Source organism: Pinus tabuliformis, chromosome 8 (genome assembly GCF_031772625.1).
Source record: "Pinus tabuliformis cultivar Carrire ecotype Pingquan chromosome 8, CPIR1, whole genome shotgun sequence".
In the NCBI taxonomy this organism is placed as follows: domain Eukaryota; kingdom Viridiplantae; phylum Streptophyta; class Pinopsida; order Pinales; family Pinaceae; genus Pinus; species Pinus tabuliformis.
The window spans coordinates 555,977,372-556,265,729 of record NC_142294.1 but is presented as its reverse complement, the minus strand read 5'-3'; positions in this window follow the sequence as shown (position 1 = coordinate 556,265,729).

The window sequence follows — 288,358 nt, the reverse complement described above, 5'->3', positions numbered from 1 at the left end:
AGGCTCAACCATAAACTGATTTTCTCCCTTCACTGGATCACAAATGCTTTTCGATCACCCAGACTGGGTGCTCCCTCTTAGATTGAGATATATCTTGTTATGGTAACTCAAGATACTCCCTCTACCATTGTTATCTTTTAGCTATTTGTCCTAATAATATCTATGATAATCCAACATCTCAATATCAAAGGTATAATCCCTCTTAAAACAAGGCCTTCTTCAACCAGAGACTTCTTCTCATGCATCTCAAAGCCCTTAAACAATTTGTCTTGTTCCTTTCCCTCTTTATTAGGAGAACCTTATATGCTAGCTCTTGTAGACACCATGATGAAAGCATAATTCAATCTTGCTAATCTAATCACTCCCTCTAAGTTTATAATATCATCTGGTATAATACATGTCATGATTATGACAAAATCCTCTTTCTTTAATTCATTCTTTCACTTCTTCCATATGCTTTTTAGAGAATTGGTAGTTGTTACTAGGTACCTACAATCCTCCCTAGGAGACCATGGAAGAAAAAATAGAACCAAGCAAAGAATTTAAAGACAAGAGACTAACTAATAGTAAAATAGAAACAATAAAGATAATCGAACAAGAGAGATATAAAATACTTATCTTTTGAGGATTAGAGGGGAAACATCAACTCCCTCTTTATCTTAGCTTCCTTGTATCCAATTCCACCTTATCATCCTCATCTCATCATGATGTCATACTCTCCTTGCTAGGGTTATGGTTTGTTCTTTTAGTGGAAAGACTTTTCTAGGACTAGATCTAGGGTTTTTGACATAAACCCTAGGACTTACTTATATAATCCATTTGTATCCTACTAGGGATTGAAAACCATAGACTTCCAATTTTACAAGCTCCCTTTTCATAACCAAATTTAAAAACCCTGGAGCCTTTTTGCTCATGATATGAATTCAATTATTGTTTCCAAAATATTGTAGCAATATTTTATGTAAAGAATGATCTTCAATTCATATATGAGCATTAGATTTCAACACCTAAGATTCCATAACAGTAAATGTGCATCAATATTCAATCCAAAAAGTCATTTTGATGTAGATAAGGTCTCATTTTCGTCATAGAATTGTAGATCAATCCTCCTTAGACGGTGTAAACACATACAGGGTTTGTAAACATTAGGGTAATTTTGAGGTTTAAAATGGGCCTCCTAAGGAAATTATAAAATAATACTTGAAATAATAAAATACCATTATATTACATCATCAAATTTTATAGGGAAAAAAGAAAAAACTACTTTTTCAACTCGTATTTTCAACTTATATCCCTAAGGGTTTACTCAAATTTCAAGTGGGAAAACTCGTTGGATGCAAAATTTGATTCCTCATCGAAGGAGTACTCATGTTGGATACTTTTGATGGACCCTACTAAATGAAACATGAGAAATACATGGAAAGTGTGATTGCAATCATATTTTTCATGTATTTCTCATTTTTCGTGGAGAAGGGTCCATCAAAAGTATGCAACATGGGTACTCCTTGGATGATGAATTAAATTTCGAATCCAACGAGTAGTTCCACTTGAAATTTGAGTAAAACGTTAGGGAGATAAGTTGAAAATACAAGTTGAAAAGATAGTTTTATTATTTTATTATTTTTTAATCTTTTTACCTTTTTATCCCAAAAATGGTGAATTAGCCCCCATGGTTGACATCATCATCTTGAATCCTATTGGTTCTTATAAATTTTATTTTGGTTGTACATTTTTCTCAGGAGGCCCATTTTAGACCTCAAATCTTCTCTAATGACACTTTTGAGATATTATTCCAAACTATGATGTATTGAATGTAAAATCACTACATAACCAGGCTTAGTAAGATTTAACAATTTCTTTTTTGTATAGTCCATCATGTATCTCTCATTTACTTTTTTCATATGAGATTATATATAAGAAAAGAAATTTATGTTCCTGAATATAGTGGATTCAGTTTTATGGCTCATGTCAATAACTGTCTTCATTTCAATACTTTTCCAAGTCTTAATACTATCCATGGATAGGATATAAGACAACTCAACTATGTAGTGAGCTAAAAATGCTTGCTTGAATTAAATATTGCAACCTTACTTAAGGAACCAGTCCTTAACCTTGTCATCAATGCCTAACTCTGATAAATATGAGGTCTATGAGACATTAGACTACTGTAAAGTATATTTTTAGACATAGATGTTTCCATGTTTTCCTTTTGCTGCTTGTTCCAAAATTGGCTTGGCTTTCTGAAGAAGAATAAGGGACTTGACTTCTTCAAATTGATCCTTTAACAAATTGAAATTCTTCAAAAGCTTACCCAAGGATTTTAAATAGATCTCATACTCATCATTGTAATATTATTTCCATGAAATCAATATGCTTTGAATAGAACATGGAACCAAAGTCCTTCATGTATTATTTCTCAACATATCGTCAAGAAGAAGAAGATTCACGAAACACTTCAAATTAGGTATTCAGTGTAATCTATACCTTATGATCAAGATATGACTTTGTTGGCTTATATAGAGATAATTTTAGTCTTCTTTTAGGCTACAATTAAAATTCTCAAGACTATTCCTTCTCATGCATGCTCCAATGATTCAAGTCAGGGTTGTAGCGTTCCTTATAATTCATACTTTGATCCTTTCAAGAATACCTTAAACTTATCATGACCTTAACACGGAATCATGATTTTAGACTTCTTTAGACACTTTTTCAACCTCTATGGCCAATTTTCAGTGTTCTATAATGGTCTAAAATAATCGAATTTCCGAAAGCATTGGTCTCGAACTTTCTCATTCATCCTTCTAATAGGTCTTGTACGAATTTCGACCTTCAGATTTTCGAAAATTGATTTATTTCAACCTCTTTTAGACTCGAGGAATAAAATTATGTCTCTTCCTAAGGTATTATAACTTTCATCCTCTTTTCAACCATCCATTAACTTAGTCACAAACACGTCACAAAGGATGCTCTTAAACCCTAGCTCAACAAAGACTATGACTAGGGTAGATTGAGTGAAATTCATTTTCTAAAAATAATTAAGACAAGAATGAGTTCTCTTTAGACTTGATTGGGGTTGGATTCTTTGAAGAGTAGATTTAAATGGAAAAATTTGTTCTGAATAGACATGCAGAATTTGGCATAAAAGGAGGTACTTGAGGGCCTTCTTGGACTAGGGCTGCTCTTTTACCATAACACTGATACCATGTTGATTTTTAAATATTCGTCTAAAATGATAAATGATTCTTATGATTACTCTTAGATTTATATTTTCTTATATTAATTATCCATCATAAAACAATTACATAGAGAACTTCAACAATATAACAAAAATGCTAGAGGATCATAAAGAGAAAGCCACACAAGAACACAATGTTTACCCTAGGAAAACTCACATGGGGGAAAGCCTAACAATCCTTTCCTTATAGAATCAATTCAATAAGAGAGACAATGAAGTAAATATCATAGATAAATTTACCAACAAGATGAAAAGCCAAGACAACCCACAAGATGCCAAGTCAAACTCCACAAAAACATCCTCAAATAGTTCCTACAATAACTCAATCTAGGTCTACAATAGAGGCTGAATTTCAACCTATCTCTTCCATAGAAATACTCAACCTAAATTTAGACTTTATCACATGAGATACCATAGAAAGCTTCAGCTTGGTATAGTCACACGTGTGAGAGAATAAACAGAGGAAGAGACACATATGCGAGGGTCTTCCTTGATTTGAACTTCAACTAACTTTTTCTTATCTTATTTGACCTTCTCCTTCTCTTCTTTGCTATAGAGATTAGAAAACGTTCTTACTTGCGTGTGATCCAAAATTCCCTTGGAGAGGAGATCAAAAGGATTATTTATATGTGTTGTATGGGGTCCAAATAGCTGCCTCTTGGAGCAGAGATAACTTGATCATAAGGTAGGCCAATTTGGCATCTCATGGTGTCAAAAATTCAAATTCAAAAATTTTTAATTCCGCTTTTGATAAGGTCATAAAGAACATGCCTTAGTAAATACATAAATATACATTATGAAAACCGACCATAGTTACAAAATTTCAACAACATGGTGTGTTTAGGGAGAGAGATAACCAATATAGATCCATCATAACCATGGATATATCAAGTATCAAGAAGGATCAAATCTCTTGACCTGTAAAGCTTTTTTCACACTAAGAAAGGTTTGCACATCAAGAAGTTTTATCCCCCTCAAAACTTACTACTTAATATTACAACCTAGTATGTAGGAGACATGGTAAAAATATTTCACTATCAAAGCCACAAATAAAATATTTCTATATTAAGTCTTTAAAGAGAGTAAGGAAAAATAAAATATTATATTTTCCTTCTAAAATTTTCTATAAAATACTTAAATACATTATTTAAATATCTATGTTGTTTAATATATTAACAATACGAACTTTATATATATATATATATATATGTGTGTGTGTGTGTGTGTGTGTGTGTATATATATGGAAATATTTCAAAACCCGTAAGGAAGAAGTAATAAAAAAAAATCAATTACTTCCTAATAAAACGAAGATGCTTAATTCATTCCATTATTAATATAAAATTATTTTGATATACAATATTTAAAACTATTAATAAAAATAAAAATATTCAATATGGGTCATAAATAAAATATTTCAGTGTCATATATGTATATGCTATATAAACAAATTAAGAAAATAAATAGATTCTTATTGTTAAAACATTATAAAACATTTCAAGTAGTCTTTCTATTTTATATTTTGGTAACTTTTCAAATATATTTAAATGCCAATTTAGTCTAAAATCTAGTAAATGTTTTTTAAAATTGCAAATTTGGGTTGTGTAGTCTACATAATCCAAGTGTCTAAAGAGACTTTCAAGGTATTGTATCATTCTTTGCATTCAAAAATGTAATTTAAATAATGAAAAACTACACACACACACATGCACACACACACACACACACACACACATCTTGATGTACAAACTTATTTTCAAGTTTTCCCTTCTGGATAGGTTTGCATTTCAAGATATTTGATCCCTCTTGTGGTTAACATGGATCTATATTGGTAACATGCATGTTGAATCAAATATTTTAACATAAAATATATATATATAGAGAGAGAATTTTTATTTCATTGATATGTTCTTTATAAAAAAAATTGTAAGTAAGCTTCCTTGAAATTACGCATAAACTCTATATGATATGTGAAAGGGAGATGTATCTGAATAGAGTTTGGATTTAGCATAGGAAAAAACTGAAGAAACATATCTCACCTTGAACTAGCCTTGTGCTGAGACTGAGGATGAAAATCTGCCCAAAATTTGAAAACTAGATGGCCTCCTAGAATGATAGAAAACCCATTGTGCTTTTAAAACATTCAAGATGAACAAAGAAAGAGTCCCCAAAAATGAAGAAAGGACTTTCGTAAATTTTGAGTGTGACATGTGCTAGCCATGTTAATTAAATGGGTCATCTCATTCCTCTTCCAACCATGGTTGCTTCTCCCATATGATCATTGTTCCATAGCTAGTGTTGACATGCTATTGTAAATTTTCCTCTTGTTGCTTGTCTAGCTTTGCTTCTGGTGGCCTAAGCCATTTCTCTATTGCATAGAGACTTTAGTTATCTAGATATTATCTTAGTTCTACAATCGGGCCCCAACTTCATAGTGTTGGTTAGATCTTTTCCCCAAGAGACCGAATTCAAGGGATTTTGGGAGGAGGAATCTTGGTCATCCTCATATTTGGAAGGCTATGGAGTCAGGGAAGGAGGAGGGAATAAAATTCCTAGCACCCCAACCAGAGCATGTAAGGAAGCTCTCGCTTGGACTAGGTGAAAGTCTAGGTTGATAATGTGAATCTCCACCACCTACATAACCTCTTATTAATCTTGTAGATGTCTACCAAATAGGTTCTTAATCATCCAATGATTTTCACCAATGTTCTTGATCTCCTAAACCTCCATGACAATTATCAACCTATGGATGTGCCTTAGGATGTGTCCATCGAGGTGATCAATGTCATAACTATTCCAAGGAGGAGGAGGATGGTGAACCCTACCTTTCCCTCCTCTTTGAGGCCTTCCACACTCTCAAACCATAATGATCAGTGTGTGCTATCTAGAGCCTCTTCTATCAACTTCCTCAACCTTCACTCTATGCACAAGAATGAAAATGGTGAAGCGGGAAAAGACTTGACTTGTTGTGTCAGATTTCACTTCCCAAGAATTATTTAAATTCAATCCCCTCATTTTCTAGTCATTCCATCTAACGTGGAGGAAAAATATTACAGAGATGGCAGGTGGAAGGTACCACCAATATCTAGCTTTAAATGTTGATAATTCAACTATCATGAAGGTCGATAGGACCTTCATTAGTAACCTAGGCATCTAGGTCATGGATTATGAGATCTCTATTGGCAATATCTGAGCATTAGGAGGCTTAGGTTGTACCTTGAGGGGAATTTAGGTTTAGATCAACACATGGGGCATGATCCACTACCCATTTTCTAGCTAAAAATTCTGCTAGGGATTTATCCTTACATCTCATGTTAGAGAAGTGAATGTCTCTTGATGCAAAATGATTTGGGATAATTGTTTCATACTTTGATTCAGTTGTCATTTGGGATTTTGGATAATTATTGCCTAGAGCTTCTTTGTTGCTTGTATAATCAACTATGAGTCACCTTTAGTGATGAGAGGATGGAGGCCTCTAGTTTGAGTGATAAAAATCCCTTGGGTTTAGGCTTCTAGCTCTGTAGAATTATTTCTTTCATGCCCCCATGTAGCCTCTGTAAATGTTGATTATCTCACCTCTACAGTTTCTTATCACCCCTCTTATTCTTGCTTCTCCTTGGTTTCCTTTTAAGGAACCATCAAAGTTTAATTTTTAATGATGTGCTGGTGGGGTTTTCTAGATATCTAACCTTGCATTTATTCACCTTTGATGCAAAATTTTTTCCAAGGTAGTAGGTTTATTAAATTTCCACCATGCCAAGATAGCCTTTTCCTGAGAAGAGCCCTAAAAATCCTTGTGATCCCAGCAGGAGAGAAAGATATTTTCATCAATGTTCTTATGGAAAATAAACCAAATGCATTTTAGAGTTTTATGTTTATCTTTGAAAATTCATTGATTACATTACTTTCAAATTTCCCAAAACAAAAGGCTTGGAGCTAAGTCCTAGATACGAGTCAAAACCTAGCTTTTGAAGGGATCTTTTGACTAGGTATCCATAGTTTGGACCACATCTCCTTGAACACTATTAGTTCTTGTGAAAAGTATCACAATTTTTTCCCAGAGAGAATCATTATCTCACACAAGTCAAGCAAATGGTTGAGTTTCTTGTAGATTGTTGCACATGTAAGACCACAAGCGACCCTCAAAACATCTTTTCTTTATGTTCTCCCAGGTGAGGATTATACACTTTGATAGAAGCAATATGAAGGTGGAGACTATTGCTTTTTCCATGACACTTAAGAATTAGGTTTGAATTTAAAATAACGAACACAAACACACTCGAATTCTGCAACACTTATACATTGCACAATGAAAAGTACACAAAAATGAAGCAACTAGTACACAAGATAAATTTTAACCCAAACATTTGTTATATTACAAATATTTTTTGGTCTGTGGTAGCATCGGATATGCTCCAGCCACAAAATTTGGTGGATAGGTTGGGGCACATGAGATCTCCAATACCCAAAAAAGGTTTGGGAAGATTTTAAACAATTCAAGAGATATTAAAATAATTAATATTTTTAATGGAGTCCCTGAGTCTAAACTTAGGGAAATTAAAATATTAATGTGGATTAATATAAAACTATGTTAGAATGGTCCAAAAGACATGGATCAAGCCAGATCTAATCTTAGCCATTGATTAGGGACTTAATCTCAGTCATTGATATGTCAACAAGAAAAGTATAAGAGGGGGCTTGAGGGTCACTTGGAGAGTACACCAGAGGATCAGTCATTCTATTCTCTAGAGCAGGGTTTGCTAAGAGAGATAGAATCAATGAGCAGAGTTGCAACTGAGGGACAGTGAGTACAAAGAGATAGAGAGGCAGAGATAGTGTCAGGAGATCATCATAGGAGCGAGAGAGAGTGACACAATAGCAGCTTGGGCTCACGCAAGGCCACACAGAGGTAACCAGGAGCTGTGAAACTCTTCAAAGAGGCCAGCGTTGCTAACATAGAGGGTTAGAAGTCTAACGTAGGGCCTCCTAAGGCTGATGCAAGCCCATTCAGGGTGACGTAGGGCCAGCGTTGGGCAGATAGAGGCTGACTCATTCCAGAAAGTCAGACGCAGGGGTTTCTGAAGCAGATTGTAGTTGAGGAGCTACCGGAGGGTTTATCCAGAGTTCCAGCCAGGACATCAGTCTCAGACTGAGAGGTACTACTGCCAAGGGCATTCTCTATTGGGTAAGCTGGATTTTCCACCCACATTGTACTCTGAAATTTCTTAATAAGAAAACCCTCAGATAGCTGCACTGATTTTCCCACATTAGGTTTTTTTGGGGAAATTGGTCCAAAAATATCAGTGTCATTGTCTGCTTGTTACTGTTTCCTTCAGTTGATGATCTGTAATATGTTGAGCATGCACTAGTGTTTATTTTCAGTATTAACATTATAAATCACTTGTTAAGTAACAGAACTAGTAGGTAGGAATAAATTAGTAGAGTGCATGGAGGGTTTCTAATTGGTAGACTTAGAAACTTCAACATGGTATCAGAGCGTGGTTCCATATCATAGGAGAACTAAAGACATCAGTCGAGTGGAGAAATAGCAGCAGAAAAAAACTGTCTCGAGTGACAGAACCTGTTTCTACAAGAGAAACAACAAGGGAAGAGTGACATAGTAGTGTAGAGGCTAAGGGAGGCAAAGGGAGACTCAAGCACAAGCTAGGAGGGTTGACGCAGTTGGTTGAGGAGATCAGGTTGTTGGTGCTAGGATTGTGCAGAGCCTAGGAACTCTCACCTTCAGGTTGTTGGGGTTTAGGAGGCTGTGGGAAAGTTGTAGAGTGGAGCTAGTGAGGTACTGGAGTCAGAACAATACTTAACAAGGTAAGGCCAAGAGGAGGGATTTGCTACAGATGGTTTCTAGCTGATAAATCTGGACCAGTGGTGTGGTTGTATAGATGATCATAGTAAGGGGCATCTGGACATCAGCAAAAGGATTTCTAGGAGGAAATCAAGACTTAGAGGGAGTCAAGTCGAGAAATTCCATGGGGGAATTAGAAGAGAATCATGGCACTACATAGAGTAAGAGATGAGAATGGACTAGACAGAGTGACAAACTTCATAGTCTGGAAGGCCATAATCTTATCGACACATGACAAAAATCGTGTCGAGAACTTCGCCTTAAAGATGATAGCTATCTGATTCGACCCAGCAGAGAACAAAAAGTATGAGGAGGTAATGGCGAGGGATAAGAGCATCATCCTTGACGGGGTCAAGGACCATGTATCACAACATATTGCTGAGAAGGAGAGGACAAATGAGATGTGGGAGGCCCTAAAGAAATTGTACCAGCATACTTCTCTGCAAAGAAGGATGTTACTAAAAAATCAACTGAGGTCATATCAGATGAAGAAGGGAGAACCAATTGACACCTTCCTTGTAGGACTGAATGAGATCCGAGATTGACTTCCATAGAAGCCATGTTGGATCAGGAATTGATGGTGAGGACAACCCTGAATGCAGTCTCAGAAGACTGGGAGGTATTTGTCCAAAGTATACTGGGCAGAGGGACACTTCCACCTTGGGATGAGATGTGGGTGACTCTTTGCCAAGAAGAGATCAAACAGCAGACAAATGCGAGAAGCAGTAGTAAGGCAATCATAGTCAAAAATGAAGACGAGGGAGATGTTTCCCTAGCATCTGCGGGAAAGAAAAAAAATCAAAAGAAGAAGGATCTCTCCAAGATCAAGTGCTTCCACTACGAGGAGCTGGGTCATTATGCGACCCAATGTCCAAGGAAGAAGAGTAAGGGATAGTCTTCTGAGACTAAGCCAGCACTAGCAAGGGCAGAGAAGGAAATGGAGACAGACAATGATTGTACCATGAGTGCGCATGCACCACTTGAGTGGAAGTGGGAAGACATCAGGATGTAGTCAGGTGGGCTACAAGCGATGAGGGGCAGGATCCTCGAGGTACCCAACCTCTTGGATGAGACTATGCTATGGGAGCCCTAAAGAGGAGTAGGAAGACTTGCTGATATGGGTAGAGACAGATGTGGATGAAGTGACAAAGAGAACTACAGTACAGGATTCCCAAGACAAGGCAAGGCTAGCAGGTTGCAGTAGTGCGAGAGGCACAAGAGTGTTGCACCAGTGCAGGATGGCACAGAGAGGGGTGCAACAGTGTGAGATGCAGGGAGTTGTTGTAGCAACGCAAAGGTCAGAGAGGGATCACTTGTCAACCACAGAGGGAGCCTTAGCATCAGGTGGATCTCTAGCCCAACAGAGAGGTCAGAATTGGGAGATTAGTTACTTACTTCTCAGTAACTGAGTTGCAGTGCAACAGTGGGTAACATGATGCAACATCCTGAGAGGAGATGCAATGTAGATGCAACAGTGGCAGTGGCAGAGGCAAAGCCATGAGTAGCAACATGGATGCAGAGGGGGTTGTCGTATAGACACAACAGTGGTAGTGGAAGAGCCATGGGTAGCAGTACATAATGCAACACTATAGAGGATGGTCCAACTCAACAATCTACCACTATCAACGATCATGGCTCCTTTAATGTCACTGAAGTTTTGCCCACACAAGTCCACCTAATAATTGATCCTTTACTCCACCAAAGACACTAGTACATAGGGACTTCACTACTTCCCACTTCTAATCTCTCTATTTCTCAAAATATGAACAATCTTAGGGCTTGGAGGTTTCCTGCTTATCACTAAAGTTGACCTCTTGCAACTCCCTAAATAAGGGCATAATGACTAGCCCTCTTACAATTAATCCTCCACCCTTAAGGTCAATGAACTAGAGCTTAAAAAATCTCCCCACTTAACAGTGACAAGATTTCCCTTGTCCAATGTACTAAGGCACACTAAAAAACCACTAATAGGCCTCCAACTCACTCTACATAGTCTATTTTCAACCTACTATTCAAAGTCTATGAACATACCTCATCACCTAGCAATCCTCTACTCAAATATGACATAAAAAAATCCTCGTAAACTATACAAGTAGCAAGGTCCTATGCACTGATACTTGGCCCTAACACAACTCACATAACCAAACCCTTATCATAGTTTGGATGGCATAGAAAACATGTCAACCTTAGCCACTACTACTATACATAATTTTAGTGCTCTTCAAGCATGTCAATCAAAACTTATGACCCCTATTTCTTAGCTACTTAAGGTTCTTGTCCCTCTTTAAATTCCACAAAACCTTTGACTTGTGCAGAGAAGTTTTCCACTAGAGAACATGTTAGCATTAGGTTTATACCTTCATTTCAAGGCAATAATATCAGTCTATCATTTTCCAAGGTCATAATTATGTAAAGGAGGTATTGTATTTTTTGTAAGGTTTTCTAAGCCTAGGGAAATGTGTCGTCAAACCTCTTTCACCTAACCCTAAGTTTATGAAAAAATTCGCTTAACATTCTGACCTATAGTAAAATTTTGGTTGACGCTACGAAATATTTTCATGGTGCAACACTACAAAATCTTTTCGTAGAACTTTTTGAAAAAAAATAAAACTTGCTTTTTGACTCGTTAAACCCTTTTTTTTAAGTACTCAAGTGGATATTTATAAAAATTGTTCCTCCTCCTGCATGATATGAATTTTTCCAACATTTTTTAGCCCAATGGATCCATTTAAAATCAAAACCTAGTTTTCCCTGCTTTTCTTAAAACCGACTTTTCCAACAAACCCTGATTTGCAGTTTTCCAATGCATAAAGGTTGTTGATTGTCTTGAATTCTTCTTTTAGGGTATTTCAAGGTTAGAATTTTTTTTTACGAGTTTTGAAGCATTGCAAGATGGGTTGATCTGCCACCTGAAGATGTTTGAACCTGATGGCATGTATTTTGAAATGTACCCTGAAATGCTATATCTTTTCAGAAGTGTAGGTTGGGGGCCAATATTTCAGTGTTTTAATGGGAATAATCTCAGTTGGTGACATGATTTTTGGTTCTCATTCAATGGAAACACAACTAGAGTTAGGACATTGTAGTTCCCTATCCCAGAGGAGTCTATTGTTGAAGCAATGAGATTGCCAACAGAGGGTGAGAGATGGTTCAAGAAACAAAGGTTGTTGAATGTAGATTTGAATTCCTTCTTGAAATAAGACTGTCAAAATCAATATTGGGATGTAGGGGTCCTCCAAAGTAGGCTGAAACTGTAATGGTCTATTGCACTTAGAACTTTTAAGCTCTTCTTCACCTATGAAGGCAGGTATTCCAAATCTTACCTATATCAAATGAGGTTTCTTTTTCACTTAGAGGGGTTTAGAAAAATGAATTTACTATATTTACAACATCAAAGTTTGTTGAAAATTTTCACTAAAACAAGGAAACAACGTGAGGTACAAGCCCATGATATTTTTCATCATGGTCTAATCAAAATTTTATATACTCATGAGTTGAATAAGTAAGTAGAACAGTTGAGGCAAATGAGACAAAGGAACCCAAACCCACCTACACCTAGAAGGTCAAAGAGAAGCCAAAATAGAGTTTCGACTCAAGCTTTAGTTCAGGAAACAAAAGGATAATCTAGCTACCAATAGGTTAATAAACATGAGGAGGTTAGTATGAAAGCATTGGAGGTTAAATTTTATGAAGGGAAGAAACAGAGAATTATACTAGAGGAGGAAGAAACAAAGTATAAAGCCTCAAAAACAAAAAAGGGCAAACAGAAAGTTGAAAGAGAGGATGAGGAAGCTAAAACAAAAATTAGGGTTTAGGGAAAAATCCTCATACTCACCCTAAAAATAATCTAATACTAAATATCAAGGCTAAAATGAACCTTAGGGAGAAGGATACAATTATTATTGATGTAGAGGACGAGACTATGGAAGCTTGAAAGAGGAAAAAGAGACAGAGGAAAACAGAGCATGCTCACAGAAAGGCGAAAGAAACCCTAAAGGCTGATAAAATATTACAAAAAGCTATTGGAAGGGTGAAAATAAGCTAGGATAAATTAAACATCCTTTCTCAATCTTCTGAAGCCATGGAAGAATAAATAAATATGCATTTTTGGTGAAGTAGTATCTTGAGATAAGAACATGAGAATTTATTTTCTTGTAAAACCCTAATTTTGACTAATATATTCATGAATGTTTTTTACAATCTAGCCAACATACTCTAGGTCCGAAGGATGATATTATACAAACTTTTATGGATTGTAAGCACACAGATGTTAAGCGAATAAGTCCCCTAGGGCTTTGGGTCAGAACCCTAGCAGAGCAGGAGTAATCTAAAACAAGAAACAAGCATTCAACTCAGGAAGCATGCTTAAACAAACTAAATATGCGAGGATGAACATACCCGAATGTCTTTCATTTGGGTAGTTCCCACCAAGGTTCAAACACTCTACAACTCTTAATGATCTACGAACTTTCAAATCAACCAATTCGAATACACATAGCAACATATAGATAAAGCATTTTAGTGAAATCAACTTTATATCATATAAGTAGATGGATAGTTATAGATTGAAATAGTCATTCATATATAAACCATAACAATAACATCTGATGCATAAACAAAGTCGATATCAGGAACAAGACAATGTTTCTTTTTATTGTAGAAAACTATAATAAGACATGGAAGGGGTTCACCTGAGTCTTCCTCTTCTGGCTCCAAGCAGAACTATCCTTCAGGTCTATCCAGTCCTAGTCTTTAGCAACCTCCTTCCATAACCAATACCATGATATCTCCAAGCATGTGAGAGAATATCAACACTCAAAGAAGTAAGGGTTTCCTGAACTTGGGGAAGTGCTTGAAGCACGGGGATACTTCATACTTGATCAGGGATAATCTTAGTATAGTAATTCTATCATTTCTCGCCTCCCTATGGCCTTCCCATTGAAGTCTTTTTATACTTCTCTCAAATTAGTTTTTTAGTTAGGAAACTGTTGGGAATAGTTGGGCCACGAGCACTAGTAGGTAGTCAACAGGTAAAACCCGTGATCTCTAACCATAATTAAGGAAATTTAATTTTTTTAAATGTTTTAACACATATACGCAGGCTGGGTATAGACTGATCTGTGTGTACACACTTTTAACATAGGGCAAAGTAGCGTACGGGGAGTAAAACACTGTTTTTAAAATATTTGGACCATGTCTGGAAGGAGGGGTTGCCCTAGGCCATAAACCAAGCATCATAAATACAAAGGGTGATATTTGGAGCTATAATAGATGCCCCCTAATATATGAGGTCAGAAGGGGTATATGATGGCTGAAATGTATTAAGTATATGGAAAGGAACCCTATCAAAAACTGAGAAAGACTTCACTAGATTTCAGCCTACCAAGCCAGTAAAAGAAGATCAGAAAGAAAAAACTGTCTAAGGCAAGCATACCCATGCTTAGAGAAAGTAAATCATGTCCGCATATCAAGTACAAGCAGATCCACTATCACATATAATAAGATGATCAATGAAGCTAAAAGATGAAGCTAATCACTGATGTCAAAAAATTATCCCAATATTACCAAATGAACATGATGGAATAAGATGATACTACATCGCAACTCGGATGCCAGCATATAGGATGTTGCTGTGAAGGACTGCAACATATAATGTGGAATGGTGTCAACCAACAGCAACAGGAGCAACTGATAAGTGAACCAAAGAATTATGATGTAACCCAAGGTCTTCACTGACCACCCTGGTACATTTCTACACAATGGGAAGAAATGATCTAAAGTCAACCATGTTAGAAAACGTTTGATTACTGGTCGTTGATGTATATCGTTAACAAACGTGAGACTACTCACCGATAATGATAATGAGAGTCAAGGTACCTAGTACAATCTAACAAGTGCGAATAGATGAGCTGAAGTCGAACACCTGGAAGAATCTATCAATCAGGAGACAATGATGGTTTCCCACTGTCGATAGTGAAGGATCTACCACTGATGACTGCAAACCCCAAGGTACTACCAAATGGACTTTAGATCTTTTCCCTAGAGCAATGAGTCATAGTCGATAGGAAAAGATCCACTAGAAGGAAGGCTAAAAGGCATCCTTCATCAATCTAGTGCAAGTGTAACCCGTAGGCCAATAATGTGGAAGAAATTGGATGAAGAAAGATGTAGTAACCCGACCCAAGCACATTTTTGCCGTACACAAGATTTAGCTAGTGCACGATAGAAACCCTCTGAACTAACCAATAATGAAAGCTTACACAGAGGTGAGGAATCCACCAATAGGGTCAAATGGAAACCAAGGCACTACATGAATCCCAATGTGTGATAATGAAAGTTGATGTCTAACACAAGGGAAACCACTCAGTCAAAGACCCATGATACTGATCAATTTTGAGTAGAAGGTGACCTATGAATAATGAAAATAGGGCTAGGATGCGGCTCTAGGCCTGTCCTCAAAGAAATATGTCGTCCTCGATAAGGAAAAGATCCACCAGCAAGAAGTCAATGGAGACCTTCTCAAACCGGCATGAGTAAATGACCAATATAACTGATGTGATTACAAACAAGACACTGAAAACAAAGGATGGATGACTGAAAAATAGGTCAAGAGACACTGCAAAGAGGTCAACTCAGGCTTACTTCCCCTGAATAAAAGCATGACTCAATAATGACTATGTGGTAGTATATGGTAACTCAGTATAATTTTGTGATGCAGGAGGCATGATCGAACTCTACATATGAATGGAACATATAACCAATCGGAGGAGAACTGATTCAATAACAAGATTAAGGCATACATAAGCCAACTAAATCCCGCCCAAATGGAGAGAATTTCTTTTCAGTGCTTTGTTCAAGGGTGACATAACTAAATCTTGTTGCCAACAATATATGGAAATGTTGTCCCACTCCCGCTCTTTTTGGAATATATAATTTTTTTGTCTTTTTCTTTAAGCTGGAAAAAGAATAAAAGAATGCTATAGTACAATGGAAAGAACGAGTGTCAGTGAAACAAATGATCTAGTTCCTGGGATGGGAACATTCTTATGCTCAATGCAGGGAGGGGAAGCTGGTTAAGGACACTCAAAGGGATGTTCCTTCCACGGGTCTAAGGGCGTGTCAAGTTGCAGAAGCTAAGGGATTGCAAGTTTGAGTTTGCAGAAGACATGGTCAAAAAGTGGCTTAAACACGAGTCCAAGTGAAGCCGGCTCAAGGCCAAAAGGTGAAAATGTTCAAAATGCAATGCAGTAGTACAACTCAAAACAAAGGAGCCTCTAGGGTATAAGGCCAGAAAGAAGCGAAGAAGCAAAGAGAAATGAGTCTCCAATTCATATGTCATGGCAGGACTGGAGAGGACTCTCGAGCCTACTAAATAAAATAGCATGGGCAACCAATGTCAGTGAGGTGCTAACTACGATGCCCATGTAAAGGATGTCTCTACCATCATGTCATGATTTAAAAATCTATGAGTGAACACGGCTTACTAACCATAACATGATGGGATCGACCCTATGGCAAGTGTATCGACAAATGGAGGCTAGTATGTAAAATGCAATAGAAAAAATGGTTTACCTAACCTATATGCCAGTGAGTAAACGATACCTACGATGATGAGTCAGCAGTCATGGAACTGCATTGAAATTTCCAAAGAAGCATCCAAAATGTCTTGAAGAAAAACAACCTATTCCCGACAATCCAAGCTCAGAAGTTAAAAGATTCATGTGACGAAAAAGATCAAGTTTTGAAAAAATTTGACATTTTCAAAGCTTATAAAATGACTTTTAGACTCACATTTGTACCATTTGTGTTCAGAGTAAAAGCTGTGGAGGCAAAAGAGTAAACTTGCCCCACAAACAATTGGACCATTCAAATTGGATCAAAATCATTAGGTAACCCCCAATTCAAACTTGCATTACTTTATGATTGTTTTTAGAAATTTTAATTGAGATTTGACCATAGGAATTTATGTTAAAAATTTCAATGCGGTGTATACGTAGGTTGGATATTATTAACCCGCATACACGCAGGCCCTACATGTGACTTTGTATGAAAGGGACCCGCGTAAACATGGTTTGAAACATAAACACAAAAATCTAACGGTTGAAACTTAATTTTCTTTTAGGATGACAATCACACGGAGAGAGAGGGAGCATACTACCATTGATAATCTCAATATAGTAATTCTATCATTTCTCTCCTCCCTAAGGCCTTCCCATTGAAGTCTTTTTATACTTCTTCCAAATTAGTTTTTTAGTTGGGAAACAGTTGGGCCATGGGTAATAGTAGGTAATCAAAAGGTAAAACCCATTATCTCCACCCATAATTAAGGAAATTTATTTTTTTAAGTGTTTTAACACATATATGCGGGTTGGGTATAGACTGACCCGCGTGTACACACTTTCAACACAGGGAAAAGTAGTGTACAGGGAGTAAAACACTGTTTTTAAAATACTTGGACCATGTCTGGAAGGAGGGGTTGCCCTAGGCCATAAACCAAGAATCACAAATACAAAGGGTGATATTTGGAGCTATAACAATAGATGAAGTCCCTATGGTCTTGGTCAAAATGTTAACAAGAAGGAGAAATGGAAGCACTATGTTTTCCCCTATTTTAGTCCATATCTTCAAGCACAATTTACGAATAATTGAAAACAAATTTTAAAAATAAAAAAGAGGTTTTTGTTTGGAACATGATGATTTACAAAATCCTCTTTCATATTTTACTAGACATCATGGTTTAAAAACTACATAGCAATGCTTGCAGCGTATTTTTACAGATTTTGTAATTTTGTTTTTTCTTGTTTTAGCCATTGTTTTCAAAAGTAGTTTTCAAACATATGGAGATGGACTTTGGAAAAACACAAGAATTTTTTGGATATAATGGATCAATTAGAAAAAATACTCCCTCCATTTTCTAATAGGTGTCATGGATTGGAATATCCGAATGCACATTTGGACCCTATTTTTGAGGAATTCGCCTGATTTATTTTTCTAAAAATAAAATCATAGACAATTATTGATGAGTCACCTAATTAATTCAACTTGGGGATAATATCTAACCATATCCTTGATTATTTCAACTAGATTACTAAATCTGGGTCAAGAGGTTTTCAGATCCATTTCTTTTGGATCTTGAGGATTATTGTAATTAATACTTTTCACAAATTGTGGATCTGAAACTTTATGTAATTTTCCTATATATTACATGAAACATATGGAGAAAGGGTTGTTTTTTTGAAAAGAAATAGTTGTTGTTTGTGTGTTTTGAATACTTTATTCATTTCAGTTTTCCAAGATCAACATATTATTACCAATGTTTTAAGACTCTGACTCCGACTCCGACTCGGCCAAGGATTGACTCCGACTCCGACTCCAAAATGGTAATGACTCGGCCGGCTCGATTTCAATGACTCGGTCGTTGTAAAAAATACATTAAATATTTATTTTTTTTATAAAAAACATAATTTTAAAGATTTTAAACATAATTTTAAAGAAAACCATTCCTATCTATGTGATATCCTATCTATGTGATGTCCCATTCCTATATATGTGATATCTGTAGCTATCATGCTATGACAGCGTATCCATTGATGGGATTCACTCTACATTAATACTCTCCTAACACAGTTGGCATAGGAATTGCAAGCCTAAACTCCAATTTTGAATCTCAAAAACATGACTGTGACAATAACACTTTAATCCCTTGCTTACTTCTGAGTCTTAATTGTGTAAGGAGCTCACATGCCTCTGTGGTGGAAGGTATCATAGAAAAATAATTGAGGCCGAGACAGTATTATGCTACAATACCAGTTAAATTAAGTGTGTACTGTGTAGGCCTGTCCAAGTTCCTTTGAAAGGCTTAATACTATTGAAGACCTAAGTCTTTTAGTTTGGTTCGAGCTTCTTAAAAATTGAAGCCTCCTTCTCTGGAGTCTGAGCATTATTTGAAGTATATTGATCACAATTTCATGTGCGAGCATCTCTGTGACACTTATGTTAATTTCCTGTGGCTCGTATTCTCTATCTTATGCGATCTTTTCTGTGACATTTACAATCTCTTATGCGAGCTCCTGTTCTCCTATGATATGTGAGCTACTCAAGGCACCTGCTCTCTGTGGATGTATTTTATATGGTTCAAAGTTCTGCAACGAGTTCAAGATGTGGCTTGTCTCTCCATGGTTTAGAACTCAGATTCGTAACCTGAAGAAGATGCCTTTTATTCGCACTACCTGTAGCAGAAACAAAGCTAAAAATTCCTAGACCAAGACCCTGTAGCCGTCCCCTTGTGACTCGGCCGATTCATATCAGACCCGGCCGGGTTGACCGAGTCACACATGACTCGACCGAGTCATGTGTGACTCGGTCCACCAGGCCGGTTACTTGGCCGAGTCACTCCAGCAGGTAATGAACCGGTTCAAAACAGCCGAGTCGGTTTCGAAACGGCCGGCTTGTAAAACACTGATTATTACCAACGACATAAATATCCATGTGATAGTAGGTTTTAGTATGTATTCTCTGTGTGTTTTTACAGTTTCTTGTTTATAATCCCGTGAATGTATTTCTTTTGAGTATTTCAAAAGGATTAATTGATTCATAATTTATTTATGTTGTGATGCTATGAGTTGAGTTTTTCAAATTTTCTCATTTTGATCCTCTAAAGCCACTATTGGATTCACTATGTATGCCTTCTTGTAGTGTACCATTCCCTTGCTTTCTCCATCCATATACAACAATGACAAAGTTGTAGGATTTGTTATCCACCTTGCCTTTATCAATCATGATCAGATTACTAGTTATCTTGGTAAATTAATACAAACCCTAACTATTTGACTAGTTCACCCAATGAACTATTTAGTTTAGGACCAACCAAACCCTACATCGACACAACCTATCTATAGGTCTAGCCTCAATGTAAAGGTCAAAGAGAGCCCTCTCTAGATTAAAGGGGTTAAACTTCAATCTGTAATTTGGAGTGAAAATGTTACCTTACAATCTTCTCTCCTATAGCCAAGAGGAAATTTCTAAGTGCTAACATCTTGGTGACCATACTGGGGATATGAAAGTACATCTTCCCCGGAATTTTTTTTACTGATGAGATTTGATTCTTCAGGGAAATCAGGAATTTAGAAACAATTGGTTGTTAAGCCCCGATGACTCCATTTTCAAGAATATAGAGTTTGAAGCTTCTATGGTGACTCCATTGTCAAATGATCTAGAGCTTGAAACATGAATGATGAATCCCCTTTATGATGAATCTAGAGCATAATTGCAGATCTAGTTGCCTGATTAATCAAGATGAAAATCTATGCTCCAATGAACCATGCACATATACAAGTTTTTCCAAATCATATTCCTCGCATAGATTGGCAAGCTTGTCTACCAAAATTTAACGATCAGGGAACGGATAATGTTGGTTTACACTTGGTTAGATTTCATTTACATATTCATAAGTTAGGAATTTACTTTCCTGAAAACTACCTCATGAAGATGTTTATGGCTACCCTAGAAGTAGACGGGAGGTCATGGTATGAAAATTTTCCATGTTCTTGTCCATACTCTTTAAATGACTTTTAGACAACATTTTTTGGGCATTATGAAGAATCATTTCCTTCCTTATTGTTGGTCGAAGACTACTGTGAGAATGTTGAAAGTTTCATTCAACAACTTCAAAGTTTTTATGTTGATAACGAGTTAATGGATGAGGAAATTCAAGTAACCCTTTTTGAATATTCTTCTCAATAAGGAACAATAGTGATTAACTGTCGTAATAATCAAGACAATTTTCAACAAATTAGAGCTTCCTCCTTGACTGAAAATGAAATAGATCAACTTCTTGGTGTAGACAATCATATTTCATGACATAAAATTGATGAAGATATGTAGCAGGTATGTCAAATTTTATGTGACAAAGAGTATGAGGATAGTCAATCAATTGCCTCTTCAAATCAATCATTTTCTAAGTTTTTGTCCCATGATGAAATTATTGAAAATGAAAATTGTAAAAATGCTCATGTTTGTGTTTTCTCACATTCACATGAGAATCATGTACAAGAAATTATTTCATCTGAAGGTCAAATTGATAGTTTTCAAACAAAGTTACTAAAGGTTAATGAGTTAATATCATAGTTTTTTGATGAGAAAGAGAGTGTTTTTAATGCACATGATGTGGATGGTATAGAGTCTTTTTATGATGAGAATAATGAACAATCTACTTCCATGTTTTTTGAGAATGATTTTGAGAATCAAGGTATAAAGCAAGAACAACCGACATTTGTAAATGAAGTTTGTTCTCCTCTATTTTCTCATAAAAAGTAGGTGATTTTGCATGCTTTCCATGATCCTTCAGCTATTTTATTGTAGTCATCAATGTAGGTAGAGTTTGTTTTGTTCATAAGCTCAGGTTTTGGATTCAATTTTCACTTTGAGTTGTCATCCTTTACATTTTCTCTGTATGCTTCCAGAAGGTGTGAGCGACATTTCAGTGAGTGGTCATCTCCTTTCTTGGCTACACTAGAAATTTCATATCACTTGTTTGGGCATAATTTCAATAGGATCATGTCGATAGAGGTGTGAAATAAGCTTGTCAGTGTAAGCATGAGTTTTGAACTTTTATTCCATTTTTTTTGCCAGTGTGTAGTAGTTTTAGTTCATTTTGCAGTTTTCTTTCAGTTGTAAGTCAGGTTATTGGACAGATCAGTGTACATGTGTAGAGTTTGGTTGGGAGTGGCCTAATGGATCAAGCATTGGGTCTATGTGTTCTTTACTTCCTCCCGAGGAGACAATATACTTCTTGGAGCCAGTTGTTAGCATCAGGTTTACACCTTCATTTCAAGGCAATGATAACAATCTATCTTTTTGGAGGGTCATAATTATGTAAAGGAGGTATCGTATTCTTTGTAAGGCTTGCTAAGCTTAGAAAAATGTGTCATTAAACCTCTTTCACCTAACCGAAAGTTTATGCAAAATTTCACTGTGCATTTAGACCTATACTAAAATTTCGGCTGGCACTACGAAATGTTTTCGTAGCACAACCTTATGAAATGTTTTCGTAGCGCTTTTTGAAAAAAAAAATTAGAACTTTATTTTCGACCCGTTAATACCTTTTTTTAGTGTCAAGTAGAGGTTTATAAAACGTTTCTCCTCTTCCTACATGATATGAAATTTTCCAGCATTTTATATCCCATTAGAGTTGTTTAAAATCAAACCCTAGTTTTCCCTATTTACCTTCAAACTAACTTTTCCAGCAAAGCCAAATTTTCAGTTTTCCAGTGTAGAAAGGTTGTTGGTTGTCTTGTAGTCTTGTGTTAGGGTATTTCAAGGCTAGAAAAAATGTTTGCAGATCTTGAAGTGTTGAAATATGGGTTGTTTTGGCCACGTGAAGAGGTTTGATCATGACGACATGTATTTTTGAAGAGTACCCTAAAATGCTAGATCTTTTCATAAATGCAGGTTGGGAGATAGTATTTAGCATTTTAATGGGCATAACCTTATTTGGTGCCATGATTTTATCTTATCCTTCAATATAAACACAACTAAAGTTAAGATACTGCAGTTCGCTGTCACAGAGGAGTCTATTGCTGAAGCAATGGGATTACCAAAAGAGGGTGAAAGATGGTTCAAGAAATAGAGGTTTTTGAATGTAGATTTGAATTTATTCTTGAAAGAAGACTATCAAAATCAAGATTGGGATATAGGGGTCCTCTAAAGTAGGTTGAAACTTTAATGGTCTACTACACATAGAACTGTTAATCTCTTCTTCACCTGTGAAGGCAGATATTCCAAATATTACCTATGTCACATTAGGTTTCTTTGTCACTTAGTAGGTTTTAGAAAAATGAATTTACCATATTTCCTACATCAAAGTTTGTTGAAAAGGTGCACCAAGGTAAGGCAAAGACTTGCTAACTAAAATCCCATGATATTTGTCATCACAGTCTAATCAAAATTTTATATACTCATGAGTTGAGTAACAAACTAGAATAGTTGAGACAAATGAATCCAAACCCATCTGTACTTAGAAGGTTAAAGAGATGCGAAAACAAAGTTTTTTCTCAAGCTTGAACCCAAGAAACCAAAGGAGAATCTAGCCACCACTAGGTTGAGAAACATGAGGAGGTCCTTGTGAAAGTGTTAGAGGTTGAAGTTTATGAAGGGAAGAATAGAAGCCAAAAATAATTATAGTAGAGGAGGAAGAAACAAATCGTAAAGCCTCAAAAAGAAGAAAGGGCAAACAAAAAGCTGAAACAGAGGATGAGGAAGCTAAAACAAAAATTACAGTTTAGGGAAAAAACCTCATACTCACCCTACAAATAAGCTAATATTGAATTTCAAGGCTAAAATGAACCTTAGGCCAAAGGATGCAATGATTATTGATGCAGAAAAGAGACTATGGAAGCTTCAAAGAGCAGAAAGAGGCAGAGGAAAATAGAGCATGCTCATAGAAAGGGCAAACAAACCCTAAAGGCTGATAAAATCTTACAAAAAGCTATTAGGAGGGTTAAAAGAAGCCAGGATAAATTAGAGTCGCTTTCTTAATCTGTTGAAGCCATGGAAGAATAAAAAAGTCTGCATTTTTGGTGAAGTAGTACCTTGAGCTAAGAACAGGGGAATTTATTTTGTTGTAAGAACCCTAGTTTTGACTAATACATTTAATGAAGTTTTTTTATAGTCTAGCCAGCATAATCTAGGGCCAAATGATGATATTATAACAAAATTTGTGGATTGAAAGCACACAAATGAATTCCCTATGGTTTTGGTCGAGTAGTCAATAAAAAGTAGAAATGGAAACACTTTGATTTTCCTTGTTTCACTCACTATCTTCAAGCAAAGTTTACGAACTGTTGAAAATGAATTTTAGAAACAAGAAACATATTTTTGTTGGGAACATGATGATTTACAAAAAAATCTTTCATATTTAACCCAGAAATCACGGTTTGGAAACTACAAAGCAATGTTTGAGACATATTTTTACAAATTTTGTAATTCTATTTTTTCTTCTTTTAGCCATTGTTTTCAAAAGCATTTTCCAAACATATGGAGATGAATTTTGGAAAACCTAAAGAAATTTTGGGACTAATGGATGAAGTAACAAAAAAATCCCTCCATTTTCTAAAACGTGCCATGGTTTGGAGGATCCAAATGCACCTTTGGACCCTATTTTTCAGGAATTCCCCTAATTTATTTTTCTTAAAATAAACTCATAGACATCTATTGATGAGCCACCTCATCAATTCGACTTGGGGATCAGACCTAACATTCTCCTTGATTATGTCAAATATATTACTAAAGTTGGCTCAAGAGGTTTTCAGATCCGTTTCTCTTGGATCTTGAGGATTATTGTAATTATTACCTTCCACAAATTGTCGATCTGAAACTTTATGTAATTTTGCTATCTATTACATGAAAAATATGGAGAAAGGGTTGATTTCTCGAAAATAAATATTTGTTATCTGTGTTCTTTGCATACTTTATTCATTTTAGCTTTCCAAGATCAGTACAGTGATATAAATATCCATGCGATAGTAGGTTTTAGTATGTATTCTCTGTGTTTTTACAGTTTCTTCTTTATAATCTCATGAATGTATGTCTTTTGAGTATTTGAAAAGGATTAATTGATTCAAAATTCATTTTTGTTGTGATGCTTTGAGTTGAGTTTTTCAAATGTTCTCATTTTGATCCTCTAAAGCTACTATAGGATTCATTGTGTATGCCCTATTGTAGTGGAATGTTCCCTTTCTTTCTCCATCCATCTACAACAATGAAAAAGGTCTAGGATCTTTTATCCACCTTGCCTTTCTAAATCATGATCAGACAACCAATTATCTTGTTAAATTAATCTAAACCCTAGATATTTGAATCCATCACCCAATGAACTATTTACTTCAAGCTCAACCAAACCTTACATTAAAATAACCTATCTAAATATCTAGCTGCATTGTAAAGGTCAGAGAGAGCTCTCTTTAGATTGAAGGGGCTAGCCTTCAATCTGTAAGTTGGAGTAAAAAGGTTACCCTGGAAACTACTCTCCTACATCTAAGAGGACATTTCTAAGTGCTAATAGAACACTCAGCTAGAACTTCTATTTATTATACCTAGAATACATGCACAAAACTATTCAATACTTTGACTATACCTTGGCTTCCTTGACCAAATCATATGAAATAAAGAAACATACTTACCTTTCTTACTCTACTCTAGCTTGGCTACACAAGAACTCAATCACCTCAGATCTATATCTTCTTAAGAGAATTTCACTTGTGATTTTATCCTCAATGAACTATCTTCACCTCTACTAATATCAATCTTGGTGGAGTTCATTTAGCCCTCAAGGGTTACCATCTGAATCAAGCTAACTTGAGTTTTAGTAATCCAACATAGATAACTAAGAGATAAAAATTATTTTAATTGTCCTTTAACCACACCATTGAAGTTATTGTTTCCCCTTATCCTTTCAAGGGTTCCCCACATGCTCTCAATGACAAAACAATCCAAAACTCCACTTGGTTTTTTGCACACAAATTTGGGGTGCAAAACCCACTGCTTGGGTACACTTGCCCACAAAGCTCTTGTGGGTCAAAATTCTCTCAAAACATGTACCCTATGGTGTGGAAGTACCTCCCAAGCTACACAAATCAACATATACCTTTGCTAATAAGCCAACGACTCATAAATCTTTCCAATAGGGATCAAGGTCATCTGGTGGTGCTTGTTGAGTTAGGTGGTAGGCCTCTTTGATGTAAATGCTCCCATGTTTTTGTAGCACCATTATAGGATGTATAAATCTACTATATTCATGATAATTCTGTTGTTGATTTCAAGTCACAAATTCTGCGAGTCTTCCACATATCCATCTCCCTTTCATAACATTGATTGCTACCATTTCTAGCTTCCAGTGTTTTCATCCTTTAGCCAATAATGATAAACTTGAATTCACCCTGATATCTAAGAATTATCTTGGATTAAATGGGGCTAAACATTTCTCACAGGTTTGGGAATCTGCTACCATGAATCCTCCCAAAATATAGCAAAATTTCCATATTGGTTTTCCCAAAAGCTGTGTGCTTGGATAATGTGTTTATTTTGGCTTGCGAGGTTCTAGATTAGAGATCCTTGATATGTTTAAGATAGTCAAATAATTTGCTATTTTTCTAGCTCATTACCATATTTCATGTGCCATAAGTGTGCCTAGGGCTCTGATGTGTATTTGGCCCACCTCCACCATATTTTGGCACCCAATACCCTATTGACAATTTTTGGATCTCACAAGCCATGACCTCCTTTCACTTTTGAAAGACAAAGGGTGTCCCATTGAGGAGAAAACATTTTTTTTTGATATGATTACCTCCCCATAAGAAAGTTCATTGCATATTTTTAATAATTTCCAGACCCATTTGGGTGCAACCAAGACTGAAAAGAGATAAATTGGAATGGATTGGAGAATATATTTGAGGAGAAAAAATGACTCACTATTTTCAAGGTGTGGAGATACCAACTTTCTAGATTTCTATTGAGCTTTCAAGGACTTCTCGCCAAGAGGAATGTTTGATTGTTGTGTTAGTAAAAGGTGCACACAAGTATTTGGAGGGAAGGGATGTAGCTAAAAAGCCAAGAATTTTTATGATGTTTCTTTGAGTGATGAGATGAGTATTGAAGAAGAAAACCTTTGAATTTTCAATATTAATGGTAGTTCGAGAGGCTTCTGAGAAGAGCTGAAGGATTTCCTTAAAAATTTTGGCTTCCTTAACTAATGGGTGGTTTATGAGAAGGGTATCATCTATAAATTTCTGATGAGTTAGAGGTGCATCATCATGAAGAGCCAATCCTTTCAAAATTCCCTTTTGTGAAGCTACTTTAATGGTTCTTCCCATCACTTCATCCATAAGGATAAAGAGGAAGGGTGAGAGGGGGTCTCCTTGCCGAATTACCCGAGAAGGTTTGAAGGTATTACAAGGGGATCCATTGACCAAGATTGAAAAGAAAGAGAATGAAACTAGAGACATGACCCACTAAGTCCATTCAACACTAAAGTCAGAGGGTAGGAGTATGCTCTCCATATAGGCTTACTATAAATTGTCAAATGATTTTAAGCAATCCAACTTAAGTAACATTCCGGGTTTCTTCAAGGTTTTGGGGGAGTGAATGGTTTCATGGGCCAGAATAATCCCATTAAGGATTTTCCTACCCTCCACATATATAGTTTTCTCAAGAGAGATGAGGATGGGTAAGATGGGCTTGAGGCAATTGGATATCAATTTGCTGATGATTTTATAAATAACATGACATAGAGAAATAGGTCAAAACTTATCTGGTGAAGTAAAATTTTCCTTCTTTGGAACTAATGCTAATAAGGTGGCATTGAATTTAGGGAGAATAAACTCATTGGCCCTTGAATCTTCGACGATATCTAGGATATCACTATGGAGAAAGTCCCAACACTGCTTAAAGAATGTGACAGTGAATCCATCTTTCTCATCAACTTTCCCTCCACCATTTGATGAATAACCCCATTAACTTTTGCTGCACTAATAGACCAGATGAGGGTTGTGTTATGGGTTTCCGTAATGAGCTTGGGTATGTTAGCTGTGATTTAAGAGTGGACGTAACATTGAGGTCGGGGATCGGAGAGAAGATCCTTGTAGAAGTCCATAAGTACTTCTTAAATGTATTCATGCTTCTCTACATGTTTGCCATTTCCAAATTTTAAAGATGTGATTTTGTTGTGAGATCTTTTTTAGATGGTGGAGCAATGGAAGAATGAAGTGTTACATTCCCTTTCCTTTAACCAACTTATCATGGACTTCTATTTCTAATATATCCTTTCTTGCTTGTATCTTTCATCCAAACTTCTTGTGAGGGAAATTTCTTTTTCATCTACATTCACTTTTCTATTGTTGCTGATAATATTCTATTGAAGTAATGCCATTTCCTTTTCGAAGAATTGTTTGTCTTGGAAGATATTTCTAAATTCCTCTCTAATCCATTTTTTGAGAACAATTTTTTTTTACTTCAGATTTTTTTTGGAAGATGAACATTTTCAATCACTACATGGGGGACATTATTTTCCAGCATTCCTGTATTTTTTGGATTAAGATAGAATCTATGAGCCAAAATTGTCCAAACTTGAATGATCATTTTAAGGGTTTTCCTATGTTCCTCCATGATATACATATTCGCTGGTGAGTTGAGCAAGCCAATGGAAGAATATTTGCTATCAATTCATCCCCACGAGTGAAGAGGTTTTCTGAGATGAAGAAATGGTTCAATCTAGAAGATATCTTCCCTTTCCCACCCTGTCTATTGTTTTAAGTGAAGATCCCATTTGTGATTTTCATATCCACCATGTCATTTTCTTCAATGGAGCTTTGAAGGTCCTCTAATTCAAGATCTAGGTTCCATCACGCCCCCCCACCATTTCACTTGGGGCTATGATAATTTTGAAGTCACCTCCTATTCTCCATTTGTGCTTGTCAATTCTTGTTGAAAGAGAATGGAGATGCTTGACCATTTCTTTCTTTCGAGCTAGAATCTAGGGACCATAAAAATTGGTGAGGAAGCCTTGCAAATCATGCCTAGTAGGTGAAGAGAAGTAGAGAGAACAAGATATATTTTGATATGCTTGCAATGCTAATCTATGTTGGGTCTCAAGCTATACCAAGGCCACCTGATTCTCCTTCAACATCTACAACTATGAATTTAGCCTTTTTCCATAGGCGTGACATTATTTGTTCAAAATTTGAGCTAGAACATTTGGTCTCTTGAATTAACATGATATTCAAAATATCATGTTGAATATCTCGATGAAGAATATGTTGTTTAAAGGGGCTATTCAGACCTCTTATATTTCATGAGATTACCTTCATGAGTAAATAATATTTTGAGAGGCATATATTTCCAAAATTTGCTTGTAGTAGCATGAATCAACTAGCTTCCTTCCTAATGTGTCAATTATTTGGAGAGTCAATTTCCTACCCCTTTTCTTGAACTATTTGTTGCTCTTTTTTCCTCTTTAGAGATGTCACTTTGAACTCCTAGCTATTGTGAGGCCTTGGATTTTTGGAGCACAACAGCTAGAAGATTAATGTGCCTTTGAGAGATCACTTCTAGATCATTACAACAATACACATCCTTGATTTCCATAGATCTAGCCCTTGTATGTCCATGTAATCATCCTCCTCTATCATGACTATATCCTCTATCTTCTTCGGATCATACATCTCAAAGCTCTTTTCTAGAGTAGATTCGTCATTTTGGTTATTGTATTCCTCCACATGTTTCTTTCTTACACCTTCTATAGTGACTTCTCATATTTTTTTATTGTTATTGAATGTTGATCCTTCTAGCACTTCAAAGTTATTATCCGTTGCCTATCTCTTGGGTGCATTGGAGGTGTTGGTTTCCTTTTTATGGCACTAGAGAACAATAGAGAGAGAACGATAAAGTATTAATATGTAACAATTAAAAAAATATTAGCAACAAAATTAATTAATTTTATATATATATATATATATATATATATATATATATATATATATATATATAGTGAGAGAGAGATATTTTCTATCTCCAAATATGATAGACATATATTAACATTTTAATGTGGATAATGTGATTCATAAATTAAATATTTCAATGTTAACTACTTATATATTATATAAAACAAGTGAAAATAAAAAAAATCTTATGGTTAAAACATTTTATTAATGTGTTTCTCAAAACCAACATAGGTTCATGGTAACCATCTACCAAGACCGTGGCATAGGGTTTTAAACCATAATTTTAGGCCATGATGTATATCAAAATTTGGTTCATTTTAAGCAAGATTGAATGTGAAGATCATTGGCCCTAAGCATACGACAAGTTAATAAAATTTTCCCCAGAGGCAATTTTAATTGTTGTTATCTTTTGAAGTGTGGGCAATGCCCTCGATATTTTCGAATTCTCATTTATCCTTTCAAATATGCAGCTACAAAGATGTAAGATATTTATTTTATCATTTTAAATATGCAACTACAAAGATGTAACATATTTATTTATTTAGCACGTTTCGAGTTCTTTTCCGTGTTTATTTCAAAATGATTTAATGCATCTAACATCATCTACAATATAATCTGAAAGATAACCCATCGATCATAACAAACCATAGCAGCTAGATTCTTTTAATGTCTTAATAAAACCAATGGATGCAACTTTGCGAGAGAAAAATGGCATTGCCACATTAATATAAATCATAGCAGAGATCTTCATTCATATATATATATATATATATATATATATAACGAGTATGTACTATGGAGATTTATTTATCTCAATGATAACTTGAGATTCTTGGGATTATTATCCCATGCTGCATACGATTTCAGTGTATGTAAATGAAAAATTAATAGATCAATTTAATCTTAATTATGACGAATTTGATTACCTATTCTTCCCCACTCTATGCTATTCTTCCCCATTCTATGCCTTACGGCGTTTCCTTTGCAACATAAGGTGCAAATGCTAGTTAAAACATTTTATTAATGTGTTTCTCAAAACCAACATAGGTTCATGGTAACCATCTACCAGGACCGTGGCATAATCAAATCTCTCACAATGCAAACATTTCTTCAAATCTTACGCTCAGAAAGAAATTTGCATTTTCAGAGATTTGATATCTTGACACTTGGTAGATCTAAAATTAAAATAGATATATACTAATGTTTTACAATTTACTTATAATTATATCTTTTCATATTGCAAATTACCAGAATATCTCATAATATCTCAAAATCTGATAGTGAAGAAAATGATCAATTGTTTGACTTATCTAATTATCCTAAAATATTCCTCAAATCTACTATCTACCTCCAACATTCCAAAACAAATGAGAAATTTATAGTTTTAAAATTAAAATGGTTCTATTAGTAACACATGTTTGCGTCACATTAATTGGAAATTATGAATGAGATCTTGCAAGTACAATACCGTAAAATCAGACTCCAATGCGATTTGTGTGTTGTCTCGTCGAAAAACGTAATGGTGAAATGAGAACCATGGAATCTACATGTGAAATAAACATGAGTACCATCACACGGAAGTTGAGTACCATTGAATCTGCGCATACATTCCATTGAGTTGTTTTCACCGAGTTGTCGAGTAGCAGAAAACCTTCAATATGACTGGAATTGCGCTTGGCGTCATCTGCAAGGAATAGTTTACTACGGAGGGAGAGCTGTTATTTACCAACCAGCCTACGAATTTCATATGACTTCATCAATTACTTTTTCAGAGTATCACCTGATCTTTTCCCATTGGCTTCAGAATTGCACATGACTCCGGCATGAATTCCTTGCTTTTCAAAGGACTTCTGCATGACTTCAGCGGCATTTACGGGAAAAAAATAATTGGCAGCTGTTGGAATGAACCAAAAAGCTTGCAGAAAACAAACGTATGCAAGTCTCCTGAATTTATTAATAGCCTTCACTTCCATATGTGGCATATGCTATAGTCCGATCCTCATAAAAATATTATTAATATACAGCAGCAATAGCCACGTGATAGCGGGGAAAGAAATGAACTGTGTTTCAATGTTGGGGGCAGTGGAAGAAATATGTTTCATTAATGTGACATTTCACCACAGCTACGCGCTAGCGATGTGCTCTGATTTTTTTACGCAACAGCTACATGTTAGTAGTGGAGGAAACATGTTTCAAAACAATGGATCCAATGAGAATTACTTTGCCCGGAGATGAATGACTTATAGAACTGTTCAGGTCAATCTGTCTTACATTAAATGCAGGAAACTGACAATATAGGCTCAGCTCATATAACGGAGTTTATGTATTCAGGACTGATACCAGGTTAAAATTAAGGTTTTCACATTATTTTTTAGTTTCTGATTTCTTGCATTACATACTCTCAGTTTGTTTTGTTTTACTTTTACACATTTTCAACTTTACACATGGTACATAATTATCTATTATTACTCCAATTTTATAATTATGCACTTTACATTTACAATTTTATAATTATGCACTTTACATTTACAAAATATGCAGTATTGTTACTTAGTACTAGTTTTTTTATCTAAAAATAATTAATAACTAATTTAAAATGTTTATAGAATTAAAAACCTCCAAAAATATGTTTGTTACATAGTAATTATAAAGCCCAATTTAAAATACCCTTAAATATAATATCATATTTATATCTCTTAAAATTAAATTATTATTATTATTATTATTTTAAAAATTATATATATATTGAAATGCCATGTCAATATTTTTCATATGAAAAACATAATAAATTAATCATGGTCTAAAATAAAGCAACCATAAAAAGAAATTTAAATGATTTATGCCAATAAATTAATTTAAATGAATATGGGAACTTAAAAAAATATGTTATTATTTATTTTATATTAATTTTTCTTTTCTTTTCTGTTAAGCTTGGTAGGACTTTCTCATTTTTTATTTTACATGTCTATTATTCACCCCACAACCAGGGATGGTAGTACAAGATTTGAACCCAAGATCCGGTGAGACTTCATTCCGCCATGTCGCTTGAGCTACCCCAGGTGGACTATATTAAATTCATTATCTAATTATTAATTAAAAAATTCAAAACTGTCAAATTAAAAATAATATAATATAATATATGAATAGCTATTTATTGTTTTGTACATTTTTATTAGTAAAATTATATAGTAAAAATAAATATTGAGAAAATGAAATATAAAAATGAATTATGAACCATAAATATTTAGATTTATTTGGTGTACTCTTTATTAAATGTTATGCAACTTGGTTGCATATAAGATTTTTTTTATTTTTTGTCATATATATATATATATATATAGATAATTTTTTTTCTTTAACAATTCAATTTTAAACACTGTGAAATTAGTTATTTTATGTAAATGAACCAATCAAAAAATAAAAATAAAAATTTAAAAAAATTCAAAATTTATTTTTGATTTTCAAGATATTTAATTTAATACTTAATTTTTTCAAAACTTTAATGAACTTTAGAAATTTTATTTAGAAATTTCAAAACTATTAGAAAATCAAGTTTTTTTTACTAAAATTAAAAACAATATACTTTCAACATGTATAATAAAATACTAGTACAACCACATATTAATAAATGTGGTTGATATAATTATTATAAATTAATATTACCACTATTAATAATTAATATTATTTTATTAAATATTCTTAATATAAATATAAATATAATTAACTAATTACTGTTATTATTATTTTATATTAACTAATTAACTGTTTCATATTAAAAATAATTAACATAAACATTTTTTTAATAATTTATAGTAATTATTATTAATTAATTAAACTCAAGGATTCATATTTAATCCAAGGGATAATATTGAAAAGCCTATAAATAACATGATACTCTATGAATATGAACCCTTAGATTAATAAACCCAAGTGGTTGATATTATAAACCCAAGGAAATAACAAATCCAAGGGATTTATACTAAAAACCCAAGGGATTATAAACCCAAGGAAATAATATTAAACCCAACTGACCAATACTAAAAAATCATGGTATAAAAACCCTAAGATAAATATTGTAAATCCTAAAACACTTATGGTTGGCCATGATTGATTTTTCATATTGAGACAATCTTTTTCAGAATGTGACGTTGGACCATGGTTCATTTTCATATTTAGAAAATCTTTATCACAATGTGAAGTTGGATCGAGGTTGACCATGATTATAAACCCAATGGATTTATATTAAACCCAAAGATTAATATTATAAACCATAAGAATAATATATACCCAAGAGATTGATATTTTAAACCTAATGGTATAATAAATCCAATGGATAAATATTATAAACCCTAAAATAAACATGGTTGAGACCATCCCTGTCACAATGCGATGTTGGACCATGGTCGACTATGCTACACCATGATTGCTTTTCATATCAAGACAATCTTTGTTACAATGTGATGTAAGACCATGATTGACCATGGTTGACTATGATTGACCATGGTTGACCATGATTGATATTATAAATCCAAGGGAATAATAAAACCAAGGGAATAATAAACCTAATGGATTAATATTAAAACCCTAAGGGACCATGGACAATCCTTTTCACAAACGTGACATTGGACCATGGTTGAGACAATTATTGATTTTAATATTAATACAACCTTTTTTCACAATGAGAATTTGGACCATAGTTGACCATGATTAACCATGGTTGACCACCATTGATTTTATAAAACGTAGTTGACCATGGTTGACCACCATTGATTTTATAAAACATAGTTGACCATGGTTGAATAATAATAAACCCAAGGGACTAATATTATAAACCCTAAGATAAATATTATAAACACTAAAATAAACATGGTTGATTATAGTTGATTTTCTTATTGAGGATATCCTTGTCATAATGTGACATTGGACTATGGTTGACCATGCTTGACTATGATTGATTTTCAAATTGACAAATTCTTTGTCACAATATGACATTGGATCATGGTTGATTCTCATATTGAGACAATATTTGTCACAATGCGACGTTGGACCATGGTTCACCATGATCAATATTATAAACTAAAGGGAATAATAAACCCTAGCAATCAATATTAAAATCCTAAGGTATATAAGCCCTACGATAAATATTAATGTGTAAACCTTTTTGCACTCTAAAAAAGGTTTGCACATCAAGAAATTTTATCCCTCTTGACGCTTACTAGTTAATATTACAACCTAGTATGTAGGAGACATGGTAAAAATATTTCACTATCAAAGCCACAAATAAAATATTTCTATATTAAGTCTCTAAAGAGAGAAAGTAATTAGAAAATTAAAATCTTATATTTTCCTTCTAAATTTTTCAATAAAAAACTTAAATAAACTATTTAAATATCCATGTTGTGTAATATATTACAGTATGAACTTCATATATATATATATATATATATATATATATATATATATATCTGTGTGTGTGTTGACCATAAGAAAATATTTCAATACCCATAAAGAAAAAGTAATACAAAACAAATTAACTCAATTACTTCCCAATAAAATGAGGATTCTTAATTCATTCAATCGTTAATATAAAATTGATAAACAATATTTAAAAATATTAATAATAATAAAAGTATTCAATGCGCCTCATAAATAAAATATTTCACTATTCAAGGTTAAATAACATTAACACGTATTTAAAACTATATTAATATTGGAAAACCATTTTAATATGGACAATGTGCTCCACAAATAAAATATTTTAATGTGCATATTAGGTATAATATTTCAGTGTCATATATGTATATGCTATATAAATAAATTATAAAATAAATAAATCTTTATTGTTAAAACATTATAAAACATTTCAAGTAGTCTTTCTATGTTATATTTTAGTTACTTTTCAGATATATTTAAATGCCAATTTAGTCTAAAATCTAGAAAGTATTTGTTAAAATTGAAAATTTAAATTGTGTAGTCTATACAATCGAAGTGTCTAAAGTGACTTTCAATGTATTGTATCAATTTATGCATTCCAAAATGTAATTTAAATAATGAAAAAATACACAGACACACACACACACACACATCTTGATGTGCAAACTTATTTTAAATTATTTCTCTCTAGATAGTTTTGCATACCAAGAAATTTGATCTTTCTTGTGGTTAACATGGATCTATACTTGTAACATGCATGTTGAATAAAATATATATATATATATATATATATATATATATATATATATATATATATATATAGAGAGAGAGAGAGAGAGAGAGAGAGAGAGAGAGAGAGAGAGAGAGAGAGATTGAGAGAATTTGTATTTCATTAATAGGTGGTTGATAAAAGAAAATTGTAAGTAAGCTTCCTTTAAATTACTCATAAATTATATATGTTACACCAAAGTGGAGATGCCTACGAATAGAGTTTGGATTTATCATAGGAAAAAATCAGAGAAACCTATCTAACATTGAACTAGCCTTGTGCTGACATTGAGCACAGCCATTTGCCCAAAATTGGAAAACTAAATGGCCTCCTAGAATGCTACAAAACCCATTGTGCATGTAAAACACTGAAGATGAACAAAGAAAGATTCCCAAAAAGTAAAGAAAGGCCTTTCATAAATTTTGAGTTTGATATGTGCTAGGCATGTTAATTAAATGAGTCATCTCATCCCTCTTACAACCATGGTTGTTGCTCCCACATGATCATTGTTCCATAGCTAGTGTCAACATGTTGCTGTGAATTTTCCTCCTACTAGTTTTCTAGTGTTACTTCCTTGTTGTTTGTGGCCTAAGCCATTTCTCTACTATACAGAGGCTCTGGTTGTTTATATATTATCTCCTCTCTACAATTGAGCCCGGTTTTAATAGGATTGGTTGGATTTATGCCCTGGGAAACCGAATTCAAGGGATTTTGGGAGGAGGAGCCTTGGTCATCCTAAGAGTTGGAAGGCTATGGAGTCAATGGAGGAGGAGGGAATCAAATTCCTAGCACCCAAGTAGAACATGCAAGGAAGCCTGCACCTAGACTGGGTGAAAATCTGGGTCGATAATCCAACCCTCCACCACCTCCATAACCTCTTCTTAATATTTTAAATGTCTACCAAACAGGTTCTTAATCACCTAATGGTTTTCACCAATGTTCTTGATCTCCTCAACCTCCATGTCAACTATCAACCTATGAATGTGCCCTGGGATGTCTTGATCAAGGTGATCAGTGTCATAACTATGTCAAGGTGGAGGACGAGGATGAACCCTGCCTTTCCCTCCTCTTCAAGGCCTTCCACACTCTCAAACCATAACAATTAGTGTGTGTTATCTAGAGCCTCTTATATCAACTTCCTTAACCTTCACTTAATGCACAAGAATGCAAATGGTTAAGGGGGGAAATACCTGCCTTGTTGTGTTGGATTTCACTTCCTAAGAATTCATTAAATGCCCTACCCTCATCACCCAACCATGCCATATAATACAAAGGAAAAAACTTGCAGAGATGGAACCCAGAAGCAACCATCAATCTCTAGCTTTAAATGTTGATAGATCAACTATCATGAAGGTTGATAAGACATTCATTAACAACCTAGGCATATATATCATGGATTATGAAATCTCTATTGGCAATATCCAAGCATTAGGAGGCCAAAGTTGTAACTTGAGGGGAATTTAGATTTAGATCAACACATGGGGAATGATCCACCACCCATTGTCTCGTTAGAAATTCTGCCAAGGAATTAGCCTTACAAATTATGTTAGGGAAGATGAATGTCTCTAGATGCAAAAGGATTTAGGATAATTGTTACATACTTTGATTCAGTCATCAATTGGGATTTGGGATAATATTTCTTAGAGATTCTTTGTTGCTTATATAATCAACTATGAGTCACCTTCAACAATGAGAGGCTGGAGGCCTCTAATTCGAATGATAAGAATCCCTTGGGTTTATGCTTCTAGCTCCGCAACATTATTTATTTCATGCCCTATGTAGCCTTTGTAAATGTTGATGATCTCACCTCTGCAGTTGCTTATTGCCCCTCATATTCTTTCATGTCTTGGGTTTCCTTTTAAGGAGCCATCAAAGTTTAACTTATAATTATTTGCTAGTGGGGCTTCCTAGGAGTCTAAGCCTACATCCATTGATCGTGGATAAAAAAATTTCAATAAGGTAGTAGGTTTCTTAAATTTCCACTGCGCCAAGATAACCTTTTCCTGAGGAGGGCCTTGAAAATCCTTGTCATCTCTACAAGAGAGAAATAGAGTTTCATCCATGTGCTTGTGGAAAATCAACCAAATTCCTTTATGATTTTTATGTTTATCTTTGAAAATGCACTAATTACATTACTTCCAAATTTCCCAAACTAGGAGGCTTGGAGCTAATTCCTAGAGATGATTCAAAACCTAGCTTTGGAAGGGGATTTTTTCTTAGGTCTTCATATTTTGGATCACATATCCTTGAACTTTATCGATTACTCTGAAACCTATTGTATTTTTTTCCCTGAGATAATCACTATCTCACATGTGTCAAGCAAATGGTTGATGGTTTCTTGTAAATTTTTGCACATGTAACACCACAAGCGACCTTCAAAACCTATTTTGTTCATTTTCTCCCAGGTGAGGATTCTGCACTTTGATAGAAGCCATATGAAGGGGGAGACTATTGTTTTTTCCATGACACTAAAGAATTTGGTTTGAGTCTAAAATCGAGAACACAAACACACTCAAATTCCACAACAGTTCTACTTTGCACAATGGAAAATACACAATATTGAATCAACTAGTACACAAGATAAATTTTTTCCCAACACTTCTTATATTATAAATATTTAATACAATAATATTAGGGCTCTCATACCAGGGATCATGGCCCTTACAATAAGCCCTGATATAATAAAACAACTAGGGCTTTGTATCAACAACTATGATGGCCAATCTATCCCTAAACAAAGTACATTTAACTTACTTGCTAATGTACCACTTCCACATCCTTTTTATTCCGCATATCGTGAACATATATGGCAGGTGATTTTCCTTCACTCAGGCTAATCACACAAACTTTTTCTCTCTAAAAAAGTGTGCTTTTTCAAATCAACAATCTACCGCTATCAATGATCATTGCTCCTTTAATGGCACTAAACTTTGGCCCACACGAGTCCGCCCACTAATTTCTCCTTTACTCCACCAAAGACGTTAGCACATAGGGACTTCACCACTTCCCACTTCTAATCTCTCTTCTACTCCAATATGAAGAGACTTAGGGCTTGGAGGTTTCCTTCTTATCACATAAGTTGACCTCCTACAACTCACTGAACTAGGGCATAGTGACCAACCATCTTATAATCAATCCTCCACACATATGATTAATGAACTAGAGCTCAAACAACCTGCCCACTTAACAATGAAAACATTTCCCTTGTCCACTGTGCTAGGGCACACCAAGAAACCACTAACATACCTCCAACTCACTTTACATAGTCTTCTTTCAATCTGTTGTTCAAACTCCATGAACATACGTCATCACCCAGAAATCCTCTACTCAAATACAACAAAAAAACTCTCCTTGTAAATTGTACAAGTAGCACGGTCCTATGAACTAATATTTGGCCCTAAAACAACTCACATAATCATACCATTATCACATTTTGGATGGCATAGAAAACATGTCAACCTTGCCCACTATTTTCATACATAGTCTTAGCCCTCTTGGAGCATGTCAATTAGACCTTACAATCCCTCTTTCTTAGCAACTTAAGGGTCTTGGCCCTATTGAAATTCCACAAAACCTTCGACTTATGCACAAATTTCTAGCACTAGAGAACACTCAGCTAAAACTTCTATTTTGTACGCCTAGAACACATGCACAAAACCATTCAACACTTGGACTATACCTTCGCTTCCTTAACCAAATCATAAGAAATAAAGAAACACACTTTCTTTACTTCCTCCACTCTAGCTTGGCTACACAACGAATCAATAACTTCATATCTGTATTTTCATAAGAGAATTGCACTTGTGATGGGCTTGTCAATGAAATATCTTCAACTTACCAATATTAATCTTGGTGGAGTTCATTTGGCCCTCAAGGGTCACCATAAGAACCAAGTTGACTTGAGTTTTAGTACTCCAACATAGATAAATAAGAGACAAAATTTATTTTAATTATCCTTTAACCACACCATTGAGGCCATTGTTTCCCCTTATCCTTTCAAGGGTGCCCCAGATGCCGTCAATGGTAAAACCATCCAAAAATCAACTTGGTTTTCTGCACATAACTTTGGGTGAAAAACCCACTACTTGGGTAGACTTTCCCACAAAGATCGTGTGGGTATAAATTATCCCAAACCCTATACCCTAGGGTGTGGAAGTACCTGCTAAAGCTAGAAAAATCAACATATACCTTTGGGCATAAGCCAACAACCCATAACTCCTTCCAATAAGAATTAGGGTCATCTTGTGGTGCTTGTCGAGTTAGGTGGTAGACCTATTTGATGTACAGTCTTGCATGTTTCTGTAGCCCCATTGTAGGATGTATGGACCTACTTTTTTCTTGATAATTATGTTGTTGATTTCATGCCACAAATTTTGTGAGTCTTCCACATATCCATCTCCCTGCCATAAAATTGATTGTTTCCATTTCTAGATTCTCGTGTTGTCATCATCTAGCCAATAATGATAGAATTGAATTCACCTTCATCGCTAAACAATGTCTTGGATTAAATGGAGCCAAAAATTTCTCACAAGGTTGGGAATTTGCTGCCATGAATCCTCCCAAAATCGAGCAGAATTCCCATATTAGATTTCCTGAAAACTATGTGCTTGGACAATGTGCTTATTTTGGCTTTCTAGGTTCTATATTAGAGATGCTTGAGATGTTGAATACAATCAAATAAGTTCCTATTTTTCTATCTCATTAGCATATTTCATGTGCCATAAGTTTACCGAGGGCTTTGATGTGTATTTGATCCACCTCCACCATATTTTGGCACTTAATATCCTATTGACAATTTTTGGATCTCATAAGCTATGACCTCCTTCCGTTTTTTATAGACAAAGGCTGTCCCATTTGCAGAGAGACCATATTTTCTTCAGATGATTACCTCCCCATAAGAAAGTTTATTGCATATTTTTTATGCTTTCCAAGGCCCATTTGGGTGCAACCAAGACTGAAAAGAGATAAATTGGAATGGATTGGAACATATATTTGAGGAGAAAAAGATGATTGAGTATGTTCAAAGTGTGGAAATTCCAACTTTCTATCCTGCTATTGACATTTTCAAGGAGTTATCGCCAAGAGGAATGATTGATGGTTGCGTCAGTAAAAGGTGTAACAAAGTATTTGGGGGGAGGGGAGGTAGTTGAAAAGCCAAGAATTATGATGATGTTTCTTTGAGTGATGAGATGAATATTGAAGAAGAAAACATTTGACTTTTCTATATTAATGGTAGTGCCTAAGGCTTCTGAGAAGATCTAAAGGATTTCTTTGACAATTGTGGCTTCCTTGACCAATGGGTGGTCTAAGAGAAGGGTATCATCTACAAATTGTTGATGAGTTATAGGTCCATCATCATGAAGAGACAGTCCTTTCAAAATTCCATTATGTGAAGCTAATTGAATGGTTCTTCCCAACACTTCATCCATAAGGATAAAGAGGAAGGGTGAGAGGGGATATCGTTGCTGAATGGCTTGAGAATGTTTAAAGGTGTTAGAGGGGGATCCATTAACCGAGATTGAAAAGAAATATGACAAGACTAGAGACATGACCCACTAGGTCCATTCAGCACTAAAGTTGAAGGCTAGGAGTATGCTCTCCATATAGGCCTAGTTTAATATGTCAAAGGCCTTGAAGAGATCCAACTTGCATAACATGCAAGTTTGTTCAAGGTTTTGAGGGAGTGAATGCTTTCATGGTCTAGAATAATCCCATCAAGGATTTTCCTACCCTCCACATATCTAGTTTGTTGAGGAGAGATGAGGATGGGTAGGATTGGCTTGAGGCAATTTGATATCACTTTTATGATGATTTTATAAATAACATGACATAGAGAAATAGGTCGGAACTTACCTAGTGAAGTAGCATTTTCCTCCTTTGGCACCAATGCTAAGAAGGTGGCATTGAATGTAGGGATAATACACTTATTGGCCCTTGAATCTTCAATGATAACTAGGATCTCACTATGGAGGGAGTCCCAACACTGCTTAAATAATGTGAAAGTGAATCCATCTAGTCCATCGAATTTCCCATCCACCATTTTATGAATAACCTCATTAACTTTTTCTACATTAATAGGCCTTATGAGGGTTGTGTTGTGCATGTCCATAACTAGCTTTGGTATGTTAGCTGTGATTTTACTAGTGCCTTTATAGCATTGAGGAAGGGGTTCAGAGAGAAAATCTTTGTATAAGTCCACAAGTACTTCTTCGAAGTCTTCATGCTTCTCTACATGTTTTCCATTTCCATATTTTAAAGATGTGATTTTGTTGTGATATCTATGTCAGATGGTGGAGCGATGGAAGAATGAAGTGTTACATGCCCCTTCCTTTAACCAACTTATCTTGGACTTCTGTATCCAATATATGTCTTCTTTCTTGTATATTTCATCCAACCTGCTTTTGAGGGAAATTTCTTTGTCATCTACATTCACTTTTTTATTTTTGCTGATAATCTTCTGTTGAAGCAATGCCATTTCCTTTTCTAGGAATTGTTTCTCTTGGACGATATTTCCAAATTCCTTTCTATTCCATTTTTTGAGGAGAAGTTTTGTTTGATTTGGCTTTTGTTTGAAGAAGGAAATTTTCAATCCCTCCATGGGGCTCATGATTTTCCACCACTCCTGGATTTTTCTAATTAAGCTGACATCTATGAGACAAAATTATTCTAACTTGAATGATCATTTTAAGGGTTTTCCTATGTTCGTCCATGAGGTACATATTAGCTAGAGATTCCAGCTAGCTGATGGAAGAATCTCTATTGCCAATTCATCCCCATGAGTGAAGATATTTTCTGAGATGAAGAAATGGTCAAATCTAGAAGATATCTTCCCTTTCCCACGTTGCATATTATTCTAAGTGAATATCTCATTTGTGAATATCATATCAACCATGTCATTTTCCTCCATGAAGCTTTGAAGATCCTCTGATTCAGGCTCTAGGTGCCATCCCCCTACCCCCCCCCCACCCCAACAATTCTTTTCACTCAGGGTTGTGATCATTATGAAGTCACCTCCTATTGTCCATTTGTGCTTGTCAATTCTTGTTGGAAGAGAATGGAGATGCTTGAGCATTTCATGCTTTCAAACTAGAAGATAGGGACCATAAAAATTGGTGAGGAAACCATGCAAATAAATGGCTACTAGGTGAAAAGAAGCAGAGAGAACAAATATATCTTTTGATAGGCTTGCAACACGAATCTGAGCTCATTCTCAAGCTATACCAAGGCCACCTGATGCCCCTTCAACATCTACAACTATGAATTTAGCCTTTTCCCATAGGTGTGATAGTAGTAGTTCAAAATTTTAGCTCGAACATTTTTTTTATCTTGAATTAACATGATATTCATAATATCTTGTTGAATCCTTCAATGAAGAATATGTTGTTTAGCTATTCAGAACCCTTATATTCCATGAGATTACCTTCACGAGGAAACAATATTTTAAGAGGCATAGATCTCCAAAATTTTCTTGTAGTAGCATGAATCAACTAACTTCCTTCCTAATGTGTCAACTATTTGGATATTCAATTTCCTACCCCTTTTCTTAAACTATTTTTTGCTCTTTTTCGTCTTTGGAGATGACACTTTGAGCTCCAAGCTATTGTGAGACCTTGGATTTTTGGATCGTAACCGCTAGAATATTAATGTGCTTATGAGAGATCGCTTCTAAATCATTACAATGATAGGCATCCTCGATTTCCATAGATCTAGCCCTTGTATGTCCATGAGCTCATCCTCCTTTGTCATGATTACATCCTATATCCACTTTGGATTGTAGATATCAAAAATATTTTCTGGAGTAGATTCAACATCTTGGTTATTGTATTCCTCCACATGTTGCTTGCTTACACCTTCTACAATGAATTCTCATATTGTTTTTTGTTATGAAAGGCTGATCCTTCTAGCACTTCAAGGTTATTACCCATTTCCTATCACTTGGGTGCATTGGAGCTGTTGGTTTCCTTGTTATGGCACCTCTTGGTGGAATTTTTGTAAAACCATCCCCATCCTTGGCCTCTGTCTCTCTTGTGTCCTTTTTGCTCTCGTTTAGATGGAAATCACGAAACAAGTGACCATGCATGTAGCATATCCTACACCTAAAGGGAATCTGCTCATTGTCAAGGGTTTGAAACCAATCTCTATCCTCAGATTCTAGAGCTATTTCTTCAGGGAGGGAGCCAAATATATTCATATATACGCATGTATGAGCATATGAGGTATGCAGGCCATGCTTTGTTTTCTTTGATAGGCACACAATTTCCCCATCTTGTTACCAATATCCTCCAATGTCTCTAGATCCCATTATTCATAAGGAATATAATATATGCATATCCAAACTGGGCCCAAGAAAAATGTTCTTTATCAAGGTTGAAGAGTTCCACCTAGTGATTCAAGTAGAGCCAAACTAAGTTGAAGAAGTAAGAACCCCCATCTAGCACAACCTTTAAGTCTTATATTCGAGAAAAGATGTGGAAAACCCTTTTGAGCCAAATTTTACCTCGTATGGGATTTTGGCTTCCATCTCATTGTGATCTAGTGGAGGAGTTTTTTTTCCATTGGCCACATCTCAGCCTAGTTGGGAGCATGTGAATCCATAGGATTTTTGTTAATTTAGCAATGCATGTGATCGTGCTCTTTTGTACAACAACTATTTTTGACTTGTGGTTGGGGTTTTCTACGATACCTCGCTTGATGACATCAACATTCTTGGACTTTCTTGGGTTAAGACCCACGCGTGGGATCGAGCATGAAAAGTGGTTGAAGGGGCCTAGGGCCCCTCCCCCGAGGTCGTCATACCTCGGGATGAACACAACTGGGGGCACCAATGTGGAATATTGCAGGCGGTCTATAGGTGAGGTAGTCATAAACCCTAAGAAGGTTGGCTTCTAAGGCATTAGATGTTTTTAATATAGATTTGATGTGTGACATTTTAAAAAATAATTCAATATATATATAATAACAAAAAAAATCTATATATATATATATGTGTGTGTGTGTGTGTGTGTGTGTGGAGGAAGAGAGAGCCATAGAGTATTAATATGTAACAATTGAAAAAATATTAGTAATAAAATTAATTCAATGTATTCATTCATATATAGAGAGAGAAAGTTTTTTTATCTCTAAATATGAGGGGCATGTATTAACACTTTAACGTGGATAATGTGAATAGTAAATTAAATATTTCAATGTTAACTTATATATGATATAAAACAAGTGAAAGTAAACAGCTCTTATAGTTAAAGCATTTTATTAGTGGGTTATTCAACCAAGACTCTAACATAACCAAAGCATTTTATTAGTGGGTTATTCAACCAAGACTCTAACATAACCAAATTTGATCTCTTGAAACTTGATAGATCCAAAGTTAAAATAAATCTATACCATATATTATTATAATTAATAATTTATTTATGATTATATATTTTAAAATGTATGAGATAACATGTTTGCGTCAACATTATTTGAAAATTGTGAATGAGATCTTGCAAGTGCAATACCGTAAAATCAAACTCCAAATGCTATTCGTGTGTTGTCTCGTCGAAAAACTTAATGGTGAAATGAGAACCATTGAATCTACATGTGAAATGAAAATGAGTGCCATCACATGGAAGTTAGCCATGTGGAATATCTGCGCATATAATCCAATGAGTTGTTTTCACTGAGTTGTCGAGTAGCAGAAAACCTTCAATACGACTAGATTTGCGCTTGGCGTCATCTGCAAGGAATAGTTTACTTGTACAGAGGGAGAGCTGTTCTTTTCCAACCACCCTAAGAATTTCACATGACTTCATCAATTACTTTTTCAAAGTATCATCTGAACGTTTCCAATTGGCTTCAGAATTGCACATGACTCCTGCATGAATTCTTTGCTTTTCAAAGGACTTCTGCATGACTTCAGCGGCATTTACGGAAGAAAATAATTGGCGGCTGTTTGCATGAACCAAAAAGCTGGCAGAGAACAAACGTATGCAAGTCTCCTGAATTTATTAATAGCGTTCACTTCCGTGAGATGTGGAATATGTTATAGTCGGATCCTCATAAAAATATTATTAGTCTACACAAACAACGGCCACGTGATAGCGGTGATAGAAATGAAACACATGGGGGCAGTGGAAGAAATTTGTTTCATTGATATGTTATACACTCAGCCCGAGGAATTGCTCCGACGGACAAAAATTTCAAATTTGGATCAAAAAATTTCAAAATTTTTTGTAGAGGCAGTGTTTGAATCTTGTTTTTGTTTTTGATAGTGGAAATAGATTGAGCACTATCAAAAACGTATAAAACACCTAAAATAATTTTGAAATTTAACAATTATAATTTGGATTTACAAAAATCCTTGTCAGATTTTCTCTAAACTAACTTTGCGAGCAATTCCTCCAGCTAATTAAACTAAATTGATTTTTTTATGCAATAGCTGCATATTAACCGTGGAAGAAACATGTTTCAAAACAATGTATCCAATGAGAATTGTTTTGCCTCGAGATGAATGATTTATAGAACTGTTCAGGTCAATCTATTTTACATTAAATGCAGCAGTTTGACAATCCAGGTGATTTATACAACTGTTCAGGTCAATCTATTTTACATTAAATGCAGCAGTTTGACAATCCAGGCTCAGCTCATATAAAACAAGGGTTTCCCAATTATCCAATTTATTTTTTAGTTTTTGATTTTTTTTTGTTTATTTGTCGAGTGATTTCTGTTTATCCGAATTTGATTTGTGGTTTGAGAAATATTGAAATAAACTATATTAATTTTAAGTTCACTGGATTTTAGTTTGTCTCTCAACAAATACTGGCGCACCAACTTGAGTGAGGTTGCGCCAAGGTCAATGAGGTTGGTAGCCTTGTTAAAGTGACCCCTCAATTGTGTTAATAGGACTTGACCAGCTATCTTACTACCACTTTGATTTTATCTTAACTTTACAAATTCTCAACCTTAAAAATAATATAAATATTTTAATAACTATAAATATTATAACCATTTAATTTATAATGATGATGATGATGGTGGTTAACGTCCAACGAGACCAAACTTGGTCTATCCAACCTAAAGAAACAAATTATTTAGTTTAATTTAAGATTTTATTCGTATGCTCAAAAAGCTTGGAGAGAAGCCTCCCGAGCTCACTATAATTTAGACCAAACTTGGTCTATCCAACCTAAAGAAACAAATTATTTAGTTTGATTTAAGATTTTATTCGTATGCTCAAAAAGCTTGGAGAGAAGCCTCCCAAGCTCACTATAATTTTGACATCGTAAAAGGCTAGGAAGGTCAATATTGTGATAGAGATTATGAAAATGAGATCTAATGTGGTTGTATGCGGGGGACTCTAAGAGGAGGTGGTTTTCATCCTCGATGTTCCTGTTCTCCCAGAGATGGCAAATCTTTTCCATCCATGGTGTTTTAGGAAGTGCCCAATGACCTGTTTCACTATGGAGCTCATGAGAGTTCGTTCTAATGTTGGCTATATTAATTTTCCTTTTTGAGCTAGTTAAATAGAGAGATACTTTTCAGGTGGGGTTGATGGCCTTCTTATAATAACTTAATTTTCTTTAAATTTCTAAATCTTTCTCACACCACATTTTTTTCTTTGAACTTAGAAGTAACAATATTTTTAATGTTATTAATGTTTTGCAATGCATCATTCTGGTTGATCTCCCAATGGTTTAACCAAGCCCTCGTGTCTTTATACCATCCCCGCTTGAGCCTTAGGTGGTTTTGGCTGAAATTTAAAGCTATCTTAGGAAGTCTATGGTCTCCTATATTATTGAGTTTGTGCTTGTACATCAAAAGCCTAATCATAGCTAGACTCTGGATAGGGGAAAGACCTACTTCTATAAAAGAAATAGAATAAAGTGTGTTGCTTTTAGGTTTCAAGTTATGCATTATAAAACGCTATATAAATATATTAAATTATACATTACAATTTAAATATATAATTAATAAAACATATTAAATTTATTCGAAATATACCCACCTTTATACACAAAATTCTTAAATTATAATTATATCACATCCAAATTATAAATAATTTATGAATTTTAAAAATAATAAATTAAAAATATAAAACAAATGGTTAAAAAAAACATATGCATTATCCTGTAAAGTTTAAGAGAGAGGGGCGAGAAATCATTTTAAATTAGAGAATTGCGTATATCCCATTGTTATATACTCCTCAAAAATTTGTTAAATGATATATTAATATACGTAAGTTGTTGTGTCGATGATAAATACTTCATCAAATAATCTTGAAATAGAGAATAGTATAGAAGATATGAGTTATTGGAAATTTAATATAAAAAATAAAATGTGGCTTATTGAAAAACTAAATACTATAATGGATAATTAAATTTAATATAACTATATATAATAAATTTTTTTATTAAAAATAATTAAAAGAAAAATATTATTTATTCAGAAATATTGGAAATGAAAATCTAATTATTTATTCTTAGTGTGATTATTTTATAAGAATAGTTATGAATGGTAAATTAAATATTAATACCATTATAACAACTAAAATATATTCGTGACATTTCTATATTTAACCATATATGTATAAAAGAGGGAAAATTTGAAGAAGTTTTTTCATTAATTATAAGTTTTTTTTCTTTATTTTTCCATTTCAGTTCGATTACTTTTTAAATTTTGTTCTTTCTATTTGGGTTTTTTCTATCTTATTTTTTATTTCTAATTTGATAGCTTTGGCTCTGTAATAAAACTTTAATTCTTTACACCAATAAAATAATATAAAATTTTAATTTTAATATATTAAAAAAAATTAATATTTTATTAATAAATAATTAAATATTAATAATCAAAATATAATTAATGTAAATTTAATAACAAAATGATTATTACAATTTTAACCTTATTTTAAGATTAATAAAAGAAAAATCTAATCATAATATATTATATTATATTAAAAAGATTGGTAAAACATGTTTTTTCATTAAAAATGTATAGCATAGTAAATAATATAAATGTTGAAAATCTTTATAACGGTTAATCTCAATACAAATGCTAAAAGCTTATTTTAATATTATAATTTTGATACAATATATATAATGAATATAAGACATCCCTGATGGGAATGTTAACGCAGGAGGAATTAGAGCTTCTTTGGAAGTTGTGCCATATTCATAAGTGTCTTAGCTTAGCAAAGGTGTGGCAAAAGACAGTTGATGGGCATGTGATATCCATTTGGGGTCTCATCATTATAAACACATAGTGACGGCATTGGGGTGGTGAAGGTACAAGCAACGTGGAAGTGGAGGTGAGGATTTTTACTTGACCTCCATTATCTAGTTTCATCTGAGGTTGCAACCTTTTGTTTCTCACTCACTGGATGAAGAGATTCAACTTTTATCTCAGCTCACATCCAATTATTTGGTAGTGATTGTAGAGGTATCAAATCCTCCTTTTCAGGCATTGAATTTTGTAACTGGTCACTTGTTTGTCTTACAAAGTTTACCTATCATTGGGAGGGTTAATGTTTTGCCAATATCAGTGTGTCATAATCAAAGGGTTTCCTTTGGATGCATATGTTATACGTATTAGCAGTACTTTCAGTCCCTGAATTTGGGTTTCTGTGAATCATTTCGTGTGAAGTCCTATTTAATTATTTGAAGTTTTGCTTTGTTGGTGATGATGAGTGCTTTGGATGCCGAATTTTATCTTTTCCTTTATTTGGGTATGTGGATATTTCATTGTTTATTATGGGTTTTGGGAAGTTTGTGTGTTATGTCTGTACGTTGTGCTGAATTTAGCAATTTACTAGAATTTGGTCCTCTGGTGTGGAAATTGGGGGATGATTTGGTAGTCTTTAGGTCAGGGTTTCAAAGCTATGTGTCTTGTCCTTTTCTTGTTTCTTAGGTATGGTTTCTGTTAGTGGCTGTCCCCATTGTTCCCTTGCCACTATACTCATGCCCCATCAAATAATGATAAGAAAAAGGAGTGGAATGGGTAATTTCGAGTACAAATGAATCCATCCTTTTGACTATGGTTTAGTTGGGACTTACTTTGATATGGTTCCTCTGGAGGTGAGGAAGGAAATCCCATTGTTGGAGTCTAAAGAAGTAAGGGAACAACCATATCACTCAGATTCAGATGTGGTAGGAGATGATATGAAATGGGTTCTTGATCCTGGAATATTTATTAAAAGGTTGTTTCATTTCCTGAGCTCTTTGGCTTTACACCAACAAATGGGTACATTGCTACATTTAATCTTCAAAGATAAGAAAGTTGAGAAATATAATGTGTTTTCTTCATAGGTGAATACTAAATGTATGCTTTGGAACCAAAGGTTCTATTTAGATAATGTGGATTCTCGATTGGCCCATGTGGAAATATTTTTGGTGTCGAATTAAGCCTATGGTGATCTGACCGATCTGCCTGGTGATCCCACTGACCCATCGGTTGATAGTGCTTAGGATCTAACTATAATTTCCTCTATCCATGACTAACAATGGTTGGTCCAAAGCTTTTTGTCACTATTTTGGCAATCATTCTCTAGGTATGGTCTCTTCATGGCAGTCCCAGCATGTTATGGCTCTTACACTTAGTGCACATGTTTTTGTTATTTGTTTTGAAACTACACTATTTTGGAGAAACTTGTTTCATCCCTATTTTCAATTTTTTGATTACACAATGTTGTAGATAGTTTTCTTGTTTGTCCAAATATGGGTTTGTTGGACAATAGGTGGTATTGTGTCATCTTTGGATATTTTGTAGCTCTGGCGTGAGAAAGGTTTTTAGTATCATGTATGTTTTGTGATTCCCAAATGGTAATGTAATGCTAGTTGGTTTTTTTTTTGGCCCAAAATTGTTTGCTACATTTATGTCATTATAACACTTCACTCTATTATTATGGGTTCTAGGTTGTCCTTAATTTTTCCCTAGGAAAATATCATTATGATTATGCTTCAATGAGTGCAGCTCTATTTGCACATGTCGTATATGGATTGTATATGTTGTTAATGGTTGGTGTGAGTTTTGTTTTGCCTTTATTGTGTGATTCAACTTCTGTGTGATAAAACTTATGGCTTTGAAGTTTTTCCAAACAAGGTGCTTTAGATCGACATTTTTATTATATTTTTATGTGTTCTATGGTCTGTTGAGAACACTGGGGGTTATGGTATGTTGGAGATGCTTTTGATTCTTGTATTTTAGCAACCTCATAAGAATTATCCTGCTTTTATGTTTGGTGATGTATCAGATGGTTGGCAAATGAATTATCATATCTCACTATCTTGAGGAGCATTTTTACTGCTCTATCTCTTTATTTACTGATATCAATATTGTATGGTTTTGTTTATCAAGTTTGGATGCTTTGAATTTGAACATGATACCAATGTAACTTCTTTCTGACAACGAATATAAAGTGTTGCAATTTACAAAAAAATATGATTTGGATACAATATATAATTGATTTTGTGAAGAATGTTTACTTAAATGAAATTTTTGTGATGGATGGTATAATCATTATTGAAAGACTCATGAGTAAAAAAAATTCCATGAAGGCTTTGCACATTTGTACTACATAAAAAATTTCTAGGACTCTGGGCTACTCTCCTCATTGTCTAATACTAACAAAATATTGAATGGGAGGGATTGTGAACTCTAGGGAAGTTGCACAAGATCTCCTTCAAATAATATGGAATTAGCGTTCCAAATCCCCTTTTCATCAAGAAATTGTAGAAATTCCTTATAGATTCAAACTGCAAATTGTAATATTCTAAAACATTTCACTTCAATGTACTCTACTCATAAGTGGAAACAATAAACAATCGATGAAATCATGAAGCATATAGGAGAAATAATTCAATCACACATAACACAATGATGATATGGGGAAATCCATAGCTAAAATCCCTTGCTATATGTATATTGCATTAGTCAAAGAATCTCGATGAATACAGTAGGCTTTGCTCAACCTTGGCGTCAACCTACACTAGTATTTTCTATCCTCTGCCTGACTGATTGCATTTGGCCAATACTTAGCCAAATTTCCAAGCCTCCAAGCTCCTAATTCCTTGCCCTCACAAGCTCCATGCACAAACTTGTGCTTCCTATTACTTGGTATCACCAACTCACGCTCGCCAAAACAATGATTAAACTTGTGCCTTCATTGCTCCTTTTAAAGGAAATTCGAATGGTTAAAATTAGTGAGTTTTATAATTAATGAATGACTTATTTAAGCCTTCTTTGACTACATGCACCATCTGTTTAAGTTAGATTATTTTACATTTGATAGTACACTGTCCCTAAACTCCAAAATCAACTAAGTCTTTCTTTGATCTGACATGCATGAGTTAATTATGAGTGAATCTTCAACTTACTGGTTGATCACTACAAGAAGAACCCCACTACTACAGGTTGCACCCCACTAATATAGGTTACACCCCACTACTATAGGTTACACCTGACTTTTCAACAGGTGTAACAACATCCTCCCACATCTACACAAGTAACAAGCCAAGTGGGGTAAACATGTGATGAGAGGCTACTATGATGGGGTTCAACCTCCTATGTGACCTTAAGGAAGGGGAATCAATAGAAGCACAACATACATACCTTCCACACCAACGTGAGGACTCTCAAAATCCATCCCAACCATTCCGACAACCAGCTCGTGGGTCCCAGTGAGTTTTTAGAATAATTAACCCCCGAACACTCCCATGTTATGGGAACTCTAGCATCTAAGGGCTTTGGATGCTCCCACAACATGGAATGCTAGCGTCCAGGGACTATTTTGCTCAATGTTGTGCCAGCATCCACGGATTTGACCCACTTTTTCAAGCTTAGAGCCTAGGTCACTTCCCAAAATTAAATGATACCTTTATAATAGAAATATAACAAGGAAATGATGATAGAAATACAATAACTTGAACAAGGGCTTGACTGGACCCCTACTAGCCATGACATGTATTTCATCAAACACATCACTAATATATAATCTATAGGTGTAAACAACAAATTTAAGCATAGGGGTCTCATACTTATCTGAGAATCACTAAGAAGCATTGTTCATTATATCATTAGTTGCATTATCATCTATTATGTCATAGATACACTGTTCATTCATTTACAAATAAAAACATGAGGAGAACCATACATCATCACTACCATAAATCATGCTTATAACCAACATAATAATAACAGAAATATCAAGGATACATCAACCATAGAATCCACATATACACCAATACATTTACACATAAGATATAAATGAAAGAACCTCTTATTAATGAATACAACATCCAACCAGGGTGAAGCTGGCTGAAAACAGTGGGGGCAAAGAGCGGGAGCGAACAACGGGGGCGAACAACGAGGGTTTTTGCTAGTTTTAGTCGGTGATACTTATGGAGGACCGCAGAGGAGGGAGCTCCACTCCCTCCTATAAGGAGGCCATAGCCAGAAGAGGCAAGAAACCTCTAGAAAAGGATAAAGGTACTATGGAGGATGGGAAAAGAAACATGGAAGAGGAGACAGGAGAGGCCATAAACAAGGAAAATAATGGCACAAAAGACAAGGAGGTAGAAGACAAAAATCAGGGAACTAAAGACAAAAAACAAAAGGGACCCTGCAAACCCAAAGTAGAAATCACACCCAGAGTTATTTTAAATGGTCTGGCTCTATAGGCACACAGGGATCACATGCAAACGTATGCTATCATCTGTAAATTCATGGGATTGTGTCCAACTGAAAAAGCTTTATATTCATGGATAAAATACTACTGGAAACCTAAAGGTAGCATTGACCTACATCTTGGGTCAAAGGGTTTTTTTTTGTGGTGTTCACAAATATTGAAGACAAGGACAGAGTATTTAAAGGAGGACCTTACTTCTATGCAATAGCTGGACTCTACATGCAGCCATGGATGATGAATTTTGTTCCAGAATGCCAAAGTTTTACTTCAGTATCGATCTGGGTAAGGCTCTATTCTCTACCTCTTGATTATTGGCAAAATGAATCGTTGGTCACCATAGGCAACAAATTAGGTCATTTTTTAAAGCTTCTGAAGCCACAAGAAGGGGAAAATATACTTCCTTTGCCAGAATATGTTTGGAAATGGATTTATCAGGAGCTCTACCGAATGAGGTGATCTTGGAAGTATTTGATGAAGAATGGGCGCAAACAGTAGACTATGAGCACATTCCATTCAGATGTCACAAATGTCATGAACATGGACACCTTTTTAGAGATTGTCTGCTAAGTAAAGCAGTAAACAAGAACAGAACTAACACAATGAAGGAAACAGACCGCTTTCATAAAGTGGTGAATCGAGGAAGAGGTGGAAAAAGAGGACAAAAACAACATCAAGATGAAGGACACCAGATCAGTCAAAACAAATTCTAGGTGCTTGAGGAAGATTAAGAGATCTCAAAAGAAGATCAAGCAATGGAAGGAAGTCATGTGGATAATGAGAAAGAAGAACACCGGGAAAAAACACAGGATATCGATTACCAAAATGAAGCTATAATGAGTGATGCAGAACTAGAGATGGATCAGGAAATGACCCAAAATGAGATGGACCTGGAGGACCATGAACTATAGGAAATTCTTGATAAAGAAAATCTACATCTAGAAGGGTTCTTGATACAGGGAACCATGGGAGGAGTAGATTCGTTACCTCAAGAAGGGCTCAATAGAATACAATAGTTGTTTTTATGGAAAACACAGACTAAGGCATTGGAAAAAGGAAAAATCATCTACAAGCAGGACAATAGAGGAGTGAAAACAATAGAAACGACTCCAGGATTAGCTAATAGAAACCCAGGAAAGAAAAGAGGTCGGAAAAAGCAGAATGAACTCTTGATGGAGTGTGGAAAGTTAATGATAGATTCAGGTAAGATGAAAGATCTAGCCAGCTACTCCTTTACAAATCTTTAACTATGAAGTTTACATCATGGAATATTAGAGGTATAGGGAGTAAGAGAAAGCAGAGAATGCTTAGTAATAGAATGAAACAAGAAATGTCAGATATTATCTTCATCCAAGAAACGAAATGTTCCATTCAAAAAGTAAGACAAATTCATAGCAAATGGCTCAGTATATTTGAGTTTCTAGAAGTCAAAGCAAAGAACACAGCGGGGGGCATACTCACTCTTTGGAATCCCCAAAAAATTGAAATTTTATATGCTGAGGCTTCCAGGAATTATTTATCAGTAGTGATTCAACCAGTAGGAGACAAAGATACCTTTCTAGTCACAAATGTTTATGGACCTCAGAGAACAGATGACAAACTCAGGTTTCTAGACTCTCTTGTGGATCTCAAGGACAAACATATAGAAATACCCTGGATCATGGGAGGTGATTTCAACATGATCAAATCTCTTTCAGAGAAAAAGGGGGAACTAGAGCTCAAAGTAAAGACTCTTTAGCATTTCGAACCTTTTCAGACAATATGAATCTTGTTGACACTAACAGGAACACTAGCCTCTACACTTGGAATAATAAAAAATTCGGTGGAGAGTCCCATGTTGCCTCAAAGTTAGAAAAATTTCTAATCTCTGAAGATATTATGCTAGCAAATAAGGAAGTAACAGCGAGAGTTCTCCCCTTTCGAGGCTTAGATCACTGGCCGGTTCAATTGGAAATTTAGGGCATTAGAACTCCCAAGAACAAACCTTTCATATTTGAGAATATATGGCTATCCCACCCAGACTTCTTGAGCAACATTGAGAAATGGTGGTCAGAAGATTTGCAGATCCAGGGGACAAGAATGTACCTACTTCAAAAAAGAATGAAGTACATCAAGCTTTGACTTAAAGATTGTAACAAGAAGGATTTTGGCAATATTTTTGTGGAGAAAAAATTTGTTGAAAATAAAATGCAGGTTCTCAACCAAGCTCTAATCACGAAAGGCTTTGATAAATCCACAAATGATCAAGTGGATAAACATAATCAAGAATGGGAGAATCTACGTAGACAAGAGGAAATATTTTGGAGACAAAAATCTAGAGTTCAATGGCTCAAAGAAGGAAAGCGTAACACCAAATTTTTCCACAGATCCACCATTGCCAATAGAGCTCGCAACAGAATCTCTTTGATCAAGACTGAGGAGGGGGAGCTTCATATTTGCCATGAAGCAATAGAAGCTATGTTAGTCCAACACTTCCAAGGTATAACTGAGGAGAACAATTCAGATAGAGAGCACTTTATTAGGGAGGTAACTAGTAACATACCGAAATTGGTATCCAGAGAGGATAATTTCAACCTTAATAGGCCAGTAATGAAAGAGTAGGTTAGTGAAGTCGTAAAAGATATGCAGAATGGAAAAGCACCAGGCCCGGATGGTTTCAATGTGAATTTTTTCAAAGCTTACTAGAATATTGTTAAACAAGACATTTTGTAGGTAGTGGAGGACTCCAGGTTGAACAGAACCATTCTGAAAGCGCTCAATACCTCCTTCATCTCCCTAATCCCCAAATAGGACATTGCACAAACACCGGATAAATACAAACCCATAGCCCTATGAAATGTGGTCTACAAGATAATATCCAAGGTAGTGGCTAACAGACTCAAACCTTTACTTCGTGTTCTAGTTTCAGGGGAACAATCAGGTTATGTGGAAGGCAGACAAATTCTCGACAATTATTCAAGCTCAAGAGGTGGTTCACTCATTAACAAGCAAGAGGCAAGAAGGCATGATCATGCAATTGGATATTGCCAATGTTTATGACAAGGTGAACTGGTCCTATATCAAAAAAGTTCTTATTGCTTTTGGATTTGATCAGAACTGGGTCAGATGGGTCATGGCACTAGTGACTTCCTCTAGTTTTTCTATTTTAGTTAATGGCTCTCCCTCAGAGATTTTCAGTCCTTTAAGAGGCCTCAGACAGGGAGATCTGCTCTCCCCCTTTCTTTTCATCCTTATGATGGAAGGACTGGGCCAGTCAATAAAGCATGCTAAAGTAACAGGAAATATTAAGGGTCTACAACTAACTAAGAATTGTCAGGCCCTGACTCACCAACAATTTGTAGATGATACCATGCTATAGGGAGTCCCCATAGTCAAAGAAGCTTCAGCCTACAAAAAAATTCTGAATCTCTTTGCCTTAGCTTCAGGTATGGAAGTTAATCTCTCCAAATCAAAAATATTTTTCCTGAATACCAATATTTCTATTCAGAAAAATATATCCAGAATTCTTGGCTTTCAAAGGGATTCCCTTCCCTCCAAATATTTGGGATTTCCTATAACTGCTAAACCATTGCTCAAAAGTATTTGGGAACCCTTGATCAATAAGTTGCAGGATAAAGTCAGTAAATGGACCATCAGATCCTTAAATCTTACTGGTAGGTTGGTTCTTACAAAAGCTGTTCTACAAGCAATCCCTATTTTTATGTTATCAGCCCTCCCAGCTCCAAAAGGAGTCCTACAACAATTCAGAAATATCAAAGAAACTTCCTTTCGGGTAAGCAGGAGACAAGGAGAAAATGGACCTTAGTGTCTTGGGAAAGAATTTGTAAACCAAAAAACCATGGAGGACTAGGCTTGGATGATCAGGAAATACTCAGCAAAGTTTTAGGAGCCAAACTATGGTGGCATTGGGTTCAGAATCCAGAGACCCAATGGGCAAATATCTGGAAAGAAAAATATGCAAGCTCCTGGCAAACCAGGGATCTCATAAGAATGTCAGGAAATATAAAGGGCTCATACATCTGGAATAAAGCCTGGGAGAATAGAAGCCTAGTTCAAGAGAATAGTTTCTGGGAAATCAGAGAAGGGGATCTAGCTATTTTTTGGGAAGATAGATGGCAACAAGAGCCAATTATGTTAAAAGCAGACTTCTTCAACCTTAAGCATGAGACAGATTCCCAAGGATTAATTAAGGTAAAATACTTCTGGGATCATACTCAACACACGGATAAGTGGAGAATCTGGAGAAATATTGATTGTAGGAATAACAATCCCTTGAAAACAAAAGCAGAGATGCTCATGAAAATGGTGGAACAGAGGAAGATCTTAGTTTCAGGGGGGCAAGACCAACTAAGATGGGGCAATAACAAAGAGGGCACCTTTAATCTTAAGGAAGCAAAAAGCATTCTCCTTGAGCTGGATTCCCAGGTTCCTGACAAAATCTGGCAGAACCTTTGGAGGCACCAAGGGTGGATGAAAATCAAACTCTTTATGTGGTTGGTATACCACAAGAAAATCTTGACTTGGGACAAAATTAGGAAAAGGGGTGTTCTGGGGCCTTCAAGATGCCAGCTCTGTGAGGCTCAAGAGGAAACAATGGAGCATTTACTCAACAGTTGCATTTTCACCTCCTAGTTATAGGATATATTTGCCACAATCTTTCAACAATCTGACAAGGACAGAGGGAGCATCCTTAATAACCTCAATAATGGAGAAGAAATTTTTCGGATTATGAAATTCTCAACTCAGCTTGGGCCCTTACACCAAGTTTCATTATATGGAATGTTTGGAAGGAGAGGAACAAAAGAATATTTAAGGATGAAAAGAATCCCCCACACCACCTGCTTGAGATAATCCTGAAACAACTTAAGGAGACAGTAGGAATCACTGTTCGCTACTACCCTAAAAACCCTCCCTCAAATAGGGATTCCAAAATTCTCAGGCAGTTGGGGATGCAAGGGCTCACTCCTCAAGGCCTAGATAGGAAGGTCATTTCAATGGACATGGAGAAGGATTTCTAGCATCCTCCCTTGGAAGGATTTTTGAAATACAACATTGATGGGGCTTCAAAAGGAAATCCAGGAACTGCTGGGTATGGAGGAGTCCTTAGGGATGCTAAGGGAAATATTATCTTCATATTCCATTGTCACCTAGGGAAAGCCACCAACAACATGGTGGAACTAATGGCTATGGAGCAATGCCTGGATCTTCTGAGTCAAGATAACTATTGCAATGTGATAATAGAAGTAGACTCTAAGTTAATCATTAACTCAGTGAAAAGAATAAATAGTGGAACAATGCCAGAAAAAGTCTCCAAACACTGGAAATTAATACGGGTTTTCCAAAGAATTCAGGGTCATCTCCAAAACCTTTGCACTGTCAGTTTCCATCATGTTTGCAGAAAGACCAATAAGCTGGCGGATCTTCTTGCCAACCAGGGGGTCAACTGTACAGAGGATAAGGTTTCGATGGAGTGGCAGGAGTTGAGTCAAAGAAAACTAAGGGCTCTTTGCTTTGAACATGTGGAAGAGGATAGGAGAGTGTTTAGACACAAAGCCATTGAGGCAAGCTCTTAAGTTTTATCCTCTATATGCATCATCAGTATCTGGAAAATTGGTCTTTGGCGGGGGGTAGAATACGACTGGCCACTAAAATTCCCGAAGTCAGAGAGATGGATATCATTGTTCATCGGGGTGAGTGAAACGGACATCACAGTTCCTTCATTAATGAAGTGCCTCTCTTCCTTTCTGGGTTCCAAGTTTAGGCGAGGAGGAAAAGCATACACGGGAGGAATCCAAGTTCTTCCAGCAGCTGGAATATTCTGATTTTTGGGATTTGGAGAGAAAACCCGCTTCTTAGGTGGTTTTCGACTGATCGCACCACTCTCAGATAGGAAACGGTTTTTGCGTTTTTGTAGCAATCACAATTAGCATCCTACATGTGGCAGGGAGATGGTTTTGGAAACCGCCCTTCATCGCACACTAACATGGGGTCAGCTTGTTCGGTGCGATATAATTCTCAACCATAGGATTTAGCAGTGTAGATCAACGGTCAAGTTTAATCGTGTAGCTTGGAGGAGTGGTACCATTAAACTTCGGTCGTCTTGGCGGAGCGATGTCAACCTTGGCCGTTGGTTTGATTGCAGCAATGAACGGCTCAAATCATTGGGGCTCTTCTGAGGGTTGGGCGGCGGGAGTCTTTGTGGGCTTTCCGATGGCCTAGAGGCTATTGTGGTTTATTTTCCTTGGGTTAAATGTTTTTCTTTCTAAAGCTAAGAAGTTTTTCCCTAGGGGATTTTTTCTAATTTTTTCTGTCTCCTTGGCGTCGGGGAGATGCTTGTATTTATTGTAAACTATTTTTCCGATTAATGAAATAGAAGGATCTACACTTGCTTCAACAAGAAAAGAATACAACATCCAACCCGGTATGGGACTACCACATTCCACTCAACCATAGAATGGCTGAGCCAATTCTCTCTTCAGCCATTCACCCCCGTGCCATATTCCAAGCATGTATATGGGGCTCAAACCAAAATAGCCAACCAGGGAATCTCAAGGCTAAACCACCTCACCCTCATCAATAGAAACCAAACTTTACCATAATCCATCTTGGATCACTAGGCCAACACAATAAGCATGTAATAACATGATTTACCATGACCTCCACCAGATCACTAGGCCAAACAGGCATGGATGCCACCAGATTTCTCTACTTACACCGTGAGGAATTTTCCTATCTCCTAGTCTCTCAGGCTTTACCCCAATCCACACCAGATCTCTATGCCCTAAACCGAGACCCAATCTCTAGGATTTGCCGCATATCCCATCCTTGGATTACTTGGCCTGATGGAGAGCACCCACCTCTAGGATTTACCGTATATCTTTCCATTCAAAGATCAAGTATTCTTAGGCCCACCGAGGCACACAATACCTGGCTTTACTGCAACCCACAATTTGGTTCAGGTGTCACTATTCTAGTGGTTTTACCACAATCCATAGTCCATTCTAGGGATCACTAGGCAATGTGCTCTTTCTTTCAGAGATCCACCTCACTCAACTTTGACTCCATTTGACAATCTCACTCAACGAAAACATGAGAACCCCGTGACACCATGGTTGTCTGGAAATGGCAAGGCTAGGCTAGAAACATTTTCACACCTGGAAAAACCCATGCCATGACAACAAAGAACCACATGCAATACCATGCATGCCAAATCTAGCAAGGAAATCACACATGAAAATCGATACCTGCAAAGAATCATGTTGTAGCTGCTTGATCCTGCTCTTCCTTTCTCGACCTTTTATTCCCTTTACCTTCTTGCTCCAATGTTGAAATGCTCCAAGAAAAATCTAAGTTTCCAAGAGTATAAGAGAGAGAGAATAGAAGTGAGCTCCACCAAAACCTGTCAAAATCTTGCCAACTGATCCTCATAAGCTGTTTTATCAATGTGGCCTCTATTTTCTTCATTTCCCATTATTTTCCTTCATTTTCCTCCTCACATGAAACCCATGACTCTTCACCTTCCTTTTCTCCTAATTTCTATTATTTTCATAAATAAATGTATCAAAAATGTCATTTTTCCTTTCCAAATCCTTTTCCATTGCCTTTGTCAATTTCCTTAGCCATAATAAACTGAATGAACACCCACTAGGATGTTATACCCACCATTTATCTTGGAATACATGTCCCATGACTGTGGTCTTATATTTTTATATTTATATGGATTTTTAACCGGGGTTGTTACGGAACCCTCCCTTTTGGGGAACACCGTCCTTGGTGTTCAATGAAACCTATGACCAGAAATACCTCTTAAAAGAAAACATGCTTCCCGTGGAGCTTTATAACATAGCTCATTGCAGTATTTACAATGGCCACTGCTAAAACATTCCAAACATACCATTTACTGGAGCTTTATAACACAACTCATTACAGTATTTAGAATAATAACCACATATACACACATACACATTTTCTTCGACCAAAAAATAGCAATATTGTTTATGGATCTTAATAAATATAGCTCGATACAATATTTACAAGAATACACACATATACACATATGCACATTTGATGAACCAACAAATAAAATGATACAATTCCTGCATCCCTAGCAAGGGAATCCAGAGGCTAACACCTCCACCCTCAAGGTAATACCAGGATTCACCTCCTTCCTAGGAAGTCCAGAATCCATTTCCAAATTCAAACTACATCCAATGTCCAATGCTACAATCCCGCGCTACATGTCCCCTTAGTGAACAATTACCATCTCATTTTTCTAGGGCGCATTCCCAATGTGCAAATGATTCCCCCTGGAAATTTTAATGACCAAACCAAATATATCCCCGACCTTCCCTTCTTTGCCACACAGTCCCTCAGGCAATCCGGTCACCCCTTTCTGTGCAGTCACACACCTTCCAAGTTCTGCTGGCACCCCCATCCAGGGTAGTCCATCCCTTCACAAGGTTTCCTCGGATCAGAAAGTCCAAAAACCAAGGCATATCCCTACCTTAAAACTGACATTCCAATCATAGAATTGTCATGAAAATCAATGGACACTATTCGATACCAGTGTCCCACAATGGCCCTGCTCCTGAATGCTTTACCAACATATTGCTCCCTGTTCCAATTCCTTTTGATGTTGCTTCTAATGTTTGCCATCAATTTTGACCACCCAATTGGGCATTTCATGCTTTCCTGTAACAAGTACATAATTTCCATTACATTCAAAATAAATTGAACTAACTTCAAATCATACCTCATTGGTGGCCTTTCAACAAGGCACACTTGCAATTCTATTCACTCCCTATCATAACAAGTGAAACTAGCATCTTTGACGAAATCATCATGTATAAACATATCACATCAGGTTAACTCAAAACACAACCATCATAGATCAACATCATAAATCACATGTAACCATCATAAACCATAATCATAGATCACATGTAATCATCATAGACCATAATCATAAATCATATGCATAATAAAACTGAAATAAAATACTAATACTTATCGTTTAATTAATCCCCAGCTTCTACCTTTGTCCTTATTCCATACACACACCGGATCGGTTGCCACACCTGAAAAACACCCAGTGCCTTCTCCTCAACCATGTGCACATACACATAGTGTGCATCACAAACATACAACCACACATGACATACAACAACATGAAATACATGCACCTACACATGGCATACCACACATACACCTACACGCAGTGTACAACATAACACAATACATACTCCTACATCTAGTGTATACCACAACACAATACATACACGTACACCTGGTGTACAATACATCAAAAATACATACACATAATACAACACAATGAGTACATATGTCACGATACCACAACTACACAATGCACATACATAGTACTATATGCCTACAATGCAACATGTATGAAATGCACACAACAGCACATGTAAATTAGTACCATATGTATGACATGTACACAATACCACCTATACAAAGAGAGACTTGTGCGATGTGTACACTGTTATCACTCAGGTTGTTCCCTTTGACTCCCAAGGGAATACGGCCGAGGTAACCACAAACCAATCTTTGGACTGCAGGTTCTAGCCCACATGCAATGAGAGAGGGCTCTCTCTTTATGATTTAGCTTTGTTGATGATGATCTTAGGCTAGTTATTGAGTTCAAGGGGTTTTGTTTGAGTTTTGGTGGGAAGGATGAAGCTTTCAAGTAGAGAGGTAATGCATAGTATGATAAGTTCAAACCATTGGGCGTGGAGTCATGGAGTAGGACTGCTGGTGCGTTTTCTTGGTCACAAGAGGAATATAGAGCAGGATAGTAGCTCATGAAACAACCTTTCAAGCTAAACAGGATGAAACGAAGGCTAAGGAATGAAAGGCAACTAAGAATCTTTCATTCAACTTAACAGAGGGAAGGTGAGTGAACTATATCTAGGAGCAGTCAAGAATTCCTAAATAACATTCATACATGAATGAAACAGAGAAAATATGAGCCATGAGGAATTCATATTTATGCTTGAATCAGAAGAAAACATATAGAAATCACAGAAACTGAGCATAGAGTGTAGCCACACAAATTCTAAGTTAATATTTCTTTCTGTAACTTAAATGGTGATATATGTATGATATGAGCATATATCAATGGAAAACAGAGGTAGAAATCACTTATTGAGTCGTGTTGTAGCACAAGAATTCCATATTCATTCTTCAAAACATTAGTAACACAGCAGACAGTCCATCCTCCAAGCTTTTTAGTAGTCTTTGATTAATGAAAACATCAAGTATACAGAGCGAGTCTCTAGTGGAGCAAATCAACCAACCAACCCCTTTAAACAATGAATTAGGGTGGTTTATATAGGGAAAATATCTAAAAATATCCATTACAGCAAATCTTAAACAGATCTGAGGGAAATGAGTTCTTTAATCTAATCTTGTCGTGGAATTAATGCAAGGAGATATCTAAGTGTTGCGCTGGGGCAGCTACCTCAAGAAATGAGTCAAAATCTGTCCTTATGGCTCTGTGCGGTTCATTTAGCCATAACTGTGCTTTGCGCTTTAATCCCCTGCTCTTGAGTGGCTTTGATGTGCATTAACTGTGATCTGAGAGCCCTTAAATGGCTTTACCGCTTTCTTTGACTTTGCTTGGGGGCCTTTAATGTTCGCCCGCTTCAATCTGATACTCTTTGCCGCTTCACTGGTATTCTTTAACTTAATCAAGGCTTCATCTTTCCTCTGATACTCTTTGACACTTGAATCGGGCCATTTTCTCTCCCTCGACCTGTTTGAAACTGTCAAATCGCCCCTTTTCTGCCCTTTCAAGGCAAGAATGGCTGCTGCAAATGATTTTTATGGCTTTTGGAATGCTACCGGTGTTCGCCGATTTGAAAACGAACATAAATGAAGAAATCCTGTCAAAACTGCGAATTTTCGGGCCTCTTGGTAGCCGAGCGATATGAAGCTTTCCATTTTGGTCATTTTTTCTTAGCAAAAACTACCTCAGTTTTTTGTTCCGGGCTCTCTTTGCTGCGACGCCTTCCTTTAGTGATGACGTCAGCAAGGGGTCCCAGTACGGTAGTGACGTGGCAGGGTGATGTGACAGGGTGATGTGGCAGTACGGCGGGGATTAAATCGGAGATCGGTAATCGGCGGGGACATGGGGCTATGGATTTTATATATGTGATGCGATGGGAGAGATCGCCGATTTCGGAAAGGCGGTAAGGCATGCGGTAGTGCGATAATGGGAAATATTGCGGAAATGAATGGATCGTGATGCAATATGCTTTCGGATGCGATAGAAATATCGCATCAGCGGATGAGAGGGGGCGTATGTATATAGGTAGAAAAAACCTTACGACTGTCGATCGCGAAATCGCATCGGCAAAGTGATATCGGGGAGATATAAAAGGGGACGGGCCGATGAATGAATGTTGCGACCTCTGACAGTGATATCGCGTCGAAGGAGAGGAAAACTCATCGGAGGAGGGTTAATGCGATCGGAAAAGGCTTTTTAAAGATTTGGAAGGGTCCTTAATGCATCGGAAGGAGTCCGGTAGCATTTGAAGGGGATTTTTGTGTTTCGGAAGGAGTCCAAACACCTTAGGAGGATGGTTTTTGAGCGAAATGAGGGTTCTTACTAAGTTTCAAGTAAACTTAGTAATTCCCAAGCGATATTTTATGGTTATATTTCAACCAGAGGAAGTGATAAGTATATAGGGGAGTTACTGACATAGTTTTAGTAGGGGAGGGGAGATAGATAGGGAGTTACATAATAAAGTTAGTAGTTAATATGAAATGTGATGAGAGAGCGCTAAGTATGTAAATCTTAGGCCATTAAGGGGGAAAATGACTTGTATAAGAAATACAAGCATCTTTAAGCAAAGCAGATCTTTACTTAGGCAATGATATGGCCAATGATGAAACTTAAGAGATATTAAGCAGATCTTGACCTCTTTGGGGAGGTTAGTGAATGATTTGGGGAATAAGAAGAAGGGGGAGTTCGTCATGCCTCGCTTGAAGTCCTCCATGGGAAAATTGCCTTACACTTTGTGATCGGAAGTGAAAATAACAGTTTGAGATACAAAATTGATCACACTTATTCATTCTGCAACCTCAGAAACTACTTACCCGGCCTACTCACCTAGCATTTTCTCTTCTTTTGGTTTGGGTGCACTTGAACTAGCATACCCAGCTTTTCATTCCTTTCTTCTTGCTGTCATCCTATCTACATCTACACTTATTTCATCTAGGGGCTCAGATTAAGCTATTGAGCACCCTTGTTTCACTACCTATCTACAAATCTGCCAAGATTAAGATGTTTGGACAGATACTGATTCTCTATATTCTACAACAAGGAATTGAAACCTAGGGAAGCCAGGATTAAACTGTTTGGCCCTCCCTTAACTGGAAACTCATCAAAAATGGATCAACTCATCAAAAATGGAACATAGCAGTGGCACTTAGACTAGCACACTCTCACGGTCAATTTTCTGGCCTCTGTAGCAAATATGGAACATTGCAGCATGCAAAGTATGACATATTTGGCATGTAAAAATGTCGATCATGAAAGATGAATACCTGCTGCAGCAGGAGGCTAACAGTGGCTCCACCTGGGGATGACTTTTCCTTGTGAAAAGCCAAGAACAACAAGTCAGACTGCCTTGATCTTCTATTGTTGCTGTGGACTAGAAACACTTTTTCGTTGGCTACTAAAAAACTGGGATCTTGAGATCTGAACAACACTCTCCTCAACTGAATTACTGTGAACTATATAGCGTCACCTGCTTTCTTCTGCGTGCTTGATATTACATACATTTTTGCTTGAGACCTGCCTTCTGAAATAGTCTCAAAACATGGATCAAAACTGATGTATTTCGTTTGTTTTTGCTTTGACCAAGGGTGCTGATATGAAACCTAAAAAACGCTCCTCTGTTTTGATACTATTGACTGAAGTGGAAAGCTTGATTGTAGCACTTCTAACTGAATTTGATTTGATATAACAGCACTACTTCTTTATAAGCAATTGGATTTCTTATACACACATAAAGAAGGAAAGCGCTGACATATATACAAATACTAATATACAAATATATACACAGGGGCATTGTATCCCTTAAAAGGGATCTCGATAATGTTTCAACATTCGGCCATTTACAGGGCCGTCTTCCACTGTGTTGTCATCTATAGTTTTGAGAAAATACGTGTTATTGCCTTGCACAACACTGATAACAAATGGGCCTTTCCATAGAAAGTCAAATTTTGCATGCTTTCCCTTGTCTTCTCTTCGTGAGTCCCACCTTAGAACTTTGTCGCCAACACAGAAATCCTGAGCCTTGGTCCTTTTGTCAAATGCTTTCTTCAGCCTCTCTTGCACAATTTGAGCTCTGTCATACACTTGCTCTCTGGTTTGCTGAAGATGAATGGTCTAATTGATTCTTCGTTGAACATCATTTGGTTCAGCTTGGATCTCTTGTAACAGCTTCATAATGGAAATGACCAAAGAAGATGGAAACCTGGCCCCCATGCCATACACCAGCTCATAAGGGCTCATCCCAATGGATCTCTTTATTGAAAGTCTGTCTGCCCAAAGGGCATTTGTGAGCTTTTTATGCAAGTTCTTCTTGTTTTCTTCTAAGATCTTCTTGATAATATTAATCAGGCTCTTGTTGGATGATTCGGCCAAGCCATTACCTTGAGGGTAATAGGCTATGGAGTGACCCAAGGTAATATGGAATTTGTGGCAAAAACTGAACATTTTCTTAGATTTGAAGGCAGCAGCGTTGTATGTAATGATCTTCTCAAGACAGCCAAATCTAGAAAGGATGTTGGTCTCAAGGAATTGGATAATGATGGAGTCATTGGCCTGTCTGCATGGGATGGCTTCAATCCATTTATTGAAATAGTCGGTGGCTGTTAGAATCCACTTATGCTAGCCTGAGGAAGAGGGATGGATTTCTCCAATGAAGTCAAGACCCCATTGTTGAAAAATCTTTTCGGTTGAGATGGGCTTAAGAGGCAAGGGCAGCAACTCTCTTTTGCCCTCAAAGATTTGGCATTTGTGACATGAGATAGCAAACTTCTTTACATCTGCAAACAAAGAGGGCCAATAGAAACCAGCCCTTAAAATTTTATCAACAGTGGACTTCCAATATAGATGTCCTCCACAGTCCCCTGCATGGAATTCTTTCATGACATTGTTGGTTTCATTCATGGTTAAACAATTAAGCAATATGCCTTCATGATTTTTCCAAAATAACGCACCATCTAAGACACAAAACTTTAAAGCCTTCACTTTTACAAATCTTTTCTTGGTTTTGGACAATCCTGGGGGAGAAAACAGGTTTAACAATACAAAGCATATATTGGCATACCATGGATATTGCAAGAAGGTTTCACTGATCTGTGGAGTCGCCAGCTCCTGTTCATTGTCTAGTTGGTTAATGTCTAGGGCTTGGAAATTTGTTTCGGACATCAGTTTGGCTAAACCTTGTCCCTTTATGAGCTTGGTTGGTTTTTTTTCTATGTCATACTCAAGGATATTAGCAATCCACTTGCCTCTTTTGCCTTCTAATACCTCTTGGGTTAATATGTCTTTTACAATAGCATTTGGGACATAGGCAATCACATGTGAATATAAAATGTAAACTCGGAAATCTTTGATTGCTTTAACAAGGGCATAGGCCTGCTTCTCCATGATTTGGTACTTCAAAGGGGCTTGGGTTTTCATTTCCTTGATCATCCTTTGGCTTTTCATTTCCTTGATCATCCTTTTGTAGAAGGACAACAGCTATGGTATGATCATATGCAAAAGAAAAGATGATAAAATCTTTGTCAAATTGAGGACTGGTAGGGACAGGGGCTTGGGTTAAGGAAGCTTTGATACTCTCAAAGGCTTGCTTGGTTTCAAGAGACCATTTTACCTTGGCATCCTTTTTAAGCATGTTGTTTAGCGTTCTTATTAGTTCGGCCAAGTTTGGGATGAATCTCTTAAGAAAATTGATCTTTCCAAGGAATTCTTGCAATTCTTTTATGTTTCTTGGATATGGGATTTGTAAAATGGCTTGGATCCTTTCCGGATCTATTCTGATTCCATCTTTTGAGATGATATGGCCTAGTAGTTTGCCTTCTTCAAGGCCAAAGAGAGACTTCTTGGGGTTCAAGGAAATGCCATATTTCCTACATGTCATGAATATTTGCCTCAAATGTTTTAGGTGCTCTTGGTCAGATTCGGAGAAAGGGGTAAGGTCATCAAGATAGACAACCAAGAAATCATGGATTTCCTTGGAAAATGTAATGTCCATGGCCCTTTGAAAGGTAGCACCAGCGTTTTTAAGTCCGAAAGGCATATTCACATAGTTAAATGTTCCCCAGGGTGTGGTAAAGGCTGTCTTGTCTTGGTCGTCCAGGTGAACAAGTATTTGGTTGAAACCTGAAAAGCCATCAAGCAGTGAAATCCTTGATGACCCCACTACTCTTTGTAGGATGTGGTTCATTTTTGGCAATGGGTAGTGGTCTTTTAGGGAGACTTGGTTTAAATTTCTTAGATCTACACATAGCCTAATCTCACCTATCTTCTTTCTTGTGGGAACAAGATTGGATACCCATTCAGAAAATCTGATGGGTGCTATGATACCTGCTTCAAACATTCTTTGTACTTCCTTTTCAATCAAAGGGAGAAGCACAGGATTGATTCTCCTTAATTTATGTTTGAAGGGATTTTGATTTGGTTTTAAGGGAATGGTGTGTTGGATCACTGAGGTGTCATAGGACTTCAAGTCCTCATAACTCCAAGCAAATACATCTTGGAATTATTTAAACAAATCAACAGATTTGGGCTTTTGATCGTGTGGCAAAGATTGAGATAGTTTGACCATTTTGGGCTTCTCTGTTGTCCCAATGTTGTGTTCTTCTATAGCAGTGTTTAAGGGCTGCATTTTGGCTTTTTGGGGACATCATTAGCATCAAACATGTCTTCTAATGGAGTGAGGCCAGCAGGGTGAAAGTTATCCTTTAGATCAATGATCTCGGCCTCTGTTTTGGCTATTTCCTCCAAATGCATTTGTTTCAACTCTTCTATGTTTGTATTGTCAAAAACGGTTGGGTTTAGGATTTGTTTGGCTATTACAACTGTTACAACCTGTTGATTTTCATTTGTTTGTTGTTGTTCATCCATCATAGCATCCATGTCAATGTTAATATTTGAAAACTCATGCTCAAGAGAGGAAATTGTTAATTTGGGCATCATTTTCAAACACTTGCCAATCTTTAACATTATTTGGGATAGCAAGCCTATGTTTTATCTTAGTAGTGAAATGGTGATTTGGCTCAAAGGGAAGCTTGCATGTACTAGCAAAAGTGGCTAGGCTGTGTGCATGAATGTTATGATCTCTTGAGAACTTGGCAAGCTTGGATTCAGTGAATGCATTGAGTATATTAGTGGCAACAATCCTATAGGCCCTCATTCTATTGTCATTAGTAACAAAGTTACCTTTCATTTGTTGGATTACTAGGCTGGAGTCACCTAAAATAGACACTTTGGCAGCTCCTAATGCTTTGAGTAGCTTAAGGCCTAAGAGGAGTGCCTCATACTCGGCCATGTTGTTGGTGCATTTGAAATTCAGTTTATATGCGTGGCCTTCTGCATGATTGTTGTGTGTATTGTGAATCCATACACCTGCCCCTGCTCCTAACTTATTAACTAAACCATCAAACTCTAAATACCATGTGATTTCTTGCTTGTGGTTAGTATTAAGAGTTTTAGTCATTTTAGGATTGGGCGAACCTGACTCTTGTGTTTCGGGAGGTTCTTCTTGTGTGCTGGTTGCATTGGTTGTTCTGACAGTCTCATGGGTATGTGCAACCGATTCTTCATTGATGTGTGCTTGTTGTTCTAGAGACAAAGGCTTGACATCAGTTAAAGGGCGGCTATCATTATTAAACAAAATAAATGAATCCATATCAGTATGGATTGAGTAGATGGGGAAATTTTGTGGCTCATCCTCGCTACTCACCATATATTTCATGAGTGTCTCTCTATAGAGTCTTTTTGGTTGCCCAAAGACTGATATAGTGGCGTAAGAGAGGTCTAATTGGAGGGATCCTTGGAGTTTTGCTCCCCAAGATCTTGATAGGAGCATGCCGTACTTCGGTGGAATGTCAGCAACCACCACATCCATGAGGATTGTCTTGTTAGGATATTGGACTAAGGAGACACACAAGTCTTTGATTAGGCCTAAACACTTGACTTGACTTGTGTCAAAGTAGAATAAATCTTTGTAGGGACTGGTCATGTAAAGGTTTAGTCTTTCCATTACCGCTTTGGGCATAAGATTGTGCGATGCACTTGAGTCAAACATTGCATTATGTAAAATTTTATCATGGATATGCAAACTGATATAAAATGGCAAAACTGCTCCATTGACTATTTTTCCATTGACTTCTGGGCCAAAGAGCAGCTCTGGGGTATCATCTAAAACATTTACATCATCCTTAACCTCTGGCATTTGTAACGATCTTTGTATTTGCTGCCTATAAACATCATGCTTGGCAAGTTCTGAGAGGGGGATGGATATCTTAAGTTTTCCAATCTCTGCCTCTAAATTAAATGGCTTTTCCAGTGGAGTCTTGGTGTTGATGATGGAATATTTTTCTTTTTCATTTGAATTATCAGCGATTTTCTCTCGTTTGCCAGCGTCATGGAGAGTGATCGCTTGCATTTTTTCAGTTATGGGCAGGCTTTTTGGAATGTTGTGCACGTCTTCCTTTGAGGAAAAAGGCACGACAGGCTGCTTTTTAGAAGGTTGTTCGATAGTTATATCATCTATGGTTACGTGTTGTGGGTTTGGGACAGATCGTTCAACGTGTTCTGTTATAACAGCCTTGCCTTTGATTTTATCGGGCTGTTGTTTTTCCTTTGGTTTGATGGGCTTGGGCACATCAATCGTTCTGGTTCTTAGCTTATATTGCTTGTTTAACTCATAAACGGCTGGGTCATAGGCTGGTTCAAAGTCGAAAGACTCTTGGGTTTGAGTTTGGAATTGATGCATATTATCGTTATTTTGGTCTTCTTTAGTTAAGAAGACATGTTGCTCATTCTTCAAACCCATTAATTTTATGTGAGTGTCTTCCATGGGCTCATTAGCTGTTGATGTCTTGGCATAATTTTCTTGGAAAGGAGGCCTTATTTCACGGTTTGGGCTCGCTCTTCCAGCGTTTGGGTTTTGATTCCTTCTGAAGTTCGGGTTCCTAACAACGTTGGTTTGCTGCCCATCCCATGATGATTTTTTCTTAACATTGTCCACTCTATCTACCAGCCTATGCATTCCACTGATAAGAGCATCTAGCTTTTGGTCTATGGCTGAGGGTTCTTCCTTAAAGGTTGTTCTCCTCTCTGTTTTGGCTCTGTTTCTTTTGGCAATTAAATTTGCCTCCACAGTGATAGCCACATTTTGCATTTCGGCAAGGCTGTTAGGGGCTCTTTCTTTTAACTGGTAGGCCATATCTGGGTCAAAATCATCAGGGACTTTATACAAGGAAAGGTCAGGTGGAGGCCTTAAGTTCTGTGGTATTGCATTATAGACATTATTGAATCTTGCACAATACTCCAAAACAGACTCTTGAGGGCCTCTTCTAATTGTATCGTATTCGACTAGTATGTGCAAGGGGTCTTTCTTTTTCTCCCATCTGTTGATAAATGACTGGTACAAGGCTTCTGGGTCTGCTATGGAATTAGCTGGGAGTGCTCTAAACCAAGTCCTGACATTGCCTGTCAAACTTTGGACAAAAATCTTCATTCTCACCCCATCATCGTCAATCTCATAGCTTTCAAAGTAATCCTGCATTTTCTTTGTATGCTGAAGGGTTGTGCAGGCACTTGTGCCATCAAAATAAGTTATTTTAGTCTGGTAATCCTGAGGCATAGCCCCGAGGTTAGCAGGCAGCTGTAGGGGTGCATATCTATTAGCCATATTAACAGGTATAAGTGGAGCAACAAGGATAAATGGAATAGCTGGAACAACTGGGATAATAGGAGTAGTAGTGGTAGTATGCGCAGTGAACGAAGGTGTGGAAAAGGTGAATAAAGAAAGAGGGGAACTAGGGGTTGAACGAAATAAAACTTTGACAGGGGTTGGAGCACAGCTTGGTCGAACTATCTCAGGACTAGAATCAGCAAAATCTTCTTTTCGCTCTAATTTCCTGAGTTTTCTTGGGATTAAATTTAGATTTTCAAAAACAGCTGGTGGATTTGGGTCTAGATTTGACCTTGTATAACATGAATTCCTTTTAGGAGCCAGCTTCTAACTTGTTTTTGGGGATTTTTCTAAGAAAAGTGGGCTAGAAAGAAACTTTTGAAGATCAGATTCTTCCCCAGTGGAGCTTCCCAAGTTGATTTGTGAAATTATCTGAAGAACGTCCCAAGTGGAGTCGCCATTATGTTATCACTCAGGTTGTTCCCTTTGACTCCCAAGGGAATACGGCCGAGGTAACCACAAACCAATCTTTGGACTGCAAGTTCTAGCCCACCTGCAATCAGAGAGGGCTCTCTCTTTATGATTTAGCTTTGTTGGTGATGATTTTAGGCTAGTTATTGAGTTCAAGGGGTTTTGTTTGAGTTTTGGTGGGAAGGATGAAGCTTTCAAGTAGAGAGGTAATGCATAGTATGATAAGTTCAAACCATTGGGCGTGGATTCATGGAGTAGGGCTGCTGGTGCGTTTTCTTGGTCACAAGAGGAATATAGAGCAGGATAGCTACTCATGAAACAATCTTTCAAGCTAAAAAGGACGAAGTGAAGGCTAAGGAATGAAAGGCAACTAAGAATCTTTCATTCAGCTTAACAGAGGGAAGGTGAGTGAACTATATCTAGGAGCAGTCAAGAATTCCTAAATAACATTCATATAGGAATGAAACAGAGCAAATACGAGCCATGAGGAATTCATATTTATGCCTGAATCAGAAGAAAACATATAGAAATCACAGAAACTGAGCATAGAGTGCAGCCACACAAATTCTAAGCTAATCTTTCTTTCTGTAACTTAGATGGTGATATATGTATGATATGAGCATATATCAATGGAAAACAGAGGTAGAAACCACTTATTGAGTGGTGTTGCAGCACAAGAATTCCATATTCATTCTTCAAAACATTAGTAACATAGCAGACAGTATACAGAGCGAGTCTCTAGTGGAGCAAATCAACCAACCAACCCTTTTAAACAATGAATTAGGGTGGTTTATATAGGGAAAATATCTAAAAATATCCATTACAGCAGATCTTAAACATATCTAAGGGAAATGAGTTCTTTAATCTAATCTTGTCGTGGAATTAATGCAAGGAGATATCTAAGTGCTGCGGTGGGGCAGTTGCCTCAAGAAATGAGTCGAAATCTGTTCTTATGGCTCTGTGCAGTTCATTTAGCTATAACTATTCTTTGGGCTTTGATCCCCTGCTCTTGAGTGGCTTTGATGTGCATTAATTGTGATCTGAGAGCCCTTAAATGGCTTTACCGCTTTCTTTGACTTTGCTTGGGGGCCTTTAATGTTTTCCCGCTTCGATCTGATACTCTTTGCCGCTTCACTGATATTCTTTAATTTAATCAAGGCTTCATATTTCCTCTGATACTCTTTAACACTTGAATCAGGCCATTTTCTCTCCCTCGACGTGTTTGAAACTGTAAAATCGCCCCTTTTTTGCCCTTTCAAGGCAAGAATGTCTGCTGCAAATGATTTTCGTCTCTTCTGGAATGCTACCAGCGCCGGCCGATTTGAAAACGAACATAAATGAAGAAATACTGTCAAAACTGCGAATTTTCGGGCCTCTTGGCGATATGAAGCTTTCCATTTTGGTCATTTTTTCTTAGCGAAAACTGCCTCAATTTTTTGTTCCGGGCTCTCTTTGCTACGATTTGTGCCCTTCGAACCTTCCTTTAGTGATGACATCAGCATGGGGTCCCAGTATGGTAGTGACGTGGTAGGGTGATGTGACAGGGTGACATGGCAGTACGACGGGGATTAAATCAGAGATTGGCAATCAGCAGGGACAGGGGGCTATGGCTTTTATATATGTGATGCAATGGGAGCGATTGTCGATTTCGGAAAGGCGATAAGGCATGCGACAGTGCGATAATGGGAAATATTGCGGAAATGAATGGATCGCGATGCGATATGCTTTCGGATGCGATAGCAATATCGCATCGGCGGATGAGAGGGGGGCATATGTATATAGGTAGAAAAAACCTTGCGACTGCCGATCGCGAAATCGCATCGGCGAAGTGATATCGGGGAGATATAAAAGGGGGTGGGCCGATGAATGAATGTTGCGACCTCCGACAGTGATATCGCATCGGAGGAGAGGACAACTCATCGAAGGAGGGTTAATGCGATCGGAAAAGGCTTTTTAAAGCTTTGGAAGGGTCCTTAATGCATCAGAAGGAGTCCGGTAGCATTTGAAGGGGATTTTTGGGTTTCAGAAGGAGTCCAAACACCTTAGGAATATGTTTTTTGAGTGAAATGAGGGTTCTTACTAAGTTTCAAGTAAACTTAGTAATTCGCAAGCGATATTTTATGGTTATATTTCAACCAAAGGAAGGGATAAGTAGATAGGGGAATTACTAACATAGTTTTAGTAGGGGGAGGGGAGATAGATAGGGAGTTACATAATAAAGTTAGTAGTTAATATGAAATGTGATGAGAGAGCGCTAAGTATGTAAATCTTAGGCCATTAAGGGGGAAAATGACTTGTATAAGAAATACAATCATCTTTAAGCAAAGCAGATCTTTACTTAGGCAATGATATGGCCAATGATGAAACTTAAGAGATATCAAGCAGATCTTGACCTCTTTGGGGAGGTTAGTGAATGATTTGGGGAATAAGAAGAAGGCGGAGTTAGTCACACCTTGCTTGAAGTCCTCCAAGGGAAAATTGCCTTGCACTTGTGATCTGAAGTGAAAATAACAGTTTGAGATACAAAATTGATCACACTTATTCATTCTGCAACCTCAGAAACTACTTACCCAGCCTACTCACCTATCATTTTCTCTTCTTTTGGTTTGGGTGCACTTGAACTAGCATACCCAGCTTTTCATTCTTTTCTTCTTGTTGTCCTGCTATCTACATCTACACTTATTTCATCCAGGGGCTCAAATTAGGCAGTTGAGCACCCTTGTTTCATTACCTATCTACAAATCTGCCAAGATTAAGTTGTTTGGACAGATACTGATTCTCTATATTCTACAACAAGAAATTGAAACCTAGGGAAGCCAGGATTAAACTGTTTGGCCCTCCCTTAACTGGAAACTCATAAAAAATGGATCAACTCATAAAAAATGGAACATAGTAGTGGCACTTAGACTAGCACACTCTCACGGACAATTTTCTGGCCTTTGTAGCAAATATGGAACGTTGCAGCATGCAAAGTATGACATATTTGGCATGTAAAAATGTCGATCATGAAAGATGAATACCTGCTGTAGCAAGAGGCTAACATACACAACATAACATGTACACGACACCACCTGCACAACGCCTACACAACATCACATGTACATCGTACCACTTGTACGATGCGTACACAATGTTATACATACAAAACACAACATGCATGACATGTACACAACACCACCTACACACAACATGTACACGACACCACATGCTCGCAACACCACTTCTACAATCATGCACAAAACACCGTACATACATAGAACCACATGTACAACATGCACACAAAACCATGTGTACATAGCACTGCCTGTCTACTGAGAAAAATGTGTTGTTGTTGACTCTTCTTTTGAGGCTCCTGCTCTTTGTCAACACTGCTTTGCACTCCTCAGTATATGACTGACACTGATCCTCTTGCTACTGAATACCATGGGCCCTCGTAGCAAGCTAATGAACCATGAGGCAAAAAAACCTCAATGGACCCTGCCCAAATTTATGCACTCTTGGGACTATTGATTCACATCACCCCACCTATCATCTAGAGGTATAGCTTCATGTGCTCCCTCTTCCCACTTGGATCGAAATTTTTATAAATTTTTACATGTGCTCCCTCTGTTCCCTCTGCCCATCTTAGGTTAGAAAAGTTTTACATAAAAGGGAGGGGTGTTACACTGAGGTATTTGTTTGACCATTTGAATCTAAATGTCAAGCAAGCTAGATGGTTGGCTACCCTTAGTGAGTTTTACTTCGAGATTATATATATCAAAGGGAAGGAGAATCAGGTTGCAGATGATCTGAGTAGGAAGGTATAGGTAAATAATATAGTAGCTATAAGCTCCTATGGGACAGAGTTACATGATAGGATCTTGCAGGTAGGACAACATGATGATAAATAGATGGAGATTATGCATAGGTTACATTAGAGTACAACCACAGGTACAGGTACAGGTGATCAAGATGCAGACTATTATCTCCTAACAGATGGCTTGGTGAGGTTTCGAGACAAGATCTATGTGTTGAATTACAGTGAGCTCAAGAATCTTATCTGCAGGGAGTTTCATGTGAAACCATATTCGGGGCATCTAAGATATCAAAATACATTTACGACGATGAAGTGGTTTTACCATTAGCCAAATTTGAAGAAGGAAGTGGCAAAGTTCATGGCTAGATGTTTAGAATTGCAACAGGTAAAGGAGGAATGCAAGCATCCAGGTGGTCTACTATAGCCTATTGTGATTCCCGAATGGAAATGGGAGGTCATTTCCATAGATTTCATCACAAGTCTTCTGAGAATAGTGAGGCAACATGATTCTATTATGGTCTTGGTTGATAGGATGAGCAAGGTAGCTCACTTAATTCTAGTGAAGACTACATACTCAACCAATGAGGTAGCATAAGTGTTTATCAAAGAAATAGTGTGACTACATAATGATCTAAAGAGGATTGTGTCAGACAGGGATGCAAAGTTCACATCCAAGTTTTGTAAGGAGATATTTTCATGTTTGGGTACAAATTTTGCATTTAGTATAGCTTATAATACGTAGAAAAATGGTTAGACAGAGAGGGTCGACAGGATCTTGGAAGATATGCTGAGGATGTACGTGATGCACTAGCAAAGGAAATGGGAGGAGTATCTTCCATTGGTGGAGTTTTCATACAATAATGGTTATCAAGAGTCATTGAGGATGATTCGTTTCGAGACATTGTATAACAGAGTTGCAACACTCCCATCTGCTAGAGTGATCCAATGAACATGGTACTTATTGTTTGGACATGTTAGCGGACATGGAGCAGGAAATGAAGGTTATAAAGAAGAATCTCAACGAAGCACAAGATATACATAAGAGTTATGCAGGTCATCATAGAGTGTTCAAAGAGTTTCAGGTTGGGGAGCATGTGTATTTGCGCATCAAGCCCAAGAAAAGATCTTTGAGGATTGGTTCATGTGCCAAGTTGGCACCATGATATTGCAGCCATTTTGAGATCCTTGATAGGATTGGACTAGTGGCATATCGGCTTGCACTGCCTCCAATAGTGAAATTCTGTGAAGTTTTCCATATTTCATTGCTTAAGAAGTATATAAAGGATGTCAATCATGTTATTGATTGGTCTATATTGCAAGTGGAGCAAGAAGGAGAGTTCCAGTTGAAGCCTCAGTGCATATTCCAGTGGAAACATATCATGCTTAGGAACAAAGCCATAGAGCAAGTTAAAGTGTAGTGGAAGCACTTTGGGCCTAAAGAAGCTACATGGGAGATGGCAGATCATATGTGGGCCCTATATCCTTCATTGTTTGTCAGTTGAGGCAAAGCAGTTTTGGTTTGATGTTGGTTTATGTTTGGCATATGTTTTGCTGATGTTTTGATATTTGTATATGTATATGTATATGGCTATAAATACCACCATGAGCTAAGTTATAAAGCTCCAATAAGAAGTATGGTTATTATATTGTGATGATATCATGATGTTTCTCATTTGAGCAGGTTCTTCATTGTAAATATTGTGACGAGTTAAGTTATAAAGCTCCATAAGAAATATGTTTTCTTTTTACCAGTTTTACTGAGGCCTTAGTGTGGTTTAACACCGAGTATGGTGTTCCCTAAGGGGGGCGAGGTTCTGTAACAACCCTGGTGAAAAATTCATGTAATAAAAGTTAATAAAGGAAAAATAAGACCACAATTAAGGGACACTTATTCCAAGCTGAATGTTGGGCAAATATATCCTAGTGGGCATCATTGGATGTGTGTTTTGGCTAAGAAAAATTGACAATGGCAAAGGAAAAGGCATTCAAATCCAAAAAGGAATTTTTGGCACATTTATTTATGAAAATAAAGGAAAATAGGATAAAATTAAGGTGAAAGGTCACAAGTTGCATGTGAGGAGGAAATTGAAGGAAAATAAGGGAAAATGAAGAAAATAGAAGCCTCATGCATAAAAAGGATTTTGAGGATCAGTTCATGGCTTTTTTCAGCTTAACCTTTTTGCCATTTCAAGATTGGAGCTCTCCCAGTATTCTCTTTCTCTCTCTCTCACTCTCTTGGTCAGTTAGAGTTTTCTTGGAGAACTCTAGTTTAGAGCAAGGAAAGGAAAAGTAGGCAAAGGAAAGGAAGGCAAGAAAGGAAAAAGGAAAGGAAATAAGGATCAAGCATCTTCAACATGAATACTTGTAGGTAACCTTTTGCATGTGTGATTTCCTAACTAGTTTGGACATGCATGGATTTGCACATCGATGTATGGTTCTCTTGTTTTCGGTGGCATGGTTTTGCCAGGTTATGACTGTGGTTTTCAGCCTAGCCTAGACTTTTTCCAGATGCCATGGTATGTTTAGATGTTTATTTCAATTTTTGAACTTTGTTTTGCTGGATGGCTTTCAGAATCTGAGGTGGAGGTGGTCTCAAGGTTCATTCCCAAAGGCGTAGGCATCCCTTGACCGGTTTTGGTGGCATACATGGTAAAGAATGAGGTAGCAGTCTCGATTTAGGGCCTAGTGATCTGGGTTTGGATTGCGGAAAATCCTGAGAGACCAAGAGATGGAAAATTCCTCAAGGATAGTGATGGATTCCAGTTGGCATTCCAAATTTTGTTTGGTTTTGATCAGAGCGTCGTTTTCATGTGATCACGGTTTGTTGAGGGTGGAGGTGGTTTAACCTCTGGATTCCCCTAGTTGTTCTTGGATTGGTTTTTCTATGAGATCCCACATTCATGCTTGGAATATGGCACGGGGGTGACTTGATGAAAGAGAGATTTGGCTCAGGTCTATGGTCGGGTTGTATGTGGAAGCCCTGAACCTGGTCGGGTTTTCGTATGGTTAATAAAAGTTAATTTCTCTTACTATTTCATTGATTTATATGTGGATTTTATGGTTGTCATTTCTCTGATATTTAAATGGTGTTATGTTGGTTATAAGCATGGCTGAATAACTGGTTTATGTCATGGTTATTTCATATCTTGTAACTCTTAAATGGATGGATGCAAGACCTAATTGATGATGTAGTAGTTCAATGGAGAAGCAAGTGATCCTTCTGGTTATGTTTCATAAGTTGTTTCAGTCATTTATGCTCTATCTTATATCCTAAACCTATAGGTTGTATTGATGCCAAGTGTTTTAGGGAATGTCAGTTCCGGTTGGGGATGCTTAGGCTTAGTCCTAAGGGTGATTTCTGATTAATCGACCTTGTTATTATGTTTTTAATGAATTTTGAAAGTTACAACAAGTTCTGGGCAGAGGTCAGGATTCTTGGCTAGAAAAGTTGCTTAAATACTGGGGTCGCTGGCACAGAACTGGAACTAGTCACTAGTATGCAGGCCTGTGAGAGTGACATTAGGTTGTTGACAACTCCATTGCCCATAGTACGAGAGCTACTATGGCCTAAGAGTTGGAGAATAGTGGTGGGACTTAGGGATAGGCTGTGTGAGTGGATGACTTGTCTCCTGAGGGTTATGTTTATGATGTTGGACGATTGTATGTGATGTTCCATCGATTCCACTTCATTAATGTGGCATAAGAGGTCAAATATGATTGTGGTACCATCTCTCCTCATGTTTACCTTGGTTGGCATGGTTACTTTGGGTAGACCTAGGAGGGGGTGTCACACCTGCGCCATATTTCAAGCACATGTGGGATCTCATAGAACACATCAATCAAAACTCATCCAGGGCTTCCAAAGGCCATCCACCTCAACCCATCTAATAGTGATTCCACCACCTAGTCTCATGTAACCAAAATCATCATCAGATTGGTCTCCATCGAAGCCTTCAAGGGCTTCCAGAGCGTTTGTTCCAACCAAGCCTTCCAGGACTAGTAACTCAACCAACAACTTATAATGGGCTTCTACAACGTTTGTCCATCTATGGCCCATGACTAGTAACTCAACCCACCAAGGGCTTCCAAATCATTTGTCCAACCAAGGTTTCTAGGACTAGTAACTCAACCCAAGTTGTTACTGGGCTTCTAGAGCATTTGTCCAACCAGGGATTCCAGGAACTAATAACTCAACCCAAGCTAAGGAAACATCAAAACCAACCAAAACATAAAAAATAAAATAAACCCACAATCACCATGGAAATCCAGGAAATGGCAAGGTTAGGCAATCCACTGTCAATCTTGACCATCCTCCATGCCAATGACAGATCATAACAAAAAATCCACATGCATATGCCATGCATTCCAAAACTAGTGAAGGAAACTTACATGAAACTTGTTACTTGCAAGTAAATATGATGCAGTTGTTGATCCTGATGCCCTCTTGCACTTTCTGGCTCTTCCTTTCACTTCTTTCTCCAAAAATCCAAGTATGCCACACCCTCCAAGAGTGCTCCAAGAAAGCTCTAAGTCCCCAAAAGTATGAGAGAGAGAAAATAATGAGAGACCTCCAAAACTGAAGTCACAAAATGTTACCAACTGATCTTCAAAAGCCTTTTTATGAATGAGGCCTCTATTTTCTTCATTTTCCATTATTTTCCTTCATTTTCCTCCTCACATGCAACCTATGACCTTTCACCTCCCTTTTCTCCTATTTTCCATTATTTTCATAAATAGTTGTGCAAAAAATTCCATTTTTCCTTTACAAAGCCTTAGCCATTGTCTTTGCCAATTTTCTTAGCCATAAACAATCACAGGTGATATCCGTCACTAGGATTCTTCCCAACATTCATCTTGGAATAAGTGTCCCATCATCCGTGGTTTTTTTTTTCCCATTATTTACTTTTATTACATGAAATTTTCACCAACGTTGTTACATATGTCTTCTGATTATTTGAAAAGGATTAACTTATTCATAATTCATTTTAGTTGTGATGCTTTGATTTGAGTTTTTCAAATGTTCTCATGTTGATCCTCTAAAGCTACTATATGATTCATTGTGTATGCCCTATTGTAGTTGATTGTTGCCTTACTTTCTCCATCCATCTACAACAATGAAAAAGGTATAGGATCTGTTATCCACCTTACCTTTATCAATCTTGATCAGGAAACTAGCTGTCTTGGTAAATTAATCTAAACCCTATCTATTTGATTCCATCACTCAATGAACTATTTATTTAAGGCCCAACCAAACCCTAAATCAAAAGAACATATCTAAATATCTATATGAAGTGTAAAGGTCAGAGAGAGCCCTCTCTAGATTGAAGGGGCTAGCCTTCAATCTATAAGTTGGAGTGAAAATTTTAACTTGGAAACTTCTCTCCTACATCAAAGAGGAGATTTATAAGTGCTAACAAAACACTCGGCTAGAACTTCTATTTCGTATGCCTAGACACATTCACAAAATCATTCAATTCTTTGACTATACCTTCGTTTCCTTGACCAAATCATATGAAATAAAGAAACATACTTACTTTGCTTCCTCCACTCTAGCTTAACTACATAAGGACTCAAACACCTCAAATATGTCTTTGCTTAAGAGAATCACACTTTGGATGTGCACCTCAATGAAATATCTTCACCTATACTAATATCAATCTTGGTGGACTTTATTTACCCCTCAAAGGTCGCCATCTGAATCAAGTTGACTTGAGTTTTAGTACTCCAACATAGATAACTAAGAGATAAAAATTCTTTTAACTGTCCCTTCACCACACCGTTGAAGTTAGTGTTGCCCCTTATCCTTTCAAGGGTTCTGTTGAGCCTTAAAATTACTCTTTCCCTAATAACTCTTCTCATTCCTATTCTTTGTTTTTCCATGAAGAAGATGCATTCTTATCATCAATGACTCGTATATATTGTCTTGAGGAGGACATCTAGTGAGTTACATGTTATGATTTTATGTTTTGCTGTTTGAATAAATTTTTGTATATTAGTTACGGAACGCAACCTATTCTGTAGCTAATCAGCTGTTCCGCAGCTACCTTCATGCTTTAATAGGTTCCAAGTGACAGAAGGAGAAACTAGCTACATGGGTAGCTTGGAAATCATCGTGACATGGACCCTGTCCTATTCACCTAGCCTAGATCGACAAAGAAGATGGCATAAGACTATGGTCAATGAAGAAGTCAAACGCAGAGACCGAAGGTAACAAGACTCTATTTCGTGATTAATTACATGTTTCACAGTGATGGGAAGCATTATCCGAAACAACTACCTGTACCTACGGACTCCAATAGCCACCTGTACAACCGAATCCAACAACCACCATGTCTTGGATTTATGTCTCCAACAGCTGAGGAAGAAATTCCGCACATTTTCCTTCTACATTTTTAGCTATAGCATATTTTTCTCTACAAATAGTTGTATGGTTTTTCTTATAAATACCCGTGTAAAGGACCGAAGAAGTCAGTAGAAAGGGTGATAGTTTTATTGTGAAAGCTGAAGTTTTAAACTTTGTAATTCTTGGGCATTTTGTGTCCCTGTTTTTAATATGAAGACCGCATGTGTTATGGAAATATGAAGGAGTTTTATTGGAGTTGATTAAGCAAGCATAGCCTAATCAGTTGCAGAGGGCCCCTGCACTGAAGAAGGTTTCATTTCATTTTGTTTTTCATTTCCTAGTTAAACTATAAATTCATCATTTCCTTTCACAGTGTTCATAATCATTTTCGTACTAACAATGTTTATAATGCAATTTTCATCATTTTCTTACTAATAGCATTCATAATGCAGAGTAGCTTCTTTTTTCTTGATCACTTTCTAGTTTTTATCAGTGGTTAGAAGTTGAAATTCAGTAGTGTAATTTAGTTTACTTCATTCGCTGTTTTACTAGTCTTTAAATTCTTAATTACACTGATTAGTGCCATTTACTGTTCTTGCCATTTTATTTCTAGTTTATTGACTCATGGTGTTAATGAATGTTTGTGAAGAACCCTTCAAGTTGATAATTCACCCTAAACTAAGTGGTTGAACATTTCATTCATGCAATGAGTCTTTGTTGCATCCTTGTATTTATTTTCTATTAGAATAATGAAGTACAGAATTCCTCAAATGTCATCACAAGGAGATTTTCTCCCCAAATTGACAGGCAAAGTAACTAAGTATTTCATTTAGTTTTGTTTCTGTAATTAATTAGATATCAGTTGCAAATTTCACTTTCAGTTTTTAAGTCATGATTTGGAAATAATGGTAAAATAGGAATAGAAACTCTTTTTTCATTTCTTGCATAAACTTTGCTTCCAAGTCTTTCTTCGACTCTTTTCTTTCTCATTTACAGATTTTGAGCAGTCTTTATGAAAGTTGGACTTAAGATTTTGATAATTACATTGTAAATCATTAGGGATTAGAGGACCAAAAACCCCCAAAACAACATAAAACACAAAAACAATGATGTAAGAAGGGTCATATAGCACAAACAGTGCACTACACTTCATCAGTTTACGATACCTTGATTGATAATTTATGTAGAGAAATTTAGGACACTGAATTGACCAAACAGGTTCCCTACTTTTTCTTAAGGGAAAAACCATCCAAAACTCCATTTGGTTTTGTGAAAAACCCACTGCTTGGGTACACTTGCCCACAAAGCTCATGTCGGTCAAACTTCTCTCAAAACCTGTACCCTAGGGTGTGGAAGTACATCCCAAGCTACACAAATCAATAAATTCCTTTGGCCATAAGCCAACAACCCATAACTCCTTCCAATAGGGATCAGGGTCCTCTTGTGGTCCTTGTCAAGTTAGGTGGTAGGCCTCTTTGATGTAAAATATCCCATGTTTTTGTAGCCCCATTAGAGGATTTATGAACCCACTTTCTTCCTGATAATTCTGTTCTTTATTTCATGCGACAAATTTTGTGAGTCTTCCACATATCCATCTCCCTGCCATAACATTGATTTATTCAATTTATAGATGCTTGTGTTGTCATCCTTTAGCAAATAATGATAAAATTGAATTCACCATGATCGCCAAGAATTGTCTTGGCTTAAAGGGAGCTTAAAATTTCTCACAAGGTTAGGGATTTCTTGCCATGAATCCTCCCAACATCTAACATAATTTCCATATTGGGTTTCCCAAAAAATGTGTGCTTAGACAATTTGTTTATTTTGGCTTGCCAAGTTCTAGATTAGAGATCCTTGAGATGTTTAAGACAGTCAAATAAGTTCCTATTTTTCCAGCTCATTAGCATATTTCATGTGACATAAGTGTGCTCAGGGATCTAATTTGTATTTGACCCACCTGCACCATATTTTGGCAACCAATACCCTATTGAAAATTTCTGGATCTCATAAGCCATGACCTCCTTTCGCTTTTGACAGACAAAGGGTGTCTCATTTGACGAGCAACCATTTTTTCTTGATATGATTACCTCCCCATAAGAAATTTCATTGCATGTTTTTTACACATTCCAAGACCCATTTGGGGGCAACCAAGACTGAAAAGAGATAAATTGGAATGGATTGGAGTATATATTTAAGGATAAAAATACTTTTGACTATGTTCAAGGTGTGAAAATTCCAACTTTCTACCTTTCTATTGATATTTTCAAGGATTTATTGCCAGGAGGAAGGCTTGATGGTTGTGTCAATAAAAGGTGCACCCAAGTATTTGGATGGAAGGGAGGTAGTTGAAAATCTAGGAATTTTGATGATGTTTCTTTGAGTGATGAGATGATATTTGAAGAAGAAAACCTTTGAATTCTCTATATTGATTGTAGTGCCCGAGGCTTCCGAGAAGAGCTAAAGGATTTATTTAACAATTTTGGCTTCCTTGACTAATGGGTGGTTTAGGAGAAGGGTAGAATCTACAATTTTTTGATGACTTAGAGGTGCATCATCATGAAGAGCCAATCCTTTCAAAATTCCCTTCTGTGAAGCCTCTTTAATGGTTCTATCCAAGACTTCATCCATAAGGATAAAAAGGAAGGGTGAGAGGGGATCTCCTTACCGAATGTCTCGAGAAGGTTTGAAGGTGTTGTACGGGGATCCATTGACCAAGATTGAAAAGAAATATGACAAGACTAGAGACATGACCCACTGGGTCCATTCAACACTAAAGTTGGAGTCTAGGAGTATGATCTCCATATAGGACTAGTTTAATTTGTTAAAGGCTTCGAAGTGATCCAACTTAAGTAACATGTCAGGTTTCCTCAATGCTGAGGGAGTGAATGGTTTCATGGGCTAGAATAATCCCATCAAGGATTTTCCTACCATCCACATATCTAGTTTTATTAGGAGAGATGAAGTTGGGTAGGATGGCCTTGAGGAAATTGGATATCACTTTGTTGATGATTTTATAAATAACATGAGATAGAGAAATAGGTTGGAACTTATCTGGTGAAGTAGCATTTTCCTCCTTTTGCATCAATACTAAGAAGGTGGCTTTGAATGCAGGGAGAATACACTGATTGACCCTTGAATCTTCAATGATATCTAGGATCTCACTGTGGAGGAAGTCCCAACACTTCTTAAAGAATGTGACATTGAATCCACCAAGTCCATCATCTTTCCCATACACAATTTGATGAATAACATCATTAACTTTTTCCACACTGATAACCCTGATGAGGGTTGTGTTGTGGGTGTTCGTAACTAGCTTGGGTATGGTATCTATGAATTTCTAAGTAGATAGTTGTGATTTTATGAGTGGATTCATATCATGGAGGAAGGGGATCAAAGATAAAATCCTTGTAGAAGTCCACAAGTACTTCTTCAATGTCTTCACGCTTCTCTACATGTTTTCCATTTCCACATTGTAAATATGTGATTTTGCTGTGAGATCTTCTTCAGATGGTGGAGCGGTGGAAGAATGAAGTGTTACATTCCCCTTCCTTTAACCAACTTATCTTGGACTTCTATTTTCAATATATCTCTTCTTTCTTGTATCTTTCATCCAACCTTCTTGTGAGGGAAATTTCTTTGTCATCTACATTTTATTTTCTATTGTTGTTGATAATCCTCTGTTGAAGCAATGGCATTTCCTTTTCCAGGAATTGTTTCTCTTGGAATATATTTCTAAATTCCTCTCTATTATATTTTTTGAGGAATAGTTTTGTTTGTTTTCACTTTTGTTGGAAGATGAACGTTTTCAATCCCTCCATGGGGCTCATGATTTTCCACCATTCCTGGATTTTTTTTATTAAGCTGACATCTATGAGCCAAAATTTCCTAAACTTGCACGATCATTTTAAGGGTTTTCCTATGTTCCTCCATGTGATACATATTGGTCAGTGATTTCAACTAGCTGATGGAAGAATTTTTGTTGTCAATTCATCCCCACGAGTGAAGAGTTTTTCTAAGATGAAGAAGTGGTACAATCTAGAAGATATCTTCCCTTTCCCACCCCATATATTGTTCTAAGTGAAGATCCCATTTGTGATTTTCATATCCACCTTGTCATTTTCCTCAATGAAACTTTGAAGGTCCTATGATTCAAGATCTAGGTTCCATCACGCCCCCCTTCTTTTCACTCGAGACTTTGTTAATTTTGAATTCACTTGTTGTCCTCCATTTGTGCTTGTCAATTATTGTTGGAAGAGAATGGAGATGATTGAGCATTTATTTCTTTTGAATTATAAGCTAGGGAACATAAAAATTGGTGAGGAAGCCATGGAAATCAAGCCTAGTAGGTGAAAAGAAGAGGAGAGAACAAGATATCTTTTGATAAGATTGCAATGCTAATATGATTTGGGTCTCAATCTATACCAAGTCCACTTGATAATCCTTCAACATCTATAACTATCATTTCAGCCTCTTTCCACAAGCGTGACATTATTAGTTCAAAACTTGAGCCAGAACATTTGATCTATTGAATTAACATGATAGTTAGACTATATTGTTGAATCGTTTGATGAAGAATATGGTATTTAGAGGGGATATTCATACCCCTTATATTCCATGAGATTACCTTCATGAGGAAATAACAATTTGAAAAGGCATAGATTTCCAAAATTTTCTTGTAGTAGCATGAATCAACTAACTTATTTCCTAACATGTCAATTATTTGGAGAGTCAATTTCCTACCCCTTTTCTTGAACTATTTGTTGCTCTTTTTACCTCTTTAGGGATAACACTTTGAACTCCTAGCTATTCCGAGGCCTTCGATTTTTGGAGCGCAATCACTAGAAGATTAATGTGCTTTTGAGATATCGCTTCTAGATCATTACAACGATAGGCATCCTCAATTTCCATACATCCAGCCCTTGTGTGTCCATGTACTCATCCTCGTCCTTCATGATTACGACCTCTATCTTCTTTGGATCATAGATCTCAAAGTTCTTTTCTACAGTAGATTCATCATTTTGGGTATTATATTTGATCCAGGTGGATATCGGTGGCCACCCACCTATTCCACTTGGACCCCCAACACGATCTCTTTCAATTTTTTGGTTTCCTCAATTGTAGCACAATTTATTTTTTTTTGCAGTTTTTTAGGTTGTGAACTTCTAGAGCTGTTTTGAGGCCCTAAACGATGTTTTTAGGGAAAACGAAGAGACTGAAAACATACAAAATTTGTTCCACTTTTCTTATGTTTTACTCTTTGAGATCTTCGAAACGAGGTATTATGATAGCCAAACAGAGATCGTATGCGGAAGTTACAACCCTGATAAGTTGATGTACTAATTTACCCAAACGAGGCCCACTGTTTTGGTGTTTCATATCCTAGGGTTAGGTTTCTGAATGTTTAGGGTTTTACATTATTTCTCAATAATAAATAGGCCTTTGAGCTGCATTGTAACACAGCTCAGAGGCATGTAACCACCACATCTCTTCTCAAAGATAAGCTACCATCGCCCGAGCTAGTCTTATTTCCATTATGTTTGTAAGCATACTCAATATTTTTCTATTAATGAAATGAAGTGTTATTTATGCTACATCTCTGTATTTATGGTTATATCTGTAATTTTTTTTGTTCCTCTTTAAATCCAAATCAATATTCCTCCACATGTTGCTTACTTACACCTTCTGTACTAACTTCTCATATTTTTTCTTGTTATGGAAAGTTGATCCTTCCAACACTTCAAAGTTATTATCCATTGCCTATCTCTTGGGTGCATTGGAGGTGTTAGTTTCCTTGTTATGGCACCTCTTGGTGGGAAATTTTGTAAAATCATCACCATCCTTGGACTCTAACTCTCTTGTGTCCTTTTTGGGCTCATTTAGATGGAAATCACATAACAAGTGACCATGCATGTGGTATATCTTAGACCTAAAGGGAATGTGCTCGTGGTCTAGGGTTTGAAACCAATCTTTGTCCTTATATTTTGGAGCCATTGCTTCAGGGAGGGAGCTAAAGATATTCATATATACACATAAACGAGCATATGAGGTATGCAAGCCATGCTATGTTTTCTCTGATAAGCACACAATTTCCCCATATTGTTACTAATATCCTCTAATGTCTCTAGATCCCATTATTCATAAGGAATATAACACATACATATCCAAATTGGGGCCCAAGAAAAATATTCTTTATCAAGGTTGAAGCATTCCACCTATTGAAGTAAATAAAACTCAACTAAGTTAAAGAAGTAAGGACCCCCATCTAACATAACCTTTAAGTATTCTATTCGAGAAAAGATGACAGTGGAAAACTCTTTTGAGCCAAATTTTACCTTGTATGAGATTTTGGCTTCCATCTCATCATGATTGAATGGAGGAGTGCTTTTTCCATTGGCCATATTTTGATGAAATTGCAGATAAATGCATGATACTGCATTAATTCAATATTTGTGTTTAGCTTGGTTGGGGGGATGTGAATCCATGGGATTTCTGTTAATTTAACAATGCATGTGGTTGTGCTCTTTTGTACAACGACTGTTTTTTACTCCTGGTTGTGATTCTCTACCAGACATGGCTTGATGGTGTCATCATTCTTGGACTTTCTTGGGTTAGGAGCTACTCGTGGAATCGAGCACGAAAAGTGGTTGGAGAGGCCTAGGGTCCCTCCCCCCAAGGTCGTCATACCTCAGGATGAACTCAACAGGGGGAACCAAAGTGCAATATTGCAAGCGAAGGGGGAGGGAACATGTTCATAGGTGAGGTAGTCATAAACCCTCAGAAGGTCAACTTCTAGGGCAGTAGATGTTGCAAAGCTTGGATGATAAACCAATAAGTTATTTATAATTCAGGGTATGAGTGAGATTTGCAATTGTTTGAATGTTTAATATAGATTTGATATGTGACATTTTAAAAAATGATAAAAAGCACAGACGCACAAACACACATATATATAAAATTATTAATAACAAAAAAATTCAATATATATATATATATATAGGGAGGAAGAGAGAGAAATATAGTATTAATATGTAACAATTAAAAAAAGATTAGTAATAAAAATAATTCAATGTATATTATATATATAGAGAGAGAGAGAGAAAGATTTTCTATCTCCAAATATGAGCGCATGTATTAACAATTTAATGTAGATAATGTAAATCATAAATTAAGTATTTCAATTTTAACTAATTATATATTATATAAAACAAGTAAAAATAAAAAATTCTTATAGTTGCCTACAAGGCTTTGGATTGACGGTGAATGGATGCATTGTTAAGGCACTCACAATAAGTCACTGATTCAAATCCCCGTGGGTGCTTACCTACCAAAAAAACTTCTTATAGTTAAAACATTTTATTAATATGTCGTAAATTCATCTAAACTATGGATCTAACAAGACCCTAGAATTACACATGACTCTGCAGGGCTGCCTCGCTTTTCAAAGGACTTCTGCATGACTTCGGCGGCATTACGGGAAAAAATAATGGGTAGGTGTTTGCATGAACCAAAAAGATGACACAGACAAAAAAATTGTAAGTCTCCTGAATTTATTAATAGCATTCACTTCCGTATGTGGACTACGTTATAGTCGGATCCTCGTAAAAATATTATTATTCTACAGACACAATAGCCACGTGATAGCGGTGAAAGAAATGAGCTGTGTTTCAATATTGGTGGCAGTGGAAGAAATATGTTTGTTTCAAAACAATGGATCCAATGAGAATTGTTTTGCCTCGAGATGAATGATTTATAGAACTGTTCAGGTCAATCTGTTTTACATTAAATGCAGGAAATTGACAATCCAGGCTCATATAGTAGAGTTTATGTATCGAGGATGGATATCAGATTAAAATTAAGGGTTTCTAAATCACTTTTCAGTGTCTGATTTTAACTCGTATACCTTATTACCTATTCTTAGTTTGTTTTGTTTTTAGCTTTACAAATTTTCAATAGGCACATAATTATCTACTTTTATTTTATTTTTACAATTCTCAACCTTATAAACAAATGTAATATGGAGCTTTGTTGCTCAGTGTATTTTTCTTATGTAAATAAGCATAGATTTATCTTAAATACGGTTTTAATATGAAGCTAGAGGGATCTCATTTTTTCAGGTGCAATTTTTTTTATGAGCCCACATTATTTAAATGTTTTGTATAGTTATATTTTACATTTCCAAATTTTTTTATTTTGGTTCAGATGAGAAAATTTTCAACTTTGATGACCCTCAGGGAATGTTACACATCATACTGACTAGGTTGCAGCACTGTAAAATGAGCCTCTAGACTCAAAAAGTAATTGATAATTACTTTAGATTAATTTAAATGTTTATAGAGTTAAAAACCTCCAAAAACATGTATACTACATAGTAATCATAAACCCCAAATTAAAATAGCCTTACATATAATATCATATTTATATTTCTTAAAATTAAATTATTATTATTATTATTATTATTAGTATTATTATTATTTAAAAGATTGTATTAAAAATTAAAAATATATAAATTTTAGAATGTAACATGAATATTTCTCATATAAGAAACATAATAAACAAGTGCTACATAGTAGCCTATCCCTACCTCTTTGTAAACAAATAGTGAATCTATCTAATTATTGTGATATATTAAAAGAATTAACAACTAAGCTTTGTAAATGTAATTGTAAAATGCATTTTTGGGATAAGATTGGTTTATTTTAAGATGTTGAAAATTATTATTTATTATACATCTTATCTTTAAAAATTAAGAAATAATACAATTTGTTATTTATAAATAGCTACTTATAGTATATAGTTTGTTTTGGATGTTCTTTGAAATATAAAAGGGTAAATATACTTAGTGACGATAAACATATAAATTTAACAATATAAAGAAGTTATTTATTATGAAGATTACAATATTAGCATACAAAATTGTTAGACATTTTTCAAGTTAATTATAATAGTAAATTTTTTAATTAATATAAAAAATATTGTTCAAATTTTTGACAAAGAAATATATCAATTACATAATTATGTGACGTTTCACTCATTTAATTATGGAATGCAATAAAACAAAAACAAATTTTGATGTGACCCATATATTTTTGGTTTACTTGTTGGATGCATTGGGCAATAACATGTCGACATTGACAACCAATCTTATCTCATGAGAGAGAAATGACAATAAAAATAAAAAAAGTAAAAAATACAAATATCGAAAGCATAATATTTCTAGGGGCAAGTATAATAAATAAATTAAACATTGTCTAAATAAATAAAATAAATAAATTATATTTAAAAATTAAATATTTTATACAAATAAATTAATTTAAGTGAATATTGTCATTATAATAATTATAATTAGAATCTCTCTTATGTGATTTCTTCAAAAGAAGTTATTATAATTATTATGAATTACAGAAGTCTAAGTTCAAAAATGAATATTGTAACTTAAAAATATGTTATTATTTATTTTATATTAAATTCATGATCTCATTATTAGTTAAAAATTAAAAACTCAAATTAAAAATAATATAATATAATAGGTGAATGACTATATTTATATTTATCTTCTTGTGCATTTGTATTGTACATTTGTATTAGTAAAATTAGATAGTAAAAATAAATATTGAAAAAGTGAGGTGTAAAATAAATTACTAAATATAAATATTTAGATTTATTTGGTGTACTCTTGATTAAATGTTTTGACACTTGGTTTGGTACTTTTCATAAATATTTAGATTTGATAAGTGTACTCTTTATTAAATGTTATGACACTGTTGTATACAATTTTTTTTATTTTTTTAAATAATTTCTCTTTTGACAATCCAATTTTAAACACCATGAAACTAGTCACTTCATGTAAATGAACTAATCAAAAAATAAAAAATCAAATTTAAAAAAATCAAAATTTATTTTTTATTTCAAGATATTTAGTTTAATATTTAATTTCACTGATTGAAAGTTAAGCTTCTTTTGACTAAAAACAAAAACAATATACTTTCGGTAGGTATAATAATATATTAGCACAACCATAGTTATATTAACAAATGTGGTTGATATATGCCTAAGACATATAATTATGATTATTATTATAAATTAATATTGCTACTGTTAATAATTAATATTATTTTTATTAAATATTCTTAATATAAATATAAATATAATTAACTAATTTTTTTTTAACAAGATCAGTTAGTTGATATATTACCAAAAAAGGACGTGGAGCAAGCTCCTATTACATTCAGCTATATTGAGATAATAGACTAAGCAGTGAGATGAGAGCGCAGTCCCGTCTCTTATGCTTAATTTCCAAACTTCATAGATTCTTTTAACTATTCTAGAGTACTGCCTGACAAATTGACCTACTAAGAAAGTAAATTTACATAGCATATATTCTCTTTAAGTTTATGGCTTATAGACTGAGTATTCCTGAGCTGTTTGAGTCATGTTGTTGTTGTTGACTGAATTCTCTCCTTCACTGCTCATAGTTTTGCTTTTGTAGTATTCCACTGCTTCTTCTAGATGCTTGCACTTAGTTTTCAGTGCCATTATCTCCTCTTTTTGCACTGCCATATTTTGCTTCTGAAAGCTATATTCCATTCTCATTTCGCTTCTTAGATCTTTGAGAGACTGCTGCAGCCAATGTATCATGACCTTGTTCCCTTTGCATGTTGGGCATGAGTCGTTCCTAGCTGCCTTCTCGATGGGGTTGAACTCCATTTGACTGTTTCTTTCTCTTACTTTGCTGTTGTTGCCTGCGATCCTTTGGTCCTGTGATGTTCTGATTTGCTGACCTCTATCCTGTGTCTTTTGAGAATTGATGGTAGATGTTACCACTGAGATTAAGGAGCTGAGAGGGGGCTTGCGGATTTGGTGGGGTAGGCAATAGACAACGATTGATAAAAAAAGCTACGGTGAGAGCTGAGTGACGGGTTGAAGAGAGACAGAGAGTAGGGTGTTGGAGAGGCAGAGTGCTAGAAAGGCAGAGAGCAGAGTGCGCCTATTGGATAGAGGGAAAGTCTTCGAGTAGGGAAGGAATTGTAATAGACAGAGAGCAACTGCGCCTTTTGGACAGAGAGCGATTGCACTGAGAGGTTGCTGGGCTGAGTGGATTAAATCAAAGAGCCAAGAGCTTATCGCAGGGCTCGGGTGATCTAAGGCTACAATGAAGGGACTTAGAACAGTCGAGATCCCTATACTCTCAACAAAAGACTCTCTATTGAAACGAAATTGCTTATGGTTTATTGGCTTACCACTGTTCTTATAGTTGATTCGGTCATCCCATGCACTGCACTTGGGAGCTATCACTTGAGTGCGATCGTCCTCACTGTCTCAATTTTCTCCTGAGCAGAGATTTGCATTCTCATGCACCTTGTGACTTGGATTGCCTTCTCTGACATTGATCATGTGAAGATCCTTGTTTCCAAGCTTTTTCCTCTGCCTACCCGTGCTTTTCTGAATTTCCTTTGGGCTGTGTGTCTTTTGATTTGCTGTGCTTTTTGTTTTTTTATTTTTTCCCTAATTTAACTTGCTTTGTCCCTTAATTTTCTAGAACTTCAATCTTATCATATTCGATTTGAGCTTATGGCACTGAGTGATAGTATTCTTCTTTGTTCTCCCAGACTCTTCCTTCATTCTTTTCCACTGCTTGATTTGCATAGTGATCCGCCTGCTGGTTGTGTATTCTCAGTATGTGTTTGAAGGTTACATTACCAGAACCTTCTAAATTCCTTCTGATTCTTTTGATGATTCTGCTCATAAAATCATTGCTTGGACTTTTTGTTCAGACCATTGCCTCAATTATGATGGCTAAATCTCCTAAAATTATTGGATTTTGGATTCCTCTTTTTTTAATCATTTTTGTCCCCATCAACAGGCTATAAGCTTCAGCCTTATTATTTGAAATTTGTCCCAATCCCCATTCATAAGTGACAATTTTTTTTCCATTCGGATCAAGAATTATTCCCCCTGCTCCTGCCTTTCCAGGATTATTCTTGGAGGCTCCGTCAAATTGCAAACAATATCTGTTTTGAAGTTTTTTCCAACTTTCGATTTCCTCTTCAGTCATTCTTAATTTCCACTTTTTTCCTGAGTTTTCTTTTCTCTGTCCTTTTTTTCCATTGTTGTTTATTATGGCTTTGCTGAGCCAGTCTCTTTCTTCTTGTTGGAGAATACTATAATCTATTGGTGCAGTTCCTTTTTCATTGAGGATTTCAGAAGTGAGTCCCCAAGTTTTTGATAATGTTTTCCCAATTCTTGGATTTTGATTTTTGAAGATGCACTTATTTCGAGTCAACCAAATTTGCTAACATAGGACTGTTGGGATGCACTTCCATATTCTTGTAATTGTAGCTTTCTTCTTTGTTGCATATGGGTAGGCTTTCTCTAGAGTTTTGAGGAATTCTGATAATGGTTTTCCAAAGTCTATATTCACTTCCAGCGGGCTCAGAAGCTGCTCCCAACATTCTCTTGAGAATTTACACTCCTGAAATAAGTGTTGAATGTTTTCTTCAGCCTGCTGGCATAATGGACATCTTGATGGCCCTTGGAAGCCTCTTTTTTTTAAATTTTCGCTGGTCAGGATCTTTCCTTTTAATAGAGTCCAAATGAAGATTTTTATCTTAAGCAAACTTTCAGATTTCCATGCTATTTTCCAAGCATCCCAGTCTTGTTGATTGGTTTGATCTTGGAGAATTTTATATCCAGTTTTGACTGTATATTTCCCATTACTTGGGTCCCAAAGGTAATTATCTTCCTCGTCATAATGAATTGGTGTTGCCCCCTTTAAGTGCTTCCTGATTTTGTTCCATTGTCCTTCCAATTTTGTTGGTATTGCTAGCCTTTTCCATTCCTGCCATTCCTTTTGATTCCACAAGGAGATTGAATGTAAAGTGTTAAAGCCTTTTCCTTTCATCCACTCTTGAATGCCTTCAATTTCTGGATGCTCCTGTAATGGGTCTATTACACTAAAATTTGTCACCATGACTATCTACAGTTAGTATGGCTCTATCAACTGTCATACTATCCTCCTTGGCAAGTCTCATACCTCTCCTCCTCATGTCAAACTCCAAGAAAGAGAGAAAGTCCTTAAAAGTCAATTAACTCTGGTTACGCAGTTTCTCTTAACCTTACCTGCGTGTACGCACCTCCAGTTCATAAAACCTGCGTACTTGTATGCTCTGTATGTCAAGGGGTGGGTGCGTACTCCTGTAAAGGTCAAAAGGCGCAAGTTTCACTTAAAAAAAGTTACTTGTGGTCATTTCTAGAGCATTCTAGAAGATGGTTTGACGTGGATTGAGCGCCTCCAGATGGTTCATGCATCCCTATGTAAGAGGAACTTATCCCATGAAGAGGGGAGATATCCCATTGAAAGAGGGGCTTATCCCATTCATGGTGGACCTGATTAACTTCCTCCAAAGCACTATAAGTACAGGCATTGGGCCAGAGGGAGGGGAGGTTGAAAGTTGAACATTCCTAAGGGTAGATGCTGCTGAGATTAGGACTCCCTTATAGAGCTTGAGAGGAGATATTCCCATCCTTTCTTAGCTTCATTTGGAAGTGGTTGAGCTGATCAAAGTAAAGGAGAACTCTTGCTGGACCCTGGGAGGGACCTGCACAACACCAAGGCTCAGGTTGTAATGGTTTCTTTTGTTTCCACTTAATACAATTAAGCTCATTTTTCTCAACAAGTTGTTATACATGATTTGTTTCATATACTCCTTGGTCTGTATGATGAATATGTTTTATTTTATGAGTTATTCAGGTGCTATGTAATCGTTTGCTTGTTAGTGAATGCAGGTTTCGAAGAGAAGGAGGAGCTCATCTAGATCGGCGAGGCTGGACTGCTACAAAGCGTTGGACTAAAGGTATGTTATAAACACCTGATTACTTGTATTCTAAACGCATATTTAGGGAAAGATGGTGTTTAATTGTCTTTTTTGTCACTAGAAAGCCTTAGCTTCTGGGGAGGTCGGTTTTGTCCGCAAAATTGACTCTTTCCACATGACAAAATGGCGACTCCGCTGGGGAACTCCATTGATGTGAATGATTTTTCCTTTGTGTGAAACTTTGGTTTGAGATAAGTCATTTTCTTTCTGGTTTTTGGCTGTCTGACTGTGCATTTGGGTGGCTAGATTTTAGTTTTTCTTGGTTTTGCTAGAAGTACGCAGCCTCTGCATTAAGCACAGTGCGTACCTGTATGCACTGCAGCTTTGTGCACAGAGCGTACATGCACCTGTGCAAACAGGTTGCCTGCGTACCCTTTCAAAATTGAGAAAATTTCAATTTTCTCCTTTTTGCCTCTTAGATTTTGTTTATAAGTTGTTTTTACCACCCAGATCCACTGGTTACCTGCCATAAATCTTCACCTAAACTTGTTTCATCAGTGTCAAGAGTTTTAGTGAAATTCGTAGAGGTTCTAGCCTTAGGGTTTGATTTTTGCATTGGTCCTGTAGTGACTTTGGCTTTAGAAGTCGTAAAACCTTGGATATCCCTGGTCTTTGCAGTCTTCTTAGGAGTCGGACCTTTCATAGAATCCACCCTTGTGAGAAACCTACCTTTGTGTTGTCTCTTTGTCGAATCTCGAAAAAGTTTGTTGATTAAACTCTGAATTTCATTTTTATAAAAAGAACAAAAGATTTTGATTTTTGTTTTTGACTAGTTTTTGATTCTGCATTAATTAGTCCTTAGTTAAATCATGACTGAGTAAAACATCCTGGAATCGTACTTTGTAGGTTTTGGCCTCATTAGATTTTCTTATTAGGTGAATTTCTCTTTGATTTGCTTTTAAGTAGAATTGATTTGATTGTCATATATTTTTTAAAGATTTGATTTTTGATTTTTAAATGCTTTGTTAAGTAGGAAAAAATCCAAAAAATCTCTTTCGAAGAAAAGTTTGCTTTAGTAGCATTTGTGTCTTTGAAAAGAAAAGGAATTTTTGCGACATAATTAGTGGTCATGTGTTGTATGCTTTGGAAAAGATAAAGAAATTGTTTCTTTGATTTTCATTGCCAAGAAAGTTGTCTTTATATCAATTTTGCATTCTCCAACTCTCTTAGCTAGGGAATTCATTGAAAAAGAAAATTAGTATAAATCATCCTAAGTGCATCTTTTTAGTGGATTTGAGTCGAGTCTATACACCATCAGTTTCATCTCCACTACCTTTTGTCCTAAAGAAAAGCCATAAAAATTAACGCTTAAAGTAAAAACAACTTTGTAACTTTTTATTTACTAGGGCTCTGAAACACCAATATAGATCAGGCTAGTGTCTTGGAGTAGGAGAGTAATTAACTCTCCAAGACAGTAAAACCAAACAAGTAGCTTATCTCGTGGTAGGATAAATCCAACAGTTTCATTTGTACTCTGGGAAAGCTCCTCTTAAAGGAGAAGCACGAGACCGTGTTCAAACCAGTGAGGGGATCAATCCTCCTTCATTGGGAAAGACGCCAGATACGCACGTACTACAAACGGTAAACCTCAGATTATTGTCGAGGAGCCTGGGGTCACTTGTTGGTAAACCTTGGATTATTATCAAGGAGCCGGCTAGGGGATTGAGCTTGTTACTTTGCCCTTGCATGCTATCGGGTCGTAGACTGTTCCCCCAGGTATATTTGTTGTTGTTGGTAACCTTAGTGACCATTATCTTTAGGATTCTACCCAAGGTGACAGTGGAGGGAAGATCCCACTGTACCTGGAGCAGACGTCGGCTAGACTCACTTGGATTTTCCGGGGGGTTCACTTCACTCGAGACGGTTAAAGTCGAGGAACTTGTGCTGTTCTATTCATTAAGCAGGTTGTCGGGGTAACTGTTCCACCCACCACTTCTGTACTGAATTCGGCGATGTTGGGCTTCATCACCAACTAGTGTTTTCGGTCCGGAAGGTTACTGTTTGTGTTTGGTTTGACGCCCTAGATTCTTTAGGCATGTGATTCGAATTTGTTTGGTTCTTTAGAGACTTTAGGCGGTTTGCTTTGAGATTTTACTTTGTTTGCGTGTGCAGTAGTTAAAAGTCTTTAACTGTGGCTGAATTACCGAGACAGTCCCGTAGACTTCGGGGCCAATCTCCTGAGATTGTTACCGTGGCCGATTTGTTGAGGAAGTCCCGTAGACTTCGGGGCGAACCTCCTGAAGACGTCCCGGGTCATTACGAAGGTTTGAAAGTCCTTGTAACTCCTCCTAGTTGCAGTAAAGTAGGTTCACTTGAAGAAGGAGAGTCTTCGTTGGTAGTCCATCTAGATTACCAAAGTCTAGAAACATGTTATAATCCTAAAGCTGTTGCAGTTTCCGAGCGTGCTGGTAGTTTTTCATCTACTAGTGATATAGGCGAAGAACCTGAAATATCTGAACCTGTTTCTCCAACTTCTAGTGTTCCTGATTCACCTAGGGTAGAAAGAGTGATCACCGAAAATCTTCCTTCTGGTTTGATAGCTATTGAAGAACTTGCTCCAGAAGAAGAAATAGGCGTCCCTATCCCTGAAGATCAACCTACTATTGATCTAAGGGAGCGTGAATCCATTTTTTACAGTCCACCTAGAAGTACTACTTGGTATCTTTCGTTAACTAATTACTTGGACAACTCAGGGATAAGTTTTTCTCCACCTCGTACTCCTTATCCACCCGGAAGTATTTATACTCCTGTAAATATGTCTAGTCAGTCATCCATGTTTACTCAATCTCCTGAATCTTTCTTGTTCGGTGGTCCTTCTGTTCCTACTGGGTATCAGTCACTTTCTGGTACTTTTGCAGGAGCATCTCCTCAACCCATTGGACATGGGTTATTAACTGGAAACAATGGTAATAAACCATTGGGCGTAGGAGACATTTATATGATGTCAGGTTCAATTCCCAGTTCTCAACCTCAAGGTGGCCAGTTACCGCCTGGGGGGCAACCTCAAGGTACACAAATGGCGTCTGGGGGGCAACCTCAAGGACAGTATGTACCCATGGTACAGTACATTCCTCAAGGTCAACCCCAACCTCAATATGTACCCCAAGGTCAACCTCAGTATCAATTTGTGCCTCAAGGTTAACCCCAGTATCAGTACTTACCTCAAGGGTATCTACCCCAAGGTCAGTACTCGAGTCAAGGTTATCAACCACCCCAAGGTCAATCTTATGTTCAAGGTACGGGAAATGTACCTTTCAATTATCAATCCTACACTCAATCCGGTTACGGATCTCAATATCCTCAACCTGTCATGGGTCAATACCCCGGAATGAACATAGTGTGGGATCCATCGCAAGTTCAACAGGTGTTGCAGCCAAGCGTACAGTTGTCATCTCAAACTGGACAACCTTTAGTTTCTGGTCCACCCCAGCAACCAGTCCAGTCTAATGTTCAAACTTCTGTACCTTCGGTAGTTACTCAGTCGCCCATTGCACCTAGTACTCCATCTCAAACGACTGCTGCAACTACCGCAACATCTATTCCTTCCACCACACTTACTTCTGGAGTATCGACAGCTCCGGTTTCTACTGTCTCTGCCACTACTCCTTAGACATCTTTACCATTGTCTGGATCCACGGTTCAAACTACGGTTCAGATGCCTATAGGACAGCCTGGTTTAAGTACGGTTGTCACTAGTCAACCACAATTCGTTTATCAACCATACCAGGGACAGTACCAATATGGGCCTGCTGTCCAGCAACCGGTTTACCAGTATCAACCGTATCCTGGGTACACTTATCAACAACCACAGCAACCCCAGTACGGTTCGGTTAATCCTGGTTTTCCGGGAGGATGCAATATCCCGAATGCGATTCCTATTCCAAGTTATCCTGGATATCCTCCTCCTGGGACTGGTCTTGTGACTCAGAGTTTTAGGGATCCTAATCGGCAATTACCGTTTATCGCAACTTTAGATTTACCAAACTTGACGCACCTAACGAACGATCCGATCAATTATCTTCCGTTTTGGCCGCCAATGCCAAATAAGTCGCCCAGTGACATACCCAAGTTCGAAGGTAAGTCTGGAGAGGATCCGTCAAATCATGTGATGACTTACCACCTCTGGTGTGCCTCAAATTCCATCTCAGATGATTCAATCCGTTTACGTCTTTTTCAGCGTACGCTCATTGGTCTCGCGGTCAAGTGGTACATTGAGTTACCACGGGCCTCTTTTTATAATTTTAGTCAGTTAGCTACCTCGTTCTTAACTCATTTTCAGTTGCCGGTCAGATATGATAATGGCACCGAGTTACTAACTTCATTAAAACAGTCGACGTCCACTTATATTTCCGATCATATTCATGAATGGAGACGTCGAAGGCGATTAGTGAAAGTTTTTATCCTGGACCAAATCTTAGCTGAATGGTTTGTTAAATCATTATTACCGAAGATTACTGAAGACGGAGCTAAGGCCGGAGTAGTTACTGAGGAGCAAGTGATTGCTCAAGCACAGTACCTTGACTTAGTTTACACTCAGTCGGGTACGTTACACGAAAAGATCCCAGAGCTTCCAAAGTCAAATCAAATCGCTGCTGCTCCTTCGGGATCTCATGCTGCTGATGGCATGATTGGTACGGTGAATACTAAAAGCAAGAAGAAGTCTTCAAAGAATTCTTCGCCCACTATAACCTTACCAGACTCCCCGACAGGAGAATCTTCTGCTGAAGTTTCCGCTGATATTCACGCTGTAGAGTCATCTACGGCTCAATCAAAAAACGGTGGGAAAAAGAAAGGCAAGAAGAAGAATAAAGCAGACAAAACTCCAAAGGAGAAAACAGAAAAGTCGGAAACCAATGACGAAAAGCGCAAGCCTCGTTATCTTTGTCTTATTTGTGAAGAGGATCATTTTACAAGAGATTGCCCTCATCGGGCCGAGGTTGCGAAAATCGTCAAGGGTTCCCAAATTCCTGCTGTCTTGAAGGACCCATTTCCGAAAGATAGCAAAATGATAGGTTCTTCCTCGAGTGCCACTGAAGAACCCATATTGATGATGTCTCATGTAAGGATTGCGACTCGGTCACACGATTATGGTAGTAAAAGTCCTGTTGATGGATCGAAAGAAGCAGAATCTTCTCAGTCAAATCCATCAACCTCAGCTCCCGGTTCCGATCCACTACAGATCGAGAAACCTAACCCTGACTTGGTAATCAAACCGCCCGCCAAGGGTGTACTTCGAAGGTCTGCTTTCAATCCACATGCGAGAGCGGCCCAGAATTACAACATTGTTGAGGATTTAGTTGTTTCACCCTCAGCAATGTCGGCTTTAGAAGTGTTGCAATCATGCCGAGCACAACGAAAATTACTTTTGTCGGCTATAGGAGCTGTTGATGTTCAGGACCCGAACCTTACAATCTTTGATCTAGAAAATAGTACACCACGTTTACCTCATCAGATGGCTTTCCAGATCCTAGTGATAGTCAAAAACAGGCCTATTCATCGGACTGTAATTGATGAGGGCGCTTCCACGTGTATTATGTCAATACAGTGCTGGAGATCGCTTGGTTCTCCTTCACTAAATCAATCCCCAACAATTCTTAAGACCTTTGATGGCCATGGGTTTCATCCGTTTGGCATTCTACAGGATTTGCCTATAGGGGTTGAAGGAAAAACCGTTAGTCTGGATGTGGAGGTGGTTGATGCCCCTCTAGACTACAACCTTCTCTTGGGTTGAAGTTGGTCTTACGCTATGACAGCGGTCGTCTCATCGGTCTTCAGAGTAATAAAATTTCCACATAATGGCAAGATCGTGACCATAGACTAGCTGGCTTACTTTTCATCCGACCTAGCCTCTTCAGAGAGTATCCAGCATGTCGGTAAAATGACTATCCCTTATAAGGATGTTGGCGTAGGATTAGTTAAAGATGCCGGTTTATTGGGAACTTTTCCTTTTCCTCCAATCAACGCCGTGTCTTCGTTTGCATCCATTCATATGATTACATCAGATACCATTGTTTACGACGATCCTTGGATCGTTCCTTACGAATCTGAAATAGACTCATTTGGTGATGCTATGCCTTTGAGTCCATATGAAATTGCTTATGAAGCCGTGCAGTCTTTTACCGACCCGCGTTCAACCAAAATCGACCAAATGAATGTGGTCTGTGAGGAATCACTTTTCACCTCAACCTCGGAGTTAATAACGTTTCCCGAAGTTGTGTCATCTGACGAACAACTTTGTGAAATCCTGTGTGTAGACGATTTGCCATGGGAGGATCTCCATCATAGATCTTCGTTCTTACCTGAGGATGATCGTTTTGAAAACGATTTCTCATCAGTTTTTACAGCTGAATATGTCAAGGACGCTCAGAATCCAATGAAACATCCTGATTCAGAGCTGAATTTGGGAAACATCTCTCGCACTGTTCCCGTTGACATTTCAGTCAAGCCCGGAATTGTTGAGCACATTCATATAGGTGCCTCGTGTTCAGACGACGAAATTCAGATATACAAGGCCCTATTTCAAGAATTCCGCGACGTGTTTGCCTGGTCCTATGAGGAAATGCCAGGAATTGATCCCGCAATTGTTGTCCATGAGATTAAGACTTACCCGGACGCTAAACCCGTCCGGAAACGCTTGCGTCAGATTCACCCACGAAAAGCGGCTGTAATTAAAGCAGAAGTTGAGAAGCTGTTGAAATCAGGTTTCATTTATCCGATCCCGTTAACGGATTGGATATCAAATATTGTTCCGGTTAACAAAAAACAGGGAACAATAAGAATATGCATCGACTATAGGGATATCAATCGTGTTTGTCCCAAAGACAACTATCCAACACCCTATATCGATCAAATAATTGATGATTGTGCCGGCAGTGAAATATTTTCCTTTATGGACGGTTTTTCCGGTTACAATCAAATCAATATTCTACCTGCCGATCAACCAAAAACGGCTTTCATTTGTCCATGGGGGACATTTGCTTATTGCAAATTACCTTTTGGGCTTAAGAATTCCGGAGCCACTTTTCAAAGGGCGATGTCTTATGCATTTCATGACATCAAACACATTGTGCAACCATATCTTGATGATTTGCCCGCTCATTCATTACATCGAGCTGATCACCTTGTCCATTTACGAGCAATCTTCATGAGGTGTAGGCATTATCGTATACGGTTGAACCCACACAAATGTGTCTTCTGTATAGAAGTGGGACGATTGCTGGAGTTTGTAGTTTCAAAAGCCAGCATTCGCGTCGATCCCTCGAAGGTAGAAGCTATCATCAAATTGCCTCCTCCTTCGAGTCTTCGCCAACTCCAAAGTTTGCAGGGGAAAGCAAACTTTTTACGCCGATTCATTCCTAACTACGCCGAGGTTACCAAAGGTTTTACACGGTTGTTGAAACAGAACGATCAATTCTCTTGGGATGAGATAGCTCAGCAATCTTTTGATGCACTTAAACACGCGTTGACCCATGCACCGTTGTTGCATCCTCCCAACTACAACCAGGATTACTTTTTGTACCTCGCCGCCTCCCATTCCACTATTGGAATGGTGCTAGTTCAGGAAGATGAATTCGGAATGGAACATGTGATATACTATCTTAGTAGGACATTAAATCCAACTGAGCTCAAATATTCACATGTGGAGAAATTGGCCCTGGCAGCCGTTCAGGCTGTCCAGCGTTTTCGTCACTACATTCTTCTCCGTAAAACTACAGTCATTTCGGATTGCAACCCTATGATTTACATTTTGACTAAACAATTGCTAGGGGGCAAGTACTCTAAATGGATTGTTATCCTGCAAGAGTTCGACTTGGAGTTTGAAAAATCTAAGTCTAAGAAATCTTTAGTTTTTGCAGAGTTGATGTGTGATTTCCCGCGTGCTGACACGGAAACTGTGGCAGAGGAACCCATTGCGGATGAATCTTTGTTTCTCATCAGCACTTTAGATCCATGGTATGGGGATATAATTGTCTATCTCCAAACCCAATCCTTTCGGCTCGAAGCTTCAAAGTCGGAACGTCGGAAAATTCGATTCCAGTCCCAACAGTACAAAATTATTGGAGATACTCTTTATCACCATGGGGCAGACTTGGTTTTCCGACGTTGCTTAACTCACGAAGAAGCTGAAAGGGTTTTGAATGACTGTCACTCTGGGGCGTGTGGCGGTCATATGTCTGGGTATGCCACAACTCAGAAGGTGTTGTGTGCTGGCTACTTCTGGCTGTCCATGTTTAAAGACTGTATTATTGCGGTCCGGAAATGCCACAATTGTCAAGTGTTTGATCGCAAGATGCACGCACCACCTGCTCCTCTCCACCCTATAATTGCCGTTGGTCCTTTTGCCAAATGGGGTATCGAATTTATTACATGTAACCCTCACTCAGCCGGGGGTCATGCGTATATCATCCTTGTGGTTGATTATTTTACTAAGTGGGCCGAGGCGATGCCTACATTCGAGGCAGACGACAAGACAGCTGCGATTTTCGTATTCAATCACATTATTGCTAGGTTTGGTGTCCCACAAGCGATAATCACTGACCATGGGCGCCATTTTCGAAACATTATGATGACAGAACTTACAGGCCAGCTTGATTTGCGTCATGATAGCTCAACTCCTTATTATCCACAAGCCAACGGTCTAGTTGAGTCCATCAACAAAGTTTTAGTTATCATGATCCGACGAATCATTGGTATTCATCGGTCGAATTGGCACAACATGTTATTTTCCGCGCTTTGGGCATACCGAACCTCAGTGAAAACATCAACAGGGTTCACTCCTTTCCAACTAGTTTATGGTTTGGAAGTTGTGCTACCCATTGAATGCGAAATCCCATCACTTCAAATGGATGTTGAATTACTTCCAGCTACTTCCGAAGAGGAGAAGCGTTTATTATACTTAGCTCAATTAGATGAGACTCGACGCGATACTACACTGGCAATCGAGACTCATGCAAAACGAATGAAAGCTCAGTATGATCGAAATGTGACCCCTCGAAATTTTTCGGAAGGAGACCTAGTGCTATTGTATGATCAAGCTAACGATAAATTAGGTGCTGGAAAATTCGTTCCTATGTGGCATGGGCCCTACATTGTTAAGAGAAAGCTAGCAAAAGGGGCCTATGAGCTGGTTGACTTTGACGGGGACTCTTTGGGTAAACCCAGAAATGGACTTTACCTAAAGAGGTATTATGCTTAAATGATGGGTGTGGAGATTTTAGTTAGGTTAGTTAGGTTAATTTTTCTTTCTAGCTGGTGTGTTTGTTAGTTTAGACAGTGTGCTTAGCTTAGAAAGTGTGTTTTTCGTCGTTATTCTGCTTATCTTGGTTTTACCCTTGATGTTTGCAGATGTCGATGCCTCTCCAAACATACATTGGATTCGCTGATGGTGCTTGTCGTAATACACGGAATATCTCTTCCGCAGCTTGGGTTATCTATTCGCCCTCTGACGAGTTAGTTTCTATGCATGGGGTGAGCCTCGGTCAAACAACAAACAACATTGCAGAATATAGTGCAGTGATTGAGTTATTGTCTGAATCTATTTCATTTGGGATCCGGAGTTTGATAGTGAGGTTAGATTCTGAACTCGTATTACAGCTTAATAGAGTATATGCCATTAGAAATCCAGTGTTATTAAGGTTATTTTTGAGAGTGCGTCTCTTGGAACGTGAATTTGATTACATTGAATATCAACATATTCCAAGGTCTTTAAATACATTAGCAGATGCAATTGCTTCTCGAATGTTAAACAGACATTTGCGATAATCATACATGTAAATTTAAAAACATTTAATCACACATGTTTAACAAGATAAGCCGGTAATAATGATATATATATATAGATAGGAGTGTGTCAAAAAATACATCGTCTTCAATCATAGGTTGCAAAACACCTTATGATCAACAAAAATGATAAGTACAAAAAACCAAAATGTCACATGTGTCTACAAAAGCGATCATCCAATCACTGGTGATGATCTCTATACGACACCACTGCACGGGCTACCCTACACAAGAACCTTCTAAAAGGTCCTGGGACTCCGACTACATAGCGCTGAAGCCTGATAGGTATATCATATATAGTAGTCTCTGGTATATATGCCGTCAGACGCTCTAGGTCTTGTTCCAACTCAGCTAAGGTCTCTGTAGCCTCGTTCTGTGGGACCGGTGTCGGTGCAACTGGTTATCTCCTCTCGAAAGGCCGGAGATTGGCTGGACGCCGTCGGCCTACATCTACGTTTTGAAAATTGTCACTGTCAGTTTTGAGACGATATAAAAACAAAAAATAGATAATTTAAAAACTTTTGAAAAATGAATTACCTGTGTCATCCCACTGTTCTCCCGGTGGAAGAATCATGTCCGGATCACCACAGAAATCGACTCCGGCATAAGGAAAATCCTGTATCGAAAAGATCTGGTCCTCTAACTAGTGAAAGTACTCTGGTCTAAATCGGACAACCTCCGTGCCCTTGTCAGGATGACGGGCCATCACCGCAACCCATCGCATCAACTTTGGCTCTCGGGGAAGCCCAACCTCAACAGTAAGATGCTGCGGGATCAGCATTAGAACCCTCTCTAGAGCAAAACTCACAACTAAAGGCCCATAACCAAAAGTCTTGAGTTGCCCGTTTTTTGCCCTGGTCAGTTGTCCCTTTAAATTGGCCAACACAGCATCACACCAGTTGAAAATGGTGCCTCGACAGCAGTCAATTGCCATCCGCATTTGGGACCCAGTGGCAATGTGCAAAGCGGCAGCGCCGCAAAGTCTGGTAACTGTAAAGGCAATTGCCATAAGTTCAGGTCGGGATATCTTTTTAATTTCTATCCCCCTCTCTTGGTTTTGATTATTGCACCACTCTAGACGGATACTAGCGATGGACTGGCCACCCGGACAGAGTCAATTGTTCGCCCCTTTTGGGAAAACCAGTGAGAAAGTAAATATCTGAGGGTTCTATCTCAAGCTGGTGCCCTCCAATGTAAAAGCATTGATCCTGGACGTTCCACCTTTCAACCAGCCACTCTAAAAAGTGCACTTGGGCCCTCATGCCAGGGATGGCCCAGTATTTGTAAAGACTGCATGCCTTTAAAGCATCAATGGAAGGTTGGTGATTAATCGCGGCCAAATCAACATCTTCGTGTTCTCTTTCGTGCCAATCAAGCATGGTGGGCAATCTACACACCATAAAACATCTGTTAGAGTCCATAAAATTGAAAGTTTTTGGTTCATTTTGGAGAAATGGGGGTTTGAAAACCCACTCTGCAGTGTACGCAGCCCGCCTTCAGAGACAGAGCGTGTGTACGCAGGTTCTCTTAAGGCAAGCTGCGTAAGCCCGGCATTTTCCCAACTGAGAAAATGTCGGGGTACGCAAGTCACCAGTGGAGCACCTGCGTACCCCGAAAAGCGGCCCTTGAAATCCCAAGGCCTCCAAAAAATGAAAATAAAGCTTAAAAACAAATTCTAAACGGATGAAAATGCAAGGGAGGATGTTGTAGAATACCTGATGAGACGACGTTCGGTTTCGACGGTCGGATTCTCCGCAATGACCACGGGAAGTTTCTTGCCAAAAGCCCTTTTTCTCTCCTCAACAGTAAAATGGTAAAAATGAAATGGTAAAAACCCTTTTTATAGGTTTTTTGAGTAAATGAATGTTAAATTTGTTTATTTTCCACCGTGAAAAGGTATTTTTCAAAGAATTTTTATCTATATTAAACAGGTATGAGTAATGTGTTGATTTTTGTGCAGGATAAAGGATTTTCAGGGAAAATTGTCATTTTTCACAAACAAAAACATCAGAGTCATCTTTTAAGCCCTTTTCTGACTCCTAAAACATGAAAAGATTGCCGAGCGTTTCTTTTACACTTGTTAAAACGGAATTAAAAGACGGTCCCCTTATAGCCCTTTTCTGACCGAAAAAACAGGAAAAGATTGCCGGGTTTTTGTCGTTTCAAACTCGATATTGGAAATAAAACGACGTGTCCTTGATCGCTTTTTACTTTTCAGGTCAAAGACAGTAACTATGAAAGTACTCCTTGGTCGTAAAAAACCAAGCGGTTCTCTCAAGTATTATTTTATACTTTTTCGGGCTTGGGAGACACAAATTTACGAAAAAGTCCAACCCTGGAGTCTTCTTAAGTTTTTCAGACTCTCTAAAATTGAAAAACGCCGAGTTTATCCTATACTGGACTCGTTAAAATTTCACAGTAAAGGACCTGTTCAATTACAAACAGGAACGGACCACTCCTTCTTAGGATTAGAATCTAAACTAAGTTGGACTCATCCGAAGGGTGAGCTTATAATCAAGCATATGTTATCCTCCTCAAGCTTGTAAAAAATAAAGAGGTACTTGCCAGAAATGGTGGGGGAAAAGAGAGGAAAATGAGCCTATTTTCTATCCTTTGTCTCAGAAGAAACTTTATCACCACTCTTGAACACGACACTTTTCATTCACTTGGGTTGGGAAATCCTTTGCCTCACAGTTGATTGAACCACATTGAAAGTCTTCAACCGGGTATTAACTTTGGGTCAAATGTCACCAAGCCATCTGTTGTGTCGTTATGTGTTCAAGAGGTCGCTGCAAATAAACCATTCATCTGCAAAATACCTGTCATCCATCTTGACCATCCCTGAGTCAGTCCTTACAGCTACATTTCTTCAACTTAATTTATGATTTCGTGTTGTGGGCTTGCCTACGATGGGTCGCTTTCTATCGACATCAACACATTATCTAGAAAGATGACCTAGAGATCGTCAGTACCTTGAGATCTGCATGCATCAATGGCAGATTTCTCGCCTTCGACGACAGTTTACATCATTGACTTTCGATCGAAGGATTTCGTGACATGTTCGACATCAGCACATTCATTCACATCTCATGGATTGTACTGGGTATTTTGAGAACCATTGACATCACTGGTGGTCTCTCTCACACTTGTTAACAGTTTACATCATTGACTAGTAATCAAGTGGTTTCTACCATGCTCGACATCAACTCATTTATTCACATGGATAGAATCGTACTATTTCGGGAAGTAGAAATGAAGACCCTGGATCTAATTTCCACCATCCAGGCTGCGAGGAGTTTTGTATTCATTGTATAGTAGACTAACTATAAACAGATGGCTGCGTCCATACTGTGTCTACATGAGTCTATGATTATGATGTACTGCAAAATCATTCCTGTATCAGAGCAGTAATTAGTTTGCTAGTTAAAGTTTTTGATCTGAGTATGGGAATGCCTACCTCAGCGATGATATGATCTCATACATGTATTTTGTGTTGAATACTTGCAGGTTCCAACTGGGCTCTCCACAAGAGAATCCTTGAAATGTTAAAGTACTTCACCCTTCCTAGATGATATGAAACCCTAAATCTACTACAGGCTTCGCACTTTAGGGGGCAATCTGTTACACTAAAATTTGTCACCATGACTATCTACAGTTAGTATGGCTCTATCAACTATCATACTATCCTCCTTGGCAAGTCTCATACCTCTGCTCCTCATGTCAAACTCCAAGAAAGAGAGAAAGTCCTTAAAAGTCAATTAACTCTGGTTACGCAGTTTCTCTTAGCCTTACCTGCATGTACGCGCCTCCAGTTCATAAAACCTGCATACTTGTACGCTCTGTATGTCAAGGGGTGGGTGCGTACTCCTGTAAAGGTCAAAAGGCACAAGTTTCACTTCAAAAAAGTTACTTGTGGTCATTTCTAGAGCATTCTAGAAGATGGTTTGACGTGGATTGAGCACCTCTAGATGGTTCATGCATCCCTATGTAATAGGAACTTATCCCATGAAGAGGGGAGCTATCCCATTGAAAGAGGGGCTTATCCCATTCATGGTGGACCTGATTAACTTCCTCCAAAGCACTATAAGTACAGGCATTGGGCTAGAGGGAGGGGAGGTTGAAAGCTGAACATTCCTAAGGGTAGATGCTGCTGAGATTAGGACTCCCTTATAGAGCTTGAGAGGAGAGATTCCCATCCTTTCTTAGCTTCATTTGGAAGTGGGTGAGCTGATCAAAGTAAAGGAGAACTCTTGCTGGACCCTGGGAGGGACCTGCACAACACCAAGGCTCAGGTTGTAATGGTTTCTTTTGTTTCCACTTAATACAATTAAGCTCATTTTTCTCAACAAGTTGTTATACATGATTTGTTTCATATACTCCTTGGTCTGTATGATGAATATGTTTTATTTTATGAGTTATTCAGGTGCTATGTAATCGTTTTCTTGTTAGTGAATGTAGGTTTCGAAGAGAAGGAGGAGCTCATCCGGATCGGCGAGGCTGGACTGCTACAAAGCGTTGGACTAAAGGTATGTTATAAACACCTGATTACTTGTATTCTAAACGCATATTTAGGGAAAGATAGTGTTTAATTGTCTTGTTTGTCACTAGAAAGCCTTAGCTTCTAGGGAGGTCGATTTTGTCTGCAAAATTGACTCTTTCCGCATGATAGGGTCTTTTCCCATGACTCTTTCCTCCCAAATCGATATTTTTGGTACATTCCCTGGGATTTTGGATATGTGGCTGCTCATTATAGGGATGAATTTTTTAACTAGCTTCCATACTTGGGTGCTTTGTCTTATTGGAATGTTTCCATTTAGCAGTTTCTCCTTGGAACCATTCAGGTATTTATTGATGAGGGATTTTTTCCACCAGCTCTCTTTACCTGTTATAAGTCTCCAAACTATTTTCATTCCCAGGGCTGTATTCATGAGCCCAGGTAGCCGAATGGACAGGCCTCCTTGTTCATATGGTAGCACTACTTGTTCCCACCTGACCAAACTAAACTTTTTGTTTTCCTACTTCCCACCTTGCCATAGAAAACTTCTTAGGATTAATTCCATCTGTTTGTGAGCACTTGTTGGTGCCATGATTATTACATATTGATAGATCGGTAATGCAGCAAGGAGAGCTTTAATTAATATCACCCTTCCAGCCATATTTAGCCACATCATTCCCCAATTCTTTATCCCATCTTGCATTTTTTCAATTTGTTTTGTCCATATTTCTGCCTTCATGCTCTCTTTTGATATTGGTAGTCCCAGGTAAAAGAAGTGATTCCAGTTTTCCTGTGCTGGGATTTCCATGATTTGTGAAATCCTTTGCATGGTTCTAGATGGAATGTTCCACCCATAGATCCTGCATTTTGTATTATTTAATAGCCCACCTGACACCTGTAGAAATGCATCAAGAATTTTTTTGAATCTTCTTGCTATTATTGTTGATGCTCCTCCCAGCAACAATGTATCATCCGCAAACAAGGAATGGTTTATGGTTTTTATTCCTTTTGCTATTCTCAGCCCTGTGATAGTTCTTTCTTTCCTCTGAGTTTCCAATGCTCTACTAAGGGTCTCTGCCATTATTATGTAGAGAAATGGGGATAGAGGGCAGCCTTGCCTGAGGCCTCTTGTGCTTTGGAAAAATTCACTAGGTCTTCCATTGATGAGGGGGGTGATCCAGGGAGTAGAGATACATTCTTGTATCACTTCTATTATTTCTTTTGAGAAGCCCAGTTTCTGGAGTACAACCATTAGATATGGGTGGCTGACTCTATCAAAGGCATTTTCCATATCTAATTTGATTATCATACCTTTTTCTTGCTTTAGAATACTGGAGTGGACAACTTCCTGTACTATTATAACATTGTCAATGATTTGTCTATTTGGGACAAACCCTCCTTGATTTTCTGAGATAATTAGGTGTAGCACTTTTTTTATTCTATTTGCCACTATTTTTGTTATTATCTTGTAAGAGGAATTGCACAAAGAGATGGGCCGGAACCTGTTGAAGGTGGAGGGGTTTGATTCCTTTGGGACCAAAGCAAGATAGGAAGATCTTGTGTGGCTTCCCATTTTCTTTTTTTTAAACATTCTTTGCCATTCTTAAAAAATCCTTTCTGATTGTATGCCAATGGTTTCTATAGAAAGCTATTGTAAATTCATCTGGCCCAGGCGCTTTATCCAGATGCAGGCTCCAAATGGCCTCCACGATCTCTTCTTCAGTGAGATCCTTGCACATATCTTTGTTTTGTTCTTTTTTTATTTTCCTTTTTGTATGCTGCAAAATTTCTTCATATTCCGTCGTTTCTTCTGTAGCTGACAATAAGTTTTTGAAGTTCTTGTAAGCTGCTTTTTTTATTTCTTTCACTCCTTTGACTTCTTGGTTTTCCACTTGTATTTTTTCTATCTGGTTTCTAGCTCTTCTGATTTTCATATTGTTGTGAAAAAATGATGTGTTCTTGTCCCCTGCCTTGAGCCAGAGGCTTCTGGATTTCAGTCTGGCCTCTTCCTCTTCTTTCCTGTTTTCCCTGTATATTTTCCAAAAGATTTCTTTCTCTTTTAGGTAGTCTTGCTTGCTTTCTTCTTTACATTCTTTTTCAGCCTGTATGCTGTCCATTTTCTGTTGTAGCTCTTTTTTCTTTTCTTTTTTTTTTATTTCATTTAATCTTGCCCATTCTTTTAACTTAGATCTTACATTTTTTAATTTTGTCTCCCAAATGTACTGTGGTGAGCCTGATATTCTTGGTTCCCATGCTGTTTTAACTAATTCGTTGATTCCTGTGCTGCTGTCCCAGGTTGAGCTGTACCTAAAAGGGAGTGGGCCTTGGTTTTCCATTTTGCCCAATGCTATTACTACCGGTTTATGATCAGAAGCTGTGGTGTGAATGATTTTTGATTTGATATAGTTGTACACTGCTGCTATGTTTTCTTGAATCAGAATTCTATCCAACCTTTCTTTTATATTACTTTTACCCACTCTCTTGTTGTTCCAGGTATATTTCCCATTATTTGGAGGGATGTCCAAAAGGTTGTGCTGCTCCATTATTTCTTCTAAAGAATTCCTGGAGGGATCCGCTTGATAGTTTCCTCCAAACTTTTCCTCTATACTTCTAACTAGATTTAAGTCCCCTCCTAGAATTATTTTCCCAGCTTGTGTTTCTTGTAATGCTTCCTTCAGTGTTGCCCAGCACTGTTCTTTCTCTTTATAGTGATTGGGGGCATATATATTTATGACCCTGTATTTATCTTCTGTGTTGATCCGCCTTAGATCCATTAATATCCAATGCTGCTCTATTTTTTTTTGGATTAATTCCCATATTCCTTTTTTCTATATTGTGCATATACCTCCTGATGCTCCTGTTGCCTGAATTGCTTCCCCTTCATATTGCCTGAACATTTTTTTTTTTATATTTTCCGATTCTTGGTTATTTTCTTTTGTCTCCTGGATCATAAGGATATTCAGGTTTTCTTTTGCCAATATGTCTCTTGCTGCATTTTCCTTAAAAGGTGTCCCCATTCCTCTGCAATTCTAGGAGACTATTATCATTATTTACTTGTTGGGTGGTGCATGGCTCCTTTCCTCTTATGCTGGGTTTTATCCATATTACCTGTGATTTTCCCTAGGTAAGTATCCATAGGTTGTTGCGTTCCTAGAGATCTGGATTTAAACAGGAACACAACAAATTAGAGAGATAACCATAAACACAGATATGCAGTGGAAATAATACTTCATTTCATTAGTGTAAAATACTAAAATATGCTTACAAATAGTAATGGAAATAAACCAGCTAGGGCGATGGTAGCTTATCTCTGAGAAGATATGTGGCAGCTACATGCCTCTGAACTGTGTTACAATGAAGCTCGAAGGCCTATTTATTGTTGAGAAACAATGGAAAACCCTTAATATCCCAAAACCTAACCCTAGAAGATGAAACACCAAATTATGGGCCCCGTTTTGGGTAAGTTGGTACATCAACTTCCCAGGGTCGTAACTTTCGCACCCAATCTGCATTTGATACATACAACAGCTCGTTAGAAAGATCTATCCGAGCACTACAACTTTGGGAAGAGCAACATCAGTCCATGGATACATGTTGCTCCAAAATTTCCCAAAAAGACATCGTTTAGGGCCTCAAAATGGCTCCAGAAGTTCAGGACCCAAAAAACTGCTACAATTAGTAAATTGTGCTACAATTAAAGAAACTGAAAAACTGAAAGAGACAGTTGTGGGGGTCCAAATGGGATACGTGGGTGGCCACCAACATGCACTTGGATCATTCCTCCCCCCTTAGGAAGCAGTGGTCCCCATTGCATTGAGTTCCTCCTTGAGATGAGGAAGCTTCTGCTGAGCTGGGTTCTGGTGAGTTGTTCTGCAATCTCTGATGTGTCCAATAATGGTGGGAAGCATGGTCGACGATGGTCCACATTGAACACTTGGTGCAAGCGAAGGAATGGAGGAATGATGTTCTCCAAAGCATTGTTTCCCATAGCCTTGGTAATGCTGTAAGGACCATGTCGGAGTGGTCAAAGCTTTTGATGGGCTCTTGTAAGGCATTCTTTCCGCAAATGCAACTAGACTTTGTTGCCCACCTGAAGCTTATGTAGTACCCCAGTGGGTGAGGAGAATTTGTTCTTGTGTTCTGTCATGACCATATCCCTTTGCTGCTTCTGCTACGTGGAGGAACCCTTCACGGGGTTCATGGATGTGGTGATGATCTTCCCCTTACTTTGGGAGTGAACAAGATAGAAAATGAATTTCTTAGTCTAGGAGATGAGCTTGGTGCCTTTCTTGGTAGGGATCAAAGAGGTGGTGGTAGGTGGGGCTACCTCTGGTATCTTGTATAATGAATTACACAAAGAAATAATGATAGCACGAGGCCTTGACTCATACACAGCATGTCGCTTCCACAAGTATGGTTGGCCTAATAATACATCACAAACATCCAGAGGTGTAACATCACACAATGCCTCATCTATGAATGGCTCGATGTTGTAGGGAAGGTGTTATATACCTAGGGGGGATAATATGGGGTACCAAGAGAGGTACCCAAGGTAATAATGTAATAATGGGATGGGCCATAGTAATAAATAAGGTGGTTAACCCATGTCATGTAAAGTGCCACAAGTAGTTAATAATAATGTAATGGGCCCATGGTATTAGTTGATGGTATGAGGGAACCATGGTATTGTATGTATGAGGCCTATATAGAGGCTAGAGACTCCATGTGGAGATAGTCAAGGATTATTGTATGAACAGGCATATGGCTTGTGGAGTGTTCTCCTTCCTTAAGGAGTGAATGTATGGTGTTGCCCTACCTTAAGGGTTTGATCAATAAAGAATCATTTCATATTATTTCTAGGTTTATTTTCGTTATTTTATATTTTCATATCTGATCTATAATATTCTTGGGTTAGATCTATAACAAGTGGTATCAGAGCACTTTCTTGGGCAAACCGTGGAGAATTTTTTTTTTTTTTTTTTGCAAGGTTTCGGGGGCGGCGAGTTTGCAGATTAGATCTGTACATTTTGGTGCAAGATCTATAAATTCTAATTGTATATCTGGATTCTAGGTGAAAAAATACCCGATTTCAAAAAAAAAATCGGTCGAATCGGAGTCCGAATGAAGGAGATATCGCTGATTTAAAATCAGTGAGGTTGTAGACAATTTTTCAGGACAGCGAGTTTGCGGCGCAGATCTGGACGTCCTGGTGGAAGATCTGAAAAATCTAGTTATATATCTGGATTTTTTGAGAAAAATTACCCAATTTCAAAAAACAAATCAGTCGAATCGGAGTCCGGATGAGAGAGATATCGCTGATTTAAAATCAGTTCTTTTTTCAGAAATTTTGGGTGACGGTGGGAGAGTTGCAGCATAGATTTGAAATTCTAGTGCCTGGATCAGGATTTCTATCATATGGGCAGATGCAGAATGGTTGTTCCATTTCCAAAAACAGGTCATAATAGGGATTCTGAGCAATATTAACAGAACTGTGACAATTTCAAATTTTCTCCAAGTAAGTGAATTTTTTCAAAACCCTGTTCATGGCGACTCTATGTTTTACAGGAAAAGATAATGGTCCTACTATTGAAGAATTCATACAAAGAATAAAGTCCAAATATGGGATATGTTGGAAAGCTATAGTACGACTTAATTTGATAGAAGAGGCTGACAAATGGTGGAACTCACTTGGCATCAAACAGTTGGACGACTTGTCGGATAAAGAATTTGAAAAACTCTTTATGGACAAATGGTCTCATGCCAGAAAACAAGATAAAGAGAAACATGTGGGGCTATTTCCTACTCGTATATCCTTATTGCAGGTTCATGGATTGATTCAGAAAGAGAAGATCATTGTTTCTATCAATCCTAGTGGTAAACATAATTTTATCAATGTTAATTTGGCAAAAAAATTGCAAGTCCCAGCAAAACATATTGAAAATACACAGGTTGATGATAAGGATGTTCAAATTTATAAGGATTTGAAACTTTCTATGGATAAGTATGTGTTTCATGGTGATTTTTATGCTTCAGATATGGATAACATGGATGTTGTTTTAGGATACCCTTGGATGGAATTAGTGGGTACTATAAATATTAATGTGCAGAAGAAATTCCTAAAGCTCTGGTATAAAAAGAAGAAAATTACATTACATGATATTTCCATTAATAAGCAGGTAGAGTCCAAGGAGGTTGAAGCAGAAGATGTTACAGGGACTGACATATTAGATGATGAGCAGTTGATGGTCGACAATCAAACACAAACAGAGGCTGAAGCCGAAAAGGTAACAGGTGCTGACACATCTGATGAGGGTTCAGTGGTTGAAGTCATATTGGAAAAGAAGACACCACAACAGGCACCATAGCAGGGTGAATTAAAGAAAAGACATCGTGGGTTAAAAATTCAACATATCATCACCCACATCACCCCGCAAGACAACCATCAAGATGGAAACCATGTAGTCACATGATGGATAGCGAGGAGAGAAGATCCACCCAATACACATCAACACAGAAGAGCTGCCACGGTCAACTTCCATCTCAAGCGAGCGAGGCACCAGCGAGATCGAGGGTTCACCTTTCTCTTGGATGGCTAGATGCACGTGCATGGTACCAGTGGACTACTCTTTTAAGTAGATCTTATTATTTATGTTCTTCCCATGTTTCGGGGACGAAACATGCTTAGGGGGGTGGAATGTTATATACCTGGGGGGGATAATATGGGGTACCAAGGGAGGTACCCAAGGTAATAATGTAATAATGGGATGGGCCATAGTAATAAATAAGGTGGTTAACCCATGTCATGTAAGGGACCACAAGTAGTTAATAATAATGTAATGGGCCCATGGTATTAGTTGATGGTATGAGGGAACCATGGTAATGACCCTTGGTATTGTATGTATGAGGCCTATATAGAGGCTAGAGACTCCATGTGGAGATAGTCAAGGATTATTGTATGAACAGGCATATGGCTTGTGGAGTGTTCTCCTTCTTTAAGGAGTGAATGTATGGTATTGCCCTACCTTAAGGGTTTGATCAATAAAGAATTATTTCATATTATTTTTGAGTTTATTTGGATTTTCATATCAGATCTATAGTATTTCCGAGTTGGATCTACAACAGAAGGCGACACTATTGGTGAACTTTGAGATCTCGTCCTTTGTGAAGCCACCCGATACTGTACGGTTGTAGGTGTGGTGTAGTCGGTAGGCCCAACCGCTTCACGACCTCTGCCGAAATGAGGTTCTTTTGGCTGCCACTGTCGACAATGAATTGCAGCGGCGAACCCTTCACCCACATCTGTGAGTGGAAAAGACGCTCCCCCTCCTCTGGATCTTTAGGTTCATTCTTCTAGATCTTGGCGATGGCAACAGTGGTGCTAGGCTCTCCGTCAATGATCTGCTTCCCTTTTCCATTCCCCTTATCGGGTTCTGACTCAGGGTCAGAACATGCATCTAATTCAGAAGCCTTCAACTCAGCCACCAGCAATTGTTTGGTCCGACACTCACTTGTGTTATGAGTGGGGCTCTTGTGGAACTCACACCACTTTCTTGTGTCCTTCTTCAACTTCGAGGTGTTGTTCTTTTCTTGTGACTTTGACGGGTTGTCTTGGGTCATCCCGCCTTGGCTTTGTCCTTTGGTCTTTAGATTTGCAGATCCAAAGTCTCGCTTCTTCTGTTTGAACTTTTGCTCGATTTTGATAGCATATCGGTAAACCATGTCGAGCAAGGAGATGTTCAGGAACTCCATCTCTTCCTGGATGTATCTATGCAGGTAGTCATGGTATTTGAGTACCAAATGTAGCTCAGAGTCCTTGATACCTAACTGTGTGTGAAGGGTATGAAAAATGTTTGTGAACTCCGGCACATCTTGGTCCCTTCCCTGCTGCAGTGTGGTCCATTTGATGTATTTGTCCTCATAGCTTTTGATAGGGTAGTATTGCTCCTTGACAGCATCCCAGAATGAATCCCAAGTGGGTGTGGCTAAAAATAGTGAGCCCGTACTTTCATTCTTCTACTCATAGTAGGTTTCCCACCAGTCCTTGACATGGGGGGGCTGCTTTGAGAAGAGTGAAAACAATCTTTTCCTAACTCGAAAATTCATGAACAGAAAAATACCCATGTAGTAGATTTAACCATTTATCTATAGCATCTGCGTCTATTTGACCCTCGAAGATGGGGATTTCAAAATTAACTTGTACCTTAAATGGTGTGGCATTTCCAGAGTAGCTGTTGGAAGCCGATGTGTTGCCTCTAGATAGCCGCTGAAGGATCTGCTCAAATCTATCCATCATCATGTTCCTTTGCCATTCGAGGGCTTCTTTGAGCAAGATTTTGATAGGATCTCCTACTCCCTCATCTTTCTTTTCATCCGCAATGGGAGGCCGTCGGGATTTGTGAGGCTAGTCTTGCAAAGGTTTGACCAGTTCAATCCCTAACTCCTTATATCCCAACCTCGTTGGGTACATGCAAAGAAAAACAGAGAAAAAGCAGACCACTCTGATACCACTGATCCGAATTTAAACAGGAATGCAACAAATTATAGAGATCACCATAAACACAAATATGCAGTGGAAATAATACTTCATTTCATTAATGTAAAATACTGAAATATGCTTACAAATACTAATGGAAATAAACTAGCTAGGGCAATGGTAGCTTATCTCTGAGAATAGATGTGGCAGCTACATGCCTCTGAATTGTGTTACAATGAGGCTCGAAGGCCTATTTATTATTGAGAAACAATGGAAAACCCTTAATATCCCAAAACCTAACCCTAGAAGATGAAATGCCAAATTGTGGGCCCCGTTTTGGGTAAGTTGGTACATCAACTTCCCAGGGTCGTAACTTTGGCACCCGATCTCCATTTGACGCGTACAATAGCTCATTAGAAAGATCTATAGCATCATTCTGTGGATCCATGCTACTCCCAGATTTCCCAAAAAACGTCGTTTAGGGCCTCAAAATGGCTACGGAAGTTCAAGACCTGAAGAATGCTAAAAATAGTAAATTGTGCTACAATTAAGGAAACTGAAAAACTGAAAGAGACAATTGTGGGGGTCCAAATGGGATATGTGGGTGGCCACCAACATCCACCTAGATCACCTAGAGCCATTTCTTTTGCTACTGCTTCATCTCTTAGTTCTTTGTTTGTCTTTCTTCCAACTTTTTTTTGGTTTTCTGCATTTGGAAATGCTTCCTTTGTTTTCTTTCTAGTTAATATTCTTCCTGTTGAGGGATGAGGAGGGAGGTGAGTTGAACCTCTAGGGGAATGAGGAGACTGAGGGGGGTTGGGAGAGCGAGGGGTTCTAGATCTAGATCTAGATTTGGGCCCAGGGGATAGAGGGGCTGAAGGGAGCAAAGGATCAAAGGGATTATGGCTGGCTAAGTCTGCTTTTGGCGAGGAAGGAAGGGATTCAACAGATGTTGTGGGCTAGGAAGAGGGCTAGACTGGATGTTTATTAGTTGTCTTCTTTCATTTGACCTGTTCCCATTTATTTCCCAGATCCTCGATCTTTTCACTTTCATTTTCTTTATTTTTTGTACATCTATTTGCAAATGACCGTATTCATGACAGATCTTACATTTAAAGGGAATTTGTTCATAGTCCAACTGTTGTATGTGCATCCACTAGTCCACTTTTATTTTGATAGCTTCTAGAATTCCTTTCCCTAGATCCACTTCTACACAGATTCAGGCGCATGCATGCATGTTTTCTTTTGGCTCACATCTGTCTATGTATTTCTTGACTGCATTTCCTATGGATTTGAGTGAGTCATCTCCCCAGCAGTGGAGGGGAAGATGCGACAATCTTACCCATACAGGTACAACATTTGGAACATCCATTTCTCGATCAAAGTCTGGTTTGCATCTATTTAGATACAGTCCCCTTGTATCCATAAAATACAAGCCATTTCTAAATATCAGATCTCGGTCCTCTTTGGTTTCGAAATGGAATGTGTAGTACCCTCTACCGTAGAACTTGATTGAGATCTTCCCATTAATTGATGCAGACCAATTTCTTTCTAACCACTTTTGAATAGTCTTGGGTGATGGCCTCAACCCAGTAAACTACACTACTAATCCTCATTTTTATAGGGAGAGTGTTGATTTTCTTGGGAGTGCAGGAGGAAGAGATATTTCCGATATTTCTTCCATTCTTTTAACAAACTTTGAGACTGATGGTCGGCTCTTTGTCGGACCCATTGCAAAAATAAGGGAGGCAAAGGCTTTTGCTGTTATTTCTGTTTCTTGCGGATGATCTGAATGATGATCTTCATCTTCTAATGGGTCCATAATGCTTAGGCCTGAGTAGCAGAAGGTCGATACGATCTGTGGGCAAAAAATGCTTGCTGATGCTGTAATCTCGCCTTCCGATGCCTGTGAATCTATCCTCAGTAGCAGGGGCCGCTGAGGCACAACAAAGGCTGCCTCGTGCTAGGAGCTACATCAGCAATTAGGACTGCGCGTGGTCCTCCACAGCTACTCTCCTCTCCATCGCGTGTTAATTAAAATCTGGCCTTTTATAATTAACTAATTATTGAGAAAAGTCTTTTGGTAGAAATCACATAAGAGAAATTTTTTACCAAAGCATTTCGAAGCAACAAGTGTGGTTCATCATCATCAGAACTGATGATGAATACAGAAGTATAAATACATAAATAAATAATTATTATTATTAGTTATTAATAATATTTTATAGATATAATTAACTAATTATTATTATTATTTTATATTAACTAATTAACTAATAATGTTTTACATTAAAAATAAAAAATAAAAATAAATATATTTTTAATAATTTATAGTCATTATTATTAATTAAATAAACTCAAGGTTTGATATTTAACCCAAGGATTAATATTAAAAAGCCTGTAAATAACTTTATACCTTATGAATAAGAACCCTTAGATTAATAAACCTAAATTATTGATATTATAAACCTAAGAAAATAATAAACCTCATAGATTTATACTAAAAACCCAAGGGATTATAAATCCAAGGAAATAATAATAAACCCAAGGGATCAATATTATAAACTCAAGGTATAAAAGCCCTAAGTTAAACATTATAAACCTTAAAACAATCGTGGTTCACTATGATTGATTTTCATACTGAGACAACCTTTTTCACAATGCAAAGTTGGAGCATGGCTTACCATGATTGATTTTCATATGGAGACAATATTTGTAACAATGTGACATTGGACCATGGTTGATTTTCATATTGAAAAAATCTTTATCATAATGAATCGTTGGACCAAAGTTGACCATGATTATAAACTCAATGGATTTATATTAAACCCAAATATTAATATTATAAACCATATGATTAATATATACCCAAGTGATTGATATTATAAACCCAAGGGAATAATAAACCCTAGGGATAAAAATTATAAATCCACGATATATGAACTGTAAGATAAATATTATAAACCCTAAAATAAACATGGTTGACCATGGTTGAGACAATCCTTGTCACAATGTGATGTTGGAACATGGTTGACCATGCTACACCATACTTGATTCTCATATCAGTACAATCTTTGTTACAATGCGATGTTGTACCATGGTTGACCATGGTTGATTTTCATATTGAGGTAATATTAGTCACAATGCGGCTTTCGATCATGGTTGACCATGGTTGGCTATGACTAACAAGGGTTGACCATAATTGATATTATAAACCCAAGGTATATAAAGCCTATGACAGTGATTACCCATGGTTCATTTTCATATTGAGACAATCCTTGTCACAATGTGACGTTTGACCATGGTTGACCATGCTTAACCATCATTGACTTTCATATTAACCCAATCTTTGTGACAATGTGACATTCAACCATGGTTGACCATGATTGATCATTGATGATCATGTTTGATATTATAAAATATGGTTGACCATGGTTGATCAAGGTTGACCATGATTGACCATGGTTGACTGTGGAACTAACAATGATTATCATATTGAGACAATCTTTGTCAATGTGACGTAAATTATAAACTCAAGGTATATAAACCCTAAGATAAATATTATAAACCCTAAAATAAACATAGTTGAGCAAGGTTGAGCATGGTTGATTTCCATATTCTTACAAAGATTGTCACAATGCGACATTGGACCAAGGGTTAATACTAAAACCCCAAGGGATTATAAATCCAAGGGAATATATTAATACCAAGACAATAATATTATAAATCGAAGGTATATAAACCCTGATAAATATTATAAAAATTAAAATAAACATGGTTGACAATGGTTCACCATGGTTTATTTTCGTATTGAGACAATCCTTGTCACAATGAAACATTCACAATGAGACAATATTTGCCATAATGTGACATTCAACCATGATTAACCATTAATGAATTTATAAAACATGGTTGAGCATGATTGATATTATAAACCCAAGGGATAAGATTTATAAACCCAAGGTATATAAACCCTAAGATGAATATTATAAACCATAAAATAAACATAGTTGACCATGGTTGATTTTCATATTGTGAGAATCGTTTTCATAATGCAACGTTGGACCATGGTTGACCATGGTTTATTTTCATATCTAGACAATCTTTGCCACAATGTGATGTTGGACCATGGTTGATTTTCATATTGAGACAATCATAGTCACAATGCGACATTTGATCATGGTTGACCATGGTTGACCATGGTGTCGTAGCAGCTACAACCACCCTCCAAAATTTTTCCTTAGCTTCGTTTTGGAGCCTCCCTACCAACCATCCTTAGCAGCATGTCTTGCACTGTCAAGTACATAGGCTTCAATTGAGTCTCAAAGGCTTGCCAACCTATGCATGTCAACTTGCTTGTCTCCCATCACGGGCTATATTTCTAGACATATGTTATTTTATGGCTCAGATGCTCACTCTGAAAATTGCGCAATTCTAGAGGGTAACCAACATTCCCTCCAAAAATTGTGAAATCCTACTGGGCTCCAGAATTGCGCAATCCAGCAAGGATGCCCTCCCTCAGCAAACTGCACAATCCATCTAGTCACTAGGTTTCAACCCATAAATTGCACAATTCTAGGAGGCAGTGACCTGTTGACGCCAAAAAGTTCACATTATATAAGGGACAACTAAACCTACTCAGCCAAGAAACTACGAAAATCCCTTTCCCAGGCTTGCAAATTGCTGCATGTCCCTTTAGGTTGACTGGTTCCCTCTGAGACAAAGTAATCCTGATTTGCATGCATGGGTGGCTTTTTCCCAAAATAGAAAAAGCAACATGAAAAAAGAATCCCTAAATTTTAGGGATCTATTTTTAGCAACTGGATGTTACATACAAAGATCATGTTTTAGAATCTTCCCTCCAAGTGTCGCTTTTTCCTAGATTTGTGGCATGCACGTCATAAGCCTCAAAATTATTTATTCAATGCTTCAGAGTTTAGTCCTCACATCGATCTTGGAGCTCTAACATCCCACAACACATCTAGGAGTCTCTAGCACATTCATCTCTTTTATTTCCAGGTAAGTCTATTTTTCATGTTATTTGCTATTTTTCTATCGCTTTTCATATTTCTCTTTGTACGATTTTTGTTTTCTTGGTTTTATTGAATTCCTGTTGTTGTTTTAATGTATAATAGCTTATAGAAGCACCATTTCAGTTTTTGTTTACATCTCACTACTATCGCATGCATGACATTGTTTGGCATCGACTGTTGTCATTGCGGCAACTCGTTTCACACACATGCATGCATTCCCATTTTTTGAATCCTGCATTCACTATTTTCATGCATGATCATTCAATGTTGCTTACATTCATTCTTGCCATGCATTCAAACCTCTTTATGTTTTTAGTCACTCGTCAGCGGATCTAGGCTGCCTTCCCTCTAGGATCTTCCTTCCCTCTAGAAATTGTGCAAACTTGGCCAACACTGACCTCTAGGCTTGCATTTCGCAATTCTAGGAGGCATTTCCCTACTCACCCAGAAAATTGCGCAATGCAGTTCCTAGGCATGCATGTCCTTGCTGACTAAAATTGTGCATTTCACATTTTCAGCCCTCATCAGGCATACTAGACTGTGTATTGCACAGTTCCAATAGTTAGTCAGCTTCCTGGTAGCCCGGACTATGCCTTGCACAGTTTTGAAAATCAGTCTCCTAGCCTCTCGGTGAAAATCATGCAATCTTTACTCCTAGTCACCCAGGTGTGTTGCATGTCAGTCCTCATATTTGTTTTGGTTTTCAACTAACAGATTTCTTGCCATGAGTGTTTCTATGTCTCTAGGTATAGCATGTGTTCGTTCGTATCTCAGTAGTACAGGTACAATGGCCTCCAAGAGAGTAGGGTCAAAGGACACCGTTGGAAGTGAAACTGGAGATGCAATTGAACAAGTGTCTATGGGCCTAACCGTTTACAAAGACACAAAGTTGGTCCTAGATAAAGACATCAAGATGAAATGTAAAGAAATCAACAATACATTATCAGGCACATTTGAGGAAGATATGGAAGACCGCAGGGTCTATGTCAACATCCACAAATTTGGCTTGTACTAGATTGCATGCAAGTATCATGTGTTTCTGTGCACGTATGTCATACATTGGATTGTCTCGCACACTGATCCTGAGAAGATGATGTTAAGTGGTGTTAACATGACATAGCTTGCTACCTTCAAGGCAAGGGACTATCAGGAGACGTATCACCTACCATAGCCATTGATCACAATGGAGAAGCCCTTCAGCACATGCAACAACACGAACTCCAAAGATATATTGAAGAGTTGGGTGAAAGAGCCAGTCAAGTTCAAGACAACACCCAGTTTATTTTACAAGACGAAGATATTTCTGAAGGCATATTAGTACTTGGTAATCTTTGCATGCCGCTTATACGACCAATAGAGCATAGAGACCTTCCCCTAGAGCTGAATGATTACATTGGACCAACTAGCCAGCAAAGGAAGGCCATGCAACTGGTCCGACATGTTGGCTCTCATTTTGAAGGAATAGGTGATAGGAGCCTGACATCCGCCCAAAGGTCAGCAAGCAACGATATACATGCTCGCTTACATTCTAGATGTAATCTAGGTTCGTCAGCAATTCCCCAGTTTGAAGTGGGCATGAACACCTTCAGAAACCTCTGTGCACACTTATTTCCGATTTTTCTTCGAATGCAGCTTATACGGAGTCATCACACAGTTGTTAGACCACTTTTTCACCCCGATGTACAAAATTATATTTGAGCAGGATCCACCTTGCATGTCACAGGAATCAATGGAGGCATTTATCGACATAAGAAATTGGTATGACTCACCCCTTGGAAAATTCATAAGGATGTACAACGTAGAGAAGCCTTTGCATGTTTTAGCAAATTTTTCCATGGACAAGTTCATCATGCAAGAAGTGTCATATCTCAACAGGGTTTTTAGCTAGACTACACAGGAAGAAGAAGGCACTTTGGCCCGCTCTTCCTTTGAGGATCAGGTTATATGAGATACAAAATATCAAGAATGCTGATGTCGATACATAGGAGTTCAAAATATTCACTTTCCGCATGAGAAGTTTCAATCCATATGACCTGCATTGCTTTGTAAAAGACCACTATGTGGGAATGAAATTTCCATGGATCCACGAGGCATGTCATTGGCCTAAGGAAGACCCATGCAGATATTATCACAACTTCTCCAGGCACAATGAACCATTGGGCATAATTGTGGAATGGTTAGCAAAGTGACACGCAACAACATCTCAGAGAGCACCATCATTAGTAGCAGCAGAGGGTAACAGACCTGTGCATGACAAAGGCAAGAGAAAGGTTGATGGCAGCGCAGAGGCAGAAAAAAACCACAAGTTCAGAGAAGATCCATCCATGATGAAAGAGACTTTGGATATTGAGGCTAAGAGGAAACAACATGACAAGAGGAATACACAAAGGAAAAGATATAAATGGAGGATGGAGGAAGCAAAGAAGGAGTTGCAAGAGTTGAAGCATCAAATCTGGGAAGAATAGGAGCTACGCAAAAGGGATAAGGAAGTGCAGCAGGGATAGACACAACAGGATGCACAACATGCACACATTGAAAAAATTGTTCCCATACAGGTTATAGAGTCATCTGAGTAGCTAACATAGAGTAGACAGGGTGAGCAGTCGCAGGAGCAACACTTAGCACAAGAGATTGAACATATGCTAGAGCAGATGGACATGGATGTGTTGTAGCCATAGTTAGATCAGGATACCTACCTCATGCCTCATAACCAAGAGGTCGCCCCACCAACTTCACTAGATCGAGAAGCAGAGCTAGTACCAAGTGATCAAGGAGACATAGAGATCCTTGAAGACAATAAGGAAGCAGAGATGCACAACATATATTTCGACGCATCACAACACAGAGCTGTGAAGCCATGTAGGGTGTATAATCTGGATGTCCATATATCTCCTGTGAAATTTAAAGAAAGAGTGATCATATCTGATGTACACAAGCGTTGAGAAGCATTGGTCGATGCTAATAGAGCATATGCCAAGGCTACCAGCTCGATTGTTCAATTCTTGATAGTAGATAATGAGTGCATGACCAAGGAGTTACAAGCGGCCAAGCAGGGAGGAGAACATGTTACATCATCCGCCAGAGAAGAGTTGAAGAGAGATATACTGGATGAAGAATCATCCCTTGAGATAGACATGAAGACGTTGTATTCCAGATTCAACACCGTGCATAAGGTAGTTTTCCACCTCAATTGTTGGCAGTAGCTCTGTGTTAGGAGAGCACGTGTTGGCTTAGTAGGTCCTGACCGAGGTTCATAGTTATTTGCACCGAACAAATCCCTACACTACTAGCCCTTTCGGTATCAATCCACGGAGCGCATACTGAAGTCTCACCCGAAGCAGTATGGGGGGATGCTGGAACCAAGTTTCTGCACATAGAGATCAGTGTGATGTCATTTTATGCCCTAAATCCACCTTCGCACAAATCAATAAGCCTTTATGGCTTAGCAATATAACTCCCTTTATTCAGCCTCTACACCTCCACAAAGGTCTACGACTATCTTTCGCGGACCTTGAACATGCTAATCTGCTACTTATGTGCCTCAAAGATTACTCTTAATCCAACAATTACTGAGATTGGCCTAAGTGTTCAATAACTTTAACATAGAACAAGATAATCTTCATGTAAACAGTCAACATCAATTGCATTCATATAAAAATATAAATCGTGTAAAGTCATGCATCAATACATAATTATTTAATAAACCCATCACAACATAAAGCACATTCATATAGATATAAGTTAAGAGATAAACACAGGTATTTTTACAACAATCTTCTTTATTAATGTTCAGTTCAGCTTACAGACTAAAACTTCCCTACGCACTCATTTGTAGGGATCTGCGCACTCAGCTGTGAACTCTACTCTAGGCCTTTGTGGACACAGCTACCAATCCTTTCCTCCTACTCCTCCTCGCTAAATCTCTAGACTTCTCCCATAGACAAAACTTCATTACTTGCCTTAAACATCCTAAGACACACCTATTTATATAATCCCATGGTCATCAGACCATGGGTATATCCTCAAAAAGTTGACTCAACTTACATAAAGAAGGGTAAAACCCTTTATGATTCTAAAACTAACTATGTGCTCTGTGACCATAATTTTTAGAGACTTTACATCTGTAGGTTTTAAACCCGTACATAAATTACCTACATATGAATTATAAAACACAGAAAATAAACAATAGCGAGAGCATAACACATAAAACAAACATACACGGATATTTTCCCCTAGATCCCAAAACTGGGACTACCAGATTGATTTTTCATTATGTTCCTTTCAATGTTACAGTACATATATATACATGCTAAAGAATCCAATACCATGGACTGAAAACCATCACGCCCAAAACCATGTGCAAAAACCATGCATGAAACCATAGGTAGGTCCGCCCACCTAATATAGGGTCCAAATTTCTTTTCCCCTAGGCATTGCCCCGGACCCCGTAGAGGGCGACTAACTACCCCCATCAAACCCCTCCTATAGGGGGGGCTTCTGCCCCGCCAATGACCCCCCTGTTGTGCAGTCGGTGCAACAAAGGGGGGGATCTAACCCCCCAGTTCACTAGGTAGGTTAGTCGTGGAAAGAATATAACACAACCCAACATTCTCCCACTTATGGTTTTCTTTCCACGGGGGGGCATAGGAGAGCTTAGTAATTTATCCACCCCTGCAAATTCCATTGTTTCTCTACACCAAGAGAACTTCTTAGAGCTCACATATTTTGTCAATGCATCTGCAGTATTCTTCAAAGTGTCCACCTTTCCCAGCAACACCTTTTTGTCTTCTATCATATCCCTCACAAAGTGATAATGAACATCAATGTTCTTTGTTTTTGAATGATAGGTAGGGTTCTTTGCCAAGAAAATTTCAATTTGGATGTCACAGTCTATCCTTATAGCTTCCTGTACTACACCCATACTTGAACACAATCTATACAACCAAACTGCTTCCTTGCTTGCATGAGTGCCTACCATGATTCTGCCTCTGTAGTTGATAGTTCCACTACAGAGTGTTTCTTTCTCATCCAACAAACTACACCTCCAAATAGGTTAAACACATACCCACTTGTATATCTTCTGTGATCCAGATCTCCTGCCCAGTCTACATCAACAAAGCCACAGATATCAAAAACTCTGTCCAATCCTGGTCTTCCTTGGTAGTACAAACCATAATCATTAGTGCCACACAAATACCTGAAAACCCGCTTCACTGTTGTCCAATGCTCCTTCCCTGGTTTTGGCATAAACCTACTCAATACTCCCACTAAATGTGCAATGTTTGGTCTAGTACAGACCATCGCATACATCAGGCTACCGACTGCACTTGAATATGAAACATGGGACATGTCCTCTTCCTCTTCTTTTATCTTGGGACACTGTCCAATAGATAACTTCACACCTACGGGAATAGGAACCTTCACCGTTTTACTATCCTGCATATTAAACCTTTGCAGTATTGTCTCGACATACTTCCTCTAGTTTAACCAAAGCTTCCTCTTTTCTTGATCTAATTTCCATGCCCAAAATATAGTTTGCAACACCAAGATCTTTCATATCGAATTTGGAGGATAATTGGGTCTTAAAATTCTGGATAATTTCTTTTTCATTTCCAACCTGCAACATATCATCCACATACAAGACTAGATAAATAACACATTCAACAATTAATTTAAAATACACAAAGTGATCTACTTTTCTTCTGGTGACGCCAAGTCCCCGTATAAATGTATCAAATTTCTAATACCATATCCTTGGTGACTATTTTAACCCATACATATACTTTTTTAACTTTCATACCCATTCTTTCTTACCCTTCACCGCAAAGCCTTCGGGTTGCTTCATGTAGATCTCCTCTTCTAGATCCCCGTGAAGAAATGTTGTCTTCACATCCATCTATTCTACCTAAAAATCAAAAGCAACAACAACAGATAAAAGTTGTCTAACAGAAGCTACCTTGGAAACAAGAGAAAAAATATCACCAAAATCAATTCCCGGCACCTGGGAATAACTTTTGCTACCAATTGAGCTTTTTATTTCTCCACCTTTCCTTCTGCATTTGTCTTCTTCTTTAACACCTATTTGCTGCCAATGGGTTTCCTTCCAGCTGGCAACTCCACCAGATCCCAAGCCTCATTTTTGTGCAAAGATGCCATTTCATTAACCATGGCCTCTTTCCAGAGTTTTCCATCCTTTGAATCTACTGCTTCCTTCACAGTTCTGGGATGATCATCAGTAATAAATAAAGCAAAATTTGAACAAAAAACAAATGGACTATACCTTTCTAGCCGCCTTCTTTCTCGAATTGATCTTCTCACAACCAGAGTTTGTGGCTCTTCATCTTCTGATTCCTCTTTTGTTATAGAGTCTGATTCTTCCTCCTTAAGCTCAAACTCTATCTTCTTAGGTTTCTTTGGTTGGACTTCATGTTTAATAACATCTTTCACCTCTCTAAACACCACATCTCGGTTGTACATAACCTTCCTTGTTACTAGGTTCCAAAGTTCATAACCCTTTAAACCATCCTTATACCCAATAAAGATACAATTTTCAGATTTACTATCCAAATTTGTTCCTTTTTCCTTTGGAACATGTACATGTGCATCACATCCAAATACCCTCAGATGTGAAATAGAGGTTTTCTTACCAGTCTATACATCTTGTGGATTCTTATCCTCCAACACTGATGAAGGTGATCTGTTGACCAGGTAACATGAAGTCTCCACTGCCTCTGCCCAGAATTCTTGTCCCAACCCAGCACCACTGAGCATGTTTCTTGCCCTTTCCATCAAAATCTTGTTCATTCTTTCTGCAACTCCATTTTTTCTCAGGTGTGTATGGAGTAGTCTTCTACGATGATATAACACACTTCTTACATAATCTTCAAATTCCTTCTTGCAAAACTCTCCACCATTATCTGTCCTTAGCACCTTTATCTTCTTCTATATCTGGTTTTCCACCAGAGCCTTAAATTCTTTAAACCTATCAAAGACTTTAGATTTCTTCTTAAGGAAATATATCTATGTATTCCTTAAGAATTCATTTATAAATGATACATAGTACACAAACTTACCGAGTGATGGAACCTTCATAGGTCCAAGCACATCAATGTGCACAAGCTCCTAATATTTGTTTCGCCCTCCTACCACTAGAGAGGAAACTCACCTGATTGTGCTTCCCATATACACAATTTTCACAAAAATCAAAATCCATAGAGCTATTAGTCATGCCTTCTACCATACCTTTACCATGAGGTATTCAAACACCCTTATCTCCAATATGTCCAAGCCTTTCATGCCATAGCATGGTCTTTTCTCTAGAGACCACTAGGATTTATGCTCCACTTTTAGGAACCACAAAATTGTTGCACCCATCAACAAAAGTCCTACCTTACAGCTTGTACAGAGTTCCAATCCGAACTCCCACATCAATACCAGTGTTCCTCAAACTATCTTGCAGGCATCCTTCTCGAACACTGTTTTTACACCTACATCATCCAGCTTTCTTACAGAAATGATATTTTTGGCGAATGCAGGAATATGCAGAACACTCGGAAGTGTTCTAATCGTTCCACCTTGCAAATTCAACTTAACTTTTCCATGACCAATGACTTTAGTCTTCCTTTCATCCCCCAAGAAGACATCACCACAGTCATATTTCTCATACTCGCAGAACCACTCTCTATGGGGAGTGAAGTGAAAGGATGCACTTGAGTCAATCAACCATGCTTCATGATCTACATGTGTACTTAAAGAAGCCAAGTACACATCCCCACTTTCATCTTAGGTGGTTTTCGCCTTTGCAGAAGGAGCATCATCATATCCCTTTCCTTTGTCAGGAGCTTTAGATTTAAAGTCCATTTCGTAGTGCCCCTACTTTCTGCATTTACAACACATCCTTACAGGTTTTCTTGGAGATTTAGATCTCCCTCTAGATTTAGATATCCCACTTGATCACTTATTTTTGTTTCTATTTTGGGACATTCCTCGTAGATACAAGGCATCACCATTCTGGCTCTCCATATTTTTCCATCTCATCTCCTCTATCAATAAGGATGAGACTATTTCATCAAACTGCAAGGCATTCACATTACTACCTATTGCAATAACCAGACTATCCCATGAATCTGGTAGAGAACACAACAAACTGATGCACTTATTTTCATCTAAAATTTTAATATCAATAGATAATAACTAACTTACCACAGTATTAAATGCATTCATATGCTCTGTCACCGAGTCTCCATATTTCATCCTCATGTTATATAGTTTTTTCCATAGGAATAGTTTATTCACCAGAGACTTAGATTGGTGCAAAGTCCCTAACTTGTCCCACAAAGCCTTAGCTATAGCTTCCCCTGATACATTCAGCAATACTGAATCTAAGACACACAACCGTATTGTGCTCTTTTCCTTCTGATCCAACTTCTTCCATTCTTCATCAGACACTCCCATTGGTTTACTACCCAGATCTACCGTGATCCACGGATCTTTGTCCACCAGTAGATCCTCATCTTGAGTTTCCACAACTCAAAACATTGACCATTAAATTTCTCAGTCTCTATCTTTCCACTGCTCACCATCTTATTTCACCACCAGAATCGATCCCGGAGATCTTCCACTGAACAGGGTCTACCACAGTCCCAAGTGAAGCCCCTCAGCAACAAAGGCGTCCCCTTGAAGCTAAAGCTGCTCTAATACCAAATGTAGGTTTTAACCCCGTACAGAGATTACCTGCATATGAATTCTATAACACAAAAAATAAACAATAGAGAGAACATAACACATAAAACAAATATACAGAGAGATTTTCCCATGGATCCGAAAACCAGGACTACTAGATTGATTTTTCATTATGTTCCTTTCAATGTTACAATACATATATATACATGTCGAATCATCCAATACCATCGACCAAAAACCATCGCGCCCAAAACCATGTGCGAAAACCATGGACAAAACCATAGCTAGGTCTGCCCACCTAATATAGGGTCCAAAAAAAATTCCTCGAGGCACTGCGCCAGACCCCGTAGAGGGGCCTAACCACCCCCCTCAAACCCCTTATGATTGCCCCACCGCGCAGTCGGCACAACGAAAGGGGGGCTTCGTCCCCCCTATAAACCCCTCGTTAAATAGGGGAGCTAGTCGTGGAAAGAATATAACACAACCCAACAACATCTTTATACAACAAAACTTGGGATTTTGTCCCAAAATTGACCCTAGGGAACCCTATCCTAATAGGCCCCCAACACAAAGATCATGACTCACCCTCGAGTCACTTGACTGGCACGAAGATATTTCTGTGAAGATCCCCCAGCTCCACATGTGCAACCTCTACTTCAGCCATGCTCTGCATAGTTTCCTACTTGATCTTTTCCACCAAATGATCTTTGGCTGGTTCTGCACTGTCCTACTTGATTTATCGCTACGTACTCTACAAGTTCGCCAATTTCTCCTGAATATTGGTGGAGACGATGTAGGACTCATCCAACCAGGGCCCCAATCTGGCCTTAAGAACAACCTCTTTCTTCTGTGCTGCTTCCACCTGTGTAAGCAACTACTTCACCTCCTGCACCTTGGCAAGGTGTTGTGCTTTAGCAATGGTGCGGATCATCGCCCTCACTTCATCATATTACTGTTGGAGCTCGCGGAATCCTATATTTAAGACCTACACAGTGGGATATTCCTACAGGGCTGTGACTACCTCCATAGCTTGCTCAAACAGCGCGGTGCAGTCCACCACTACGACATCCACCCTTGCAACTCCATATTTCACAGCAGCTTCGTATTTTTCCCTTACCTTTGGTGAGGTTGAAGGCTGCGACTTGAGCTCCAATTCTGTTATCTTTAGGTTTAGTTCAAACTGGACTCTAGCCACCTCTACCTTGGCATCAAGCACGCCCGTAGAAAGTTTTCTGATCTTTGCTTCCAAAGGTGCGGCCTCCAGGATATGCAGTTCTAGAGATGTTCTACATAATTCTACCACTATGGCCGCGAGCTGGGCACTTTGTGCCTAAATTTTCTCCTTGGCCTGCAATGCCTCTAACTTCTCAGTGAACATTTGTTTTTTGTTCACTCTATATTCATTTATGAGACTGAGCGCTCACTGCTCCCAAGCTCTAAACTCTGTTGTCACACCTACTTGTAGCGTGTGAAGGTACTCATTGGGAGCGCAGCTAGGTTGAGGCCGATATTCTTCAAATAACTTACAATGACCTTATTATCGACTACCTCCATGCTCAAGGATCCATCTGGTAGCATGATTGCCCAAAGATCCAGTGATTGAACCATCTTTGCTGCTTGAGTGGTCCCTGGTGCCAAACTTGTTAATGCGGTGCTGATCTACTCTACACCTACCTGGATCATACTCATATGAATCTACAACTTGCATAGATCCTTTTGAATGGTACTTACCACCTGCTAGTGTTGTTGTTTGAATTGCTGGAATAGTTGTACCATGGCATCACATACCTCTTCGCCTATTTTGTCTAGGTCGTCATTTGGCAGAGTGATCAGATCCAGCGAAAGCTTTGTCACTTTTGATTTCTTCTGCCATTATTACTTTCCTTGTTCCCTATACCTTTTGAACTGAAAGGGAGTGCTCTACTCCTCCTGACCATGCCGCCCTAGTCTAACTGCTCCTCCTCCTCTGTTTGGGGCGAAGGGGACTTACCACTCCGCTTGGAGTCGCGCTCTTCCTATTCGACCTGCTACTCCGCAGTGTGCTCTGCTTCGACCCAAGCCTTCTCCTTAGCCTCCTTTTTATGCTTCTCGACCAACTGCTAGACCTTCTGCTTGGACGCTTCCTTCTTTTTCTTTTCCGAAGACTTGTTGGTGCCTGTGACCAAATTGGATGGAGAGTGAAAATTTGTTGGCCAGTGCTTAATTCTTTCCTGGATGATGTCGTCTGTGGCCAAGTACGAGAGGTCAAACCATTTTTGTTGCGATCCTTCCATGCCCTGATGTATACATGGTGGAAATCTACTTTGAACTCTACATACTTCGAGAGATTTTCACACAATGTCGGCAACAACCATGCCTTCTTGTTGATGGCCATGCATAGGCTAGCCTCCATCAAGACCCAGAACACCTTGGTCTCTACGACCTATGAAACATCTTTTGTGGCCCAAAGGGATGAAAACTGGGTAGCCTCCGGAAATCCCTAGTCCACAAGAGGAAACCAACTTTCCTCTGGCAGATCCCCTGTGACTAATACGATGGAGAGTAACAACCACGCGTAGCGGGATGTTTCACTCTCATCTTGTGCCTCTCGACAGTTTGTGAGGAACTCGCTACAAAGGTAGCATGCCTGATTGAACTATAGGCCCTCCACGCACTGTGCAGCCAATGAAATCACTAGCATTGGAACCTCACCCACGTGGCATTTTCTCATAACTTTTCCCACAAGGATCTGAGTGGAAATCATCACCGCTGGGTTGGTGATAGAGGTGATCAAGTACTCGCATGACTTATTTACTACTTTGAATTTGTTGGTCATATTTTCATCAAGGTCACGCTTGCTCATCTTTCCACCAAACTCCTTGGTCAGATTCAACCCTCAATGAGGCAACAGTGTGATCCAATCGATGAACATATCAGTAATAGGGATCGGCCTGCTTAGCCACAAATAGTCGTCATGCACCATGGTCAGCAACTTTTTGATAACTATTAGGTTGATGTTGTAGCGATGGTAGTGGGGCACCCACAACAAGTTCAGCAAATCCAACTGATTTACTCCATGAATCCACTCCACAGGCTCCAACACAGTGACACCTAATTCCTTGTAAAAGACCCTGTTCATGTAGTTTTATATTTCCAAGTGGGGGAACCTCTCATGGGCCACCAAATCCCAGTCCTCCAATTTTAAATATGGAATTTTACACCAAGTGTGGACCTTCAAATGTAATGCTCTCCTGTAGCAGCGGTGTGTGGATCAAGAACTTCTTTGTGTCTAGATATTTGGCGATTTTTACTTTTCCCTTGCATGGAGGGATATAATCCGGCATCTTGCATATAGGATCCACCCCATCTATGTCTATGTCCTTCATGCCCTCTTCGACCTCTAAATCCATCAATTTCCCCTTATCCTTTGTAGGCATCTTATCTTGCTTTTGGGCCTGTGTGGTAGCATGCTTCCTCAGTGACTCACGCACCGACATGGGCTTCTTCTTCTTGTCCTTCATAGGTTTGCTGATTTCTCTCACCAGTGTGGGTTTTGGCATAAGCGACCTCGACATCATATTGCACAACAGTCGGAGCGTCCATGCTCATGACCTCTGAAGCAGCTCCCTCAGAGATGACCACTCTTCTAGTACTAGTCCAGACATCGTGTTGAGAAGAAACTGCTAGGTATCCTTGGGTAACTTATCAATACAGAACTAGCGACTAAATCAACAAAAACTTGAGGATTCATAAACAATCGACAACTCAACACAAAAATTCTAAGGATGCAAAGTGTTTTTTGTTGGACAACCACGCATAATTTATAGCTAAATTTGAATTCAAATTCGACTATTCCCCCCAAAATCTATCCATAAATTTTGATTTGGAAGCATATTTCCAAAGATTTCACTCGTAAATTTAGCCGTAAATGTCACGCTACCCCCCACTTCTCCTCTTGACCGTCTCCTCACTGTCAACTCATAAAGAGTGACTATAATGGTCACTTTTTGGCTATGCTACACAATCTCTCCCCCTATAGTGCAACTCCCTTCATGCTTCTTCTGGTACTGTGACATCATTCTATTTCATGCAACCCCCTCGTTGCATAGCTCTACAACCCAGGAAATGTAGTTTATAGTCCCGCACCTCCTTGCAGCTACCTGGAGCACTAACACTTTGCTACTGTCATGTAGTCATTGGGCGGGATCCCCCGTGTATGGCTTCAATCGAATTTTATTTACCCTTTCCGAAAATTGAATTCCATTCAAATACGCGAGTTGAACTGCTCCACCATCTATAATCTCTTTGATAACATATGGCTCTAGCCAATGCATATAAAATTTTCCTAGAAACTTATCAAACTTACTGTCATATAATAAAACCAAATCATTTACCTTGAAGGTGCACATTTTCATGTGTCGATCGTGCAAAGATTTTTCACGTTCCTTCTAAAACCGCTCATGGAATCTAGCCAAAAACTTATCTTCCTCGAGCTCTGTTAGCTGCGTGAGTCTTTCTTCTAAAGCTCTGTGGTCTTCCATTCTTGTGAAAGTCACAATGCGTAGACTAGGCACGATATACTCCATAGGCATGAAAGCTTCCATGCCATAGACCAACCTAAAAGGTGTCTGACCAGTAAGATTTTTACAAGTAGTTCTGTAAGCCCATAACGCTTCTAGTATGTGCACATCCCAATCATTCCACTGCGTGTTGCAAACCTTCATCAGTGCATTCTCCAATATCTTATTAAAATACTCATCTGTTCCATTGTTCCAAGGATGATATGGTGTACTCTTCTGATGGTAAACCTGGAACTCATCTGTTAGCGCGTTAATCCTTTCATTGAGAAAATGCATACCGCAATCAGTCATCAATATATTTGGGCAACCAAACCTAGTTAATGCATATTAGAATAGAAATTCTACTATTGTTGCCCCTATACAGTTCTTCACAGGCTGTGCCTCTACCCATCTGGTCAAATATTTGGTCGCGGTGATGATATACCGGGCACCTCTTTTCTTCCCTGGAGGCTGAATGAGTCCTACAAAATTAATTGCCCATTTCTCAAATCACTACAATGACACCTGTAGATTCAAAGGTAGCTCATCCCTTTGCGATGGCCTACCCATTCTCTGACATGCATCACAAGTCCTACAATAGGCTTTAGAATCTTTATGCAACATTGGCCATCACAACCCAACGCGCAAAGTCTTCTGCCCTATTGCTTTTCCCACATAATGCCCTCCCACAACTCCTCCATGAGCTTCAGCGAGGATACCGGTTCATTCAAAATCAGGCACATAACTTCGAAGTATCTCATCTAATACCATCTTTTACAAATGGTCTGCAATCATAGAGAAATTTGTCGCGCGCACCACCAATTCTTTCTTCTAATGACTGGTGTATCCTTCTGGAGCCGTTCCTATGGTCAAGAAATGGATAATATCTGGAAAGTGATTATCCACTATGCGCTACACGAAGATGTGTGTGTCAGGCAACCCTTCATCCAAATTAATAGGCCGCACCTCTCCTGTTTCAATGCGCGACAGAAGGTATGGCCTTGCATTCAATCACCCTGGCTTCACAATTACCTTGAAATCATATTCTTGGAACAAAGGCAGCCATCTGTCTATTCCCCCCCCCCCCCCCCCCCCCACACAGAGGCTTTTTAACTAGATATTTTAATGCAGAATGGTTTGTGTACATCTTGAAATGTCCGCCTAGTAGGTAATGTCTGAATTTTTGGAGTGCGTATATCATAGCAAACCCTTTATGCTCTATTGTCAAATAATTCTTTTCAGCCTTTGACAACTTCTTGCTGGAAAACACTATAGGGTGATCCATCTCTCCTTCACCAACCTGTGTCAGCATTGCTCCTAGCACAATACTGTTGTAGGGAAAAGTATCCGACTCGGATGACCCTATCCCACTCTAAGGGTGACAGTTCCTTAGCAACAACTGTAAAACAAACTACTTAAGGTTTACTTCTTTATGAAAGCAAAAGAGAATGGAGAAATGCACTAACCGTTGCCTTACGCTTAATGTCGAATCCAAACTCTTCTCTTTGGCCGCTTGCTCCTAGCTCCTTATTCTTTTGCTCCCCCAGCAACAATGAGATCCTGCAAAATAACAAAGAAGGAAACTACAAGAGGCATGCAATCATAACTGGTTCATGGATTAGTGTAAACCAAACATGCAATCATCACAATATATCATTGAAACAAGAGCACATAGAAGAACCTCCATAGCTTTTATTAATGAAGAAATAAAGGTTCTGAGAGTATTACAACCATTGAAGGCTCCAACCCAGCAACACCTCCCAGCAGAAAGAATTGCTCTTCTTCACCTCTCTCAAACAATCACCCAATAGTTCTATAGTGAAACCAACAGCATATCATTACTTTGCACAAAATTCCAGCCTCCTGAGCTCATAGGAGAGAGCTCAATATATAGATGAATTGAGAAAAGATGAGTCAGCTTGCAACTGATGTGTAGCTGCCTTGTGTCCTCTCTCTCTTCAGTTAATCTTTAGTTGATCTTCAGTTCTTGAGTCCACTTGGTGAACCTTGCTTCCACTTGGAGAAACAAAGCCTCTGACTCATCACAAGGCGAAATCCCTGATCCAAGTGTCATTTTTGGAAGATTCCAGAGCAATGACTCAGTGTGCCACATGTCAAAACTCGCTCAACGCAGGTGGGCTTTGTTCTACCTGCTTTGCAACGTAGGTACACCATGGAGCAGTTGTGTTTCAGCGCAGAAGCCTAGTGGAGCACCTGCTTTGATTTCAGGATTGCTTGTTTTTGAGTGTTTTCAGGTGGAGAACTGATCTGAGAGCTGTTGGTTTGCTGACCTTGTTCCTCTAGGGGTAGGAACATCATGTTTAGGGAACTTTGGATCCCTTGGATTATTGACAATTCATGCTTGTTGCTGTAAGGCACAAAATTGTCTATAACAGATGCCCCCTAAAGTATGAGGTCGTTTATCGGGTGAAATGCTTTATTGAGAGGATCCAAAGTTCATTCAATCTGCTGAGAGGTGTCCTGTAATAAGATACAATACGATACATTATTTTTCATACATTTTCATGATCTAGCTGAGGCGGGCATTCCCATGCTCAGCTTTATAAATACATTTTGGTACATAGAACAAACGATCGTCTGATTGTAGACTGATAATTCTCTGCTGAAATTATCATCCTTTGAGAAGGATGATCATCTGCTGCAATGATGTACATATCAAATGTCTTTATATCCTGAATATATATCGCAGCCCGGATGGATGAAACTAGATCCGGGGTCTTCAATCTCTTCCGATCTTCCCTCGATGTACAAGTCGATCCATGTGAGAATTTCTTGAAGTCGAACATGGAAAGACATCGCTTGATTACCGGCCAATGATGTAAACCGTTAACAAGCGCGAGAGGAATCACCGATAAGGATGATGACCCTCAAGGTACAGCAGTACAATTCACATGGTGGGAATAAAGGACTTGGCGTCGACCACCATGCAAAATCCTCTGGTCGAAGGTCATTGATGTATACCTGTCGCCGGAAGTGAGAAACTTGCCATTAAGGCAGGCAAGCTTCAAAGTACTGAAGGGGTTGTTCCTAGATCAACTCCTTGGATAATGAGCTGATGTCGACAAGGAGCGATCCGTCAAAGAAGGGCCTTAATGAATCCCACATCAGTGACACGGAACGGAGCTAGTGATTGTGATGAGGTGAAAACAAACTGTGATGTATGATTCAGGGTGGTGGTCATGAAGTGGATGAAGGATAATGTATGGCAGTGGGTGGGACACGGTTGACTCTTTGCAGAACCACATCTCTTGAACATATAACGACACTGATGTGATGGATCGGTAGCATTACCCCAATTGTGGATGGTGTGGCGAGGACCATGGTTATGAGACCGGTGAATGAAACAACCCAACCCGATGTGATATGGAGGACAAAGTGTCATGTTCAAGAGTGACTTGCTACCATTAATGTTGTGAGGTTCTCCCAATTTTTCCCCAGTCATTGCTGACCAGTACCTCTTTATTTTTGTCAAGCTTGAGGAGGATAACATATGCTTGTTCTATAACCTGCCCTTCGGGCAAGCCCATCGCTATGTTTTAACGAGCCTAGCGATAGGGAAACTCGTTCTCGTCTAAAGACAAGTTTGTCGCTATTTAATGATTTTAACGAGTCTAACGACAAGGAAAACTCGGTCCTTTTCTTTTTTAGAGAGTCTGAAAAGGTACGGAAAGTTAACTCCAAAATTCCTTTTTCGTCTTCTAATCCCTTAAGTCCGAAAAAGTATAAAACAATACAGAAGGGATGAATTTTCGATTGCTTTAACGAGCCGAACAAAACAAGCGCTCGATCTTTTTGTGCAATAATCCCTCAGGTCCAAAAAGATTAAAATCTAGAGGAGGGATAGCTCTTCCGGTCGCTTTAACGAGCTGGAAGGCCAAAACTCGGCAAACTTTTCATATTTTACGAGTCAGTGAAAAGAGCTCAAAGAAGACTCGTCTTTTGAGGAACGAGTGATAAACAGGGATAGCAGCAGATTCCAGGTACAAGTTGGAATATTCCAATCACGGCAGTGTCACAAGGATGGCTAAGTGAAATCACTCTTCGCAGCTGTTCCTCAAAATGGGTAAACAAACATATGGAGATGAACGATTGGCCAAATGAACGGATGGAGGTGAGACTGCAAGAACACGACCAAGGGCTTTAATATGGCTGTCAAAGGTTACATTCACCAAGGTTATTTACCGGTTCATTTTTTCTGGGTGAGCTTGAACTCTAGGGGAAGATTGCTCACAACTTATGTTTATTTTTTAACGAGCATGAACTATGCGCTAAAACTGCTCGGATCTTGCGTTTATTTTTTAACGAGCATGAACTGTGTGCTAAAACTGCTCGAATATACCAGTCATAATACAAGAAACGCCTCAGGTGAGGTAATCTTATTTAAGGAGCGATACCTCACTAATTACTCCAATTTGGCAAGTTTTAACTTTCGCCCCACATCCTTTCTTTATGCAAGCTCGGAAACGACTAATCCAAAAAACAGATAAATAACCGCTCTTTGCTTGCACTCCAAAAGGTTTGCATGCCCCCAGGTATAAAGTATAATTTCTAGGCTCTTCCTCTTACTTATTATCCGAAAAATGGTTTTGTTTGCTGCCGCAAACTAAACTCTCTTTTCGGCGGTGTCTATCATTAGGTTGCTAAGGATGGTGACTACTTGTTGCAGCAATTTCATCTCTTTCTTTGAAGACTGCCCCTACTTATCCTTCAAAACATATTGTTTTAATGGGTGAGGCTTGACATTCAAAGATGGTGGCTACTTGCTGCCACAAATGGATCTCCTCCTTAGGAGAGCCTACTTTTTTAGACAAAGGGAGACGATCTTTTCGCTCACATAACTTTGACAAAAGAATTTTATCCTAGAACAACCCTCCCTTCCTTCTTTCGGACGGGGTACGGACTAGTCATTTTCTTCTGCGGAAATCAACTTCATACCCAAGGTTTCCTCTGCCCAAGGCAGGCCAGGGTGCATGCCCCCTGGGTCCCAGTTCTTTCTTTCCGAATTACTCGCATTCATCGGGAAGTAGAACCGGGGGTGGAGGCATTTCTTGAGTGAATAAGCCGTTTAGGGTTGGTATTTGACTATTTGCGATGCGAGATCCCGGAAATGAAAGTTGGTCTATGAGTTTGACCATCTTTCCTTCGTATGGAAAACACATTACTCTAAAGAGTGAGGAGACTATAGCTGCCATGCAATATATATAGTCCCGTCCAAGGAGTAGGTTATAATCCAAGGGTCCTTGGACGACCATGACATTCATATGAACTGTCTTCTTCCTCAATGTAATGGGAACATTGGGGAGGATCCCTAAAGGGTGACTGGTTCCTTTATCAAAACCTAATAGATTTCTCATCTCAGATAAAAGCGCCGGGGAACCCAGTGCTTTCCAAGCAATAGAGGAAAGGATACTCACAGATGCCCCTTCATCAATTATGGTTCCAGCCATTACCATTCTATAGATTTGGACAATGATTCTGAATGGTATACTGGCTGGTAACCGGGGTCTTCCTAGTTGGTTCCAATCAAAGGATACAACCAGGTTGCTTGGTGGTGGGACCGAATACACGGCCGGATACGACCCTGACGATGTTCCTTCCTGCGATAAAGGAATGGGCGCATTGCCCTGATGCTCATCAGAGTCTGTGTTGATGAAAAGAATCTGGACGGTGTCATCCTTATTCTCTTCAGTGAGGGTGTCATTTGAAGGTGAATCTTCAACGACGGTGTCATTTGAGGATGAAACCTCTGAAGGAAGAACCGGGTCAACTGCCGTTTCAACCTTTAGACTTTCGTCTGGTCTGGATTTAGTTGGTTCATTCTCAATGACCGACACTTCAGCTGACCACTTGAGCGGGCCAGCTGGATTTTCAACTATCGAGGGATTAGGCACGAGTTTTTGGTATCCAGGAGGAAGTTGTAACGGTGATACCGGACGATCTTCCAAAACTCTCTTTGCCTCATCTAAGAATGGACATTTTTGGATGGCGTGATCGCCTTCACACAATATACAGGGTGATCTTGGTCTCCCTTTTCGTCCTTCACTCTCGCTAGTTGACGGATTGCAATCAACATGACTACCAGAGGTTGATGCTACCGGATTGTGCAACCTTGGGGACCAGTCCCTTAGTATCCGGGGAATACAAGGACAATCATGATGGAAGTGGGCCCCTTTGCAAATGACACATGGCGATTTAGGCCCGGTCGGTGCAGTGTGTGGGTTTTTGTCAGCTGTCTTTTGCTTGCCCCCAGTCGCCTTCGCCATAGGCCCCTTCTGCTTCTTTTCTCTCTTCTTCTTTTCCTTCTTCTCCATGGGAGGCTGAATTTTTCCGGCTCTACCTTGTGAAGATGAAGGATCAGAGGAAGAATTGTAAGAAGTGGAAGGCTGGTGGGTAGTTCTAGACTGGTCTGACTGTTGATTCGACTGCTCAGGATTAGTGGCGATCTGGACTACATTAGTTGAAAAGAGCCATACAGGTAGGCCAATTGTCAATCCTGGAAGTGACAATGTGGCCATATGAGGCGCACCAACATCTCCCCAAGAGGAGAAGGGATTTGGACTTCCGCCAAGGTTACTTCCTTGGTTGGTGGGCTCCATACTTTTTCAACTGAAAGATCAACGTGGGAATAACAGGTGATTATGTTCCGCTTAAAATAAATTTTATTAACGACGCTTTTAGACACAAACTTGCTTTTTCATGTTTTAAGAGTCGAGAAAAAGCTAAAGATGACTCTAGTCGCCTTCGATGTTTTAACGAGCCCGAAGTGACAAATGCTCGGATGGACTTTTTCAGTTATAGAGTTTGAAAAAGGCCAAAAGAAACTTCTCTGGAGATCTAGGCAGAGGGTGTGCCAAACTTTTCGTGAAACCACAGAATACGTTTTACGGTACGGGTGGTCGATCTTCGTGAATGCTGTGTTCACTGCATTGCGATCAGTAGGGCGGCCGACACGGCTTCCTATGGATAAAGGATAATTGCCTATAGGGGTCTCCCAATATATACGTGACGGTACGTGGGAGCACAAGTCCGTATTAGTGCCACCGACTCTCAGGAGGAATCACCCACCTTCGTAGAGATCGACAGTCACTATGTTTAACGACGCCGGAACACGTCTCTACTTAGACCTCTATTTGTTTGCGTTATGTTACAAAGCGTTGTTATGTAAATTGAATTTATTTTAATGTTGATCTTGCTTAGCAGTTTGCCTTTAAGGATCACCACGAGATGTATGTAACAAATTCCTGAATGCAGTCTAAGATGAGAAGCAAACTTTTCAATCTTTCAACTTTGAAAACCTTAACTACTGAGGGAAAAGAAAGGCAAATCTTTTCACACAGATCATAGAGCACACACTAAATGCAAATTTTTCCTAAATCGTCAAGCAAACAGTCAAATGCAAAATGCACAATGCATGTATTTTCTTTTCCCTTTCTTAATGTGGATGGGTTACAAAAAGAAAGTGGTTATATAACTTTGATTTCGATTTAAAGCGAAAGTAAACAAGCTTGTCCAAAATCAAAAGACACCTTAAGATTCACTTGCTTAATCATTGGAAATACATGAAATCAAACCATACTAACGAAAGTAAAATGACTAATCAGCTATGGACAGCAAACAAGCTAACTCTTTAGACCAGCAAAATGCCTAACACAGGTTCAGATCTAAGAGGCCAAAAGCAAGACTAGTTTACTCTTCGTTATGGGAAATTGTAAATGAGTAAGAAATAAAAAGAACAAGTACAATTTCGTTATATAACAGAGGCAGAATGATGGCAAGTAATATTTGTTTCAAAACAGGTACAAGACTGACACCTAGCAGCAAAACTAAGTGAAAACAGGCAAGAGAAAGGAGGAAACCCCAAATGCACTAGGCAAATTTGGGCCAACGCAGGCTCTGCACAGCTAAACTGGCTCTCAGCACAGGTAGCCCCTTCGGGACCTGCGTTGCAAAGCAGGTAGCCTGTGTACTACCTGCTTTGGAAAAGGAGAAATGCGTTTTCACAGTTTCCAGGTCATAATTTTCTCAAAAATGCACGGTTTTTGCTCAAATCAGAAGCAATCAGTCAAGCACACACAAAGGGATGATTAAGAAGGTGTAAAGCTATCACTAAGAGCTTACAAGGATCCTTGTAGATCAGCTTTTCAAATCATGAACTTGCTCAGAAATGAGCTAGAGTAGCTGCCCTCTACTTCGCTTTTGATATAGTCAAAAGCTTTTCGATTTGGTACTCTTTTGTTCAGGAAATGAATAGCAAGATACTACAAACACAATCAAATGGATACGATCCCCAGCGGAGTCGCCAGTTTGTTGTAGGGAAAAGTATCCGACTCGGATGACCCTATCCCACTCTAAGGGTGACAGTTCCTTAGCAACAACTGTAAAACAAACTACTTAAGGTTTACTTCTTTATGAAAGCAAAAGAGAATGGAGAAATGCACTAACCGTTGCCTTAGGCTTAATGTTGAATCCAAACTCTTCTCTTTGGCCGCTTGCTCCTAGCTCCTTGTTCTTTTGCTCCCCCAGCAACAATGAGATCCTGCAAAATAACAAAGAAGGAAACTACAAGAGGCATGCAATCATAACTGGTTCATGGATTAGTGTAAACCAAACATGCAATCATCACAATATATCATTGAAACAAGAGCACATAGAAGAACCTCAATAGCTTTTATTAATGAAGAAATAAAGGTTCTGAGAGTATTACAACCATTGAAGGCTCCAACCCAGCAACACCTCCCAGCAGAAAGAATTGCTCTTCTTCACCTCTCTCAAACAATCACCCAATAGTTCTATAGTGAAACCAACAGCATATCATTACTTTGCACAAAATTCCAGCCTCCTGAGCTCATAGGAGAGAGCTCAATATATAGATGAATTGAGAAAGGATGAGTCAGCTTGCAACTGATGTGTAGCTGCCTTGTGTCCTCTCTCTCTTCAGTTAATCTTTAGTTGATCTTCAGTTCTTGAGTCCACTTGGTGAACCTTGCTTCCACTTGGAGAAACAAAGCCTCTGACTCATCACAAGGCGAAATCCCTGATCCAAGTGTCATTTTTGGAAGATTCCAGAGCAATGACTCAGTGTGCCACATGTCCAAACTCGCTCAACGCAGGTGGGATTTGTTCTACCTGCTTTGCAACGCAGGTACACCATGGAGCAGTTGTGTTTCAGCGCAGAAGCCTAGTGGAGCACCTGCTTTGATTTCAGGATTGCTTTTTTTTTGAGTGTTTTCAGGTGGAGAACTGATCTGAGAGCTGTTGGTTTGCTGACCTTGTTCCTCTAGGGGTAAGAACATCATGTTTAGGGAACTTTGGATCCCTTGGATTATTGACAATTCATGCTTGTTGCTGTAAGGCACAAAATTGTCTATAACAAATACACGAGGCATCCACATGCACATGAAATTCCTTCTTCCAATCCAGGAAGACTAGGATTGGCGTGATGACCATTTTCTCCTTTAGTACATCTACGTTGCACTAACATTCTTCATCCCAACAGAATGTAGCATCCTTCTTTAGTATCTTTTCCATAGGCGTGGTAATCTCAGCATAACTTTTGATGAACCTCTGATAGTACTTAGTGTGGCCCAATGCTGTATGAAACTGTTTAACACTTCTTGGTGCCTCCAGATTAATTATCACAATGATCTAACAGGGCCCACCATTAATCCTTGTTTGCACACCACATGATCCAACAATATTCTGAAAGGGACGCAAAAATAAGCATTTCTTTAGGTTTAGTGCAATTGGACACCTTCGGTGTGTATCCAACATCAAGCGCAAACTGGCGACATGGTGCTTTACTAGCCCAAACACTATCCAATCATTGAAATATTCCTCCAAGAACTTGTGAATAAATTCTTTGAATGTCGTGATCACTATGCGCGAGAAGATCGTCGGTGCATTCTTTAGTCCAAAGGCATCACTGTATACTGGAAACATCCCCATTCTATCATGAAGGTGGTCTTACTCCTGCCTTTTGGCACGATCTTAATATGATGGTATCCAGAGAATCCATCAGTGAATGAGTAGGCCTCTTGCCCTCCAACATCATCCAGTACTTCATTTGTGAATGAAGTTGGAAAAGGATCATGAACGCAAGCATCGTTAAGCTTCCTGAGATCTACATAAATCCTTATTTCATCCTTCTGCTTCTTTTATTGAACGACCATTGGACTCACCCAATCATATTCCTCCACCGGTTCAATAATACCCACTGCAAGCATCCTATCCAACGACAAGAGGACCTTTTCCTTGTATTTGGGATTAAGGTGATATGGCATTTGCTTAAGGGACTTTGCGTCTGGTTTCAAAGTTATTTTCATCACTCCCAAATTTCCTATGATGCCTTTTAAATCCAAAAATTTGGTAGGAAAAAAGTCCTGATATTCACGGAGCAACTCAACGACTTTATATACTGTAGCATCATCCCAGTAATCTCTAATATTTGAAAACTTCGGCTTCGACTCTGTGCCAATGTTCACTTGTCTAGTCTTCAATGGTGCGGTGATGTCTAGATTTTTTACCTATGATCCCTCAACCTCACGGTGGCCTTCAGCCTCTGGGATGTTAATATTCCTTGGATCCTCATCATCTTCCTCAACAGTCACATTATAGCACTCTAGCACATGGCGCAACTAGGTGCTCCAATCTAGTTGAATCAATTCTAAAGGATCCTGAAGATTGCTACCTTAACCTCTTGCAACACTTTGTTGATGCTTTCAAACCCATCCTCAAATCTGAAGGTCATAAAAAATCCTTCTCTTAAAACGTCCCACTCCGTGGTACCATGGTGGATCTCTGTTTCCAGGTACCAATTCATAGGAATAATGTCCAATGTGTGACAGAAAATATGCACCCACTTTGGTAATGGCTCCATTCCATAAACCTTAGTCCATTTTGCTAAATTATTGCAGATCATTTCCTCCATCATACTTTTCAGTTAGCCAAACTTTTGGGTGACCAAACTGCAATCGCATCATTCTTCTATACTTGTGCCACTCATTAAGACTATCTTTATGCGTACCCCACCACCATGTAGGCGTAGCTTGCAGCGCCAAATCCAACGCTTGGAAGCGATGCTTCTTTGGTACTTCCTTTTCAAATGCATCTAAAAATTTATCTACATTAGTCAAACCATCGTAATAAGGTAAATTTCTTACCTCCGATGACACACAACACAATGATTTAGTCATCATATCACAGTGCAACATAGATATTTCATGTAATCTATTTTGCCAATGCTTCAACTCTTCATCTAAATCTAATGTACAGGAACTTTCGCGGTCCCATGCAATTCCTCCATTAGTTGTTAGATTAACCCAATCTCAGTCTCGGGTTGTTATTTTATAGATCTGATCTAGATCATCATCTCTTTCCTCATAGTCGCAGACTGGTTCATTATAGCGCGATCCTTCAACAGGGTCCAATGGAACTACAATGTGGAGCAATTTTCTTTCAAACGACATAATCTGCTTCCTCAAATTGATGACCCCATTCATGTCAATAGCCCAATCAATTCCCAGGAGCGCGGGGTATGGATTTTTGTCATCAATAATCTCTATCACTTCAAAATCGACCAATGCACTTGCACCTTCTATATCTACGATCACTCCATGCAATCTCCCCATAGGGATAATCTTTTGTTGATTTTCCATTCTCAATTGAATCAGAGACCACTGTAGCGTAGGTCTCCCCATTCTTTCCCATATCTATTTAGGAAAAACATTTGCATCCGACCCTGGATCCAAGATAACTTGATCCATCTCATAGTCTCCTATTTGTGCGGTAAGCCTCATCTCATGCCTTTTTCTCGTGTTGTGTTTTCCTATCTTTCTAACGACATGGTATCCTTCAAGAACACCTTCCTTATCAACACACTTATTTATTAGTTCTTGTAGCCCTTTCATGGCCTTGCTATCGTGCAACAACTTCATACAAGTCTCCAAGAAAGTGGTAAGCATGGAGGGGTCAACTTCTTCAGATATATTGTCCTAACTGCCTGAGGTAGAGGCCTCAGTGAAGTGTTTCTTTTCTTCCATGAACGTTTCCTTTGCATGCTCCAGATCAAACCAAACATCCTTTTCTAGAGCCTTGTGAACCCACTCACTTTCTTCAGGTTGCTTCCCTTTATCAGCACCAGTCATCATTCCACTTCGCAGCACAATATTCACATTTGGATCCTCCTCGCAACGCTCGATCCTCATCATCTGTAGATTCTGGGTAGGTTGCTAAGGTTGTGCCTTCTTCTCTTCCATCTTATCTATCAGTATAGGGAATTCTTCTATCACCTGGTCAAGCTGAGTACAGTATCTGAATGATGGGCATGTCTAACTCATACAATCCCACGCGTAGTGTCTTGGAACTCCGCAATTATAGAAAATAATCTTCCCTCAACCTCTACTAGGTCCTCCTCCTCCTTATCCTCATCTGGGCCCCTGATATCCTCAGCGTGCTCTCCCAGCACTTTGATCTGGAGGCCGATTTTCTGCTTGCATTCGATACGTGGGTGTTCTTTCCATCATCAATTCATAGCTACAGTAGTTAGGCTCATCGTGGCCCATCGATTTACAGATTTTGCAGAATAAATGTTGTGGAATTTGTACAAATTTCTGTAGCAAATGAAAATTATTTGTAACATGTTTTGTAGTGCCCTAACAGATAGCGCACCATAGCACTGGCCCTGTACTTGGTCCTGTAGTAGCCTTCTATCTCAGGGGCATTGGCTCTCCCACTATAATATAATTTGCAAAAATAGGGCAATGATCTTTATCATGCCCCTAGCTTTTACATTTTATGCAGCAAACTTCTTCGCGCACTTCGGCCGAGCAGATTTTTCCTTCTTCAAGCTCTGCAACTCCAAGTAGAGGTTCTACAACTTCGCATGAATCTACTGAACTCCTAAAGCAATGTCTTGAATAGGTGTTTCGTGTAATCTCATATCAATCTCCAATGCTTCCCCTCGGGTCCCTATATTTTCCTGCGATAAAGCAACCCTTAGGTGGGGCAGGAAAGAGGCTACAAACCATTCACGGTGTTGGCTATCTGTGAGATTCATGTTAGCTTCCTGGCACTAGCACTTTAGTCTCTGATATAGCTCCCAAGGTGTTTCGCCAAGCCTCACCATGATTTCCTTGAATCCAACAATTGATTGCAATTCATACTTGTGCCTACCGAATTCCTTATTCAGAGAAGTTTGAGCATCCAATAACGATGCCAATGGGTTATCAGTGCAGTACTTAATGTACCATGTAAACACATGTTCTTGTAGATAAGTAACCAACTACGCCTTCTTTATATGATCATCTGTAATATTATGTGTCATCCATACAACCTTCACACCAAAACTGATTCAGGTCACTTTCCAACCCCTTGAAAATGGGAAACTTCATGGCATTCGACATATTGAATGGTGGCGAGGGTGGTGGTGGTGTGAGTGAAGGTGTATGTTCTGGAGGTGAAGGTGGAGGTGGTGTGGGCAGATGAGATATTCGCAGAAATCCCTACTTTATCAACTATACAACGCTTCATGGTGAGGCCTATACTGCTCCCTCGTCATCACTCAAAAGAGGTTCTATCAATGGGCTGTATTCAGAACCTGCTCTCTCTAGATTTCTAAAGAATCGTCCACTTCACATAGATCCAAACATCAAGGCAGTGGCATAACCCTCTTTTCACACAAGAGCATTTTAATCAAGTATTCAAAAATTTCAAATACTTACCTCTTGATGCTTTGAAAAAGCGTCTCTCTACTTCATTATAGCTGACTGAGGTATCAACCACGAATTCTATCACAAATCCTCCTATGACTCGATCAAGCTAGTGATCGAGAGCACACACAATCTTATCTTCAGAAGCTTCCAACCTTCGTACTAGATCCGGGGTCCACACTATTAGACTCTCAGGCCTCCACCTTCCTTGGTTATATACCAATTAGGAAGGTGCAGAAGATGATTTCATGTATTTCTGTGTATAGATACCTTTCTAGCCACCATTCTTTTGTCAGGTGCGGGTTTCTGCTCTCTTGCGCCACAAATTTGTGGATCTTTCTATCCAACCACTTCTCAATTTCTTTCTTTGTTGGATTCCAGTGATGCGACATCACACATCTCTTTATGCAGATCCTGGTCCTGGCAACATAACAATTTGTTGGCTTAGTGGGCCCTGAGCTAGCTTCAGAGTTAGCTGTGCCAAATAAATACTTACACTACTGGCCCTTTCGGCATCAATCCATGGAGCATAGACTGAAGTCTCACCCGAAGTAGTATGGGGGAATGGTGGAACCAAGTTTCGACACCCAGAGATTAGTGTGATGTCATTTTAAGCCCTAAACCTGCCTTCACATAGATCGATAAGCCTTTATGGCTTATCGCTTTAACTCCCTTTAATCGTCCTCTAGACCTCTGCAAAGGTCTACTACTATCTTTCGAAGACCTTGAACAGGCTAATATGCTACTTACATGCCTCAAATATTACTCTTAATCTAGCAATTACACAAATCGGACTAAGTGTTCGATAACTTTAACATACAACAAGATAATCTTCACATAAATAGTCAACATCAATTGCATTCATATAACAATATAAATCATTTAAAGTCACGCATCAATACACCATTATTTCATAAACCTATCACAACATAAAGAACATTCATATAGATAGAAGTAAAGAGATAAACACAGATATTTCTACAACAATCTTCTTTATTAATATTCAGTTTAGCTTACAGACTCAAACTTCCCTGTGCACTCAGCTGTAGGTGTCCATGCACTCAGTTGCAGAATCTACTCTAGGCTTCTGCACACACAGCTGCAAAGCCTTTCCTCCTACTCCGCTTCGCTAACTCTCTAGACTTCTCCCATAGAAAATACTTCATTACTTGCCTTAGACATCCTAAGACACACCTATTTATGCAATCGCATGGTCCACAGACCATGGGTGGATCCTCAGAAAGCCGAATCAACTTACACAAAGAAGGGTAAAACCATTTATGATCCTATAACTAACTACGCACTATGCGACTACAATTTGTGGAGACTTTACATCTTTATACAACAAAACTTGGGCTTTTCCACAAAATTGACCCTAGGGGACCCCATCCCAACAACACGCATCTTGTCAAATTGGCACACTAATGTTGACCACACGCAGAAATGGACAATGAGATACAAAGGAGCCCCATTACATTTTCCAAAGATGAGGAAGCCGAAGGCAGAGATTTGAAGGCATGCATCCGTATTTAGATATGGAACTACGAGAAACTCTTGCAACTCATCACCAGTTTACATGCTTCGTATGCATGTGTATTCAGAAGCATGGATGTTATTACGCATGTGGATGCGATCCCATCTATTGGCACACTCACTGAGGCAAAGTCAAAGAACCAAGTCCGAATGGAGCTGGACATGTACTTTGATGATTTGATGCGTGTAACCACTAGTGCAGACTTGGAGATCAACGCAGACACTATGCATAAGTATGTTGTTAGTCTAGTTGCACTCAAGACTATGATGCAGACGAGTTTGACAGAGATGCCAAATTGGTGTACCCGGATGCAACATAGGTGAGAGTTCACTATAAGCAGGATGTCACCATTGAGCACGCGGACACCATCATGAACTACCAAGCCTAGCATCAATTCGCCACCATCGATCATCGCGAGGATGTCGAAGAGTTGGTCTTCGCACAACTGTCCGAGTCTTAGTGATAGCTTGCATGGCTTGCTCAAGCGTATTTTTTCTCACATGGGTACATGTGAAAATTGTAATTTAACATCTTGTAAAAGTGAAAGACCAAGTGTCAATGGTCGAATGTAATAGTCATGTAGTAGTTGAAGAGTCATGAGTGTAGGTGAAGAGTCACAAAGGGGAATATCAAGGGTCACCCCACCCTTTGCTATTTATAGAACCTCATAACTCATTGTATAGGCTTTTGGGAGCCAAGATTCCTATAGGTGTATCTTAGAGAAAGCTTGGAGTGTATTGTAACGAGCCTTCGCTTCTCCATAGTGCAGAGCTAGTATATCTCTTTAGAGGAGTAGGCGATAGTGACTGTAACGTTTCGCTATTGGAACTAGTGGTTGGTCATGGTTGCATGTATGATTGGAAATTTCACTTTCTTAATATAAAAGAGCTAGCACATTTCATGCATATGTTGTTATTGTATTTTAGTTTCCTTGGTTACTCTAATGATATATGTATTTGTTTGCTTACGCATGTATGTATGGACTCTTTCTATGTATGTATGGACTCTTTCGATATATGTATGTACGAATCTAGTTGGGATGTGTTATTGGTTTAACCATCACTTTGGATTGTTGGTTCACCTACCTTCCAACTTGCGATGTATCTTTGCTCATGTGTTCCCTTCCAATCTGTGTGTTTCCAAAAGTTTTCAAGGGGTGCATTCATCCCACTTTATGTGTGTTAGAACCCTTCATGCACCTTCCTTGGCCTGTGCTAGTCACACCCTTACTACCAGGAAGGACATCTTTCTTGCCTCTATGTTCAACCGCGGTCAAGGCGATACCGTACGACCCATGGAAGGGACTCCTACACCAAACAGTTTGAGGTCTAGTTGGGACTTCTTACTAGGGAGATCCACTAAAATGTTGGAGGGTCCAACACCATCAACATTTCTGGTGCTAGGAGAGCCAGATGAAAATTTGAGCCCTTACATCCTGTTTTGAATCTTTGCATATCTATCATTGATACTGTTAGACTCATCCTTTCGTGATGTCTATCTTATGCTGAACCTGTTTACATCACGAGGGAGTTTTTTGATTTCTTATCAAAATTCACATATGATGGTGAAGATGAAGTGGCCTAGCCTGTGTACTTACAAGACTTCTATGCATTTGTCAATGATGCAGATGAATTCTCTGATGAAGTGGCCAACTTGCTGCTTTCACACACACTTTGTGAATCCCCACAATGATGGTGCCACAACCTACCTCACGGCATCATGAACTCACTTGACTAGTTATGTGATCCCATTGAATCTACTTTCCATCATTTTGATCGAGAACATCATCACAAAAAAATGTTAAAACAATGGAAGACTCCGCAAGAATTGCGTACAGATTTTTGTTAGCGCTTTCGTGTATTGCAGTTTCAAGCTCTGAAAATCGAGATGAAGTTTCAATATATTTGGGATAGATTTGAATATTGTCTTGACAAATCAGTTAATCCCAAGATGAATTTGAAGTTCAAACCCCGCTTTGCATACTTCGGTGATGGAGTTGCGCAATCACAGACAGACACAGTCATTGTCACAGGTGACTGTGCACTGTCCCCTCATCAAACAACTTCACCACCATAGAGTGATGTGGGAGAACATACACACATGTTTGTTCAACTGTCACATCCTCCTCGCATCACTTCTCTCAATTTTCACACAGATTGTGTTGTGAAGCCCATGGGTTGTCACATGCATTTGTTACCACAACCTATGTATTTGTGTTCTTTGATCCTCTGGATTGCACTATCTTGTGTGCTTCCATTTCAGACTCTACACCTCTTGCGAACAAGGAACAAGCCATCAACGGAGTTGGTGTTGCACAACCAATCTGCACTAACATTCATAATGATTATGACCGAGAACCTGGGAATCAACCAGTGGCAAAGGATGACCTCCTTTTGTCTGCACCTCCTCCACTTTTTCCTGACCTCTTCGGTATTCTGCTCTCTCTGATTTTCCTTGTGTAAATCACCCAACAGATGCACCCATTGTTGATCATTCATAGAATACATTGTATGTCAGCCCATCATTCGATGGCAGAGAGGACAAATCATTCATTGAGAATCCACTTGATTTTTCATCTACCTTTCCTAGAAATGCAGAGGGTGATCATTTGTGCTTCTCATCTACCCCTTTGTCTGATTTATTTGATCATGAGGATGCCAACAAAATCATTTATTTTTCTAATCTTAGCTGTCATGATCTCTTTACTCTCATATTTGATCACATTGATGATTCTATCGCTGTTGATTTTTCAAAGCCACCTATTTATGATGATCTATCTATCGACGAATTCAAAACCTCGTAGACTATCGAGGCACTTTAGCCCAATCTAATGGTTATATCTAGCCCTCCATGTCCTGAGTTTGGTTTCGCTTCTAATCTGGAAATTGGTGAAACAACCAGGCTCCTCATCCATCATCTGTATGTATTGAAGATCAATCCCACATACAAATTTCGCTTCCTCCTCTCGAAATACATGATCCCATCACTCATGCATTGGAGGAATATTACACAACAAACACACATGCGCGACACAAGTTGTCTTTATTTCTCTCATTTTCTTGCATGTCACAGTCAAGAGAATGTGTATGCTTAACATATGCACGTAGTGTCGCACAACACCATGGTAAGTCCACAGATTTCATATCATGTGCTTACACTAATCTATGTTCTTTGTACGCTTTTAAACTCGGAGTGTGTTTGTCTTCATTGTTATATCTTTCATGTTTGTTGGTTTGTGCAACTGCGTTGTTCGCAAACCATGCCTTCACAAACATGGGTCGACAAATGTACTGATGGTTGCATTGGAAATATCTCTTCACGTGATTAGGTCCATGAACCATTAGCTTAGGAGTAGGAGTAGTGTTTTCTTTACCTTATTTGCTTGAATGCATTTTTTCTTTCTCACTTTGTGTGTTTGTTCGCTTTCTTTCTTGTTTGCTTTCTTTACTTTCAAATTTTTCATATGCTTTTTCCCTTTAGTTGTTTGTTTTCTTATTTACATTGTAGGTTAGTTTCTGTCCCACTCTTGTAACAAGAAAGGTAAAGTACAAGAGGACTTGTGAAGTTATCAATACCTGGTTATCTGTTGTCCTGTCTTTGTATGTTGAATTTGTTATCTTCAGTCCATGATATTCCAATGGAAAATACATGTTGTTCGAAGTGAATCTTGATGAAAACACAACTCTTGCATGCTAACTAGTATCACCTACTCTAGTCAGTTGTTTTGGGTTAACCTTTGTCATCTCGGTCAGCTAGAGTAACATGAGTGGGGAAACCTTAACAAGTATGTTAGAGGCATATACAAAATTATTCTTTGAAGGAACAATCTCTTGTGCTCTCAATAAGTCGGGATCCCTCTTCCACCTCTGAAGTGAATAAGTGTTTTGCACAGTTTCAAAAAATGAAAAATGGAAAAATGAAAATGTGAAATTTTTTGAAAAATGAAGAATGAATAAGGCAAAAAAAGAGAAAGGCTTCTTGGGTAGAGAGGTGATGAAAGTAGCTCCGCTGAGGTACTGACCAAGCTTGCTAGCAGTGGAGCGATTATTGTGTTCCTGCGTGACTTTGTCAGGGTACTATCCAGGCATGCTGGAAACGGGGCAACACCAGAGATGAAATTTAAACTCTAACTATCATATTTCATGTGTACCAATATACCCTTCATTCCAATCGAAACAACTTTGTTGACCTGGCTTGGAATGTGTGTCAACTGACCAAGAGCATGGCAAATGCTACATCTTTCAATCAAGCTAGTGTGGGAATCAAGATGATCTAAGAACTGAACAATACTTTCAGAGGAGTTAGACTTGTGTTTCATGAAACAAGATCCATTCGTAGAACTATAGTTCTACCAGTGTGTCGCCAAGTGTTATAGAGACTACAACCACCCTCCAAAATTTTGCCTTAGCTTCGTTTGGAGCCTCCCTACCAACCATCCTTAGCAACATGTCTTGCACTGTCAAGTACATAGGCTTCAGCTGAGTTTCAAAGGATTTCTAGCCTATGCATGTCAATTCACTTGTCTCCCATCACAAGCTGCCTTTCTGAACTTAGGTTATTTTCTAGCTGAGATGCTCACTCAGAAAATTGCAATTCTGGAGGAGAACCAACTTTCCCTCTAGAAATTGCACAATCCTGTTGGGTTACCTGCTAGGCTCAAGAATTGTTCAATCTAGCTAGGCATCCCTCCCTCAGAAAATTATGCAATCTAGCCAGTCACTGGGCTTGAGCCCAAAAATTGCGCAATTCTGGGAGGTAGTGATCTTTTGACCTGTTGTGGTCACCAACAACCCCCCTCTTTGATTGGTATTAGCAATAACACCAAGCAAATGGGGACCCTTAACAAAAAATCCAAAAAACTTTTTATCAAAACTCTGTATTTTGACTCCCTAAAGCTATATCGCATCGCGAGAAGAGAACGAGACGTTTTCCTATGCGCATAATGAGCTACGAAGAAGCGACGTGAAATTCATCGCATCGCTTATATTGTGAAGCTCTCTTAAATAAAAAGCTTAAGGAATCGCCGACGGCCGATATGCGACGTCGCATATCACAACATCTCATAAGCAGCACACAATGATTATAATTATTTGCGATCTACGATATTTGTGATCCGTGATATTTGCGATCTATGATATTTGCGATCTGCGATATTGCGATCTGCGATGAATGCGATCATCAAATCCTGCGATGACACATCTTAAACGATGCAATCCTCGACACTGCAATGCGAGTCGCAGAAATCACTCATCGCAAAGGTTCCTCGGCACAACGTTCAAGGAAAGCTGTCTGCAGACCAAAATTGGGCGCGCACCTTAAAAAGAAATTAATGATTGTACGCCAAAGTATCTCAGAAGGATTGTGTTGTGTTTTTCGAAGAGTCAGTTCATTATGAGTGTCATGATTATGCATTCATTAGAGCTTAAAGCTTTCATGTCAATCTTTTCGTCGTTACTCTTTTCCTTTGCGTAAACTGTAAGACAGCAACTAATATAAATCAATGTGCAGGAAACATCTAAGGAAAAGGGGAAAGCGTCAATACTCAGAGAGCAGAGAAGAAATGCCTTCGCAAACGGATGCCGCATGCAGCAAGACTGCGGATTCCAGAGTATCACTCAACAGAGGTTGATGGAAATAGACTATCCAAAACTCAGAGTCAAAGGCGCACAAAAGCAGCATGTTTTCAAAAGATCCTGAAGCTTAGACTGGGTAAAGCAAAAAGAAAAACACTAAAGGAGGAAAACGCACCAGAAAAGCCTGGAACAAAGAACGGAAGCAGTTTTCAATACAGAAAATTGCTCGGAGAGCAAAGTCCCTAACTTGCTCAGTCATTCGCCAGGCTGGAAACCAAAATAGCAACAGCACAATCAGTTTGAGAGAAATTTGCGATATTACCAAGTATACACACAGCGAATACACCAAGCCAGAGGAAAATATCTTCTAGTTTGTCAGAAAGCGGTGCCAACTCTTGTTGTTTCTATTTTCGTAACTCAAACGAAAGGAGAAGACAACCAGCCAACTCTTCCCAGGCGAATGTTGCATTGCTTACAGCACTAAGGAGCAAATACAGAAACGGTTAGAAATTAGATTCAATTTTTAGAAATAATTTGCTTTAGTAGAAGGGCGGTCATTCGAAACCGTGTCCTAAATTTATGTAATTAAGATTAATTAGTTAGCAGTATTCAAACCCTTCTCAGTCATTTAGAGAAGGGTCCGAAAATTTGTCAAAAAACTTGTCCTCAGAACATGCACTTTTGCACCCTCGGAGGGGGTTTTTGGTGAATGGATGGATCGAGATTTATCAATGTTTGCATTTAATGTCTGCCACTGATGTTTCACTTTTGTACTCTTAGTAGATGTTAGAACAAGTAGAGATAAATCGTTATTGCTTGAAGCTTATGAGTGGAACCAGTCATAAATGGTACTTTTATCTCTTGGCCTGTTTCTGTTCATATTCTTAAAGTGATATGCAGTTTTCAGTTGTTTATATGTTAATGCATGAATGTGTGGGTTACCATTTGGCACTTCTGTACGGTGGAGTCATTTATTTGTGCTTGATATATGAATAACTTATTATGCGATATGTTGTTCACAACTGTTTTGCCTAACTTTTTATACAGAATGGTTTATCTTAATTGATTTCTATTCTTATGATAGCTGAATGATCTTTATTACCAGTTATTGTTCGAAATCTTTTTAGATCGCATAATAGAAGAAATATAACCTGGGTTAGTGTAGATTAGATGTTTTGTTTTTCCTTTATTAGATTACAATAGAATAGAGTTAGCTTAGAAGTTTGAATTAAATTAGCTTAAAATACTCCTAGATCAGCATCATTCAACTCTACACACACACACACCCCTTAGATTGGGAAACTGGTCCCATTATCCCCAGTCGAACCCGCTATACCAAACGGATAAGGAGCTGCCAACCAAGGTCCGGACCGGGTGGGTATCCCCCTTGTTGTTGACCCAATTTTCGGGGCCTCAACATATTTGGCGCTAGAAGGAGGGCCCGAACTATGAATGACATCTAAATCAAAACCTAAATACCATTCTGAGAGTAAATCGCCCTCACCAACCCCCCCGACTTCTCCAATACGATTAAATCCAGAGTCAGAAGTCGCTCGGGTATCAACCGCTGCTACATACCCTAATATTTCAGACCAATCTATCATTGAACCCCCTGAAGTTCAAACTCTGATTCGCAAACTCCAGGGATTTTCTATTTTTACTCAGAGGTATGAAAAATCTCAAAGCAGCGTGACTTCGTAGTACAATCCTGCTCATCCTCTGACCAGATTAAAGAGTGAAAAATTTGGCATCCAGCCAACTGAATTCCCTCTTCCCACCAGGAAAAGAGCAAGGAAAGCACCACCAGAGTCTGACAGTGAGACTCTTTCATCTACGTCGTCCATCTCAACTCCCTCACCGCGAAGTCAGCCACCCACGTCTTCATTTCAAACCATTCATCCATCTTCCACAACCCCTCCTCTTCAATCATCAAATATCATAATACCTTCATCTTCCCAGCATCAGGGATCATCCTCTGCGCTTTCATTCACTAGCAGCTCAACGATGGCCCAGTCTCCATGGAACAATCCTGGGGCAGTTTTAATGCCTACACCTTTGAGCCCAATACCGGCCCATCCTGAGAAATGGCTACCCAAATTCAATCCAGAACTAGGCATGCTAGCTCAAGAACATATCAATACTTTCATGCTTTTTTTTAATCTCAACGGAGTTACCAACGAGGATGTTGTCGTCCGGCTTTTTCCCTACACAATGCAATGAACAGCCGAGTCATGGTACTTTTCATTACCTTCCGGGTCTATCACAAGTTGGGACATTTTTCAAAGTCAATTCCTTACCAAATTTGGCGATGACAGATCAACGACGACATTAAAAAAAGACCTATCCAATCTTAAAGCTGAGGCTAGAGAACCCATCAAAGACTTTAATTTACGGTTCAATAAAATCCTCAACAAAATTCCTGCTGCTTCCCAGCCCAGCGAAGAAGTGAGATGTGAATGGTATATTACGGCCTTACCATCAAACTTGGCAATCTTTGTGTATAGGGAAAATAAGACAACCTTAGTTGAAAACTTGACAGAGGCGATAACAGTAGAAAAATGTGTAGTGGCCCTAGAAAAAAGATCTGCGATAGAGGAACGCAAATCTAAGAAAGTCTCCTACAAGGAAGACCCCAAGAAGAAACAATCGAAAGATCCTTTCGATTTGGAAGGATTACAAAAAGTGTTAAAAACCATGTCCAATGAGATGATTGACATAAAAAAACAAGTAGCAGAAACTTCTTCGAGAAAGCCCTACAAAGCTTTTAAAAGAAATCCTTCAATGGAGGTGAAACCGCCCAACGCTATCTCAAACGTCGAATCCAAAGAAGAAGAAGAAGAAGAGAATACCACTGAAGGGCAGATCGATGACGAAGAAGTTGTGGAACTACAAGGAATGTGGGATTTCATCCTCCCACAAGAAGAAGATCAAGAAGCATTTTCGGTTAGTACACGAAGCAAAAATCAACTTGATCCTCCCCAAACTACCCCTAAGCAGAAGGGCGCAAGCCCTGCAGCAAAAGATAAAGTCGCAACAAAGAAAACAACCGCTAAGTCGACTCAATCTAGCCCAGTCCAACTAGATCAAACACCTCCATCAAGAACACTGATCGTGTCGGATGAAATGGAATATAACATTATTGATGACATGAAAAAGACTAGGGCTAATATCACTCTTTATGAGTTGAGCAAATTGAAACATCAACAGAAGATAATGATGAAAGAATTACATGCCGTGCCTACTACATCTTTGCCTACAGCTGTAGCTTCCCACAACACGGGAAGACCTCCAACCAACATGATCAATAAGATTGACCCAAATGACATCGCCTTGATTGGAGGGAGATCAAGGTCTCACACTCCCCCTTTTCTTCTCACTTATGAAATTTTCAACAAAAATGTGCACAATTGTTTGGTAGATTCTGGTGCTTCAACGAATATTTTACCCAGATCATTATGTGCCAAGTTGAATGTTCAACCGCAAAAATCCGCAATGCGCATAGTTCAACTTGATCGATCCCAAGTCGAAGTGATTAGTGAACTTAATCAAGTGACCATAATATTGTCATCTAACCCGAAGGTGTGTCAGGTTATTGACATACTAGTAGCTGATATCCCTAAATTCAATGGCTTAATTCTTAGCAGGGATTGGTCCGAAAAACTCCAAGGATACTTCTCAACCGACTGGTCGCACATGTGGTTACCCTACAATGGTAAACCAAATCAAATAAAGGTTGAACGAGAGTTACACCAGAAGTACATAGTGACAGAATTGAAGGGAGAAAATGAAGAAATTGCATACAACAGCAGTATCATAGGAAACTACTCGGTAGATTCTTTCCTCGGCAATTTTAATGCTCATACTTCACCTTACTTAGAAAATTCAGTTTTGTCCCAAGTCGAAAATTTTTCCCAAACTGATGATTCGAAGTGTGTTAATTTTTTAGATAACTCTGTAAATACATCTTTGTTTTGGAAATTATATTTTGATGGCTCCAAATCTAACGAGGGAGTAGGAGTAGGATGCATTCTAATTAGCCTAGACGGAAATAAGACCATGCTTACATGCAGACTTGAATTCGATTGCACAAACAATACAGCGGAATATGAGGCCTTGGTGCAAGGCCTATACAAAGCAATCGGGTTGAACGTTAAGTACCTTCAAGTCTTCGAAGACTCTGAGATTGTCGTCAAACAGGTACGTAACACCATACATTGCCTATCAGGTCATTTGAAGCACTATCAATCTTTAGTTCAAGATCTGACTACACATTTCATAGCATTCAATATTTCGTCAATCCCAAGACTCCAAAATGCGAGCGCAGACCTGTTAGCTAACGTAGCCTCTAGACTTATTCCCTCCGAAGATTTTAGTCCAGATAGATTCTCAATAGAATTAATTTTTAGACCGTCCATCCCTGACAACATTACAAACTGGAGAGTATTCAATGACGATCCAGACATTGTAAATTTCCTCACTTCTGAAGGATCCTACTCAAATCAAATAATTGACGAAGACCATCACGATCATCAAATACAACAGCATAGCACTGATAATGCTATACCTAGGTCAGTGGTTAAGTTAGAAGACTTATATGATTTGAAAAGTCGGTTTAAAAGGTCTACCAATGCTAAACTTTACAGTTCGACTCTGAACTATGATTTAGTAAACCTAGGAACCGATGAGAAACCACAAAACGTTAATATAGGCCACGGCCTAGCACCTGAAGAGAAATTAGCATACATCCCTCTTTTGAGACAATACAAACATGTTTTTGCCTGGAACTACGATGAGTTGAAAACATACGACACTTCTATCATTCAACACACTATCCCAATGATTGACAATGAAAAACCTGTCCAACAGAAGCTCAGAAAAATCCACCCTAATTTAGAAAATCAGATAAAAACTGAGCTAAATAAGCTGTTGAGAGCCAGAATAATCTTCCCCGTCAAACATTCCAAATGGGTCTCTAATATGGTACCCGTTAGAAAGAAAAACGGAGATATTCGAATTTGTATTGATTTCCGAAATCTCAACAAAGCCTGTCAAAAAGACAATTTTCCCCTCCCACCTATGGAGCAGATATTACAGGCAATAGCAGGCTCAGAATTAATGTCTTTTTTGGATGGATTTTCAAGATACAATCAAGTGCTGGTGCATCCCGATGATCAGTTAAAAACCACATTCCGAACTAAATGGGGCACATACGCATATCAGAAGATGCCATTTGGTTTGATCAATGCCGGCGCTACATTTCAGAGAGCCATGGACATCACATTCAAAGGTTTAGTCAATAAATCTGTAGTGATTTACCTGGATGATATAACAGTGTACTCCAAGAAGCGAAGCGACCATCTCAAAGACTTGAAACAAATCTTTCAACGATGTTTAAGGTATGAGATTTCACTTAACCCGAAGAAATCTTTTTTCGCATTAAGTGAAGGAAAACTTCTAGGATTCATAGTGTCAAAATCTGGCATTCACATTGAACCTGACGGAATCAAAGAAATTTTTGAAATATCCATGCCTCATAACAAAAAAGCCATGCAATCTTTCCTTGGTCAAATTAATTTTGTGAAGAGATTTGTCCCAGATTTCTCACGTATTGTTTCTCCTTTGCAAAATATGATCAAAAAGAATTCAAATTTTAAATGGGGTCAAGATGAGCATGAAGCATTCAACTTGATAAAACAAGCCATCATTAACGCTCCATCTTTAGCAACCCCGAATTTTTCAGAATCTTTTATCTTATACACATTTGCCTCAGAGAAATCTTATGCCGCGATTCTAACTCAAACAAATCAAGAGAAAGCGGAAGCTCCAATCGCATTTTTTAGCTCGAATTTACAAGGTGCTGAACTCAACTATTCCGACGTAGAGAAACAGGCGTATGCTGTTTTCAAAGCAATCAAATATTTCAGACCTTTCTTACTTAAAGCCCATACTAAAGTCATAGTACCGTTTCCAGCGGTAAGAAACCTTCTGATACAGAAGGATGTGGGCGAAAAAAGAGCAAATTGGATCACCGCTTTACAAGAATACGATCTTGAGATCAAACCAGCAAACATTGTAAGAGGCCAAGGCTTCTGCAAAATGTTGGCTGGAGCATCGCAAATTCCTGAGAATTCATCTGACGAAGTACATACGTATGAGGTTAGCCTAAACGATGCAGAATCATTATATGCTGACACCATTTATTATCTTAAGAATGGGTATGCTCCATCACACCTGGATCACACCAAGAAAAGAGCTCTGAGGTTGAAAGCTAAACAATACCAGCTCATAAATGATGTTCTGTTTAAAAGAAATTACGATTCTGTGCTTCTTAGGTGTCTTGAGAAAACTGAAGCCGAAAAGGTTTTGCAGGAACTCCACGATGGACCAGCAGGCAGACACTATGCTAGAGATGCTACTGCACATAAAATCTTACGTGCAGGATATTATTGGCCCACACTGTTCAAAGACTCACACAGTTACGTGAGGAAATGCCAAGTCTGCCAAACTGCTGCAGGGAAACAAAAGAAACCGTCCATGCCACTACAGCCGGTAAACATCGAGAAACCATTCAGCCAGTGGGGCTTGGACATAATAGGTGAGATTGTTCATCACTCTTCTAAGCAGCATAGGTACATCCTCACGGCAACAGATTATTTTACTAAATGGGTAGAAGCAGTTCCTCTCAAGACAGCTAATTCTGAAAACATTATTGAATTCATAGATAAATTTATAATCACTAGGTTTGGATTGCCAATGGCCTTAATATTTAATAATGCTTCATACTTTTCTGGAAATACAATGACTGAGTTTGCACTTGAAAGAGGGTTCAAACTGAAATATTCGGCCAACTACTATCCGCAAGGTAATGGATTGGCTGAATCAACAAACAAAAACCTGATTAGAATTATTAAAAGAACAGTCGACCAAAACCAAAAGAATTGGCACAAAGAGTTGGTAAATTCTTTATGGGCAGATAGAATAACGAAGAAAGCTTCAATCGGCACTTCTCCCTTTAATTTAGTTTATGGAAAAGAAGTGGTTCTTCCAACCCACTTAGTCATTCCCTCTTTGTCTTTAGTACAACACATCGATGAGGTATCCACCTCCTCCATACAACTAAGACAAATGGAAATAATTAAATTAGAAGAACGACGAGAACAAGCTAAGAAAACCCATGCTCATCACCAATCGCTGATAAAATCCTCTTTTGACTCAAGCATAATGACCAGAAAAAATTTTCAGATGGGAGATTTAGTTTTGAAATGGGATAAGGCCCATGAAGAAAAGGGCAAACATACGAAATTTCAGAAACTGTGGCTTGGCCCTTTTCAGATTGTAGAAGTCATAGGCCCATCGACGTTTGTGTTGCAGGATTTAGCAGGTAGAAGAGATTCTTTGCCTGTTAATGGACAGATTCTTAAAAAATATTTTCCATAGAAGATCACTCTTCTATTTTTGTAGGATAGTTTTAGTTTTTATTTGTTTTCTCTTTCTTATAAATAAAACCAGTTGTAGATGGTCACTAAAAGGGTTCATGAAAAAGACACCAATTCTCTATCAGATTTTGAGCTTTTCGCTTGTACAAGTAGCAAAATTTTTCGAAAGATCTGATTTTTATTATTGACAGGTAGAGTTAACTTTAGCCTAGACATGATGCTAGTTTCAACTTCAAAAATTTGATGAAAGCAACCTTTGGTAAAAATTGTTTTATATCAGCGCAATGAAAGGTATCAATAATAAAATAAATATTCTCTGTAAAGCTGCTGTTTTCAAACTCTATTATTGTCATCCAGAGCTTTCTTAAGGAAAAACAATGACTTCCTCCCTGCTAAAGGAAATCGCAGCATTCAAAAGAACAATCCGAGAAAACACTATGTCTCAAAGAATAAGAGGTCTCATCACGAGCTGGCTTATCATGATCACAGATATTATAACTTGCTGACTTTGCCAATACTGTCTACCAAAACAGGGCAATGACTCAAGATTGTTGCAATCAAAAGACAAGGGGTCTCATCACGAGCCAGCTTGTTCAGCAAAAGTGTAAATCAAGTGAATGACTGTGTCATAATTTGGCCACCAAACCAAGACATTGTTCTTTAGAGAATAAAAAAGGAAAAAGTGTCAAGAAGGGGTTTTCCTCTGAAATGTTGTAAATAACCTCAAGCAGGATAAAGGATCATTGCTGGGTAACAGGTAACCCTGTCGAGGCTATGGACGCTTGCGGGCAGCAGAGGCTCTACCTACGACAAATGAGAAGGCCTTATTTTATCTTTAAAAGACCAAGTAGTGTCTGGTGTGAATACAAGAACTAAGCCTGAGGAAACAAACGATTGGAATATGAAAAGGTTGAGACGAAGTATCAATGCTAGGATAAGGCATAATATACTCTATCTGTCCATAACAAAATTTAGATATATGAAAATCTTTCTGCTTCGGAAGTTGAAATTCAATAGAAAAACAGAGATAACTGGTTCTTCACAGTGAATCGCCATTGTTGTGGTCACCAACAACCCCCCTCTTTGATTGGTATTAGCAATAACACCAAGCAAATGGGGACCCTTAACAAAAAATCCAAAAAACTTTTTATCAAAACTCTGTATTTTGACTCCCTAAAGCTATATCGCATCGCGAGAAGAGAACGAGACGTTTTCCTATGCGCATAATGAGCTGCGAAGAAGCGACGCGAAATTCATCGCATCGCTTATATTGTGAAGCTCTCTTAAATAAAAAGCTTAAGGAATCGCCGACGGCCGATATGCGACGTCGCATATCGCAACATCGCATAAGCAGCACACAATGATTATAATTATTTGCGATCTGCGATATTTGCGATCTGCGATATTGCGATCTGCGATGAATGCGATCATCAAATCCTGTGATAACACATCTTAAACGACGCAATCCTCGACACTGCGATGCGAGTCGCAGAAATCACTCATCGCAAAGGTTCCTCGGCACAACGTTCAAGGAAAGCTGTCTGCAGACCAAAATTGGGCGCGCACCTTAAAAAGAAATTAATGATTGTACGCCAAAGTATCCGAGAAGGATTGTGTTGTGTTTTTCGAAGAGTCAGTTCATTATGAGTGTCATGATTATGCATTCATTAGAGATTAAAGCTTTCATGTCAATATTTTCGTCGTTACTCTTTTCCTTTACGTAAACTGTAAGATAGCAACTAATATAAATCGATGTGCAGGAAACATCTAAGGAAAAGGGGAAAGCGTCAATACTCGAAGAACAGAGAAGAAATTCCTTCGCAAATAGATGCCACATGCAGCAAGACCGTGGATTCCAGAGTATCACTCAACAAAGACTGATGGAAATAGACTATCCAAAACTCAGAGTCAAAGACGCACAAAAGCAGCATGTTTTCAAAAGATCCTGAAGCTTAGACTGGGTAAAGGAAAAAGAAAAACGCTAAAGCAGGAAAACGCACCAGAAAATCCTGGAACAAAGAACGGAAGCAGTTTTCAATACAGAAAATTGTTCAGAGAGCAAAGTCCCTAACTTGCTCAGTCATTCGCCAGGCCGGAAACCAAAATAACAAAAGCACAATCAGTTTGAGAGAAATTTGGGATATTACCAAGTATACACAAAGTGAATACACCAAGCCAGAGGAAAATATCTTCCAGTTTGTCAGAAAGCGGTGCTAGCTCCTGTTGTTTCTATTTTCGTAACTCAAACGAAACTAGAAGACAACCAGCCGACTCTTCCCAGGCGAATGTTGCATTGCTTACAGCACTAAGGAGCAAATACAGAAACGGTTAGAAATTAGATTCAATTTTTAGAAATAATTTGCTTTAGTAGAAGGGCGGTCATTTGAAACCGTGTCCTAAATTTATGTAATTAAGATTAATTAGTTAGCAGTATTTAAACCCTTCTCAGGCATTTGGAGAAGGGTCCGGAAATTTTTCAAAAAACTTGTCCTAAGAACATGCACTTTTGCACCCTCGGAGGGGGTTTTTGGTGAATGGATGGATCGAGATTTATCAATGTTTGCATTTAATGTCTGCTACTGATGTTGCACTTTTGTACTCTTAGTAGATGTTAGAACAAGTAGAGATAAATCGTTATTGCTTGAAGCTTATGAGTGGAACCAGTCATAAATGGTACTTTTATCTCTTGGCCTGTTTCTGTTCATATTCTTAAAGTGATATGCAGTTTTCAGTTGTTTATATGTTAATGCATGAATGTGTGGGTTACCATTTGGCACTTCTGTACGGTGGAGTCATTTATTTGTGCTTGATATATGAATAACTTATTATGCGATATGTTGTTCACAACTGTTTTGCCTAACTTTTTATGCAGAATGGTTTATCTTAATTGATTTCTATTCTTATGATAGCTGAATGATCTTTATTACCAGTTATTGTTCGAAATCTTTTTAGATCACATAATAGAAGAAATATACCCCGGGTTAGTGTAGATTAGATGTTTTATTTTTCCTTTATTAGATTACAATAGCATAGAGTTAGCTTAGAAGTTTGAATTAAATTAGCTTAAAATACTCCTAGGTCAGCATCATTCAACTCTACACACACACCCACCCCTTAGATTGGGAAACTGGTCCCATTATCCCCAGTCGGACCCGCTATACCAAACGGATAAGGAGCTACCAACCAAGGTCCGGACCGGGTGGGTATCCCCCTTGTTGTTGACCCGATTTTCGGGGCCTCAACATGACCCCAAAAATTGTGCAATATCTGAGGGACAGCTAACCCTGCTCAGCCGACAAACTATGCAAATCCCTTTCCCAAGCTTGCAGACTGTTGCGTGTGCCTTCAAGTTGGCCAGTTCCCTCTAGGAATGAGAAATCCTAATTTCCATGCATGGACTTATTTTTCCCGAAATAGAAAAAGAAACAAGAAGAAAACATCCCTAAATTTTAGGGATCTATTTTTAGCAGCTGGAGGTTAGATGCAAAGATTGTTTTAGAAGCTTCCCTCCAAGTGTCGCTTAACCTAGATTTGTGGCACGCATGTCATAAGCCTCAAACTTATTTATTTGACATTGTAGAGCTCATTCCTCACATTGATCTTGGAGCTCTGACATCCTACATCACATATAGGAGTCTTCGACACATTCAACTTAGTTGTTTCCTGGTAAGTTTACTTTTTATATTATTTGTTGCTTTTCTGTCGCTTTTCATATTTTACTTTGTACGAATGTTGTTTTCTTGGTCTTGTTAAACGCTTGCTATCATTTTAATGTGTATTAGCTTGTATAAGCATCGTTTCATTTTTTTTTTGCATCTCACTGTTGTCGTATGCATGAAATTGTTTTTCACCGATGGTCTCCATTGTGGCAACTCGTTTCACACACATGCATGCATTCCCATTTTCTAAATCCTACATTCACGGTTTTCATGCATGATCATTCACTCTTTCTTACATTTAGTCTCACCATGCATTCAAACCTCTTTATGTTTTCAGTCACCTGTCAGCGAGTCTGGGCTGCCTTAGCCCAAAGCTTGCCTCACCCGGAAAGACATGCGCATTTCTAAAAGTGAAGGCCCTTCCCTCTAGAAATTGTGCGAACCTAGCTAGCACTGACCTCCAAGTTTGCATTGCGCAATTCTGGGAGGCATTGCCCCTAACCTCGAGAATTGCACAACGTTGTTCCTAGGCATGCATGTCCTTGCTGACTAAAATTGTGCATTGTGCAGTTTTATCCCTCAACAAGTAGACTGGACTATGCATTGTGTAGTTCCAGTAGTTAGTCAACCTCCTGACAGCCCGAACTATGCCTTGCGCAGGTTTGGTAGTCAATTTCACAGCCTCCCGGTGAAACTCGTGCAATCTTTACAACTAGTCTCCCAGGTGTGTTGCATGTTAGTCCTCAGATTTGTTTTGGTTTTCAACTAATAGATTGGTTGCCATGAGTGTCGCTATGTCTCCAGGTATAGCAGGTGTTCGTCCATCTCTCAGCAGTATAGGTACAATGGCCTCTAAGAGAGTAGGGTCAAAGGATACCGTTGGAAGTGAAACTGGAGATGCAATTGAACAAGTGTCTATGGGCCTGCCCGTTTATGAAGACACCAAGCTAGTCATAGACAGAGACATCAAGATGAAATGGCAAGACATCAATGATACATTCTCAGGCACATTTGAGGAAGATATGGAAGACCGCAGGGTCTATGTCAACATCCACAAATCTGGCTTGTACCAGATTGCATGCAGGTATCCTGCGTTTCCATGCACGGACATGATACATTGGATTGTCTCGCACACTGATCCTGAGATGATGATGTTGAGTAATGTTAATGGGACAAAGCTTGCTACCTTTAGGGAAAAGGAATATTAGTAGATGTATCACTTTCCACAACCGGTGATCATGATGGAGAAACCCTTCAACACACGCAACAACAATATCTCCAAAGATATCTTGAAGAGGTTGGTGAAAGAGCCAGCCAAGTTCAGGACAACACCCAGTCTGGTTTACAAGATGAAGATACTTCTGAAGGCATATTAATACTTGGTAATCATTGCATTCCACTTATATGGCAAAGAAAGCACAAAGACCTTCCTGTAGAGCTAGGTGATTGCATTGGACCAACTAGCCAACAAAGGAATAGGTGACATGTTGGCTCTCAGGTTGAAGGAACAGGTGACAGAAGCCCAACATCCACCCAAAGGTCAGCAAGCAACAATATACATGTCTTCTTACATTCTAGATTAAATTTGGGCCCGTCAGCAGTTCCCAAGTTTGAAGTGGGCATGGACACCTTCAAAAACCTCTGTGCATGCTTATTATAGATTGTTCTCCGAATGCAGCTTCCACAGAGTCATCACATAGTTGTTAGACCACTTTGTCACCTCAGTGTACAAAATGATATTTGAGCAGGATCCACCTTGCATGTCATAGGCAATGATGGAGGCATTGATCGACATAGTAGATTAGTATGCCTCACCCCTTGGCACATTCATATGAAAGTACAATGGAGAGAAGCCTCTGCATGTTTTATCAAAGTTTTCCATGGACAGGCTCGTCATGTAAGAAGTGTCGTATCACATCTCGACAGGGTTGTCAGTTAGAATGCAAGGGAAGAAGAAGGAACCTTGGCCTGCTCTTCCTTTGTAGATCGGGTTATATGAGATACAAAACCTAAAGTAGGCTAATGTCGAGACAGAGGAGTTCAAAATATTCACTTTCAGCACCAGAAGTTTCAATATGTATGACCCGTATTGTTTTGTAAAGGACCACTATACGAGAGTGAAATTTTCGTGGATCCACGGGGCATGTGATTGGCCCAAGGAAGACCCATGGAGATACTGATAGAGCTTCTCCAAGCTCAATGAATTGGTCGGCATGGATGTGGAATGGTTAGCAAAGAGACATGAAGCAAAATCTCAGAGAGTACCATCATCATCAGCAGCAGAGGGTAACATACATGTGCATGAAAAAGGCAAGAGAAAGGTTGATGACAATGCAAAGGCTGAACAAAGCCGCATGTTCAAAGTAGATCCAATCGTGATGAAATCATCGTTGGAGATTGAGGCTAAGAGGCAACAATGTGACAAGAGGAATGCGCAAAGGCAAAGAGATACACAAAGGATGGAGGAAGCAAAGAAGGAGTTGCAAGAGTTGAAGCAGCAACTCCAGGACTAAGAGGAGCTGCGTAGAAGGAAGAAGGAAGCGCAGTAGGGACAGACACAACAGGAGGCACAACATGCACATATTGACAAAACTATGCCCACATAGGTTATAGACTCATTTGAGCAGCTGGCACAGAGAGCATGACTTAGCTCAAGAGATTGAACAGATGCTAGAGCAGATGGATACGGATGTGGTGCAGCCATAGTTATATCAGGGTACAGGCCTCATGCCTCATAACCAAGAGGTCACCTCACCATCTTCACCAGATCATAAAGTAGACCTAGTCCCAAGCGATCAAGGAGACATAGAGATCCTTGAAGATAATCTGGAAGCGAAGATGTAAAACATATCTTTCGACGAGTCGCAACATAGAGTTGTGCAGTCACGTAGAGTGTCTACTCCGGATGTCCATACATCTGCTACGCAGTTTGAAGAACGAGTGATTGTATCTGATCTGCGCAAGCATCCAACAACATTAGCCATTGATTCCAGAGCATATGTCTAGGCCACCAACTCGAGTGTGTGATTCTTGATAGCAGAGAATGAGTGCATGGCCAAGGAGTTACAAGCGGCCAAGAAGGGAGCAAAACATGTTACATCATCTGCTAGATCAAAGTTGAAGAGAGTGATAATGGATGAAGTGTCGTCCCTCGAGATAGTCATGTGGATGTTGCATTCCAAGTTCGACATGATGCATAAGGCAGTTGGCCATCTCAATGGTTGGCAGCAACATTGTGCTAGGAGAGCACACATCTTGTCAAATCTTCACACTATTATTGACCGCTTGTTGACATGGACAATGAGATACAAAGGAACCCCATTACATTTTCCAAAGATGATGAAGTCAAAGGCGGTAAAGTTGAAGGCACACATCCGGAGTTAGATACGGAACTATGAGGAACTCTCACAGCTCATCACTAGATTGCAAGCTTTGCATGCATGGGTATTCAAAAACATGGATGTCATTGTGCGCTCACACGTGATCCCATCTATTGGCACACTCACCAAGGCGAAGTCGAATAACCAAGTCCGAACGGAGCTGGACATGTACTTTGATGAGTTGATGCATGTACCCACCAGCACAGACTTGGAGATCAACGCAAACACTATGCATAACTATGTTGTTAGTTCGACTGCACCAAGGACTATGATGTGCATGTTAGAAGAAGAGTTGGACAGAGGTGGCAGATCAGTATACCTGGATGCAACAGAAGCGAGAGTTTGATTTCAGCAGGTTGTCAACATTGAGCACGTGGACACCATCACAGACTACCAATCTTGGCATCAGTTCGCCACCATCAATCATTGTGAGGATGTCGAAGAGTTGGTATTCCCACAGCTGTCCGAGTCTTATTGATAGCTTGCATGGCTTGCTCAAGCCTATTTTGTCTCACATGGGTACATGTGCAGATTGTAATGTAACAACTTGTAAAAGTGAAAGACCAAGTGTCAATGGTCAAATGTAACAATCATGTAGTAGTTGAAGAGTCATGAGGGTAGATAAAGAGTCACAAAGGGGAATTTCAAGGGTCACCACACCCTTTGCTATTTATAGAACCTCATAACTCATTATACAGGATTTTTGGAGCCAAGCTTCCTATAGGTGTATCTTAGAGAAATCTTGGAGTGTATTTTAATAAGCCTTGGCTTCTCCACAATGCAGAGCTAGTATGTCTCTTTGGAGGAGCAGGCGACAATGACTGTAAATTCTGTTGTTGGAACTAGTGGTTGGTCATGGTTTCATTTATGATTGGAACTTTCATTTTCTTAATATAACAGAGCCAACACATTTCATGCATATGGTGTTATTGTATTTTAGTTGTCTTAGTTACTCTAATGATATATCTAGTTGTTTGCTTACGCATGTATGTATGGATTCTTTCTATATATGTATGTACGAAATTGTTGAGATGTGCTGTTTGTTTAACTATCACTTTGGATTGTTGGTTCACCAGCCTTCTAGCTTGTGATGTATCTTTTCACGTGTGTTCCCTTCCATGCTACATGTTTCCACAAGTTCAGAAGGGGTGCACTCATCCCACTTTCTATGTGTTAGAACCCTTCATGCACCTTCCTTCTTTTGTTGCGCTGGTCACACCCTTGCTACCTTCAAGGACATCTTTCTTGCCTCTACGCACAACCATGGGCAAGGTGATACCGTACAAGCCACTCTTGGGACTCCTATACCAAACTATCTAGGGTCTAGTTGGGACTTCTTACCGGGGAGATCCCCTAACATGTTGGCATGTCTATCACCATCAACACATGGCTAGCTATGATTGAACATGGTTGACCATGATTGATATTATAAACCCAATGGAATATTAAACCCAACGCATTGATATTATAAACCCAAGGGAATCATAAACCAAAGGGATTAATACTAAAACCCAAAGGCATTATGAACCCAAGGGAATAATATTAAACCTAAGGGAAAAATATTATGAACCCAAAGTAGATAAACCCTAAGATAAATATTATAAACCCTAAAATAAAGATTGTTGACAATGGTTGATTTTCATATTGAGACAATCCTTGTCACAATGTGAAGTTGGACCATGCTTAACCATGATTGATTTTCATATCAACACAATCTTTGTGACAATGCGACCTTCGATCAAGTTGACCATGATTGACCATGGATAACCATGTTTGATTTTGTAAAACATGGTTGACCATGGTTCACCAAGGTTGACCATGATTTACCATGGTTGACGATGATTATCATATTGAGATAATCTTTGTCATAATGCGATGTAAATTATAAACCCAAGGTATATAAACTCTAAGATAAATATTATAAACCCTAAAATAAACATGGTTGACCATGGTTGATTTCCATATTGACACAATGCTTGCCACAATGTGACGCTGGACCATGGTTGACCATGTTTGACCATGATTTTCATATCGAGACAATTTATCGCAATGTGATGTTGGCCTACAGTTGGCCATGGTTGATTTTCATATTGAGACAATCATTGTCACCATGCAACATTCGACTATGGTTGACCATGGTTGGCTATGATTAACCATGGTTGACCATGATTGATATTATAGACCCAAGGGAATAATAAACCCAAGGGATTGATATTATAAACCTAAGAGATTAATAATAAAACCCCAAGGGATTATCAGCCCAAGGGAATATATTAAAACCAATGGATTAATATTATAAACTGAAGGTATATAAACCCTAGGATAAATACGATAAATACTAATATAGATATGGTTGACCATGGTTGATCAAGATTGACCATGATTTACCATGGTTGACAATGATTATCATATTGAGACAATATTTGTCATAATGCAATGTTGGAGCATGGTTGAGAAAATGATTGATTTTCATATTGATACAATTCACAATGCGACGTTGGATCATGGTTGACCACGATTGATTTGATAAAACATGATTAACCATGGTTGAGAATGGTTGAATAATATTAAACCCAAGGGACTAATATTATAACCCAAGGTATCTAAACCCTAAGTTAAATATTATAAACAATAAAATAAACATGGTTGACCATGGTTGAGACAATTATTGATTTTAATATTAAGACGATCTTTGTCACAATACAAAGTTGGGCCATGGTTGACCATGATTAACTATGGTTGTCCACCATTGATTTTATAAAACATGGTTGACCATGATTGAATAATATTAAACCCAACAGACTAATATTATAAACCCAAGGTATGTAAACCCTAAGATAAATATTATAAACACTAAAATAAACATGGATGACCATGGCTGACTGTGGTTGATTTTCATATTGAGGTCATTATTGTCACATTGTGACATTGGACTACGGTTCCATGACTAATTTTCAAATCAACAAAATCCTTGTCACAACGTGACATTGGACCATGGTTGACCATGGTTGATTATCTTATTGAGATAATATTTGTCACAATGTGACGTTGGGCAAAGGTTCACTATGATTTAAATTATAAACCAAAGGGAATAATATACCCTGGGGATTAGTATTAAAAGACTTAGGTATATAAACCCTAAGATAAATATTATGAACCCTAAAATAAAATAAACATGGTTAACCATGGTTGACAATGATTGATATTATAAACCCAAGGGAATAATAAACCCTAGGGATAAATACTAAAAACTCAAGGGACTAAAACCTAAGTGAATAATATTAAACCCTAGGACTATGAACCCTTAAATTAATAAACCCAAGGGATTGATATTTTAAACCCAAGGGAATAATAAACCCCGAAATAAACATGGTTGACCATGGTTGAATTCCATAGTAAGATAATCCTTGTCACAATGTGACGTTGGACCATGATTGACCATCCTTGATAATGATTGATTTTCATATCAAGCCAAATTTTTTCACAATGCAACATTGGGTCATGGTTGACCATGGCTGATTTCCATATCGAAACAATGTTTGTGACAATGTTTGAATCCATCGTCATGATGTTGTTTACCTAGTCATCAATGTATTTCGTATTGTATTCCTTGTTAAAATGCAAATTCATGTTGTGCAGGCGTAGAGCCCATGGACACCCGGGCTAAAATTCATGGCCGAGAAAGGCCAACCAACTTGCTTTTTTCAAACAACAATGATCCAAAGGCATTAGGTTTTTGGTGCTAGACGTTTCATCCTGGAGCCGGCGTTAGAGAAACCCTGGGTTAAAAAACGTGAGTGAGAAATCCCAACAGAAAAGAGAATCTTGTTTCACTTTGCTGTAGATTTTGCTCCGTAAGGAAGAAGCTATAAACCTTGAGTGGAAAGTTGGAAACTCGGTTGGCAACAAAACGTAAAATAAAGTCTGGCTGATTAGCCCCTTGTGTCGTGAAGTAGTACCTCTCTGGCTTCAATTCATTGGAGCAGAGCATTCAAATCCGTCACCATCGGTGTTGGTAACCACGCATGGCCGCTTGGGATTCATTTCGGGTAAACTGAAGATGATTCGAGAGATTCACTTCAGGTAAACTAAAGATGATTCTAGAGGGCCCTTAGTGGTCTCCACCATAACCATTTGGGTTTTCCACTGGTTACGTTGCCGGTTGGGCCTCATATAACAATGGGTGTGTGCATGGGTATAAGGCAGGTGAGGGAATTGGATTTGAGAGCAGCATCACCCATTATCACCAACAAAAAAAAAAAAAAATCAGTGAAGCATTCAACCATAGTGGTGACACTTGTACTTCCGCCGCTGCCTAACACTTGATGTGTTATCAATCCCGGATATAATCGTAGCCATCCATTTGTAAAATAAAAATAAAAATTCAACACTGATACATCCACTCGAGGTTCATATAGATACACCTTGGACAAATAAATACTTTAATGATTATAAATATTATAACCATTTAATTTATATAAATATATTAAGTTATACATAATATATAATTAAAAAACATATTAAATTTATTCCACCTATATACGCAAAATTCCTAAATTATAATTATATCATATCCAAATTATAAATAATTTATAAATTTAAAAAATAATAAATGTAATCAAGTAATAAATTTAAAATATAAAACGAATGTTAAAAACACCATATGCATCATCCTATAGATTTTGAGAGGGAAGATAAAACATTTTAAATTAGAGAAGTGTGTATATCCCATTGTTATATACTCCACAAAAATCTGTTAAATGATATATTAATATATGTAAGTTGTTTTGTTGAAGATAAATACTTCATCAAATAATCTTAAAATAGAGAACAATATAAAATATATGAGTTATTGAAAATTTAATATAAAAAATAAAATGTGGGTTGTTGAAAATTTGTACGGGGTAATTTAGCTTTTTAATATACAATTTTGGAAATATATAATGAATAATTAAAATTAATATAATTATATATAAGTAATAATTATTATTTATTAAAAAATAATTAAAGAAAGAAAAATATTATTATACTATGGTATAATGCATTTAGTTTTGTTTTTATTGGGTATTAGTTTGTTTTTTACCAAAAATTTATGATGGTTATGCATAGTTTAATATTAAGAATTCAATATTTATTATTAATGAAATTGATTTATCTGTAAAATGATTGATTGAGGTTTTATTACAAAGGGTTTAGTAACTTCCATTTCTATTATTTCAATTATATATTTTCACAATATTTTTAATTTAACATGACATATTATTATATTAAAAACATTTTTTAATAGATTTCGTTATAAACTATTATATATATTAATAAAATAAAATACACACAGATATCTATATATATATATATATATATATATATAAGTTAATATAAAAAATATTAGGCCCATGGGGCTTTGGATTCACAGCGAATGAGTGTACTGTTAAGGCACTCCTTGCGATAGGTCACCGGTTGAAATCCCCCGTAGGTGCTTAGGTAGTATTATATAGAAAAAAATATAAACAATATTAATTAATCATATTTCTTAATTTTTTGTGATTGCATTTAAGAATACAATTTTTTATTAGTTGTTTTATTTTTGTGATGAAATCTTCGTCTTTGTTATTTTTTTATTAGATTAAGCTATATAAAAGGAAGCGGCACGTGCCCATGAGGCTTTGGATTGACGGTGAATGGGTGCACTGTTAAAGCACTCCTTGCGATAGGTCAGTAGTTCAAATCCCACGTGGGTGCTTACCTACCCAAAAAAAGAAGAAGGAAGCGAGAGGTACTAACTACTATCTATCCCTTGTTTATTTAGAAATATTGTGAATCAAAATTCAATTATTTATTATACCCGTCGCAGGCATGGTATAACGCATTCAATTTTGCCTTTCACTAGGTATTAGTTTGTTTTTAACCAAAACATTATGATGCTTATGCATAATTTAAAATTAGGAATTCAATTTATTATTAGTATTTAAATTTATTTATTTGTATCCACAATGGGGGTGAGAACCGAGACTAACATGGCCATCGAGCCACATTGAGGAGTGACAAATGGGTTGGTGGGTAGGGTCATACCTACAGGTACCCTCATACCATGCGGAGGAGTGAATGGTGTACAAGAGCCTTAGAGCTCAAGTGTGTGAGTATTTATGGTGCATTGGGAAATGGAAGTGGCAACGGATTGATAAGCAAGATGAGGAAGGAGCTGATATTTCTGTTCAATGCTCTGATTTGGTGGTGGAACTATACTTGGGCTCCTGGTAGACGATGAAAGAGGCATCAGAGGCATGACATAATTGGTGATTTCTTGATTTTCTTTGAGGTATTATGGTTTGTTGCATATAATGGAGCCCAACTACTTGTTTTTCTCTGTCCTTACAGGGCCAAACTGGGTTTGCAAGCACTTTGTGAAGCAAATGGTATTTCTGGTTCATCTGGGGTAAGGAGTGTCTTTATAAAAGCTGGTAGTTCCATGGTGAGGGTGGTGTTTGGGAGGCGTCAAGCTTTTGGAGAACTATCGCCCTCCTAGTCATTGGCTCTATACAATGGAGTGACTAGTGTGAAAGGAATGTGAACGCAGTGCTAGCGGCGCTTCCCTAATTTTGGTCTAGTGGACGGGAGGGCAACAAGTCCTTTTAGCATACGAGGCAGTATAACTGGCGGAATTGGGCATGATTGGGCACTGGAAAAGGCGTCCTATTCCTCAACAAAGGTGGTATAACCTCCCAGTGAAGCCAGGGACAGGAAGGCAGAAGGTCCTTGCATTGGAAACCATGGTGGATGGAAGCGGGAGAAAACTAGTGGGCAAGGCTCGAGGTGTAGGTATTGGAGCACGCAGAGGGTGAGGTGGCAGACTTTGCAGTGGTCAACGATGTGGCCAGAGTCATGGGCAGTAGACTAAGTGTGGCAGCAGGGATGGTATGAAAACATCCCGTACTGGTAGCAGTATGCAGACTCTTGGCTCTCGGAGAGGTGGTGGGCACAAGAGGGCTCATACAGATCAAAACGATGGAAATTGTGATGCCCCAGACCCACAAGGATTGTAGCATTGCTGCTTGGAAAAATGTGGAGGCCTAATCCAATCCTTAATGAATCAGGTAGATGCGATGGAACAAACTAATCAGGAAAATAGCGATGAGATAATGGAAACATTAGAATGCATGCATTACTTCTTGTACCAGGTCAAGGAGTGAATGGTGGTATTTTGGCGAGGAAAAACCATCTAGCGAAAAAAGTGGAACATCTAGAGAATTGGATGACACACTTCAAATGACACATTCAGTGCAACTTCCATCCTCTGCCTCCTTCAGGAACTGCCCCATACAACCGAACTTCAATCACGTTAGACGATTAGTACGTCCTCTAGTTTTCTTTATGTTTTGTTTGTGTATTGGAGCCTATGGCCGTCTCGTTTGTGGACACTGTTACTAGCATCTCTTTTGTATTTTCTCCACCTTTTGCAGACTATGGTCAGTAAACCTCGTTGGGGTGAGACCACATGCTTTTTGAAGTATAAAATATATATCTTTTTTTCTAAATGAATAGAATGTTGCCTTACAAATTTTATTTATTTATTTATTTGTAAGGTGATTGGTTGAGGTCTTATTATGGGTTTTTTACTAACTTCCATATCTATTAGTTGCTATTTTTTATCTCCTTTTTATTTAACTTTTTTAGTTTATCTTCTTTTCTTTTCTTTTTTCTATTTTCACGAATTATAATTTTTTCACAATATTTTCAATTTAAAATGACTTATTATTATATTAAAAACATATTTTAATAGATTTAATTATAAATAATTATATTAATAAAAATAAAATACACACAGAGAATATGCATATGTTAATATAAACAATTGAGTTAATCATATTTCTTAATTTTTGGTGATAACATTCAACAATATAATATTTTATTAGTTGCTTTATTTTTGTGACTAAATCTTTGTCTTTGTTATTTTTTTGTTTAATTAAGAAATATTTAAGCTAAGTGGTATGTACTAGCTACTATATAACCCTTGTTCTTATAGTAATTGTTTTATAGGAATCATTATCAATTGTAAATTAAACATTAACACCATTATAATAGCTAAATATATTCATGCCATCCTATCTTTAGCTATTGAAGTTGATATATATATATAATTTTTTTTTGTTAATTATATGTTTTTCTTCCTTGTTTTTCCATTTTAGTTTTATTTTTTAAAATTTTGATTTTTTTTTTTTTTTTGAGCTTTTTTACATGTTATTTCATATTTCCAATTTAATAGCTCATGAATATAAATTTAATTTTTTCCACCAATAAAAAAATTTAATTTTAATATATTACAATAATAAAAATAATATTTTCTTAACGTTTTATTAGTAAATAGTTAAATATTTATAATCAAAATATAATTAATGAAAATTCAATAACAAAACCATTACATAATACTAACATTTTGTAAAGATTGATAAAAGAAAAAATCTAATCGTATTATATCATATTATATTAATAATATTTTGTAAAAAATGTTTTTTCCATCATATATATGATTAAAATACGAACATTTAAAATGAAAAAAAGTATAACATAGCCTATAATATAAATGATGAAAATCCTTATAATGTTTTAATCTGAATACAAATGTTAAAAGATTATTTTAATATTATAATTTTGATACAATATATGTAATGGATTTAACACATCCTCGATGGGGCTGCTAACACAAGGGAAATTAGAGATTCGTTGGAAGTTGTGCCATATTTATAGGTGTATCAACCTAGCCGAGGTGTGGCAGAAGGTAGCTGATAGCTTGGGATTTCCAATTGGGGGTGTCATCATTTTAAATGCATAGTTTTTGCATTGGCATGGCGAAGGTACACGCAACTTGGAAGTGGAGGTGAGGAATTTTCCTTGACCTGCATCTGGTTTCATCTAGGGTTGCAACGTTTTGTTTATTGCTCACTGGATGAAGAGATTGGAATTTTATCTCAGCTCGTGTCTAGTTATTTGATAGTGATTGTAGAGGAGTTAAATCTCCCTTTTCAAGCATTGAATTATGTAACTTGTTACTTGTTTGTATTACAAAGTTTACATGTCATTGGGAGGATTAATGATTTTTCAATAGCAGTGTGTCATAATCAAAGGGTTTCCTTTGAGTGCATATGCAATATGTATTAGAAATATTTTGAGTTTGTGAATTTTGGTTTCTATAAATCAATGCATGTGAAATCCATTTTAATTATTTCGAGTTTCACTTTGTTGGTGACACTAAGTGCTTTAGGTGTTAGATTTTATCTTGTCCTTTGATTGGGTATTTGGAGATTTATTTGTTTATTATGGTTTTGGGGAGTTTGGTGTGTTATGTCTCACACTATGGTGAATTTAGAAATTTAGTGGAATTTGGTCCTCTCGTGTGGCAATTAGGGGATGATTTGGTAGTCTTTAGGTTAGAGTTTCAAGGCTTTGTTTCTCATGTAGTTTTTCTCTTAGTGGTTGTCTCCATTATTCCCTTGCCACTATCCTCATGCCTCCTCGTTAGAGAATGATAAGTAGAACGGGTGGCATGGGTAATGCCGGGTAAAAATGAATCCATCTGTTTTCCTATGATTCAGTTGGGACTTAGTTTGATGTTGATGCTCTAGAGGCAAGAAAGGAAATCCCATTGTTGGATTTTAAAGAAGCAGTGGAATGACCATACCACCCAAATTTAGATGTGGAAGGAGACAATATGAAATGGTCTCTTGATCCTGTAATATTCAAGAAAATGTGACTTCATTTCCTAAACTCTTTGGCTTTACACTAATAAATAGATACATTGTTGTGTTTATACTTCAAAGATAAACAATTTGAGAACCATAATGTGTTTTCTTCACTAGAGGATAGTATATGTATGCTTCAAAACCAAAGGTTTTGTTTAGATAATGTGGATTCTTGATTGGTCTATGTGGAAATCTTTCTAGTGTCAGATTCAGCCTCTGGTGGTCCCACTAATCTGTCTCGTGATCTCATTGTACCCATTGGTTGATGGTGCTCAAGGTCTAACTATAATTTCCTATGATCAAGACTAGCAATGGTTGTTCCTAAGCTTTTTGTCACTATTTTGGAAATCATTCTCCAGGGATGATCTCTTCATGACAGTGACAACATGTTTTGGCTCTTAGGCTTAGGGTAAAGGTTTATGTTGTTTTTTTTCAAACTACACTACTATGGAGAAACTTGCTTCATCCCTATTTTCAATATTTTTATTACACAATGCTGTAGATAGTTTTCTTGTTTGTCCAAATATGGTTTGTTGGATGAGAGGTGGTATTGTGGCCTTTTTGGATCTTTCGAGGCTCTTGTGTGAGCAATATCAATATGAATAGCTAAATATATTCATGCCATCCTATATTTAGCTATTGATATTGATATTGTGCATTATATATACAATTTATTTATTTTTATCATTAATTATAGGTTTTTTTCCTTATTTTTCCATTTTAGTTTTATTTCTTTTAATTTTCTCTTTCTATTTTTTGTGTTTTTTTCCATGTTATTTCATATTTCCAATTTAATAGCTCATGCATATAACTTTAATTTTATCCAAAAATAAAATAATACAAAATTTTAATTTTAATATATTACAAAAATAAAAATGAAATATTTTCTTAATGATTTATTAGTAAATAGTTAAATATTTATAATCAAAATATAATTAGTGCAAATTCAATAACAAAACGATTACATAATACTAACATTTTTTAAAGATTAATAAAAGAAAAAACTCTAACCATAATATATTGTATTATATTATATTAATAAAATTGGTAAAACTTTCTTTTTCCATTATATATCTAACTAAAATATGAACATTTAAAATGAAAAATGTGTAACATAACATACAATAATAAATTCTAAAAATCCTTATAATGTTTTAATCCGAATACAAATATTAAAATCTGATTTTAATATTATAAATCTTTTTGTAAGCTTGGGAGATCTTTCCATTTTCATTAATATATAAGCAAGTTACAACCATATATAATTGGTTAGGTGGCCTCAACTTGCCCAACCGAAAACCAAGTATGTTGGCCACCTAACCCCATGATAAGTCATCTAGTAGAAAAATGTGATAAGTTTTTCAACCCAAGATATATAAGTTTGTATATCATGGCCATGTCCATGCTCTATTTTCCTATAAACATATACAACATCATGCTGAAAATTAAAATCTATCCGCATATGTACTAATCAAAAATTAAAAGCCAACTATCATTCTATTCATCTACCTCAATAGAAGAAAATTCGACGGGGCCAGAGTCCTTAGCATTGGAACCAGGCAACATTATCTGTGAGAGAACATAGGGGAGGTGATCCTCGATTCAGTGGAGGCATCCATACTATTTTTGCAGTTGGAATTGAAGTTTCTGGAAGTCTTGCTTGTAGTTGGGGAAATCCCGAACCACTGTCGCTATGCTCACTAAAATTTGCTCTAGGGCCTTCCCAAGGAGGCTTTTCATGGTCCAATACAGGTATAATGTATGTTTGAACTGGGTCACTCGCCCACGACTATGCCTAGGATCTGACACCATCACTCAGCAGTCCTCCATATCTATATCTGTTGAACTCGCCTGGTGGTTCAGGTTGGCTTCCTACTCCTCGATCAATCTCTTGATTTCTTCACTAGTCCCTCCGCAGTATGCATTGGTTGCATCATTAATGAGGTTGGCTACTCGCTTATGACCTCTTCTTCCGCTCAAGGAACTGGGTTTTTCCTCCTGTACTGTCCCCCAAGGCCTCCTACCATGACCCCTAGCCTTCACTACCCTAGCCATCACAACTTGGTCATGGTGCTTGGTGAGAAAATGGATGATGCTAGATACTTGCGCAGGTGGGGGTCTGAGCTCGGAAGCCCTTCTCTCCCATGTGAGCCTACTTCCCCACACACTAGGTTACCCTAGCCCGAAGATGAAGAGTCCACTGCCTCTCTTGGAGATGCATCGTATTTCTTCCAACAAAGTCCCTCATCCACACTGCAATCTCTTGAGCCTTGAAATGACCTATAGATCCCATAGAGCTATTGCCACCAAACTCAAACACTAACATACTAACTTTGTCACCTTCCACAATGGCATTATTCTTATGCATGTAGGGAGCCATCGCTCCCATCACCTCGAGTGTGTGGGAATGGTGGGTGTGTACCCTGAAGTACTTTGTATTAATTCAAACTTGATGTGATTTCCCTATGGCTCACACCTCGATCGGGGGATTTTAATATTATAATATTGATACAATATATGTAATGGATTTAACAAATCAACGATGGGGGTGATAACATAGCAGAAATTAGAGCTTTATTGGAAGTTCTGCCATACATACAGGTGTCTCAACCTAGTATAGGTGTGGTAGAAAGCAGCTAATAACATGGGATTTCATACTGGGGGTCTCTTCATTTCAAATGCAAGGTTTTGACATTGGGGTAGAAAAGTTACATGTAGCTTGGGAGTGGAGGTGAGGAATTTTCCTTGACCTCCTTCATCTAGTTTCATCTAGGGTTGCAACCTGTTGTTTCTCGATTACTTGATGAAGAGATTGGATTTTGATCTCAGCTCGCATCCAGTTATTTGATAACGATTGTAGAGGTATCAAATCTCTCTTTTCAAGCATTGAATTATGTAACTGATTTTTTATTTGTCTTACATAGTTTACATGTAGAGGTATCAAATCTCCCTTTTCAAGCATTAAATTATGTAGCTGATTGCATGTTTTCCTTACATAGTTTACATGTCATTGAGATGCTTAATTCTTTGTCAATAGTGGTGAGTCATAGTCAAAGGGTTTCCTTTGGGTGCATATGTTATTTGTATTAGCAATACTTTGAGATTGTGAATTTGGGTTTCTATAAATCAGTGCATGTGAAATCCTATTTAGTTATTCTGAGTTTCACTTTGCTAGTGATGTTGAGTGCTTTAGGCACTAAATTTTATCTTGTCCTTTGATTGGGTATTTGAATATTTCATTGTTTATTATGGTTGTGGGGAATTTGGTGTGTTATGTCTCAACGTTGTGGTGAATTTAGCAATTTACTAGAATTTGGTCCTCTGGTGTGACAATTGGGGGATGATTTGGTAGTCTTTCGGTCAAAGTTTCAAGGCTATTTGTCTTGTCCTTTATTTTTTTTTCTTAGGTAGTGTTTCTCTTAGTGGTTATTCCCATTGTTCGCTTGCCACTAAACTCGAGCCACAAGATCATTATGAAGGCATCAAGAGGAATTCCTGATTAGTTGGGTAAACAATTGTGTTCCACAACCATGCATGTGGACATCAAGGTGTATATGGAGGTCCCCATATTGAATTAAGTTACCATCACAAGCATAGGCATTACTCATTGTTTACCATGCATCATGCCTATAGAGTTCCATAACTGTTTTGTTTTGACACCCTTTTTCCTCCATTTTACTCCTTTTAATCATCCCTATCAACTCAATAAAGGTAGTAAATCATAGATTTTGATAAGATAAAAAATCTTACATGTATTATTTTTCATATTCGTTAATGTGTCTTATTGTTATGTTAAAGATTGCATTAGCTACAAAATTAACATGATTCCGCAACTATTTTATAAATATGTTGCTACCTCCATGGTTTGTGGGGTTCTGGTGCACCAATGAAGTAGATAATATAGTATACCTAGGGGGGATAGTATGGGGTACAGAGGGAGGTACTCAAGGGAATAATGTAATAATGGGATGGGTCATAGTTATAAGGTAAGCCCATGGTATTAGATATATGGTATGGAGAAAACCATTGTAATGACCCATGGTATTGTATGTATGAATCATATATAGAGGCTAGAGACTCCCCATTGAGAGATGTCAAGGATTATTGTATTAACAAACATATGGCTTGTGGAGTGTTCTCCTTCCTTAAGGAGTGAATGTATGGTGTTACCCTACCTGAAGGGTTTGATCAATAAAGAGAAGCATTTCTATATTTTGTGTTTGTAATTATCTTGATATTATTTACAGTTATTGGGTTTATTTCCATTTTCATATATTTCTGGGTCAGATCTATAACAAGTGGTATCAGAGCACTTTCTTAGGCAAAGCAGAGAGATATTATTTTATTTTTAGAAGAATTTTTTGGGGCGGCCAGTTTTCATATTAGATATGTAATTTATGGTGAAAATTTTGAAGAAAACAATTGAAGATCTAGATTCTTTGCGAAAAGATACCTAATTTAAAAAAAAAATCAGCTGAATCGGAGTCCATATGAGAGAGATATTGCTGATTTAAAAATCAGCTATGTTGCAAAAATTTTGTGATGAAAATTCGTGGACGGCAGATATCCAGTTAATTTTATGTCATATTTGTGGGGAAATTTGAGAAAATCATTGCAGATCTGAGATCCTCTTGAAAAATTACCCAATTTCAAAAAAACAATCAATTGAATCGGAGTCCGGATGAGGGAGATATTGTTTTTTTTTTTTTTTTTTTTTTTTTTTTTTTTTTTTTCAGAATTTTTGTGATGGCAGGAGAGTTGCAACACAAATCTGAAATTCCAGAGTGCCTGGATCGAGATTTCTATCACATGGGAAGATGCAGAATGACTATTCTATTTCCAAAAATAGGTCATAATAATGATTCTAAGCAATATTGACCGAACTATGGCCATTTTCAATTTTCGCCAAGCGATTTTTTTTTCAAAACCCTGTTCATGGCTTCTAGCAATATGTTTTTTACATGAGAAAATGATGGGCAAACTATTGAAAAAATTATACAAAATTAGAAGGTTGACTTGCTAGGGTATTGGAAGGACAAAATAGGGTATTATTTGAAAGATGAGGTTGCTATATGGTGGAAATCACTTGACAGTGAGAGTCTGAAGTTATTTCATGCTGACGAAATTGAAAAACTATTTTTGGACAAATGGTCTCATACTGGAAAGAAGGAAACCAAAACACCTAGCAAAGATTTTGTTTTTACAGGAAACAATAATGGCCCTACTATTGAAGAATTCATAAAATGGGCAAAGTCAGAAGTTGGGCAATTTTAGCGACCTTTGGCATGGTTTAAGTTTAGAAGTGAGGCTACCATATGGTGCAAATCACCTGATTGCCAGAAGAATTTAAGCCTTCCTTATGAAGAGTTTGAAAAAGTACTTTTAGAAAAATGGTCACATGTTAGAAAACATGAGAATGAGACATGTAAGGGGTTATTTTCTGATGGTAACTCCTTATTACAGGTTCATGGATGTATTTAGAAAGAGAAGATAATTGTGTCTAGCAATCCTAGTTGCAAGTATAATTTTATTAATGTTCATTTGGTTAAAAGATTGCAAGTCCCAGCCAAACAAATGGAGCACACACAGGTTAATAATGAGCATGTGCAAATTTTTAAAGATTTGAATATTTCTGTGGATAAGTATGTATTGCATTCTGATTTTTATGCTTCAGATATTGCTAATGTGGATATTGTTTTGGGATACCCTTGGATGGAATCTATTGGTACTCTCAATATTAATGTGCAAAAGAAATTCCTCAAGCTCTGGTATTAAAAGAAGAAAATTACTCTACAGGATATTTCTATTAATAAATAGGTAGAGTCCAAGGAGGCTGAAGCAGAAGATGTTCCAGGGATTGACACATTAGATGAGGAATTCGTGGTTGAAGTAATATTGGAAGATAAGAAACAACAACAAGAGCCTCAACGTGTACCAGATACCAATCAAGCTCAATTAGGTGGTGAATTAAAGCAAGATACACCATTAGTTAAAACTCTAGCATATCACCACCCACATCACCCAGCAAGAAAATAACCTACAAGATGGCAACAAATCAGTAATAAGGACAACAACCTCCACATGATAGATAGAGAGGGGCAACGACCCACCCACAACACACCAACATAAAAGAGCCGACAAGGTCAACTTCCATCTCGAGCAAGTGAGGCACTAACTAGATCGACGGTTCACCTTTCTCTTGGATGGCTAGATGCACATGCATGGTACCAGTGGACTACTCTTTTGAGTAGATCTTATTATTTGTGTTCTTCTTATGTTTTAGGGATGAAACATGTTTAAGGGGGTGGAATGTAGTATACCTAGGGAGGGTAGTATGGGGTACAGAAGGAGGTACCGAAGGGAATAATGTAATAATGGGATGGGTCATAACTATATGGTAAGCCCATGGTATTAGATATATGGTATTGAGAGAACCATGGTAATGACCCATGGTATTGTATGTATGAATCATATATAGAGGCTAGACACTCCCCATTGAGAGACATCAAGGAATATTGTATGGACAAGCATATGGCTTGTGGAGTGTTCTCCTTCCTTAAGGAGTGAATGTATGGTGTTGCCATACCTCAAGGGTTTTGATTAATAGAGTGAAGCATATCTATATTTTGTGTTTGTTTACAGTGATTGGGTATAGTGGCATCATTTCATATATTTATGGGTCAGATTAATTACAAGTGGTATCATCTAACCTAGAAATATAGATTTGACCCAGAAATATATGAAAATGGAAATAAACCCAATAACAATAAATAATCTCAAGAGAATTACAAACAAAAAAATATGAAATGCTTCACTTTATTAATCAAAACCCTTGAGGTAGGGCAACACCATACATTCACTCCTTAAGGAAGGAGAACACTCCACAAGCCATATGCTTTTCCATACAATATTCCTTGACATCTCTCAATGGGGAGTCTCTAGCCTCTATATATGATTCATACATACAATACCATGGGTCATTACCATGGTTCTCTCAATACCATATATCTAATACCATGGGCTTACCATATAACTATGACCCATCCCATTATTACATTATTCCCTTGGGTACCTCCCTTTGTACCCCATACTATCCCCCCTAGGTATACAACAAATAAGCACATGGGTAGTTGAGGATCGATCCCCTCATGGATATCCTCCTATTCACTCGAGCCAATTCACCAAAGGAATCACACAGTGGTGCGGTCAAAGGCATGGTTCAAACACATAGCAGCAAAAGTTTGAATGCATCACGTATCTTTGATTTGCTTTCCAAATAGAAAATTAACGATATAACTCTTTTTTTGTTTAGTTTCAAATTTGAATAAGGATTGATCAACAAACCTATAGGTATAGAAGTATCAAACTGTTGAGCACACATTTTATAGATATAAGTATGTATCCTCTATTAAGAACATGACAGGATATAATAGTTAATTACTGAAGAATTGTGAAACAGACCTTTGTTCTCATATTAATTTGAAGTTACCTTTCTGTGGTTTGATGTGTACATGAATGTCATATACACCTACTCGATGCGGAGGGCCCCTGCATATAATTAAGGTTTTAGTTTATTTCATTTCATTTCTTTATGATTGTTTTCATTTAATCGATCTTTGTTATCACTGCATTCTAGTTTAGTTTCTTTACTTCACTATTTTCATTATTTCGTTATAACTCAGTTATTTTGTTACCATTTCATTATTTCGTTTGCATTTACAGTTGTTTAATAGTCTATTTCTTCAACGTTTTTTGTTTCATTACAATTAGTATTTTCATGTTTTTTGGAATTAGAACTTGTGTCTACCCTGTAGTCTACAATTAGAGATTTATTTCATGCTTTTTAGAATTAGAATTTGTATATACATTTTGTAAACAAGCTTTTGAAGGATCATTAGAATAATTTGAATTTCAATACTCTGTTTTTATAGTAGCAAAGTGTTTAGATAGGTTCATAATTTTAGAGTAAATAACATAAGATATTTTAAGATGATACTCAATATGGATATAACCTAGTAGATTAAATCTAACAGTAGCTTAACTTCCACTTATTAACATGTAGAAATCTAAGTCTACATAACAACGAAAATCCCAAAACAAACATAACCATCATCTTACAAACTAAAGGAAAGGCTTCTAGCATATATTGTGCACTTGCACTTCATAAGTTTACAAACTGCGGTCGATAATTTATGCTTGAAATTTAAGTACATTAAATTAGCTAAACATTTTGGCCCCATTGCTAAGGAAGTTTAAATAGAAACCTTTAAAAAAATCATCAAATAAAAACATGACATGCATTGGGAAAGAGTCTCTAGAGTTAGGCTTGTAGGTTGAGGAAGAAGTTTAATTCCTGCATCATCACTCACTCCACCACGACTTCATAGTGCCACACCACCCACAAAAACTCGAATTCCATCCATAGCAGGTCAATATAGACTTCCTGAAGTCTTAAAATCTGATATCCAATCTAAAGATTCATCAAATTCACTAACAAAGGTTGTGATAGAAGTAGATCCTACATCAACAATTGGAATAATTTTCCTATCTTCAACTGGAGAACAAATTCTAGATCAAAAGTTGAAAGTTCCTATTGAAGAATAAGAGGAAGAAACTTACTTGAAACCATTGATAGAGGACCCAGAAGAACTAGAAGAAAAACTAGGTAATCCTATTATAGAACTAGATATCTATTCTAAAGAATCTATCATGGCTGAAGAAGGAGAAGGATATGTACACAATATCAATGGTGAACAACATAGTATTGGAGGAGGAGGAGGAGGAAATAGAGGAGGTTGAAGAGGAGGTGGCAGAGGCAGAGGAAGAGGAAATCCATAACCTTTTGGGTTCCCTATCCCTGATGAAGATACAAGATTAACAATGAAAAACATCTCACCTTCTATTCTCCCGAATTTTCATGGAATAAGAAGTGAAGACCCAGATACATTTCTCTTTGAATTTGAGGTATTATATAGATCATATGATCATCTACATGATTCTCAAAAACTAAAATTGTTCCCTGCCATCTTAGGGGATTCAACATTAAAATGGTTTATGATCTTAGAAACAAATTCTATAAGGACATGGGCACAAATGAAAGATGCATTCTTAGAGAAATATAAGGATTATTGTATGCCTCATAACATTAAATATGTATTCTTCAAAATGTTACAAAAAGAAGATGAGAATCTTGAAGACTTTGTCGAAAGGTTTGTTTATAATATCAAAAGGCAAAAAATGAATAAGCCGGATGAGGAAACTTTGATAGTTCTCTTACTCAAATCCATTAAAGATGAGTGGATTAATCTTCTCAATTTAATGGGGAAAAGAGATATTTCTCAGTTACCATTTGCATATATTTGTGATCTATGTGTATATATTTCAAGAGGTAAGGCAAGAATAGGGAAAATTTCAAAGGATCTTCTTTTATCAAGAGTAAATAAATATGCAGTCGGGATAGTAAGTAGGGCAAAAATAAGTAGTTTTCCTGATAAATGTAAAACAAATATTTTAGGGACTCTCAGTGAGAAAATTGACAACCTTAAAATACAAAACAAGCAGAAAGACAAAAATGTTGCATTACCCATATTTTGTCCTAGGTGTAGAAAGAAACATGCTCTGAGAGAATGTCCTTTAGATTTAAAAAGCATAGAAACCTATCTTATATGTGTGGAAAATCATGATACAAAATAATGTCCCTCTATACCGAGTCTTAAGGATGTGTTTAGTGAAGAAAAAATGCCAAATCAGGTAGACCCTCTTTACTTTATTGCTAAAAGACCATGGAAAAATCCTCAAAGTTATATGATAACTCCATTAGCTCTGAATAATGTTCAATTAAGGTCTGGTATAGTATTGGAAAGGAAGAAACCATATTTTTTTATTCAGTAAACAAAAAAAATCCTTCACATTCTAATAATACTCCTATTATAGAACAACCTTCAGTATCTATCTGAAGATCACATTTTCCTAAAAGGTTGAAAATCGATAAAGGAGTAGAAAAACAAATCATACTGCCTGATTATGACATGTTAGATAAATTGAAAAATTCTTGTATAAAAATTCCTTTATTACAAGCAATAAAAGAATTAATGATTTTTGCAAAAGTAATTAAGGAATTAAGTACTAAAGGATGAGGAAGAAAAAGAAAAGAAATAAAAAGAATTCAACTAGTCGGGAAAATTGCAGATATCATGATGGGGAAGACCACAATTCAAAAATATTTAGATCCAGGAAGCCCCATTGTGAAAACACACATCAATGGAACTGAAATACCAAACACACTAATTGATCTACGATCGGCCATAAACATAATGATCAAACAAACTATGGATAAATTGAAGCTTCCTAATCTTCAATACACACCAACATTGTTACAATTAGAAGACAGGTCTGTAATTAAACCTGATGGTGTGTTAGAAGATATATATGTATCCTTAGATTCTTGGGAATATCCTATTGATTTCATGATTCTAACACCCAAAAATATTTTAGGAGGACATCCATTAATTTTAGGAAGGCCATGGTTAGCTACAGCTGATGTTTTTATCAGTTGTAGATCAGGAGACATGTTTATCTTAGATGGAAGCTCGACAAAGAAATTTACATTGCACCCACCTACAAAAACAATGATAGAAGTACAAAATGAAGAATGGATAGATGATGATAATGATATACAAGAAATTTTCACTATTGCACAAATAAGTGAAGAGGATCAAATTTTAAATTCAATATAAAATAATGAACCCTCTTTATATTTTGAGAATAGTCAAAATTTTCAAGAAAAATGCAATTTTTAATATCTATCATCTAGACAAATGTCTTTACATTCTATGGAAAAATTTGGAAACTCTTCAATAAAAAATTTTCCAAGAGAAATCTTAAACATCAATGAGAACTTGGAAGAATTATAGAAAAAGAAACTAGTGGCCAGAATTTATAGAGAAATTTGATGGCTTCCATAAAGAAGTGACCAAATCCTTTGCCAGGGTTTTTGATGGAGTTGAAGTGGAGATAGGGGACATAAAATTCACAGTGACAAAGTCATTTATAGCCAATGCCAATGGACTATCATGGATTGGAGAAAAATGGTTCAAGAACAGAGGTATTGAAAAATAAAACTGGAAGGTTTTCCTAAAGAAACCAAGCATGGGCACCACCCTTTTCAAGAAGGGCATCCCAAGCACGACATTAAAAAGTAAATGGAGGAACCTAGTTCTAATAATCCAAAAATGTGTTACCTGCAAAGGAAGGTTTGGATGTATCTTTTTCTATCATATTCGGCTGCTAATGAATTTTCTTGAAGAAAATGAGCTTCCATATTTCTTGCCGAATAGTCTTAGAAATATGTCAAGAAATGTTAAGAGGAGAATTCAGTTTATAGATAATATAATGTATCAACATGGTCTAATCAAAATACTTGTTGCATTTCATCTCCAAAACATAGGTGATAATTGGGAAATATTTTTAGTAAAAAATCACTTTCAGGAAGAAAGTCATAAGCAACCAAATAGAAGTAGACCTAAGAGGGGAAGGAAAAGAAAAATTGATAGGATACAAGAACAAGAACCACAGGAACCACAAAAGCTATCAAAAGATGACATCCCTCTTGCAAATTTTTTAGAGAAAATAAACAAAAGAAATGTTAGAAGAAAGAAAGCCAATAAAGAAATAGACATTTCACCACAAGTAGAGAAGCCTAAAATAGAAAGGAAGAAAACTCAAGATATCCCTGTCATAGCTCTAAGGAGTACCAGACTCAACTCAGCAAAAGAACTACCCTCAAAGAGCAAATAGCATGTCAATATAGAAATAGAAGAAAACTTAGTAGCAGAAGAAGAAGATTCAAGAACTCCTCCAATGGTTTCATCACCAACTTTCACCTCGCCTCCTCAAAGTCCAAGATGAAGAACGCCAGAGATTAATCCAGTGCAGCAAGAGATCTATGATTATATTGAGTCCCTGGAGAAAAGGGATGTATCAAGAACATCAATTCCAATTCAAGAGGAAGAAGAAGTCCAGTTTAATGAACCACAAGAACCCCCAGTAATCAATATATTGAAACAAGAAATCTTCAAACTATAGACATTAAACAAGTACATTAAAAATGAAAATCATGACTTGAAATCACATAATGAAATCCAAATAGCTAAGAGTGGCAACCTCCTTTTACCTCTAATTCTATGGTTTAATAAAAACAAGAAACTGAAGAAGAAAAAAAGGCTTTACAGAGACATGTTATAAACTTGAAATACAAGATCCTCATAAGGAAACCAAGGATGTCAACGACTGGAAAGAAAGTGAAAAGGATGAAGTTAGATGTACTGGAAGAAGTGTCCAAGCAAATGAAATAGTTCAATAAAGATATCAATTTTTTCATTTCTTATGAGGACATACAAAATCTTCAATATGCGGGAAAGTAGAGTTCCATAACTATTCTATTTTGACACCCTTTTTCCTCCATTTTCCTCTTTTTCAGCATCCTTATCAACTCAATAAAGGCAGTAAATCATAGATTTTGATAAGGTAAAAACTCGTACATGTCTTATTTTTCATATTCATTAATGTGCCTTATTGTTACGTTAAAGATTTCAATTGCTACAGAATTAACATGATTCTGCAACTATTTTATAAATCTGCAGCAACTCCATGGTTTGCGGGGTTCTAGTGCGCCAATGAAGCAAATAATCACATGGGTAGTTGAGGATTGTTCCCTTCATGAATCTCCTCCTATTCACTCAAGCCAATTGATAGAAGGAATCACACAGTGGTGTGGTCAAAGGAACAGGTCATTCACGTAGCAGCAGAAGTCTGAATGCATCACATTTCTTCAATTTTCTTTCCAAATAGCAAATCGATGATATAACGCTTTTTCTATTTAGTTTCAAATTTGAATAAGGATTGATCAACGGACTTGTGGCTGTAGAAGTCTCAAACTGTTGAGCACACATTTCATATATAGAAGTATGTATCCTCTGCCAAGAATAGGGGAGGACATAATAGTTAATTACTAAAGAATTGTGAAACATACCTTTGTTCTCGTATTAATTTGAAGTTACCTTTCTGTGATTCGATCCATACATGAATGTGATTTACACCTCCTAGATGTGGATGACCCTTGCAGACAGTTAAGGTTTTAGTTTATTTCATTTCATTGCTTTATGATTGTTTTCATTTAATTGTTTTATATTATCACTGCATTCTAGTTTAGTTTCTTTACTTCATTCTTTTCATTATTTTGTTATAACTCAGTTATTTCGTTACCATTTCATTATTTCATTTGTGCTTATAGTTGTTTAACAGTCTAGTTCTTCAACATTTTTTGTTTCATTATAGTTAGTATTTTCATGCTTTTTAGAATTAGAACTTGGATCTACCTTGTAGTCTGAAATTAGAGATTTCTTTCATGCTCTTTAGAATCAAAATTTGTATATACATTTTGTAGAAAAGATTTTGAAGGATCATTAGAATAATTTGAATTTAAATACTCTGTTTTTATAGTAGCAAAGTGTTTAGATAGGTTCATAATTTTAGGATAAATAACATAAGATATTTTAGGATGACACTTAATAAGGATATAACCTGGTAGATTAAATCTAACAATAGCTTAACTTCCACTTATTAACTTGTAGAAATATAACTCTAAATAACAACAAAAATCCCAAAACAAACATCATCTTACAAACTAAAGGAAAGGCTTCTAGCATATATAGTGCACCTGTACTTCATAAGTTAACCAAATCCGGTCGATAATTTATGCTTGCAATTTAATAACATTAAATTGAATAAACAATGCCTCCATCTATGTTAATCACATGTGCATGTCTATGTGTATATACTATCACTTGAGTAAGAGTTTCATGACAATTACCATGTTCATATGAATGGTGTGATTGTTTTTCATCAATGTTTAAGTCATACACACAAATGATTTCTTGATTGTCTATCTCATTGTCATTCCAAATTCAGAACTTTTGGTGGACTCACTCTTAACACACAACATAAACATTAATCCTTCTCTATTCTACATATCAAATTTCAAAACATTGAGATGGTATAATGAAACCAGACAAATTCATTTCTAATCAAAAAATTATATGCTAGATATGATATTTTATTAAGTTTAAGATCAAAATTGATGATTACAATTATCTCAAAGTTTAAATTCCAAATAAAATAAAAGAATACTTTTAACAACATGCTAGAATGCTTAGACATATTCTACAAGGCTTCATACTCTAGTTATCAATGGGCCAAAACTATTTCACTACAAACAGAGAAACAACATTTGTTTAATTGGATAGAAAACCTTGGATGGGCGTAGATCCAACCAAAGAAGATTTTCAAATTCCTAGGCAAACACTTTGCTTTCCAAGCATTTTTTATGCATCTTTGGCAATAGGTTGAACAATGAGTATACAAGTAGGTAACCAAGTGGCTCTTGGTTAGTGAAAATCATGCCAAAAGTACCTCAACACCAAGTAGATTCCTGCAGAGCGTCCATGTCTCAATGTTGGTGACATATAAGGGTATTCATCAATTTCGAGGGTTTTCTAGGGTAGGCATCAACATATGTAGAGCATATAACTCAGTGGGCCTCACAGTTTGTGAGAAAGAGTGATCAGATCGCAAGTATTTTCTTATTTCACTCCATGTAGAATATCTACACTTTTTTTAAATAATTTATACTTATGCATCATACATTTTTTAAAGTGAATTATGCTTATTTTCATAATTTAAGGGGTTTTGTCAATATATAAATAGAGAATGAATAAATCGAACAGGAGCTTACTTATGGTGATATATTGTCAGGGCTCTGGAGCATCTTCTCTATTTCCTTAGGGCCAAATGAAGTGTAGAGGATTCTTACAACAACCCTGGCAACCACAATGTTGGCCTTGTGAGCATCTAAGCCTCTCATTCGAGTCTTTTGCTCCTGCTCTAATAATTGGCCTCTCAAACTCATCAAATGCCAATGCCATCACTACAAACAATGACAAAATGCAACACAAATATTAAATCCTAAACATATAAGCGTGGATGAAAAAGAAAATGGATTTTGAACCAGAGACCTAAGGTGTGTGTACTCCTGTCTTTGTGGAAAATTTAAACTGAGGTGGAAATGTAATGAAGTTAAAAATGGAACATACCTTGGTGTCGTCAATGGACTGAAAATCTGATGGTGGGATTCGATATCGAGTCTCCTAATGGTAGAACCCTAATTCACAATTCTGGTCAATCCTAACTCTCTCTTCAATCCTATTTTCACTCCTGACCTATGAAAAGAGAACATATACTACTTGTTATAAAACGAAGATTTGGGTTGGGATGGCTTTTGTAAAGAAAAATTAATGTTGAACTTTTTCAAAAATGCTAAAATTTTACTTCATGAAAGACAATAAATAAAATATTTGTATTTTCATTCACATAGTTAGTTTTAAATTGTATTTGAGAAACTAACACCCTCTTGGATGTTTCTGGTTGTGTTTGAAAGTATTTCTAATAATCTAATTTTAAGATTACCATTTTATGCAATGATTTTGTTGATAAAATTTATGGAGGTAGACATGTTGTACTTTTGGAATTTGAATGTGAGACTAAGAAACATGTGCTTTTAACTTGGTTGTATTGAAAAAATTTAAGTATAAGAAGGAAACATGAGCTCTTAACTTGGTTGTATTGAAAACATTTATGTGTTCTCTCCTATTAGGTGGGTGCAAACAAAAGAGAGTATATAGTAAGTGGATTTAATAGTTAAAAGCAAGTGTTAGTTTCTTAAAAGTCATTTGAAAATTTTGGAAAGAGTTGGGTGTGTACCCTTTTTTAAGTTAAATATATTCAAATTGTTATGTGAATGGGGTTGTAAGACCCTATGTTCTCATCTTGAGAAAACATATTCCTCTCCACGTCACTTGCATAGTTTAGGTTGTCATAAGAAAAGTAGGTTCTTTGCCTCAAGATGTGAACATTTCATATTCAGAAATGCGATAATGTGGTTTCAACGAGGCATTAGAATGTGGAAGGAGAATGCATATTTGGGATGTTAGAATTATTTTTTTATTGAGGCATGAGTGCACATTTAAGAAGAATCTAATAAGGGTTGAAGAGGTGGAATAGTTAGATAGGTTGGGGGGTTGTAGTCTCACTTAGAGGTGTAGACAAGAAAGTTAAGCACCATGAGAAGTTGTGAAGCAAAATTAATACATTTTACAAGTTGCATGAAGAAAACTTGGAAATGGTACTAAGTGAACATTCCTTGATCAAAGTTGATAACCTCTTCTTGGCACTACGAATTTTCAAGACGAAGAACAAATGTGAAATATATGTGCAACCCACTAAAAAAGTTGGCAAGGTTGTTGCAACATATATAGGTGGTTTTGTCATGTTGAAAAAGGAGGTGTTGGAACTTGGAAGGTGACCATTGGATTAGATCTGTCATGGAGTGTGAATGAGGTGCAAGGATTTAATAAGGAGTGAATTAAACAAATCTAAAAAATAGGCCATATTGGGTTAGGATATTACTGTTTTGGGACATCCAAAGTTGAAGGTGCATTTTATGGAGGTGTAGTCTAAGAACTTGAATGCATGCCACATCCTATAAGTATCTTGAAATTTTGGTTTGTGTTAGTGGTGTTAGTGCATTTTTTTTTATGAGCACTAGCTAGAATGTGTTCCATGAAGGAAGAAATTGTTGAATTTCCACGATCTTGGGTCTAGGTTAGAGTCTTAAAATCACTGATGCTACCAAACCAAGAATCTCAAGGACACTACTTTGCACAATGACATATAAACAATAGTAAATCACATATGCAAAGAATATAGACAACTTTTTACAATTTTCAACCCAACTTCATTATATTAATAGCATATAATACAATAGTCTAGGGCTCATGTGCCAGGGATAATGGCCCTCATACATCCACTAGTACAAGATACAAAGTAGGGCTTGGTGTCAATCCATCAACAATTAATCTACCCTCAACAAGATAGTATGACCATCTGGCTAATGAAGTCAACTCTCTTAGCTACCCTTGGTCATACCCTGCACCTGCTTGGTCCTTTGGCTCTCGATATCCATCTCCTTCCTTTATCAATGCTCCAAGTCCATCTGGCAACTGAATCTTGGATATGAATCTACTCTCTAGTTGTGCCTTAGTCCATCAAGGACACAACACATCGAGACACATGTCAAGTTTTTCACATCTCCACATGTGAAAAACTCTCAACTACCCACTACATCTCCTCAGCTACTCAGGGACTTCAACCCACTATGGTCTTCCTACATTGCATCGATGAAGACCAACATAAGTAACAGATGGATACCACGTATCATTGCAAGATGTCCATATCCCACAATGAACATGGACTAGGAGGACTAACTATCGTCTATTGTAGAAGTCCTTCTCCACACATAAGTCTCAGGCTCCACACACTGCTCATGGTTGATTAGACCCTTGAGCTCATCATCTGACTCTCTCATAACTACCTTTGTCCATTAAGGTGTTGGTCACTGGGCTCCAACTTGGATACCATCATATTGTCCTCCAATAGACCATAGATGCCCAATCAAGTCCACACTTGGTCTTCTCTCACGTTACCCTCCAATAGTCCACAAGAGACCAAGTCCATGCTGTAGCATCTTCACCTAGTTAGGGCATCTCCACACCTAAGAGACCCTTACACATGGCTTCCCATAGACTTTGCCAATCCACCCTTTGCTTCTGCAATAGAGGAGTTATTGTACAAATCTGGGCACAACAATATGTCCTCACCTAGGACATCATCCAACTGTCATCATGTGAACATCTGCAACACTCCATGTTGTTGTCATCTTGCCTTCGAATTTGATGTGCTTGCTGTCACCTTGGATGCTTGGTAGGCTTCCCAAGATTCCATGTGGGCTCCTCCAAACAACTCCTAAGGCCTCCTGAAGCTGCCCATCAGCTTATCCACACTCTGATCAACATATTTGACCCAACATCCCTCCAAAACCACTGTTGTAATGATGTTTGACTTCACTATTGTGACAGTTTTGGTTAGGGCATGTGTTGTAGCCCTAACTCTACCTAACACTTAGCAAACAAGCCCTTTAAGGGCTATGTCATACCTTGAGAAAGCTCCTCATTTGCCACATTTCCTCTTTAGGTCATAGTCCACCCTTGATTGTGTGCTATGGCCTGTGGACTAGCACAACGGTCCTCTTGTAATACCGGCTCCTCCAAACGCCCTCCAAAAAACAACATTTTTCTTTTTAGGAACTTAGCTGAATAGTTAGCCTTCTCAGACCTTATCATAGTAAACTCGGACCCATATTTTCACTATTTTTCCAGCCCAAAGAAAATCTGCACCAGCCTTCTCACTCAGCCTCCATGGCAGACTTTAGACCTACTCCTCCACATTGTTAGGTCCCTGTAATACTAGTTTTTTCCCTTATTATTATTGTCATTGTATCCCTTATTGTTATTGTTGTGCCCTTACATTATTATTGTTATGTTGGTTATGATTATATTGTGACCCCTTAGACTCCTATATATAGAAAGGAGGTCTTGTCATTTGTATCATCAAAGAATTTTTCATTTGTGTAATGTAAAGGAGATTTCCCCCTCAAAGAGGCTGATTTTTAAGTCTTTTATCTATCTTTTCTTCTATTTTGTGTGTTGGTTGCACAACATTTGTTATCAGAGCCTTTGATTCTAGGGTTTTTCTACTTCAAAAAGGTCATAAGTGTGATGAGAAGAAATTATTTTACATAGATAGTGAAGAGAAAGAGGAAATGAATCTGACCATATCTTGTAATGCATTGGTCAGAATTACCAATCCTTAAACTCTCAAGATAGAAGGACATATCAAGAAGAAAAAGGTAATAGTGTTGATTGATTCGGGTAGTACCCATAATTTTATTCATTGTAAGATAGCGAAGGAATTGAATTGCTTCCTATATCTAGCACCAGAGTGTCAAGTGATGAATTAGGGTACTTTTGAGGTCTAAAATGGGCCTCCTAAGAAAAATGTACAAGCAAAATACATTTTATAAGAACCAATAGGATTCAAGATGATGATTTCAACCATGGGGGATGATTCACCATTTTTGGAGTAAAAAAGTAAAAAGATTAAAAAATAATAAAATAATAAAAATACTTTTTTCAACTCGTATTTTCAACTTATCTCCCGATGGGTTTACTCAAATTTAGAGTGGAAACCCTCATTGGATGCATAATTTGATTCCTCATCCAAGGAGTACCCATGTTGCATACTTTCAATGGGCCCTGCTACATGAAAAATGAGAAATACATGTAAAAAAAGTGATTGCAATCATGTTTTTCATGTATTTCTTAGTTTTCATCTTGCAGGGTCCATCAAAATTATGAAACATGGGTACTCCTTGGATTTGGAATCAAATTATGCATTCAACAAGTGTTTCCGATCGAAATTTGAGTAAACCCATAGGGAGATAAGTGGAAAATACGAGTTAAAAAATAGTTTTTTCTTTTTTCCCTCGAACATTTGATCATGTCATCTAATCTTATTTGATTATTTCCACTATTATTTTATAATTTCCTTAGGAGGCCCATTTAGACCTCAAAAATCCCCTACTGGTTGCAAATGGAGGAACCATAAATTGCTCTAGAAAGTGCCATAATATCAAGCTATCCATGGGCGAATATGTGTTGAATATTCTAATGGTTTCCATTCCAATGGGTTGTGCTGATGTTGTACTAGGAGTCTAATGGCTACAATCTTTGGGTATGATAGCTTTTAATTTTCAAGAACTTTTCTTGAATTTTTTTCAAAAGGAAAGGAAGTTGAATTAAGGGGTATCACAGGGAAACCGGGAAAGATAATAAACTCTAACAACATTACAAAGCTTCTAAAGAAAGAACAATGTGGCATATTGAAAAATTATGTTCGCTAGACGTTCCCACATCGAAATCATCTATTTCTCTAGATCTCCAAAAAGTCTTGGACAATTATTCCAAGGTATTTGAGACTCCTAAAGGCCTCCCACCTATTTTTGATCATGATCATGTTATTCATTTGATTCCAAGAAGTGTTCCTCCAAACATCAAGCCTTACAGATTTCCCTATGCCCAAAAGAGTGAAATTGAACGCATGGTTGTAGAAATACTAGAGACTGGTATAATTCAACCTAGTCAAAGTTCTTTCTCTGCTCCAGTAGTATTGGTGCACAAGAAGGATGGATCATGGAGCATGTGTCTATATTATGGGGAGCTCAACAAGATCACTATTAAAGATAGATTTCTCGTTCTTGTCATTGATGAATTATTTTATGAATTGCATGGAGCAACTTACTTCACCAAGTTGGACCTTCATTCAAGATATCCTCAAATCAGAATGAAGATTGAAGACATTTTGAAAACAACATTTAGAACTCATGAGGGTCATTATGAATTTTTGGTCATGCCTTTTGGCCTTACCAATGCACCTTCTACATTTCAAGGTTTGATGAATTCAATTTTCAAACCCTTCCTTAGAAAATTTGTGTTAGTCTTTTTTTATGATATACTATTCTACAACAAGTCTTAGAAGGATCATGTTGAACATGTTGATAGAGTGCTCAAACTATTGGAGGAGAAACAATTATATGAAAAAAGATCTAAATGTTTCTTTGGAGTATAAGAGGTGGAATCTTTGGTTCATATTGTATCTCATGAAGGCGTTAAGGTAGACCGTAGCAAAATTATATCCATTAAGGAATGTAAAATCCCCACATCCATAAAGCATCTATGAGGATTTCTCAGGTTGACAGGGTATTATCACAAGTTTGTTAAGAATTATGGAAGAATAGTAGCACCTCTAACAACATTACTGAAGAAAGATGCATTTTTTTGGACTCCAGAAGCAACGAAAGCTTTTGAACATATTAAAGAGGAACTGTGCCAAGCATCGGCCTTAGCTATGCCTGACTTCACAAAAACCTTTATTGTGGAATGTGATGCCTTAGGAAATTGAATTGGTGTTGTTTTAATACAAGAACATATACCAATTGCTTTTGAAAGCCATCCAATCAAAGGAAAGTATTTACACAAAGCTATTTATGAGAAGGAAATGTTGGCAATACTAAATTCACTTAAGAATGATGACCTTACCTAATGGGAAGACACTTCAAGATAAAAACGGATCATGATAGTCTTAAATAATTTTTAGAACAAAGATTATCTTTAGAAGAGCAACAAAAATGGGTCACAAATATGTTGGGTTATGACTTTGAGATCATCTACAAAAAAGGGAATAAAAAAGTTGTTGTAGATGCACTCTCAAGAAAGGATGAGGATGTGGAAGCATTTCTTTGTGACATTTCTATTATTCAACCAAATTGGATAAACGAAGCAAGGGATGAATGGAAGAATGACAAAGAAGTGCGGGAACTCATTCAAAAGTTACAGCAAGATCCCAGTACATCTGATACATTTAGTTGGAAAAATGATTCATTATGGTACAAAGATTGCTTATACCTCTGTAAGAATTCCCAACTCAAATAAAATATTCTCCTGGAATTGCACACCTATCCCATAGGAGGCCATTCACGATTTTTAAAAACTTACCACAGGGTTAAGAAGGATTTTTTTTGGGATGGCCTTAAATCTAATATTCAAAAGTTTGTGGTGGAATGTTTCATTTGCCAACAAAATAAAGTTAAGAAAATTAAGACCCTAGGTCTATTACAACCCTTATCCATTCCAAGTCAATGTTGGGAGGAGATTTAAATGGATTTTATCATAGGTTTACCCAAGTCTAAAGGAAAGAGTTTCATCATGGTGGTAGTTGATAGACTTACCAAGTATGCACACTTTGGTTCATTATCTCATCCATTTAAATCCAGTACAGTTGCTACTGCATTTATGGAAACAATTCAAAAGCTACATGGAAACCAAAAGATTATTGCAAGCGACAAAGATCCTATTTTCATTAGAAAATTTTGGACAAAATTATTTTCTTCTCTTGATACTCAATTAGATCATAGCTCATCTTATCATCCTCAATCTGATGGGAAAACTAAGATAGTGAACAAATGTTTGGAAGGATATATTCATATCTTTGTATATGATAAACAGACACAATGGGTCAAATGGTTTCCTCTGGCTAAATGGTGGTATAACACTTCCTTCCATACTGCAACAAAAAATACCCCATTTATGACATTTTATGGATATCATCCACCATCCATCACATCATATTTAAGAGAAAATTCTAAGGTTCAAGAAGTGGAAGATCACATCGAGAATCAAAAAAAAGTTCTCCAACTCTTAAAGGATAACTTGACTTTGGCATAGAATAGAATGAAACAAGCAGATCAATATCGCAGTGAAAGAAGTTTTGATGTAGGTGACTGGGCATTTCTACGACTACAACCATACAAACAAATGTCCCTCAAGCAAGCTAAGAAGGATAATAAATTATCACCAAAGTATTATGGTCGGTACAAGGTGTTGCAAAACATTGGTACTATGGCATACAAATTGGAACTTCCTACATCTTCTCGAGTGCACCCAGTTTTCCATGTTTCATTCTTAAACAAGGTTATAGGTGACAAGATCCCAATTCAGACAATATTGTGAGAACGTGACAAGGAAGGAAAAATAATATTGGAACATGAAGTAGTCACTGAAAAAAGAACTCAACAGCGATGAAATCGATCAATTTTAGAGTATCTCATCAAGTGGAAGAACTTATCCACTAAAGATTCCACATGGGAGGATGAGAATTTTATACAGAAGCTTCCAAAACTACTCAAGCATTGAGGACAACATTTCTTTGAAGGAGAAGGGCATGTTAGGTCCCTATAATACTAGTGTATTCCCTTATTATTATTGTTATTGTAGCCCTTATTGTTATTGTTGTGCCCATGTTGTCCCCATATTGTTATTATTGTGCCCCATAGAAATTTGCTATTGTTATTGTTGTGCCCTTACATTATTATTGTTATGTTAGCTCTGATTATATTGTGACCCCTTATACTCCTATATATAGAAAGGAGGTCTTGTCATTTATATCATCTAATAAATGTTCATTTGTGTAATGTAAAGGAGGTTTCCCCCTCGAATAGTTTGATTTTTAATTCATTTATTTATCTTTTCCTCTATTTTGTAAGTTGGTTGCATAACACACGTTATCTAGGCTTATCTTTCTTGTTTTGGCTAGGGCTTATTTCAGAGCTCCTTTTCCTTGAGAGGAAGTTGCACAAATCGATGACTAAAACACATCAATTCACCCTCTTTTTATAGCCAAATGGTGGGCTCCATGAATTAGTGAATAGACATATCTACTGGCCAAATTTGACTTCAAGCCTACATGACTTGAAAACCAAAAATTACTTGTCGACTTCAAAAATTCATCTCTCCACTTCTACAAGTGAAAATTTGACAATTCTCGAAGTGTTAGATTCTAATTTCCTCCCTCTACCATCTCATGCGATCTCATGTAGAAATGTTCTTCTGGAATTACCCCAAACATGATTGGGTGCAAAACCCCATACTTGGGTTCCATGCCCACAAGCCTACTTGTGGTGCTTTGAACTCCAACCCTCGAACACTAGGGCTTGGAGTAACTCCCAAGCTACACCAAAATAAAAACTACCTCTTAGTGAGGGAGATAATTCCAAGACTAGGAAGTAACCATCATCATCTAATGAAGACACTAGCCCATCCAGAACCCATCACAATAGCATATCTTGTAGATGAATCTAGAAATATTGGTAGGGCCTCTGCCTCATCATATCTGAACTTGAATATTCCAAACCTCCATAGGGGTACTCCCTCTAAGGTTAGACTCCGTCTAAGCCTACACTATCTCCATGAGCTCACTCCTGCAATAACTCTTCCTCCTGGATCAAATACTACTCATGAAAGTCCCACCAATATCGGATATGCAACATCACAATCCGATGAAGAATCTAGCCTTCCAACCTGTATTCCATCACATGAAGCCATCTCGATCAAACTTGATCTCATCCATGCTAAAGTAACCCTCGCGTTGTCCCAACCATCCATGACAAGACATAAGAAGTCCATAATCTACAAACTACCACACAACATACTGAAGTGCACCAAGTTCACCACTAATCAAGTAGAACTCCTAGATGATCTCATCAAGTAGTCTATTGATACCACATCTCCATGTCTTCAACTAAACCCTCTTCTCCTTGATCCAGACACCCACAACTCCCTTTGAGTTGTTTCATTGTGCACACTCTGATTCACTATCCCTCAAAGTAGCTCAGATACATTCTGATACCGTGTTGAACTTCCATGATCTTGGGTCTAGGTTAGAGTATTAAAATCACTGACACTACCAAACCAAGAATCTCAAAAATTACTACTTTGCACAATGGAATATAAACAACATTAAATCACATATGAATAGAATATAGAAAACTTTTTACAATTTTCAACCCAACTTCATTATATTAGCAACATATAATATAATAATATAGGGCTCCTGTACCAGGTATAATGGCCCTCATACATCCACTAGTACAAGATACAAATTAGAGCTTAGTGTCATTCCATCGACAACCAATCTACCCTCAACAAGATACTCTAACCATATGGCTGATGAAGTCAACTCTCTCAGCTCCCGTCATTCGTACCCTGCACTTGCCTGGTCCTTTGGCTCCCGATCTACAACTCCTGTCTCTATGAATGCTCCAAGTCCATCTGGCCACTGAATCTCAGGTTTCAGTCTACTTTCTAGTTGTGCCTTAGTACATCAAGACCACAACACATCGACACTTTTGTCGAGTTGTTCACAGCTCCACTTGTGAACAACTCTCAACTATCCACTGCTGCTAAGCTACTTAGGGACTTCAGCCCACTATGGTCTTCTTGCACTACATAAATGAAGACCAACATAGGGCATGGACATTTTCCACCTATCATTGTAAGATATCCATCTCCCAAAATGAATACGGGATAGGAGGACTACCCATCATCTGTTGTATAAGTCCTTCTCCACACAGAAGTCTCGAGCTCCATAAACTTCTCATGTTTGATCAAACCCTTGAGCTCATTAACTACCTCTCCCACAACTATATTTTTCCATCAAGGCGTTTCTCACCAAGCTCCAAGTTGGACATTATCACACTGTCCTCCAATAGACCATAAGTTCCCAATCATGTCCACACTTGGTATTCTTTCACGTTGCCCTCCAACAGCCCAGGAGAGACCCAGTCCATGTTGTGGCACCTACACTTAGTTAGGACATCCCCACACTTAGGAGAACCTTACACATGGCTTCACACATACTCCACCAATTTGCCCTTTTCTTCTGCAATAGAGGAGCTATTGAACAAATCTAGGCACATCAATATGTCCTTGCCTAGAACATAATCCAATTGTCATCAAGTGAACATATGCAAGACTCCTTGCTACTATCCTATTTCCTTCCAATCTAATGTGCCTGCTGTCACTCTGGCTGCTTGGTAGGATTCCCAATATTCCACGTGGGCTCCTACAAACAACTCCTAAGGCCTGCTCAAGCTACCCATCAACTAATCCATGCTATGGTCAACATCTTTCACCCAACGTCCCTCCAAAAAAAATTACTTTAACGATGTTTGACTTCGATATTGTTACAGTTTTGTTTACAACACATGTTGTAGCCCTAACTCTATCTAACAATCAGCGAAAAATCCCTTTAAGGGTTGTGAAATACCTTAAGAAGGCTCCTCCTTTGCCACACTAACAATTTAGAGAATATTCCACCCTTGAAAACCCTTACCCAGCTCTTGATTATGTGTTATCGCCTGCATCCTAGTACAACAATCATCATGTAGCACCAGCCCCTTCAAACAATGCCCAAATCCTCCAAACAACAATGTTTTTCTCCTTAGGAACTTGGCCTAAGAGTCGTCCTTCTCGGCCCTTATCACAACAAACTCAAACCCATATTTTTACCATTGTTCTAGCCTAAACGCAATCCACACCAACCTCCTCACTCAGCTTCCATGGCAGACTTCAGACCTGCTCCTCCACTCTATCTAGGCCTCTCCTTCTTATTGCGGCTAAGGTTGATTTCAGAGCTCCTTTTCCTTGAGAGGAAGTTGCACAAATGGATGACTAAAACAAATCAATTCACCCTCTTTTTATAGCCAAATGAGGGCCTCCACGAATTAGTGAAGAGACACATCTATTGGCCAAATTTGACTTCAAGCCTACATGACTTGAAAACCAATAATCATTTGTCAACTTCAAAAATTCATTTCTCCACTTCTACAACTTGGAATTTGATGATTCTCGAAGCGCTGGATTCTCCTTTCTGACCTATATCGTCTCATGCCATCTCATGTAGAAATGTGCTTCCAGAATTTCCGCAAATAAGATTGGGTGATAAACCCCATACTTGGGTTCTAGTCACACAAGCCTACTTGTGGTGCTTTGACCTCCAACCCTCAAACACTAGGGCTTGGATTACCTCGCACGATACACAAAAATCAATAGAAATCCCACAAGTTTGAGATGGCCTAACCATTTGGCATTGTAAGGTGTGTTATGCCCAAGTTTTTAGGAGACAATTAGAACCACCTTAGAGTGTGATGGGTTGTACCATGGACCTAGGCCCACTTGCATGGGTTGAGTTGTAAATGTACCCCATGAGTTGAGGAAAATTATTTCAATGCTTACTTATATAAAGTGTTTATCATATAAGATTAATTATTTTTTGATGAAGAATGGAAGAGGAAGATAATAAAGGAGAGGCACCAAGGTTTGTTGTAAATCAATCAAAAGTAAAAATGTTTTCTATTATCTAGATTTTTCAAGTTGCCTCTTCAATAGGAATAAATTTTAGTTGGAGCTAGGGAGTTAGCCTCAAAATCATTGATTAGGTACTCTAGAAATCCAAGACCTGACATATCCAAGCTAGTCCATTAGATAGATTTGTCTTGGGCAAAGGTTGCAAAGGCTAAGGTGAAAATCTTTGCCTTTTAATGTGGATTTTAAACCTTCCAATTGAGAATTCTAAAAACAAGGTCATGATATTGAAAGGAGGTTGTTGGTTTCATCAAAACGCATTGTCAATGCTTAATTCATGGCGTAATTCATTTTATTTGGGTTTGGCCTTTAACGTTGAGATCTGTCTTTGGGTCTAGTTATGAGTTTGTCATTTGATTTACATGTTGAGAAGGTCTTAAGGGATATAGGGGATAAGATGGTTATTTTCCAATACCTCTCCCTTGAAATCCTATAAAGAGATGGTGTGCTCCATTTTGTTGTCATAATATTTCAGCCACAAGCTCTTCCTATGAGGATTCCGTTAAAGGGAGGGTATGTAAAGGAAGTGGAAAAACAAATTTCACGTTGAGTCAAATGAAGTGTATAGATTGTAAGTGTCCTTAGAGGTCTTTACAAAGGTAAAGGGAAATGGAGTTTATCTCCTTTTGCAATGCTTTATATTTCACCATTCAAGGTGTTAAAGGGATTTGAATTTAAGGGTCATAGGTGAAAGCCCATGAAGATCTTAAAAATGAGAAGGTAGGTGTGATTTAGCGTCGGATTTATTTTTCAATAATTGAATTTGTGGGTGATATTTCCCAGTAAATGGAAAAAAATGAAGCCATACCACCTATAGATTAAGTAGACTATGAGCAAATGGTTCCTAAGATTCAAATATTCTCTCCATCTTTTGTCCATGAGATACATGGCAGTTATGTTCAAGTTTTGATAACATGTCTTAAGTTATCATCTTTGATTCAAGGCACATATACTTTTTCGACTAGTGGTGGAGAGTCCAACCAATGAGTAGGCATGGTTGTTCCTTTACAAGGTTGGCATATATCAAGTATTCTCCCTCTCTCCCTAACTCTAGGATGAGGAGTGTGCATGATTGACATATTATTCTAAACAATTGCAAATATTGGATTATCTTGAAGTTCAAGGGCTTGAAGTGGTTGCCTCAACATACAAATATTTAAGAAAACTATGTATTTTTCAATTACACCCTTGTGGTTAAGGAGCTACAGAAGAGGAAGGTCTTATGGCTATTTTTAAGGGGTTGGCCTAGGCTCACCTATGTACTAACATTTTTTGTCAAATGACAAATGCAACTTTGGTTATTGTTGCAAGAAACTAAATTTATCTCTTATCACTAGTTTATGCTTGTGTATTATTGATCCCATAAAATTAGATCATGTGATAAGCAACCTCTTCTTGAAGGGTTTGGAGCAATTGTTCAATATTGTAAAAGTTTACAATGTTTATCTTTGACTAACTTTCTCACGAACAAGGCCTTTCAAGGTATTCTAAATAAATATATGGAACAATCATTGCCAATATTATGTGATCCCTCTTTATTGACATCCATGGAGGAATGTTATTGTTGATAACAAAAATAGACCACACTGAGTAAGTAGATCTGAGCTCTCCAAATGGATTGACACCACGAGCTACCAATGAAAGCTTAAGATTATAAATAAACCAATGACCCCTAAAACACTAGTGAAGTGATGGGATAACACCACATTCATTCAAGGAATTTAACTAAGGGTGGCACTCCACTTAGAGTTTCAAGTTGGTAGTCTAAGATTCCATGGTCCTAATGAGCATATCATATAGAGAGGAATAAATAACCCATTTCTACAAGAATTGGATCCTTGTTCTCTAGGGATTTATGAAGACAAAACCATCTTCAATGAGGTGGATATCATATCCAACAACTTATTCCATGCAATAGGTAAGTTCAAGAATCATTTCCTTGGTTAATGTTTCAAATTATTTATGTCCTCCTACTTATTGGATAATAGAATGTGTTGTCGTTCAAGGGTATATCTCTTCCTAAATAATTATGGATTGTTGTCATATGTGACCAAATGTTGTTTGTGCGGGAAGCCAAGAAATGATCCCAACCTTAACTGAACTTGCAGTATTGATCTTATGTCAAGCCTTAAGACCTATTACTAAAATCTCTAGGTCTTGAAATTAGAGAAGTCAATCAATACTCTTATTGGCCCAATATTTTTATATGACCTTGAAACATGGAAAATGTATAGAAGTGTTGTGATATTGTTATCTGGCACTTGAAGGAATTCATGGAATCAACATATTACAAAATGATCCTACTTATGTATAAATTGGGACTACCATGGAAAATTACTAGACCTTTGCAAATAGTGAATAATACTCTATGCATTGTGAACAATCCAACCAAAAACCAAACTTAAATAATGTGAATCATAGAACCCATTCTCACCTAGAGAGTTATGTTCCCCTATCAGCGACTTCCCCAGTTCTAGGAGGTGTGTTAGAGAAACTCCTTTATTTAAAATTCTTCTTCCTCCTTTTTTATTTGGTCGTACAATATGATCTTCATGTGCATATTTTGGAGACCATATTTCAAATTAATGGAGGTGAAATTAATACTGATAGTTAGCCAACAAGAAAACAATGGTGGGATGGAAAAGAAAGGCCTGGAAAAAAATGCGAGAATGGAAAATGCAAATAGGAAATGTTGCATTTAATCCAAATGCAACTTAAATGTACTTCAATGTATGCCATGATTTCTGTTCTGACAGGAAAACCAAGCAAAGACCTCCAAATTCAACCTGGCAAGAAAACCAAGCAAAGATGTCCAAATTCAACCTGGCCACTAAAACAAGGGCCTCTAGGTAGAATTTGGTAAAGACAAATATTTTTAATTTTTATAAATTATTTGATGAAAACAATATCCTAAGTTTTTCATAGAGTAATCTAGGGGCTTGATAGAACCATGTTGAAGGAACTATGAAATATGACTCCATAACTTTCAAATTTGGTAAGATGCAAATAATATTATGAGATGGGTGGGTTACCATATGAAAATCTTAAATTCACACCCTAAACAAAGAAAACATCATCCTCGTAAACTAGATTATTACGAGTCATACTTGGCATTTAGGTATCCACTGCAAAGGAAACGTGTCTAAAATTACCTAATAGTTGAAGAAGTGGAGATCATCATGAAATGATAGATGAGTAAGAATATACAATGCATTAGAATGCCCTTTTTGATGATCTTTTACTTCTACTAGAAAAATATTCACAAGTTATACCAACCATTCTCACTCACAAACAAATATCAATCATTTTTTGTTAAAGAAGTATATTTACAAGCTAATTATTTGTTTAATGTGATAGTAGAAGAACAAAACTTAATTTTCTATAAAAAATGAGTGGGTTTAATGGAGAGATATTAGTTTCAAGTTGAAGAAATAACAATAATAAAATGTGTAGTAGTTTCAATTGCATGGAAGAATGAAACTTAAGTGAACTAAACAAAGTGAGTGAGCCTAATGGATAGGTATTGGTTTCAAGATAAATATATAACAGTAGTATAGCATCTAGTGTCTTCAATTGTGTAATAATGGTTGTTGGTTTTTATTAGAAGTTCAATTGTATGAGTTCATAAGGAGCAACAACATCATTGCCCCCTTCAACATTTTTATTGTTGGGGGCATGGGCTTTACAAATTTTAAAAGTAACATTAGGAGTTTAATTTCCACCATTACATGGAAGAAATCATGTAGCAAGGATTCTAAGATTTCTTATAGGATTTTTCAAATCTCAAGGGGAGAGGTTGAGGATGGGAGTCAATTGTGGAGGGAATAAATTGTGCCATGAGCCATAAAAAATTGATTAGCTCTCGCACATTCCTGGAAGTAGCATTCCTCTTTTGAGAAGCTCATCCTTCTATTCAACATTGAAGTTTACCTCGGCTTAGGTTCAACATAGCTTGGGGCAAAAAAAATCTAAAATTTCAATATATATAAATCTTGTATTATACCTAATTAAATCTATTTCAATACTTTTTTTCTTTAATTTTAAATACAACTCAATTCATTTCATTATGATTATATTAATATTATATATTATTATATATAATATTATCAAAAATAATCGAAATGTAATATAATATATATTATATTATTTTTTATATTATATATTATTTATTCTTATGTTATAAATCAAATCAATTCGATATGTAATATAAATATAATACATAAAATAATATATTACATTTATTATATCATATTATTTGATTTTTATATAGTAGCTTAATTACATGTTATTATATAATTTAAATAATATAAATTTTAATTAATAGTATATTATATAATTAAGAATTTATGAATTTATAATTATAAATTATTTTAAGTTATTTAAGTACAAAGGAAAAATGCATTAGTTGTTCAATGATAATGATTTTTTCTTGAAAAGCTCATTTTTATTTATAGTCACATCAATACAATTCTTTTATTAATTTTATTTTGGTACAATTTTTCAATTGAATCAAACCATGGTTACATGGGTTGTGGTGCAAAAAGTGAATTGCAAATTCATAAATATTTTTTTATTGTTTTAGCTAGTATTTTATTATTTTCATAGGATGCCTATTTTAGACCTCAAAATTCCCCTAATGATGAGATTCAAAAACATCAACAATATTCAATGCAAACTTGGACACAAAATAGGATGCAAATGTGGATACAAAAGTGGAAGCAAATGTGGGTTGCAACAATAGGCATAAGATATGGCACAAATTGTGGCACAACAAAAGTGGATGTCACAATCGACACAACAAAAGATGCAAACTTAGATGCAAGACAAGATGCAATAAGAGATGTAGACTGGATGGAAACATGGGTGACAAAGGAGAAACACAATATAGATGCAATGGAAGTAGATGCAAAATAAGATACAAAATGAGACGCAAAACCCAATGCATAAACCAAACACAAAAGTGGATGGAAAAAGAAATGCAATATTTGATGAAAATATTGGATGCAAAAGAGGATATGGACATGGATACAAAATTGCAAGCAAACGTGGGTACAACAGTAAGTGCAAAACATGGCACAACAAAAGTAGATGTAATGATAGATGAAAAAAAGCAAATGAAGATGCAAAAAGGGATGCAAAAGTAGAAGTAAACATGAGTGCAACATTGGATGCAAAATAAAATGCAACAAAATTCGATGCAAAAATAGATGCAAAATAAGACACAAAACTTTATGCAAATCCTGATGCAAAAGTGGATACAAAAATAGATGCGAAAATATATGTAAAAGTCAATGAAAACCTAGATGTGTATGAGAATGTAATCATGGATGCAAAAGTAGAAGCAAAAATGGCTGCAAAAGGAGGTGCCAAACTAGGTGCAAATTATGGCACAAGAAGACTGGATACAATAGTGGACACAATAATAGATGCAAAAGAGGATGTAAATATGGATGCAACAAAAGTAGATGCAAAACTAGACACAAACCTCGATGCAAAAATTAGCGCAAAGGGGATGCAATACAAGATGCGAAAAAGGAAGCAAAAGATGATGCAAGAGATGATGAAAAAGATGATGTGCAAGTGTAGGTGAAAGAAGTGAATGTAGCAGAGGATGAAAAAGTAGGTGAAAAAAAATTAGGTACCAAACTTGATGAAAATCATGGTGCAAAGGATGGCACAAAACATGGCATAAAACTTGGCGTAAAACCTGGTGTAAAACCTGGTGCAAAACCTACTACAATACCTGGTGCTAAACTTGGTGTAAGACTTGGTGCAAAACTTGGTGCAAATTTAGCATCACGTTTTGCACCATATTTCATAAGTAGACACAAATAGCACCAGAAATGGGCTTTAAACACAAAAAGGAATAAAAAAGATACAGTAATCATAAGGTTTTGTTGTAATGTCTTATCATCAATCCTCCACCCTTAAGTTCAATGAACTAGAGCTGAAACAACCTTACCACTTAACAGTGACAACTTTTTCCTTGTCCAGTGTACTAAGACACACCAAGAAACCACTGGTAGGCCTCCAACTCACTGTACATTGTCTTCTTTCAATCTATGGTTCAAATTCTCTCCTTTTAAACTCTACAAGTAGCATGTTCCTGTGCCTTGATACTTAGCCCTAACACAAATTACATAACTACACCCTTATTAAATTTTGGATGGCATAGAAAAAATGTTAACCTTGGCCACTACTGCTATAAAGAATCTTAGCCCTCTTTGAGCATTCCAATTAGACCTTACGTCCCCTGTTTCTTAGCTACTTAACGGTCTTGGCCCTCTTGAAATTCCACAAAAACTTTGACTTATGCACAGAGGTCTGCCACTAGAGAAAACTAGGCTATAACTTATATTTCGTATGCCTAGAATACATGCACAAAACCATTCAATACTTGGACTATACCTTCGCTTCCTTGACCAAATAATAAGAAATAAAGAAACATACTTACTTTTCTTCCTCCAATCTAGATTGGCTACACAAGGACTCTATCACCTCAAATATGTCTTTGCTTAATTGAATTGCACTTTTGATGTGCTCCTAAATGAACTATTTTCACCTCTACTAATATCAATCTTGGTGGAGTTCATTTAGCCCTCAAGGATCACCATTTGAACCAAGCTGACTTTATTTTTAGTACTCCAACATAGATAACTAAGAGATAAAAATTATTCTAATTTTCCTTTGGCCACACCATTGAAGTTAGTGTTTCCCTTTATCCTTTCAAGGGTGCCCCACATGCTCTGAATGGTAAAACCATTTAATCCACTTGGTTTTGCACACACAACTTTGGGTGCAAAACCCACTTCTTAGGTACACTTGCCCACAAAGCTCACGTGGGTCAAAATTCTCCCAAACCTTGTACCCTAGGGTGTGGAACTACCTCCCAAGCTACAAAATAAACAGATACCTGTGGCCATTAGCCAATAACTAATAACTCTTTCCAATAGGGATTAGGGTCATCTTGTGGTGCTTTTCAAGTTAGGTGGTAGGCATATTTAGTGTAAAGCCTTCCATGTTTTTGTAGCCCCATCGCAGGATGTATGAACCTACTTTCTTCATGATAATTCTATTGTTTATTTCAGGCCACAAATTTTGTGAGTCTTCCACATATCCATCTCCCTACCATAACATTGATTGCTGCCATTTCTAGATCCTTTTGTTTTCATCCTTTATCCAATAATGATAAACTTGAATTCGTCTTGATCACTAAGAATTTTCTTGGCTTAAAGGGACTCAAAAATTTCTTACAAGGTTGGGCATATGCTGCCATGAATCCTCACAAAATATAGCAAAATTTCCATGTTGGATTTCCCAAAAACCATGTGCTTGGACAATGTGTTTATTTTGATTTGCCAGGTTCTAGATTGGAGATCCTTGAGATGTTTAAGACAGTCAGATATGTTCCTATTTTTCTAGCTCATTAACATATTTCATGTGCCATAATTTCGCCCAAGGATCTAATGTGTATTTGACCCAATTCCACCATATTTTGGCACCCAATACCCTATTGACAATTTCTAGATCTCACAAGCCATGACCTCCTTTCCCTTTTGACAAACAAAGGGTGCCCCATTTGACAAGCAACCATTTATTCTTGAGTTTATTACCTCTGCGTAAGAAAGTTCATTGCATATTTTTTATGCTTTCCGAGACCCATTTGGGTGCAACCAAGACTGGAAAGAGATAAACTAGAATGGATTAGAGCATAGATTTAAGGAAAAAAAGATGATTGACTATGTTCAAGGTATGGAAATTCCAACTTTCTAGCTTCCTATTGAGCTTTTCAAGGAGTTCTCGCCAAGATGAATGCTTGATGGTTGTGTCATTAAAAGGTGCACCCAAGTATTTGGAGGGAAGGGAGGTAGTTGAAAAGGAAAGAATTCTAATGATGTTTCTTTGAGAGATGAGAGGAGTAATGAAGAAGAAAGCCTTTCACATTTCTATATTGATGGTAGTGCCTAAGGCTTTCGAGAAGAGATAAAGGATTTCTTTGAAAATTATGGCTTCCTTCACCAATGGGTGGTTTAGGAGAAGGGTATCATCTTCAAATCGTTGATGAGTTAGAGGTGCATCATCATGAAGAGTCAGTCCTTTCAAAATGCCCTTTTGTGAAGCTGCTTAAACGGTTCTTCCCAACACTTCATCCATAAGGATAAAGAGGAAGGGTGAGAGAGGGTCTCCTTTCTGAATGCCCCCAGAAGGTTGGAAGGTGTTAGAGGGGGACCCATTAACTAGGATTGAAAAGAAATATGACAAGACTAGAGACATTATTCACTAGGTCCATTTAGCACTAAAGTCAAAGGCTAGGAGTATGCTCTCCATATAGGCCTAGTTTAATTTGTCAAAGGCTTTGAAGAGATCCAACTTAAGTAACATGCCAGGTTTCTTCAAGATTTTGAGGAAGTGAATGGTTTCATGGGCTAGAATAATCCCATCAAGGATTTTCCTACCCTCCATATATCTAGTTTCTCAGGAGAAATGAGGATGGGTAGGATGGGCTTGAGGAGATTGGATATCACTTTGATTATGAATAACATGACATATATAAATAGGTTGAAACTTACCTGGTGAAGTATCATTTTCCTCCTTTGGCACCAGTGCTAGGCATTGAATGCGAAGAAAATACATTGATTGGCCCCTGAATCTTCAACGATATCTAGGATCTCACTGTGGAGGAAGTCCCAACACTACTTAAAGAATGTAATAATGAATCCATCTAGTCCATTGGATTTCCCATCCACCATTTTATGAATAACCTCATTAACTTTTGTTGCATTGAAAGGCCTGATGGTTTTTTTGTGGGTGTATGTAACTAGCTTGGGTATGTTAGTTGTGATTTTATGAGTGGTTTGAATGAGGTATGGGATTAGAGAGAAAATCATTGTAGAAGTCCACAAGTACTTCTTCAATGTCTTCACACTTCTCTACAAGTTTTCCATTTCCATATTTTAAAGATATTATTTTTTGTGACATCTATGTCAGATGGTGGAGTGATGGAAGAATGAAGTGTTACATCGCCCTAATTTTAACCAACTCATCTTGGACTTATATTTCCAATATATCTCTTATTTCTTGTATCTTTCATCCAAGCTTCTTGTGAGGGAAATTTCTTTGTCATTTACATTTGCTTTTCTATTGTTGTTGATAATCATTTTTTGAAGCAATGCCATTTCCTTTTCCAGGAATTGTTTCTCTTGGAGGATATTTCCAAATTCATGTCATTCCATTTTTTGAGGAGAATTTTTGTTTTCTTTAGCTTTTGTTGGAAGATGAAAATTTTCAATCCCTCCATGGGGTTCACGATTTTCTACCATTCTTGGATTTTTCTGATTAAGTTAGCATGTAGGAGCCAAATTTGTTCAAAAATTTAACAATCATTTTAAGGGTTTTACTATGTTCCTCCATGAGATACATATTGGCCAGTGATTTTAGCTAGCTGATGGAAGAATCTCTGCAATCAATTCATCCCCATGAGTGAGGAGACTTTCTGAGATAAAGAAATGGTCCAATCTACAAGATATCTTCCCTTTCCCACCCCGCCTATTGTTCTAAGTGAATATCCCATTTGTGATTTTCATATCCACCGTGTTATTGTCCTCAATGAAGCTTCAAAGGTCCTCTGATTCAGGGTCTAGGTGCCATCAGCCCCCCTCTTTTTCACTAAGGGTTGTGATCATTTTGAAGTCACCCCCTATTATCCATTTTTTTCTTTTTAATTCTTGCTGGGAGAGAATGGAGATGCTTGAGCATTTGTTGATTTCAAACAAGAAGTTAGTGACCATAAAAATTAGTGATGAAGCCATGAAAATCAATGCCTAATAGGTGAAAAGAAGTAGAGAGAACAAATATATATTTTGATAGCCTTGTAATGGTAATACAAGTTAGATCTCAAGCTATATCAAGGCCACCTTATTCTCCTTCAACATCTACAACTATGACTTTATCCTTTTTCCATAGGCGTGACATTATTAGTTCAATGTTTGATCTAGAACATTTGGTCTCTTGAATTAACATGATAGTCAGAATAACATGTTGAATATTTCGATGAAAAATATGTTGTTTAGAGGGGCTATTTAGACCCCTTATATTCCATTAGATTACCTTCGTGAGGAAACAATATTTTGAAAGACATAGATCTCCAAAATTTGCTTGTAGTAGCAAGAGTGAACTAGCTTCCTTCGTAATGTGTCAATTTTTCAGAGAGTCAATTTTCTATCCCTTTTCTTGAACTATTGGTTTCTCTTTTCACCTCTTTAGAGATGACACTTTGAACTCCTAGCTATTGTGAGGCCTTGGATTTTTGGAGCGCAACTGTTAGAAGATTAATGTGCTTTTGAGAGTTCACTTCTAGATCATTACAATGATAGGCATCCTCGATTTCCATAGATCTAGCCCTTCTATGTCCATGAACTCATCCTCCTCTTTGTTGATTACATCCTCTATCTGCTTTGGATTGGTTATTGTATTCCTCCACATGTTGCTTTCTTACACCTTTTACAACGACTTCTCATATTTTTTCTTGCTACTGAATGTTGATCCTTCCAGCAGTTCAAAGCTATTACCTGTTGCATATCTCTTGTGTGCATTGGAGGTGTTGGTTTCCTTGTTTTGACACCTCTTGGTGACAATTTTTGTAAAACCATCTCCGTCCTTGACCTTTTTCTCTCTTGTGTCCTTTTTGGGCTCATTTAGATAGAAATCACAGAACAAGTGCCCATGCATGTGGCATATCCTACACCTAAAGGGAATGTGCTCGTGGTGAAGGGTCTGAAACCAATCTTTGTCCTTAGATTCTAGAGCTATTGCTTCAGGGAGGAAGCCAGATATATTCATATATATGCATATCCGAGCATATGAGGTATGCAAGCCATGCTTTGTTTGCTCTGATATATTATATAAAACAAGTGAAAATAAAAAATTCTTATAGTTAAAGTTTTTTTGTTGTGTTGTTCAAAACCAACATAGATTAATCCTAATTAGTGATCTACTAAGACCCTAGCTGAATCAAATCTCTCAATTTGCAAACATTTCCTCAAATTTTACACTCAGAAAGAAATTTGCATATTCAAAAAATTGATCTCTTGACACTTGGTAAATATTAAATTAAGATAGATCTATGGTAGTGTATTACAATTTATTTATAATTATATCTTTTCCTATAACAGATTCCGAAAATATGTCAAAATCCTACCATAAAAAAATCAATTATTTAACTTCTCTATTGATTCTAAAATATGTTCCAAATCTGCAATCTACCTACAACATTCCAAAACAAATGAGAAATTTATAGTTTTAAAATTGTTGTATTAGGAACACTGTTTGCGTCAACATTAATTGAATATTATGAATGAGATGTTGCAAGTGCAATACCGTAAAATCAGACTCCAATGCTATTCGTGTGTTGTCTTGTCGAAAAACTTAATGGTGAAATGAGAACCATTGAATCTACATGTGAAATGAACATGAGTACCTTTGCATCTGCGCATACAATCCATTGAGTTGTTTTCACCGAGTTGTCGGGTAGCAGAAAACCTTCAATATGACGGGAATTGCGCTTGGCGTCATCTGCAAGGAATAGTTTACGTGTACAGAGAGAGAGCTGAGCTGTTATTTTCCAACCAGCCTAACAATTTCATATGACTTCATCAATTACTTTTTCAAAGTATCACTTGGCTTCAGAATTGCACGGACTCCTGCGTGAATTCGTCGCTTTTCAAAGGACTTCATAGTGACATCAGCCGCATTTACGGAAAAAAATAATGGGCGGCTGTTTGCATGAACCAAAAAAATTGGCAAATAATAAATCTAGGCAAGTCTCCTGAATTTAAAGTGACATCAGCCGCATTTACGGAAAAAAATAATGGGCGGCTGTTTGCATGAACCAAAAAAATTGGCAAATAACAAATGTAGGCAAGTCTCCTGAATTTATTCGGGAGTTGTTTTGAGTGTGAGTTTTGGATTTTTGGTTTTGAAATTTGGTAGAAAATTTTGAGATGAAATTTTGATTTGTGTTATTTAAATTGGTTTTGGGGCAGAATATATGGATTTAGCACTTTGAAAAACCAGACTACCAATAGACTGAAAATAACCAGCCTACCAATAGGTATAACTAAGGTTGGATTTGAATAGGTTAGTTATTTAACTACCTACATATACAGCTCTGTGCATTTATGGCCTAAGGGTAGGTTGGTTATTTGTAACCTATGTATGCCTTTGTACTTTGCAGTCAGATCACTGTGTGAAAATGAGTCCCTTATTCCACAAACAAAAAATCTCATACACTAATTTAATATCTAATTTCACTGTGACCTTAAAATTAAATAGTAATAGTAATCATAATTTGTTACCTATAAATCTTGAAAATATAATTAAAAAACATATTAAATTTATTCCAACTATACATACCTATATACACAAAATTCCTAAATTATAATTATATTATATTCGAAGTATAAATAATTTATAAATTTTAAAAATAATAATTTTAATTAAATAATAAATTAAAAATATAAAACAAATGGTTAAAAAAACCATATGCATTATCCTATAAAGTTTAATAGAGAGGGAGGAGAAAACATTTTAAATTAGAGAAGTGTGTATATCCCATTGTTATATACTCCACAAAAATCTGTTGAACGATATATTAATATACGTAAGTTGTTGTGTCGATGATAAATATATCAAAAAATCTTGAAATAGAGAATAGTATAAACTAGCAATTGTCTCAAAAGGTACAAAGAGAGGCCGATAGGATTATTAAATAGGAATTGTTGAATTTTTCTAGAAGAGTTAATTGGTTTGTGGAAAACCTTGTTTTCTTGGACGAGATCATTATGCAATTATTTTCTTTAGATGTTTTGTTTATATCTATATTACAAGGAACACATTGAATGTCTTATTTCATTTTAGAGTAAGTTAATTACCCAAAATCAGGAAACCTCTATAGATGGCCAAGCATATACGAAGAATACATCTCATTCATATGCAATACCAAATCCATCTTTTCTTTTCTCTGAATAAAATTTCAAAAGCATGAACACATGCCATTTCAAATGCACAATAAACCCAACTTTTGAAATTTCAATGTTTGGATGCATCCCATTCATATGATACAGTAAACCCATATTTTCGTTAAATTTCAATCCATAAACACATCCATTCATGAGCCATAACAGAACCAAAAAAAACAAAACCCCCTGACCCGTTAATACATTATCTACTCAAAGAGAGGTAAGACCAAAGGACAACTCTGTCTACAGATCCTCCATGTCTCCGAAGGAGATGAGGAGCGTCCCGTGACCCATTAATGCATTGTCTTCTCAGGAGTGCGAGGTAAGACTAAAGAAAATCACTAGCTACAGATGCTTCATGTCTCCATAAGGCCTTCATAAATCTTCGTTTATTTTGTAAATACAATAATTTGATTGAATTTTAACACTGTAAATACTAAAAATGAGCCCATAAAGAGCATATAATCAAGAAGGAAATGCTTTAATCACATAATGGAAATCAGGAATGGTGATTATTTTATAGCGACCAAATCCACCTTCTAATAAAATCTTCTTCCATTATTTCTCTATTCTTTCCTTCCCACCAGAGTAGTGTGCCACCATTACCAGATCAAATATTAGAACTAAATTAGGATCCAGAACCGGCTTCTCTTTCTGGCCACCATTATTATTATCACTACCTCTGTGATTAGAGTCTCGCGCCACTACGTCAACAATAATGAGCTTCTCCATCTCGGGGATCGCCTTCCTACAGCTCCTCAGTATCCTGATATAGTCCTCGTCACCCTAGTCATGCATGATCCACTGATGACATCGCACAAACAAATTGTATAGTCAAAACGTGCTCTCAACTCATTCTAATTGAATTACATGACAACGCAACAAGTTCACGACTTACCTTCATGAATATGGTTTCTGCAGAGGGCACGATTTCAAACATGTCTCCGCCCATGTGCTCCACACCTATTTACATACATTTATATGTATAAGATTGTTATACATATATACCATTGATGAAGCAAAGGTGTTGTTAGTAACCTGGGAGATGGGAAGCAGTGGCCACGACATGAGGGAGGTCGTAGTTGATGCCTCTGATGGAAGGATAACGCCGCAACATTGCCTCGATTGTCTCCTCTGCAAGCCCAGCCTCTCGAGGCAAATCAGAGAATGGAAGTCAAATTTCGAAAAGCTCTTTACAGAGCTTCAAACCGACATTTCTGTGTTTTAGAATACTCGAGGGATTGTTACGTCGAGGGATTGTTACATCAGCACTGCATCAGAAAGAGCTATTACTTCAAGATGCACCAGATCATGGCTTTGGGGGTTTGGGGATTAAGTTTGCAGAGATACAGCTAAAGAGTTGGCCACATGTAGTTTTAATTGGTGTATGGGGTATATAATTTAATACTAATGAGTGCTTTCCAAAAGCGAGGGAAGGAGTTTTAGTGGCATACCTCTTCATTTGATAGATACATTAGCAGCCAATTTGAAAATACTATATGAGCAGACTTTGGTTCAATTTTTGAGGTATGCGGACGTAACATCAGCACACATAAATTTGACATTCTTGAAGTGGCTATTTATTTCTTCATTCTGAACAAAATAAAGAATAGTTAGTTGATTTATGTAAAGCCTTTTGAGTTTCATAATTTAGATTCAAAGATTAACAGAAGCCATACGCGTTTCTAAATTCTAGCTTTAGATCTGACATGCAAACCAAGAGAAAGATAGAAACTATAAGCAAGGATTACCAATACCTTTTTGATTGCACTCTCAATGAAGTCCATAGCTAAAACATGTTCAACCTCCTTCGCTAAGTGTAGCGTCCAATGCCAGCTCCTAGCTCAATTACCGACTTACCCTTACGTGATGATAAAAGAGAAAGTATCTGCAGCACAGATAAACATTTATGTTTTACATTTGAACATATAGATATTTTGCTTTCATTTTCATGTTATCTTGTTATTTCTATACCAGAATTGTAACAGACAAAAAGGAACATGCATAACAAGAACTTGTAAAATAAAAAACAAATGCTCTCGTAGACTGTCAATGCAAGTGAAGCTGCAGAGACATTTGCTAGCATTTACATAAAACCGAGGAACAGTTATAAATCACAAAACTTCATTTCAGACAGTTTAAATTAACAATTATAAAACCGAGAAACTGTTTACAATTAGATGAAACATCTGTTATCAACAAACGAATGTTACGAGTCCTCAAAGTCAAAACCCACTATATTTAACCTTTGAAATTAAGATTCTTTCATGTCAAAACTTTAAGTCATAATTATGTTGCATAGCCAACTTCGCTTTCACATTAAGATCCAAAATGCTGCAACTCAGATCAGAATCCTTTGACCTAACCAGCATCGTTTTGCTGGTAACGAACTGATAGTGTGGCAAATTTAGAGCTGAAGGCATTAACCTAATCATGAAAAACATCAGATTAAGATTCCAATATGTTGCAACCCAAGCCTTGCCATAGATTGATTGAACTTTCCTTCGAAGTTCATATTTTGTCAATATAGAAAAGGAACCATTGCAAACTAAGCTCCTTTGCTGATTGAGATCACAGTCCCTGATTCATCCGCCCTTATAGTCACAAAACCAGATCCCTAAACGTCACCTAATTAAACTCCTACAAGCAGACATAATTTACCCTTGACATTGGGTGATATAATATTGGTGCATCTTATGACTCTCTTCATGAGAATCGGTGGAGTACTCCCAGTTAACTGCTATATCAAATATGCTGACTAATATTTTTATCTAAATGTTGAACGACACCAAAAATGCTACTACCCTTCAAAATTACCTTGAATAGTGCAAATCTATGGCCATGGAAACGAATTTATACAAATCACTATTTCTGTCTCTCACCCACAATATATAGAGACCATATAACCTTACTTTCGTATTCCGAATCTGAACAATGACTTTATACAAATCACCAGTCCACATTTATTATATATATTCTGCTACCAAATTTCAAACGAACCAAAGACCATCACTCACTTTTGTGCTTCTAATCTAAACACTCGTTGCATCCAGCCCATGCGTGGGAGATAGATATGTGTACATACAACACATACGAAATAGTAAAAAGAAAATGGGAAAATATAAAAATACCCTGATAGTGACCTATTTGTTACCAGTGATAAATATCTTGAAGAAAGATTAAATCAAGGAATTTATCACTAAATATAAAACACAGTATTTCAAGCAAGTTGTGGTCAGCTGGTTAGATCAAAGAACTAGCAATGCTTAGACCTGGGTTCAAAACCTTTTGCAGACATTTTCTTTGTTCATATGGGTCAAGACAAAAGAAACAAACACTCTTCAACAACAATATTCAAATCTATTACATGATGGCCTGTAGAAAACCTTCCGAAGACATTTTCTCTCTTCATATGGGTCAAGACAAAAGAAGCAAACACTCTTCAACAACAATATTCAAATCTATTAGATGATGGCTTGTAGCAACCATCTGTAGACATGTTCCCAACATTAATATGGTTCAAGGCAAAAAAAAAAACACTTTTCGACGACAATATTAAAATCTAATAGATGCACTGTAACAATCATTCACTACAACAAATTCTCTTTTCATATGGGTCAAGACAAAAGAAACAAACACTCTTCAACAACAATATTCAAATCTATTAGATGATGGCCTGTAGCAACCATCTATAGACATGTTCCCAACATTAATAATAATGGTTCAAGGCAAAAAAAACAAACACTTTTCGACGACAATATTAAAATCTAACAGATGGAATGTAACAATCATTCACTACAACAAATTCTTGTAAAAGATAATTTCATTAAATTCGCCATATTATAAAAGAGATCCCAATTCTAGAACACTATTGCAATATAGATTCATAACAGCAAGCATTACCTTTGGCCTTTCTTCTTCATCTAGCTTTGAAGCCTGACTGTCAAGCATCATGGCTTCCAAGCTCAGAACGACGGAATGCTCCTTCCAGTAGTTCAACTGAAGATCCCTCTCACCTGAACACGTACATTCAGGCTTAATAACAATAACCCACTTCAATAATCCCCAAGTCAACCCATAATAAATAGCCAACGAGGCTAAAAAATCAAAAGATATGAAAAATTCATGCCACCATTTGGATTCAAATAGAGGAAAAAACGAATTGCAAGAAAATTCTAACTACAAAATCAATAAACTCTTTAAATTTTCGATCAATAATCGAATACCCAAAACAAAATGTGCAATGCACTTACCATTGACGGCCATGGTTCGTGAAAATGGTATACCCAGAAAAGACTGGATGAAAAGTAAAACCAACCGCCAATAAAGGAGATGCTAGCAGCCTTCATTGGCGATACGAGAGCGAGAAAATATTCTGGATCTTCGGTTTGAGTTTCTTCCTTTCTGTTGCATCGGCCCTGGTCCAAAATTCTCGCAGATGTATTGCCCAAGTGAGCCCAGATTTCAAGAAATAAAACCAAAAGCTAAAAAAGGAGATGCTAGCAGCCTTCAATAGAGATATGAGATCTTGAAAATGTTCTTGATATGCGGTTTGAGTCTTTTCCCTTCTTCATTGGCCAAGACTCTTTGCCTAATCCAAAATGAAAGAAACGCTCACAGAAAAATATCTTCAAGAATGACATAAAAGAATGGGAAAAAGCAGTAAAAATATTTGGAAAAAGCAGTCACACTTCAAATCAACCTTTGAAAGTGTCTCACTTGATCCAACAGAGCAGGGTAAAAGTGGGTAAAAGTGTTGCCGTGTAGCGTCCAATGCCAGCTCCTAGCTCAATTACTGACTTACCCTTATGTGATGGTAAAAGAGAAAGTATCTGCAACACAGATAAACATTTATGTTTTACATTTCAACAAATAGATATTTTGCTTTCAGTTTCATGCTATCTTGTTATTTCTATGCCAGAATTGTAACAGGCAAAAAGGAACAGGCATAACAAGAACTTGTAAAATAAAAAGTAAATGCTCTCGTAGAGTGTCAACGCAAGTGAATTTGCCGAGACATTTGCTAGCATTTACATAAAACCGAGGAACAATTATAAATCACAAAACTTCATTTCAGACAGTTTAAATTAACAATTATAAAACCAAGCAACTGTTTACAATTAGATGAAACATCCGTTATAAACAAATGAATGTTACGAGTCCTCAAAGTCAAAACCCGCTATATTTAAACTTTGAAATTAAGATTCTTTCATGTCAAAACTTTAAGTCAGAAGTATGTTGCATAGCCAACTTCGCTTTCATATTAAGATCCACAATGCCGCAACTCAGATTAGAATCCTTTGACCTAATCAGCATCATTTTGCTGGTAATGAACTGACAATGCGGAAAATTTAGAGCTGAAGGTATTAACCTAATCATCAAAATCATCGAATTAAGATTCCAATATGTTGGAACCCAAGCCTTGGCATAGATTGTCTGAACTTTCCTTCAAAGTTCATATTTTGTCAATGTAGAAAAGGAACTATTGCAAACTAAACTCCTTTGCTGATTGAGATCACAGTCCCTGATTCATTCGCCCCTACAGTCACAAAACCAGATCCCTAAACCTCACTTAATTAAACTCCTACAAGCAGACATAATTTACCGTTGACATTGGGTGATATAATGTTGGTGTATCTTATGACTCTCTTCAAGAGAATTGGTGGAGTACTCCCAGTTAACTGCTATATCAAATATGTTGACTAATATTTTTATCTAAATGTTGAACGACACCAAAAATGCTACTGCCCTTCAAAATTACCTTGAATAGTGCAAACCTATGGCCATGGAAACGAATTTATACAAATCAATATTTCTGTCTCTCACCCACAATATACAGAGACCATATAACCTTACTTTTGTATTTCGAATCTGAAGAGTGACTTTATACAAATCACCAGTCCACATTTATTATATATATTCTGCTACAAAATTTCAAATGAACCAAAGACCATCACTCACTTTTGTGCTTCTAATCTAAACACTCGTTGCATCCAGCCCATGCGTGGGAAATATATATGTGTGCATATAACACATACGAAACAATAGAAAGAAAATGGGAAAATATAAAAATACCCTGATAGTGACCTATTTGTTTCCAGTGATAAAGATCATGAAGAAAGATTAAATCAAGGAATTTATCAGTAAATATAAAACACACTATGTCAAGCAGGTTATGGTCAGCAGGTTAGATCAAAACAATAACAATGCTTAGACCTAGGTTCAAAACTTTCTGAAGACATGTTTTCTGTTCATATGGGTCAAGACAAAAGAAACAAACACTCTTCAACAACAATACTCAAATCTATTAGATGATGGCTTGTAGCAACCATCTGTAGACATGTTCCCTTGCTAATATGGTTCAAGGGAAAAAAAACAAACACTTTTCGACGACAATATTAAAATCTAATAGATGGACTGTAACAACCATTCACTACAACAAATTCTTGTAAAAGATAATTTCATTAAATTCGTCATATTATAAAAGAGATGCAGATTCCAGAACACCATTGCGATATAGATTCATAACAGCAAGCATTACCTCTGGCCTTTCTTCTTCATCTAGCTTTGAAGCCTGACTGTCAAGCATCATGGCTTCCAAGCTCAGAACGACGGAATGCTCCTTCCAGTAGTTCAATTGAAGAGCTCTCTTGCCTGAACACATACATTCAGGCTTAATAACAATAACCCACCTCAATAATCCCCAAATCAACCCATAATAAATAGCCAGCCAGGCCAAAAAATCAAAAGATATGACAAATGCATGCCACCAACCAGATTCAAATAGAGGAAAAAACAAATTGCAATAAAATTTTAACTACAAAATCAATAAACTCTTGAAATTTTCGATCAATAATTGAATACCCGAAACAAAATGTGCAATGCACTTACCATTGATGGCCATGGTTCGTGAAAATGGTATACCCAGAAAAGACTAGATGAAAAGTAAAACCAATCGCCAATAAAGGAGATGCTAGTAGCCTTCAATGGCGATATGAGAGCGAGAAAATGTTCTCGATCTTCGGTTTGAGTTTTTTCCCTTCTTTTGCATGGGCCCTGGTCCAAAATGCTCGCAGATGCATTGCCCAAGTGAGCCCAGATTTCCGGAAATAAAACCAAAAGCTAACAAAGGAGATGCTAGCAGCCTTCAATAGAGATACGAGATCTTGAAAATGCTCTTGATCTGCGGTTTCAGTCTCTTCCCTTTTGCTTCATTGGCCAAGACTGTTTGCCTAATCCAAAATGAAAGAAACGCTCACAGACAAATATCTTCAACAGGGAAATAAAATATGGGAAAAAGCAGTAAATATATTTGGAAAAAGTAGTCACACTTCAAATCAACGGTTGAAAGTGTCTCACCTGATCGAACAGGGTAAAAGTGTTGACAATTGTTGATGCATAGGAAGGCCTATCGGCCTAAAAATATGGGAAAATGCAGTAAATATATTTGGAAAAAGCAGTCACACTTCAAATCAACGGTTGAAAGTGTCTCACCTGATCGAACGGAGCAGGGTAAAAGTGTTGACAATTGTTGATGCATAGGAAGGCCTATCGGCCTACATATATTTGGAAAAAGCAGTCACACTTCAAATCAATGGTTGAAAGTGTCTCACCTGATCGAACGGAGCAGGGTAAAAGTGTTGACAATTGTTGATGCATAGGAAGGCCTATCAGCCTAAAGATATGAGTTATTGGAAATTTAATATAAAAAGTAAAACGTGGGTTGTTGAAAAACTAAATATGAGGATTGCTTTAGTTTTTTATTATAAAAATTACAACATATATAATGAATAATTAAATTTAATACAAATATATACATAAGTAATAATTATTTTTTATTAAAATATAATTAAAGTAAAACAACAATATTTAGTCAGAAATATTGTGAATGAAAATTTAATTACTTATTCTCATAGTAATTATTTTATAAGAATATATAATGGGGAAAACTGAAGAAGTTTTATCATTAATTTTAAGTTTTTTTGTTTGCTTTTTTTCATTATTCAGTTTTATTATCTTTTAATTTTGATTTTTTATTTTTTTGGGAATTTTTCCATGTTATTTCCTATTTTCAATTTAATAATTTTAGTTATGAAATAAAATTTTAATTCTATCCACCAATTAAATGATACAAAATTTAAATTTTAATATATTACAAAAATAAAAATAATATTTTTTTTAAATGTATATAGTAGATGTGTAGGTATAATGTAAGTATGTAAACAATTTTAAATGTTAGGTCAATTAAAAAGTAATAAAAAGGAGGAGTGTAACATTTAAATGTTGACTCAATTAATAATATAAAGTTAAAAATAATAAACAAAAAGTTAAAAAGTAATAAATCAAAATAGAAAAATAATGTAAACATTTAAATAACAAAAAGTTGGCTCAATAGTATAAACATTTAAATAAATGTTGGCTCAATTAATAACAAAAAGTTAAAAGTAATAAACACAACGTTAAAAGCGATAAATAACCCAATATCACTGATGAATGTAAACATTTAAATATTGGCTCAATTAGTAATAAAAATAACAAAATTGAATTTGTTTTATTTTGATTTTGTTATTAACTTGTGAATACCATGGCTTACCAATACCACATACCCAAAAAACATAACTTATTTCAGGATCAAAATATTTTATAACAATATGACAAGATTATTAACCATAGACATTCACCCCACTTACCATGGATATTATCATTTGTTATAATACCGTGGGTCAATACCAAGGCTTATCAATACCACATGCCCAAAAAACGTAACTTATTTCACAACCAAAATATCTTATAACAATATGACAAGGTTCTTAACCATGGATATTCACCGCAACTTTGTCATTGATATTATGAACTTGTAAATAGGTTTTGCTACAATATCATGGGCCAATACCATGGTTTATCAATACCACATGCCCCAAATTCATAAGTTATTTCAAAATCAAAATATTTTATAACAATATGACAAGATTCTTAACCAGAGATATTCACCCCCACTTTATCATCAATATTATTCACTTGTAAATAGGTTTTGTTATAATACCATGGCTTATCAATACGGCATGCCCAAAAACCATAACTTATTTCACAATCAAAATATTTTATAACTATTTTATTTTAATAACATTTTTATAATTAAATCTAAGAGGTGAAAGGTTATAATTACTTTTGAGATATATCTAAACCCTCTATCCATAGGACTATTAAAATTATTCCCGTACAAATTAAATCAAGGTTTTAAAAAAATTAAAAATGAGAATACTTTTATTTATAAAGATGTGCAATTTATATAATATAAATGATATTATTAGGAAGTAGCATAGATCCATCTTAACTAAAGATCCAAGTGATGAGAGAAAACAAAGTGACTAACAACAATACAGGAAGGATAGTGCTTGATTCTTTTAAGTTTTTCATTATAGTATTTTCTTTCACATGATTGATCCAAAATATGTGTTTAATATTTTACAAACAAATGTGTTTTTTTAATTTAGACACTTTCTTAAACACAATACAATAAGATCAAATTTAAGAGGGGGGAGGGGGGTGAGGGGGGAATGGCAGAAGAGATACGGAGGGAGATAGTGACAGAGCTGACTGGAGGATGGAGAGAGAGATTGATGGGGGGGGGGGGTGAGGGAGGTTGGAGAGAGAGTTAGAGGGAGGAAGGAAGAGAGAGAGATGGAGTTGGAGGGGGAGATAGGGAGGAAATATGAAAGACATAGAGAGAGAGGTGGAGAGAGAGAGAGAGCATGTGTGTGTGACACAAGGGAGATATGGAGAAAGAGAGAGAGGAGAGGATGGAAGAGGGAGAATAGGAGAGGAGAGAGATAGGGAGAGATAGATAGATATGGAGAGAGTGTGTGTATGTTTGAGGGGTGAGATAGACAAAGGGAACAAGAAAGAGACAGATAGATACGAATATATATATTATATAGTATTATATAACCAACCTCGATCCATATTAACCTGATTTACAAAGCATTGGGAGGGATCAAATATCTTGAGGTGAAAACACTTCCTCAAGTTTTGCACTAAAAATGGAGGCTTTCACCTCGAGAGATTTGATCCCACTCGGTGCTTGATAGATCGAGGGTTAAGATGCATCTAGGTTGGTTATATAATACTATATAATATTTATATTTGTATCTATATGTCTCTTTCTTATTCCCTTTCTCTATCATCTCCCAGTGCCTGCAAGTATGCTCTCATCCTAAATTTCCGAAAGACAAAGTTAGTTCCATTGAATAGAGGTGGCATCATAGAAAATACTCCTTCTTGACTACTCATCTTGATGAATATTCCTTGAAGCGATCAAGCTTCTTTTGAAGGACCTGCTCTGAAACCAATTGTTGAGAAAAATATTAAGAGGGGGGGAGGGGAGGTGAATTAGTATTTTCAAATCATTAACATTTTCAATTTCATATCCATATTTCTTTACGCGACTTTACTGAAGCGAACCCGTGTATGTATTCGACTATTATGCAGACAACAAGTGTATATCTAGTAAACTTAATTTTTAGTTAATTCATCATCTTTTTAACTTAATCCTATGTACAGTACCTCATTAAACATTATTTAAATAGTAACCATGTGCAGTAAGAACAAAAGAAACCATCACACATAAGAAATACATCAACACACATGAATACTAGGATTTTTACGTGGAAACCCAATGTGGAAGAAAACCACCGCTCTTGTCATCTCTGTCTTCTTTTTATTATAAAGAAAAACTTCTTACAATCTTATATTAGCGCAGAATCATACTAGCACACAGGCACCCACTTGTAGAAGGCTACAGCCTTCTCTCATTCTCTAGCACCCATGGTAAGGGAGCTCCAACCCCCTGATCTGATTTACCAGCTACCAATGGAAGGAAGGTTTGACTTCCTCACTAAAGGCTCCAACCCTCAGCAGCAACATGGACCACGTTTTATAAATTTTCATACTAGATCCACCCGATAGAACACATCACAACAGTAGGCCATGTGTCATCAAGTTTTCATACTAGACCCACTATCATCATTTAAGCCCAAAACCAATTATCGAAACTGAACATTGATCGTTGCAACTCAATGATTTAACCAACCAATCACTGAACCAACTAACTCAACCAATCACTGAATCAAATGAAACCCAAATCAATCAACATATTCTCAAACAACCAAAGAAGTTATATCATTATAACCAAAGTACCAATATTGAACTGAAACACTGCTTCAACTTAATAAATCAACTGAATTCCCTGATCAATAAAATATTAGAATATATATACGCTAATTTACTATAGCAAACCCACGTGTATACACAAATTCCTTGAATCATACTCGTGTATAGATCTCAAAACATTGAACCACTGCCGGTTTGAAATAAACATTGAATCATACACAGATCCACTGCATTATTATGAAATAATCACACAACGATCACTGATATTCAATCACAAATTGCTAGTAGCTTCATCATTTTTCAATCAATCAACCCTTAATCAAAACATCACTATTAAGCCCAGATCATCAAGTAAGACTTCATTGACAGACAACATAAACATAGCAAGACTGATTAAACTGATTAGACATCTTTTTCAGCGAAACCCTAGTTTATATATGTGCTTTCCTCAAAATAATTATGTGCGTCTATGCACTTTTTAGGAAACAGACCCGCTTACATATTTGAATATATACGCGACTTACAAGTATTAAACCCACCTGTGTACATGCCTTTCAGGTTATCAAACTTGTGTACAGATCTGTAATTACTGGCACAAACCTTCGCTTCATAAAAAAAACTTTAGACATACCCAGTTCTCGGCATACAGTAAAAAATCACATGTCAAGACACTATCATTACTGATCAAATCACCCCATAATCAAGATTGTCATTTCATATTTGATCCATTATTAAATTCTCGGGTGCAATCGTAGTTTTAGATCAAGCAAGCCATTAATAGCCTCATTACATGCATACTTGCTTCAAATCTAACATTTCATGAAATATTCATCAGTTGCACACATAAACACTTTGATCTTCATCTCCTTATATAGCTTAGCCCTTGGACAATACCACATGTCAAAACCATACTAGTTCCAATCGTATTATTGGACGGGATCAAATATTTGTTATTGGGCTCAATACCATAGGTCAATACCATGTTAAAGACCCTTGGCATTTGGAATACCGTGGCGCAGAATATGTACACACATTTTCTTCTTCATACTCGTGTGTGTACGTGGATTTTCTTTACAGAACCCATGTATACTCTACTTTGCTTCACCAAACCTGAGTGTGTACACCACTTTTCCTCATAGAATCTATGTATACTTGACTTTGCTTCACCAAACCTGCGTATACTTCTTCAAACTTCATCTTTATCATTCTTTTGTATCTGAACTGATAATCCTTTTCTGTCACATGTAGACATATCCTATTGACATCTTCATAAAGAAGGTTTCCATCAAAAGGCAACACATCAAGTAAGTTTCCATCAAGGACAAAAAATTACTCATAATGCCAACAAATATCAACGATATCGTAATGTTTCGAATCAGGAAAGGGTAGTATGGTTCACAAGCTTTAAATTTTTGGAGTATAGTTTTAAATATTTGGTGTTGCTCCGCTACTAGCAGGCCTAGAAAGAACGCCGACGGAGTCACTACAGGAACACAAACATTGTTCCTCTACTAACGAGCTTGGACAGTACCTCGAAGGAGTCACTACAGGAACTCAAACATTCCTCTGTGGCTAGCGAACCTGGACAGTACCCCAAAAAAGTTGCTTGCCTCACCTCTATGTGCAGGAAGCCTTTCTATTATTTTTCCTTTATTTATATGTTCATATAGGATTCTGCATGGGCACTTATTCATTTCATGGGCGGAAGAGGGATCCCAACTTATTGAGAGCAAGAGAGGTTGTTCCTTCAGAGAAGAATATAAAGACTTCTGATTTAGGTTTTCTCGTTTAGATTTTTCCCTTTTTCCTCTTTTACTTGATTAGATAAGCGTGAAAACATTGAAACATAAAGAACTGAGCATGGGTGTAAGATTTCTAGAATAGACACAGGTATCATGGTTCAACACAAAAATCTCCTTATGGAAGGATTCTATTTTTCGTCACAACATCATTGACCAAAAGACATAACCAAAACAAAGAAGGAGGACCGAAGGTTAACCAAATGTTGTCGAGTCACAAGACTCTTTTCAACTTAGCTACACACAAAGAAGCTAGAAAACATGTTCAAACATGATGCTTATTTACATGAATGAAAATAAAATGCAAGACCAAACAAAGAAACAAAGAAATAAGAAAACAAACTGTGTACAACTCTAGAGCATCATTAAGAATATTGTTTTAAATATTGGCCATTAACGGGAAGAGAGTCAATCTTTCATCTAAATATTGAAGACACTATGTGTTTGGCCAAGCTTCTAAAGCATTATGAAGAGTTTGATCCACAAGGATTGGATCTTAGTATGTTTTCCTTTGTCTTTGTGGACTTTGTCCCACTTCGAGATTTGGTCATCCACACTGAATTCATTTTTCCCTGCACACTTCTTGTCAAAGCATCTCTTGATAGAACTCTAATGAAGAGAAAATTTCTCTTTGAATTTCTATCTTTCTTCCTGCAACTTGCAAAGGATTTTTATCCTTCTATCAACCAATAAGCATGGCTTGCCCTAGGATTCTTGTGAAAGTTGAAGGGTAGGAAAATATATGTTCAAGGGTAGGATCAATTCTTTTCCATACACCAAGAAGTAAGGATACATATTCAGATAAGGTTTTGGCATGAATCAGTTAGCCCATAGGACATTCACCAAAGTGGAGTGCCAATTCCTCTGTTCAGATAAAATAGTATTCTTAATGATACAGATAAGGTTCTTATTGATAGACTCAACAAGACCATTTCCCTGCAAATAGTAATTAGTAGAATGTTTCAATATAATACCATTTTCCAATGCAAAATAATATAATATTAATGATGAAAAGTACGTTTCATTGTAAAAAACAAGTGAAGTCAGAATGCCAAACTGGAAATGATATTTTGTTTGAGGAATTTAATGACTTCTTGATCATTCACTTGCTTGAGTGGAACCGCTTCTGTCCACCAAGTGAAGTAATTTGTGGCAATGAGAATATAGTGATGTTTCTTCAATGAGTGTGGAAAAATATCATCGATGACATCTAGATCCCATTGTTGAAATGGTTCTTCCACAACGATAGGCTACAATGGGGTCGATAACTTTTTTCCTCGGCTGAGACACTTCTGATAGACAAGGAACTTATGGGCATATGCGTAAGAATCTTTGAATAACATGGGCCAATAAAAACTGGCCCAAATAGCCAGTCCATCATGGAGATCATGAAACACTTTCTCTGAATCATGTGCTTCCAAGCATCTGAGGAGTACTCCATTATGGTGCTTTCTGAAAAGCACCCCATTCATCAATTGGTAAGATAATGCTTTCAATATGACTACCCTCTTCTATAGTGCAAATAAGTGAGGGGGAAAGGTTCCATGCTCAAGATACTGGCACACATATGCATACCAAGAGTCTAAGGTAGTAGTGGGCAGGGAAAATTTTAAGGGTGGAAGTTTATCTTAAAATTTAAAAACCCTGGTGAATCTTACTCATCCCTAATATGAAAACTGTAAAATGTTTGGTGATATTTTTGTAGAAATATTTATATTTCCAATGATTTTATATTAGTATATATAAAATTTTTGTGATTGTTAAGGTAAAATAATTTTGTATTGTAAAATTCTGGCGAATCATATTTAGGAAAAAATGGAAATTGGTGATGTTATCACCCCAAGAAACTCACCTAGGTTGTATATCAGTGATGCTTGGGAACATTACAAACTCAACAATTCTGTTAGATAAATGATGGATGAATGGAAGAAATGCTGCACATTCAATCCAGATAACTACTCCTACTATGATTTACCCTAGACATGGGTGAACATCCCCAAACTACAAGGCTTTTAACCACCAATTACTCACAGCTTACGGTAAAGGTGATAATGGAGAAAACTGACTACACCAGCAGATGCGCAGGACCCTGTGATGGCCGGATACAACCAGTTAGGAGGTCTGTAAAACTATTATTTAATACACAGACAGGATGATAGCTCTCTGGTATTGAAACAATAGCAACCTGCAAGCAAATTTAATGACCAGCTAAATTCTAACACAGAGGTGGGATGACAGCCCCTCTGATGTTAACCATTAAAAACACATGAACTAAATGCAAAGCAGGCACGACCTAGAACATAGAAGAAGTGAAAAGTGAGGAAGTGATAGCAAAATAAGCTTGTATTAGTTGGAAATGAAGACCAGACACTGCAGGTCTCAGAGTATTTACAATCTCTAGAAGTCGAAGCCTACAACACACTAGCACTCATCTAACACTCATTAAACTGATTACATTGTTCTTTTAAGTATATATAGAATTTGTTTACAAATTTGCTCTGCTAGTTTATGCGTGGAGGTGTCTTAATGGATCACCAACCACATTTACAATTTGATATGGGTCTTCTGATTCATTTTGACTGTTTTTTAATGGACAAAATTGGCCTTCTGCTGCTCTGCTGTACTTCTCGAGCAGGTGGAGTGGAACTCCATAACTGATAAATGCATTGATCTGCTTGAGGCTAGTCCTTTTTGTCCTTCAGCCATTTTGTCTTTAAATGCAGTTGGTGAGGAGTAATGGCGCAAAGTGTTGGATCTAGCCTTCTTCCCCCTTCGGGAGCACAAAACAGGTTAAAGGCGTAAAGTCAATATGGCGGAGGCGTGCACAGGGCGAGGAGCAAGACAAAGATAGATAACAATTGTTGGATCACAGAGATCAATGGCGGGAATTGACTTAGAGGGAGAATTCAGGAGGAAACAGGAGCAAACAAACATGAACCGTCAAATTGTAGGCAGACAGATACGGCAGCGGAGGAGGATCGCAGTATCACATCGGTGGAAGTCAGGGGCATAGCCTCAACACAGATGGTTGCGATATGCGATAGCGATCATATCACATCGCATCGCAAAATCGCAATGCAGAGGGAGACAAAGGGCGGAGCCAAAAACACACACATAGATGCGATATGCGATAGCGATCAAATCACATCGCAATATCGCAGCGAAGAAGACACAGAGTGTAACGGAGACAGCAGGGCACGAATGTGATTTGCGATAACAATCAGATCGCATCGCAATATCGCATCGGCGGAAGACAAGGGGTGAAAGGAGGCAGCGGGGTTATATAATTTATGAAGGCGCGTAGTTATAAAGGGTTAATACTTTAGCACCAGGGATTAAATGAAGAAATGAGTTTATATGGGATTTAAACGGGTTATTGGGGCTTATGAGGTTTATAAACATGAACGCCCGGGAGCTAGGAAAATGAGGGCTTTAGGTACTTTTAAACGAAAATGACAGAGTTTTATAGAGAAACTGAAATATCGGGGATTATGGGAGTGTAAAAGAAACGAAGGAGGAAAGAAGCAAAGACTGCTGCCAGCACCTTTTTCAGCACGAAGGAGGAAAGAAGCAAAGACTGCTGCCAGCACCTTTCTCAGCACAAACCAGCCACCAGTCCTGGACTCGACCTTTTAATCAGTGAAGTTTATAGTAGAGCTAACACTGGCTCCTTCTGGGGATGAGATCCTCCCTGTGAGGTCTCAAGAACTTGCAGACCACTGCCTTTCCAGCTGAAAACACATTAAGCAAAATTCCTAGTGTTCCATTTGGCATGGAGTCAACTTCACCTGCAAAAAGTTGATAACAACAAAATATTTACAACTTTTAAGGCCATAGACCTTAAACAATATAGATTTTCAGAAAACGCCCATTGACTGGGCCATCAAAAACTGCTTCACCTCTCATACTTTTCAGTATGAAGGTATTATTCCCTTGAATATGTGAAATGATGAAAGGACCTATCCAGAAAGCATCAAATTTCCCGTGATTGCCTTTCTTTTCCTTCAGTGCATCCCATTTTAAGACCAAGTCACCAACCTACTTAATTATTTCTCTTTGCCTTGTTGTCAAAGGCTTCCTTGATCTTCTGTTGATGTGCTGCAGCTTTTTCCACCAGGTGTTCTCTAATCTGATGCAGCTATGTCAAATCAGCGATTTTGTTTTCCATATCATCTTCATCATTCTATTCTTCTTGAAGGAACTTTGCCACAGGGAGAGTTAATTGAATTCGAAATACAGCCTTTGTGCCACACACCAGCTTAAATGGAGAATTCCCTGTGGGTCTTTTAGTGGTCACTCTCTTAGCCCAAAGTGCATACTTGAGCTTTGAATCCCAATTCCTTTTATTATCCTCCAACAGCTTCTTAATTATTCTTATTAAACTTTTTTATTAGAGGATTATGCTAGACCATTTCCTTGAGGATAATATGAGGTGGAATGAACAAGTTTAATGGCCATTAAATCACACATTTCCACCAATTATTTTGCTCTGAAGGCTGCTGCATTGTCTGTGATTATCTTCTGCGGACAACCAAATTTGCTGAAGATATTTTCTGTTAAAAACTTCATGACCACATTATGATCAGCCTTTCTTGTAGGAACTGCTTCAATCCACTTGGTAAAATAATTAGTGGCAAATAATATCCATCTGTGCTGGCCACTGGAATGTGGATTGATTTCTCCAATGAAATCCAGACCCCACTGCTGAAAAGGTCCTTTTGCAATTATTGGTTTTAGAGGCAGGGAATTCAACTGTTGTTTTCCTTCGAATCTTTGGCACCTGTCACAAGATTTAACAAAAGCAAATACATCAGAAAATAAAGTGGGCCAATAGTACCCAGCTCTGAGAATTTTATGGGCAGTGGTTTTCCAATAATGGTGCCCTCCACACATGCTGGAGTGAAACTGCTGCATGACATCTACTGACTTCTCTTTGTCCAGACACCTTAAAAGCACTCCAGATGGATCCCTCCAGTAGAGCAAGTCATTATTGATGCAATATTTGGCTGCTCTAAGCTTTAGAGTCCTAGCCTGACTTTTAGAAAATCCTGAAGGGATTTCTAGCTTCTGCAAGAAATTAATTATTGCAGCATACCAATTACATGAAGCTAGATTCTCGGCCACTGACTGTTCTTTTACTGTTTTAACCATTTCCTCTTCTCCTGTTTGGCCATTTTCTGCCATCATGCATAGGAAATCAATGTCTAAAGTTCTGCAATTTTCTTCAGCCAATAACTTGGCAAGACCCTAACCTCTAACCAACTTTGTGGGCTTCAGCTCTATGTTAAATTCTATCATTTTAGCAATCCACCTTGCCCTTCTTCCATCAGTGTCAGGTTGTGTTAAGAAATCTTTTATTGTAGCATAGGGCACATATGAAATTATCTTTGAATGTATTATATAAACTATGAAAGCCTTTAGGGATTTGATAAGAGCATATGCATATTTTTCAATGATATCATACCTCAGTTTAGCATCCCTCAAATTCATGCTGAAAAATGCCACTGGATGCTCTGAATCTTCTTCATCTTGCTGCAATAAAACAGCTGCAATGGTGTCTTCAGAGGCAAAAGAAAATATGCAGAACTCCTTGCTGTAGTCAGGACTTATTAATGTAGGAGCTTCCATAATAGCCTTCTTAATGGACTCAAATGATTTTCTTGCTGCGTCAGTCCATCTTACCTCTGATCCTTTCTTCAACATGGAGGTTATGTGCTTTACCAGCTCTGCAAAATTCGGAATAAACCTCCTTACAAAATTAATTTTTCCCAGAAAGGATTGTATATCTTTCTTTGATCTAGGGATAGTCAAAGCCTGAATTGCTTTGACTCTTTCTGGGTCAATCTGAACACCTGCAGCAGACACAACATGTCCTAACAGCTTGCCTTCCTCTAAGGCAAATTGAGATTTTTTTGGATTGACTGATATCCCAAACCTTCTGCACTTCAAAAACACCTTTTTCAAATGCTGCAAATGATCTTGATGGTTGCTGGAATAAACAGTTATATCATCAAGGTAGATGAGGACAAATTTGTCCTTCTCTCCCACAAATGCTATATCCATAGCTCTTTGAAAAGTGGCTCCAACATTCATCAATCCAAATGGCATTTTGGCATACATAAAAGTGCCCCAAGGAGTAGTAAATGTAGTCTTCTCTTGATCATCTGGATGCACAACAATCTGATTAAAGCCTGAAAATCCATCTATGAAAGACATTACTTTGGCTCCTGAGACCTTTTGCAACAAATGCTCCATTTTTGGCAGAGGATAATTGTTTTTCTTGGAGCATTTATTTAAATTTCTGAAATCAACACACAATCTGATTTCTCCACTCTTCTTCCTCACCACCACTAAATTGGCTACCCATTTAGAATATCTAAGAGGAACTATGATCTTGGCAGCCAACAATTTTTTGATTTCTTTCTCAATTAGTGGAAGAAGCATGGGATTAATCGGTCTCAGCTTCTATTTGAATGGAACAATGTCTTTTTCTAGAGGGATTTTTAGATCACTATATTCCTAGGCAAACACATCAGCAAATTGCCTCATTAAATTGCAGTATTCAGCACTTTGGTCAGCTGAAAAATGAGTAGACAAATTTATATATCTAGGCTGACCTGGACTTCCTATATCATGCTTACAGACAGCAGATCGATCTTCTCTTTGGGCAGCTTTGTAAGTTACATCATTCTGGTCAAACAATTTTTCAAGATGAATTAGACCTTTGGGAATATGGTTGCTAGGAATCTGGACTATGCTGTCTTTACCCATTTTATTTCTAAGCTGGGACCTGGGATTTTCTATCAAGGCATCATTCTCTTGGTCAATTTGCATTTTAGAAAACTCATCAATGACTTGCAAGAACCTATTCAACTCATCATCATCATTAAAAAGTTTCTAATGGTGGACATTATCGGGCAAAGAAGGTCTGTACCTCATTTGGACTTCATAGACTAGTTGGGGAGGGATTGGAGGTACAAACAGACTAGCAGAGACAGCAAGGGAATCAGCAAGCTGATTTTGGGCTCTAGGAATATATGAAATACATAAAAATTCAAAAGATTCTCTGATTCTCCATACCTCATCTCTATATGCCTTCAGCCTTGGGTGTTTTGCCTAAAATGTTTTATTCACTAGCTGAATAATCAAATCATCATCTCTAAACACCTTCAGATTCTTGATTCCTCTGTCTTTTGCTGCGTTAAGGCCCAATAACAGTGCTTCATATTCTGCTATGTTGTTTTTCACTTGGAAAACTAGCTTAAAACACTGTTGAATGCTTTCTTATTGTGGAGATATTAGCACCACCCCTGCTCCTGCAATCTCCCTGGTACATGCTCCATCAAAGAACATCTCCCAAATCTAACTTCCTTGCTTTTTCTCAACCTGAACAATTGGTTTCCTGATTTGCATCAAGGCCTTTTGAGATTCATCTATTTGGAGAATACAGACTCCAAAATCAATGTCCACTGCATATATGGGATGATTTGTAGGATTATTCTCATCAATAATGATATATGCCAGTTGTGCTTCTCTTGTTTTCTCCTCCAAACACTGGGATAGTAGCATAAGATAGATCATTCTGTAATGTCCCACCTAGTCTCTTAATCCACCCTCTAGACAACAGCATGCCAAACTTAGGAGGGACATCTGCCACCACAATATCCATCATCATACTCTTCATGGGCAGCTGGGTAAGGGTAATGGCTAGATATTTGATTAATCCAAGACATTTCACCTTCCTTGAATCAAAAGAAAACAAATCATGATAGGGTCTAGTGATATCAAGGCCTAACTCTTCCATAACAGCTTTAGGCATCAGATTATGGTTGGCCTCTGTGTCTAGCAAGCAATTATGGATGATTTTGTCATGAATGGTCAATGAGACATAAAAATATGGAGAATTATTATTAGTAGGCTCAATCATAGGGCTAAGCACAATGGCAGGCTTGTCATCTTGCAAATTGACAGAGTCAATAGAGGTTTGTTTAGTTTCTAGTTCAAGGGCCTCAAGGATGGGCTTTCTAAATATCTCGCTCTTCACCAACTCAACCAGAGGCACAGATATTTTCAATTTCTAAACTTCTGACTCAAAGCTGAAAGAAGAAAATGATTTATTAGCAATTTTTACCTCTTGAACTGGAGCTTTGAGAATGATTGGATCAGCTGTTAGCTTTCTTTACTTGATCTTCTGTGGTTCTGTTTGGACATCAGCTCTTTGTGCAACATTTTCTTTGGAATTCTTTGCTTTGGATCTTAGACTATATCTCTGCTGCTGCTCACCAGATTGTAGGATAGCTCCTGTGTCCCACATCTGACTATTTTGTTCCTGCAGCAATGACTCCTCATATTCAGCCAATGTCAAAAACGCAGCACTGCCTTTATCTTCCATGCAGTGAATTTCATCCTCACCTTCATCAAATTGTTCTTCCTCCAAGACAACATTTTGAAAAGGAGCCTTTATTTTTTTATCTTCTTTTGATTCCTCACCCCTTTGTATAATTTGTAACTGATCATTTTCTCTTCTAGATGGATTTGGATTTCTTAGAGCAAATGTGTTTCGCTGTCTTGTTTTTCCAGAATTCTGCTCAATTTTTAGCTTGGAAATTTCAGTGCCCAATGACTCTATCATCTTAGTCATTTTTTCTAATTTAGGCTCTGAAGATGATGCAAAAGAAGTAGAAGTCTGATTTCTTTGCCTTCTCCTGTCAGCTAAACTCTTTAACTTTTCTGCAGCCATGATATTAGATTCTACTTCTAATGCTACATCTTGAATGTCTGCCAGGGTAGCAAATCTTCTCTCTCAATAACAGGCAAAAATCAGAGTCAAAAGCATTGGCATAAGTGAGTTTGGCAATAGTGGGGGAAGGTTTTACCTCAGCTGGTATCCTACTATACAAACGATTGAATCTTTTATTAAAATCAGGTATTGACTCCCCATTTTCCCTCTTCAGATTCCCAAACTCAGTATGATAGTACATCAAGTCCTTTTTATCTCCCCACTGTTTCAAAAACACATCATATAATGCTTCTATATCTGTAATAGATCTCTGGGGTAATTCTCTAAACCACTTCCTAGCCTCTCCATCAAGACTCTGGACAAAAACTCTCATCCCCACATCATTTTCACTTATATCTAAATTATCAGCATAATTGTAAAAAGCTTCTAAGTGTTCTTCTACTATTACTCCCTCTGTTCCAGTAAATTTAGGCATATATTTTTTATATTCTCCCATAGGCATAGGATTTAGAGGCAGAGGCAACACTAATGGTCCATATCTGGCAGCTACAATTCTTTCTATCCTCGTAGGTGCTTGTTGTCCTGCCATGTTTGGAATATGTGGAAGAATACTAGGAGATTGAATGGTAGGGAGTAATATGATGGATGGTAGAGACAAAGGAATGTTATGGACAGTATGGGAAGCTTTCTTTGGACTGAGATTCAGAGGGGAACTAACTTTACAAGGGGCTGAATTACTCTCTGAAGGAATTTCTCTAATAACAGTGCTGATTTCTAAATCTTGGAACTGTAAATCTTCAGCAACAACCTTATCTTTCAGAGATGAATTAGATTTCTTAGGCTTACCTGATCCTGATGCCCCTTTCTATGAAGCTTTCTTCGATCTAGCAGTCCTCTCAGGGTCAGGCAATGGTTCAGTTGGAGATTTATGAGGATTTCTTCGCGTATGTCTCACAAACTGATCCAAAATTTCAATATAGAGTCACCAAAGGATGGTTTTGCACCAATGGAGTCGCCACACAGATGATTACAACCAAAATCTGTGTTCAAACCTTGTCTTTCATCAAAGCTTGAAGCTGTGTCATTCCCCAAGGAAGCTGAGCTTCGATTCTCCTATCCCCGGCAACGGCGCCAATTAATGTTATCACCCCAAGAAACTCACCTAGGTTGTATATCAGTGATGCTCAGGAACATTACAAACTCAACAATTCTGTTGGATAAAATGATGGATGAATGGAAGAAATGCTGCACATTCAAGCCAGATAACTACTCCTACTATGATTTACCCCAGACATGGGTGAACACCCCCAAACTACAAGGCTTTTAACCACCAATTACTCACAGCTTAAGGTAAAGGTGATAATGGAGAAGACTGACTACACCAGCAGATGCACAGGACCCTGTGATGGCTGGCTGCAACCAGTTAGGAGGTCTGTAAAACTATTATTTAATACACAGACAGGATGACAGCTCTCTGGTATTGAAACAACAACAACCTGCAAGCAAATTTAATGAACAGCTAAATTCTAACACAGAGGTGGGATGACAGCCCCTCTGATGCTAACCATTAACAACCCATGAACTAAATGCAAAGCAGGCACAGCCTGGAACATAGAAGAAGTGAAAAGTGAGCAAGTGACAACAAAAGAAGCTTGTATTAGTTGGAAATGAAGACCAGACGCTGCAGGTCTCAGAGTATTTACAGTCTCCAGAAGTTGAAGCCTACAACACACTAGCACTCATCTAACACTCATCAAACTCATTACATTGTTCTTCTCAGTATATATAGAATCTGTTTACAAATTTTCTCTGCTAGGGTATGCGTGGAGGTGTCTTAATGGATCACCAACCACATTTACAATTTGATATGCTTCTTCTGATTCATTCTGACTGTTTTTCTTTTAATGGACAAAATTGGCCCTCTGCTGCTCTATTGTACTTCTCGAGCAGGTGGAGTGGAACTCCATAACTGATAAATGCGTTGATCTGCTCTAGGCTGGTCCTTTTTGTCCTTCTTCCATTTTGTCTTTAAATGTAGTTGGTAAGGAGTAATGGTGCAAAGTGCTAGATCTGGCCTTCTTCCCCCTTCGAGAGCACAAAACAGGTTAAAGGCATAAAGACAATATGGCGGAGGCGTGCACAGGGCGAGGAGCAAGACAAAGATAGATAACAAGTGTTTGATCACAGAGATCAATGGCGGGAATTGACTTAGAGGGAGAATTCAGGAGGAAACGGGAGCGAACAAACATGAACCATCAGATCGTAGGCGGACAGATCCGACAGTGGAGGAGCGATCGCAGTATCGCATCGACAGAAGTTAGGGGCATAGCCTTAACACAAATGGTTGCGATATGCGATAGTGATCATATCGCATCACATCGCAAAATCGCAATGCGGAGGGAGACAAAGGGCAAAGCCAAAAACACACAGATAGATGCGATATGCGATAGTGATCAGATCGCATCGAAATATCACAGCGAAGAAGACACGGAGTGTAACGGGGATAGTAGGGCACAAATGCAATTTGCGATAACGATCAGATCGCATCGCAATATCGCATCGGCGGAAGACAAGGGGTGAAAGGAGGCGACGGGGTTATATAATTTATGAAGGCGCGTAGTTATAAAGGGTTAATACTTTAGCGCCAGGGATTAAACGAAGAAATGAGTTTATATGGGATTTAAACGGGTTATTGGGGCTTATGAGGTTTATAAACATGAATGCCCAGGAGCTAGGAAAACGAGGGCTTTAGGTACTTTTAAATGAAAATGACAGAGTTTTATAGAGAAACAGAAATAACAGGGATTATGGGAGTGTAAAAGAAACGAAGGAGGAAAGAAGCAAAGACCGCTGCCAGCACCTTTCTCAGCACAAACCAGCCACCAGTCCTGGACTTGACCTTTTAATCAGTGAAGTTTATAGTAGAGATAATAGGTGAATATTTCTTTTGGAAAAAACATGGAAAATTAGCCTACCTACGAATATTATCCCCTAAGAATTTCCCTGGTAGTGGGGGTAGCTCACTCAACATTATACATCTTGATTTCCTACTCCCACGTTTATGGATCATCTTTTGTTGTGTTCACCGCTTTTGCTGCTAACCAAAATAGACCATGACCCTTAATAGTGCAAACTGGTTAGAATTCTAGATCATACTCTTTTAAACTGGTCATCCATTTTGCTCTTCTCTCACCCAACTCTTGTTGGGAAAACAACCATATGATTGTTGGGTGCAAAACAAAGATAATACAATGGTTTTTCAGAAGATAGTGTCATAAGTGCTTCACTGGCTTATAGGCTACATACTCCTATTTATCAATGGAATGATAGTTAAGTTCACGTCCTTGTAGGATAAAACTCATAAAAGATATGGGCCTGTCATTGTTCTAATCATCCTTTTTTGTAAGCAAGGTGGCAAGAGATGTATCCAAAGAAAAGGTGTAAAACAGAAAATCCTTGTTGAAATATGGGTTGTAAAAGGCTTGTGCTTCTATGATAGATTACTTAATACGGGAAAATGCATCCTTTTCCTTTTTGTCCCACATGTAAATTGCATCCTTATGCAAAATTTCTTGCATAGGTTTCACTACGAGCGTAATTGAAGATGAACTTGCAAATAAATTTTATCTTCCCTAGCAAGGATAGCATGTATTTCTTTTTCACTGGGAAGGGAATCTACATAATAACCTTGACCCTTTTAGGGCCTACATTAGTCCCACTTTTTTCTATGATATGGCCCAAGAGGATTCCCTCGGACACTGCAAAATTTCTATTCTAGGGATTAAGAGATATCCCATATTTTCGACATTGCTCAAAGATTTGCTTCAAGTGGCAAAGGTGGTCAGATATATTATTTTAAATTATCATGAAACACCACCATGCTTTGAATGATCAATCCACAGAATGCAATGTTGATCACACGTTGAAAGGTTGCACCAACATAAAATAGCCTAAAAGGCAGTTTTCTGAATGTGAACACGCCCCACTTTGCTAAAAAAGTAGTTTTAAGTCTGTCATTCTCTAAGACCATAAATTGGTTGTAGCCAGAGTATCTGTCATGTAAAGAAAACATTTTTTACCCCGACACCATCTGTAATATATGCTCCATTGACAACACACATTAATTGTCTTTATCCGAGGTGCAATTGAGATTTAGAAAATCCACGCACAAGTGTATTTCCCTAGAATTATTTCTCACTGGGACTGGATTAGATACCCATGTTGAATGTCACACTTTTTAAATGCTTCGAGTATCCATCATCTTCCTCAATACGTTCTGAATCAGGGGCTCAAGTATCAGATGCACCTTCTACAGCTTCTGCTGAAAAGGCTTGGCCCCTTCCTTAATTGGGATAACATGTTGGATTATTCATATGTCATAAGTTTTGAGCTCATCATATGTCCACACAAAAACATCTCGATACTACTTGAATTCATGGATAAAGGCTTTCTTCTCTTGAGGTGTGCAAAAAGCACCGAGATTAACAAACATAAGATCTTTTTCTATTCCAAGATTAATCTTCTCATGCGACAATGTTGAGCTATGGGTTTTCACGTTGACTGGTCCTCTAAAGTGATTTTGAAAGTCATACATATTTTCTAATTATACAACGCCCTTTGGAATGGGGTTCTCCTTTCTTTCCCGAGCTGCATATTGCAATGCTTTATTGTGCTCACCTTTGTTGATGGATTCATATTTGAATACATCAAAGTTCACCATGAAGTGAAATATCTATTGGTCTTCATTAAAAACATGCAAATTAGTGATATTATCAAGGAAAAATGGCTTATAAATAATTTCATTAGGAAACTCGTCCCTAAGCGGTGACAACCTAGCAGCAAATTTGCTAATGCATCTGCACCCACATTATGCATTCTAGGAAAAACTAAAATATTAAAATATTGGAATTGAGAAATTAAACACCATACCTCTTGTTGATAACTTTTCAAATTAGGTGACACACAATGTATAGTATCTCGTACCTACCATACGATGATCTTAAAGTCACCTACTTCTTTAAGAACTCCAACTTTGAGGTCAATGACCTTCTGTAAGCCCAGTATGAGTGCCTCATATTCCATAGTGTTGTTATTGCACTTGAAATCCATGTGGCTAGAGATTACATGTTTTCTCTATTGCAGGTATATTAAAACACAACCAACTCCAGATCCATCCCATGTCTTAGAATCATCAAAAAACAAAGTCGAAACATCATATGTACAAGAACTATGCCCTACACTAGTACTACTACTATCTACTATACAAATGTCATTTCCTCTAGTTGGATTAAGAAGGAGTTGCCACTATGTGTCTGATGGGAATGGGGAAGGCTGAGCAAGGTAGAACCCTAGGTCAGTCTCCAAGAAGAAATTTCCAAAGATCAGATCTATGAAAGAAACTGGTTCTTTTTTCCCCTCAAAGGGTGTGACAATGTGTTTCATGTAGGGTTTTGAGTCTATTCAGATTTGGTTATTACTACCCTTATAGGGAAGCCATAAATGTGATCATTCAATAGAAAAATACATGCCAGGTTTCTTCAAGGTTTTGAGGAAGTGAATGGTTTCATGGGCTAGAATAATGCCATCAAGGATTTTCCTAGCCTCCATATATCTAGTTTTCTTAGGAGAAATGAGGATGGTTAGGATGGGCTTGACGCAATTGGATATCACTTTGATGATGATTTTATAAATAACATGACATATATAAATAGGTCAAAACTTACCTGGTGAAGTAGCATTTTCCTCCTTTGGCACCAGTGCTAAGAAGGTGGCATTGAATGCAGAGAGAATACACTGATTGGCCCTTGAATCTTCGACGATATCTAGGATCTCATTGTGGAGGAAGTCCCAACACTGCTTAAAGAATGTAACAACGAATCCATCTAGTCCATTGGATTTCCCATCCACCATTTGATGAATAACCTCATTAACTTTTGTTGCTTTGAAAGCCATGATGAGGGTTGTGTTGTGGGTGTCTGTAACTAGCATAGGTATGTTCGTTGTGATTTTATGAGTGGTTTTGTAGCAATGAGGTAGGGGATTAGAGAGAAAATCATTGTAGAAGTCCACAAGTACTTCTTCAATGTCTTCACACTTCTCTACAAGTTTTCCATTTCCATATTTTAATGATATGATTTTTTTGTGAGCTCTGTGTTAGATGGTGGAGCGATGGAAGAATGAAGTGTTACATCCCCGTACTTTTAACTAGCTCATATTGGACTTCTATTTCCAATATATCTCTTCTTGCAAGATCTTTTATCCAACCTTCTTGTGAGAGAAATTTCTTTGTCATTTAAATTCGCTTTTCTATTGTTGCTAATAATATTTTTTTGAAGCAATGCCATTTCCTTTTCCAGGAATTGTTTCTCTCGAAGGATATTTCCAAATTCCTCTCATTCCATTTTTCAGGAGAAGTTTCGTTTTCTTTAGCTTTTGTTAGAAGAAGAATAATTTCATTCCCTCCATGGGGCTCATGATTTTCTACCATTCATTGATTTTTCCGATTAAACTGGCATGTATGAGCCAAAATTGTTCAAACTTGAACAATCATTTTAAGGTTTTACTATGTTCCTCCATGAGATACATATTGGCCAATGATTTTAGTTAACCGATGGAAGAATCTCTGCTATCAATTCATCGCCACGAGTGAGGAGACTTTTTGAGATAAATAAATGGTCAAATCTACAAGATATCTTCCCTTTCCCACCCCGCCTATTGTTCTAAGTGAAGATCCCATTTGTGATTTTCATATCCACCATGTTATTTTCCTCAATGAAGCTTTGAAGGTCCTCTGATTCAGGCTCTAGGTGCCATCATCCCCCCTTCTTTTCACTTAGGGTTGTGATCATTTTGAAGTCACCTCCTATTATCCATTTGTTCTTTTTAATTCTTATTGGGAGAGAATGGAGATTCTTGAGCATTTCTTGATTTCAAACATGAAGTTAGTTACAATAAAGATTAGTGGGGAAGCCATGCAAATCAATGCCTAGTAGGGGAAAAGAAGCAGAGAGAGGAAAGACATATTTTGATAGCCTTGTAATGGTAATACAAGTTAGGTCTCACGCTATACCAAGGCCACCTAATTCTCCTTCAACACTACAACTATGATTTTATCCTTTTTCCATAGGCATGACATTATTAGTTCAAAATTTGAGCTAGAACATTTGGTCTCTTGAATTAACATGATAGTCAGAATAACTTGTTGAATCTTTCGATGAAAATGATGTTGTTTAGAGGGGCTATTCAGACCCATTATATTCCATGAGATTACCTTCATGAGGAAACAATATTTTGAGAGACATAGATCTCCAAAGTTTGCTTGTAGTAGCATGAATTAACTAGCTTCCTTCGTGATGTGTCAATTTTTCAGAGAGTCAATTTCCTATCCCTTTTCTTGAACTATTTGTTTCTCTTTTCACCTCTTTAGAGATGACACTTTGAACTCCTAGCTATTGTGAGGCCATGAATTTTTTGAGCGCAACCGCTAGAATATTAATGTGCTTTTGAGATATCACTTCTAGATCATTACAATGATAGGCATGTAAGTTTTAACCCCGTACAGAAATTACCTGCATACGAATTCTAAAACATAGAAAATAAACAATGCGAGAGCATAACACATACAACACATATACACCGAGATTTTCCCCTGGATCCAAAAACTGGGACTACCAGCTTGATTTTTCATTATGTTCCTTTCAATGTTATAAAACATATTTATACATGCTGAAGCATCCAATACCATGGACCGAAAACCATCACATCCAAAAACATGTGCAAAAATCATGCACAAAACCATAGGTGGGTCTGCCCAACCTAACGTAGGGTCCAAAACCAAAATTTTATGGGGCGTTGCCCCGGACCCCATAAAGTGGGGTTACGGGTACGCCTCAAACCCCCTGGGACCCCCCCCCGCAACTACACAATTGGTGCAACGAATAGGGGCTCCGCCTCCCCCTCTAACCCCGCGCTCAACTACGTGGGCTAGTCATGGAAAGAATATAACACAACCCAACATTCTCCCACTTGTTGTTTTCTTTCCACAGAGGGCCACAAAAAATATTAGTCATTTTTCCAGCCCTGAAACGCCCATTGTCTCTCTACACCAAGAGAAATTCTTAGCGCTCATAGATTTTGTCAATGCATCTGCAGTATTCTTCAAAATGTCCACCTTTACCAGCAACACATTTTTGTCTTCTATCATATCCCTCACAAAGTTTTACTGAACTTCAATGTGCTTTGTCTTTGAATAATATGCGGGGTTCTTTGCCAAGAAAATTGCACTTTGGCTGTCACAGTCTATCCTTATAGCTCCCTGTACTAACCCCATACTTGAAGATAGTCTCTGCAACCAAACTGCTTCCTTGCTTGCATGAGTGGCTGCCATGTATTTTGCCTCTGTAGTTGATAGTGCCACTATAGATTGTTTCTTACTCATCCAACTGACTGCACCTCCAAATAGGTTAAACACATACCAACTTGTAGATCTTCTCTGATCCATATCTCTAGCCCAGTCTGAATCAACAAAGCCTTGAATATCCAACATTCTGTCCAATCCTGATCTTCCTTGGTAGCACAAACCATAAACAATAGTGCCACGCAAATTCTTGAAAACCTGCTTCACTACTATCCAGTGCTCCTTCCCTGGTTTTGACATAAACCTGCCCAATACTCCAACTACATGTGCAATGTTTGGTCTAGTACATACCATTGCATACATCAGGCTACCGACTACACTTGCATATGGAACACGGGACATGTCCTCTTCCTCTTCTTGTGTCTTGGGACACTGTTCAGCAGATAACCTCACACCTATAGGAATAGGAACCTTCACCGGTTTACTATCCTGCATATTAAACCTTTGTAGTTTTGTCTCAACATACTTCCTCTACTTTAACCAGAGCCTCCTCTTTGCCTAATCTCTTTTAGTTTCCATGCCCAAAAGATAGTTTGCAGCACCAAGATTTTTCATGTCGAATTTGGAGGGCAATTGGGTCTTCAAATCGTAGATAATTTCTGTCATTTACAACCAGCAACATATCATCTACATACAAGACTAAATAAATAACAGAGTCACCAATTAATTTAAAATAAACACAGTGATCGACATTGCTTCTGGTGAAGCCAAGTCCCCATATAAATGTATCAAATTTATGATACCACATCCTTGGTGACTATTTTAACCCATACAAAGACTTATTTAACTTACATACCAGTTCTTTCTTACCCTTCACCGCAAAGCCTTTAGGTTGCTTCATGTATATTTCCTCTTCCAGATCCCTGTGAAGAAATGTTGTCTTCACATCTATCTGTTCTACCTCAAAATCAAAAGCAATAGCAACAGATAAAAGTAATCGAATAGAAGTTACCTTGGCAACAGGAGAACAAATATCACCAAAATCAATTCCCGACACCTGGGAATAACCTTTTTCTACCAACCGAGCTTTGTATTTCTCCACCTTTCCTTCTGCGTTTGTCTTCTTCTTGAACACCCATTTGCTGCCAATGGGTTTCCTTCCAGCCGGCAACTCCACGAGATCCCAAGCCTCATTTTTATGCAAAGATGCCATTTCATCAACCATGGCCTTTTTCTAAAGTTTTCCATCCTCTGAATCTACTGCTTCCTTCATAGTTCTAGGATCATCATCAGTAATAGATAAAGAAAAATTTGAACAGAAAGCTGATGGACTATACCTTTCTAGCTGCCTTCTTTCTCGAACTGATCTTCTCACACCCAGAGTTTGTGACTCTTCATCTTCTGCTTCCTCCTCTGTTGTAGAGTCTGATTCTTCCTCCTTAAGCTCAAACTCTATCTTCTGAGGTTCCTTTGGTTGGACTTCATGTTTAATAACATCTTTTACCTCTCTGAACACCACATGTCAACTATACATAACCTTCCGTGTGACTGGGTTCCAAAGCTTATAACCCTTTAAACCATCCTTATACCCAATAAATATGCACTTTTCAGATTTACTATCCAACTTTGTTCGTTTCTCCTTTGAAACATGTATATATGCATCCCATCCAAATACCCTCAGATATGAAAGAAAGGGTTTCTTACCCGTCCATACCTCTTGTGAAGTCTTATCCTCCAATGCTGACGAAGGTGACCTATTGACTAGGTAACAAGCAGTATCCACTGCCTCTACCCAAAATTCATGTCCTGACCTAGCACCACTAAGCATGCTTCTTGCCCTTTCCATCAACGTATTATTCATTCTTTCTGCAACTCCATTTTGCTGAGGTGTATATGGAGTAGTATTCTGTTGTGCTATACCACACTTCTTACATAATTATTCAAATTCCTTGCTACAAAACTCTCCACCATTATCTGTCCTCAGCACCTTTATCTTCTTCTCTGTCTGATTTTCCACGAGAGCCTTAAATTCTTTAAACCTGTCAAAGACTTCAGATTTCTTCTTAAGGAAATATATCCATGTATTCCTTAAGAAGTCATCTACAAATGATACATAGTACACAGACTTACCCAGTGATGGAACCTTCACAGGGCCAAAAACATCACTGTGCACAAGTTCTAATATATGTTTCGCCCTCTTACTACCAGAGGGGAAACTCACCCGATTCTGCTTCCCATATACACAATTTTCATAGAAATCAAAATCCAGAGAGCTATTACTCATACCTTCTACCATACCTTTACCATGAAGTATTTGAATGCCCTTCTGTCCAATATGTCCAAACCTTTGATGCCACAACATGGTCTTCTCTCCAGAGACCACTAGATTTTCTACTCCACTTTCAAGAACCACAGAACTGTTGCACCCATCAATAACAGTGCTACCTTGCAGCTTGTACGGAGTTCCAATTTGAACTCCCCACATCAATACCAGTGCTCCCCGAACCATTTTGCAGGTATCCTTCTCGAACACTATTTTTACACCTACATCATCCAACTTGCTTATAGAAATCAGATTTCTGGCCAATGCAGGAATATGCAGAACACCTGGAAGTGTTCTAAGCCTTCCACCTTGTAACTTCAACTTTACTTTTATGCGACAAATGATTCTAGCCTTCCTATCATCCCCTAAGAAGACATCGCCACCATCGTATTTCTCATACTCGCAGAACCACTCTCTATGGGAAGTGAAGTGAAAGGATGCACCTGAGTCAATCAACCATGCCTCATGATTTACATGTGTACTTGAAGAAGCCAAGTACACATCCCCACCTTCATCTGAGGTGGTTTTCGTCTATGCAGAAGGAGCATCATCAGATCCTTTTCCTTTATCAGGAGCTTTAGATTTATAGTCCCTTTTGTAGTGCCCTTCCTTTCCGCATTTCCAGGGCACCACCTTTACAGATTTTCCTGGAGATTTATATCTCCCTCTAGATTTAGATCTCCCACTCGATGACTTATTTTTGTTTCTGTTCTGGGATCGTCCTCGTACAGACAAGGCATCACCATTATATCTCTCCATATTTTTCCATCTTATCTCCTTCGTCAGCAAGGATGAGACTATTTCATCAAATTGCAAGGCAGTTGCATTGCTACCTATTGCAATAACCAAACAATCCCACGAATCTAGTAGAGAACACAACAAACTGATGCACTTATCTTCATCTGGAATTTTAATATCGACAGATGCTAACTGACTTACCACAGTATTAAATGCGTTCAGATGCTCTGTTGCCGAGTCTCCATCTTTCATCCTAAGGTTATACAACATTTTCGGCAAGAACAGTTTATTCACCAGAGACTTAGATTGGTACAAAGTCCCTAATTTGTCCCAAAAAGCCTTCGCTGTAGCATCTCCTGATACATTCAACAATACTAAATCTGAGACACATAATCGTATTGTTCTCTTTGCCTTCCGATCCAACTTCTTCCATTTTTCATCAAACACTCCCATTGGTTTAGTACCTAGATCTACCTGATCTTTATCCACCAACAGATCCTCCATCTTGAGTTTCCACAACTCAAAACTCTGACCATTAAATTTCTTGATCTCTATCTTTCCATTGCTTGCCATCTTCTTTCACCACCAGAATCAATCTTGCAGATCTCCCACTGAACAGGGTCTACCACAGGCCCAAGAGAAACCCCTCAGCAACAAAGGTGTCCCCTTGAAGCCAAAACTGCTCTGATACCAAATGTAGGTTTTAACCCCGTACAGAAATTACCTGCATACGAATTCTAAAACATAGAAAATAAACAATGCGAGGGCATAACACATAAAACACATATACACTGAGATTTTCCCTTGGATCCCAAAACTGGGACTACCAATACCATGGACTAAAAACCATCGTGTCCAATACCATAGACTGAAAACCATCGTGTCCAATACCATGGACCGAAAACCATCGCGTCCAAAAACATGTGCAAAAATCATGCACAAAACCATAGGTGGGTCCACCCAACCTAACATAGGGTCCAAAACCAAAATTTTCTGGAGCGCTACCCCAGACCCCATAAACTGGGGTTACGGGTACGTGTCAAATCCCCTATGAGTCCCCCCCCTACACAATCGGTGCAACGAAGGGGGGCTCTGCCCCCCCGTATACTATGTGGGCTAGTCATGGAAAGAATATAACACAACCCAACAAGGCATCCTTGATTTCCATAGATCTAGCCCTTGTATGTCCATGAACTCATCCTCCTTTTTCATGATTACATCCTCTATCTGCTTTGGATTATAGATCTCAAAGCTCCTTTTTGGAGTAGAATCATCATTTTGGTTATTGTATTCCTCCACATGTTGCTTTGTTACACCTTCTACAACGACTTCTCATATTTTTTCTTGCTATGGAACGTTGATCCTTCCAGCAATTCAAAGCTATTACCTGTTGCATATCTCTTGGGTGCATTGGAGGTGTTGGTTTCCTTGTTATGGCACCTCTTGGTGAGAATTTTTGTAAAACCATCTCCGTCCTTGACCTTTGTCTCTCTTGTGTCCTTTTTGGGCTCATTTAGATAGAAATCACAGAACCAGTGCCCATGCATGTGGCATATCCTACACCTAAAGGGAATGTGCTCGTGGTCAAACCAATCTTTGTCCTCATATTCTAGAACTATTGCTTCAGGGAGGAAGCGAGATATATTCATATATATATGCATATCCGAGCATATGAGATATGCAAGCTATGCTTTTTTTGCTTTGATATATAATATAAAACCAGTGAAAATAAAAAATTCTTATAATTAAAGTATTTCTTTTTTGTGTGTGTGTTGTTCAAAACCAACATAGATTCATCCTAATTAGGGATCTACTAAGACCCTAGCTTAATCAAATCTCTCAATTTGCAAACATTTCCTCAAATTTTACACTCAAAAAGATATTTGCATATTGAGAAATTTGATCTCTTCACACTTGGTAAATCCGAAATTAACATGAATCTATAATGATGTATTACAATTTCTTTATAATTATATCTTCTTTTTATATAAAAAATTCCTAAAATATGTCAAAATCCTACCTAAAAAATTCAATTATTTAACTTCTATATTGATTCTAAAATATCTTCCAAACGTACAATGTGCCTACAACATTCCAAAATAAATGAGAAATTTATAGTTTTAAAATTGTTGTATTAGGAACACATGTTTGCGTCAACATTAATTGAATATTATGAATGAGATGTTGCAAGTGCAATACCGTAAAATCAGACTCCAATGCTATTCGTGTGTTGTCTTGCCGAGAAAATTAATCGTGAAATGAGAACCATTGAATCTACATGTGAAATGAACATGAGTACCTTTACATGGAAGTTAGCCATGTGGAATATCTGCGCACACAATCCATTGAGTTGTTTTTACCGAGTTGTCGAGTAGCAGAAAACCTTCAATATGACAGGAATTGCGCTTGGCGTCATCTGCAAGGAAAAGTTTTCGTGTACAGAGGGAGAGCTGAGCTGTTATTTTCCAACCAGCCTAAGAATTTCATATGACTTCATCAATTACTTTTTCAAAGTATCACATGAACATTTTCAATTGGCTTCAAAATTGCACATGACTCCTGCGCGAATTCCTCGCTTTTCAAAGGACTTCTGCATGACATCAGCCGCATTTACGGAAAAAATAATGGGCGGCTGCTTGCATGAACCAAAAAAATTGGCAGAGAACAAAGGTAGGCAAGTTTCTTGAATTTATTGGGGAGTTGTTTTTAGTGTGAATTTTTGGATTTTTTTGTGTTGAAATTTGGTAGAGAAAATTGAGATGAAATTTTGATTTGTGTTATTTAAATTGAGTTTTGGACTGAATATATGGATTTAGCACCTTGAAAAACCAGACTACCATTAGACTGAAAATAACCATCCTACCAATGTGTCATAAATGCACAGGGTTGCATATACCTAACATTGGATTTGGATAGGCTAGTTATTTAACAATCGACATATACACCCCATGTACTTATGACCTATGGGCAGGCTAATTATTTGTAACCTATGTATGCCTTGGAACTTCACTGTCAAAACTTCGCAGTCAGATCCCGGATCACTATGTAAAAATAAGTCCCTTATCCCACAAACAAAAAAATCTCATACACTAATTTAATATCAACTGCCACCTTAAAATTAAATACTAATAATAACATAAACATATTATTATTATTGTACAGAAACAACAACTGCTTGATAGCGGTGAAAGAAATGAAATGTGTTTATATTGGTGGTAGTGGAAGAAATATGTTTCATTAACGACATTTCACCACAGCTACGTGGTAGCGATGTGTTCTGAATTTTTTAACGCAACAACTACATGTTAGCAGTGGAGGAAACATGTTTCAAAACAATGGATCCAGTGAGAATTGATTTCCCTAAGATGAATGATTTATAGAACTGTTCAGGTCAATCTGTTTTACATTAAATGCAGGAATTTGACCATACAGGCTCAGCTCATAATAGAATTAGAGTTTGTGTATTGATGGATATAAAGTTAAAAATAAAGTTTTTTTGTCAAGTGATTTTTGTCTATTCAATGGTTTGAGAAACAATGACCGAGGGTATTTAAGTAATTTTGGGATCGTATTTCGTATTCATCATATTAGTTTTAAGTTGATTAGATTTTAGTATGTCTCTTCCATTTAACACTAATGCAACAGTTCAGTGTCCGTGACATTATATCCGAGTAGTCATGCTGACGAAGCCCATCTTCAACCAATTGTGCTAAAAAAAACTTGACCAATTTTTTATTTTAACTCTTACCATTATATATTCTCAAGATTATCTACCACCATTTTTGTTTTGTCTTGGCATTACAAATTTTCAATTTAACAAATAGCACATAATTATCCACTCTAATCTTATCCTTACAAATTTACAAATTCTCAACATTAAAAAATAACATATAATAAATATTTTAATAACTATCAATATTATAGCTATTTAATTTATATAAATATACTAAATTATATATTAAAATTTAAATATAATTAAAAAACATATTAAATTTATTCCAACCATACATACCTATATACACAAAATTCCTAAATTATAATTATATTATATCAAAATTATAAATAATTTATAAATTTTAAAAATAATAATTTTAATTAAATAATAAATTAATAATATAAAACAAATGGTTAAAAAAACCATATGCATTATCCTATAAACTTTAAGAGAGAGGGAGGAGAAAACATTTTAAATTAGATCCCATTGTTATATACTCCACAAAAATCTGTTAAATGATATATTAATATACGTAAGTTGTCGTGTCGATGATAAATACTTCATCAAGTAATCTTGAAATAGAGAAAAGTATAAAAAATATGAGTTATTGAAAATTTAATATAAAACTAAAATGTGGATGGTTGAAAAACTAATATGATGGGTAATTTAGTTTTTATTATAAAACCTAGGAAATATATAATAAATAATTAAATTTAACATAACTATGTTTATAAGTAATAAAAGAATTTATTAAATAATAATTAAAGTAAAAACAATATTATTTATTTAGAAATATTGTGAATGAAAATTTAATAGCCTTTGCCATGGTCTGCCTCTTCATATGGTCTTGATGATGAACCACACTTGTTGGTTAGAAACACGGACCAAAAAATTCTCTCATATGATTTCTACCCAAAAACTTTGCTTAACGAAAATCTAATTATTTATTTTTACAGTAATTGTTTTATAAGAATAATTATCAATTGTAAATTAATCATTAACACTATTATAAGAATCGAATATGTTCATGCCATCTTTATATTTAACTATTAATATTTTGCTATATACATGAAAATTTGAAAAAGGTTTTTATTAATTATAAATTTTTTTCTCTATTTTATTTTTATTATTTTTTTTTTTTAATATTTTTTTTTATTTTTATTTTTTTCCATGTTATTTTTTATTTCCTATTTAGTAGCTTGAACTATACAATAAAACTTTAATTCTATCGACCAATACAAAATTTTAATTTTAATATATTAAAAAATAACAAAATTATTTTCTAGTAAATAGTTAAATATTTATAATCAAAATATTATTAATGCAAATTCAGTAACAAAGTGATTACTATAATACTAGCCTTTTGTAAAGATTAATAAAACAAAAACTCTAATCCTAATATATTATATTATATTAATAAGATTGGTAAAACACGTTTTTTCCATTACATATCTAATTAAAATATGAACCTTTAAAATGAAAAAATGTATAACATATCATATAATCTAAATGTTGAAAATCCTTATAATGTTTTACTCCGAATACAAATGTTAAAATCTTATTTTAATATTATAATTTTGATACGATATATATAATGGATTTAACACATTTTGATGGGCTGTTAACGCACGAGGAATTATAGCTTCATTGAAAGTTGTGTCTTATTTACCGCTGTAAGGCAGCTGATGGCATGGGATTTCTAATTGAGGGTCTCATTATTTTAAATGCATAGCTATGGCATTGTGGTGGTGAAGATATGTGCAATGTGTAAGGCAGCTGATGGCATGGGATTTCTAATTGAGGGTCTCATTATTTTAAATGCATAGCTATGGCATTGTGGTGGTGAAGATATGTGCAATGTGGAAGTGAAGGTGAGGATTTTTCTTTGACTTCTTTCATTTGGGGTTGCAACCTTTTGTTTCACACTTATTGGATGAAGAGATTGGGATTGTATCTCAGTTCACATCCAGTGATTTCATAGTGATTGCAAATGTATCAAAACTCCCTTTATAAACATTAAATTATGTAATTGGTTGTTTGTTTGTCTTACAAAGTTTACATGTTATTGGTAGGCTTAATGCTTTCTCAATAGAGGTGTGTCATAAGCAAAGGGTTTCATTTGGGTGCATATGTTATATGTATTAGCAATACTTTTGTTGGGTGTAGAGCCTGATTATCTTCTATAGTACCGGCATATTGGACCCCAGTTCAAAATGGGGCGGCAACGCTGCTCGTAAAATAATTGCTGTCGTGGGAGGTCCAGGGGGGGGCGGCAGCGACTTTTGGGAGCCCCCCCCCTAGCGGGGGGTTTCGGGGGCAGCGCCCCCGAAGCTAAAAACAGCTGTAAAATTGCCATGTAAAAGTATAGTAATTTCTAGTCAATCTGGGCCGTTCATTAGGCGGATGATCTGACAGTAGAACTTATGTTTAGTTTAGGGTTTTTTGCCCTAGAAGGCAACCCCTCTCTTTATATGAGGGCATTGTATTTGAGGCTGTGAGATATAGATGTGTATTCGGTGAGCGAGAAACATAGAGGTGAGACTGTGAGAGAAAACAGAGGATATTACAGCGGTTTTGCTGTAGGCTGTATCTCTTCATTTTGCTAGATAATAAAAAGGAAGGACTGGCTGTTCGGGGTGGACGTAGCCCAAACTGGGTGAACCACGTATATCTGTGTCTCTCTTGTTTTGTGCGTTTTCTATGTTTATATTTCTGCAATATTTTATGTGTTCCATTGCTCCGTAATATATAATTTTCTAACAACTTTGAGAGTGTAAATTTGGGTTTCTATAAATCAGTGTATGTGAAATCCTATTTAATTATTTTGAGTTTCACTTTGCTAGTGATGCTGAGTGCTTTGGGCACTAGATTTTCTCGTCTTTTGTTTGGGTATTTGGAGATTTCATTTTTTATTATGGTTTTGGGAAATTTGGTGTGTTGTGTCTCTATGTTGTGGTGAATTTAGCAATTTAATAGAATTTGGTCCTCTAATGTCACAATTGGGGGATGGTTTGGGAGTCTTTAGGTCAAAGTTTCAAGGCTCTGTGTCTTGTCTTTTATTTTGTTTCTCGGGTAGTGTTTCTCTTAGTGGTTGTCCCCATTGTTCCCTTGCTACTATGCTCATTCCTCCTCATCATAGAATTATAAGTAGAAGTGGTGGCATGTGTAATGTTGGGTACAAATGAATCCAGCCTTTTTCCTATGATTTAGTTGGGACTTATTTTGATGTTGGTCCTCTAAAGGTGAGGAAGGAAATTAACCTATTGTTGGAATTTAAAGAATTAGGGGAATGACCATATCACTCAGACTTAGATGTGGTAGGAGACAATATGAAATGGGTTCTTGATCTTGTAATATTCAAGAAAAAGTGGCTTCATTTCCTAAACTCTATTTCTTTACACCAACAAAACGGATACATTGTTGTGTTTAATCTTCAAAGATAAGCAAGTTGAGAACTATAATGTGTTTTCTTCACTGGAGGACACTAAATGTATGCTTCAAAGCCAAAGGTTTTGTTTAGATAATGTGGATTCTCGATTGGCCTATGTGGAAATATTTCTGGTGTCAAATTTAGCCTCTCATGATCTCACCAATCCACCTAGTGATCCCACTAACCCATCAGTTGACAGTGCTCAGATCTGACTATAATTTCCTCTGATCAGGACTAGCAAGAGTTGGTCCTAAGCTTTTTTTGACTATTTTAGCAATCTTTCTCCAGGTATGGTATCTTCATGGCAATTTCAACATGTTTTGGCTCTTACACTTAGTGCAAAGGTTTGTTTTGTTTGTTTTCAAACTACACTATTATGGAGAAACTTGTTTCGACACTATTTTCAATTTTTTTGATTATGCAGTGCTCTAGATAATTTTCTTGTTTGTCCAAATATGTTCTTGTTGGACAAGAGGTGGTATTGTGGCCTCTTTGGATCTTCTGAACCTCTGGTGTGAGCCAGGTTTTTAGTATCATATATGTTCTGTGATTCCCAGATGGTGATGTAATGATGGTTGGTTTTTTTTGGCCCAAAATTGTTTGATACATTTATGTCATAACGACACTTCTCTACTATTATGGGTTCTAGGTTGTCCTCAATTTTTCCCTGGGCGAAAGTTTTTATGATTATGTTTCCAAGAGTGAGGCTCTATTTTCACATGTCATATATGGACTAGTTATGTTTTTAATTGCTGGTGTGAGTTTTGGTTTTCCTTTGTTGTGTGACTCAACTTTTGTGTGACAAAACTTATGGCTATGAAGTTTTTCCAAACAAGGTGCTAAATATATTTACATTTCTATTATATTTTTATGTCTTGTATGGTTTGCGGAGAACACGGGAGGTTATGGTATACTAGAGATGCTTATGATTCTTGGATTTGAGCAACCTGGTTAGAATTATCCTACTTTTATCTTGGTGTTGTATTTGTTGGACACTGTATAAACCAACGCTCCCCATTATTTTTGCGGCATGGAATAACCGCCTCTCATGGATCCTTATCTCTGGTGATGCAATCGTTGACTAACACTTGCGGGTTTTGGTCTAATGACAATTGTGATTCCCAACAAGTGGTACTAGAGGATAGGTCATGAGTTCAATACACACCCGCCTCACATTGGGGGAGAGATTGTTGGACATTGGATAAACCAATTCTTCCCATGTGTTTTGCGACATGGACTAACCGCCTCTCGTGGATCCTTATCTCTGGCGATGCGAGAGTTAACTAAAAACTGCAGGTTTTGATCTAACGACAATCGTGATTCCCAATAGTATAAGATGGTTGGAAAATGACTTATTTTATCTCGTTATCTTGAAGAGCATTTTTACTACTCTGTCTCTTTATTTGTTGATATCAAGATTGTATGGTTCTATCAAGTTTAGAGGCTTTGAATCGAAACATAGAAGCTATGTAACTTCTTTCTGACAATGAATATAAAGGGTTGCAGCTTACAAAAAAAAATGATTTGGATACAATATATAATGGACTTTTCAAATGACATTTGCTTAAATAAAATTTCTATGATGGAGGATACAATCATTATTGAAAGATTCACGAGTAAAAAAATGTCCATGGCAGATTTATACATTTGGAATACATAAAATTTTGCTAACACTCTAGAAGCTACTCTTCTTGTTGTCTAATATTAACAAAATATTTAATGGGAGGGATTGCAAACTCCACATAATATGCACACAATATCCTTCAGAAAAGATGACATTAGGGTTCCCAATCCTTTTTCACCAAGAAATGGTCACTGGATTTCGATGCGAGTCATAGAAGCTAGATAATATTCTAATTTGGGTTGTGTTGCCTAGTCTTCCTCTCATTTTCTTGTTTGAAAATGATTTCAAGGAGATAGGAAACATCCTTGGGTTCTTTTATGAGGCAGACCCCTCTTATAAATAGATAATATATATATGTATGGCTCAGTTACTTGTTGACATAAATATCTCCTTAGGCCTCCCATATGAAATCTCAATTAAAATTGGCCATCTTACCCATCATTAGGAATTGTAATATGAATGCCTTATGCAACATTCATTCCCTATGCACTTTGAATACTATGAATTCATGAAAAATTCTTTGTAGGCTCCCCTACTACTGGAGTAGGATTTTCCACATTTTGAATTTCATGAACCCACTTGAATTTTGAATTTAGTGTTTTTTTGCTTGCTCGATCCACTTTTGGTTGGAACTAGAATTACAATTTTCTGAACTTTCTTTTTCCCTTTATTGTGTTAAATTTATATGGACCATACTTATATGGAAAATAATCTTGGTGTTCCACTCTTCAAAACTCTATTTTTACATCTAGGAAAGTAGTAACAAGTGGATGTAAATTTCTCTCTCAGTGCCTCATTGATTTGGGGCCTTGTTGCACTCCTTAACCACCTATCATACTTTTTGATTAATTAGTTGTAGCAAGTTAGCATCTTAGATATACTTCCACCAAAGTTGTTCCCCACTTGGAACAAAAATAGTTCTAGATAGTCACATATAACAAAAGGAATAGATAGGTTCTTTATACTGGATGATTTTCTGGATCTAGCTCTCTATCTCCAAAAATGGGAACCGGTTGGAGGGGACTTGAACCATCAATCCATTATTCTAGAAATGGATTTTTCTTCTCATGTGCCCCCAAGTCATTTCAAATTAAATTCCCATTAGATTGAGGACCCATCTTTCCTGGAAGAGATCAAAAATTCATTGAGCCCTTATTATCCCAATATGAGGGACTCCGCTCTTATTAATTGTTTTGGAACTTTAATATTTCAAAAAAGTCATCATCTCTTTGGGAAGAAAAAAGAATTTGAAAACAAAACCATTTATGAAATAGAAGAAAAAATAAAATCCTTCTACAAAGACATTGATCCTACCTGCCATCCTAAATAAAGTAAATTGTTGATAAATTAAACTTGAGAATAAATTAAAAAGAATTATTTTCTATAAAGATAAGGAATGGAGGCTAAAAAATAGAGTTCTTTGGTTGCAAGTCAGGGATGATAACACAAATCACATCATATACGTTTCAACCATAGAAAGATAATCAATGCTATCTAGGATATCAAAATACAAGATAAATCCAAGACCTCAACATTTGAAGACATCACAACAAAGGGATGAAATTATTTCAAGGGGATCTTTCATTAAGACCACAAAGTGACCATTGATAAGATCCTTAGGATTTCTAGCCTCTTCCGAAAATTTCTTAGTAGGGATGGGAATGATGCCTTGATGGAAGAAGTTACAAATGCAAAACTAGAAAGGGTTCTTCACATTTTTTAGAAAGGGAAAATCTCAATACCATACCACGTTCCCATTGAATTAATCAATGATGACCTTCTCAAGGTAGTAGAGTTATCTATAATATCAAGGAAAATGTTGGATCTTTTAAATTCTACCTTCATTTCCCTCATTCCTAAAGTTTCCAATCTATCCTCTTTCGACCTATTAAAGCCAAAATCCCTTTGTAATTCCATTTACAATATTATAATGAAAATAATTTCTGAGAAACTAAAATCTATTTTATCTTATAATTGCCCCTTTAGATCAATTTGGGTTCCTTGAAAGCCATAAAATCCATGAAGCTTTTGGTCTGTCCTAAGAAGGGATGCATACTGGTCACACTAAGCATTAGTAGGAAATCATATACAAGGTGGATTTATCAAAATCAGTTTTCTGGGTTAGTGGCTCTATCTTAGAATCCTTATGCATCATTTGGATTTATGTCATTCCTTTGTCTCTTGGGTACTCATTTGTATCAACACATCTTGATCAATGGGGATACCTCCCCTTTATTTAATTTGGAAAGAGGATTCAAACAAGGATCTCCTTTATTTCCCCTCCTATTTCTCCTTATTGTAGAAGGTCTTATTTGTCTTCTCTCAAATCCAAAGCAAGGAACCTCTTCAAAGGTATCAATAAGCATTATTCCATCTCCCACCTCTTGTTTGTGGATGATATCCTTATCTTCTCCAATGGAAAAATTGACCATATTCACTCATTTAAGGACATCCTAAAAAAATTCACAACATACTCTAGAATGGTTATAAATCATAGTAAATCCTTTTTATACGAAAAGGGTTTGTTTGAGGTTGAGGCTTCAAGCATTGAGAACATTCATTCTTTCCATCCCCATCAGATGGGAGGTGAATTTAAATATTTTGGTATCTTCCTTAAACCAAAAAAATACTCAAATTGACTGGTATTAGCTCTTGGCTAAGATTTAAGAAATAATAAGTGGATGGTGTAACGTATGGCTCTCTAATTAAAGAAGACTAGTATTGTGAATAGCCACTATTGAAGCCATTCCAATATACTGGGCTTCCCTATCCTGGATCCCCAAACTTATTCTCCATAAAATAAAATAGCTACCCCTAATATTTTTGGGAAAGACAAAGTGAGAAGCATCATTTTTCTCTGGTAGTGTTAGATTCAATAGAAACCGCAAAATACTTAGGAGGATGGTGGTTAAAATATTTGTAATGGTTCTCAAATGAACTAGCAACTAAAAGTGTATGGAATCTCATTCAAGGAACTAGGCTTTGAACACAAGTGATGCACCAAAAAAACATATAGCCTTCATCACACAAGAATGGGTTAGATCAATGATAAAATCCTCGAAAAATGGCTTAGCCATTTGGAAGGAAATCATTCAAAATTTTCCATTATTGAAACCAACCTCAGATGGAAGATGGAAAGAGGAACCAACATTCTCATTGGCATGGATCCATGGATAGGGAGTCAACCAAAGCATATCCTTTTAGATTCACTTGTGTGTATTTTTAATGAGAATGGGTTCCACACTTTGAATCGAATTTCCATAGAGTTTCCTGAATTTTTTACATGATAATGGCTATCTTCTAATGACTTAAATTAGGAGAAGAATACATTATGGATTAGCAAGAATGCGTTATATCTTTGAGACACTCCCATGTTTCACTCTTCAATAGTGAGAACACTCTTATCTAGGATCATATACCTCATGGTTCACACACTTAAAAGTTTGGATACTTTAGTATGGCACATCAGGAAGGTCTCAAATAACCCCCTTTGTGGGGGAAAAGATTTTGGAAGCTCATATGCCCTCCAAAATCCAAACACTTTATGTGCTTCTTCTTCACAATAAAGCTCCAATGGACATCCACCGAAATCAAAGTTTCTTGCCTAGTAGATGACCTATAACTCTCTCTGCCTTTGAACCTATCCCTCACTTATTCATAACCTTCCCCTTTACTCAACTGGTTTGAAATGAAATAAAAAATAAGAAAGGTCCTTCATATTGTTGTGAAGGCTCAACATTGAAGATTGCTCAAAGAATTAGCTATCCATAAGTTGGAATCCACTTCATAAGGCTCTCCCTATGGTGGTGGATTGGGGTATATGGCCTGATAGGAATCAAGAAATAATCGAGAATCGAGATACTTATTTCCTTAAAATAGCTATGCACAAGCTGGCACTACAAAACTCCTTGAATTCTAAAAAAAAATCCACTGCTACTAAGATGACATCAAATGTCATTCAGAAAGAGTTTCCTAGGGATTTTTTGATGGTTTTATCCAATTTGATCCCCCATGGGTGGGGTTAAAGGGATAATCTATTTAGACAACTCACACTTCTTCTTTTTCTCTAGAAACATTGGATTGAATACCAACAATTATGGCAATCCATTTACACTCTATCTCATCATACATCTTGTTATACACTAGAGAAACTCTTTTCACATATATGGTGACTCACAAGTGGTTGCTAACTCATGAAATGTCATGCTAAATTGAGAAATTTTCTTTATCAAAATTTTCTAAAAATATCCCTATGTTTACTGAACTCGCATTTGATCACATCTATAAGTTGAAAAACGTGCTTGTAGACACTCTAATCTAATATTGACTTGGAAAAAGGAACTTGAAATATCAAAGAAGAGAAAAAAGGTTGGTGCACATAATTTCTTCTTGAGCCTTCGAGATAAATAATTTCTTTTCTTCCGAGTACATTTATATGATATATATTTAACTCATTATATAACTAGCACATTTTGTTTTCGAGAAGCACAAAATGCTTGAAGAGTCTGCATAAGACAACCAAGATTTTTTTTCATCTTTATTAGTTGCGTGAGCATGTAAATTTTTTTTTGTAAGTTGACAAATAATTTTGTTATTTTTATTTAGAATAAGTGGAGGTTTATTTAGCCCAACATATAAAAAATTAAAAAATGAGTGTACTTCATATGTCCCTTTGGAATTTGAGAAATTTATTTAATAATCGGGTTTATTCTGAACCAAATTGGAAATTTGTGAGTATTGTCATTTGATTTACTCTCAAAACTTATCAAATTCTATTATACTTAATCCTCACCCTCATATGTTCGACTTAACATGAATTGAAAATTACGAAATGAAATTATGATGTTCACCTTCATATGTTTGTCGTAACATGAATACAAAATTATGAAATAAAATTATACGAAGCGAAATATTAATATTTTTGAATTTATTTTGATGGTAGTTTTTAAGAATATTTTAAAATTTGATGTTACATTTATCCATTTAAATCTAGAAATATTTCCAAAATCTATCATTTAAATAAAAAAAATTCCGTATTATGTTGTAAGAATAATCAATAATTTGTGTTATCAGAATAACTAAAGATGATGAATATAATTATGTGGAAGTCAGCTACGTGGAATATTTGCTGATACAGTCTGTTGAGTTGTTTTCAGAGAGTTGCTATGTTAGTGAGAATAATCAATAATTTGTGTTATCAGAATAATTAATGATGATGAATATAATTACGTGGAAGTCAGCTACGTGGAATATCTGCAGAGACAATATATTGAGTTGTTTTCAGAGGGTTGTGGGGTCGCAGAAAACCTTCAATACATGACGGCAGCCACATTTATGGGAAAAATAATTGGGAACTCGCAAGGAACAAACATATGTAAGTATTGAAAAGTTATTTAAACGAACATATTCTTGCATTTAATGTCCTGAATTTATATGTTGTCAGATTTTGGTGGGAATATTAGGAAGGGGAGAGGGATCAAATATTTATTTTGGTTAGATTTTAGGATATTTTTAAAATTTGTTATAAATAAAAATGTTTTATTTAATACGTGACAATTAGAGTTCAATCAAATTTGTTAATAATCTGGTGTTTTACAAGAATACTAAATACATTGATACACAATTCCACTTTGTTAGGAAGTTCAATCAAAAGAAATCCATCTTGTATATTGTAAAATCTGTGATAATGTTGCAGACAATTTCATTAAGCCTCTTGGCAAAATTAAGTTTGAAATGTTTAGGGAGATGTTAGGCATATTTGTGAACCCTTTCTCCATTAAGAAGGAGTGTTGAAGATAATGAAAAATCGTATAATAATGTGAGTTGGTTCACGAAAATGTAGAGTGTTCTGCAGACCCAAACTCTCTTGATTAGAATCTCCTTCATAAAATTGACCAATAAATTTTCTATTTATTAATTCAAGCATCTTATTTTAGCACTAATTACTAACCTTATCAAACTTTCTCTTTTTTCGCTTTTTATACAACCTTTTGATTATCAATATATATGTAATTTCATTATTAAAAAAGGTTTATTTACGTGTTCATAAGGTGGTCAACATATAAATTAGTTGTCTTATTTTCAAACTTCGGAAAACTTAATACGTTAATACCTTACAACCTTTTTGGGTTTGGAGTTATATTATCAAACTTTCTATTTGTATGTGCGTGACTTATTATGTATCCCGGCTTGTTTTTATTTATAAATTGTTTTCGAGTTACAAATCATGTCCCTTTTGGAACTAGGAAAATTGGAAGTCTCGAGTATATATTTCATTCGACTTAGTGTTAACTTCACTGTTATCTATATATTTCATTCGATTTAGAGTTAACTACATTGGTTTTTTTTTTTTGTATATTGTTCCTCTAATGGTTCTGGATTCAATGTATTCAGCCTTGTACCATGAGCTGACACTCAATCGGCAGTATGTGTTTACATCCAACCGTTCATTTTCGGGAGTCAAAAAGTGGACTAATTGCTTTTCCTGATATTGGTATTTCCGGATCTGCCTATTGGGATCATACGTAACTACAGAGCATGCAATCATGGAGGTGCCACCCAAGGCCACTGGGAAAGTGCTCGGAGACAGAATAAGTGTCCCCGGATCATGACTAGCCTGGGCAGTTAAGGTAGCTGAGCAGGAAAGCTGCGAGAAACAGACCTTATTGGTGACTGCCCACCAGTTCGTCACTCGCCGCTCCCATTCACACTCTCTAGCCTTTCGGCTGCCTCTGCAACTGGCAAGAAACTCTAGGTCAATCAGGTCTGTTGTTTTAGTTCTACGATTGGACATACAATGAAGGTAATATGTCAATGCAAATGTCTTATATGAGAATAATACTCGTCTTATGTGCATTAGAATTTCTTACAGGTTCTTAACTCCAGGAGTCCAGAACCAGGACTATTCTTGCATATTTTGTCGGAAGCTGAAGCATCTATGCTGTCCCTTTTTTTCTTGTCGGAAGCTGAAGCATCGATTTTTTTTCTTTTCCGCATAATTGTTTCAAGGGTTAGTTCTTCTTTCTTGTTCATACCACTTCCTCAATATTACTTTTAATGGTTGTTTTTTGTTTTAGTATAGTGTTGGCCTCAACTCTGACAAGTACACAACAAAAGGTATACCATCCTCTCTCGGTTCTCAGAGTCTACAGTCTTTGTTCTTTTCGACTTTCTTAACATTACATTCTCCTTTCGCGTACTAATCTACATGTTAGGGTTTTGCACGACTTTCGCTTGGTTGTTTATGGCAGTGCATCTCAACTTAATGGAATTTGTTTCTCTCCATGGCTCCAGGTTCTCAATAACTTTCTTTTTCTCCTAATTGATTCCAAGAATTTACTGAGGTTATTAGGGGCTTTCCACCTATTGGTGAACCCCTACTGCCTTCCTGTCCACATTGGTAAACGCCATTATGGTCTTCGAACGCTACGAGGCTCACCCCATGGGTTATTTTGGGCTTGGAACGAGTTTTATTAAGATTATTTTCTATACAGGCTGCAGAACTAATTGTAGAACTTCTGAATTTTAATGTATATAAGACAAATTTCTTTTATTGAAAACCCTCACATGTTTTGGTCTTATTTCCATGACACTACTACACATGACCGGGGTTTAAGACAATATTTGAAACATTTTTTTGGGTAAACTGTTTCAATTTGTGTCAAAATAAAACTTGTGTATTGTCTTAAATATTGTTTTTAAGCCAGTGTCTCAAATTAATTGTTTCAAAAATTATTGTCTTAAAAAATTGTCTCTATAAAGACAATATATAACACAAACATTATTGTCTCTTAGGAGACAATTTCATTTTTGTCTCTCCAAAGACAATAGTTGGGATTAAAGACATATTGTCTTTATAGAGACAATAAGTCTTTAATCCTAGCTATTGTCTCTCTAAAGACAATAAAAAATTATATTTAAAAGGAATACAATATCACTTTTGTCTCTTTAGAGACAATATAAAACAATGAATCTAGAAAAATATCTCACCATTGAAATAAATCAATATAAAAAATATCTAATTTAAAAATAAAATACAATATCACTCATTAATTCATGTTAGGGCACAGTGGGATCGAACCACCAACGTGCATTTCCATTAAGCTAGCACCCTTTAAAAAATTATGTGAGTTATAGCAATCCTTGAAATTGCATATGTAGTCATTGATTTAAAAAGAAAAAATCTCAACACATAATGACACAATCTTTATAAAATCTATAATCATTGAACACTTATTTTTAACTTAATAAAAAAAAAACTCAATCGAGTTAGCTAAATTTTACACCCTTGTAGTATGACCCACACAACAAGCTAATAATACACAATAATCACTCATTAATTCATGTTAGGGCACAGTGGGATCGAACCACCAACGTGCATTTCCATTAAGCAAGCACCCTTTCAAAAATTATGTGAGTTATAGGAGTCCTTGAAATTGCATATGCAGACATTGATTTAAAAAGAAAAAATCTCAACATGTAATGACACAATCTTTATAAAATCTATAATCATTGAACACTTATTTTTAACTTAATAAAAAAAAAACTCAATCGAGTTAGCTAAATTTTACACCCTTGTAGTATGACCCACACAACAAGCTAATAATACACAATAATCTAATAACAATTTAATCTAGTCCTACAAAGAAAAGTAACTAGAATTAGCACAAGCTGTTAATAACTTGCCACAACAATTAACTTTCATATTGCTTTTTGCATTAGATTTTGTCAATAAAGAAATACAAAAAAGGGTCCCAAAAATGCTTCGAATCACTTCATTGACACCATTACCACTTGGTTTAATTGATTGCAGCAGAATCAATAGTTCTTTTAACGATTTGAACACTCATGTTTGTATTTCCCATGCTCCTCCCTACCATGTCTATATGGAAACCTCGATTTTTCATATCTGTCAACATATTTAAATATAAAAATGAAAACAGTGAAAAGTTTTCATACATGATCTTAGATCCAAATTGATTTAATTAAATGCTTCAGATGAAATATTAATTTCATCTTAATTAATTTTTTCTTAAACAACTCCCTATGCAGTAGTGTGTAAATCTTTCATATTCGTGTCTCCTACAACCACTATTGCTATCTTGGAATGACTGGGAAGTATGTGATGAGGAGGGTCATGTGCCTAGAGATTTTTCAATCTTGGGCCTAACTTTTATTGGAAGTCCTTGTTTGGTAACAGGGAAGTGGCCATATTCTCTCTATGCCCACAACATCCCACCTGCATGAAATCCAAAAACAAGTGTTAGAAGTCTTGATACATCACCATTAAAAATAAACAAGAAATCCACCACCATGTCTCCGCCTTGCAATATTTTCCTATATGCTTCTCCTTACAGTCAAGTTTTTTCATGAGTATATTATTCATTTGTTGAAAACTTGGTACTTCTAGAAATATTTCATTATATTTGTGAAAGGTCTTCTAAATCTAGCCAAATAATTACAAAATATAATGCCTAAAATATTGTCAATGTATTCCTTTCTACTTTAGCCACTTTTATATGCATAACATAGCGAGGAATGTGCGGCGAACTAATGGAGATGGGTGCAGAAAACGTTTGTAATTTATACGTATCTCTATTAGCCAAAGCTCAAATCTAGTCGGCATCTTGAAAACTTCAGGATTGAAATGATCTAAAAATCTAATTTTGTAGATTTTAAGTTTTTCAATAGATTCAAGGAATCAAACACTAGTAGAAATGGTACCTATACTTGGTTATGAGATTGTGGATCAGGATAAGCATGTCCAACTTTGCCAATTCATTCCTAGGGTATGAATGGACTCCACTGCAAACCCTGCAAACCCTGCACAGTGTAAATCACAAATTTTCATTAATGTATATAGGCTGCAGAACTAATTGTAGAACTTCTAAATGTTAATGTATATAAGACAAATTTCTTTTAATGAAAACCCTCACATGTTTTGGTCTTATTTCCATAACACTACTACATGACCGGTGTTTAAGACAATATTTGAAACATTTTTTGGGTAAATTGTCTCAACTTGAGTCAAAATAAAACTTGTGTATTGTCTTCAATATTGTCTTTAAGTCGGTGTCTCAAATTAATTGTTTCAAAAATTATTGTCTTAAAAAATTGTCTCTATGAAGACAATATATAACACAAACATTATTGTTTCTTAGGAGACAATTTCATTTTTGTCTCTCCAAAGACAATAGTTGGGATTAAATACATATTGTCTTTATAAAGACAATAAGTCTTTAATCCTAGCTATTGTCTCTCTAAAGACAATAAAAAATTATATTTGAAAGCAATACAATATCACTTTTGTCTCTTTAGAGACAATATAAAACAATGAATCTAGAAAAATATCTCACCATTGAAATAAATCAATATAAAAAATATCTAATTTAAAAATAAGATACAATATCATTCATTAATTCATGTTAGGACATAGTGGGATCAAATCACCAACGTGTTTTTCCATTAAGCTAGCACCGTTTAAAAATTATGTGAGTTATAGGAGTCCTTGAAATTGCATATGCAGACATTGATTTAAAAAGAAAAAATCTCAACATATAATGGCACAATCTTTATAAAATCTATAATCATTGAACACTTATTTTTAACTTAATAAAAAATAACTCAATCGAGTTAGCTAAATTTCACACCCTTGTAGCATGACCCACACAACAAGCTAATAATACACAATAATCTACAAACAATTTAATCTAGTCCTACAAAGAAAAGTAACTAGAATTAGCACACGTTGTTAATATCTTGCCACAACAATTAACTTTCATATTGCTTTCTGCATTAGATTTCGTGAATAAAGAAATACAAAAAAGGGTCCCAAAAATGCTTCAAATCGCTTCATTGACACCATTACCACTTGGTTTAATTGATTATAGCAAAATGAATAGTTCTTTTAACGATTTGAACACTCATGTTTGTATTTCCTATGCTCCTCCCTACCATATCTATATGGAAATCTCGATTTTTCATATATGTCAACATATTTTAATATAAAAATGAAAACATTGAAAAGTTTTCATAAATGATCTTAGATCCAAATTAATTTAATTAAATGTTTCAGATGAAATATTAATTTCATCTTAATTAATTTTTTTCTTAAACAATCCCGTGTATAGTAGTGTGTAAATCTTTCATATTCGTGTCTCCTGCAACCACTATTGCTATCATTGGAACGATTGAGAAGTATGTGATGAGGAGGGTCATGTTCTTGGAGATTTTTCAATCTTGGGCCTGACTTTTACTGGAAGTCCTTGTTTGGGAACAAGGAAGCGGCCATATTGAATTCTTCTCTCTATGCCCACAACATCCCACCTACATGAAGTCCAAAAACAAGTATTAGAAGTCTTGATAGATCACCATTAACAATAAACAAGAAATCCACCACCATGTCTCTGCCTTGCAATATTTTCCTATATGCTTCTCCTTACAATCAAGTTTTTTCATGAGTATAATATTCATTTGTTGAAAACTTGGTACTTCTAGAAATATTTCATTATATTTGTGAAAGGCCTTCCAAATCTAGCCAAATAATTACAAAATATAATGCCTAAAATATTGTCAACGTATTCCTTTCTACTTTAGCCACTTTTATATGCATAACATAGCGAGGTATGTGCGGCGAACTAATGGAGACGGGTGCACCAAACATTTGTAGTTTCTACGTATATCTATTAGCCAAAGCTCAAATCTAGTCTTCATCTTAAAAACTTCGGGATTGAAATGATCTAAAAATCTAATTTTGTAGATTTTAAGTTTTTAAATAGATTCAGGGAATCAAACACTCGTAGAAATGGTACCTGTACTTGGTTGTGAGATTGTGGATCAAGATAAGCATGTCCAACTTTGCTAATTCATTCCTAGGGTATGAATGGACTCCGCTGCAAACCCTGCACAGTGAAAATCACAAATTTTCATTAATGTAACTTTTGAACCCTCGAAAACATATATATATATATATATATATATATATATATATATATATAGATATATAACCAATGATCCTTCTCAAAATCCAAACATTCTGGAAACATCACATTAACTAACCTGAAATTGGAAGGATCAATTGTATGAGGATCGAGAAAGAATTCTAGATTATGATAAACATTTTTGAAAATTGGCATGGCCTTCATAGCCGTTGGGAATGAGGTAACCTGCACAATATACGTTATATTGGTATAAAGACATTTTAAACTTACAAGTGCTTTTGAGGGATTTGTATTAGTGTTTTTTGGGAAAGTGCCATGTTTATCTTGATTGTAGATTTTAAAATATTTTGGAAATTTCACGGACATGAGTGATGTCAAACCACCGAATTCGCTCGTGTCTATAAAATTTCCTAAATATTCCAAAATCTTCAGTCTAATTACACTCAGGTTTTATGAAACAAAACTAATTTTAAGTTCAAAAATTAATGTCCCAGTGTTTTTTGGGAAAGGGCCATCCTTATCACAATTGTAGATTTCAAAATATTTTGAAAATCTAGAGACATAAGGGAATAAAAACCATTAACTTTGCTAAATCTACAGATTTTCCTTTATATTCCAAAATCTGCAATCTAATTACACTAAATTTTTAGGCAACAAAACCAACTCTAATTACACTAAATTTTTAGGCAACAAAACCAACTCTAAGAAGCTCAACAACTTTCCTCACATACAATAACTCTATGCTCAACAAAATTTAAAACCTACGTACAATAACTCTATACCCAACCCGACTTGAACCGTTGAACCTACTACACTCTATCCCAACCCCTCACGGATTTACTAATTTGAATCTAATTTATTTATATAATTTAAGAAATTTAAATAGCATCCCTATAGAAGTGAAATATGTTTGGTCTTCTTGAAGGTAACAAAGGTGAAATAATAATAAAGAATTCTAAAATCACAAACACAATTTCTGGAAAGGAGAATGATGCACCTAAGAGATAAGCATCCAAGGACAATGAAGTAATAGGATAGAAGGTAAATCATAATGCATGCATATAGGAGGAGGCCTTAATGAGAAGTACAACCAAATTTTGGGTCAGAGTCCGGACTAATACCGAAGTTGATCATCATGTGAACGAAAATAGAATTGCTTTTAGTGAAGCTGATGAGCTTTTTGAGGCTAATGTTACACACTATGATAATTTTACCGGATAGACAATAGAAAATAATATATTATTAACAGAGGCAGAAGTTAGAACTAGCCTGCTGCAAACCCAAGAATATCCTTGACAAAGAAGGAATTGATATTCTACCAATTCTTTATGGACAAAAATTAGGCATGATGGAATTGTGGGTATTCATGAGTTCCACTGTAAAGATGACAAAAAATTTAAAGAAGGTAATGCTGCTCACCACACAAATGATAACATTGATGCCTAAAGTTAGGAGGAGAAAGATAAGGCTACCTAGATTTATGCTTCAAGTTTTGATAATGAATTTACTACTCTAAAGGAAAAATTATTCCCATAATTTGTACTAAGCCACATTGTTCACACCAGGGATAAATCTATCCTCCCCCTTCCTATTGGTAACAAGAATTCCAGTAACATACCTCCATTAGGGACAATGTGCAAGAAAAGTAAAGCGGATAGAAAGGGAAAACTAGCAAACGAAGACAAAAATGACGATTATTCCAAGGGCCTCAAAATTAATACCACTGAAGGAAAATTATGTGAATTAACAAATGAAAAAAAATTGAATTCCAAAGACATTGATGTAGACAATGAGATTCATGGTGACAATATTAATTTGAGGGCTAATGATGTCTATGGAAAACATGTAAAAACCAAATGCACTGAGATCCCTTGTCCTAGAATAGACAATATGCACAGGGAGTTGATTGGAGCATAAGTAAATAGTCCATTGACTAAGAGGTTATAAAGATTGGTGACCTAAAATATGTTTTTTTAGAATTAGAAACAAATAGAGACATTTATCTGCTATTTGAAATTTGGACATAAAAGTACTGCTGCAATAAAAATAGACACTGGCCTAGGCAATTTCAACAATAGATATCAAGAACATTATGTGGTTTCTATGGTAGGAAAACACCCAGAATGCACAAGAAGCAAGGATGAGCAACAAGCATGCAAATCAGAAGACCTTGGTGATTATTTCATGCCCAAATAGAAAATTGTTGTGTTGAAATCGATGGTGGGTTCAATAATAGCATATCTAGTTTCCTGGAATATGAATTTGGACAATTTCTAGACGTCCAAATAGGGATGCCTTCACCCATCCAAATGATTACAAGACATTGATAGCTCATTCAAAAGTAGGTGTTGGTCACACATCATTTTAAGTATCTATGATCTTTTGAAGGACCAAATGGAGGAATGCCAACATGGGCACCTGAAGTACTTTAGGGCTCACTTGTAGTTGGAAAACAATTGTGTAGTAAAGACAAACATTTTATCAATTCCAACCTACAACACGTCTTGTGTTCAATAGTTGCAACCCACTCATGGGATTGTTTTAAAAATAATGAATTCAAAGCTTTGGAAAAAACAAAGCTTCGAGGGTTTGCTCTTATCCCTAAGCAAGTGGGGGAGAGAACACATCCATGCCAACTAGGCCCTTAGTTATTCTTATCTTGAGTACTATAACATAATGCTTCAGCAGTACAACCTTTTCCTGCAATATTTCATCATATGGCTAGATGTGATAAAGTTTATTAACTTTCTCCATGTCTCAACCATTGCTTTGTCTACACATCTTCTTATGGTCACAACTTGTTTACCATGCTCCTAAGCAAATGATGTCTCTCGAAGACTACTTCATTCTACCAATCAACCTTACCTAACTCTCTCATCAACTTTAAGATCAAATTTTGAATCCTCTGAATGTTTTGGAGGTAGGTTGTCCAAATGTGAGACATAAACAACTAATGTAGCCCCGGGGCCTCAAACTTCTTCATGCCCCATGGGACCAAGAAGACTATTGACTAATAACCAACAATGTGTTACATGGAGATGCATCCCTTGCCCTATGGAATTTGTTCACAGGACTAGGGCATATTTCCGATCCCAAAAGCAAGGATGAAAATGTCCCCAATGAAATTTTCATATTTTCCTAAATTTTTATTCATGCATACATTAAGTACGATAAAAAATAAATAGGAGATCAAATATCGAGGAAAATGTGAAAGGAGGCATTGGTCTCTCAGAGAAGGTAGTTGGGATGAACAAAAAAGTCCTAAATCATTCGCTGAGGCCCTTCAGTAGGCTTCTTAAGCAATAATTTGACAGTAGTTGTGAGTAACTGCAATTGCAATTGAGCTGGATCTTTAGGAAAAGTCTCCAAAAATATTTCAAGCAATTCATCAGCATTGTCAATCCTTTTTGCATATTCACTGATAATCCAAATCATGGATGCAAGAGACAATTAGATTAATTCTGGATTAGTTTCCTATATTTTAATGTTATAATTTATCAACAAAAATAATAGAATTATGTCCACTACCTATAGCAATATTATCACTAATGTATCTTATCTATAAGGCTTTATATGTCATGTTTCAAGTGGAATTAATTAAATTATGAGAATTTTTTGTCCCTTCATGAAAATTGATATCTAAACTAAACAAAACACAAGATAAGCACACAACAATCAAAGATAGTTAGAAAAACATGTCTGAAAAAACCCTTGACAGCTCAAACACCCTCGCAGTGCCAATTTTTTCCTTTGTTGGGCATCTTCTCTTTCCCACAGGTCACACACGTCTGCCTGAGCTAATTTCTTCCTTGGGTGGGCCACACACCTTCCCTCAAGCTATGCACTCTTTTGGTTGGCTGAAAGTCTGCCTCCCAAGTTATGTGACTTGGTTGTTGTTCTTAGATCAATGGTTTGAGTAAAAAATGTTTTCTTGTTGCTTGGAATATGTTTAAACTGAGTGGTGTATTTGTCTTATCCACTCTTCATAATTAATATTCAAAAAATAAACTTGATATGGACTAAGAGTGTCATATTGAATGGCTTCCATATGGTGCAAAGACTTGAAGAATGGTGCTTTAGGTAATCATGGTTGAATGAGCTTTGGAATGAAGTGAATTATATATATATATATATATATATATATAAAGGATCCATGTTGAAGAGACAAGTGAACCATAAAGTTATTGTTTATGGATCAGTGAGTTGTAAAAGATTTGTCCTTTTTGAAACCTTGCTATGTGTCAGTAGATTCTGCAATAAGTTAGCAAGTTTCATAATATATTTAGGGGTCAATGTGTAGAAAGAAATTGATGGCAGTGTATGCAGACTAAAGAGTGGGAGCATTGACACTCTTGTATTATAAAGTTCCATTACAAGGTGAAAGTGCTTAGACTTGTAATTCCCATACATGTAAGATTGGGCCATTGCAGAAAGCAAGTAAAGGTGTGGCTTTGACTAATCAAATGAAAAAGGTTACACAATGGGCCTATGTAATCTAAATTCAATTAGTTTATTGATATTAGCTTATTTCTGTTGCCATTTGTTAATCAATTGCACGCCTAGAATCTCATTTTCTACACAATGATTCTGGATGAATGGCATGTTGAAAAATGTGTAACTAGGTTTAGTCTTCATAAGTCTGAAATATACTCTTGTAAATAATAAAATGAAAATAATTTATTATTACTGGAGCAAGGGTTTCATGCTCAATTTATTTTATTTTATAGGTCAAGAACCCATTGAGTGCTTCTAGGGTTTGGCCTAGGTCTGAGAGTCATTGTGATATATTGAATACCCTTATGGGGACATTTTATATTGTAAAGAAATATTATTTTTGTCTTTGAAGTGTTGAAATTCACTTGAAGATCAAGTCAGCCTAGAAGCTGTCAAGTCGGCCTATTGAAGAGCCACATCTATCCCTTGAAGAGGCCTATATAAAGAGAGGAACTCATCCTCCAGAGAAACACTATCTCATCTCTCATTCTATGCGAAGAAGAGGACGAAGAATAAGTTGATGAAGAGGACAAAGAAGAGGTTGAAGGAAGTTGAAGCATTTAGGTTAGTTGTTTCTCCATGTGCAGGTCAAAGCTATGGTTTCTACGTGAGGGTTATATCCAGTTCAATCTTGGAAGGAAGAGAGAAAAGAAGTCAAGTGAAGGTCACTTAGGGTATCTCTCTACTCCTAAGTCTTTGGGAAAAGCAAGGGAATGGAAGAAGAGGCTCTAAAGAAGAATATCAAACTCTTCTAAGGCAGAAACAATAGTTGCAGCAATTGTCGGGTAGACAAAATTTCTAATCTATAGTAGGAGGTCAAAGTTATTGCATCATGAGGTCGAGTTAGTGGTTGATCTTGATCTTGAAGGGTATTTTTCTGAGTCACAATGTCATGGTATTCTTCAATTGAAGTATCTGCAAGAAGATAAGAAATTTAATGATTTTCCCTTCAAGAGGAGGGTTTTTGGCCCTGGCTTGCAGCCTATATACTATGTCATTGTTCTTATTGTTTTGGTAACTGTTTGATGTATCTCACATTATAATAATAAGGAAGAAAGATAATAAGAAAAAATGGAAAAACAAATAATTATCAAGTTAAATAGAATTAACATATTCATTTCCCTATTGAATTCTCAACATGGCATCCAATGCGTGGTCATCCCAAATAGTTGTCAGTGGCATGTTGGTTATGATAAAATCTTTCCCTAAAGAGATTATATAGCCAAAGTTCAAATTAACCCAAAACAAAGATACATGCAACTCAAAGAGACATATCCATAAGTTCTTACAATAATCAGTTTCTGAGGGATAGAGATGAGTACCATCATATAAAGAGAAACCAATAGCTGTGGTAGCAAATTCAGCAGTGTTGAATCTGTAAATTGAATTCACCCATCTCAAAGAATGGATGTCTGGAAATTATGACAAAAACAATTCAAACACTCCAAACAAAATGATGAATTCTTTCAATGTAAGACTACCATTGTTGTGATAATGTTTATAAATGGTCTGCAAAACAAGGATGGAAAGATAATTACTAATTCTATAAGACCATTTTTTAGATCCTTGAGAAAGAAAACATCCAAAAAAACATATAAGATTGTGGTTGCTCAAACTAACCGTGAGTCTCCTGACTCAAACAACCCTTTCACAAAAACTCAAGAAAAATATGTTTGGCCTCCTAAACTCTCCCTTGATTTCCAAACCCCTCAGACAATACATCATATGTCGCAAGTTATGAATCCCCTTAACTGATGGACTAGTGGTGGGCATCTGTTCTTTTCCTTTAAGTTTTTCCAGATATTGCAATCTCCCCTTCTCTGATTGTTGTCTCTGTTCTTTGAGTCTAATTTCAATTTTCTCTTCTAGTTCTTTTTGTGTCTGTAATCATTGCCCTTTCACTTTGGCCTAAAGTTGTGCTTCAATATCCTTTACTTGCATGACTAGTAATATTAGGAAAAATATTACTTCAGTACACTGAATCAAACAAATGAAAACTTTAGCCTTAAAAAGAAAGTTAAATAAAAAATTAAAATAAGGATTACCTTCTCTTGAAGATTTCCTACACATCTTCTCATTTCCTCTGAATTTTTCCCTATATTGCATGATCTCCTTCTCCCATTGTTGTTGTTGCTCTGTGAGCCTGGCTTCAAGTTGTCCTTCTAGTTCTTTTACCTACAGAACTTCAAGATCTTTAATGCACTCTAGAAATGAACTTCCTGACCATCACATGTACTGGAAAAAATGAATGCACAATCAATAACTTTTCTTGAAAATTTCTACAAAGTTTTTCTCTTCCCTTAAGTTTCACGTCCAATTTATGCATATTTTCATCCATCTTCTACATCATGTCATCCTTTAGCTTTCCTTCTTGTTTGGCCTTCTCAAACTACACAAAGGCATTCACACTTTCAGGAATAGCCTAACCAGCCTAATGTACAGGGCATGTTATGAATTCAATAATAATACTCATTGAAAATATATATGCAAAATCATTCTAATTGTATGCTAACTAGCAATGTAAAATCAATTTATTTGAAAACACCATTTGTTTATACTTTTGCATCATGTCATCCTTTAGCTTTCCTTCTTGTTTGGCCTTCTCAAACTACACAAAGGCATTCACACTTTCAGGAATAGCCTAACCAGCCTAATGTACAGGGAATGTTATGAATTCAATAACAATACTCATTGAAAAGATGCATGCAAAATCATTCTAATTGTATGCTAACTAGCAATGTAAAATCGATTTATTTGAAAGCACCATTTGTTTATACTTCAAAAGCTCACAAGATTCAATTTTTTTCCACGTTGGACCTAGTTCTATGCCCCTCACACTGGTGGCAAAGTTCAATGAACTTAAAGGAAAAAGGACATGAAGAGAAAAGGTATTGGAATGGCACCTAATGAATCTTGGAGAAAATTTGTAAGCTTAGAAATCCTAAAATCACCAAAAACAACAGTCGTGTCATTATTAAATCTGATTTCAAAAAGAGATAGCATATGCAAAAGAAAGTACAAATGAACAATAGTGAAACTCTTTTGAACCCTTTAGATAGTTGCAATGCAACAAACTTATAGGGTATGTGGTTATTTTTGGTTGCTAATGTAGATAGAACATCACCATGAGCAAAAAGAGATTTTCTGATCGATTGAGCTTCCTTAAGGCACTCCCATTCACCATTGGAAGGCATACTATCAGTTTGAAAAGTGAAATTGAAAAAAAAAAAAACAAAATAACAAAAAAACAAAAGCTGACCGATCTCTAGAAACAACATAAACAATACAAAATTACAAACTAACCTGAGACGCCTCAGTCATGAATGAAAACTTTGATAATAATGGTTGCCTCAAATAGAATAATAGCTGTATAGAATCATTTATTATTTTCAAAGTCACCCCTAAGGCTCCATTGACACTTTAGTATGGCTAATTCCTTAAGCACCAATATTGTTATGTAAGTGTGTTTTTCACTTCTTACTTTGTTGTAGAAAATTTCACCATATTAATACACAGAATCTTGTGAATTTGTCTGGCAGGGCATCTCCAGAATAATGAGCCAGGTTCAAACCCCAATAATATAGAGCCCTGATCATGTGGCCAAGTTTGACAGCCCTCAGATTAAACTCGAATTTACTCCAATAATGCAGCGTTGGGGTTTATAGCTCTCCGAGGATGAAAAAATCGCTTACCCTTACCAAGAAATAATACATGAAACCTATGACAGATTTGCGAATTCAATGATAATCTTTCGGGTTGTACTTAACACATGAGTTGACACTGCCTCCCTGCTTAAGGGATTTAACCCCAACAATTGGAAAATAGCATGCTTTGTTTGAATTTTTTTTACCATCCTCTGTATTTTCCACTCCAAAATTTACTCACATCACATAAAATATTTTCCTCTCAAAACATACTCAAGAACATCTTCACACGTGAAGTTGCAGTGTTGGATATTGATGTGTCTACAGATGTATTTGTTAACATATGATCATGAGAAGTGGCAGCAGTGGGTATTGATGTGTCTATGACTCCAATTTTGCTAAACATATAACAGTCGTATATTCATGGTATGAATTACAGTGTTGTTACAATAGTAGGCTTGATTGTCATACATAAATGACAAATGCAGATGGCTCTTTCAAGCATGTCAGCAATTACCTTAAACACCAAATAACACTTTCTATTGATGATGCTTCTTGTAAGGCTTCTACTGCAGCTGAAAGAGCTGCATCTCATCGTTGCAGAGCTTCCTGAAATGAACATCATAAACAAAATCAAAATCAAAACTGATACTAAGCCAACGCATATGAGTTTCTGTTAACTAGCCATACAGGGAAGATATGCTTCTAAGGAAAATCAATGTAAAAAAGAGAAACTACCTTTCCAGGTCCAACAAAACTGGATGGCAGTGCATCCCATGAAATTTTGCTATCAGTCAATTTCTTGTGATTGACAGTTGCCTTGACTAGATAACAAGGAGGAGTTGCATTGGTAGATGACTTAGAACTCTTCTGAGATGATGTATTAATACACCCTGCATTCATAGCTCTTTGTACAGTTCCCACCTTTGATGGAGTAGAACCTATATTTTGTGTCTTTTGTATTGTTTCAGTGCTACCAGGAGTCTTTTTGTTCAAGAAAATGTGCACTTACAAGGCATAAATGATATGCCAACAGATTAGAAAAAATTATCATTTGCTCAAAGTTCAAAAGGTTCACAGCCAAAGCAGGTTTTTTGGGATAAAAATTACCTACTACCATAAAGAATTGAAGCCCTCCATGACTGACATCTATCATGTATACGGAGAACATGTTATGGTTAGAGAAGCTTTTCGAACTACTATGGCACACATAAACTTATAAAATTATTTCTGATTGATGTTCAAATCACATTAGATTCATTACAGATCATTCCTTTGAATATCAGAGGTTTTGGGATCCCACATACAACTAATTCTTAGACAAGGGTCAGGAAGCAAGTGGGAAAATCAACTCATGATGAGTGGGTAACATTGCAGGATCCATTCATTGAACACTTCTCCTTCTTTTTTTCCTCAGTAATGTATTTATCTTATTTGGCTCAGTTTGATTCCATGCCTCAGTCGTGTATTACTCTAATCATTTGGCTAATTTTGAGCGTTTCCCAATCAGATATAGGATCGTTTCAGCCTTCACCATGCCTTAATCTTGGGACTTACTTTACACCATGGACAACTTTAAAACACAATATAGGTTCCTCCATGTAATTGCAGAGTATTCTGATGGCAGATAGTCTATACTTCCAGTGCATACTAAGGGCACTGGAGAGGGTGGTTATGGACTTGCTGGCTACCCAACCGCAAGACCAACTAGAGCCATTTTGGTTGTTAAGGAAGTTTAAAATAATTGAAAACTATGCAAATCCTAATTGTAGTTTTAAACTAGCATCGTTCTTGATCAGTTGTGTAAGCAGCACAAAAATCTTCTGCAACCCTATCAGGGCCAGTGGGGGGCAGAATGGACCAGGGAAGTGGTAGGAAGTTCAGAGGCTTTGTTGCTCCATTGACCAATCTAAGGGAACTTCATGTTGCTATCATATGGAACTTTCATAAGCCAATAACCTGGCATTTACATGAATTCAGAGTGAAGGTAGCAGGTCCGTAGATTCTGTGGTTCGATGTCACACCTCCTCAAGGGTTAACTAAGAGTTAGCTGCAGAGAAAACTTAACTAAGAGTTAGCTGCAGAGAAAACTTTAGGGGATAATATTTTTTCATTTTACATAATATTTATTTGTACCAAAATGTTAGATTTTCTCTACATGATTTTTTTTTTGTGAAATCCTTATAAATTATAAAAATCCACCCTAGTTTCTGGCAGTATTTTGAGAGTTATAAAGAAGAGCTACTCTACACTTACAAGTAAGTTATGATTCCTCATAATTATTAAAATAGTGAGAAACAAAGCCACGAGGCTTCATGCCATGTTCCCAGCAGTCTCACCAAACACATTTAGAAAAGAAGAATTTTGGGAAGTGACAATGGTAGCAAGAGAGGGGAGGCTGTAGTTAGAAGGAGGTAGCACGGGCTGAAAAAAGTTTCTTATCACAATGAAAACGTAGACACAATAGAGCATATCATTCTTCTTGCTAGTATTAGGGCCCATGAGCTGTCTGTAAATTAGTTTTTCATTAATGTATTTCCTAGTGTTCTTCCACGCCGAAAGGATTCTTCTCTAGTGATCAATCACTGATTTTGATTGATAGCGTGGATACGTTTGTTTTGTAGTTGCATTCATTCATACTGTTTTATTTCAATCTGTAGTAGAGTGATTTTGCTCTGATATAGTTTGTTGTAGAAATTTTTAATAGTCCAAAACATGTATGGGAATGAAATTTCTTGCAAAGTCGTTACTGCACTCCCAAGCAGTATAATATGGAATGTATTCACTGCATATCTTCAAAATATTCCTGCATGCACTAGGCACAGGATCGACACCACACCAAACTCAAGCTTCCCATGTACAACTACTACACCTTAGAAACCACCATACCCAGTATTAAATCCCCTAATGTTGAACGTCGTTTGTGTTGCTGCTTTGTCGATTTCCCTAGGTGTTTGCCCTACAGGAAATCTTTGATATTCTGAAACAACCCTACCTTTCTCTTGCAGATAGAAGAATTGCCTAAATTGTCATCATTTTTGGGTTGAAGAACTAGTGGAGGACTCAATGGCAGAACCCTACGACCTAATTCACCCCCCTTCCTGGCCTTCGTCTTAGGCTTCCCCAACTCCTCTTCCCAATCGAAAAGAACTCTCCCTTGAATCAGAACCCTATCAAAGTGTTTACCTGTAACAATGCAAACAAGGGTTTTCATTTGGCAGGAGCTCTCCGCACATCACTGAAATGTCTGCTCTGCCCGCATTAAACACGTCACTTCACATGCCAAATTACAGTGAAAAAAGTATATGAAATTTGGAGATGAACTGATTCAACAAGCCACAACTTGCTCCTGGTACATTCCCTGTTGATTATGTTTTCTCCCTTTACCATCACACAAAGTACATTGTGCATGTTAACATTAAAGTCACAAACTCTCAATAACTCGTTACTAGAGAAAACAACACAAACAAATCAGAACTGCCTCGCTGGTTGATATTGTCATATAAGTCTAAGTAATTCTGAGATGAAAAAAAAAATTATTGTAATTTTCTTCAAGTGGATCGTAAACTATTTAAATAATTACTTTCTCTAACATAAACTATAAGATAAATTTTGATAATTGCTTCAACCGGGTTATCAACTATTTTACAAATTGGTACTGGTCCGATCAATT